Here is a 288,358-nt window from a genome sequence, read left to right on the forward strand (position 1 = left end):
TAGTGGAGTTTTCCATTGGCAATATGCCAGACTACCAGCTTGAAAGGTACAGTTTTTTGACAAAGTTTTAAAACCTTTACAGTCGTTTTTATTTTTCTCCTAATTTATTTCAACTACACGACACACTTCTCTCATGATACAGTATGTACTTTAAAAGTTGTAATGGCAAATGTTGTTATATGTTAAATACAAATCAATTTTCTGTCCAAAGACTCTTCTATTACACGGGAAACGCCGGGTAGCACAGCTAGTACTACATATATGTGCATAAAAGCTCTGAAGTTTTGGTTTTTCATGTAGTCCGATTGACAGATTTGCTATTGTCTTTTCTCACAGGCTGTATTATGTTAGCAAAACACATTTATTAGCAGTGAGACTATTCATCACATCACCCAGGCTATATATTGTGTGTAATCTGCATTATATTGAACCAATTAGTTGCTGGATATGCATTTGCTATATTAATCATTTCTATCAATTAATCTTTGATACAGTATTTTACCAAATGGCAAATTCTTATATTATGGCGTATCTCTGCATTTAAATTTTGAATTTCAACAAACCTACATATTGTGGTAATCTATGAGCAATAAGTTATGTTATGGCAATGTGTTTATTTTTTATTTTGTAGAAAATGGTATATTAATACTGTATTCAATGCACGCTTGCAATTCAAAAAACAGACAATTGGCAAATGACAGTGCAATTAGATAAAACAACTCCAAATATTTATAAAGGGTTCCCCAGCAAATAATTAGTTACATGTATCTGAACCTACAACTACACTTTTGATGGCGCTACCAACGACTAAACTACTAACTTGTTAATAGTGATAAACATTAAAAGAGTCGAAAACTTAAAATATAATAACTTCTCCAAGAAGACAAAGTAATAAGCAGAGCTACGGTAAAAAGATTTGTCAACAAATATAATATTATAAATATATATTAACATTCAATAAAACTTACATATGGTTTATAAACAAAACTTCTTGGTTGAATACTATTGCTTGCGTAGAAAACTGGAAGGAGTGATTGTCAATATTATGCTTTCATGTAGTAAGATATTATTAATAAGGCTTCTCAACGGTACCCGCTATAATATCTCCTCGAAATTTCCACTTTGGGAACCAGTTCCTTCCAGATTGCATTATATATTGTTGAGCTGTGCGGACGGCTGGAGACAACTGAGCCACATTTTCTTGATCTCTACTAATAACTTTCTCCATCAACTGACGGATGCCTCGAACTCTCACGATGTATCCGGCAGCATCGTTCACATGTCCGGAAACATCCAGAACATCGTCACTGCGTTTAATCAGACCAGAAGGATAGAAAAAGCCAGTCAAGATAGTTTGGTTGCGGATGATTGGTAGTCGTCTTATCCATGTTTGATTGTAGAAGATGTTGCTACTCGCATACACGAGACGCCACGGCTTAACAGAGAGGACGAGGATATTGGAGTTGTAAAGGCTATAGTCCAATCGGGGTGAGGTTGTCACGAGGACATTGTGTCCCACACTGATATAGTACGGGTACTTATAGAGCACCCAAGGAGTTCCTCCTCGCAGATGGTCACTAGTGTAGACGAATGGATTGGCGGCAGACCCCTCCTGTTTGTAGATGAACTTGCAAGCAGCCGTTTCACGGTCACACTTCATAACTCTCAGAGGGTCTAAACTGTATGTATAGTAGAGCTCACCGTCTATGTCTAAGGGAATCCAGTTGATTTCTGTTCTCAACAGTTTGGTGTTTAAAGTGAGTTTTTTCTTTATGTGTCTGTCCATGTCATATAAGTGTAATCGGCCAGATATTTGATTATTGAATGTCGGGTCCACAAGCCAAGTGTGAAAAGATAGATAGGTAGAGTTGCCCACCGAGAATAACCTAAAATTCACATGAGACTTTATTGCTGGTGAGCAATCGTTGAGCAGTTAGTAAATAAACTTTAAAAAATTACATACTGCAAGTTGATTTAACGCTGCGCAACTAGCTAGACCAATGATAATAAAGCAATCAATATGCTACAGATTGGAAGCAGGAAAAATATACCTCTTCAGTTTATTAGTGCCAGACATTCATAGATCTTTAAAAGCTAACTGAGCATATTAATACCAAATACAGCAGACATAATATTCAAAGAAACAGCAATATGTAACTATTTTTAAATTCATCAACAAATTGATAATTGTTAAATAAAAAGCAAATTTATGATTTACAAACTGAAATACAAACTTTGAACACAGTTATACTAGCACGAAATAACACAGAGAGCGTGAGCAGACGTAAAGCTGTGCTGGCAGATTCTTTGGAATGAAGTGGCAAGAATGCTTACTGTGGCAAATTATTGCGGAACATTCTAGATCACCAAGAAAGGCTTTGAACTTTTACTAACAGTAGAATATTTAGGAAAAGTTCGTGGAAAACAGCTGCCAAAAACTCAAACCCTGCAGATCAGTTGAAGAATAGTGCATCTGATAGCAAAGGAAGAGTTGTCATCTCATGAAACATGAACTGTTAAACTTGAAACCTGAAGTGGTTTGTGAATTGCTAACATCAGATCTGTTGTCAAAGCTATGTTCACGTCAATATATGCATGTATTTATATATATATACTTTTAATGGGCAGTCCATAACTATTTTTACATGCGGTGCCACAAATAGAAAAATAAAAAGAAAGGTATTGAAAAGAAAAGGTTTAAAAAGAAAAGGTATAAAAATAAAGGTATCAAAAGAAAGGAAGGTTAGTTACTTAAGGATTTATTTTACTGGAACTGATAGTTATTCCTTAATGAGCTCTAATAAACTTCATAGTTAAGTAGGTCTAAATGGCGATAAACATTCTCACCGATTCATAAACATTATAATTCAGTATCAAATAAATGCTGTATTAAATATGAAGACAAGTTAAACTTTTATCTTTTGGTTTTTGATAACTTGAATATCGGTTATTAGTTACAGGTCATTAATTTTAATTACACTGTAAACGTTGAAAGACAAAGAATAATACACTAATATCTATCCAGCATGTATCGCTGGACTTACTACAATTCTGTAAACACTCGCAAGGCAGTTTCCAAGGCCGTGTGAGTTTATAAGTTTTCACTCAACCATTAAGTTTTTTGTGAGAACTGATATTTTAATGTAGCATGGTGAGGTATTGACCATCCATCGGTATGACAAGAACTATAATTTTATATAATAGGACTAGAATGACCTGATAGTAGGTCAGTTGTTACAGAGAGCCTGTTGGACTGTTGCCATGGCATGACTTACGACAATACTTGAGAGAATAATCGGGCCAGAAGATCTGTATCACTAATGATGGTGTCAAGATGTAACATGGGCCACTCCCTAATGAAAAATCTCAAGGCAAACCATTATAATTTTATAACAGGGCCTACCTGGGGTCCATTGGGCCATCACTTTTATATGTAAAAGCGGCATTTGTTGTGGTCGGCAGCCCCATAATGCTGCCCGTTTTGAGAGGGTTGTAGTCCTCATCCATTTGCAGAGAGTAGAGGTAGTTCTCCTGCCATGTGTTCCTCCACTCGTATACCATATTGGTCAGGTTCTTTCCTGCACACAAGAAGCAGTTCAAAATTATCGTATCCAAGGAAACAGCGGTTGTAGAGACAGTTGTCAAGTTGAATGAAATGAAATTGATGAAATTAATGAAATTGGTAACCCAGAGAACCGGTACATGTTTAGTGCAACAATTTTAAATAGATATAGTTGTACCACGCATTTTACACATTCTGATCTCTCAGCATCTGGCGACCTGACTGAAAACCGTCAGCGATCAACATTCAGTCACTCTAAGATAGTTGAACTTTTTTCTCACATGAACTAGGCATTGGCCTAGTTCATGTGAGAAAAAAGTCTCCAATGAAACCTACCATCTAGATGCTAACCCCTCACCTACATGTAGCTATATTCAGCATGGTTCTGAACACCATTACTTTCTCGCAAATAATCGACTGATAGCATAGGTCTAGCTTTATCCAATCGAGAGGCTGCAAAAGCTTAACTACAATTATATCAATCCTCTCTTCTCGCAGGTTAATGAAACCGAACATTGCTTGATTGCCATGAAACCTTAACAGATTGGCTCAAACAAATCTTGGTATAAGGTTTGGTAGGAAGGTCATTCTCTTGTGAACTAAGCATTAGGCTGTTTCTATCAAAGACAATTCTTCACCGCAGACTGTCAAACGCCAAGGGTGAAGTTGGGTGGATACCATGTAGATGGTTCACAAAAATTTTAAATGTTAACTTCAAGGATAGTTGGAGCGCAATTAGTCATTGAGCCAAGCTAAATTTAGAACAGACACTGGCAGCAAGTAGATTAAAGAATGCTGAATATGACGAAGAAAAGCTCTGCAAAGTATAAAACTCTATATTATTGCTTCTACATACAGAGAGGAAGAGAAAGATAGAGAGAGAGAGAGAGAGAGAGAGAGAGAGAGAGGGAGAGAGAGAGAGAAAGAGAGAGAGAGAGGGAGAGGGAGAGAGAGAGAGAGAGGGGGAGAGAGAGAGGGAGAGAGGGAGGGAGGGAGAGGGAGAGAGAGAGAGAGAGAAAGAGAGAGAGAGGGAGAGGGAGAGAGAGAGGGGGAGAGAGAGAGGGAGAGGGAGAGAGGGAGAGGGAGGGAGGGAGAGGGAGAGAGAGAGAGAGGGAGGGAGGGAGGGAGAGAGAGAGAGAGACGGAGAGAGAGAGGGAGAGGGAGGGAGAGAGAGAGATAGAGTGAAATATAGATAGAGAGAGAGAAAGAAAGAGATAGAGTGAAATATAGAGAGCTGTAGAGAGCTGTAGAGAGATATAGAGAGACAGAAAAAGAGAGAGAGAAAAAGTGGTAGTAATCGTACACTAACCATTGAAAAACAATCGATGAATAGAGAATAGATAATAGTAGAATTGTCTATTTTAAGAGAAATTGTAATAAACGGAATCATATAGTAAGAATTATTGTTAGTCTAAATGCTGATGCTCTAGGGCACCAGGTTTGATAAAGAAGATTGTGCCTATGTTTTAGGGACTAAGCATTGAATATGTTTTCGTTACAGTGCTTTATATAAAATTGCCTTCGCTCAGTAATTATGGCTTCGCTGCTTGTACATTGACCAAAAGTTGCACATTTCAAGCCATTTTTATTTATCCTTTTCTATTCGTCTTAGTAACAAAAAGGAACTGTCACAATGATGGCCTTATCGCTCCTGGTAACTTGCCAAAAATATAAAGCACCGTCTACTGCACACCTGCACAATACTTATAGAATTAGCCAATGAGATGCAGGAGATGCGAAACAAATGCTAATACGTATGCTAAAGGTAGTAGTGATGTCATTAAACTAAGCCCCTTGGTGGGAAACATCAGGATGCTTATCCACCCCTTAAAACTTGTCAATCCATCAAGACTTGGAAATTAACTAGGTAAATTTATTTTTGTTAAATTGCAGTGCCATCATTTAAAGAAGAATTAGCAGTAACGAGTCATTATTTTATACTTTCTACAATTGAACTAGCCAGCAGAACAGCCGGCGGAAAACACACTAGGGGCTGCATAGTACGATTCCTTCAAGTTTAGTGAAGGTAAACAGAACTCTGCATGAATAACACATTTTAAAGCTTTTTGTATATTTAAAGGAGACCTTTGAAATATTTTTAATTATGAGCAGATCGTATACAAAACTATTAAAAACTGTATGTGAAGATCACAAAAGGTTTCGGGCAAAACTATTAAAAACTGTATGTGAAGATCACAAAAGGTTTCGGGTAAAGGAAAGACTGCATGTATAATTCTATTTTAAACTATTCTATTTTTAACTTCTTTTGTTGTCCATCACCTTAAAAAAATTCGACTTTCATGTAAAGTTTTGTTTTAGTTATAAAGCTGCTGATCAGACGGCGAACTTTTTATTGCACAAACATTTAATTTTTTTATTCAGTAATGGAATGATGGTTAGGTTAAAGATTTCAAAATGATTAATACTTTGCAACATTCCATGAAGAGCTATTTTCAGAGTTCAAAGTACTTAATAGCAAAACCATAAAATTACTCATTAATAATGTGGCACACGCCTGTCATGTTTGCAGATGTGCATCAGCATCCATCAAACGCCTATCAGCTCTGCACGAGTCATTTTTACTCATCACAATAATGATGCCTCCAGCAAGTCAGCAATGACAAACATATCGATGCAATAGGATGAGAGTGTGGAAGCCTACAAGGAGGGCTTTTATTAAAGTTGGACGTAATATTATGTCATAACTCTAATTAGAATGGCTTATCCTGCCTATTTAATATTTATCCCTGATTATGGCCAACAGTTTTGACAGATACTGCGATATCGTCTGTCATGCGAATCTAGGGTGTTACACTTCTTGGAATGGTCTGATTCATTTTTCGAAAATTTTTCTTACCAGCGAGTTTATAGCGGGTGGACATCTTCTCATACTGTGAAAGCCATATCCTAATAATCAGCTCTACCCCTCCATCTCGCTTCACCATTGCCGGCAGCGTCGCGTGAAACTTACACTCTCCATATTCATCATTGAATATCTGTTTCACATGCTCCTCCACTTTGGCTGATAATGATTTCACCTTCAACATAGAAGCTGTTATGTGACTACCAAAGCATTTGTGTGTATTATTGTTGTAGATCTTATATCATATTATTGTTGTAGATTTTATATCATATTATTGTTGTAGATTTTATATCATATTATTGTTTTAGATCTTGTATCATATTATTGTTGTAAATCTTATATCATATTATTGTTGTAAATCTTATATCATATTATTGTTATAGATATTATATCATAAACTGAAACTCAATTTATTAGTTGCAAGTTCGCAATTGTCTAACATCTTATACCTTATATACCACAGGTACCGGTATATTACATGTATATAGCTGGACACTCAACATACGATACAAAAACTTTGAATGCTATCAACACAGCACCACTGGAAGCTGAGAGCAACGATTTTGGCTAACACCTGCAATTTGTGTCGCTACGAAACATATTTTGAAAAACTTTTAAATTCTTATTTGTGAGACATGATGAACATGATGAACTGGAAAAGCCTGAAGACTTCATAACATGGATTAGATAACTCTCAAAGTAGCTGATGAAATTCATACAGTAGACAAATTATTTTCTATGACAACCTTGAATTTATACCACCATAGCATTGCATAACTCTCAGGCTATCAACAAGAGAAAAACAAGAGCTATGGTGTCTAGGAATTGCGGTGAATAATTAGTGGGTGACGGAGGAATATCGGTGACTAGGGGGTTTCTCAATTCCTTAGTGGTTATTCACAGACTATTTGTAGTGACTCATCACGTTTTGTTGCGTATTTCCTCAGCCTTTATTTGCCTACTTTGTCATGTAGTATGACATACAATGTAATAATCCGATATGAATCATTTACTTTTACAATTTTTTAACTTATTAGTTGCTCATTTTTCAATCCTGACAAAAGATAGCCAATCGAGCGAAAGTCATAAATATAAGAAAGTTTCTATTTTTAGATGACAGGGGGCTACGCAGGTCTGCTAATCATAAGCCTGCTCATCATAGGCCTGCGCGTAGGCGGATGTTTGGGGTACTGCACTCTTATCTTCGAGTACAAACTAACAAAGCAGTACAAGAAGCAGAATTAGTTGTGCCAAGTTTAAATGAAAAAGAGCTTTTATGCCAACACGAAAAGAATCGCAAGTGATAACAAGTATCCACGGTAACAATGAAGATTGAAACGCAATATTTTGTAAGCTGATGTATTATATGGAAGCTTTTTTGCCAATCAAGTAAACTGCTCATTTAGACGGTCAAACAGTTTCAACATAAAAAAATTTACTTTGAATATCTCATGCTTGTTTTTTGTGTTTTCAATATTTCTATTTTGTATTGCGGATGTATTGCTAGTGCGCAGTACATTTTTACATTTATTTAAAAAATATATCTACGATGTTTAAAGAGTGGAATGATTTTATTCTGTTAGTAGCTACCTTCATCTCCAATAAATGCAGACATTGAAAGGCATCGAATACAGTAACCCTATAACAAGTTAGTAACAAAATCGTAAGACTGACAAAACTAGATCTGTTAAATTGAGTCTTAGTTTGGTAAGTTTGTACATGTACTACACCCACCACTGTTATAGTAATGCCTGTCTCAAACTCCTCTGGATAGACAGTAGATATCTTTGTAGCGTTGTTGAAAACTAGCCCGGGCAGCATGAGCCTGCTTGGAAACTCTCCATCTGGTAGCGGTTGATCTTGTTCTTCAGGCATCCACATCTCGTCGGTTGCAGCTGCAGAGGGTGTCAGAGGTGTCTCCGCCTCGATCCGCAGCAGTTGTGGATTCTCAGCAAAACCTGACCGATCAAACTCTCCACTCAAGGTTATCAGAAACAGCATAGAGCCTCCAAACACTAATAGTATTGGAGTCAGCTGACGTAAATACATCCTGAACTGTGTGGACATCTTTTTTCACAGCTCAGACTGTCCTGTAGTTTGGTCGCCACTGAATCAATAATCCTAAAAGATTATCAGAGTAAAGCTTACAAGCGTGTGATTGCGTGAGCTATGGCTGTGAGATAGAGGAGCGAGACCAGACGTGCGGAAGGATAATGAGCGTGCGGATTAATGAGTGTGACTAAGGATTAGTATGATTACGTTTGATTGTCATTGTTGCTGCGGTAACCGTCTTTGTGTGTTGGAGCTTACCGTGTTCTGATGAGGTAAGTGTTCTTTATGCTCAAGTATTGCCTAACAATATCTAATTGGTCAAATATTCTATGAGAAATCTGGGTAGTTATAAAAATTTGGGAAAACAAAAAAAAACAAGTCGAGGCAGGAGCTTAATGTGTGACGTACTCTGTAATAAAATGCCCTGCAAATGCATTTAATAATATTTTTATGAACGTTATTGGGCATAAATAGCTATAATACCATAGTTATAGGTGTAGCTAGCCTGCAAGACCATATATAGCTTTGGGTTTAACTACCTGTAATCTGTTATTCATTTTAGGTTTGTCATAAGATCGTTCTCCAAGACAGAGGTAAGATGAGCTATGCACAGCCTTCATAATCAACTGAGCACAATTGCTGACGGTGACTTGTCAGCACGGTAATATTGGGAGGCCTTTCAAGCATACATAAACGAGCGAGCGAAGTTAAATCACAAAAATAAAGTAGTAGTCACAAATCAAATGTGTTAAAGTTATTATTGGCATTTTAATAGTTGTATTACTAAGGCTGGTTTTAAAGGTGCGGTTGATAAACTTCACAGTTATTCATCCAGAATATAATTACAGGCGTGACTATATGGTATGAAGAAGAGAGCCAGGTGCTCCAACTCACTAGACGTATTAATGTCGTAATCTGTAGCAACAGATTCAGGCTGTAGTACTTGACAACTACGCTAAAGTGATCTTTAGCAGACACACTATACCAAGGTGATCTTTAGCAGACACGCTATACCAAGGTGATCTTTAGCAGACATGCTATACCAAGGTAGTCTGTAGCAGACATGCTATACCAAGGTGATCTTTAGCAGACACGCTATACCAAGGTGGTCTGTAGCAGACATGCTATACCAAGGTAGTCTGTAGCAGACACGCTATACCAAGGTAGTCTGTAGCAGACACGCTATACCAAGGTGGTCTGTAGCAGACACGCTATACCAAGGTGGTCTGTAGCAGACACACTATACCAAGGTGGTCTGTAGCAGACACGCTATACCAAGGTGGTCTGTAGCAACTCCTGATGATTCACGGCATGTCACGCTTGCACAAGATATGCCTCATTCTGGCATCTTTAGTCACTAAGAGATAGCTCAAAAGCCTCCTCAATTATGTTATGCATAATTCATTGTAGTTTATTTTAGTAACAGGATGATGAATTAGTGTGGTTAATGTGGAGGAGTTCTGGCAAATGAAAAAAGGAGAATGTTTTTGCGCGGGTTGATTTGTACAAGTGCTGTAAAAATAGGATAAATACTTTGCAGAATAAGATTTTATTGTCAGCGGTGTTCCGATGCATGAAACTGATGAAAAGTTCTTACATCAATAATCATGGTGATGCTGACATGTAGTCACTCCGCTGTCTTCTACCGCTGAACAGAAGGTTTGTTCAACAAATGTCAACAAAAAGCAATTGCCTGAGTAGGTAATAGGTTATTCACCATCAATTAGAGTTTTACAAATCCTCAGACTTACACTTACCCTAACAGACTTACTCTGCAACTAGCTGAAGTTGGTGACTTGTTACTCCACCTTTACCTAAGCATGAGCACTGACCCACAACCAAACAAGGCTTAAAACTCACTACCCTCAATCAGTTGAAGCAAAGGAGGCTAAGAAGCTGTTGATGAGTTACTTTTCTGCTATAATTTATCAGCATCTCTTAGTTCTACCTCTGTTTAACCTCTGTTGTTTCAAGCCGTCCTAGTTCTAGATATTATCTTCAGTTCAGTATGCTTTAGATCCAGATTTATTTTTAAAAAATTGAGTTATTTGAAGTTTTTATCGTCATGTGTCACATACTTTTGAGAAAGAATGCAATTGATGTAATGGATGGCTTTAAGATTATCAGACAAGTGTGAGCTACAGTGTCTCAATAGAGACAATTAACACCCACAGTTTCTGTGTCATAGAGCTGTTTAAAATCTTGTTTGATTTCTTTGGATTTTTTCAATAAATAGAAATACATATCTATTGATAAAGTTTATTTTGTCTTTTAAAAATTTGTTTTACGCTTTAAAACTCTGAACTGTCAAAAGCTGCCGAGTACATTGCATGATGCTTAAGGGCAGCATTCCCTAAAACACTACTGTTACTTATTTGAACTCACTATCTGTATACCTGATGGCCCCAACTACTCAGTTCCAACAAAGGGTTTGCTAGGTAATAGGTATATATAATTGTATGTACCATAGAAATAATAAACCCTCATTATATCTATGGTATGTACAGAATCCCAAATCTTAGACTATCAGACTACAAACCACACACATCGCGCTCTTAACACCAAATCTAATTCAACATATTATTTACATACATGTACATATATATATACGGTATAAATTATATATATATACATACATATACCGGCAACAACCAACTCCAATGAGTTGCTACTAAAAATTGCTAAGATCTTGAGTCGAGAGCTTAAACTCCTGGGTCTCTGGTAGCAAACTCAAGTTTGAGCAAACATTACCACCCACTTGAGTTAAACGGGAGTGAGAAAAAAACATTAACGTTGGAAACACTAGTTTCATAAGGAATAAGAACACAATACCCTGAATAAGTGTGTATTATAGTATTATATAGCATTACTATTATATTATTATATAAAGTAGAGTGAATTATAGTATGACATAAAATATCAAGAGCACTTAGCCGTTAGTCAATCACTAAATATTTGTTTCAAATAAATAAAGATCTGTTTTTATCTAATGATAACTTCAGAAAGCTTATGAGAGCAAATCTATATCTGCCTGATACAAATTTGTAGTGATTGTATAACAGCTAAGCATTCCTAATATTCTACTATATATTCATGTATATATAGAATTCTCAAGCAAATAAAATGGTAATATATCTATGTATATCTGTTACAGTACTTTTTCTAATTGCTTCCACCCTCTACCACTTTACAGCTTAAAGTTTATCATCTACGTAAGTTCTCTGGATACTGTTTAAACATACCTATAGCGTAATATGAGTGCTGCACTTACCGCAAGGTCAGATAATGGCGATGAGAGACAGCTCCGCTGGCATGCACTGCGACTGAAGAAGACTGTTGTTAAAATGCAACAGCTGATCAGAAGACATTACCATTACTCTACCAGATCTGTTGAGAGATACAAGAGCGAAAGCTGATTCGATAAACGGATTATAGAACGCTTCAGTAGCCTGGCTTGTTAAATGGGATATTGGCCTAATCCTCTTGGTTGGCATTGACGACTAATATTAGGATGACCGTGGACCAGCCTGACACTTCTATTAGCAGAAAGAGATCTTACGACTTACTTCAATCATGTCCGATGTTATACTGTTACACTAAGAGGTCGACCTTTCTCTTTGTCTTCAATTAGTATAAGGCGTTACCTGATCAAACGTCTCCTGTGTTACCATGGTTAGTATAAAATGCTCATTCAAAATGCTTACACAGGCAATGGTACTTGCTAAAAAGGGAAATAGATAATTCAACACATTTTAGTATTGAAAGCATATGTACATATAGCTGCAAAGGTTTTTCATGTTCATATACCACATGAAAAGGACTTTTTGCACTTTCATTATCTTTGTAATTCTTTGCTGATGAGAACAGCTGAAGATACATAAAAGAGGATAACAATAACAGGATATTTGCGCCAAAAACCTGTCTTCTTAGGTTTGGAAAACCAAAATGTAAGAACCTATTATTTGATCTATGTTATCATGACTGCTGAGTAACTGCCTTAATAAGTTACTAAAGTTCTGAGTTCTGCAAGGGTATTTAAGCATATAGAATTATAATGGCTTATAATATATTTAATAGGTTTTAGATTTATATAGGCGCACTTTATTCTGCACGTAGATGCGGAAAATAACAATACGATGACAAGAGACGAGTGTTTTCCTGAAACACAGTAAACACATCGTGACAAATGTTACATAGATGCCAATGCGTGTGGGGATTCAAGTGAGAACAGCAAAAGAGAAACTCAATTTAAACATGCGTTCACGAACAGTAAATTTCTGAATACAGGTATTGTCGTTTATTATTGGTATCAAATTTTGACAAAAAATTTGAAACTCCTCAGTAAGCATCTGTGAAGTGCAGTAATGAACCTTTTTATAATTGTTGCTACCCAGAGTAGTAGTACACCCTTCGGTATGCAGCAACTCAAGTATTTGATATTTCTCACAGCAACTAAAGTATTTGATTATCTTTACAGCAACTCAAATATTTGATTATCCTCACAGCAACTCAAGTATTTGATTATTCTCACAGCAACTCAAGTATTTGATTATTCTCACAGCTACTCAAGTATTTGATTATCCTCACAGCAACTCAAGTATTTGATTATCCTCACAGCAATTCAAGTATTTGATTATTCTCACAGCAACTCAAGTATCTGATTATCCTCACAGCAATTCAAGTATCTGATTATCTTTACAGCAACTCAAGTATTTGATTATCTTTACAGCAACTCAAGTATTTGATTTTCCTCACAGCGACTCAAGTATTTGATTATCCTCACAGCAATTCAAGTATTTGATTATTCTCACAGCAACTCAAGTATCTGATTATCCTCACAACAACTCAAGTATCTGATTATCTTTAGAGCAACTCAAGTATTTGATTATCTTTACAGCAACTCAAGTATTTGATTATCTTTACAGCAACTCAAGTATCTGACTATCCTCACAGCAACTCAAGTATCTGATTATCCTCACAGCTACTCAAGTATTTGATTATTCTCACAGCAACTCAAGTATTTGATTATCTTTACAGCAACTCAAGTATCTAATTATCTTTACAGCAACTCAAGTATTTGATTATCTTTACAGCAACTCAAGTATTTGATTATCTTTACAGCAACTCAAGTATCTCATTATCCTCACAGCAATTCAAGTATCTGATTATCTTCTCAGCAACTCAAGTATTTGATTATCCTCAAAGCAACTCAACTATTTGGTTATTCTCACATCAACTCAAATATTTGATTATCCTCACAGCAACTCAAGTATTTGATTATCTTCACAGCAACTCAAGTATTTGATTATCTTTACCGCAACTCAAGTATCTGATTCTTTTCTCAGCAACCCAAGTCTCTGGTTTTTTTTGCAGAAAACAAATTTGAGGTTATTTGGAATAATACTTTGATCACAATGTAACGGTAAAAGCTTACACTCATTTGTTTAAAGCATTAGTTTAAAAAAGTATGGTACAGAGAGTACAACACAATTTTTTCATAATGCACCCAATAACCCAGGGCGGTACACTGCTGGTATTGAAAGCTTCTTTAAGGTTACGCAAAATAAATTTTAGATGTATCAAGTTCTAACAACATTTTTTTCATGGCAACTCTTATTCTTCCTTTTTACAACAATTTAAATTTACAACTCTATGAAACTTCCTTTTGCTTTAGCATTTACTAAGACAGCAGAATCTTACCAGTGCTACGAGTTTGTCCGTTTTACGTTTACGTGTTTCCTACACAGCCAATCTTCTATGATTATATTTTTTCAAAAATGCTTCAACAAAATACTTTTGTTTAACTGCCAGCTAAGTGGCAAAATATTTGAAAAACAGGAACGATTGATAAGTTAGCTTTCAAAAATAGCCTGAAATTGTCTATGATAAATACTTGATGTTTCATACATATATATGATATGCATGTATATGATCTCATGACAAAAGACATTAGTTGAAACAAACAATGGATCTGATTTTATCATGCTCATTTTTCTAAAGATTGTAATTTAGATTTGAGGTTTAGCAAATGTGATTAGCGCTGCTTCAAAACTACTCTGTGTCATCAGTTTTGAAGATGTACTAGAAACACTCACCCAGGCATTGAGACCTGGAAATATCACTGCTACTGAAGTTAATAGAACTTTTGCTTTTAGGCACAAATAGATGTACTCTTTTACTAGTTTTTGCACTGAGGATTCCAGATATGAACAAATCTTCCAATATGGCCAAGTTGATCAAATTTTTTGTATATGTTTTGAAATAATTACCAAAAAATACCAAAAATACTAACCGCAGAATACTTGCTGTAAGTTATCTCCCTTGCTGTTTTTACACAAACAATTTCAATGTAAACAATGGTACCTTTTAGATAAATTTGCTTTTTGACCGCCAACTAATATTAACAAGTGCATTACAATAAACATGCAAAGTAGTCATATGCGAAGTTGGATCAGAGGCTATTGGCAGCCGGACAAACGACAACTAACATACCTTGTGGCTAATTACAGAATAATTATGATGATGGCTTAAATAGAGATGGAGTATTGATAAGAACCTGAGAAGCACCTTGCGCAGATTGTCTACTATCGGAGTGAGCGGATAGAAAGACAAGTCCACAAGACATACGAAAAACACGTACAAAAGAGTCAATAAAAAAACAGAAAAATCATTCATTAAAATAACTAGACCAAGATAGAACAAAATGAAGGAGTGTTTAGACTACACTGACTTTTGGTTCATGTTTAAAAAGGAACATCTACCTCTCATAAGATTGTCTAGTGTAAGTGATATAAAGAGAATGACTACATGTATGTGTAGATATCATAGACCTATTAACTATTATGCTATTAAGTATAGTTAATAGGTCTATGGTAGATATGTACCTGCGTTGCTAGCACTGAATGGGTGAAGCAATGAAATCGCTTATGACAGTCATTGTGTATCTGAGTAACAAGCGGATTTGTTTCCAGGTACTATGGGACAGCAAATAGTTCTCTGTGACATCACAGCCAGGGTCTCAGTTGCTGCTACTGATTGTATGTGATTAATAGACGTTAAATACTTTATGAAATTTTCCAAATGCAAGTCTCATCATTAAAATGTCAACTCACAAGTATATCTTCCGCTTTAAAAGCCAAGCGTGCAAGGTTTTGTTTCTCACAAAATATCAAAGAAAAGGGAACTAAGGAAGCTGTGGTGACTGAATGCTTTTTAGATAAGTTCATTCCATTGTTCTGAGATCAAATCTAAGTTTTTCTCAAGGGTTTAGGCATCAGTTTGTTTGAAACCAGATGATGCCAAGATAAATTATTGAGATTTCGAGTAGGTCCTATAGCATAATCTCATCGATGGCGTCACCCCAGGGACAGTGTAACCTCAGGGACAGCGTCCCCTCAGGTACAGCATAACCTCAGAAACAGTGTAGCCTCAAAGACAGCGTCACCTCAAGGACAGTGTACTGCAGATCTGTTTAAGCATGACAAAGCATTGAGAGGGCTCATACAGAGACATGTGCAATGAATACTAGACATTATTACATTTATCAAAAGAAGAAAACTCCATACACTATAAAGTTTCTGTAGTCATTTGAGCTCGCCAGCATTTTTTGCAGAGATTTTAGATTAGTGGTGTGCAATTAGGGTAAACGTACTTGAGCATGTAACCAGTGTGAACATACTTCAACATGTAACCAGCGTAGACATATTTCAACATGTAACCAGTGTAAACATACTCTGACATGCAACCAGTGTAAACATGCTTCAACATTTAACCAGTGTAAACATACTTCAATATGTAACCAGTGTAAACATACTTCAACATGTAACCAGTGTAAACGTACTACAACATGCAAGCAGTGTAAACATTTTCCAACATGCAAGCAATGTAAACGTACTTCGACATGTAACCAGTATGAACATACTCTGACATGCAACCAGTGTAAACATACTCTGACATGCAACCAGTGCAAACATGCTTCAACATGAAACCAGTGTAAACACACTTTGACATGCATCCAGTGTACACATGCTAAGACATGCTTACAATGTAAATGTGCTCCAACATATGATCAGTCTGTCAGCAAAAAATTTCTGCTGAGTTTATTTAACATTTTGGATGAGACAATATTAGACATCATGAAGATTGAAGGTTTTTGGATTACCAATGGAGACTTTCAGACAGTCAGTTTGAAACAATCTATGGCAGTGGAGAAGCATGCATACATACAATTTATTAGTAATAAATAGTGACTTGCATTTCAGCGCTGCGAGTGCTAACAGTAAAAGTCAGCATCATGGCCTTGTTAGGACTTGTAGTTCCTTATGAGACCGCTTATGGCAGCGGCTGACTATAATAACATACAGTCAGCTTAGAAAAGCTACAGTAATAGATTAAGGGTAGTACAGTCCTTGACCTCTGAAATCTTATGAGTGTATAAGTATAACTGTCGTGTACACTGCAGTATTAGCGCCACCGTTGGAATCAGAGGCTGGAGACTCGTTTCAATAGCCGACTCATGAAGTTTATTCATTGATGAGTAAATATTGCTGGTTAGCTATCAAACGCTGTCTAATGTAAGGTGATGAATGCGCCGCTTTAATGCATGTGTAAACTATTGATCAGACTAGTTACTATGTCAGTCGCAGCAGTAAGTTCACTGCACTTCCTGCTTATATAAGCTGCTTTAGTTTGACGCAAAAACTGAAAGTGTTAGTAGTGAATAGCAGCAGCCTTTATAAGTTGATTGCCAGCAGGGAATTAAGCAGTAGTTTTTCTGGATCTGGAGACTTCTACAGATGAGTTCAAAGAGGTGAGCTGAGCCTTACTAAAGGCTAACTAATGTTGTTGAAGCCATTGTTATCTAAAATGTTCCAGGATTAATGACCAAAGGTGGATCAAATCGCGCTTTAGCTGCAGATTAAACATGGAGATTATTACGAATCAGAAAGAATGACATTGTCTGCTTGCTAGTCTAATAGGTAACACCAAACCAACTACATACAGTATATAGCAGAGATAAGGATGAGTTATTCTGTTCCAACACCTCTTCTGATGCTGCTCATAGGAGCAGATCATAGGAGCAGTTAGAAAAAGACTAAGCAATACAGGATGTATGAGGAACAATTATTACTTGATCAACCACTTGCGCTAGCGTGTCACTTGTGGTGGCAGAAATGTAAAAAATTCCTGTCAAACATGAATGTAAAAATTTGCAAAAAACGGGACCAACTCTAATGTTTAGGCAGTGAAGGGATGTCAGATAAGAACATGACTCTAATATATAGGTAGTGAAGGGATGTCAGACAAGAACATGACTGACTCTAATATAAAGGTAGTGAAGAGATATCAGACAAGAACATGACTGACTCTAATATATAAGTAGTGATAAAATATCAGACAAGAACATGACTGACTCTAATATATAGGTAGTGAAGGGATATCAAACCAGAACATGACTGACGTTTGCTTATAACTAGTTGTGTTGGCCATCTCTTCTATGCAGTCACTTTTCTTTCAGCGCTGCCATGGATAAGCTCCTCATCTACTATGACTTCGAGACTACAGGGTTGGGTAAGTTACTAACTATCGCTTCATCAGTACTAGTTACGTGCAACAAAAAGGTTTCTTGTTATATAGAAACAAAAGAAAAAGAAAAACAATGCTTTTAACTTTGTAATCGTCTTATCCCTCTGCTATCCTAATGTATTATCGATGTATGCAACGTGTGTGCTTTTATTATTATTATCACTATTATTATCACTATTATTATCATTATTATTATCACTATTATTATCACTATTATTATCACTATTTTCAGAGCAATAATAGCCTGGGTGCTGTGTAAAAGCTTCCTCTTCACATGTATAAGCAATCTGTAATGTTCTACGTTTAAACTTCTAAACTTACTCATAAATAAATATCCTTTAAAGATATACATTGTTGAACAGTTAAAAAATACATGTACTTTGCTAATATATTTTTAAAATGATAATAAAAATTGCTAAATATATAAAAATTCTTTCAGTATGTCAAAGATTCTAGTATCTCTAAATCATTCAAAGGAATAAGAAATGGATGCACCAACTGGTTCACTCTGTACGTGGTCAGCCATTCTATTGAGTTGTTTGAGTGGATAATTTTAAAAATAACAGAAAAATTAACGTACACTAAAAACCCTGATCATGGCATAAAATTGATAAAGAAACCATTTCTTTTTAGTCGACATGCACAAATGATTAAAGGAATTATAAATTTAGATTAGCATAGCCTTACCTAACCCCTTCGGCTTCTATATTATTTACCGTAAACTGTTGGGTTGCTCAACAATAGTTGAAACAACTTTGCATTATCAACACGTAGTCAAGGCTATCAGTTTTTCATTTACTGTGTTTCCTCATTCAACAGCTCATTTAGAACTGATGTCTTTTGCTGCACTTTTGTTGTTGCTGTTACGTGACACGGTGAATGCGCAATGATCGACCATTAAAATTTTTGCCGTTTTTTTGTTGCTTTGAAAATATTTGCTGAAATGATAGAATTGCAGGAATATAATAGAGGTGATCTGACATTTTGATTGAATACGGCTAGCACAAAAATAATTTGCAATTACATTTATATCCTTTGATTAGTAGCTACCTATTATGATCAGAGGTATCTGATTCATTGTACAAGAGCTGATACAGGTATCGCTCTGATCTATTAACCCTTACTAAAAGCTAATTCGATCTCGATGTTCTGTTTGGCACAGCTGGGTTCTTTTATTACAGAAAGTATACATCTATATCAATATGTATCTATTGCATCGTGACTACATTGAACCACTAGTAATAATTTCATTATTGTAAATGGAAATAGTAATTTTTACATCCTGGCTAAAATGGAAAAATTATTAGCCAAATTTATCAGTTATGTTGCTCAGATATAAATAATACTAATTTGCTAGTATCAAAATCTATTAAATATTTATATTTGAGCGATAAAAATATTTAGTTCATCTTATTAGACAATGTGGTAGTCTAAGATATGCTACCACATGATCAATAGTTGATTTGTAGGAGATATCTTAAGTTTCAGAGCGATCTAAGAAAAGATCAGCCAATACCACTTTACATCGCTAACTTCCAAAACTGTGTTGTTATCGATGTATGAATCGGCGCATCTCTAATTATATTGTAGGTTATTATTGTAGTTTCGTATTTTTGCTATTAACTTTTATGCAAATCAGTTGCCATAACAAAACAAAACATTATATATTATACCATAATTATAATAATAAATATAATAATTACATTATTATATTATATTAATATAATAGTTATTATATAATTATATTAAAATTATATAGTGTTTCCATATTAAATACAGCAAAAAATCACACCTTGTTCATGATCAAGATGGAGTTTCTGTAAGACGCAGAAATTATCACATCATAAACTGTACAATTGCTTATACAGCGAACATATACTGTAAAACTGATTATACACTGAATATATACTATACAACTGATTATACACTGAATATAAACTCTACAACTGATTATACACTGAATATAAACTCTACAACTGATTATACACTGAATATAAACTGTACAACTGATTATACACTGAATATAAACTGTACAACTGATTATACACTGAATATAAACTCTACAACTGATTATACACTGAACATAAACTGTACAACTGATTATACACTGAATATAAACTGTACAACTGATTATACACTGAATATAAACTGTACAACTGATTATACACTGAATATAAACTGTACAACTGATTATACACTGAATATAAACTGTACAACTGATTATACACTGAATGTAAGCTGTACAACTGATTATACACTGAATATAAACTGTACAACTTATTACACACTGAATATAAACTGTACAACTAAGTATACACTGAATATAAACTGTACAACTAAGTATACACTGAATATAAACTGTACAACTGATTATACACTGAATATAAACTGTACAACTGATTATACACTGAATATAAACTGTACAACTGATTATACACTGAATGTAAGCTGTACAACTGATTATACACTGAATATAAACTGTACAACTTATTACACACTGAATATAAACTGTACAACTAAGTATACACTGAATATAAACTGTACAACTAAGTATACACTGAATATAAACTGTACAACTGATTATACACTGAATATAAACTGTACAACTGATTATACACTGAATATAAACTGTACAACTGATTATACACTGAATGTAAGCTGTACAACTGATTATACACTGAATATAAACTGTACAACTTATTACACACTGAATATAAACTGTACAACTAAGTATACACTGAAAACAAACCGTACAAAATAAATCATTAACTCTATGACAAGTTTAGAATTTCTGCTTTTTGCGAAAAATGCAATTTTGACGTTAATGCAGACTGAAATTATGGTTAATCATCTAATACCAAATCCTCTTCAAACTGGCAAAAAGGTATAAAATTGTGTTACCGAAATCTAGTATATGACTGTTTTGGAATGTATGTCACAACTATGCTTACAGCTGAACCTATCAAAGTGGTACAGATCGGAGCATTAGCAGACAACTCGGAGGCATTCTCTGTCTATATATTACCTGATAAGCCAATCGAGAAGGGCGCCAGTAACGTTAACAGATTGTATGTTGATGATACCGGGAGACTTATGAAAATGAATTCGGAAGGTGAGGATTCTGCCCTGAATACAGAGGGTCTCCGAGAAGGGATGACGAAGTTTGCTGAGTTCATACAAAAGCAGGGCTATCAGTGTATTCTGATAGGCCACAACATAGCGAAATATGACAATCCTATACTAAGAGCTGAAGCCCAGCGAGTAAACTTGCTTCAAACCTTCCAAGGTCTTGTTTATGGATATATTGACACTTTGGAAGTTTTCCATTATGAGAGGCCAGGACTAAAGAGCTACAAACAGAGCGAGCTTGTCAATTATTACCTGGGCAGAGGCTATGATGCTCACGAGGCAGTTGCTGATGTTACAATCCTCAAGGATTTAATAGACAAGGAATTTAAAGATAAGTCCGTCCTGGAGAAGCATATACACCGAGGAATTGAAAGAGCTGATTAAGCCCTTGATTACTGGTAGAAATTTTGTCTGGTTTCACAAAGATGCTCCTATTGACATTTGTATGCATCACATGCTATATATAAGTGTTTTTATTATAATTTTAAACCGCAAAATGCAATGTATTTCATTATTTATGTTTTCTGTTACACATAAGATAAGACATATTTTTGTAGCTTTTTTCTATTGGGCAATTAGGACAGACTACATAAGTATGTCACTTAGAAAAGACAATCAGTACCGATGTATAACATGAGCTAGGGTATAACATGAGCTAGGGTATAACATGAGCTAGGGTATAACATGAGCTATTTTTCAACTCTGGGTCTAATCAATCGCGGTTTACTGCAGTTTTATTCTATTTTGATATCATTTTGCTTCAACTTTTATTATCAATATGAAACTAAATTTTTGATGTATTTTGAAACAGAGTATAACTTGTCTTAATATATTTATTCACTCATAGTTCATTTTCTTCTTATAAAAGTTGGCTAGGCCATCGAGTGATGTATATATTCATATCATATACAAAACATGCGCAACTTTCACCCAGAGATGATTAGGCAAGACTTGTCACGATTACAATGTTTAAACAAGATATACTTTAGCCCATACATATGTCATAGCAGATCCCACTCTTCATTACAAGTACAAGCCCACCGAACCAGCTCTGCGTTAAACGCAATGCCACAATGGTTATGACACAATGCCTTGAGAGCTGCTATTTCCTATCTATAACTGATTAATTGGTGAAAAACTTATATATTTTATTTCTGTTTGAGAGATCAATAAGCTGAGTGGCATTCATTTGGCAAGTATCTTAGCATCTCAGTGTTTCCCTAAAAAGCTCTGACAGAAGTTTTTTGGAGCACTTTAATTCGAGTTAAATTATTAAGATTTCATGTTACTATTCTGAAACCACATAATATGGCGCCTTACAGTGCCTCGCGTTCCGTGTTCTCAACTCGAGTTGTGTAACTTGAGTTGTACAACTCGAGTTGTATTTAAAAACTCGAGTTTGTAAAAGTAAGGTGCAATATAATGGTATTACGGTAGCATAACTGTAGATCTGGTTATATTAACAACAGTACATCAATAGGCACTATAGCTAACACTAATACAATAGCTAATAGAAATTAAACTATGTATGTACTGTAAAACTAGAACCAATGGTGAATTAGTGTCCCAAGTTTGCAACTCAAGTTCATCAAAAACCCAAGCCGAGTTCTTTGAACAGCAACTCGAGTTTAACAACTCGAGTTGAGAATGCGAGGCACTGTAAGGCGCCATAACATAATGATAACGGGCAACACTCTCAAATTGTGACTTTCTAATATTGCTAGAACCGTGTGATTGTTAGGTTGCACTGATCTGACTGGCAAACTGTTGTAATTAGCTTTGTATATTAACATGATGAAATTCACCGAACTTGGGTGCTATAGGATTCGGTATGTCTATCACACATAACTGTAGAAATATGGTAGCTACGGCCTTGATTGTGGTACATGATAACAGCGTCCGGTTCATTAACAGTGGATAAGTGCACCCATGACGATACATCATTAAAAGCCATGGCCGAGATCTTTATAAATACTACCATTTTAATGCTTTTAGGCTTCGATAACCAAATTCCTGTCTTATAACAAATGCACTAGAAAAATGCTAAAATGCTTTATTGGATTCATTCATGGGTAATGAATGGAGTAATTACCTAGGAGGTTGCATGTTGCTGAAAATGATATGGAGAGGATAACTCTGAATATATAGATACACACAAGACTAAAGACCATTATCATAAGCCTTATTTCACAATTGGTACTTTTTCACTATGTTGTCACCCTGCTAGGGTATGAGTAGGAAACCTCAAAGCACCCAATTAGCTTGGCGATATTTTATTGTAACATTTAAGCTCAGCAACCAGCATATTATAAACTTTTTAAATGTAGCAAGCTGAAGCTTTGTGCTGAAGGCTATGCTAGGTCAGTTGATAGCTAACAAGAATTTAGTGTGTACCTTTAGGATAGAGACATTCCATCTTTGATAAAACATTGGTTAGACTTTGCATATCGCTGTTGCTTGCACACCACACAACATGTCCCCCACCATGTACATATTTCCCACATTATTGCTCTGATTGAGATCCCACATGTTGTGAAACCTATGGTTAGCATAGTGCAATAATACAGAGTGCTTACCAAAAACTTACCAACCTGCAAAGTTGCAAACTTTTGCTTACTGTTATAACACTTGTTTTGTTTAACAAGCTAACAATGTAAGTATATTTGCAAAAGACTAGATATGCATGTAATATGATAGAAAATATATACACAATAGGAGATAACTCCAAACACTCAAGTATTGCATCAGGTCACTGCCTAAACCTTTTGAACAATGGATGGGACTTGGTTGTCTTATTGTACTCCATGTATATCCTGTCATCTGCACCAGACACAGATGACATCTTTCCTTCCTTCCTTGTCATCTGCAGGTACAAGGTAACAATATGGTTTATAACAGTAGCAAGTATAGAATCCCTTGTCATCTACAGGTACAAGGTAACAATGTGGTTTATAACAGTAGCACATATAGAATCCCTTGTGGACAGCCAGCACAGCAATCCTGTCTTCTGCTGACACTAGTAGGAAATGACTGATCAACACCGTTATCATTCTTAGAGACTAATTTAATCAGAATTAAGTCTTTTGTCAAACCCTCTGGGAACGAATAAAGCCACAACTGCTGCTCATGCCAAGCACTTGAACCACAGGCTAGTATCACGTCAAGCAGTTGAACCACCGGCTGTTATGATGTCAACCATTTAAATCACAGGTTAGTATCATGTCAAGCAGCTAAACTACAGGCTATTATGATGTCAAGCACATAGATCACAAGCTAGTATCATGTCAAGCACTTGAACCACAGGCTAGTATCGTGTCAAGCAATTAAACCACAGGGTAGCGTCATGTCTTTTCTAGTGATTTTTCATAAGATCTGCAAACAATACAGACAAACTATCAGTGTACCTTCATAGCTAGTCCAGTCTTGCCGTCGTCTCTGTCTGCTTCAGCCACTGCCTCAGAGTCGTTAGCAGCTAAAACCTTCTGTAGTAGCTGATCCTGCTCATCCATTGTACCGTAAGCCAAGTTAGCCTGTCAGGTAAAGCCTAAGTTAGCATGAGAGCATAGAACAGAGTACTAGAATACAGAGGCTATATTATGCTGCCACTTCCTGCTATATAACCAATCACTTCTAGAGAGATTAGTGCTGCCATTCAAAGAGATCAGTGCTGCCATTCAGAGGTGAACCTATCAGGTTTAACCCTAAACTAGCTGAGAGGAGACAATCACTGCGTATGCATGCTTCAAACAGTTGTCCTTCATAGCATCCTTTACTACATGAAAATGTGTAAATCTATAAAGGCTTGACCTTTTGAAAAAAGCTTCTACAATGACTGCTGCTGAAAGAACCTGTTCAAAGAAGAATGATTTGGCTAATAGAAATTTTCAAAGATTTGATCCGGTTTGCATTAAAACCAAATTAAACCAACAATGTCAGCTTCATATAATTCAAACTAATTTAAAGCAAAACATGACAATGGAACATTTACAAAAACAAATCACTGATACAGTTAGTCAACGATGATAAACAACTCAAATATATCAACAGCCGTGTCAAGTTTGTGAATGCACTTCGCCCTCGGCACCACAATCACCTAGGACTTATAAAACTTTGGTATGTATGAACCTGTCTGACTATATAGAAACCTGCCTTCAACAATTTTTCAAAGGAATAACAACTCTCACAATTGTTTCCAAGCATGGAAATGCAGTAAATGACTAGAAAATATGACCTACCTAAAAACACCACCAATAGGAAGGAGGACCTACCTCATCCATGCCGGCCAGTTCAGTGACCACCTTGTAACTATAACCTTGATTCACAAGGAACCTCTGACGCTTTTGGGAATACTGACACTCCATGGTGTCCTGTGAGACGAGTGTGTAGAAGAAGGCATTATACTCCTCAGCAGCCGAACCTGCATGGACAAGTGTGTCTGGTGATATTTAACGTTTAACAAGTATACATTAGCGGTAGAGACAAGACAATTGGGGACACAAGTTCCAAGTCTGAAAGAATATTTTGTATTTGTCGTTTCGAACACAATAATGAGTGCAAATCATATTTGACTAGCATACAAGCGATTGCAGAGAGCAAATAGATGAAAAACACCTTTCTTAGCTCGAAGAATTCGGCCAAGTCGCTGGGCTTCCTGTCTTCTTGAACCTCCGTGTGAGGATATCTGGATAAGAACATTGGCCTCGGGGAGATCAAAGGAGTTATCTGCTACCTACAAGAGCCACATTTGAGCTGTTGTTCAAGGAGACTCAGAGGAGAATAGAGCATAGCCAAGGACCCAAAGACCGGTATCCAGCATTCGTTGTGCATTAGAATTGCAGCTGGTTATTCCATATAGTACGAGTAGGAAACAAACAGTTTTCAAAAAGTAAAATACATAGATATATGTAGATATGTAGATAGAACACGATTATAATAGACAACAAGTGCATCTCCAGAAAGCAGCATTATAAACAATTTCTCAAGTAGGATCAAGATAAGTCAGATCTAACGTCCATTTCTGAGGGAGAATATATGATAAATATACAACCCTTAGATACAAATATTGTATTGACTTATAGAATATATGATAAATAGACAAACCTTAGATACAAATATTGTATTGACTTAGAGAATATACAATAAACAGACAAACCTTAGATACAAATATTGTATTGACTTATAAAATATATAATAAACAGACAAACCTTAGATACAAATATTGTATTGATTGATAGAATATATGACAAACAGACAAACCTTAGATACAGATATTGTATTGACTTATAAAATATATAATAAACAGACAAACCTTAGATACAAATATTGTACTGACTTATAAAATATATAATAAACAGACAAACCTTAGATACAAATATTGTATTGACTTATAGAATATATAATAAACAGACAAACCTTAGATACAAATATTGTATTGACTTTTGGATTGTGCACAAAGTTCTGTAGGATCTGGAGTCGTTCCCCTTGAGATGTTGGTCCATAGAGATAAGGCTTGTTCAATCGGATAGCGTAAGCTTTTAGAGCGAAAACATTGTCAGAGAAAACGATGATCTTGTCATTTCTCTGTTCATGGTATTTGATAAGGAACTCGCAGGCCCTACACTTGTTGGGGTTCATGACGTATAGCAGCTGTAAACATCATCGCTGTGACATCATAGACAACTATTAACGGTGTATTCAGTGACGAATATGCGCAGATAATTTAGAGCATACAAGTAGGTAAATATGCAAGAAAGTATTCAGAGACAGTTATAATGTTACCTCTTCCTACATGTACCTCTGAATTAATAGTCAAGAGTAATGGCACAGAAACTTATGATGCAAAAGGGCTACAGTGATTCTGGTAATAATTATTAGATTTTGAGAATTTTTCAATAGCCAATCATATTTGTAAGAACTCGTTAAAAGAAGTCAAAGAAAAATGTATAGTTGTGATGCTTGAGGTCTGCGCGATATGCTCCTATTCATTGGATTGAAATCATTCGCTCAGTTCATCGCAGTTGAAACCAAGTGCTAATATACATAATGCTTGACATATGCAGGTCCACAAGACCAGATGTGAGTCCACAAGAGCATATGTGAGTCCACAAGAGCATATGTGAGTCCACAAGAGCATATGTGAGTCCACAAGAGCAGATGTGAGTTTCTGAGTATCACAACTAAATATGATAATTACTTGTTAGAGATTTTAACCAGAAAAAGAGACTTACCATTCTCTTCATGGTCTTAGTGTTCAGATACTCTCTGTAAAACTTCGGAGACATTGGACACCACACCTGCTCAAACATATTTGTAACTACAATCTCATATTATCAAATCGAGTTGCCACTAAAAAGATAACTTATCAATAAAACGTAATGATGAGTGAATGAAATCCCATCTAAGGAAACTTTAGAAACCTCCAAAGAGCAGACAACTGCAACCTTAAGCTTAATACTAAGGAAGCAATGAGTGTCATTGTGTAAAACTCTCTCCCTAGTAACACAATTGAATTTTAATTTCTTTCTAGTCTCAACATCTTAGGCAATCGAGTGGACAACTCCAACTACACCATCTGGTACCAGCTCATTGATGAGTTCAGAGCAGTGGACTGAATTAGACAAAACACTAAACATTTTTATAAGAATGTATGCTTCAACATACGACTGTTTGGACATACCAAGCAAATATTGAAGAGGATTAACATAGAATATTGAGGTTTGTCTGTATGACACCCCCGGTTAGAATAGAAGGCCATACCTCAGCGCACTGCACTTTGGCAATGTAGCCTTTCTTCTCGAGCTCAAGCCAGTTAGCTTCATATAGTTTTGGACCAATAAGGAAATTGAGATCGGCTATTTTGTCATCCTCTCGCACGAGGGTGGCTGTTAGGCCAAGCTTGCAGTGAGACTGGACAATGGTGAGAACACGACGAAACATCTTTGCAGGTATCGTGTGCACTTCTGCAAAGAAACGCTTTCCCTTGGTTGTAACTGATGGACCCAAAGCTTCTCATTTGCATACATTGGAGGCCAAAATAGAGTAAGCATGTGATGCACATAGGTCCGACTTTTTATCCTTGAACATTGCTAGCTTAGCTGAACCCATCCCTCTGTGGCCTCTGAACTAACAGAACTCTTCATTAGTCTTGAAGACAACAGAAATAGTCATAATGCAGAGGCTGTGGAGAGATAATCATACAAGCCCTATCCATCGTTGTTTTGCGTCATCAAGCCGTTTGCACATGCGCTCGTTCACGAAAAGCCGCCATATTTGTAGAAAACAATCATTTTTCTTTTATTTAATAGTACTTTTTAGTGGTGTTTTGATAATATAATAAAAAAATTGCAAACAAAAGCATCGTTATCAAACATTTATTGCAAAAGCTTCGTGTTTTTAACGATAAAATTGTCTATAAAGATGGCCGATAACGATAAAATTACGGCACAAAAAAATCAATGATTGACTATTAAAAAGGCCAACGACAGTGTATAAACTGCTACTGAATGTAGCGGTTTATGAATATTCGTATGTTTCAGCTTATGAACTTTATGTTATTACAGCCTTCAACTCACTATACAGACTCCAGCAAAACTATTAGATTACCAACTTTTAAAAGACCTTTGTTTTTAAAGAAACAAATTTACACTCCTACTGTAGCCATTGTTATAAGAGACTACTCCAGCTGTATCTAATTAAAAGTACTGATTGTCAACTCCAACTCCTGACTATATAGGACTTAGGGACAAAGCGTAATTTTGCTTTACTGAGGAAATAATTAGCATATATATTTTAAATAAAACACACTATCTGTGTATAACATGTTGATGAAAAGAGTTACTTTTTATGATGCATTATAACATATCAGGATTTAGAGTAACTTTTGGAGATGTTTTAGAAATATCACTGGACCTGTGTCAACTTTGGTAAATGATTTAATATGTTAGGGTTACAGCAACCTACCATCAAGAAGCATGAGGCCCCACTCTTGTGTCTGAAGCCACTCCATTACCTTCTCAGCCTCCCAGCTACGCTTAGTTGTATGGCCAAGCATAGAATAAGTAGAGATACAGATGGAGCAGCCCATTGGCTTGTCTTTAGCGTCTGATGTGAAGCGACATATCATGCTGTCATCCACTGTTGACCACATCTTAAACTAAAGTTAGAGAGTTCTACGTAACAACATCTTAAACTAAAGTTAGAGAGTTCTGTGTGACCACATCTTAAACTAAAGTTAGAGAGTTCTGTGTGACCATATCTTATACTAAAGTTAGAGAGTTCTGCGTAACCACATCTTAAACTGAAGTTAGAGAGTTCTGTGTTTTCCTTACCTCTTTCGACATGCCTCAGACAGAACAATTAAAGTCAGTATATGTACTGGGCTACCCTAAAATAGATTCCTACCTGTGACCTCCACTGTTCCACAGCCACGCCTGATGTACAGAGAACCAGGCAGCGTTTTCTAACTGTGCACGCAGCAGTTACCCCTGTCAGAGTCTTCCCGGCACCACATGGCAGAACTATCACCCCTGACCGTGCCCTTCCGTTGCCAAACATCTTCTGTAGACTCTTTTCCTGGTATGGCCTCAGCAGTGTACTAGGCTTTAGATCAATGCTGGCAAATAACATTGACAGCTATTTTCAAATATCTAAATAAAATGTTCTACAATAGAGTATTGTTTAAGATTCGCCAAAGAACGATAGTAACTGTCTCTTTATGTACATGAATAGAACTATCTCTAGTGTTTCTCTCTATATAAAAAATAAAACGCAATCGCAAAAAATAGCCTAATATAGAATAAGCTAGATTAGAATGAAAGCTAACGTTTCACGTTCAATGCATAGTTTAGCACCATCAGAATGTGAAACTGGCTGCGTTTAACGTCTGCTGATATAGACAGGTAATTATCTTTGGTAGAGCAAACAACTCCACCTTCAAAAACATTTCAATTGTAAGACTTTTCAGTATACTATTTAATAATGAGTACTATAATAGATGAGTGACAACATAAAGAAATGATGTAGTGACTGCTATTCAGTACAATGCCTGAGTGATCAGCAGGCAGCCAACTCGTATCCGACAGAGTCAGTGAAAGTGAACTGAGTAATATACACTACAAGCATGAGAACTGTCATATACAATTCACTATAACAACTGTGAGCTGTCATATACCAATCACTATAACAACTGAGTGAACTGTCATATACCATTCTCTATAACAACTGAGTGAACTGTCATATACCAATCTCTATAACAACTGAGTGAACTGTCATATACCATTCTCTATAACAACTGAGTGAACTGTCATATACCATTCTCTATAACAACTGAGTGAGCTGTCATATACATGTACCATTCACTATAACAACTGTGAGCTGTTGAGCTGTCATAAACCATTCTCTATAACAACTGAGTGAACTGTCATATACCATTCTCTATAACAACTGAGTGAACTGTCATATACCATTCTCTATAACAACTGAGTGAACTGTCATATACCATTCTCTATAACAACTGAGTGAACTGTCATATACCAATCTCTACAACAACTGAGTGAACTGTCATATACCATTCACTATAACAGTGAACTGTCATATACCATTCACTATAACAACAGTGAACTGTCATATACCATTCACTATAACAACTGAGTGAACTGTCATATACCATTCACTATAATAACTGAGTGAACTGTCATATACCATTCTCTATAACAACTGAGTGCACAGTCATATACCATTCACTATAACAACTGAGTGAACTGTCATATACCATTCACTATAACAACTGAGTGAACTGTCATATACCATTCACTATAACAACAGTGAGCTGTCATATAGTAGTCACTATAACAACTGAGTGTTAGATCTTTCCATGAATGGTTAAAGTTATAAAGCCAACTCACTTTAGGTCAGGATTTCCGGTGTCATTCCTAAAGTCGTATTCTGCTAACAGGGGGTACTCTAACTCGATACATCTGAAAGGCAAATAAAATCCCGTGATGTAAAAAGTATATTAACTACGTATATGATTCGTGTGATTCAAGATTTGAGACTCATGAAGGTCAGCGTTCACCTCAGCAAAACAAACTCAATATTTAAACATTGTTAAACAGTACTGTGGCCACACTTATTAGTGTGATAAATTCATAGTTGTAACCAAGTACTTACCAATGCATTCTTAGTTGTCTATATGGTACACACTATCCTGCACTTATGACCAAAAGTCTGACAAGAAGTAATGCTAGAAAAGTTGAAGTGAATACAGTCTCACGACAAGACAAAAAACTGAAGGGCCTACCAAAATATTTTTAATATAAAGTAAGTCACTGTCAGATATACAACAAAAATACTGGAATCATAGTCTTTATACAGAGCCAGCGGCTTGTCATTCCAATGTGGCAGTTAATCAACCTGATTCCACAAACAAGCTAAAATACTTTTTTTAATAAACGAAACAACTTAAAAGTAATTTAAAGCAGTACTACTCATGAGCTCACCTCTTCTGAAGGACCTCTATCTGCTCCTGGATGACCTCAAAAGAAACTGTGTTAAGGTCAATGCCATCTTCATCTTCTTTGTCCATTTTATCATAATAGTCAAATATGTCATCAGGTACCTGCTCTCCTTCCTCATCAATAGCTGCTTCAGCACCTTCAGCTTTCGAGGTACCAGGTTTTGGTAGCTATTTGTACAAACAGCATTTAGAACGCCGTAACAAGTGTGACACGTGAAACCAGTGTTCTAAAATAATACGTTACTAAAGATCCACCTAGGTGTATTCATGTACCTGAGCACCAAAGAAACAACTTATATGGCTATATATTATATGAAGACCACTCCTTGTTATTAAACATCGTTTCGAGGAACTTTACTCATCTACTATGTTTAGAGGTACAGATGGATTGTTGATGAGATGAAGCTAGTAATATGAAACTTACATTAAGCGCACTCTTTGTAGAAACCTGAGATTTAGCAACTATTTCATCCAGTTCATCAGCACTTTTCCTGAGTACGCACTGCTGGACAACAGGGTCCTTCAACAGCTTCTGTATCACATCCTAGCCAACAAACAACAATGTCATCAAACTTGTCAATACAACAAATACAAACACATCGGCGATACAAATAAATACTAATCTGTTTTTAAAATCAAATTGTTCGTAAGTGTTCAACACAGAAACTACATGTATGTTGAATGTTGTACTCTGCTATAGCAAATGGGACCTGCAGCAAATAGTATTGTGATGGTTGCAGTATTTAGCACCAAAGTCAGCACCGGGGACTGCTGTTATTATCAGTAATTATCATGCATCTGCATCTCCTATTACTATTATTATCAATCTACCATGTGATGTACTACAGATGCACTCACGGGAAATTGACTTTCCACAAAGTATTTGTTGTGCTTCAAGACCAGCTTTACTTTTCCATAGCTGACAGTGCATATCTAGAAAATACAGTGAACAGCACATGAGTGTAGACAGCTAGCAATGTATGCACACAAAATACAGTGAACAGCCCTTGTGTGTAGACAGCTAACAGTGTATGCACACAAAATACAAGGAACAGGACTTGTGTGTGACACCTTTCATTTTTTGGTATTTACACTATCTTTACAAATGAAAGCCCGAATTTTAGTACAACTACCAGTTACCATTTTTATAACACAGGAGGAGCCAATAGGAAAAGAATCTTACAAGGTCTAAACAAGATACCAATGTATTTCCACAGAATTGTGTGATAAACAGAGTTATTCTGACAGTAAATATTAGTATGATCGCCTTTGCTTGTTCTTTATGATAGTTACGCATGTTGACAGCATATTTGTTACTTTTTGAGGGTATGAGCACCTTGACCTTGTGGCCGTGATTACAATGGCACATGACCGTCGACAATATTGACTTAAACGGTAAAGCATAACTTTATTTTCTTATGAAAACAGATCCACTAGTGGTGCGCCGACTCTGGGGCAAGCTAGATGCTGGTTCACCTGTGATTAGGTCATGTAACAATGTAATTGCATGGCCTTACTATTCACACAACAGCACCTTTTTCTAATCGAATAGATCACAGATTTTGGCCAAACATGAACTAACATACAGTATAGGATGGTTTCCAACCCCCTACATATTATTCGATCAAACATAGGGTATACAATGAGCAGTCGTTGAGGCTTTTGCAGACCCGCATACACTCTACAAGATGCTTTCAATGTTAGGGGATCATCGAATTTACTACTCTGATAGAGAAAGACCAGTGGCCAAACTCAATATGAACGTTCTTAGTATTTAAAGCTTGTGATCAGTTATGTAGCCTAGAAACATTACATGAAGCGTCACTCTAAGGTTTGGGTGCTCTTGGAGTCCCTACACGTAGTTTGGGTTTGGGTCCTGGGGGTAAGTGAATGAGTCCCTACACGTAGTTTGGGTGCTGGGGGTAAGTGATTGAGTCCCTACACGTAGTTTGGGTTTGGGTGCTGGGGGTAAGTGAATGAGTCCCTACACGTAGTTTGGGTTTGGGTGCTGGGTGTAAGTGATTGAGTCCCTACACATAGTTTGGGTTTGGGTGCTGGGGGTAAGTGATTGAGTCCCTACACGTAGTTTGGGTTTGGGTGCTGGGGGTAAGTGATTGAGTCCCTACACATAGTTTGGGTTTGGGTGCTGGGTGTAAGTGATTGAGTCCCTACACATAGTTTGGGTTTGGGTGCTGGGGGTAAGTGATTGAGTCCCTACACGTAGTTTGGGTTTGGGTGCTGGGTGTAAGTGATTGAGTCCCTACACATAGTTTGGGTTTGGGTGCTGGGGGTAAGTGATTGAGTCCCTACACGTGGGGATAAGTGATTGAATACAGTTAAAGTATTTAGATTCCAATTGCATATCCCTCACTAATTTAGAAGAAATATGGTAGTTTTGCCTTGATTGATACACATCAACTGAGTCCAGTAGAGCCTATTAACAGTTGATATACACACATGCACACATGTATAAAATGAAAAGTTTGTTATTGCTGTGTTTAAGAATAATCACACATGCATGCAAACATGCGCACGCTCAGACATACTTGCTCACACAACCACACATGCACACGAATGCATGCTCACACATGTTTACTCCCATATGCACGATTACACATGAGCGCATATTCACACTTGCCCGAGTGCGTGCACACACACGCACGCACGCACACATAAGTGCCATTGTTTTTTAAAGACCAGCACTTAGGAATACACATACATAAGCAAATAGATTTTTAAGAAAAGAGATATTTTAAGTCGGTAACAAAATTTCAGGCTGGTAATAAAACTTGCGATAGCTGGCCAACCTGTTTAGCAATGTTAATCTTTGGAGGTCTTTTCTTTTAAAACCAGAGTTTGTAGAATTAGTATTGTAGCCCAATATTTGCTGGTTTATAGAACAGGATGGCGTTCAAGTAAAACAGAGCTTCTTTAATATAAAATATTAAAGAAGCTCACAAGTACATAAACACGTTTTTAACTTAGTAATTAATAGTAACAAATTTTCACTAAAATATTTTCATGATAAGTTGAAAATGAACTTGCACAAAATTCTTCATGAAGTTTATCAGAAAGTATCAGTATTTTTCTATCATTTGTGATTGTTTTTGATGTTTCAGGTGATTTAATTACCAAAATGCTTTGCAATTAAGCGAAAGTGCAATTATGAGGTCTATAATTGCAGAGATCGACAGAATAGCGTAATGTAACGCGACACATAATGTTTCAACGTGAACGCACTAGCCAATACCAACTACCACAATGATAACAACTAGTGACGTCATTCACACGTATTTATTTTTTGAGCATATCATGATCAAGTTTTATCGATTTTAATCTTGAAACATATTGGCAGTCAGATCACCTCAAACATCAAAAATAGTAAAAAATGATAGAATAATACCGATACTTTTGGATAAAATCTACAAAAAATGTGTGGAAGTTAATCTTTAACAGGCAGAATGTATGAAATATAAAAGTGGTTATCGCAGAGATAAGGAACTTTTGGACTACATTAAACAACACTCTTACATCAAACCTATGCAGTGGAACAACAAGCATAGATAAAAACATATACCTGGATAAACTGAACTATTCCTTCAGGTATAGAGGTCTTGCTCAGTCGCCTTAGATATTCAATGATGTCTTCTGTCTTGAGGCCAACCGAGACGGCAGCATAGAGAGAATATGCAGTTAGTCGATACTCGTGTATATGCTCTGGTCTACAGACAGGCTACAAACAAGGAGTTAGTCGATACTCGTGTATATGCTCTGGTCTACAGACAGGCTACAAACACGGAGTTAGTCGATACTCGTGTATATGCTCTGGTCTACAGACAGGCTACAAACACGGAGTTAGTCGATACTCGTGTATATGCTCTGGTCTACAGACAGGCTACAAACACGGAGTTAGTTGATACTCGTGTATATGCTCTGGTCTACAGACAGGCTACAAACACGAAGGGTACATCACATTGAGAGGTATTACCTGGTCCGGACTGAAAGTGCATGAAGACTTATTTGCATACACGTGTAAGCAGGCTAGTACAGAGTCAAGCTCATCACTACTTACTACTATTACTAGTGATATAAAAGTTCACTTCATTTATATAATATGGTATACAACTCTTTAGGAGTGAATACTTCAAATAAGATATTAGTAAAGCTTCACTGCGTTAGAATTTAGTCGTGTTCTCCTGCTAACATAGAAGACGACTTTCATTTTATCATACTGTACTAATAACTATACGGTAACTGCGGTGAGATGTTGTCTATTGATCAGAGGATAATTCCCATCATGAATAAGAGACCAATATGGATGATAAAGAAGTGAATCACATGCCATGTTAATAATAATAACACCTTATAATTATGGTGATGTTGTTTTAACTGTGTGCATAAAAGAAATATAGTCAGCAGTAGAACTCAAGATTTTTCTGTATGATTAGAATCCAGGCTAAGCAGGCAAAAATCATAATACAGCAGTATTTGGTTTGAGCTCATGCACATTAACATAATGTATGAAAACATAAATTTATAAGATATAATCCCCACTTGAATTATTTTTCATGTGTACAGAGTAAAAATGCCAAGTCTTTGCAGTTGAGCTTCGTATCTCAAGCCATCTGAACAAACTTATTTCACCATGCGTTAGCAAGTCAATCTCAATACATTTGGAGCAAATTTACAACCAAATTAATTAAGTAGTTCATATACGTACAATTCACAAGAGCCTTTAGTGACTAGAAGGTTCACTCTGATACCAAATAAATGAATATAACTTGATGCACAATACATAATTTGCAAATATATTTTACTTGAAAATAAACAATAAACAAGAAGAAATTATCGACTATCTGATGATTGAAACATTTTACTTTACAAGGCTTGCTCCTATTCAGACCCAAATCAGGTTGCTAACCCAAAATAGTAAGATTATAATTAAAACAATGATAGACTGGTTCATGGCTGAACATTGAGCTGTCTCAACCATTAGTATAAATATTTAAAACTATATAGTTTTAATGTGTATATACACATTTATGTGTATATACACATTCACAATGATACTTTTAACATACAGCTGCTACCGGTCTCTGATCACTTATCATAGTTTAAATGAAATATCGCACAAGCAGGGTTGATGGTGCCAGCGCTATCACAGACATATCAGGTTAAGAGTCTAAACACAAACATAACTAAGTTGCTACCTGGTGATAATGTCAAAATTCTCTTGCCAGAGTTCCCTTATACGGATTACTTCTATCTAATGACTGATCATGGCAAGTCTAATTATTCAAAGACAAACTGCTGTAAACCTATTTCACTAACCTCTGAGATAGCAATGAGAAAATCATGAGCGTGCTTATACACAGGAGAGAATGACTCCAGAAAAATATGCCCATCAGGAGCGACCCAGAGTGGCCGGTTGTCGTGGTCAAGCTTGAGATCAAGGACACTTCTTAAATCCCTTGCCCCATATTCGTCTTCTTGTGATTCGAGTTTTTCTATGTCCCTCTTAGCAGCCTCTGGCACATCAGCTAGTAACAGTGAGAAACACATGGAGTAGGCAATTCCAAAGACTTGACAAGACAGAATGATGCCTCGCCATATTATTGTTCAGTTGAAGAGATGGAAAAGAAACTTTCTTAACTTTTATCAAACAATAAAACTGAGCAGTTTTAACAATGCAACATAAAAGCATTTAAAACAAACATTTGAGCATGATATAAATACACTGGTTTAACATGTTGGTACTGATATCATCTGAGTATGATATAAATACACTGGTTTAACATGTTGGTACTGATATCTGAGTATGATATAAATACACTGGTTTAACATGTTGGTACTGATATCTGAGTATGATATAAATACACTGGTTTAACATGTTGGTACTGATATCTGAGTATGATATAAATACACTGGTTTAACATGTTGGTACTGATATCTGAGTATGATATAAATACACTGGTTTAACATGTTGGTACTGATATCATCTGAGTATGATATAAATACACTGGTTTAACATGTTGGTACTGATATCTAAGTATAATATAAATACACTGGTTTAACACATTGGTACTGATATCATCTGAGTATGATATAAATACACTGATTTAACACATTGGTACTGATATCTGAGTATGATATAAATACACTGGTTTAACATGTTGGTACTGATATCTGAGTATGATATAAATACACTGGTTTAACATGTTGGTACTGATATCATCTGAGTATGATATAAACACACTGGTTTAACACCTGGTACTGATATTATCTGAGTATGATATAAATACACTGGTTTAACATGTTGGTACTGATATCATCTGAGTATGATACAAATACACTGGTTTAACATGTTGGTACTGATATCTGAGTATGATATAAATACACTGGTTTAACATGTTGGTACTGATATCTGAGTATGATATAAACACACTGGTTTAACACCTGGTACTGATATTATCTGAGTAGGAGATAAATACACTGGTTCAACACATTGGAACTAATATCATCTGAGTATGATATAAATACACTGGTTTAACACATTGGTACTGATACAAACTAAATTAGTCTGAACAAATTACTTCACCTATTAAAACAAAAGTCAACTCATATAATTGAACCCCAAAAAGACAATATATAGAAATCAACTATTTCTCAGTTTTTCAGTTTACATATTTCAACCTACGATTGAAATTTTCCAAGTGGAGTGGCCAGAGAATAATGCTTACCAGATTCATCGATATCGCCAAAACCATCAATAGAATCTTCGTTGTAATCATCAACAACTTCACTGCTTGCGGCGGCACGCTTGCGCTTTTTAGACCTGTCTTGAATAGTAAGAATTTAAAATGAACACCTTATGATAAAAAGCACATCCAATAAACTAGAAATGTTTGTCAGCCATATAAAGCATAATACTCTACCCAAACATATTATGAAATATCACAAATAAACCATAATCAATCTCTCCCAAAAACAATGGCAAGGCTTAAAGGTTGACTTGCAATAAAATTCACATTGCAGTTATTGGGTATCAAAAGATTCACCATGTCTTACTCTGTTGTGTTGTAGGTGCCAAATATGTGGAAATGTGATTACAAGCTCTTAAAAGCTCAAAAACGAAAAGCCGCCGTAGATTGGAATCTCTTTATTTCAATGACATAGCCATGAAATTTGGTTATTGTCTTGTCATGTGATGTGCTCTCGTGAATTGAAAGGCCAATACAAAGCTCAATATAAAACTTATCGTAACACTAGTTTATGACAAACACTTCGGGTTTTACCGAAGACCCCATATCAAATATAGATGCTTGCTACTTTACAGTTTTGTTTCGGTTTGGTCTAACCGACAAGTCGTAATCTAATCATGTGACCCAATACTTCGCAAATAATTTTTGCAGCACTTTTCGATTATCACAAGTGACCAACAGGCTCGTCATGATTATCAGACAATGATATGTACTCCTTCAAGCTAAGGCTAAAAAATTAAACGAATTTTTACGGTAAGTTATAAGATATCACTGCTAACAATGACAGCATTACGATGACGATAAAACAGACGCGTAAGAACAATAGACATAGTTTTATTGAATGCGTGAAGTATATTTGTTAAAATATTTCGACGAATAAGGTTGCATGAAAGTGTAAACAGAAACCATCTCTCACAACTACATCACATTTGAGCCGTTTTGGAAAGCGAATCCAAACTACGGCGGTCTCATGTGGCTGCGATTTTTTGTTCGTTTTTGTGCTTTTAAGAGCTTGTAATCACCTTTCCACATATTTTGCACCTACAACACAACAGAGTAAGACATGGTGAATCTTTTCATATCAAATAACTGTAATTTGAATTTTGTTGCAAGTCAACCTTTAAGCTACACCAAACATAAGTTCCGGGGAGACTAACTACCAACTATTCAGCTTGGTTAATGAGTTTGGTGCAGAGATGTCTGTGAGAAAATTGGAGGACCTTGTATTTAATAATTACCGGTAATCTTTCTTTCACTTTGTCTAGAATATTAGACTTCATAAAATGCAATTCACAGGACATTCACAGTGATTGTATCTATTACCGGATTTATTAAATTTATTACTTCAAACTACTTATGAACTACTTAACATAAACATTTTCTAACACATAATGCAAACTTTAAGCAGATATTTGTTTCTATACTGATACTAATATTAATACACAATATTCGAAATTTCTCGAACAATCACACTTCAACAAGTAAATTGTGAGCAAATGTAGAACTTGAAAATAATTGATAAAACATTAGAAAATCAGAAAAAAACAACTACAAATAACCTAGATTAGTTTGAAGCTCAATTAAAGCAAGTAATGCTACATATCTCTATCATCACATCTATCTCTGAACATACACTTATATTTGGGCACAGAGTCTCGAAGATAGAGTATTTTTTACTAATGTATTCACATTGCTCTATAATGCACTTTTCATTGGGTAACTATGTGCAGTATTTTATGGAACCTATCATAGGTTTTTCAGATAGGTAAGGAAGTAAATGAAATAGGCTGCAGTGTACTTTCATAAGAATATTTGATCCAATACAATGATTTTAACACACTAATCGTGTCCTAGAATAAACTTATTGTGTAAAGGTTTGACTATACTATTTACAGGAGGCTGTGGAAGGCTGGCTTGACTATACTGATTACAGTAGGTTGCCGATGGCAGATTTTATTACACTAGTTACAGGAGGTGGCAGAGGGTAGGTTTCACTATACTAGTTAGAGGAGGTTGCAGAGGGCAGGTTTGGCTACACTAGCTACCAGAGATTTGGAGGGCAGGTTTGACTAAACTAATTAAAGGAGGTCGCAGAAGGCAGGTTTGGCTATACTAGTTACAAGAAGCTGCAGAGGGTAGGTTTGGCTATACTAGTTACAAGAGGCTGCAGAGGGCAGGTTTGACTATACTATTTACAGGAGGCTGCAGAGGGCAGGTTTAACTATACTAGTTACAGGAGGCTGCAGAGGGCAGGTTTAACTATACTAGTTAAAGAAGGTGGCAGAGGGCAGGTTTGACTATACTAATTACAGGAGGTTCAGAGGGCAGGTTTGACTATACTATTTACAGGAGGCTGCAGAGGGCTGACAGTTTGCTTACATTTAAAACTCGTCAGTATTATATTCCGAACGCACTAAATTTTACTTTAAATGCATTGATGTTTTAAATGCGTACTCACACCACTTTAAAATTCACTGGATCACACTGAATTCACTGGGCACAAATATCAGTACACTTATGATGCAAAACAATGGTCTCATGGGTGAACATCGAGGCGCCTCAAACATTAACAGAGACCTCGTAGTATCATGCATTTAATATTTGTAAGTTATGGATTAATTCAAGCACATTGAGAAATACAATGAACTAATTATGTTCCACATAAAGTAGCAAGATTCAATAGTTGCGAGAATATGCAAGTTTAATCACAAAGTAAAATTTGTTAGCAATGGCTAATGATAAAGATATCAATTAGCTATTCTGCTGCTTTGCATTATTTTAGCACATTATTTTGTTGCAAATTATCAAGCTTTAATGGGCATAACCGATACAAGTGATAACTAGTCTTTCACGATGATGCTTTTAATTCACCGCTGTTAGTAGCTTCTAATCATTAAACCATTAGGTTAAACAGCGATGTCAGCCAAGACGTTGTTTCCTTTGTGATTGACACAAAGAATTTTTCGATAGCAAACAATAGCTGTTTTCTTCCTAATGGATTAACATATTTGAGGCCCTGTTCTTCACTCTAATACAGGAGCTATGAGTAATTTTTGAATTAAAACGGGTAGTCGCACAGTTTTTTCAACTCTAAATCCGCAAGTAAAAGCTTTCTTGACAATCTTGTTTGTGTTGTGGCTTGATTTTTTCATAATCTGACGCAATGGTAAAGCGACAAAACAACAATGTCATAAATAAAATCGATTTTCAAACTCTAGTAGGTGATGGACATCACGTTGTAGAGAAGCCACACGCAAAAATCATCTTTAGGCAATATTTTAAACAAAAGCTTACCTTTATCTTTCTTTTCTTTCTTCTCCTTTTTCCCACCCATGGCAAACACTTGGTGAGTCTACAGCCAATGCCAATTCAACTTCGACAAACTTTTAAGCAAATTAAAAAAATTGCTCCTACCAAAAAATGTCAGTTTGTGATAAGCCACATTGTCTCGATCTAGTCGTCAATAAAACCCTTACTTCTCTTATGCCTTATCAACAAATACAGTTTGTTTCTTTTAATTTTTCAACAACAAAAAAACAATATTTTATGTATTAATCAACTTCTCTTAATACCGATCACGATTATTTGCGTAGAAATGATTGCTAATTGAAACGCGATTAAAAAGACAGTTTTACGTTCGATAAAATGCACGGAAAACTCAATTTTACCGTCGATGTAAACTTACCGTGAATAGCCGAGAAAGGACAACTACATTGTACATGTACGTGTACTATGATTAAAACTCTTCTAATACGCTATTAGAAGTTCAATACGTATACGCGGAGTTCATCCTGCAACCGTGTTATAAACTGTTGTTGCATTTTGATGACCTCCTTAGTATGCTTTCACACTACAAGCTGCATTCTTTTTCATACGTTTGTCAAAGTTTTCCTAGCTAGACAGGCTGAAAAAACTGGATTTAGAGACTCTGACTAGGGAATTATCCCCGGGGAATTTTGATGCTGATAGTGCCCAAAAACCAGCCAAAGTTAACAAATTTCCTCTCCTATCCTGGCCCTGTCTGCCCGAACATGTGTCAAGAATAGATCATAAGCACACCAATGACTTCAACCACCATTAAATAATAACAGCTTAGCACAGTTATTTTATAGTTATTTCTCAAAAGACATTTTTCATGTTTGCAGGCACCATATACATGTACATTATAGTGTGGAAAGTTCTTAAATGTATATATGAATGTGTTGAAAGGAACAATTTATTATTGGTGTAATTCAGTTGCAGTTTTCGATTTTGTTACAAATCTTAATCCCAAACCCTCAAACACAGTAAAAGGGGAGGGGCTGAAAAATTATAGATTGGTTAAATTTGCTCCAAGTTGTAAGACCTTGTTTGGTGTTATTTTAGACTGTGTTCTGCTGATGCAAGACCTCATGCGTTGGAAGGTGCTTTTGCCAGAAGCAAGGATCACCTTGCACTGACCTCTGCGCCTGCTCTATGGATAGCTATTCAAATCGGAATGTAGAAGATGATTGTGTCTCAGACACAAAAGGTTAGTGTGTTTGTCTGGCAGGTTTTACATTATGCATCATAATAGTAGTAGAGAATAGCATAGCCAGGTGTGTGCTTGTGTGTGGTGTGACCCTTCAGGCAGAATGACATCTATTTCCTATACTGCATGTTGCAATAAAGCTAACCGGAGTGTATCCATAATATGCTTCACCAAGCATTGAGAAAGATTCCGCCAATGCCCCAAACGCTAGGTTTTACATGTTGTGACACTCGTAACTAATCACTGCTGTTGATATTTAGAAGGTTTGCTATTTTCAAAACATTAATAATTATTGTCAGCAAAATGAAATTGTTATCAAGAGGGATGGCGCTATGCATGTATGTATATTATTTTATTTGCAGATGAAGCCAATTGATGATGAAGCATCAACCGAGTGAAAGTATTTTTCCATTGGAGTTATCTCTTCTCTTAAACAACTATAATTATTTAATAAAACAAAATCAAATGCTTTAACCAAGATTAGTTGTTACAACAGGTGTTAGTAAATGTTCTCTGAACAGTCCTCGCCCTTGAACCCACTCCCTGAATTGGTTTTAGTTCTTTTAACATGCAAGGTCAATAGCAAAAAGGTACCACAATTCCGAAAAAGTAACACAACTCCGAATAAACTTTCAAATGCTGCCGACAGCAGTAGAATGGTTGTACAGGGTGCAAGGCTTAATCTTATCACCACTAGGGCTAAAACTACTAGTTCAATTCAAAAAATTGCATAAGGTGAGAAAGGGAACAGAAATTATTTTTATGACAGATAGGGTTATTCTGCTCTCTGACTATATGAGGTACTTTTGCTTTGAAAAACTACAGGAATAAATTGAGATGTAAGACTAATACTAAGAATAAACTGAGGTTAGGATCTGTAAGCAGGTAGTGCAGCAACTGCACCAGGTAGTGCAGCAACTGCACCAGTGTAATAATGGCAGTCAAATTAATAATAGTCATACTAACGACCTGAAGCAAGGTGTGAGCGCAGGAAATGTCTTATACATGTACTTTGAATCATTGTTAGTATAACAGTATTTTCTTTTTAGAAAAATTTTATACTAGCATTGGCGTTTAAAAAAGAAACAGTAATTATAGCTTAGCCACATTACATAATGAATGTAGTTGTTTATAACATATATATTTGGTAAAGATACCGAATAATGTAAATGAAAATGTAAATTTAGTCAATTAAAATGTGTTCCTTAAAGTGTTCCTAAAAAACTTGCAATGAAACAGAAGTAAGGTCAGAAGCACATATTAAAACACTAGTCAAGCATGGACGGATAAATCTAAAAGTGAACTTACAATGTAAATTGCTTTGTCTCGAATGAGCCCTAATCCCTAAGAGTGCAAAATATCAAAATCTCAAGGAGGCCTCCTGCAGTTGGAAGCAATATCAGCCTTAAAAATCATGGACGGTGAATTGAAATGTCACTCTCGAAGTTGGTAAGCATTCCTCATCATCAGATCAAAGTAGGGATCCTGGTCAATGGAGGCACTCACAGCTGAGTAGTAGTTGAGGAACTCTTCCCTTGTAACCTATAGAATTCAAATGTTTGAATATTCTATGAATCCAGATAGTTAAACCATTGCTACCGGTTAAAAAACTTTTTCATGCAATGCCTTGAAATGATAAAAACCCCTAAAATGAAAAAGGCAATTTGCCACAGCATTTGGTGATATCATCTGATGTCAAAATAAAAAACTGTTGCAAGAACATAAATATTCATATACATGTACATGTATAGAGATATCACTACTTCGCAGTGACAGCATAGCTTCTTTTGCGAGAATTTACTCTCACTCTGCCTAAATGAATCGTCTTCACTGGTACATTATCCAGCTCCCTCATTACATGTACTAGCCCTATATGAAAAGGCCTTTAGGAAAAATCAAGATTGTTTCTTGGAGAACTTAGTTTATATTCAATTCTGCTCATCAGCATGAAGAACAAGAAGTGTAAACATAAACTTCAATTGCTATCTTTTTATCATCAACTTATAACATTAGAAATGCTGAACATCGGAAAGCTATTTTGAACGATTTTTGGGAAAAAAGTCCTTCCTTTCCTTATAGTTTTTCTTCCCTCAAGGTTAAGTATCCCATCTGTAACTGTGACAACTTTCAATGAGCAGAAACGTCTGCAGCGCTATTTCTATCCTCTAAACTCCACATTTCTGTTATATTTGGTTCACTTCAACTCACCTCCTATGAGTTTTATTATTGCTATTAATGATTGAGCTAAAATGCCTAACTACAACATAAAATGACTAGGAGAATTAAATTCCTTTAGAGAATGTTAGCAACTGAGGGTCTCAAGTTCATTCTAGACCACAGATTCTTTGACAAATAACCTTATGCTGTTAATAGATTATTTGGCAAATGCAATTCGAAAGACTTACATGTGCGTATATTATTATACCTACAATATTATTTGGCTAAATTGATAGCAAATAATGCATTTGTCTAAATATTTCCGTGGATTTGATATGAGATCAATGCTTAGTTGTTAGTGTTGCAGATTTAGTCAATTATCTCACATGTTGTTTAATGCTTGACATTATTTTAGCATAATCTAGTTGAATATTATATATCCAATAGATCGCACCTCACCAAGTAACGAATATAAACAGCATCGAGATCAGTTTATTAGGTTTAAAGTCTTTCTTTCAGGATTGTCATAGATAGCTAGAGCAACTTTAAGTTGACCTTTAAATGGTATTCAATATAAAATCACAATCAGTACAAAATGATAGACGAGTGAGTATTTCATTAAAGCAGTTCTCAAGTGTTGACTCTGTCTGATACATTATAATTAGTGTCATCTGTCATCTAAAGCTAATACATGCGGCAGCATCTCTAAATCAGGCTTATCATATAGGTCTCTAGGTCAGGCCCTGCAAGTATCGCTCCTACTGACAAGCCACAACCACAAGCTTTCAAAGTCAGTTTATATCATACTAATATTAAGTTTTTGAATAGACACATTGATTCCTGCCCAATACTCTAGTGTTCACTACATACAAATTTCTCAAGGATGAGCTACTTAATATTTTAGTCTAGCCTTTAAATAAGTCTTATTGTCAATCAATTCTGCGGATGACTAATTGGATTTGACAACAGTGCAGAGAACCCTGAGTAGAGGCTATAATAACCATGAGCAGAGGCTATAATAAACATGAGCAGAGGCTATAATAACCCTGAGCAGAGGCTATGATATTGCGTATTTAAGAACTGCCAAGTATTATTTTTGTGATTCGACTCTGCTGAATCACAAAAGTTTAAAGCCACGAGTCATAATACTGCATTATGCATTTAGGCCGTCATGAATTTTATTTTCATCACATCCCTCGCACAATATATCAAACTCGATTATCAAATTTCTGTCTAAATCTCCCACAATCTTCCCGTGCAGGCCATTAACAGGATTATTAACAGGCCACTTTTTGGAACCAACTTTTTAATACTATAAAAATCATAGAGAAGGTGGCCAGTTTCAAGAAAAAACTTAAATTACATCTTTTAACAAGTGGATAAAACCTTATTACTCATAAAAATTGATCTTGATTACGCAATGACAACAAGCCCGACACCACGGCTAGCTATGCTAATGCGTATTATGGGATTCATCACTCTTCCAGCTTTTTTTTGTTTAATTACTATTGTTGATGAAAATAAATCAAAAATCAAATAAACAAGAAATAATTGATATACCGTAACTGCTAGACACTAAGGCAAAGTATTCATAAGTGAAAAGCAGCTGAAATCTGCTGTTGTTGACCTTATGACGGCAATGCTTGGTTCAATTGCGTCATGCTATTTGCTTTGTAGTTGAAGTCTGGGGCATTACAGGGTAACTCATGTACCACCCTCGTCATTGGCTCAAACAATGGTTTCAGTACAACCCCAAGATCAAACGTCATGGTGGTATGTAAAAGGGTCTCCTATTTTACTTATGAAGAGGGCATTGTCTACACTAGAGTAAATTTGAATCAACGTAAAATGCATCTCCTTCGCATACAAGCACGACTATTTGCTGTCTGAAAGTCTCACATAAAAGAATATCAAATATATACATCTGCTAGTCTTTGGCGTATCGTAAGTGCAATCGTCAACATTAGTAATTGTCAGCAACATAAGACAGCCACTTAGGAATGAAAGGACTGAATGCCCAAATCAAATATCTACAACCACGCCATTCAATGCAAATATTTACTCCTTGCTGTTGTTCCTATGGAAGCATAATAAGCGTTTGGCAATTTCCCTAAATCCCTCTAGGAGTTGTCTGCCATTATTATAGTTTAATTGGTTCAATATAGAGAGCATACCAAAGAAAATGCAACAATAAGAAGAATATGAAGAAGAAAGATAAGCAAGAGAATGAGACGAAAAATTTGAGATAAGTGGTACTTAGAATAGAAATCAAAATAAAACAGGTAAACAAAGATGGGGTGGTTTGATGAGTTTTGCACCACATAGAAAACCAATTAGACCCTAATGACCAATCCTCATAGAGCTATGACAACAAACATAGCTCTACGCATAGAGCTATGACACTGAACAATCTCCATAGAGCTATGACAACAAGCGATCTCCTAGAGCTACGGCAATAAGAGTAAGTATTTCAAGCTTTGCCACAACATACTGAAATAGCTTGCTTTTGTATCCCTTCATCATCACATTGGTGAGATGAAGATGAACATTGTGATTTGACTTCATTTCTTCCAGTTCAACAAGAGAATAAGAATGTCAAAGACTTTTTAAAACTTCATCCTTTAACCGTCACCACAGAAGGCACAACTAACAAATGAAGAATAACCCAAGTTTCTTGTTCTTTTAATCATGTGTTAAGGAAATATCAACTCACCACACCATCTTTATTATCTCCATCAAATGACTTGAGGAACTCTGATAAACATTTAGTTTCAGACCATTCTCCATTCTGGAATTTTGGATGTTGCCGGACATCGTATACTCCTACAAACAAACAAGCTTCTTATAGAGAGCCCGGAAATGTTGTCAACAGAGATTCTCTTTGTTTGCGTTTAGTCGCTTATCAAATCAATCATCTCAAATGACTGAGACCTACGACAGAAGCCCTTATTGATTTTTTAGCATTAGCTTTTTGTTTTCGATTCTGATAAACACATACTCTCCATAGAGACTAAACACACCAAGCAAGGCGGGCATCGGCATAATAACTACCAGTAAACAAATTACGCACAGACAATAGCAAAACACCGTTCTCAAGTCCAACTAACAAAAGAGACAAGCCCGATTACTACCATAATATTTCAATTTCATTCACCCAACATTAGAGTCTCTGAATAGAGTTATGTTGTCATGTATGTCAGCCATATAACCACGTCAAGCATGTCTGTCACCTGCACTAAGTGCTTACACCTCTTACTCTTGTAATGTTCATAGGTATCTATTTAGAAAACTTATGTTGAAATTCTGAATTTACTTTTGAGGTCGTCAACAGTGATTTGGCCATCTCCAGTTGTGTCCAATTTACAGAACGCCATGTCGATCAACCTTCTCCGTCGCTCTGACATTGGAGGCTGCAAGAGAATAATATAATAGTAAAAGATAAACATAATTAGCGAGAGAGATTAAAACAGGAAGCTTGTCGTGCAATGAAGTACTGCTACAATGACACACAAATAAACTTGGAATAACAGAATAATAATGGTGATTAATGACACTCATTGCAAATAACTATAAGGTTATATACTACTATGAGCACACAGAGCACACAATGGTAGATGTCAGAAGGTGAGACAACTCAGTGTAGCGCAGAGGTAGCGCAGTGTCAGATAGGAGGTGTCATATCACAGTGTGAGGTAGTACACTGTCAGATAGCATGTGTCATATCACGGTGTGATGTATTACACTGTCAGATAGCATGTGTCATATCACGGTGTGAGGTAGTACACTGTCAGATAGTATGTGTCATATCAGGGTGGAAGGTAGTACATTGTCAGATAGCATGTGTCATATCAGGGTGTGAGGTAGTACACTGTCAGATAGCATGTGTCATATCAGGGTGTGAGGTAGTACACTGTCAGATAACATGTGTCATATCAGGGTGTGAGGTGGTATGCTACGAGAGCATTACGGTGAGAGATACTCACAAAGTGTCCGCGGGGCAATCATATCAAATATATAAATTGCTCAATAAACAGAAGAATGGTCTGTTGGTGCACTTTAGGTTTTTCAAGAGATTTGCATGGAAAACTGTGTTCAATGATATATTACTCTAGCTCTGTGTATGTCACACTCTATTCTGTGTATGCCACACTAGCTCTGTGTATGTCACACTAGCTCTGTGTATGTCACACTAGCTCTGTGTATGTCACACTAGCTCTGTGTATGTCACACTAGCTCTGTGTATGTAACACTAGCTCTGTGTATGTCACACTCTGCTCTGTGTATGTCACACTAGCTCTGTGTATGTCACACTAGCTCTGTGTATGTCACACTAGCTCTGTGTATGTCACACTAGCTCTGTGTATGTCACACTAGCTCTGTGTATGTCACGCTAGCTCTGTGTATGTCACACTAGCTCTGTGTATGTCACGCTAGCTCTGTGTATGTCACACTAGCTCTGTGTATGTCACACTAGCTTTGTGTATGTCACACTAGCTCTGTGTATGTCACACTAGCTCTGTGTATGTCACACTAGCTTTTTCACAATTTTTTACTTAATCAGAGGAGTAAAAATTACATCGTGCAAAAATATTAAAAAAATCAGTGACACGAATACGGATTTGATTTTGATGAATAAGTCAAACTATACAACGAATCTTGTCATGCCAACGATTTTTGGTTATGTATTGTCAGCTGATATTTGAGTATCGAAATTTATTGTAGTGGTCAACGCGTCATCGAATAACTGCTTTATTGACATTGCATCGTCTCATGGAGACTGAGGGATTACAATTTGAGTGACTATGACCAGCGGTAACACTTCCGGCTGCTTACACCGGTGATTGATACATTTGGGTATAGCCTACAGCAATTTGAATGACAATTTCATGGCAATCATCTACTGCCTTGTAAGAAGTTTTATTCCTATAACCATATATTAGCCAGGGTTCACTGAATGCTCAATAGGATAACGTTTAGAATATTAACTTAATTCTATCATGAAAGGAACATTGAACTATGACCAATTATAGTTCATCAATAACGGATGATTTCAAATAGTTTTATTCACAACTGTAGGTCCTGATTAACAAGCTAATCACATTAGTGCTTGTCATGTTATTAACTAGTACACGGACGGACGCAAACGCATTTATGTTGGTAGTCAAGCAGTCAGCATCAAGGATCATGTAAATTTAGCATGTAACTCTATGAATTACAGCTACCGCTAGTAACTTTATGAACGTGGAAGTTGGAGCTCGTAGAAAACAAAGCTTTTTTTCCTCTTTTTTCTCTGACTATTTTCTTTCCAACGGACGCCCTCACTGCTGGTAACCAGTTACTATGATGACTCATTAAATAAACTATGCGTACAAGGAAAGGAGACTCTGTTGAGTGTGCCAGTTTTTACTTTACAACACAACAACAAATAGGTTAAAACCAAAGTTCATGAAAAAGGCTAATAAGGAATGCAATACTCCGTAAATTTACTCACCTGCAGGCGCCAAGTATTATTACTATTATAAATCAAACTCTTATGTTTGCAGGAGTTGGTATTAATTCTAAACGCAGCCAATTTAAATGGACATTGTATACGCTTCTCTGAAAAGAAAACATGATTTGTTAGCAACAGTTAATTATCAATCTCTACTAACCCTGAGTCTTTCTAGAAACTCGTTAAAGTTTATCTTCCCTGAGCCATCCACATCAAACCTGTTGAACAGGCTCTTCATCTCCTCGTTAGAAAATGTTAGTCCATATTTGTTTATTCCATTTTGGAACTCTACAAAGTCTAGCCTGTGATCCCGATCACTGTCCAACACCCTTGTAAATGATCTGCATATAGAAAGATGAATTTGGATATGCTGTCAAGCTATACATTGGTCTGTTGTTTGGAACCAAGTCTGTTTGCAGCAGAAGTTAATAATGTCAACGGCAAGTAATACGCCTACTATGCATTTCAGTACATTTCATAAAACGTTCAAATGTTTTCATGACTTGCGGTTGGTCAAGCAAGTTTTAGGTTATGAGACGTGTCACATAATTTGTTTAAAAATAAACAATGATACCTATGAAGATTCAGCAACTATCTACTTAGAGGACTCAGGTAAGACATTTAAACTGACAGCTGGTAGTCTGTGCAAACAAACTTCTGACATGCTTAGAACTCTATGGCACGTAAACCATAGAGGTGGCATTTAGCAAAATCTTATTCACTTTTTTTCAATAATACAAACAGTTTCATTACATTGGACCGATTTTATCATTCAAACTAGACAATAAACCTATGACAACACAGTTTTGATAATATCATGCCGAAAAAAGGGTGAGCTCCACACAGACATCGAAATCTGCCTATAGAGTATAGATGAGGAAACAAAGAGACAGCTCAGGTCTTGCTGTACAATGCATAGAAATTTCAGAGAGCGAGCATGCTCAGTTCATGTGTGAAGGAAATTAGATCTCTGATAACTGATGTCTTGGTATGTTAGCAACTAGCACTTCATGTCATTCAGATGCATGGAACACATTCTAAACAAGCTTCCATCTGTATTAGATAAACAGTAATATATCATTTACACTTGATACTCTTTATAACCACCATACATGAATTTTACTTGAAATAAAACTACATGTAGTTATTACCTAGTTTAGAGGCTGTCATCAAGGGCTTCGGATGGAAAAGCTGCTATTCTACACCCATCTACCACCTACCTACCCAAGCATTCAACTAGCTGCTTGTTGTTTCAAGGTTACGTGTAGCCTACATACATTAAATATGTATAACGTTTAACCTAGGTTTAACTGTCATAAGTTTTACTAGTGGTAGAATCGTCTAAAACTTAAATTGTGTGCTTTAGGATAGCTGCTTATCTTGGCTACGCATCTGGCAAGAAAATCAATACGAGTGCATCAGCCTGTTAACAAAGTGCGTGGATTGGTAGTCATGCGACGAAAGTGACTATAACGCTGCCTGCGTGTCATGCTTGGCAGTAATCCAGCTCAGTTGGCTTTTCAGACTTGAATACAACGTCATTCCAAGAATGAGCAAGGAGTTAAAGGAACTCATCAGGCCCCTCAGGACCAAAATGATCAACAGTTTGAGTTTAGGTGTCACGCTATTGGTGAGGCGAAAGTCATAACTATAAAACTTGTTTACTAAAATATTAAACTAGACTTTCATATCTTGCCAAAGAGCAATTGGAAATTTAAAAATCATCGCTAGGATGCTTGGTCTACAAACTCATTGACTTCAAATAATACATTCTAACTTTTTCCTCTCAATGACAATCCTAGTACGCTTGATTTATAGTAAATATCAATAACCAAACCATTTGTTCATCAAAGAAAAACAAGCTAAGGTTCCTATTTGAGCCGAATGAGCTGAAAAACAAAAAAACTTTGTCGAGAAAAAATCAAAGATTTTCATATTGACTCGTTATGAAGACAGCATCATGTCTATGATGAGTTTTATTATACAAACTTTCACTTTCTAAAGACAACATCATATGCGATCCATATGTGGATCACATCTGATGTTGTGCCGGTGGGTTGACACTTCTACAAATTGTCCCTGATTAGCTCAAGTATAACATATTCCTCTTGTACAAAATACTAGCTGAATATACAAGATAACTGAAAATAAAGCTTCACCAGGGTCAATCTTTGATTGTTAGGTAAATTGGAATTACTCCAAAATCTTGTGTAAAGTTTTAACTAAAACCATCAAATATTTTTAAAAGAACTTGTAGGAACGCTACTCATGTTAGAATTTAGCATTTTTTAGAATTTAGAATGTTTTGGTAGGATATTGTACAAACTCTCTGTTCTTATTTACCAACTTTATAAATAAGAACAGAGAGTTTATAGCAACAATGAAACTTGGTACAACAACTTATTTATATTACCTTCCCAAAGCTCGGATGCCATCAATGCCACGAGCTAGGCATTTTAACCTGAGTTTCTCGACGGGATCAAATGTTTGCTTGATCTTCTCATTCATGCTACGTTTGAACTCGGCTTCACTTCTTGCTGATACAGCCATAGCGCTATAGTATAAGGTTGCTGACTTTAAAACTCAGTTACACTACAAAATCAAAAAATGAATGTCTGATAGTGATGCACTGAGACAAAGCCCACCGTTTGGAAGTGATGGTAGATGCAGAACTTGCCAACTCTTAGTCAAAGTGTTGAAAATTTTATGAAACTAGCATACTATTTAATAAAATGAATGACTAAAAATTTCGGTTTTAAAACAAGGATGGCAGTCAAGAAAATACGCGACAACTGCACAATATTACCTAATTACAGATGCTCTCAGTGTTTGTTATAAGTGCGCATTGCATGTTGTAAGAGCGTTGTGTTGCTTGTTTGTCACGTGTGTTTGTTGATCCTTGAGAAGAGTTTTGACCAATAAGATGTGGCAAAGCTTGGAACGGTCTCCAATAAGAATGTTTTATTTTCATGGCGAATAAATCGACTTTGAAAACAAAAGCTCATATATGGTTCGCTGTATAATAGGCTTAGACTTTATCATTCGATACGTGAACATGCTCAATTTTAGACTCAAACTTGCGACTCATATACGCACGAATGAATCTTACGCTATTTCCAAAACCATGCCTTTTTATTCAATTATCGTACGCAAACGATGTGCTAATTTCCCGTTGCACAAGTTTGTACCTCAGATTCTATAGTATCATTACTTATCTGACGGTAATTGTGCTAGAATTAGACTTTTTATAATCGTGAGATCGTACAAAAAATAACATAACTTTTTGATTACTCTGACGTGTAGCCTAAAGTTTATGACCGTAACTAAAATTTGATTGTACATGTACATTTGTCCACTAAATTCCAACCTAAACCACAAGTCACAAAATCATTGTCAATTTGCGTGCCAATATTTAGTTTTTGCAGTAAATGTGTACCATTTGTGAAAACACAAAGTTGTGTTGGCATTAGCTTTCGCTTATAACTGCATCACGAAAGTTTTAAACAACATTGTTATAATTTCAACCAAATCACATCTAGCGTTGTGTTCACTCAATTTGAACTGTTAATTTTTAATTTATAATGTGCAATGCTGTTTGGTTGTAAAGTTATAAACCATCATAAGGTGTTGTACTTGAGAAAAAATTAAGCTGTTATTAAATTATATAATACAAATATATCAATTATGAGATAAACTAAAAGCACAGTTTTAAATAAATCTAAGAAATATAGTGTTTGCTAGGGCTAAAAGACAAGTAGTTCAACACGAGCAAATTATGTTTCCAAAAGTGAGTACATCAATTAACCTTAGCTCATGCAAGATGAACTTTTACCAGACATTCTCTGAAATTTATGTTATGACTATTATAAAAATGATAGTCGTTTAGATAACTTATACCAGTTTGATTTTTTTTAGCCTGGCCATGCTTTACAACACTCGTCAGTAATAGATTTTTTGTGTTTCATTGTAACATTGTCAGTGTCTCATTGTCAGTTAGATTTGTTCCATGTTAAAGTTGGTATTAGATATGTTGTCACACCCTTATTAGTTGTTGCGCTGTTAAGCCGGTTGCGTTATGTATGTAGTTTTATAGTGGTTGTGGAGTATTTGATCATGTCATTTTAACCCAGTAAGTGCTGCATCAGTGCCAATTCTTTATAATGCCAGTTGTTTTCACTATGCAATTTTCTGGAGGTTTTAAGAATTTTCATAGTGGTAATGCACCTATGTATAGCTATTACACTGGCTGCTCATCATCATCAGCTGCTGTTAAAAACATTTTGAGATCAATTACAAAGAAGTCTTCAAAGTCTAAAACATCAGAAATTACTCACATTGATTTGAGTGAATCTCACTGACTTACACTACTAAATATAACTTCCGAGTTTTTACTGTTTGAAGGTTATGTATGACGAGATGATCATCATGACATCATTTGTTATTATTTGATTGAGTTTTGTTATTGTCTCTATCATACCTCATTATATTTTAATGAGAAAACTTTATGTTTACAGGCTGCTTGCTAGCAGGAAATTTTCATCATGTCTCTTGAAAACATAAAGGTAGGTGTAATCACCCGCCAGTTATTATGTCATCTACCCTGAATTATTATTATAAAGCTGTCAGTCTTGCGTGAAAAAATTTATTCACTATTATAAGCCAAAAATATTGACTGCAGGTTGGTATAATGGGTGGTACTGGCTTGGATGACCCAGAGCTGCTGAAAGATCGTGTAGAAAAGAAGGTGGATACGCCATTTGGATCACCTTCTGACAATCTTATACTGGGAACTATAGAAGGCATTTCATGTGTGTTACTCGCAAGGTTAGGCATTGTTTTCTGATTGGTTGTACAGAGGACCTCTTCAGCTTCGCAGTTCAAACGATGACATATTACTTAACTCTTAATTTACAGCATAATAGCTTTATTAAAACAATAAAACTTGTAATTATCATTTTCCGAGTTTTTGTCATAGACAGAAAAGTTTGCATCAAACCATGCAACTGGAGATAGAAGTTGATGTAAAACTGCTATAAGCAACCATTCTCAAATTTTAATTATCACGAATTTCAAATAGACTTTTCTCCGATCAGGCGAGATCGAAGGATCGACCCCTTTTTAATTTGTAGAAGCAGATCAGTTTGATGTACAAAGTAAAGCAACAGTGTTCAACTAACTACCTCAGTCCTAGACTTTTTTCATGTTATAGTTTTTGCAGTCAAATAAAGAGGATTTGTGTCTTTATTTGTCAATGTAGGTAATTATTGGGTATGGTCAACACCAAACTTGGTTGCTAGCACTGATATCATTACGACAGCTCTAAATCATGAGTGATTAAATATTCTTACATAAAAACAACAGTACAAATAATTTATGACCGCTACAACAGGTTGGCTGAACTCGCTGAACTGTGGTTGGGCGGTTTCTTGACTATAGATTTCTCATAGTTTCCGATCATCACTGATTATCAGTTGATTTAAATTGAGTGAGAAAGTGAGAAATACCAGGCATACATTCAAAAGATATGACAATCACTGTCATTTGGTGAGGTCAACACATCGTGTTGTCCACACTAAGGTTTATTGGTGCATGAAGAGCTCCTATGACCAAAAATTTTAAAAGCCAACATTTCATCACACAGATTTCTTATGAAGCTTACAACAAGATGTTGCTCTTCCAGCCATTAGACTTGGCTGCTTCCAATAGTTGAAACAGTCAATGTGAGTAACCCTTGTAGGCATGGGGGGAAGCATGTCATAGCACCTGCTAATGTGAGTAACTCTCGTAGGCATGGGAGGAAGCATATCATAGCACCTGCTAATGTGAGTGACTCTTGTAGGCATGAGAGGAAGCATGTCATAGCACCTACTAATTTGAGTGACTCTTGTAGGCATGGGAGGAAGCATGTCATAGCACCTACTAATGTGAACTATAGAGCCAATTTATATGCTCTCAAGCAAGAAGGTTGCACTCATGTGCTCGTAACCACTGCGTGCGGCTCTCTGAGGGAAGAGATGCAGCCGGGGGATGTCGTCATACTCGACTCATTCATAGATAGGTAAGGCAATCTCTCTGGAAGCTACAAGTAAGCTACATGTAGATTGGTGGTCTGGCTATTAATCCACTAGCAGCTCTGGCAAGCCTCCTATTGTGAAGGTTCATATTAGAATGCAGAAAATCTTGTGAAGCATGATTTTCAACTACATGAGATCAAATTTATGTTTTTTTCAAACCAAGGAAAATTGCAGGATGTCCCACGTACTGTCAGTGTAACGATATCGGAGCTGTCAAACACAGACAAAAAATTGATATGCAATGCTTACTTGGTTACAAACATGACTGGTCAAAAGTTTGAAGCTCACCTAGCAGCAAAATCTAGCGAGTGTTTCTACAGCGTGCAAATATCGTAATCTCTTTAAACGGCTCTCAGAGGAGGTCTTCAGAATGCTGTCTCGCTGCTACATCTTGGTGCCAAATAGTAACACTATTCTCAAGCATGATATGTGAGTAAATTTTGTGCCTCAAAATTATCATTACAATTTTCCCGCTTAAAAATCTATATCAAAGTATCTGTGGAATATCAATACATTCCATTTGCAGCTCCAAAAAAATTAGAAGAAAATTTTGAGAGGTTGTAATATTGTGTGTACATAGTAGAGATGCTTAGTTCAGGTGTCAATATTGGTGTCTGCTGATCTTTTCTTTATAGGTTGACTTGCAATAAAATTCACATTACAGTTATTTGGTATCAAAAGATTCACCATGTCTTACTCTGTTGTATTGTAGGTGCCAAATATGTGGAAATGTGATTACAAGCTCTTAAAAGCTCAAAAACGAAAAACCGCCGTAGATTGGAATCTCTTTATTTCGATGACGTAGCCATGAAATTTGGTTATTGTCTTGTCACGTATGTTCTCACGTGAATTGAAAGGCCAATAAAAAGCTTTATAGAAAACTTATCGTAGCACTAGTTTATGACAAACACTTCGGGTTTTACCGAAGACTACTTTACAGTTTTGTTTCGGTTTGGTCTAATCGGCAAGTCGTAATCTAATCATGTAACCCAATACTTCGCAAATAATTTCTGCAGCACTTTTCGATTATCACAGGTGACCAACAGGCTCGTCATGATTATCAGACAATGATATGTACTCCTTCAAGCTAAGGCTAAAATATTAAACAATTTTTTACGGTAAGTTATAAAATATCACTGCTAAAAGTGACAGCATTACGATGACGATAAAACAGACGCGTAAAAACAATAGACATAGTTTTATTGAATGCGTGAAGCATATTTGTGAAAATATTTCGACGAATACAGTTTCATGAAAGTGTAAACAGAAACCATCTCTCACAACTACATCACATTTGAGCCATTTTGGAAAGCGAATCCAAACTACGGCGGTCTCGTGTGGCAGCGATTTTCTGTTCGTTTTTGAGCTTTTAAGAGTTTGTAATCACCTTTCCACATATTTTGCACCTACAACACAACAGAGTAGGACATGGTGAATCTTTTCATATCAAATAACTGTAATGGGAATTTTGTTGCAAGTCAACCTTAAATAATACTAAAACTTCAGATATTTTATATAAGTTTCCTGTTGATCATAGTATTAGCATCTCTACTTCCACACCATCAAATAACATAAGCTGAAAGTTTTATAATTCAGATATAAATACCTAATGAATTCTCATGCTAGTAAATTACTTTTATTTCTGTCTAAACGACATAGCTAATCAATTCAGTGATCAATTGTTTTATTCAGAGTGTAGGTAATGTGTTGTATTTCAATGTTACAGAAATAAAAATGGCTTCTACATCTACTGCTACTAATCATTAGCTAGAAATACAATGTAATACCTCTTCTTATTAGCATTACAAAATTAGATAATTTTTTTTAGATTTTGTTTTCTATTCATATAAATTATCAGCGCTTGTCTGTCACTTGTGTGTCCAGTTGTAGCAATTAAGTTATGGGAACGAAAAATACGATGCACACTAGAATTGAACTCGAAACCTCTTGGTCTGCAAACAGGCGTGCTGTCTACTAGGCCAAGCGGCTGCATTGCTATACATTGCAGTAATTATGGTCATACTCATTACACCGGATAAATGTGCACGCTTGAAGCACTTGCGGAAACACTATTGATTAGGACTAACACTCGTGAAGATCATGATTAAATGCGTGGGAGATCATGTCACGTAATGATTACAAGCCGGCTTCACGGCTCTTATTATAGTAAAGATTAAGACTAGCTTAAGTTACTCAAATTCATTGGGTAATTATTTTATTATTCGTGCAATGCCGGGCATTCAGTTAGTTTTTTTTCAATGTTATGCGATAAAAGAAATTATCAACTGCGACACTAGATATCTAGTGCTAGTTAACTTTTAAAGAGGATCAGTTCAGTATTTAGATCGACTGTCTTATTTTGAACCGTAACATCCCTAATTTAGACACCAAAATATCTGACTTTTCTAAATTCTCAATGCTTTATTATGGCTGTGTGTGGTTAGTTTTGGTACCTGATAATGTTCATAGGATATATAGCTCAAGTTCCAGTGGTGCGCTATGCGGTAAGATACTCTAACAACACCACTTTGTCTATTATCACTCTGCTTAGAGAGGAAGGTCTGTAGTCAATAGGTCATTTTTAACTGTTAAACCTTTGAAGTTTTTTCCTTATAAGCTTTCTGAAGACTGCTGCCTGCTGCTAAATTCATGACGGTTTTGTAGGACATTTAAGAGGCCATCAACCTTCTATGATGGAACTTGCGATGAATTTAAAGGAGTCTGTCACATTCCAATGTTCCCTGCATTCTGTGAGAGCACGAGGCAGGTAACGCTCTACTATGTTTGTTTAGCCAGGCTGGTCAGTGTGTCCGGTTAGGGCCGGCAAGCTTCATTAAATGTATTTGGGGACATTTGCTCAGTTTTGGTTATAATGGTTTATCATGATTGTCTATAAAGGTTAGGCAGCTTGATTTTGTGAAGTGCTTCAGGGTGGAGACCTTAAAACACTGGTCAGCTTAAATGTTGGTAAGTATGATGCATGTCAGCCAGTCTTATCATAGCTGCAACTTTCTGCCCAACATTCTTAAAGCATTTTCTGTCCAAATAAACTCATTTCTATTGCCGAGAATCGTGGATTCGTCTGTTCCCATCTGCAGTGCAATGTTGTCACACTAATAATGCTGCTAGACTTTTGGGAAAATGGTTCAACTGCCAGTTATTTTTCTATTTAGTAATGAGTGGGTAATAGTAATAACAGTAATAACAATAGTAATAATGTAATGTAAACTCATAGTCCTGTTAACAAATTGTTTGCAGTCACATCCAAAACACTGCTGTATAATCGCAGATAATATATGGCAGCATTCCCAAAGAGCAGACGACTTCAACTTTTAATCTTTCTATAAAATGGATGCATTCTTCTTTAGCATACTGTAAATAATATTTGCTTATACGTATTGTGTTTGGCTATATTTAGTGGTCATTGCCAGTTGATATAGTACATGTATTATTAACAATTGAGAACTTGTATGGAGAGTCGTGCAAGACTTAAATATGCATATATTATTGTTTGATGGAAGTGTAGTACACTCATTGCGGTACTTGACGTTGTCTTTTCAGAATATATAGGGCTATTAAGGAGATGTATCGATGAACAAACAACATATATTATTGTAATAAAAGAGTCTTTTCTGTTTGTGCATGACTAGCCAAATGAGAGCCTTACATTTGCAACCGACTGGAGATATATTATCATAGTACTTCAGTCATTAGAAAATCAAACTTAGCAGTTTATGAGAGATGAATTGCAGGTTACCTACTTTTTCTTGCAGATCCTCATAGATGCCTGTGCCGCCCTGGACTTGAAGCACCACAAGGCTGGTGTCATGGTTACTATTGAGGGTCCGAGGTTTTCCTCGCAGGCTGAGAGTCACATGTTCAGACAGTGGGGTGGCTCCACCATCAATATGACAACTTGTCCCGAGGTCTGTTTTGTAGCTATTCAATTGTAATTGTTTTATCTGAGCCAAATCTGGGCTGTGTTTGTCAGCTATTGTAAGAAACTTTGTAGCTACATGTATGACTGTCATATAAAGGTTACGAGTAAGTCAACGATATTTATTTGTAACATATCCAATATTGGCTAATAGTCAAAATCACTTTATGTATAATCGCTTTCTATATAGTTTTCTTTATTTATTTCACATCCGTTTAACAAGTGTGATCCTTCTTTAGCCATCTTGCTGCCCTAGAACAACTGCTCTAAATGATCATGTAGACACTTAGGTCATCATATTTAAAGGGTAATTTGGGCATCTGCAGAAATTGGAGTGCTAATGCCATTTCAAAAAATAAATGAGGTCATTAGTGCTCTTCAGTACATTCATGTCTCTGTGCTCAATGACACTCCGTGATCAGCGACTTAAAATTAGTGATGAATAAGTGACTCCTCAAGGCATGAATTTTGCTGAGACGCATTTCAACCTGTATTATGGTTAGCAATAAACCGACTTCCTGTTTGCTATAAAAGTACAAAAGATCAAATGATTTGCAAATGGTTGCAAGACTTGTCTTAAGGGTTTGAAAAGTTTAAATTTTTTATATGTTTGGGCATTTTAGCTGATTTCGCAGATTTGGTAAATTTCTTTCTGCTTGTTTCCATTTACGAGAAAGTTTTTGTTAAGCTGTACAAGTCAGAATAGACTCGGTACAAAGAATGAATTTGTTACTTATTGTTGTGTCTCTCGCTGCATTTTGAAATATACACACCGCCTTTTTTACCATTGGCATTGTACATTTCCATTTTGGTCTCGTCAAAAATTATTCAAAAAGTAATTGCAGCTGTATCAGTTTTGTACTGCATTCAGATTGAAGTTGAACACATACAATAGAATGTTTCGTTATTCACACAAGGAAAAGATATCTGTAGGATATCTAGTTACCTGAGGGTATGTGTAGATAGCGTATTGCAAATACCATATAGGTTATGGTGTTGCCTAGCTCCCCCCAATTTTGTGTTGGTATGCTTTATTTTTTTTTGGCGTATTCCGTTATCACTATAAGACCGTGTGTGTGGAAGTTGTGTCCTGACTCTTGAGTACTTGCATGGTTGTATTGTTGCCACATCTTAGTTCGGTACATTATTGTTTTATTTATTTGAATCCCGGGTTGTGACGCTTCAGTACTGCACTGCATCAATGCAGGTCAGGACGCAGTAAGTTTGCAGTGTATTACAACTTTGTAATGCGCAGTAAATTGTTACTGCTACTGCCCGCCTACTAAAAGTTGTCTACTGTGATCTACTGCGCGTTTGCTTCCATGACGCATAGTTTGAAACCCAGAAATTAATTCCTACTGCGAATGTGCGTTCTTCAAAACTTGAAACTGGATGTGTACTGCAGCTGCCCATTAGTATGAGGTTGATGCTGTGGCTCAACTAACACGGCTGACTTTTCAAGCATGTGCACTGAATTGTACAAAGTTGTCAAATGCTGTGTTAGTATCTTTGGCAAGCTCATGAACTTGCGCTCCAACTCCCAATTCATATCCGAATAAATAGTTGGGCATTATCATCATTCAAATGAAATTTGGTCTTTGTATTGTATGATCATTGATATCATATATTAAAGCCATGATATATTGTCGCGTGAACCATATACAACGTGCTCATTGTGATCAATTTGTTTGTCAACTCATAGTCGAGCGTGAGTAGCATTCAAATCTCAGAATTGTGTTGTGGTTCCAAATCAACCTAATCAACCAAATCAACTCAATACTTGATTCTGAGATGAGTTTTTTTTATGAAAATGTGCTGTACATATATGTATCTACTGTGCAATGCAAAAGTTCACATTTAGCACTTTGAAATGCTCACTGACAACATTGCCATAGCATACAGCACTACACACTGTAGTATGTAACACCACTGTTGCACTACCACCGCTTACTGCACATTAGAAAGCAGTCGTACTCTATATACTGCGTGCTGCGTAGTAGTAAAAGTATGCAATCTAAATATATGTACTGCATACTGTGGCACGCTTATTACTGCTAATGCACTGCTAATACAACTGCGTACAAAGATATCCAGGTATTTTACATCTGGGCGACAGTGAGTTATTATAAACTCGCAGTTGTGATTTTTTCTGTGATGGTCACAACCCTGTTTGAACCCATGAGGTGCATGCAAGCCAACCTTTTCTACAGGTGTATTTGGCAAAGGAGCTCGGGTTATGCTACAGTTCTATAGCCCTCGCAACTGATTACGATTGCTGGAGAGACCAATCTGAGGCAGTTTCCCTTGAGATGGTTTTAAAAACAATGAAAAGCAATAGCGAGAAGGCTCTCAAACTCCTTCTCTACACCATTCCCAGGTTGGCAAGTTCTGACTGGAGGCTTGCTGCCAAGAAAGCTTTGGTAAGCCCAATTTTTTGCTAAAATCTTCTGTTGAAGCATTCCTAAATTAAGTAAAAAGTAAAATACTAGTAAATGTTTGTCGACCCAAATCCCTCGGTTGACCTTGGCCACGACTTACTGTGAAAGTCGGAGATGTCGGATGGAGAGCGGGCAATGAACTTAATTTCTATAGCTCAAACATTTGTGTTGCAGAATCAAGTAGACTGAGTTGTATTAATGGTTCTTTCCATCAGACATTAGTTTAAAAAGGCTGAAAAAGAAAAAATTTTGCTTTTCAATGAATAACCGCAAATTTTGAATTTTGTTTGGTTGTAGACTTGTAGTAGAGTAAAAAGCAATAAACTCTGATGCAAATTTTAAGAGTTGTTCTCTCATGAAATAAAAACAACGCTGAAAGTCAACACGTAACTTAGCTCTTTAATCTAGCAGGTGTTCGTGAAACTGGCGTATTCTGACCTATCAAATAAACATGGTCTGGCGCGTATCTGTCATAATTAGCAATGCATGGATTTTTTAACATCCTTGAAATTGAACCATCAAGACTAATACTCTGCATTGGATGGTTCTAGCAGTGACCAAGGAGTTGTCTCGCCTCAAAATCTGAGTCCCTAGAAGCACAAGGTGCAAGAGCTGCCAAAGAAACCTGTCATGCAGCAGTATAACGACTTAGCGGGGCTCTAAATGAAAGATTAACATATTTTTCTCACATATTTTTTGCACTCTTCTGATAGCGTTTCAAAAATGCATCCGGTATAGGAAGTTTTCATTCATTTCACAATTGTCTTAAAGAACAGCTCGTTTTACCTATAAATTCACCATGTTTATATATTTCATCAGATTGGGCCAAATATCTGTTAACAGCAATACTCTTAAAGCAATTGTTTTTTTAGCAATTTTGATCTGAGAATAACTCTGCACGCTAATTTTTTTAAACTTTGCTTTTGGATATTCCTGCTAAAAATATCTGTTCTGCTTAGATATTGGGCCCATCTATTAGATCAGATGTCGTTCACAGTACAGTATACATGTAAATATTATGTGAATGAACTTTTTATAAGGTGAAGGGTGTGATATAGCAAGGTTATGGTTTTGCTAAATTGATTCAATTTTCACAGGCCACAGCCAAGGATGCTGTTATGACGTGACGGCAGCATTAAACTATGTCAAGGACAGCAGAATTATACCATGTCAAAGACGGCAGCATTATACCACGTCAAAGACGACAGCATTATGTCAAAGATTCTTCATCAAATTTTTCTGATATTTCATATTCTATTTTTATCAATCTTTATTCATAGTATAGGAGGTTGTGATTTCCATATATTTGTGTTCATTTATTGTGTATACAGAGCAAGTTAAAGAATAAAGACTTGCAAGAGCCAGTTATATTTCACTTTCAACTAAATAAAATGAAGGTAATATACTCCTATATCACTTTGCTTGTAGATCTGTAATTAGGATACGATAACACAAATAAAAAATTTGTAATATATTATTTATACATATCTTGTACTTATGGTGTAACAAATTGAGAAATATCAACAAGCACCGTGAATATTTGAAACAAATGATCGTAGTCATAATTGAGCTTTTTAGTCTTTCAGACTTGGTATGCCCGTATCACAACTGGTGAGTGACATTGCAGCGTTCTTCTCTCCGTTGTTTCAATACCAGCATCTACAGTACAATAGACCAATAGACATACGAATACCTGCAGCACTAGAGACATGTTATTGCATGCAGCAATCAGCCATGATAGGGTATTAAACTTCACAAAGCTCACCATAGTCCTCCCCTAGAATACTCTGCTTCCTAGCTGTTGGTAAATTAGCGTAAATGATTGCCTCCTGACGACTTTTACAGCCTTTGGTAGCATGTCGGTTGTAGTCAAAGGTTCTGGCAACGACAGGCTCGTGTCTAGTGTATCTTTTGTAACTATCATAGCTAGGAAGACTGGGCTGCCCTGGTACAGTATAGGTGTCTCTGTTGTCATGTGTGGCAAATTGTGATACACTGGAGTCTGACTCAGAGTTTACAACAATCCCTTCATCTTCGGAATACCCATTACTATAATACGACCTGGTAGCACTGCGTGTTGTGTTAACAGGGGTATTGGGGTACGTGGACTCACATCGATAAGGCACTGCTTTTCTCGTGGAGCCATAAAACTGCAACTCGGAGGTATTGCTAGGATTTTTGAGCACCTTGGTGGAGGGTGGATAAGGCTCTTGGTTTCTGTTGTGTTTAATCCAAGCTGAAGAATGAGAATATAGTCGGATGTCCCGTTGGGTTGGATGGTCATAGAGATAATCTGATTCGTGTGATGGGTTTGCATATTCAGATGACTGTGTGTTGGAGATTCTTTTGCTTCGTCTGGGCAAGCTATGCGAGTATCTACAACAGGGTTATACAGTACAACATAGGCTCTGAGAGTGACTACAGCACAGTTATACAATACAACACAGGCTCTATAACAGGATTATACAGTAAAACAAGCAATGTAACTACATCAGGGTTATAAAGTTTTATATTGAGCCTTTTATTGGCCATTCAATTTACGTGAGAGCATCACGTGACGAAACAATAACCAAATGTAATGACTACGTCAGAGAAATAAACTGATTTCAATCTACAGCGGTTTCATGATGGCGGCGATTAACTGTTCGTTTTTGAGCTTTTAAGAACTTGTAATCACATTTCCACATATTTTGCACCTACAACACAGCAGTGTAAAACATGGTGAATCTTTTGATACCAAATAACTGTAATATGAATTTTGTTGCAAGCCAACCTTTAACATATAACATTTTCCATTCTAATTTGCAAACTGCATTTCATAAAAAAGTGTTTTATGTAGTTGAAATAAATTGAAAGAAAAAAACAACTCAAAGTTTTCCAACTTTGTCAAACAACTGTAACTTTCAAAACTTCATATCATGAGAAAAATGTTTTGTGCAGGTCAAATAAATTTAAAAAATATAAAACAACTATGAAAGGGTTTAGATGTAAATGTAAAATAATTAGCAAGTAATAGCTAAATTAAGTCTGTTCTGCTACGATTACAATAAAAGATGATTCGGTAATGATACAATTAATACGAACTGAGAAAACAAAATAAAAAGTCCTGAATATATTGAATTAATAATAACAATTCTTGCATAGAAGTGTGTGTGTATAAAAAAAGGTTAAGCCTACTGTTCCACCAGAAGCCATCTATCAAAACATTGAATACGACGATACTGATACCTCTCGATAGTGGTGCGAATGCAAAAATGTAAAAATGAGGTATCATACTGTATTTGTCTGACCGAACGGAGAGAGAATGTCGAGGTTCTTCCTACGGAGATAATACAATTGTCAGCGTGAAAAAAATTGGCCTTGACCGCGATATCGCAATTGAACCTTACGAAAACCGAAAATAGAAGTTCAAGAAAAGTTATCATAACGGATAACGCTGAACTTGCCATGGTGAGCAACGTATATCTTTTAATAACGTATATAATCAGTACACAAATCGCCAAATTTTACGATGGAGATAAATTATTGTTGATATCGTGGAGCGGAACAAATCGAAGACGCATCGTGTTGCATATACTTCAATCCAAAATATTTCTTAACAGGGGCATCGTAACGCGTGGGCGTAATGCTAAAATAATAGCTATAGCTGGACGCACCTACACACATACGACCAACTTTGAGATATATATATAGATACAAGTTCTGCGAGTAATTATACTGCAGATATACAGTACAACTCATAGAAAACTACTACCTCTACTACTACGCACCTACTACCTCTCCAGGTTAAAAGACATGTACATAGCTATACCTTATCTTTACCATTTATATTCTTTGAATCTAAATTTAGTTGCTCAAGGCCATTTTTAAGCATCTTGCTGTGCCATACTTATGCACAAAACTAAAATTTCAAGATAAACAAAATCAACACATCAATGCATGTGCTGAGTAACCAGTGTGAAAGAGGTGACTCCAAGGTTGTAAAAACTCGTCCCGTCTCTAACTCTACAATTAATTATTTAACCATATGTTATTCTGATGGAGACCTGGTTTGCAAAAAAATGCACTCTTGGGGTTTCATGAAGTGACCGTAATATTTATCTCAGGCCGTTTGTCCTTTTACAATTGATTGTATGACACTTAGTGTTTCAGGCGACAATGCGACTCTTACTTATCAGAATATTGATGGTTTCTTTCAAAGGTCTTTGGTTGTTTAGTTAAAGTAGTTTCATTGTCCTCCTCTGTGTCTGTGGGTGGATGGTCTTTCTTGTGCTCACCAGCAGGACTAACCAGTCTGGGATCATGCCACACAGTAGCTGGCTGTCTCCTAAAAAGACAGGTCCATGCTTATACACTATAGGGTAGTGTTGAAAAAGGGTGAATACTAGACAACTCCAAGCCAATGTTAGTATACTAAATTTCATGAATTCCATTTATAACCATAAAAGATAAGTCCAACACTGGCAGAAGCAAGTTTCACTGCATAAACAAATGTAAAAAGTCAGTCACCATGGAAAAGGATCTTTACCTAGTCACAGCAGTTGGCATATGTGATACTATTAGGATGTACACATTAGAATACACACATTTTATTGTCACAAAAATGTCATGGAATATGCTAAAAAGCCAAAATCAGCTTGAATGCTCATACACAGCGAGAAAAAAAAACAGGTAACTTTGGAGTTGTCTGATGGTCTTAATAAATTTTAGTATGCTGATCTGAGTGACCGTTAATCAAAGAATATCTAACCAGATATTGGCTAATGTTCAGGACCATTCAGTTATAAATATTTTCGCTCAGCTGTCTGAGGATTGCTTAACAACACAAGCCGCATGTGCCAGTTGCAATGTCATTTATTTATTACAGCGAAACAACACAGCATCTAAGCTACCTACCGTAAAACTTTTATTTGAACGACGTGGCGCTCTATTTTTCAACACTTCTCCTAGAGTGGCGTTTTATTAGAGGTGACATGCAAATAAAAGGTGGTGTTGTATTTTTCAAATAGCTTGTCAGAATTTTGGAAAGAAAAATTTAACCCTTTTACGGGCGAAGCGAATGATGCCTATATTTTGCCCTCTCACTTGGGGAGAGCAACATTAACCTTTTTTGCTTACCTCCAGCTTGTCGTAGATCCCTAAATAAATATGCATTGGGAAGCTGAAACATATCTCTACCAATTCCTATCTATTGCTTGCAATTAACCTACTATGATCATATAGCCTGCGTTGCAATTTGTTGGAGTTTTCAATTTTTTATTTCATACTAAATTTGAAGGCATATTTTTATTTTTTATTTTATAACTATACTTGACAATTTTGTATAAAATCTCAATGCACTCATACAACTCATGCGCTCATGTTTACTACAGTTTGAAGCCAAAACTGGCTTTTGATGTGCGATAGGAAAGGAGTTATGAGCATCAATCCATTGTAAGCCGAGTTTAGATTCCCGCAATGAAGCTATCAAATAATACGCTATAAATCTGCACATTTATAAGGTATATAATAATAATCTATCAAATGCTGTAAATATATTCAAGAACAAGTGACATAACCAAACCATATTTAAAAAAACATGCAGAAACAGAAATTAACATTTTTGAAACAAAAATATTTGCATTGTTTGCTCGGATAGTTGCATTCTGATTGTTGCTTTCAATTGGAACCATTTCATCTTCGGCTGTTCAATAATTTCCTCAGTGGCTTCTGACCTCAACTCTTCTTCTGAACTTCTGAACTAGTTGATATAGTGTCCAATCAATTTTTAGCAAAGCAAAATTTTTTATGTTGTCACTTAGAAAACTATTCTTTACTCAAATAAAGAGAAACCATGTGTAGTCTTGCACATGCGTGCTCGGCAGAAGTTTAAGCCTCAAAAGAGTGAAACAGGTTCCATCGTAATTGCTAAATGTTTTTTCATAATACATCGAAGTATCAAAACTGCCTTAAACAAGGAACTACTATTAGCCTGATACAGTTATTAATTATTTTTATGGTGTTTCTTTCAAAGTTTTAATGAAAAAACCATAAAGCTTTTGAGTTAAAAATCGGACTTCGATACTAGCAGAAACGACAAAAGAATTAATTGTTATTGATGTAACCGAGTAATTATTAGTGTGATTTTGTGGACACTTTTTCTACTGATCACTTGCTATAATGGGTTCATGAAGATCAAAGAATGTCAAAGTGGCGGTCAAATAAAAGTGACGCTTAATTAGAGGCTGACGATGTGTTTTTCAACCCTTCTCCTATGGTGGCGGGCAAATAGCGGTAGCATTCAAATACAGCTTTTACAGCAAATAAATTTCTCGACTTTGCGGCAGTTGAAAATGAATAAGGCTTCAATTGATGACAATAGTTGTCACCTAGTCTACCACCTAATGGCCCTAGACACAGATGACAGTAGTTGTCACCTAGTCTACCACCTACTGGCCCTAAACACAGATCACAATAGTTGTCACCTAGTCTACCACCTAATGGCCCTAAACACAGATAATAGTAGTTGTCACCTAGTCTACCACCTACCGGCCCTAAACACAGATCACAATAGTTGTCACCTAGTCTACTACCTAATGGCCCTAAACACAGATAATAGTAGTTGTCACCTAGTCTACCACCTACCGGCCCTAAACACAGATCACAATAGTTGTCACCTAGTCTACCACCTACTGGCCCTAAACACAGATAATAGTGGTTGTCACCTAGTCTACCACCTAATGACCTTAAACAAAGATAATAGTAGTTGTCACCTAGTCTACCACCTAATGACCTTACACAAAGATAATAGTAGTTGTCACCTAGTCTATCACCTAATGGTCCTAGGCAATGATGTATGAATCCATCCATTGGTTGAGTTGGAGCTTAGCCTGAGTCAGGAAGAACTAGAACAAACCTGGCGGTAAGGTCAAATTGTCGCTCCCCATTTTTTAACTTCTTGGACTTCTTTTTGATGTTATTGCGAACTTTTGCAAGGAAAGCATTTACATCTTGTATTCTTTTGCTCTGCGAGTACAGATAGAGCATGTATAGTATAGAGAAGTAAGTGACTATTCAGAGCATGAATTTTACTGAGAGACAAGCACTTGAATCCCACAATTGGGTCAGCAATAAAACAACTGGTTCTACTATCTGATTCATGCTGAAAGATTCATCTGACCTAATGACATTTCTGATCTTCAACCTGACAAGAAAAACAGCCGCTTTCCTACAACTTTGACAACTGTTCCACTCGCTCGCTATAAAATAATCTTTTATTCATCTATTTAACTGATTATATTCTCGTACACAGACATTTACAAGATTATCGATATGACAAATCAAGGCAATAAAAGCAGATGGAGAGTGACAGCGAGTGCCAGTTGGCAATCTGATTACTGGTACTTGAGACCATTAATAGCGTTCATCTAGCAAGCTTGCCACGTCACTTATACACCATGTTATAAAACTTTGATCCTCTAATATTGAAACTGTCAAGTAAAGAAATTATATATGTGGTAATTAAAGTGCTTTATAAAAGGTAACTTTCTACTGGTATCAAACTCCAAGCCTTCACTTTGTTAGACGGACAATACTACTTTCGCCGCTCGGCCACATTCCAATGCTGAAAAATAATTTTTGTATCATAAGAGCGATGTTCCGTGACATTAGCAAATTCTTGCATTAAGAAGGGTTACGAAAGAAGACTCGCCATGGCTTATTTAATGTACAGGAGCCACTTCAAGTAATGCCATACTCAATTGGCATATTCTAAGAACTTCCACTTTTGTATAAATGTGCCACAATCTTTCTGATTAGAAAACCAAGAAATCGTCTTCACGTGCTTAAGGACGATTGTACTCGATGAACGCATTCATGGATTTTGTCGTTATACAATTTGCATTGAAAATGAAAGAAACCTTGAAGATCGCCGGATTTAATGCTAGCTCAGTATACAGTACACGGTATACAGTACACGGTATACAGTATAAGTCCACTCACCGGCATGCAATACTCCTCCACAGAGTGAGACTTGTCGTGTTTGCCATACGCTGGGATACGCGTGAAGCACTGGAAGCACATGTCCACATTGAAGCACTGGAGACACCTGTACCTGAGGCCAACTATTCGTGAGTTCTTACATAGATAGCATTTGGTAGAGTGCACCACTGCAATGTAAAGCATCAGTTCAGACAACAGGGTCTCGGTAAACGTAACTGTAAGCCAAAGGACTGACCCCATCTCTGAACCGACTATGGCTTCTAGTGTTTTGTCCTTCATGCAGATCAAATCAAAGCTGATGAAAAATGGATTTAACTACAAGAATAGTGTGTAGCCCTAAAGCAGGTTCTTTTTAGCAAGAACACGAGGACTATAAGGCGCTGGTACCCACCACAAGGTCATCAAAATTGCTTTCATCACTCTGTGTAGTTTGTGTGAAGCCTTGAAAAATTTCATATATGGTAGTCAACAATAAATTCTTGCAACCTTAGCCTGTGTACCAAACATGATTGAAGGCCCTTAACGGCCTTGTACTAACAGCCCATTCATTAAAAAAATAATCCCTGTTAGAACCTTTGTGTGATATACGGAGAGATACATACCAGAGATAGCGGCATGTATTCGGTGAAGGGTACACAACCAGACGAGGAACTTTGGTTCAGATAATAGCCACTTGACAAACATATCATTGGTCATGGTCGTACCGTTGCCCTGCAAGCAGAGGAGGAACATTAGTGAATCAGTTCTTCCCTGGTACTGAATATGTGAAGGAACGACTGTGTTAAGAAGCTTCTATGTCAATATCCCTTGACTAATAACAACCTGTACTTACCATGTCTATGTTAATAAATAACTAGACTACTTCATAATCGTAATAAGAATATTAACTAGGCTTTTAATAAAGTTTGCTGCTAAATGATGTGATTCGTTCAAATAGACAAATTTTAAACAAAAGAATACGCTAAGCAATCTACATGCCAAGTTTTTCGCTACGTCTGTGTAAGAAACCTGGTATGAAAGTCAAATATTGCTTCCTTTTCATTGAGTTTCTATAGAAATAATAGTTGTGAAATACCAGGTTATACCAGGATCACAACGGTTATACAAAATTCATCTTAGGCCGAAACATTTAACATGATAAATTCAGGAGAATGCTTCATTATCAAAGTAACAGATCCCATAAAACAACCATCTATTAGTAGTACATAGACAATAGATAAACAACCATCTATTTGTAGTACATAGACAATAGATAAACAACCATCTATTTGTAGTACATAGACAATAGATAAACAACCATCTATTAGTAGTACATAGACAATAGATAAACAACCATCTATTAGTAGTACATAGACAATAGATAAACAACCATCTATTTGTAGTACATAGACAATAGATAAACAACCATCTATTAGTAGTACATAGACAATGGATAAACAACCATCTATTTGTAGTACATAGACAATAGATAAACAACCATCTATTAGTAGTACATAGACAATAGATAAACAACCATCTATTTGTAGTACATAGACACGGCTTGGCATTTCGTATATTTAATTACTCTAATTTCAAAATTATGCGAATGATTAAAATTTATGGAACTGCTAGCCGATGTCATTTGATTTAAACTGCATTATCCTGATATCAGATGCAACAGAAATGTGGCGCTTCTGAGAAAACTTATGTCGGCGTTCTGCTTGCTTGAATTTATTTTTTCCTAGTGTAGGGGCATATCCACATGACATGTTAACATGTGCTAGTGTAGGGCATATCCACATGACATGCTAAGGTACAGCATACCTACATGACATGTTAACATGTGCTAGTGTAGGGCATACCCACACAACATGCTAAGGTATAGCATACCTACATGACATGTTAACATGTGCTAGTGTAGGGCATATCCACACAACATGCTAAGGTACAGCATACCTACATGACATGTTAACATGTGCTAGTGTAGGGCATATCCACACAAAATGCTAAGGTACAGCATACCTACATGACATGTTAACATGTGCTAGTGTAGGACATATACACATAACATGCTAAGATATGGCATACTCTCTTGACATGTTTACATATGGTAGAGTCGGGCATGTTCATATGGCAGCAGACGCTCACATAGGCTAATAACTTGTAACCTGCTGCTGATATGTTCAGTTTTATAGCAAGTATAGTGGTTAGCTATAACAAGTTCTGTAACATTTCACTAGACTCTAAACATAAGAAAAGCTCTAAGCTGAACTGCATTGAAGCATACACAAGGCATTTGGTGACTAATTGTAGTGACCACAATGCTTCACAGGAACAGAGTAGACACATGCAGAGCTTGTCAGACAGGCTTTGCAACTTTTGCACCATGATTCAGCGTCCATTATGCTCAGACTATAAACACTAATCCCATAATTAAAAGGTTATCGACAAACTTATTTTTTTCTGTGATTGGCATGATGAGCAAGTCGAGCGGTAAAACTTTCAACTATTGATCAAAAATTAGACAGTTGCTAGAGGTTTTTTTAAAGAAAGGAATACAGCTTGCATGTAGGGGACAAACAACTGAGTAGGCGATCTGGTAGGACTAACTTCATGCTGTTCTCTTCTATGTTCCCTTCCATTCAGTTTACTGACTGACAAATATCAGATAATGCCCGACAAATATATGATAATCACTCTATAAGACTATATAGAACACTCTCCCCCACCCCCTACCAACCCTTCCCACCCCCTACCAACCCTTTCCACCCCCTACCAACCCTTCCCACCCCCTACCAACCCTTCCCACCCCCTACCAACCCTTCCCACCCCCTACCAACCCTTCCCACCCCCTACCAACCCTTCCCACCCCCTACCAACCCTTCCCACCCCCTACCAACCCTTCCCACCCCCTACCAACCCTTCCCACCCCCTACCAACCCTTCCCATCCCCTACCAACCCTTCCTCAACCCCTACCAACCGAGCTCAGTTTACACTAGTGTCTATTTTTAAATCAAGTCAAATTAAAAACAAATCGTAGCTAGACTTCTAACCAGACAAATTGTTTATTATACAAACAATTCCAAGTTAATGAAATACGACACAATGTATAGAGACTGTCAGATTAGTCCATGATTAACTATCAATATGCATCTCCTAGACAATAAAATATTTTTAAAATAGAGAGTGCATGACAGGAAAGTACGGTAGACTCCATAAGAACAAGTCATACCTCATAAGCATTCTTATATGCTTTATCTTCCTTCAGCTTAGCCAGGACAGTGAAAACTGTTTTCTTGAGGTGGCTGATGTCCTGCGCCCCTACCAAGTTGTGCTGGCTCAGACATTGGAATAAAACTAAAACATGTACAACAAATATAGCAGCTAAATATGTTGTCAGGACGAAGTGACTCCAAGTCATGTGAAGAGTTGAGGAGAAATGTGCTCTGAAGTAGCAGACTTACTAAATGTGCCCTCAAGTAGCAAACTCACTAAATGTGCCCTAAAGTAGCAGACTTACTAAATGTGCCCTCAAGAGGCAAACTCACTAAATGTGCCCTCAAGTAGCAAACTTACTAGACGTGCCCTGAAGTAGCAAACTTACTAGATGTGCTCAAAGTAGCGAACTAGCTAAATGTGCTCTGAAGTAGCAAACCTACATGAGTATTTGTTGATGAGGATATCAGAGGAAAGGACGGTTAGAAGGATAAGCAGACTCAATGTATTCACTGTGCCTCTTCTCTTTCTACAAACACAATGATAGGTGGTGAGTGGTAAGCTAGACAGTCTCCTCCAGACATCACTATTTATAGGCTAAAAACCAGTATTGTGGAAAGCAAGACAAAAAGACTGTCATGTTGAACAAGGGTTTGACAAATGCTAGTCCGTATCTTCAGGTGATGTTGAATGTTATTATAAACACGGGCTAGCCTTTACATGAACGCGAAGGCAGAGATAAGGATGCCAGAGATCGGAGTCTATAGCGTTGTTATAGTAGCTGATATATGGTCTGTTCATGGTCAGGTAGATTGGAGCGAGCTAGGTCGGCAGAAAGATTTCAAAAGCGGCAGAAAGATTTCAAAAGCGGTCATCTGGTTCTGCTTCGAGCAAGCCGTTTATAGGCTGCTCCATATGAGAAACAATGGTTAATTAGTTTCCAAGACAGTTTATCAACTCAAGCGTGGTATTTGAAAATGATTAAAAGATCAAATCGATAATAGCAGAAAATGTTAAACTATCAATGCTATGACATTATGATAGAAAACAGGATAAGGAGTAACAACCCGCAATGCTCAGACCTTACAAAAATAACTCTATGTCATCCACAGTGCTCAAAAAATATATACCGTAAAACCTCTATTTGAACGCCACTAAGGGGAAAATAGTTGAAAAATAGAGCATTTAATTGAACGCCACTTCTATTTGACATTTTTGATCTTTACGAACTCATAATAGCAAGTGATCAGTAGAAGTGCCCATAAGACCGTACTAATAATGACTCGATTACATGTACATCAATAACAATTAATTTGTTGTTTCTGTTCATATTGAAGTCCATTGTTCAACTCCAAGTCTTTACGAATTTTCGTTAAAATTTCGAATGCAACGCCACAGAAATAATTAGTAATTGTATCAGACTAATAGTGGTTTCTCTTTAACGCAGTCTTAATACTTTGATGTATGTGAAAAAATTTTTCGCGTTTACGATGGAATGTGTTACTACGTATTTTGAGGCGAAAATTTTGAGAGTATTTTGATTACAGCTTCTCTTTATTTATCCACGCAAGTGTATAATGAAGTGCATCGCGTAAAAGTTTTGCTCTGCTAAATGGTTGTTTAAATACTAATATCGACTAGCTCAGCTGTGCAGAAAAGGAGTTGAGGTCAGAAAACACCGGGGAAGGTATTGAACAGCCAGAAGAGTATGGAATGGAAACAACAATCAGAACGGGCTGAGTAAATGATGGTAATATTTATATTTCAAAAATGGTGATTTTGGTTGTAGAAGGTTAATTTTTGTTTTTAAATGTATTATAAATATGGTTTATTTGTTCTTGAATATATATTTGCACCATTTGATAGATTATTATTATATAATTATAAATTTGCAGATTTATAGCATATTATTTGATAGCATCATTGCGGTAATATGAACTGAGCTTACAACGGATCGATACTCATAACTCCTTTTCTATTGCACATAAAAAGCCAGTTTTGGCAGCAAGCTATAACACACATATCAATGAGTGCAATGAGCTTTTATGCACCCTTGTTAAATATAGTTATAAAAATAAAATGAAAATATGCCTTCAAATTTAGAATGTAATAAAAAACTTGAAAGCTCCAACAAGTTGTAATGCAGGCTATAACACCGAGCAAACGATGCAAATAGTTTTGTTTCAAAAATGTTAATTTTTGTTTCTGCATTTTTTTTTAAATATGGTTTGGTTATGTCACTTGTTCTTGAATATATATTTACAGCATTTAATAGATTATTATTATTATTCAACTTATAAATGTGCCGATTTATAGCGTAATATTCGATAGCTTCATTGCGGTTATCTAAACTCGGCTTACAATGGATTGATGCTCATAAGTCCTTTCCTATCGCACATCAAAAGCCAGTTTTGGCTCCAAACTGTAGTAAACATGAGTGCATGAGTTGCATGAGTGCATTGAAATTTTATACAAAATTGTCAAGAATAGTTATAAAATAAAAATATGCCTTTAAATTTAGATTGAAATACAAAATTGAAAACTCCAACAAATTGCAACACAGGCTATAGGATCATTATAGGTTAATTGCAATTAATAGATATCCACTGGTAGAGACATGTATAAGCTTCCTGTGCATAGTTATTTAGAGATCTATAAGTGGGAGGTAAGTTATCAGATTTCTTTCACTTAAAGGCTTAGTGTCGTTCCGCCCAAAGGAGAGTGTAAAATATAGGCAACTTTCGATTCACGTATGAAAGGGTTAAATTCATCTTCTCAATATTCTCGCAAGATGTTTGAAAAATACAACGCCAACCTTTATTTGAACGCCACCTCTAATAAAGCGCCACTCTAAGGGAAGGGTTAAAAACAGAGCGCCATGGCATTCAAATAAAGGTTTTACGGTACATTACAGGTTCGTGCCTGGTATGATTATACTAATTTATGGCTCAGTCAGAGATCTGCGTGTTGAGGGGGGGGGGTGTTGGGGCCGCTGAACATGCCTTGTAGAAACAGTAACTAATGGTCCGAGTCTACAATAACATTAGAACTGTCTCAACCAAATAATGTTTTCAACACTGAAGTCAGGGCCCGAGAGAATTCGGGAATATTTTTCCACCTGATCCTACGCCGATAAACCCGAATTCGTGGTTTCGCTTTGTTTGTTTGTAGTTTACAAAAATTTGGTTACTTGGTGCGGTATACATTTTCAATGTAATTTCAAAGTTTCCAGTCGATTGTACCGTTAGTTCTTGAGATAATGCCAACATACCGAGGGCACTTCTAACCAACCAAGGAAATGAAAATGGCTGCCGTCAGAATATTAGTTTCTAATGATGTGCTGATTGAAATACTGTAATGAATATAAAAAATAGACAAAGCTAGAAAGCTTCTTCTCAGCAACAAGAACTTTACACTAAAACTTCTGTTTTCAATTAATCAAAACCTATTTACCATATGTCCCCGCATATAAGTCTTGTCACACACAAACCAACCCTAGAAAAACCCTAAAAAAACAGCCCTGAAATCAGGGAAATTATAAGAATTCACATATAAACCGACTGTATAAATCATAGCACGCCGTACATACCTATCGAAGCAAAAGGTTGCAGAAGTAGAGCGGCTCTTGTAGGCTTTTTAGGCTTAGCACAAAAAGTTTTTGATTGGTGAGTAGTTGGATAATTAGCCTCTCTGCTTAATCGAAAGGAAACAATCATCTGTTTGCGTTGAACCAATAGAAAACATGTTTGCATCTCACGCTGACCTTAGTTTTGCTTTGCAAAAACACCTCTTTTATAATTATTTCTTCTTCACGATGATCAGACGCATTACAGCATTACAGCTACCTAGCTTTCACAATGAATCTGATGATTATCAATTAGGCAATGTGACAATGAGCATTTTAACAGTAATAATAATGCCATAACCTATAGTAATAGTTAGAGATGCCCCGATTCTAAATTCACCAGCCGATTCAGATACCGATCCGATATACCGATCCTAATTGAAAAATAATCCGATTCAGATCTTTTGTGTTGCATAGATAGTAGCTCATTTTATTATGCAAATACAAACATAATGCAAAGAAAACATGAATATTATTGTATTTATTTGTTTGCATTTATGGAAAAAAATATATACATATTCACATACTGACATACCGTGCATGTAGTAACAAAACAGTCCATGTTTCTTGTAATTTGTAAATAAAGGTAATTACTGTTAGTGGTACAGTTCTATCTGTGATAACGAAGTCCCTCTTCTATTGTTAAATGAACTGCTGTGCCTGTACAAGTTTAGAGCAAATCAATGTTTCTTTTAAAAACCGTTAGTGATTCAATTATCTCAGTAAGACGTCTCTTTTCTTCCATCATTATCAATGTAGCCAAGCGTCCTGAAGGGGGATTCCCTTGCAACAGATGTTGGAGGACAGGCTACATACCGATACGCCACTGGGATTACCGTTTTTTGTACAATACAAACGATCCATTGTATCGTCAGGATCAAGAGAGTGATAGATAACTTTATGCGTCGACTGTTTAAATTACTTTCGTAATGCTAGTAAATAGAAATATTACACTGTGTTCTTGTTTCCCATTTTTGTTATCTTGTTCGTGATTGCTTGCAATAAAACCTATCGCTGTAATTGGGAAATACCACACTTTTTGTTTACGTTCTGGCTAAAAAGTTTCCTTCGCTGTGTTGATCAGGCTATAGACATGAAATAAATTGTGTGGCAGGCCTGAAATTCATTAAGTAAAAGTAAGAAGCTTACAGCTGATGATTTTTTTATTAGTATAGCAGGCTAAAATACAGTTTTCTGCTAAATGGTTGATCTGTAAAAAGTATCGGAAGGTTCAGATTTTTTAAGAAAAGATCGGCCGATACCGATTCAGATACTTGACACTCATATCGGCACCGATACCGATACCAAAATCGGGGCAACTCTAGTAATAGTAGTAACTCGTCAACTCGGAACAGTCAACTCGGAACATGCTTAACTTGTCAACCTCGCCTAACTTGTCAACCTCGGTAGTATAAAGAGGACAAAAAGTGTCCGAACTCATTCTGCAACACATTTGAGGCCTTTTTATGGCACCAGATAATTTTTATGCTAATTAATTTGGTCAAATGTTATGACAACTTATATGCGGATGTCAAATATATTTGGTTTGCTGAATATTTAATTGTCTCGATAAAAAATTATTTGCTAGCTAAAGAGCTAACGATAATGGTAACCATTATTGTTGTTATGCCTCTACCACTTTTAAGAAGCAGTGTAAGACATTCATTTCCTTTTAAGGGTAGAATCAGACAATTCCTTGGTAAAACCTTTTCAACTATAACAGCGACACTATTAATCCAATTGCATTTTACGTGCGTAAAACGAAAGCGACTATGTGTATGAGGAACCAACCAGACTGTTATTGCTGTCATAGCATACAATTATCAAACAAAACTGCTTCACATAGGTATGCACGCTCTTACCGTGAGAACAAAAGCCGAACAGAACCAGGCTAAATGCAGCAGTTCCATTGCATTTTTTTCAATGAATCTTCACATGCAGCTTTTTCAAGTGCAAGCTATTGCTGCTGTATAAAACAAACTGTAAGCAAAAAGCTACCTGTCGCATGCTTAGTATGGTTCGAGTTGCATTTGTTAAAATTAAGTCAGCACAATGTCATCTCGTTTCCTTTCAATCAGAGTGACATGTCAGACCCTTTGGTTTGGTAACTTTTTTGCGCTCCAAAATCAGCTAATATGCGGGGATATACGGTACTATATTTGTTTTGATTTTTCGTGGAGTTCTACAAGCTTGAAGCTTTAATATGATAATCAGTTTAAAAGGAGTTGTGTTATCCTAAGTACTTTCACAGTTGATTAAAAGCTGTTAATGTGGTCTAGGATTGAGGGACTTGCTTGTGTATGCATGGTTAGGCTTCAAAGGGTTAAACAAAATTGGATTGCTGGTAAGTGTCCATTTAATATTTATGTCAGGATTTATAGCCAGTCCAACATGAGAATGAATAAAAACTCCTACATGGTGAGCAGTGAGAGATTGCTCTTCAAGCCGTAATGCATTAAAACAACCATTAGGCAAAACAATTTTTCTTCATTACAAACCACGGAGCGAGCATATTATAAATTTCACCTGTGGTTTGTTTCTTTTTAGCATAAGCAGCCAGACACTATGATATATATGAATAGCGGATAGGCAAAGATATGAGTTGTTGACTCTGGGATAAACTTCGACCATAAAAGAACCATCTATTCAGTCTGGTTTTATAGGGTTCTGGGACTTTAAAGATAAACCTCAACAAAGCATTGTTTACTTCCACTAAAGTGATGCTCGCAGTGCCATAGAATCTACCCATACCAGAGATCCTAATTGATCAGCGTGATAAGATGAGTGGTCTGGCATTGTAAAACCATTAAAGGCATCATTTTCCTTGATGTGCTGGCAGCGCGGGAGAGATAACAACTTATTGCGCACTGCAACTCACTCAGTAGGTACTGCGCAATGCTGCCAATTATACCAGATTGCTGTTATCAAGACAGCCGCATCTTCATCCAGGCATTTACCTACTACTGGTGCTAAAGGGCTTTAGATCAGCGTTCCATACCACGAGCAGTGATCTCCGGGCTATTATTCGACCAGCGCTTAACACACCAGATGCGGCAGCAGCTGGTTGACGGAGATGCCACAACAAGTGTGTGTAGCGTGTAATATCTGAAGTTCGCTCTAATTTAATAGCATTGCCTCTAGTCAATTACAACTGGATTATTGAAGGCCTGTTTCCAATCTAACAAATTAATGCTACCAATTATAAGGAGTAATTAATAGCGAGGCCACACTGGCTGTTCCAGTGTGTGTAAACAAACATCACATTGTTTATGAACGGGATATCCTCTCCAGACCCTCCCCTCCGTTACCTATTGTAAGCATACTGACTCGTCTCATGTCAGCTTTCTCATTCTAATTTTAGCCATAACTCTTATTAGTAGGCTAAACTTGTCTACAAACTGCTGGGCGTTCATTACTAGTTGTCATGGCGATTAAGTGCTTTCTCTTCAAAGGTATCAACGAATCAGGATAGAATAGCAACATTCATAAACCTAATGAAAAGGGCAACTGCACAATATCCCCTTGAACGTCTAAGAATCTTACTTCTATACTCATTGGATGTTTAGTATATGATGAAAGACTAAATATGTTACCAAAAAAATGTTGATATGTCCATATTTTGTGGGAAATAATCTCTTACAATAAACATTTGTTAATATTAGTTTAGGCTGCCTCGCTGTAACGGGAGTGAAACGCTGTAACGGGAGTGGAACGGTTGAAGGAAAATGAAATTGCTTTTTACCAGCAAAGGCTGTGGTAACAATGTGGCTGCAAGCCAGTTATTAGACCCTAGGGCCTAGAACCAGATGCACTTGACCACATGTTTGGGTTTATACAATCAAACAGCAATCTTTACTATAATAAGTGTCCCTCAGCTGCCCTGTCTAAGCTACGCTAGAGGTTAGGAAAAATATTGCTTACAACAAAATTCGAACTCACAAACCTCGGCTTGGTAGACCGACGCTCTACCACCTGCGCCGATTGGCAACCATATTATAAAGTATTGCCGTACTATGTAACAATTGCGCAGTTAGTTATTATACCTGACAATCTCTCATGGGAAACTGGATTGCCAGGGTACTAATGAGTATAAAACGTCGAAGCGTAACTTTGTATTATAACAAAAGGGAGATAACTTCTCTATAGTAAATAAGTTGAAATGTAGAGTAGAAGTATGAGAGAGAAGAGAGAGGCTTAGTGGAACTCCAAATTCGGTGTTATCAGAGGAAGCAAGGTGATGCAATGAGGTGAGTTCCCGCAAGAGCCACACCAGGGCCACCCAGAAATCAATAGTTCCCAGGGTTTATCTCTCTGCTGATAATGCTGAATATAGCCGAGAACTAGACTGCAGCACCTGAACCTGGTCTAGATTGACATTTCAATTGAGAGGCGTCTCAAGGAAAACATACCCATCAAAGAAGTACAGAAAGCAGCTAGACATGGCTCCAGTCCAGACCATCTTGCTGAGAGATGGACAGCAGTACCCATACAGCCTGTGGACAGCTTCATCAAGTTGTGCCAAGGTCAGATACTCATTCAACTTTATGTCATGTAAAGGAATAATATCTCCGAGGGCGCATTTTATCTTTTCAACATCCAATTTTTCCACTGCAAATAAGGCATGACAAATATACGTTTTTGGCAAACACAAGGTTTGTCCTGCCCTACTTGTCTGACTGGATGTAGGCAACCTAGGTTTGATTGAGTCGACACTCCTTCCTGTTGAGTGGGTAGCGATGGGCATGCCCTGCGTGCGCTATCACCAGTATGTTAATCTGGCTTAATGATAGTTCAAACATTTATTTTCGGTTTTCACCAGAAAATGTGCTAAACTATGCATAACAGAGGTGAGGTATGAACTCAATTAGCCGAGATACTTCAAATTGCGACAGACTAGCCATTGAAGGGGAGGTAGTAAAAATAGCCTACTACACAAAGGGCATGCGTCTGCAGGCCAAAAGTGTCAGCCGTGCCAGCCGATGCAGTAATATTAACATTGTTAAACAGTTGACACAAGAAACACCTGCATGCTCACCATGTATGCCCAGCTTTTCAAAGGACCTAACATACCCTCATAAGTAGTGTAATCCTTTGATGCTATAATACAGTTCCATTCCACAGACTGAGAGTTTCCACTCAATGAGTATGCTACAGAGCATTTGCCTTGGCCACTCACACTCGGTGAAGGTCTTATTGAGAGCAGCAGCAATACTGTAGGCTAAGAGCTTTCATTCAACGCATTATACCCACAGTAAATTTCATAATAAAATCATTTATGTACCAAGACATGAATGTAAAATCTTTAGGCAAGGAAAAAGTAGATGGGTTCAGAACAGTGAGCCAAGTTTTCTTACATTCAAGTTTATTCCTGATATGGAGCATCTTGAGGGCTGTTCTGTACGCAGCGTATATAACATCATTGTAGTCATCTAGCAAAAGAAATCGGTCTGCTATTACAACAACAATAGCCTTAGTACCTAGAAAAGATCAGTGATTGTGTTTAGCCTGTATACAGCCTATAGTACAAACACATAAAGCACAGTAGATGTGACACTTGCATGAATTTATAGAGAATAATGAGAGCCAGCATGCTGTAATCTTTATCATCTCATTACAAAATGAATGATGGTGTTAGTTAAACACATAAAGTAACCATCAGATTTGGATGTCAGCCCTGCTACGCACAGCTGCCTGTCATCAGCAATCAATAAAAGGGACTGCTCTGATCATCAGCATCCTGCCATGAGCAATCATTGTTAGCAGCAGTTATTGGCAGCGGGTACTTAGCAGAACTTACAAATACCGGCAACTAATACCCGTTATCGGCAGCAAACGATTCGCTACAGATTCTCACTGGCAGAAAATACTAACTTGCTTCTGTGAGAATCCTGGCAAAGTAGGGGTGCTCCCACTGGGACTGCAGAGTGTTGTGGCTGCAACCAGGAATTAACAATATTTTAACTCTCAACAACTTTATGATCATATGTCATATTTGACAGATTGAGAAGGTGAAATGAAGAGAGATTTACAAAACTTGTCATCATTACAGTCCAGCCTTGAGATAGAAGGTGATTTGTGAGAGCCGCGCCACGGGACTGCGACAAGGCCAAATATGTGGGTGTAATAAAAATCTTCATCTTCGGCTAGCAAACTGCAAGTGGTCAACAAATCTATCAATTTGTAATGAAGTTGCCAACACGTTAGCCACAAGGAAAAGTGACGTTTCGAGCCAAATGATAGTTATAAAAAACAAGGACATATTACTTTATGAAGTTTATTTGAATTTGATAAAATATACTGAGAACTCGTGTAGCGAAAATAGTGCGGGCAGTTTTTCACAGCCAAATTCATTGTCATTACAGCCACGAGCCAAAAGATGGTTGACTTCAGCATAAACCATAAGGCAGTCATGTCCATAGAAGTAGGCATGATGCCATATGGGTATGAGGTGGGTAAACCGAGAAGGTTAACCAAAGTTGATGATGGAGAGGGTAGTCAGTGGGGCGAAATCTACTTGCCTGTTATTCCAAGAAAAAAAATAGGGTCAAAAACTAGTGAAACAGCAAACAATATTTTGCTGGTTGGTACCAATCTATTCTCTCTTCCCCAACCCTTACAACGGCTCGGTTTTGAGGTTATTTATTTTTAAAGGTTTAATCATAATCAGTTTTTCAGGTTTTGTCTTTAAACCGCAATAAATTGACTCTTTGATTACAGTAAACTAGTATAAATGACCACAATATTAATTACAAGTAGTCTTACATACAGAGCAGATATTGTTCACGAAGTTAAAACATAACGTTATAGGAAAATATTCCTGTCAAGTATGAAATATTTGTAGTTAGTGTATATGTTTCAGCAAATACGTGTGAGTCCGCCAAGAAAAAATCTTAGAAATACAATAGTTGTCTTAGATACCACAGAGTTTGCTCGGTCTGACTCGCCAGGCACGAGTGTATTTTTTCCCAAAAATAGAAAGAGAGCATTCGGAATTAAAGTTTATAGTTAGCTCATAGTTGAAGTTCTAGTAAAGTTCATTAGTTGATGAAAATTAAAAATGAGTTGAGCTTTAGCAAAATGTTGTAGCAGGAGTTTTCAATAGAGCTGTCAGGATCTATGCAACTCTCTATAAGCAATGCATGCCATTCTATGGATATTGCCTGCTATCACTCATAAGATATGTCCACGGAAGTAAATTAAGGCAGAAATGAAAACAAGAATGAACAGTAATAAGAACAGAGGGTACAACTACCTGCCGTCTAAGGCAATGTGGAATGACTATTAGAGTATTTTTGAGAAAGAATTGGCAGTCTGGTCAATCGGGTAGAATTTGACTAGGTACAGACTGGCTCATCACCAGAAGAAAGCATCATATGTGATTCATATCTGTAAAGTGTTGTTTCCATATCGGTCGGTCGGTCGCAAGTACCTACACCCTAAAACCTAAAGGCTGCCAGAGGTCAACTTTCACGAGGAGTCATATTGTCCAGGTGAAGTTATGCTGCACAATGCTGCCGAGATATCGCAGCCGATGAGTCACGCTTATCAATTTGTATCTTCTATTGACAACAGCCATTTGCTAAGTGATCTTGACATTCCGTAACAGGTGAGCAGAAAGTATTTCATGCTGCTGTGTTTTACAGCACAAAATCACTACCAGGGTCCCACAGGGATATGGAAACTGCAGATATGGGAACTGCGAGATTGCCAACAGGGCCTCCTGGCTGATATGGGAACTAGGATTTAGTGAGTCATCTCAGAGCTAGCATGGTAGACAACAAGTAGCTCACAACATTCAAATCTGAGGACAAGTGTTGCTTGTTAGGCAACAGTTGAAGATGGATTAAATTTCCTCTGATAAAACCATTAGATAGACTGACAAGATAATCCCAAAGGTATAATTAGTTTTCTTGTGCACGAAAAATTCTACATCTATGGCATATTAATTTAGTGCATTCCATCATACAATCATGTAGACGTAACCATGCCAGCATCGGTGACATAGCAGCAAGAACTAGTTTTATTGTTTAGAGGGAGACGAGATTGCGGTCACTACGTCACTGATCACACCAGTTCGACACTGCCATCCCTGCTTGGTTCAAAGCCACAAGAGTGTGATAAATCAGTAATTACTCTAGCAGGAGTTAGAGTGCAAGACCTAGCTCTGGGGCAACATCTACCACTCGCCTCCTAGCATCATACCACACCACTGTTCCCACCATTTATGCCTTAAGTCACGACTAAATGACAAGCGATGGAGAGACAGCAGTAGGAGTGGGGTGTTTCAGGCAAGAGGGTACAGCCAAGGGTACTAAAGGAGCACTACTTCACACTAACATTGCAGTCCAATATTACCTAACGCTATGATACCAGATGACAGATTAGACATACGAGCATGGGCACAATCGGCTTAAAAAATAACCAGCAGGGTGCCATGTTTGACTAGTGATGCCGTGTATAGCAATTTCTCAACTCAAATGGATTTGAAGCAAGTAGGTAAGGATTGGATATGTACACCAAGTAGGTAAGGAATGGATATGTATACCAAGTAGGTAAGCAATGTGTGCACGTAAATCAACCTGAATTCCAAAAATAAATAACTTTGCTTTTTGCGAAAAACTTTTTAGATAACAAAACGTTTGGAAAATGTAATTTTAGACTAAAACAGCAGGTGAGAAATGTATTACTACGATTAGGTGGTTTGATTGAATAAATTCAAATAACACAAAATATTTAATATCTGAATAGCACCAATTTGTGGAAACATATAATACGGAGCTTACTTGAGGTAATACGGGCAGCCATTTCTAGAGTAACATCTCTCCCAGTTGCTCATGATGTGTTAGTGAAGGCAGCAGGCTAGAAGCAGCAGATAGGCTGTACCAGCTAGGCAGCAATGCTCATCCCCTAAACAATAAGTACTGCCTTTACTAATGAAGGAACAAAACTTTTTGCAACAGATAGTCACTGGATGTAAGTGATTCAACAAAAATTTTAACCATAAAACCTTTCAATTGGAGGGGTCAATTGTGGAAGAATAAACAAAATAATGGTGTAAATTGAATTCTTGAACTTTTCCCTATAATGCAATGCTGCTTAGAACGCTAGTTAGAAAGATAAAATTAAAGTACAGTGAAACATGGATAACTCGCCCTCGGATATAGCGAACACATGGTTAACTCGAATGGATTTGCTTGGTCCGTTCCCACGCAATGATAAATGGCTCTATATAACTCGAACTCAACACTGTTATAACGAACTGTTTTTTCCCCCAACGGCTACCGAAACGGTTGCTATCGCTTTAGAAAATCCCTTTATTCCAAGCCATAGAGGTAAACCTCAACTTTTCGTAATTCATAAGCGCCGTTATTACCTCCATCGGCAAAATATTTTTGTCAACGACTTTTCTAAAGGTTTGGTGAAATTTGATTTATCCTGCTATACGATTAATAGCACGGGCTAGCCGGGTCACGCGCGCAAGGATTTTCGCCACGCACATACAAAACAAAAACAGCATGTTGTTTTTGTTTTGTATTTGCGTGGCGAAAATCCTTGAGTGCGTGACCCGGCTAGCCCGTGATGAATAGTTTTCCGACGTTGATTCCGTGTTGAATCAACGTCGGAATGTTGAATGTTTAAAACGTCTTAAAGATTGTTGTAAGTAATTAAACGTATACGTTGTCTTAGCTAAAAAAAACTATTCATCGTTTGACCTAAACACAGAATACGTGTGTACATTCAATAAGTATATATTCAAAAAGCGTGAGTGATATACAATGTACCGTAAAACCTCGTAAAACTTTTAATTGAACTGCCTCGGAGTGTTGCTCTTAACAAATCCCAGATAAAGTAAGGTAATCTTTGCTTAAACTTCAAGAAAAATCGGCAAAATTGATCGTGGGTAAAACGCTCAAAAGAAAAAAGATGTCTTTTCTTTTGAGCATTTCAGCAACGATCAAGTTTTGCCAATGTCAATCTAAAAAACGTCCTGGCAATAACATCACCTCAAACAACAAACCAATCTCAAGTGATAGAAAAATTTCTATACTTTTTGATAAAAACGTTTCAAGTTTTACATTAGAAGCATTTAATTTGAAACAAGCCATTTGTGCTTTTGATTTATATTATAGTTTGTATATGTACATGTATCTACTAATAAATAAGTAAATACATGGACTTGTGACAGTGCTCTGATAACTTGAACGCTCTGATAATTCGAACACTTTTGCTCGGTCCCTTGAAGTTTGAGTTATCCGAGTTTCACTGTATGTACATGTAAACATATGAGTGCGTGTTAGCCTATAAGTAATTGAACCCATATAGGGCCTATACAAAAGTACAAATTTAAAAGATTTCACATATGTATGAGTATAATGATCACACTTTTACTTTTCAGCTGAGAACAGCTGCTTGTAGGGAACATGATATCACATAGCAGATTTCAAGGAAATGCAAATAAATATTATCCGTAACAAGTGAACGATATCCTTCCAAGGTGGAACAGAACAAAAGCAGTGAAGGATAATCATGGAAAAATTTACAGACTATATTCCACAATGAATTGACATACCAGTCTATGAGAAAGGTAGTACTGCTATTGTACACGCTATGAATGCCATTGAGGAAAATGTAAAGCAAGAATGTCTGAATAATAAGTAGGTAGAACACGAATAACACAAATAATACAAAGATAACTGGTTCATTGTTTTCATCCTAACCTTATAGAGAGATCAAAAGACAGAAATGCGTATCGAAGGACAAAAGGGAAGAAAAATAGCTACCAAAACTCACCGAATAAAAACAGACCAATAGAACGCTACATCAGCATGATTTAACTACTAGGAGCAGTTAGGTTTCCTTAAAATTAACTAAAAAAATTGTGGGTAGAACGAATCTGTTAATGTCCACCATGCAAACGAGCAAATAGATTTATTTAACAAGGCATGTTACTACGCTTTCACACAATTATTTAAATGTAAAATAACGACTAAATATTCTGAATGTGAATACCTTAACGAAACCATAACGATTTATCACTATACTGACCCAGCCACTGTTAGATGATGTTTCCTAAGACTTAACAACTAACAGCAACACCATGTAGAGACTGGCACAATCGTTACTGTAGCAGCTAGCAAAAATGATGCAGACGTAACAAATACTAAATTCAAATTAGACTTGCAAACCGATCACGCCTTGTTGCTTCAACGTGCACTTGATCTAGTCTGATCGCGTGCCGAGCATGCGTTTGTTTGTGTGATTGTTAGACTTACGTTCTACATTTCAAATATACTCCGAGCTTATGTTAGAACCGTCCCGACCAATCACAACATAGGTGTGTCTTGTGTTAAGACCAGGGGGAGTGGGGGTTATGCATATAGGGAAGACAATTTTTAAATGATTTACTACGCATAAATGATTTCCAATGATATGTATCTTATGTACAGCGCTGGTCGGAGGACGTCCGTGTCACTGATTACGATTGTAACGTGGAATAAGCTAGCAATAGTTTGGCATGCTTTTGTCATAATTAACAATGCTAATATCATTTCATGTCCTTAAAATGAACCGCCATGACTAATAAGCTGTCTTGGGTGGTTCTAGCACTGACCAAAGACTTCTTTTGCCTCAAAGGAATGGTGCGGCCCCGGTGCGGCCAATATATCTGAGAGGAATTCCAGGTGCAAAAGCTGCTGAAAAAAAACTTGTCATGCTGGAGTGCAACGCTTTAATGATGCTATAACTCTATTTTATGTCGACGGAAAGGAGCAATTTAAAACCTGATGACCTTTATTGGACCTCCCATAGGACTAAGTCCCTGATTGCTGCTAGCCAGGCAAGGGTGCTAACCACTACACAATAAGATAGAGCATCACTAAACCTAAGGAGTTCTTATTAAAATAAACAAATATGTTAAATATAATTCATATTATGCTAGTATTGTATGCTTTGCTTTGAAATCTCATCTGTCCTATGTGCTACTAGTTTATATAGATTTTCTTTTCAATTTTACTTAATTTAAAATTTGGTTTCATGGGCTAGGTAATACTTATAAGCAGTAGCTAAAGTTGATGTTAAAACTTTGGTTTCATTTAGCTTATAGAGCACTTGTGCATTTTTTGTAATCAAAAGTATTAGTTAGACTTTCACATATGACAACTCGTTCACTAAATGTTAGACTGTAGTGGAGACAGTGTATAGGATATATAGCCGGCAAAATATTTACAAATCTAACCAAGCATAAACCCTATGGGTATGAAATGAATCACTGAATTTATAAAGGGTAAAACAAATATAATATCATGGGCTGCTTCCATGTTATAAGCAAGGACTGACAACTCTAAAACAATCAAGCAAACAGTAAGTATTACAAAAATAGTGACTATTGCACATTGACTATTGAGTATTTGCACAAAGCAGCTAGCGAGCTGTGCATGTACATGTATATACATTTACACATACATATACACATACATGAACACATACCTGCGCATGTGCGCGTACATGTACAGATACACATACGCATACACATACATGTACTTATACATGTGCTCGTACACATACTAGTTCTCATACCTGCATCGGTACATGTATACACATACACTAATACATACTTGTATGTACAACTATGTATTAGTGAGAAAATTTGGCAAAACTAAAGTTTTTACTAAATATGCAGCAAAACAAGCATTAATTTCACCTTAAATGTTACATCAAGACTAAAAAAAAGATTTCCTTGTATTTTTAACAATCTCAACCCAGTCGATATGCACAAGCAAAAGCTACTAGTCTATGTACAATCGTTGTTTATACACTTAATTCCTGAGTTTTATTCATATATACTCTTTAATTCCCAAGCGATCAACATCTTTTCTCATGTTATCCAATTCTTCAGGTGTAGGATCTTTGATCGGCAGACGAGATGGTCCAAGATCCATTCCCACGATAGCACTGAGTGCTTTTTTAGCACCTCCACCTGAGTCATAAGACATTAGGCTTTACAAATCCATGTAATACAATTAACTACCATAAAATCCTAAGAAATCATAAAAAATCACAATAATAACAACAATAGTATTTATATCGATATAACGGATGATGCACGTGGGAGAAGAAAAGAGAATGAGAAAATAGGCAAGTACAAAGAACTGAGATTAAAGCTGGCAAGACTGCGGGGCTTTCGGAACCATAAACCAAAGACTGATCTCAACCTCGCTGAGATAAGAGCAGACATGTCCTTTAAAACAATATAAAAAACAATACTTCTTAAGGATAGCACAGATTCTAAGAAAGGCACTCCAGTAGAATCATTATAGATGAGAAACTTTTGGCCCATCGATAAGACTCAGGCTAACCTTGAAACCATTGAATGACCGTGACAGCGCTCTACCGTAATAATACAGAAGCTAAACTTGATCGCATGAATAGCAGCTCAATTGCTGCTAAAACAGCATCAGAGGGCAGATCAGCTGTGGCAGAATAGGAGCAAGTTCAGGTAAATATTAGTCCTCAGTCTACCATTGGTAAGGATCAAGTGTCAGTTAATCATAGAAGGAAATTATTAAGCTAGATAGCATCAAAAATGTCAAAATGCTAATATGGCTGCATCCCTGGAGCAGGGGAGCGTAGCAGGAAAATGACTGCCTTATGGTAAACGAGAGAAAGGGACAGAGCAAAGTTAGTCAGGTCAAGCGAGAGTTGTCACCAAGAACAAACGGTTCCAAGTGGTGAGCTAGATAAAACTAAAAAATGAATAAAATGAAGTAACATGGTGAAATGAAGAGTAATATCAGGATGAAGGGCAGGAGGAATTATTTACCAAAACTAGGATGAGCTAAATCAGTCAAAGGTAAGTTGATAGATGATAACATCACTCATGTTGAGAGACTAACAGAAGGAGAATTGCTATTAGTATTGAAAATGCTACCAAAGAGACAATAGCTAGAGGTCAACAGGAGGTCAACAGGGAACCGATAACATCACTAAGAAAGAGGAGGTAAAGACATTAAACTTCACAACAAATCATGGACAGGTTCTTAACATCCCAGACTTGAACAACATGTTCTATGTTTGTGAAAAACTGGCATTGTGACAGTTTGATGGAAAAGGGAATGACAGTAATAAACCAGCTTGGAAATTTAAGGCCAGAGAAAGAAAAGAGGTGATAGGAAGAGCATCAACAATCAGAGCGAGCAAGAGAGAGAAGGTAGAGTCAGAGTCCCAGGGGGTCCACTCACTTCGATTCATTCCCAAGGACTAGTTTGAGATGTTATAAAATGCACCCTTTACACTGACTTATACATTAATAAAAAACTACCCCTTATCACTTCATCACTACAGACTAATTGTCCCTTTTTGCTCATGAATACCCCTTTCCACTGTGTGGAAAGGGGTATTCATGTACCAAGCTAAAAAACATACTATTTTTAATGAAAACAGTCTAGACTCTAGAGTGTCAGGCAACCAAAAACACCCCTAAAACGTGCTTTTTTTCGTCAAGCCCTTGGGGATGAAAGTTGAGAGGGAATCTCTGGGGTCAGAGTATGACATTTATAAAAGGAAGGTTGAGTGAGAATATGACATTTATGGAAAAAAATAGAGTTATCATAAAACTTAAAAATAGATGAGAAGTGACAGCAATCAAGACCACGAGTTATGATGACCAGGTGCCAACACAATAAACTACCTGATACTAACCAAAATGATTTTATCAAGATAAACATTAGAGGGAGCGGAACGAAGGCACATCAGACAAATAAAAATCCAAGCAGTTTTGACAGGCTCGTTGAGTAAGCCACAGGTCACAATTAGAATGACAAATAGATTTAGAGAGTAAAAAAGTAACCCGTGAGATGTGCAAATGTGTGTGTGTAATTTATTTGCACAACCCAGAAAGATGTGCAAGTAAATTAACATAGAATAAGGCATTGCTGAAGAAACTACCAAACTGGAAGACGCCAGGTCCAGTTGAGTGTACAAATTCCAGATAAAGTCTCTCAACACTTCATAGCAAGTTGCACACTATCAGAATAATTACCAGAAAGCAGGGATACACTTGTGTGAATGACATTGGGTCTGGCAACGTTAATCCAGGGAAATCCCGTAAAAGAAAGAGCAGGCAATAACTAGAGCTCCATAGTGCACCTCTCAATAATCTATTCTATGAGGTCTAACAATGAAAACTATGGTAGCTGATAGTTTTTGTCAGCGCTTAGACGGTGACTCGACTAACGAAGAACAAAAGAACATTTGATGTTGAAAAAGGAAATATTGAAATATTGCGGGAGAAGAAAGACTAATCTGGTAATAACATAGGTAGATTATCAAGAGGCGTATGACCTGGTAACTCATTCATGCATACTAGCAACACTTGAAATGATAGGAGAGAGTATCAGAGCTGCTCAAGCAGGGCATGCCAACATGAAATATAAAACTCAAATCAGATGACAAAATACTGACTTCAGCCAACGCCAAGGGAGCAATTTTTTAAAGTATTTCCACTTTTTCTACTATTCTCATAAACCTTATGTCTATACTGATCTGCCAGGAAAGGAAGAGTTGAGACTGTGTCAAAATCTTGGAGAATTTAGGCAAAAATGTAAACAAAAACGTAGTTCTGAAAAGACCTCATCAACTTAGTAACAAAAAAGAATGAATTTTTGTAGACACAACTCTTCAACCCAAAACACAAGTGGACACAACTCTTCAACCCAAAACACACTGAGTAGTAAGAATCTAAAGAAAAACAAAGTTTATCAAAACATGACCAAAAATTTTTTAAGATTATGGGACTTGAAAACAACAGTAATCTTAATTTTTATAATATTTATAATAATAATAATAATGATGGCAGCTATGAAAAATAGCTAAGATGGCAATGGCATCTGGTTTAAGCATGTCTGTTATTTATCAGGATAGTAGAACGGCAACTTGAAGTTAACTTTCTAACACATTGCTTTTCATAGATAATTTTTATACAGAAAAACATACAAATTAAATACAACTACTGCACTCATTCCTTTAGGTGTGCCGCTAGTTTAGCATCACTAGTTATTGTCTAGGTACCAATTCTGAAAGCTGGTTATTGAATTAAAAATTTTATAAAATTTGAACTTCAACAATGCTAAGTCTCATCAAATTTTTTTGTCTAAAAAGAAAGCCTTTTTAATGAAAAGTCATTTAAGTTATTTGATTTTAAATATATTTTACACTTTTAATGGTTATCACAGTTTAGAAAATGAACATTATAAAAAAAGATTACCATGTTGTTATATAAATAAAAAATAATGCAAATTAGAATAGAATGTAAGTAATAGTACACGTGACAAGTTATTTTTGCTGTACAAAAAAACGAGTTATGCATTTTTTGTGAGTTGTTCTTTCATTTTCACTAATATCAGTGCAGAGAAGACCACTCCTAATAAAGCTGAAGCATTTTACACGTTCAATACAAATACATACATGTACATAAATGTAATGTAAAAATCTTTTTCATTTCTTTATTGTGTTTTGTATTTTGGAGTAAAATATGCTTTATTTAATGAATAGCTCAGTTTTTTATTCCCAAACAGAACTAATGTTAAACTGTTCAGAGTTGCACGATTGGGTACCAATTTGAGCAGTGACAGGCGCTCACAGGTGGACACGGCTTCCGTTCATTGAAGTTTTTTAGTGTGTGTATTACTGCATGATTACACTTGCTCTTATTTATGAGTATGGCTAATAGTTCTGGTTCATGTCTCTAATCTTTCTATCTTTCTAAAAAGAGACAACTCCACCACAGAAAGAAGCTAAGACATCAATCCACATTCTAGCCAATTAGTTCAATGTTTGAAGGGAATTTTTAGCACAGTCGTAGTTTAAAAATTAGTTTTATAGACATAAAATAAAACAAGAAATTACTAGACAAATTGTCATTAGAAGTAGCCAATTACAGCTAGCAAAAACCTTCCAAGTCAATGAGAAAAAGAGGATATGAATCCGAACTTGACTCATACTTTGATATAATGTTCAAGATAAAACGATCAGGCATGCTGACTCATAAGTTGTTACAAGCAAGCTAATTTTCTATTTATAGAAGGCGGTGAGGCGACGATTCAGCGGAACTAGCTTAGCAAAGAGGTTTTAATCTGTTTGTAATCTGCTTCTGCTCACAAATTGTCACTGAAGTCAATGAGAGCTTTACAAACAAAGAGAAACAAACAGAATAATTAGTGCTCACACTTACCCTACTTACTTAGCACACTTACCATACTTACCGTACTTACACCTACCGTACTCACACTCATTGTACTTACTTAGCAGAGTAATTAGTCCTCACACTTACCGTACTTCTTTAGCAAACTTTGTATCGTCTGCATTCGCTCCTAAAATCAAACCAAACAGAGTGACAGCTCTGGTTTATAAGTAGAGAATTTAATTACATTAGTAAACAACTCGCTCCCAAAACTTACATTTTTAATTTACTTATTTTGTACATTTTACATTTGATAAAAAGAGACTTGCTGTAGCATTTTATGCATTTCTCTTAAAACTAGTCAAACTTTTACAAACCTGTTGAATATTTTTTGCAACATTTAATATGTATTTAGGCCACCAAAGTCAGCAAACACGTGGGAGGGATGACATTTAGGGATGACTAAATAATACAATAAGCTGATAGTTATTCTGACAAAACCACTGCTAGCACTGTTTAGATATTACGCCTTTTTTCTAATTAAAACCAAATAAATACAGATCTCACAAACTCATTCAATTACTTAAAATTTGTTGAAGAGCATTCCTACAGAGGGGAGTTTTTTTTATACATTATATACTACATTATTATATTTTATTATAATATATATAAAATATAAAGTATATAAAATATATGAAATTTGCCGCTTGCCACCTGGAGAGCATGGTCGCGCAAAACAGATTTGCAGTGACTTTAGCTAAGCATTTTTTCTCTTACCGAAATCATTGTTATTTTATTATACAGTAGCTGACAAAGATAAGTACACTATCTAATTATTTACTGATTTATATATATAAATAATTTATATTTATCTATATATATATTTCTCAAAGTATGTCTGTCTGTCACTCCGGCTATAGCTATAGCGCAAGCTAATTATTTTACCGATGCGGCCATGCGTTACGATGCCTCTGTTAAGAAATATTTTTCGTAAGGTTCAATTCCTATATCTGGGGTCAAGACCACTTCTTCTTACGCAGATAATTCTGTCGTCTCCGTGTTAAGAGCCTATACATCCTCTCACCGTTCAATCAGACAATGACAATTCGAAATCTCATTTTTACATTTGCACCATTGTCGAAAGGTAGCAGTATCGTCGTGTTCAAAGTTTGAATGGATAGCTTCTGGTGGAACAGTAACCTTTTTTACACACACACACTTTTATGCAACGAATTGTTATTATTAATTCAACATATTCAGGATTTTGATTCTGTTTTTTCAGTTCGTATTGATTGTGTCATTACTGAATCATCTTTTATTGTAATCGTAGCAAAACCGACTTAATTTAGCTATAACTTGCTAATTATTTCATATTTACATCTAAACCCTTTTACAGTTGTTATATTTTTTTAAAATTTGTTTGACCTGCACAAAACATTTCCCTCATGATATGAAGTTTGAAAGTTGTTTGACCAAGTTTGAAAACCTTTACAGTTGTTTTTATTTTTTCTTTTAATTTATTTCAATTACACAAAAAACTTTTCTCATGATATGTAGTTTGTAAATTAGAATGGCAAATGTTGTCATATGTTAAACACAAATAAATTTTCTGTCCAAAGACTTTTTTATTACCCTGGCAACGCCGGGTAGCACAGCTAGTATATATATAGATATATAGATATATATATAGTATATATATAAATATATATAAATATTGATATAATGTATATTTATATATAAACATATATATATAAATATATATATTATAGATATGGATAGATTATAAATATATGTATAGATGAATAGATAGATTGCTGGGTGGTAGCACCAAAGTACGCTCCCCGCTTCACTGGCTCACCTGTTCCAAAGCAGCAGCCTTCATATCACCCCTATCAAAGGCCTCAACCATTCTAGTAAATATTCTTCCAGCATATGGTAAACAGACTGGGATTCGTATACCCATAGGCAGGCCGCATAGCAGGAGCTACAGACATAAACAGTGTTTCATTATTGTGTTTATTTACGTGTTGAAAGAGAAGCTCTGAATTTTCGATAAAGTTCTTGTTTTGCCTTCTTGGTGAAGGTCAAGGTCTACTTGGGAAGGTGTATCATCATGATAGAACCATTCAACTAGATCTTGGTATGGAAAGAGAAGGCATGACTGTGACAAACCTCTAAAGAACATGAGGCTCAAAGGAGATGTCTCTATTTCATCATGTGAATGGTTGTGAAAAGTAAGACACAGTCAAAATCTTTCCAGACAAAATTAAACTGTTTTGAGGTTTGCTTCATTTGTTGAAGTAAACATTTTCACAAGAATGCATTGCGATGCACTTATTCATGATATGGTCCATAGACCTAGAATAACCTTTTAATAAATACTGCAGGTAACTTCACAAAGTATCTAAACAAATGCTTTCTATAAAACTATGTAAATAGTAAATGTAAAAAATTAAATTATTTATAAAATAATCAAATTAATAAAGCTACAATCATTAAAAATAATAGGGTTTTCATCATTACTTTAACTAAAAAGTTTTTTATTATTCCTTTCCGTTGTACACACGTAGGTAGAAAGGATGGTTTGGTTACCCATAGACATGTAGATGAAGGTGGTAATAGAGATACATAATGTAGGCTATTCTATCTGACATCTAGATTAAGTAAAGTTTACACCAACCTGGTATATATATTTTCTTTTTATTTTATAACTTTTGCAATTTATCCTTTTTCCTTAATTCTAGACCACTTGAAGCTGCTTTTACTATAAACTATAGACTTATATGCTTACTATAGCTCAATAAAATCATCCATTTGTTGTCAAAACGAGTAGTACTGACAGACGTTCATGGTCAAGTTTTTAGAGATTTTAATAAAACTTAATTTTTATAAGTAGCTGCATCATAAACTGAGAAAAATACTAATGGTTCGAAAAATAATAGAAATACTAAGTGAAGACGCTGATGGGCTAACAACTAGAGAACCAGCAGAAGTAGTATGAGTGCGTGAGATATGTGTTCAGTCCGGCAGCATGGCACCAGAATGCATTGTTTGACTGGCCTCTGAGTGTCATTATATAATGAGACCAGAGACATCTGAGTACATTGCTCTCTACCTCCACCGTAGTATGTGAAATACTGCACTAGATAGCAGCCTCTTCCCTTCTAATAACTCCCAAGATTATGCGTAACTTATGTTTGTTTGCCCTAAAGTGGCTTGCCTTCTTCAATGACAACAATGAGCAGGTGCTCCCATTACACAAGCCAAGATAGGATAACTCTCATAAAAATTAATTTTATCTAAGTTTATTTGCAGTGAGATTTAGCAATATCTGTGATGCCACTTGAAGTTTTGCTGAGCCGATTTTCAGCAGTTCCTGTAGCAAAGGAAAGCGTATGGGTAAACTCTGGCCGACGCTTGGTGCGACTGGGTAGCGATTGAGGTTGTGTACATATTGCCAAGACAGTAGTATATCTACAAGCGCTAATCAGACTCTATGATAGTTGTGTTAAGGGTCGGCTGCTCTTGTGTCTACCCATGGCTGACACAGTGCAAACTTATTCAGCATAAGGTCAGACCGGTGCATAGGCTCACCAGTACATCAACAAATTGACGTACATAAGTAGTTTGAAAAAAAAGTACTAGAAACTGTGAGAAGTGAACAGAGGCATGTTAGGCCAGACCTTATCTCGTGACTTTTGCTAATCGATGGCTTTGAAGGAGGCCGTAGACTGCTTGGATCAAGTCATGAACAAACAGAGAAATGTGCTGAGAGTCGGTGGTTCATGAAGCTATTGTTTGCTCAACAGGTTCTAGATTAGCGAGAATAATAGCGACGGTAGTTTGAAAGTAATTTCTGTAAATGACAACAAAACAAACTCATAATGTGCAATAAAAATCTTGTGATAACACACAAGTATTCACTGAGAAAATGTCTTCTCATGGCGTGACATGATACCGCAGATGAGGAGTCTAGATATGAGTGAGTAGAAGCCTCTGGTATAGTACAATGGCCGACTCGATCATCACTGAGTTGGGCCAGGTCTGTCTATATGTAACACCGTGGAATGGATATAACATCTGACTATTTTTGTAACATCATAAGGTTTCACAGTTACAAAAACAAAATGTGTTTTGGCGGGCTTTTACAACAATTGAGAAAAAAAACGAGTTTTCAAACTTGTAAGGGTGAGGCAACTTCATATTTCAATAGCTTGTATTAACTAATATTTTGTTTAACCTGTGCAATGGAGCAATCCTCTGCTTCTTGTTTTATGGTAAGAGTTTCTATGAGCAACTTCTGTACTTTTCGTGGCGTGTGACAACATGCACGAAGGTCCTGCAGGTAAGCTAGAATTTACGGTTTTTATAAGCTTCTTTTTAGGAGTATTATCACATGAGATATTTTTAATAATTTTAATGAAAATAACATTATATTAGATATTACAAAAAATAATTTTAATAAAAATGTTTTCTTTAGTGCAGCAAACTCTATAGCATGTCTTTTAATAAGGCCATCTAGCAACACTGGCAATAACGGCTCGACATATGACGTTATTGACATCTGACATTTACCTCGACATATGACGTTATTGACATCTGACATTTACCTCGACATATGACGTTTAGACCGGGTAGATTGAGGTGGAGATTAATGTTCCGCAAATAAACTGTGTGATTCAGTTTTTTTATTACTGTTTACTGTTAGAGCAGCTACATTTCATAAGCTTTACAAAATTTGCTGCCTTGATTTATCACACTAACATGTAATGCTAATAAAATATTGCAAGAAAATAATAGTACTTAGCGATGAGACAATATTTGTTGAGGTAGAATGTCCAACAATGTTAAGGTGGTCTTAGACCAGCAGGTATTTAGCCATTATTTTTATATAAATGGCAAATAATAGGTTATGATATACAGTAATCATGTCTATGTCTGTGTACACTTTCCCTGCCGTCATGTAAACATGAGTAGATTGTATCAATGGTAACACAGTGTGATGAAAATATGGCTACTATTTTTCATTCGATTTGGCTGAACTGAATGAAATGCTTCGACTGAGATCATTCTATTGCAGCTCATGCTTAACCAATGTTAAGTTGTTTTGGATGCAACTTTCCATAACATGCCATCAAATTACCACAAACTTGCCTCACCTTTGTTAAGGTTGTTTATCACAGACACCTGAGGATAAGGCTTATTGCTGGTATGGTATGAAACAAGTACTTCTAGAATTGGATCAACTCGTATTTTAAGATGATGCAAAACCTCTGGCACAATCTAGACCAATTGCTTGTAAAATGGTGTACAGATGTACTATGAAATGGTGTACAGATGTACTATGAAATGGTAAACAGAAGTACTATGAAATAGTGTACAGATGTACTATGAAATGGTAAACAGAAGTGCTATGAAATGGTGTACAGCTGTACTATAAAATGGTGTACAGATATACTATGAAATGGTGTACAGATATACTGTCAAATGGTGTACAGAAGTACTATGAAATGGTATACAGATAAACTATAAAATGGTGTACAGATGTACTACGAAATGTTGTACAGATGTACTATGAAATGGTGTACAGATGTACTATGAAATGGTGTACAGGAGTATTATGAAATGGTATACAGATGCACTATGAAATAGTGTACAGATGTATGTACTATCAAAAGCGACTTCGTTATATATAAACTTTTTGGGATCCTGTGAGCCAACTCATCTTTTGTGATGAACTTCAAAAACATTTTTAGATTTTTCCGGATCTCAAAACCAAACTCTTTTTGAGATTGATTGGCTGCCCTTTTCATATTACAACACACTCTTCATAAGCTATATAAATGCTTCCTGTGAGTTCCTATACAGCCAACAGTGCCATTTTATTTCAACATTTAAAATTTAAGAATGTAAACTATTAAATATCAACATAATAAAAATCTGGTGTGAATATAAAGCCGAAATGAATTAGCATGACTTCAATTAACCTAAAAAGATAAATTGAAAATACAGAGAAGATTATAAAACAATTTAAACTCGCTTGTCAAAGAGGGTTTGAACATTTGAACTCAGCATGCTTCAAGCCTCATCTAACTTTTTACAAGATGTATACGTGCTTTTCACATAGCCTGAGAACCTTGAAATTGTGATTTATTGCATCAACTAATGCCCTACTGCTAAGAAAAAAGAAAGATTCTGACCGAGTTTCCACCCTAGCGTTAGAGCATAGTTAATGACTAGCAAGCTTTTATTAGACAAATTTTACTAGGTAAAGACACTTTTTACATATTAATAGGCAATTTATGTGTTAAAATAAAAAATGTTGTCAAATTTTTAGTTTAGAGATAAGAAAGTCTATTAAATTAAATAAATGTTTAAAACTTTATGCTACTTTTTACTATGCAGTAAACTTACCAACTTGAATAGTTTTTGTTAAATATTATTTATGACATTAATAGCAGGTGCTATTTTAGTTTTGTGCAATTTTGAGCAAAATAGAACGTAATCTTGACATTTTGTTATTGCTTGAAGGTTTTATAAAAGGTGGGAAATATAAACATTAATCAAGTTGCTGGCCTGTAGATGAGATGGATGTGGGGGAGGCGCTGTAATTTGGACAGTTTACAGAGCTCTATACGGTGAATCGATATAATTATATATTATTATAATATATAATATATATTGGAAGGGTTGGCTCTATCAATATATAGAGCCTACCCTTCCAATATGTGTGCTAAGTTGTCACCTCATTTCCGATGATGACCTGGTACCTTCCTTCCTGACTTCTCAACACAGACTTGACTAGATAGGCTATCTCACGGGAAGATTGTTTCATTCCTCTAAATGTCGGTATCTTCTCAATCGCCATGGCAAACACTTCTCCATTGTCAACTAGACAAGCGTGACGCAATATCAACAATGAATCTGTACGGATTAACAATGATAACCCGCATATAATCTCCATAATTTTGTTTTTGTGAGTCATTCCACGGAGCTTCTGAACATTGATTACCAAGTGTACAAGTACGATAAACATTCTTTAGGGATATAAGTAATTCTTTATCAAGCGCTGGTGATTTGAATCAACTTAGTAAGTCTGCCACCATCTTTTCTTCCTATACAAAGTACGCCTAAGAGCGGGTGCCTGTTTCTGATACTTTTTACTCGCTATTGTTGCCTCACCAGCCGTCTCTGATACGGAGGGCACTCACACACTAAGCTGAACTTTCGAGGGATTTGCTAGCATTTTATTGAGCTGTTTGTAAGCCGAACAAAGAAGACAGCGACAGACACAATGAGTTAAAATCGAGATTATTTTAATATATTTAAACGGGTCATTGAGATGTTATTTGTAGGTAAAAAACACTCTTGGCATTTCTATGCAAAAAGCAATTTATTTTTCATTTCCACCTAAAGTATTTATTCTTTGACTCTGAAAGCTTAAAGACAATCCGTTAAGGATAAAAGTTAAGTTTAATACCTCCTGGTCATAACTCTCGTTTACGCAATAATGTATTACGGTTGTCGCAGACAAACAAGGACACACTCAGTGCATTCACGCAAGGTCAGGCTGGAGACGGGCATTTCACCAGATATGATGTTCTTCAACTTTTTGTACCTTAGAAGCTATCATTTACATAAAGTTAACAAAATAAGAAATGAAAATTTGAAAAATATTCTAAGGGTTGATGGTGTCAAATTTTTTTTATATCGTTGACTTTTCATGCTATCACAGCAGCACTTTTAGTTCACAAGATGTTAAAAGGGATATAGATTATAGTTAGTGTATTAGTTACTCACAGTTTGTGGCAGTCATGAAGTTAATATCATAATAATAGAACGGCGTATTAGGCGCTGATGCAGCAATTGTAGCTAAGCACTCCACCAGCGACTCTACAAATAATAAAAAAACCAGCGTCACAAATCAAAAAGTAGCAACGTTAAAAATTGCTGTTACTTCTAGCAGGTGATCAAAGCAATGCTATTTGTATCCATGCCTATAAACATCTAGTCGCTGGGCACATGAACTCTACCTTCTAGTAGGTTGGCTATGGTAACACATGACTGTGATGACATTAAACGTTGAAAATACATTATTCCATGATAATCATTGTAAGAGTTAACAAGTTAAGGTTTGCTAAAAAATAGATGTGCATTCATAAATTTCCAGTGAATTATCTTTCAATGATTTAAAGTATTAAATTTAAAATTATATTTAAAGTATTTGTAACTTTGTAATATAATTATAGATCTAATAAATACAAAATCTCTTCTTAAGTGCAAGAGAGATAATTACCGATACTTGTTGGAGTGAAGAATAGAGGTGTGTGGGCAGAGATTGCGTCAGCTCCAACCAATTCAGCATGAGCTGCCTGAAATAACTTGAATGTGGCAACATGACGCCATGTTTATACCAATATAAACTAGCTAATGATAAAACTTTTAGGTTTATTAAAAAGACAAAAGGTCACAGATGCAGTAGAACAAGAATTTTTGTGTTTCTGTGGTATAAACCAAAGCAGAATCATCACATAAAATATACATTCATATCAATGAATCTGCTCTCAAGTATTTAGCTTTTACAGCAAAAATAAATATACTCTCGTTCCTCAACCTACCAGGTCACACGCGTCCTTCAAGTTGGTACAGCTCACATTCAGTATCAAGGAAAACCTACGATGAGACAAGTTTCATTAGTATTTAATTGTGAAACTACGAAAGAATAAATTATGTAGAACGTGAAAAAATTTGCTCACGTATTTTCACCTTCCTTTTGCTAGTCTCGCCCACTCTTCAGCGGTGCGTTTTCGTTCTTCAATTGTCATAGACAGACCCTCTCCAGTTGTTTCATTAGCTAAACATCGAATAGCTGATATGTAGAAATTAAATATCACAAATTACAGAGCTCTCAAACTAAGGTCAAGAATAAATAACACAAATAATAATTGTTAACAAAACGAATGCTGGAAAGGAAAAGAAGAAAATGCATGACAGAGTATGAGGAGCTAGTGATATGATCAATGCTGACGCGGATAGGAATTGAAGCACCTGTGGCTGTCATAACCTGAGTGACTGGATGTTGGTGCGCGATATTGACCTGAAACAGCTGAGCAGCATTCAGAGCACCGATTTACTGAGATATCTAAGGCCTGAACACTGGTGTTAGCAGCAGCACATGCCGAGAATTAGCTATGATAACAATAATAATAGCGATAATTAAAAATTTTGGTATCAATTCATAAAATTTGACAAATGAAAAAAAGAGTTGGTCGTTTTACAATCAACTAACCTCAGCAATGAACTACAACATATGAGCAGATATATATGACAAGTCGTATATATCATTTTCAATACAAATGAGGCATTTCATATAATGCACAATGGGCTACCGAAGTGAAAATTATCAATGTGGCTTAGAATTTAGTGAAGTCAAGCCATTCCTAACATTCACGAAGGTGTAATGTTTGTAGCGTGCGGTTGCTATGACCTTCCTATACGTCAAAAAATAATACTGTTTAAGATCCAATTCATCATCTTTGAAGACAAATTTCTCAGTTTGTTGTGCTGACCATATTGACCAACACCTTCGATAAAAACCTATATCTCAGGTTAAATTGCTTCGATTTCAATTCCGAAAACAGTTTTGAAAAGCTGAGAATTTTTTCTATTACATAGGGTTAAAAAAGTTGTGTGATTTGACCTCATGTGTATTGAAAATGATATGACCTATCACATATGGTCTAACAAACATGCAGTTGAACAAGCGGAGCAAGTAAAATAAGAAAATTAATAAAATAGATGAAATAGAATATGTGAGGCCCTTCAGAGTTCCATGCCTTTTCTCTGCCAGCTTTTTCAGTGTCTCGGGTACATCTGGCAGCAGCTGTGCAGCCGTTATGCTAAGTGGGTTCAGTTAGAAAGCAATTAAATTCTAATAATCAGATATAATCGGTGGATGCTTGCCGTCTTCTCGGGTGAGGAACATTCTTGTGAGTAAGATTATAAAAAGCTCATCCGTCGTGCTTACCAAAGACACAGGTGTTACTATATTCCTCGATGTGATCAGCCAGACTTAGAAACTTGCTGTAGTCGACCTCCCTACAAAGAGAGAAGAGAACCAAGAAGAGCTACCCCAGGTGTCTACACACTCCACCAACCACAGACTATATTTAATTAAATACCAGTTAACATCCTCCATCTCTGGCTACTGGTGACAGTTGAAGGATAGGTGGCTAAAGAATAGGAGGCTAATTCTTACCAAGGCTGTTAATTCGAGTCTCAGCTAATTGATACACATTATAATCGTGTGGCCTTTGACAAAGGCAGTCTAGAGAGATGGGTAACTACAGTTGAGCTGACTGTTAACTTATGTACTAGACATCAGTAGTGACATCAGTGGTATAGACTGTTGCCGAGGTACCATCAACCACCAGCTAGCAGTAATGTCTGCATTTATTGACAAGTGCTTTCGATATGTTTGTAATCATACCCTGCTGGTGTGAATGGGGTGCATGGTGCAGTGACGATTCCTTCTAGCTTGAAGTCTTGTACCTAAAATACAAAACTGGTATTTCAAGTTTATATTTGGGTATGTTTCATAATGTCTTAGCTAAATCATTTATGTTTTTACTAATAAATTTAAAGCATTTAAATATTCTTTGTTTTTGTTTATTAGTATCAACATAAAGTATATAGTCATGTCGTTTAAGCTAAAGGTAAAAGGAGCGCAATTAAAATAACTCACCTTGGATGCCATTACTTACAGAGTGAGAGAGCTACTAGACACCCTTAGACAGGTGCTCCTAACCTTGCGGCAGCACCACTTACAATGCTGCTAACCTAGTAATGGGTATCATCCTATAAACAATTGCTGGCTCTGTTAGTTCTGTTAATCATCACTTGTCATTAAAATTCATTTTCTCCCAAATAATTGTTTTCACAATCTCCGGACATGGCAGTAACATTCTGTTCGCCTTCTTTATTTCATTTAACCATTGGACATCTTATTTGTTTCTATAAATAATATCATATGAGCATCTGACTGTCTTATGCATTTATTTTATCAGGGTTTAACGCTGCCAGACTGCTGCCTAACAACATTATTTTACTTTTCAAGAGTCTGCTCAGATAATGTAAAAGTTTAGAGCTAATTTATTCAAGTTTTGGCTCCTACAGTAAATGGCTTGGAGTCTGACTAAACAATGTGTAGTTTAATACTTGAGGGATGCTAGACTAAGAATTTGTTAAATTCAAAAAGCGCCCTCTGAGTAAAGAGGGCATCAGTGATAGTACAGTAACGGTTTGAGAAATTAGGCTATAAAATGCAAAACAGCAGCAGTTTAGCGAAATACACTTCAGTTCCAAGTGCGTTTATAACCAGATGTTAAAAATCAATAAACTGTCTTGCCATCCTTCAACTGCAAATAAAATCGTAGCTTTGCTTTTGCATAACTTTAGTCAAGGTTTGATGTCGCACTTGGTAAAGTCGGATGAACAAATCAATCAATTAACCAATTCATCAATCAATTAAATTATGAATGAGATGTATTATAAAGTTCTGTATTGAAACTTGTTTGTGAGTTATGTCAAGGACGTTCTCAGTTTTATAATCACTTACACGCTATAGCCTATAATAGATAATACACTGAGAAAGTAAGTTGTTAGTAATAGTAGCGGTTGACCAGAAGTAAAGAAGGAAATATTAGAGTAAATGCAACTCGACTCTGAACACAGAAGTCTAACATGAGTCACTTTCAGTCTGATACGAGAATTATAAGTGTGATAAGCTGCATCCTTCTTTACTTTGCAATAGCAGATGTTGAAGTATGTGTTCCAGTAAAAAAACTCTAGACAGAAGGAAATATTTCAATGACGTATTTAGGAGTATTGTGATAGTCATTGTGCGGATGGAATGTTTCTAGCGACAGACCCTACAATATAACATAAGGTTCTTGAAAAGCCTTGGGTTCAGTCTTAAGACAAACATAAGGATAGCAGACAGACAGGTCAAGCTATATGTGAAACATTTAACAACATTTTTGCAAATTCATATCAAATAGCCAGCGACCACTTTTTATATAAATGACTATTTTTTGTTGTCAGAAGATAATCTAAGATCAGTCTCCCAGGAGTTGTACAAACAGCATCTTGTTAGCAATGGCCCATGTTGTAACATGTTCACACTTACAAGTGTGGCATAATAATGTTTGTTGGATTGTATAATATTTATCTATTTGCATACTGCGAGTACCTCGAAATCGCTCTGTGGCAAACCTGGAAATAACCGTGAGAAACTCACACCTTTAATAGAGACCGCTGTACAAATACACCTCCCGTTATTGTCTGTGAATATTACCTTTTTCAGCCGATGCTTATTTAGGATAAACACGTTAGTTCTCTCTTAACAGTGAAGGAATTTAAAATTGGTTGAGCTTCTGTGCTCTAAATAAACAAAAAATTCAAGCTAATTTTTCAAATTTCGATGGCTGTATTTAGTTTATAATACAGTCAAACTTTTTGTTTTGCTCACCTCATCATCTTAATTTATTTAATATAAAAGATAAGATAATATTTGATTTCATAACCAGAGTTTTGCGAAAAACTTTGTGAAGAGAAGAAAAGTAAAGAAGCTGACTAACAACAAAACAAAATCTGAATAAAATAAATAACAATTTAGAATAAAATATGAAAAAAAAGCTTGCCAAATAAATTCTTTTAAACTCTACAAAGGTACACCGCACATTTCTATAGCGTACTCCTGTTTGTGTGTCTCTAAGGCTAAATATTACTTTAGCTTTTTAACATATAACAGAGTTTTTACGTTTGGTCTTTAATGTAGTCCATTTACTATGTTCAAGCATTAACTTTTGATTGCTATGGACAGTGTTTAGTGACACGCTTGCTGCTTGCTGTGTTTATTAAGGAGTCACTGTGAGCTTTATGGCTGTAGAACGAGTTGAATGACTTACAGTGTATTCTTATGGCAATATTTGCTCTATTATATAATGGTTTTAGTTTATCTCTTAACAAGTTAACTCTGTATTGTAGAGATTTGATCGTAAATTAAAATTAGATTAAATTAAATAAATTAAATTAGCTTAGTTTTTAATTAACAAATATTAGTTCTTTATACTGGTGAATTTATAACCTGTTCAATAAAATCATCTAGCATTAATAGATGGCATTTATTAATAGTAGCATCCGACAAATAATACGATTATTCTGCATAGGTTAGAGAAATCTTGACACTCTGCAGGTGTTAGAGAAAGCAGGAAGCAACAGGAAGTCTCCTTACACTTTTGTTATTGAGAGAGACTACTCCTCTGCGCACCAATTTTCATCTGCAAAAAGAAAGAAATATACAATTGATGATGCACTTTTAATAAACCGGATGGGGACTTGTCTGTAAATGAAAGCTGCATACACATATATACAGGTGTGCTAAACAAACCACCTCTATCAGTTTTTAATGAATAAAGTGACAACAACTAGAATAACATGTTTTGAGAGTGATTAAAGCAACTCAAAGAGAGAGAGTGGTGGCTGTGTAGATGAGTTGCTAATAATGACCTGCTGATTGCAGCTCAAAGGTGGGCAAAGTGACCAGAAAAGACAACCAGGTGGCTTTTTTATAATTATATTTGCCAAGCTGTGTATAATAAGCAAGTGTTGACCGTAACTTTTCAAGGTTGTAGTGGGGACAGCGGTGGACAAGCGCTGCAACCACTTGGAGTTTCAGGTTTTTACGTCACTCAAGTTTGTAAGTAGAGTGTTTAGAGCATGTTTTTTATGGTTCACAATATTCCCTGTGACTTACATCAGCTTGCAGCTGGGCACTCCAATATGAGACTATTTCCTGGTCGATAATTCTCATTTCATCATTGCAACTTAATTTGACACACGGATGAGGGTCTTTTAGGATAACAAGACATGCAACCTGTAACCACTTTGGTTATATTATTAATGTACGAGGTGAAGGTCAGTGTCTAGGCATGGTAAGAAGAAATATGAAATTATCTCTTGGCAATGCTAGGTGCAATGCCAGCTAAGCTCACACGGTGATTTATGGAAAAGCAAAATGTTAGTTTTTTTAATTATCGATTTATTAACTTTATGCCTGTCTCTGTAACTAGGAATTAGTTGAATTGAAAGAACTTTACATTTTATAGCTGTAGGGAGGCTCCTAGCTGCACTATTGAGATCCGTGTATAGCGCTTTACTAATTCTGCCCATTTCACCTGTTTTGCCTTTTTTGACCGTTTTCACCTGTTTCACCCGTTTTACAGTTTTGCCTATTTGCCGAATTTGCCAATTTTACCTGTTTTGCCAGTTTCGCTTGTTGAAAATTTTTTGCCAATATTCTAGATAGAATAAAGCATTTTTTCACAAATATTTTGGTTTAACAAGTTTAACAAGGCCTCTTTAGTTCCCACAATGCATGGCAAGTCTCTTCAGCTGAATTGCCTCCTTTCCTACCATTGTGCAACTAATCTCAGTTTTAGCACTGCTACCAGTTGGTGTTTTACATGTAAATTCACCTTTACTGCTTATAAAAGTTACTGAACGTGTACATAACCACATTTTATAATCAAGATGTGTTGCTATAAATTTTTTTTGTTTCTCAAATGATAAATTTGAAAAAAAAACGAAGTCATGGAAAAACAAAAGTTACCATCCTACAGTAGACCGCTGAGCCCCCTTTGTTGTCACTGTGTAGGGAGCCCGGAGAGGGTGGCGACTCTATTATGCTAATAGTGTGTGCATTAAGCTAAGCTAGGTAATTGAGTAAGAGGCAAGGAAAATCACCTGCGTGACAGTGTCACCTCTGCTGAGTCACCTGATGTTTGGGTGTAGGAGGAGACATAGAGCCTGTCAGCTACACTGAAGAGCAAACATCTAAGATGTCACTGGTTTTATTAGCCTCTGACACATCTACCCTTATCGAACCTATGTGATTTCCTTCTATATTCTTTTAAAGGACCTCATAAAAAGACTCACATCCTTATTCATCTAGTTTTATGACGCGTGTCTTAAGTAATCTGACTCCCTGCTTAAATGTTTTAGGAACTGAACTGTACATGTATATATTTTTGCTAAAAATGCTTTTTAAAATGTTTTTAAACAAACAATTGTGGTAAAAAACTAAATTTTTGTTTGTTAAATGCTAAAATAAACAAAGTATCTACAATTAAAAAAAACAAATTAATAATGTATAGCATAATATCTAAAACATTTAAGTTGTTCTGCTGTTGCATACATCTTAGTTCAAAGGAAGTATGCTCAGTTTGTCAATAGTTCAGCAGGGTGACTGTTTGGGGATAAGTGCAATAGCATTAGCTACCTGCTGCTGTGCCTGCTTGGGGCTAGGAGCGATAGCATTGGCTACCTGCTGCTGTTCTTGGAGCTAGGAGCTAGTTGATCAGCCGTTTAGCTCTGGTTGAGGCAGCGGCTCCAGCAGATGCAGTGTGCAGACACTGTGTAGTTACTATATAAGATCATCTCCAGGCTTCATACAAGCTTCAACTGTGTATAAACCACGTAAACGGTGCTAATAGAAAGCGAGAGGGATGAAAGTATCTGTTCAAGCTGCCAAAATGTAGCTGGCAGCTCACTTGTCAGTTGTTATACTTCATTGAATTAGGGCATGTAACAAATTTGTCTTATTAGACCAAAACTGTTGTTCTATTGTCAGTAAAGACTTACAATTTATCATAATGACTCAATCGCAAATCAAGCAAAACAAACACTAATATTTACACCTGCGCGGCTCTTAAATCACTCTTCCGCAGGTAAAATCAAAACTATTTACAGCAAGCTTATGTTTGCTATCTGATAAAAGAAAATATTCACACGTTTTACACGAGCCAGTCATACATGGCTGAATATCGATATGAAAAGTATAGCCCGAGTTCTTATCAGCCAACTACTGTGCAAGTATGCAAAACAACAAAGGCCGATACAGACCGTACCAAACTATGGCAAGAGTCTGTATACTCTCAGGTTTAAAAGTTAAAGTTTCTAAAATATAAATTGTTTTATTGGAGGGGAGCTCTACTGCAGTTGTTGATATGCATAGATAGACGGTCTAATCTTACAGGCACCGAAAGGCAGGCAATAGTCGGTTGCTACGACTATCTCAAGTTGCCTTTACAACTTGAAGAAATCAACGGCAATTAACCCCGCGATTACCGTGCTCGCTTATCAAGATATACAGACTATAACAGGCCTATTCTATGAGCGTCGTGGGAAAGTAAGAGCCTAGCTGTTGAGTCAGGCAGCGACACTGACTTGTGGAGACAGCCTCTATCATGTTTTCTATCAGCCCCAAGGGTGGACCACCACAGCATTATTGGATACCCCTAAAATATAAAATAGCAGAGTTTTATTAACAGAAACCATGGTTTATAAGTCAACATCCCAATAAATAATTGTGAATACTTCATATCTTTTTTGCTAAACTTCAAAAAAAATTTTTTTTAATAATTTCGATTTAGTACTGAAATAACTATTTTGTAGTGCTAAGTGAGGTTATGTCTTATGCTTATTTTGGCAGCACTACTGCTGCCTCTCTTCAGCCATTAAAATATATGCAGCTAAACACAAGCTCTACAAAGACTCATATAATTTCATTTAACAACATGTCGGTTTTTTTAGCCTGTTTTTGACTTAGACCAGCTTTGATGGCATCTTATAAGTTATAAGCTGTTATAAGTTACTCATTGCCAACCGTTTTTTTGTAAATTAATGAGTTAACAGGATTGAGGTGGCTGAACTCAGCATATCCCATAAAATACTGCTCAGGTTTGTAATAATGTTCCGTTCTTGTAAATATTATTCAACCTTATTTATATTCTTGTACCCGCTTTAACCAGAGCTGAGAGCTGTGTACTTTCTGATGCCCTGACATTGTTTACAGAATGTTTGAGAAGGGTTAGTGAGAGGCAGAGTCACACGGAGACGAGAGACCCTTATCTTGTAGGAGGCTACTTTAGCTGCCCGCCGCGACATATTTTTAGGTCTACATATGAGTGGCCAAGTGCTTTAGGCCACAAATTGAATATATACAGCGAGAGCGGGCACCATTAATTCCGCGGACACGAGACCGTTGTTTAAAAACATGCCTTTAATTGTCCGCAAGAAAGGCGCAGGAGCCCCTCTGACAAGTGATCAATTAAAATCTAAAAATAATCCATTGTTTGGGCTAATAGTGACCGCTGGATTCTAAAAATATCATAAATCATATAAAGATAATAATTAGGGAGTCAAGAGGAGGCAAGACAAACAAGCTACTAATTGCAGGGAGCCTTGGGTAACCGGGTAAGACAAGTCTCGCTGGTTGCGCTGGGTCATGCGTGCAACCAGCTCTTAGACTGTATGGCAGCTCTCTCTCTCGGCTCATACTCGCAGACACTGTTGACAATAGGTATCAATTGAGCAATTGCAGCTGAACTTTTATGACCAAAAGTGAGCTGATTAGACAGAAACACACAACTTATCTATTTTGCCCACAACTTTAAACAAGCCATAGAAATGTTTATTAATAAAAGGGAAAGCCACATGCGATATAAGAATAGTACCTAGAGGTTTTAGTTTTATAACACATATGTTTGCTATTTAAAGGTCTATGAACTGGAAAAATATGGCCGAGCAACTTGTAACTCCGTTTTATTGAAACTTTTGCAAACTATCTAGAGCAGTTGATAAGTCATTTTTAAAATTATGGCGAAAGGTAATTAATTAGATTTTTATATTTTTTGGAACTTTAAAAGGAACTTCAGATGAGGCGGGTGATGGCAGGTGATGGCAGGTGATGACAGGTGATGACAGGTGATGACAGGCGATGACAGGTGATGACAGGTGATAACAGGTGGGGCAGGATGAAACCAAAAGCTTAAAGTAATTATAGCATTAATTTGATTAACTACTGACAAAAGCTGGTTACATTAGAATTTAAAATTTAGCATTTCCTCATGAATAAGAAAGAAATGTAAAAACTGAAACAAAAGGCTTCTTGAGCTTCTTCGAGGAAGTCAAAAATTTGAAAGCCTTCTACTAGGAACAGTACCTTTGCTGAACAGTTGGGCACCGGTAGGCCATATATATATATATATATATATATATATATATATATATATATATATATATATATATATATATATATAAGTTTTCTATATATATATATATATCAGTTTTCTATATATATATATATATATATATATATATATATCAAGTTTTGCAAATGAAAAAGGAAAAATCACGTAATGTGTCAACTTCATCACCAACTCCACTAGTTCAATAAAATTAATGCATCAAAACAGTTTCACTAGATCTTTATATATAAAACTATACTAGTGGATTACAGCTCTATAAGATGCTTTACAAAATTCAATATTGTTCCTGAACAGCACTTTTATAATTCCTTTTTCTGATGGTCATCTTTTCTAATTAAATAATCTATAAAATCTATTGATGTGTAGCCTGAGCACCATAAGAGGTTGCTAATAAATCAATGAAATTTTAATAAGATTCTTATTTGTGAGAAGTTATGAAATATTATCAGATCGCTTGAGTACGTTGATTACTATCACATACCCGTGGATAAAACCATCTGACAAGCAGTGTGTGTAGTGATTAGGGTAAATCAATGTCTCATATCATGGAAATCATTTATCTTCATAAAAACTCACAGTTTTGGAACTGACAACACGAATACCTTTTCATACGAAAAATTGAACTGCTATTTATTTTGAAATTTGGTTAAAGTTAAAACGTGAGCTTGTTCAGATTAGCTAGAAACCCCATAGACATCGGACTGTATTAGCGTGCAATATAACACAATCTTCAATATCTCTATGCATAATATAAGCTAACGAAAGCACCGAAAGGAATATCCACTATGATTGTTCATGTGGGAGAGTGTTGAACTCTATACAGTTCAACTAGCAGTGTCAGGAAACCCAACAAAAGGCTTTAGACTTGTGGCTTATGTTGAGGAAATGTCTCCAAGATATTGGAGAAGACAACAGTAATGAACTAATAACTGAATAAATACTATGATACTAATCGTTATGATCAGTGAAAATGATGCATTGCAATGCATTAAATGTATTACACTTTGTGTAACAGTCCATGTTTGAAATATTTTGCTGTTTATAGTTTAACAACTGAATGTCAGGTGTTGCACAGGTAATAAAATAATTACCCAATGATGTTGGGTAACTGAAGCTAGTGTAGTGGGTGATATGCCTGTTTAGAGTCCTGGAGGTTCCGAGTTCAAATCCAGTGCTGAGTAGAATTTTCATTCCTAAATCTTTATTGCTGTAAGTGGACATCCGGATGACAAACACTGAGGTTATATATTAATACTGGCTGTGCTAGATAATGTTGCCCAGGTAATAGAAAAGTCTTTGGACAGAAAATTCATTTGTATTTAACATATAACAACATTTGCCATTCTAACTTTCAAATTACATATCATGAGAAAAGTGTTTTGTCTTATAAACAATGAGAAGTAGTTAGAGTTGCTCGCTATTAGCCAGTTTAATAATGTGAGCGAACAGCTTCTCGTGACGTTATGCTATGACCCGCACCGTACGCAAATCTGTTGGGCATTTGCTATAATATACTGACTTATATTGGCAAGATAGCAATTCAATTTTTGTGGTCTAGTGGATAGCGCGTCAGTCTGATGAACGGCAGAGTCTGAGATCAAGTCTTTTTCGAAACGGAGTCTTTATTCCAAGGTTTTAGGATTCTATAGCCGGAATGCGTACCAACCTATCCACATACTTTGAGAAATATATACAAATATATGATATATAGATATATAAAAATAGACTTTTAGTTTGAGCTATTTTCCATTATAATATTTACTTATTTAAAATCTATAATTTTTTATTGCCTGGCAGATAGTCTGAAAACAAATGCAACAGGTAGACCAAACTTTCCTAGAAATGCACAGCCATTGATGATGCACTTTTAATAGACCGGACGCGGGACTTGAGAAATGGATGCCAAAAGCCACAGAGCTTGCGTCTCTATGTAAAAGCTGCATACACATATATACAGGTGTGCTAAAGGTAACGAACCACACTTATCAGTTTTTAATGAATAAAGTGACAAAAACTAGAATAACATGTTTTGAGAGTGATCAAAAGCAACTCAAAGAGGGAGAGTGGTGGCTGTGTAGATGAGTTTCTAATAATGACCTGCTGATTGCAGCTCAAAGATAGAGAGTGGGCAAAGTGACCAGAACAGACAACCAGGTGGCTTTTTTGATGATTATATTTGCCAAGCTGTGTATAAGCGTGTGTTGACCTTGCATCATGTTAACTCAGATGTTGACCCCATGAATAGAATGGTCTCAGCCTGCAAACCAAACTTTAAAACATTAGAGATCCTTGAGTGTGATCATGTTCTTTATGCCACTTCCACCTGTGTCAGTTGGTTGTTGGTAAGATAAACACCATTATTCTTTCCTTTATAGAAATATTTGTAATTTTGTTAACGATAAGCATAATATTTAATAATAATACCCATAATATTTGTACCTAATATCACACTATTATCTTAATATTATCATCATTAGTAATATTATTAATATTACTAATATCAGTAACATTACGTCTGCAGTTGTCGATAGCCAAAACTAATACATACTTGTAGCAAAGCCTCAGCTAACTCCTAACACAGTAGGTCTGTGTTAGCAAATACATGTAGTTACGACAAAAATAGTCTTTGAGAAAAGAATGTCTGCCGCCAGCAGCCTGTCAAAATACACAGCGAGCCATGTACTTATTTGGGAAATCATTTTTAATATTGTTTTATATAAGTTCTTAAATCTACTAATAGAATATGACAATAATGTTATTATTTGGAAATGAATAAATAAACATTAGAATATTAGTGTATTGGATGATGTCCACCCCGTGGGACTTTATGAAGCGTCCCGTCAGTGAGATACTACAAGTATGATCGACAAACAGCTGACAATAATTAAATCGTGGACTGACATCGCACAAGCTACGATCGGTAGAAATCCGATCAATAGAGTTTCTACGATGCAGTTTTAAAATATCCTAACATGAAAATATTGCTCATTGAAAGAAGTCAAATTAAAAAAATATTTTGAAAAACATAGTCATAGCAAAAAGCATGGTGATTAAAACTTTTACGTAATATTTTACGTTAATAAATCGAAGAACTAAAAATCGAAGAGTAAAATAAAAGCCCACATTTTATTCGCTCGACCTTGACACAGCCTTGACATAGCCGCTACAGTTATTACTCTGTAGCTTACTATTATTTTTGTGTTACTCTTACACTGCAGACCTGATTAAAAGAAGTTAATCCAATGACTTGCACCAATAGATAAATAGAACTGTTTTATGAGGAACCTTTTAACAGATCCATCTAACTCTAGCTGAGCTTGTCAGCTTTTAGCATGCTACAGATTGTATTATATAATATCATATCATGTTATATTATCAGTCAAAACTGAACATATTAAAATATCTGTTCAGATATTCTTCACATGTTGAAATTGTCACATTATGGAGCAAATAATTTTATAGAAAAGCAAGTATTTTGTTTAGTTCAATCCAAAAACCAAGGATCAATACTTCATTCAATCCGATATAACATTAAAACAATTAAAACAAATAAATTCTATAAAATTGTGTGATAACTAAATGTAAAAATTTATATTTTATGGAAAGATCAAATAAATAACACAATAATCAGTAAAAGTAGGTTTTGAGATTTGCTTTACCTTAGACATGCATGGATAGAAGTGTAAGTTGATAAAAAATCAGTTTACCTTACTCTAACTTACACTAGATAGGGGGCCTATGGTTTCAATTAACTTAATTTACAATTTGTTATTTTGTTCTGATTTGCTACCAACTTTTAAATTTTCCTTTGAAATTTCAGATGTCATACTTAACATATCTCTACTAACATATCTCTACTAACATATCTCTACTAACATATCTCTACTAACATATCTCTACTAACATATCTCTACTAACATATCTCTACTAACATATCTCTACTAACATATCTCTACTAACATATCTCTACTAACATATCTCTACTAACATATCTCTACTAACATATCTCTACTAACATATCTCTACTAACATATCTCTACTAACATATCTCTACTAACATGTCTCTACTAACATGTCTCTACTAACATATCTCTACTAACATGTCTCTACTAACATATCTCTACTAACATATCTCTACTAACATGTCTCTACTAACATGTCTCTACTAACATATTTCTACTAACATATCTCTACTAACATATCTCTACTAACATATCTCTACTAACATATCTCTACTAACATATCTCTACTAACATATCTCTCTACTAACATATCTCTACTAACATATCTCTACTAACATATCTCTACTAACATATCTCTACTAACATATCTCTACTAACATATCTCTACTAACATATCTCTACTAACATATCTCTACTAACATATCTCTACTAACATATCTCTACTAACATATCTCTACTAACATAACTACAACATGTGCCAAAACATATATTTGCTTCAATTTTATATAAATATTCTATATAGATTAAATGTATATTGTAATGGTAAGTCTAGATTTGCCTGTATTGTGTTTTAGAACATATATATTATACTAAAACTATATTTTATTAAAAATATATTATACTAAAAATATATACTAAAAATATATTATACTAAAACTATTATGAAACGATCTGATTTATTGCTATAGAGCAATTGTCAGTCTGCTACTTTGAAGTATAGAATCCTTCAGTTATAAGAATACCTAATAAATATAAATACATTAATTTCATTGTCAAATAATTCATGTGCTCATATTATTTTTTGGAGATTACCAATATCAACAGAAAGAAATGTTATACATTAACTATACATTTAAAAAAACTACCTACTTGGCGTATTGATGTACACAAAATCAACTTCTTTTAAAACATTCTATGCAACAAAGTCAAGGTCAAGGCCTTTTAAGAGTTAACCAGGTATTTTTTGCCAGTCAAAGATCTGACCAGGCAGAATAAGAAATCTATAATATTTAGGCCACTAGTCAAGCATTTAGGTCAAATGTATGATTTTTAGTAGCATAATTTTAAAATCATGAACTGTTCTCATAGGAACACAAGCTTATTTCTAATGTTTTTGTTTAATGAATGCGATCGCTTTGTGAGTAGAGAGTGCTAGGTAAAAGGAAGGCGCTTTATTAGGGTTTCTTAGTGCATGGAACTTATGCAGTGAATATAATAGTGATTCCATTAGGCTACTTCTTGTCTTTCCGAATTTGTAGCGAGCATCGGCAACTCAATTAGCAAACCATGAATTTACAGACTTTGAAACAAAATGGCGTAAGGAAGGGTCGCTAGAAACAATACCAGCTTGTATAAAATAAATCACAAGTACTCTCGCTAATCAAAAGTGAAAAAGTTATCAACATTTTTTACTCACTGAACATTTCAAAAGCTCCCCAAACAAGTGATGAATTTTTATAACATTAGCTATAGTGTCCTCTGATCTTTTGGTTGATCTTAGCAAATTCTATTTTTATATTATATGCTGAAAAAAACTAGTGTTCTAGACTACAGCAAGTATTAATTAAACTACAGTTTTTATTTTTTAATTAATTACAAATAGTATAATTTGTTTTTAGCACTCTAATAATGAATTGAACACATTGTAAAGCTGTAAACATGTACAGATATATATACAGATGATTGATAACAGGAAACACCTCAGAGGTCACATAACGTCAGCAAGCTTCTGCGTCTATCTTTTAGCGCTGCTCGGTAACTGCTCAATTTCTGCTACGCTCTGTTCGAGTCTCAGCTATCTTATTGCTAGCAGTGCTAGGATATATGTCTCAGCTATCTTATTGCTAGCAGTGCTAGGATATATATGTCTCAGCTATCTTATTGCTAGCAGTGCTAGGATATATATGTCTCAGCTATCTTATTGCTAGCAGTGCTAGGATATATGTCTCAGCTATCTTATTGCTAGCAGTGCTAGGATATGTGTCTCAGCTATCTTATTGCTAGCAGTGCTAGGATATGTGTCTCAGCTATCTTATTGCTAGCAGTGCTAGGATATATATGTCTCAGCTATCTTATTGCTAGCAGTGCTAGGATATATATGTCTCAGCTATCTTATTGCTAGCAGTGCTAGGATATATATGTCTCAGCTATCTTATTGCTAGCAGTGCTAGGATATATGTCTCAGCTATCTTATTGCTAGCAGTGCTAGGATATATATGTCTCAGCTATCTTATTGCTAGCAGTGCTAGGATATATATATTATATTGTTTTGCTATCTTTGTTTATTTGCTTGCTGATTGTTTGGAATTTTGATGAAGCTGTAAGCAGATGTTCAACCAAAATGACACTAACTATACGAAGAGATAGCCTCCACGTGCTACTGCATTCAATTAACTACCAAAATAATGAAATACAAGTTAGACTACATTTCCTATCTATCACCACCGATTACCGATACATCTGTCCGCTCACCCTCAATCCTTACAAATCGCAAACTGAAAGCTAACCGGGTATATATTGGGAAGTGAAATGACATCCTGACAAACTAACCATTTTCACACCTGCGCGCTGAAGAGCAAACTTACTAAGCAGTTGTAACGCGCCCATTGTCAAGTGGCTGTGGACCTCAGCTAATCTTAGAGCAGCATGCCTTAGCAAACAATTGTACATATCACTTGCTCACCATACAAACGTGTCATCTTCCCTTCTACTACAATCCCTATTATATCAACAAATAGTAACTCTTCTCCCCTTAACCCTCTTGTCTTGAAAAATAAATTGTTTGTTTAAACACTGTGTGACACATTAGAAAGTACAATATACGGATGAGAGGAAGCAAGCTAACAGCGGTTATAACGGACCTACATTCAAAGGCGCATTGAAATACCATTAAAGCAAATCATTGTATCTGTTTTAGTCTGCCTCAAGTGGCCAGAGCTCACCAATGGCTGACCGGATTTGATAACAATAAAACTTTGATGGATATGAAACAATTTTAAGGTACCATATTTTTCTTAACAGCAAAAGTATCGCTTTTTAAAAGACAGGTTTAAAATTATATTTATTAATAAAATAACTTTTGTAAAAAAAAATTATTTGACAATAAATCATACAAGTATATATAAGTATATAAGTTTGTAATTATATACACATACGAAGCATATGATAGAGCCATTGCTATTTATAATATAAAAATACATTTAATACATGCCGGTTATAATGGATTTTAACAGGCGAATCTACATTTGCTAAAACGCCAGTTGCTATATCTATAGCCCACATGGTTTGTAGATTTAATACCATACAGAGTACACATTATACCCGCTTCCTGCAGCTATTAAAAGCTATTACTTGTCTCAAGTCTGTAAGAGTAACTCGTAAATCATTAACACTGGATAACTCATTGAAAATGTAGCACACAAAAAAATGAAAAAAAAATCAGGAAAAAATTTGAAGCGTTTGAAGGACCATACAGAGAGTGAGGGCTAAAGAAGACATAACTGCACTATTTTATGACAGTCTAATTAATATTTCTGTCACCCTCAACTCAAACAAACAGTGACTCATCAGATCTGCCTCAAGTATCCATTGGCCACTAATAAAGGCAATAGCGGTAAGCGAGGTAATCGGCAGCGCACCGATGAGTAGTCACACAGAGTTGAGTCACAGTTTCTCGCCGCTATCTGTCGTCTCCATATATAACAACAAAATAATATCTATGTGTCAGTCTTATCCAAGCCTCGACCATTCCTAGCCGACATGCAGCGTCGAGAGCAGTCTGGAGTCAGAGAGAATTGTATAGATGCGGTGGCGCTTGGTAAGGGATATATTCTGTGCCTTTTTCTATTTGCTGCTGGCTTTGAGCAATTGAAACAAATGTGATGATGCAGAGATTTTACGCTGACTTCCGTTTTAAGGGCTAACAAACCTATATTTATGTGACTCTATACTCAGAGACAGGGATTTGAGATGAATTTTTGTGTCTAACAAGAAAATTCTTAATCCAACAGGACAAAATATTTGTACTGTACATATTTGACTAGATAGGAAGGTGGTGCCATGAGGTTATGTTTAGACAGCCAGGATTACTTGGGGTCAGCCAATAGTCTCCATGTCACTCAGTGCCAAAATCTTGGCACAATATCAAGCTAAGAGTGAGAGCTCAAACCAATAGACCCTCAAAAAACTATTCTTGCGGTTATGCAACTTTTAAATTTTTGTGTTGTTTTTCTTCTGGGGTGTAATGGTCGGAAACGAATTGTGTTACAAGAGAAGATGGGATTGCGCCGGGCCGCTAATCTACTGACACGAGATTAAAAGGTTTTGCGGCATGCGATAATCTGTGTAAATCCATGCTGAGAAAATCCGAATATAACCTGTAAAAATAATACGCATGGTAGCCAGCTGCAGAGGGTTTGGCCATCTCACCGGATCCCCTCAACACCATAAATTTAATTAAGAGATTGTGCATCGCGAGTGATTATTGGCAATTAATAAAGCATTAGCTAACTGCAGTAATAATATGCAATTAATATACCCTTACCTATTTTCTACGCAGCCGTACATTATGCTTCGTGGCTTCTGACCAAAAAAATTCTCGACTCGGCTAAAATTGTAATCCAATACAGCTGAAAAATTTATTTCGCATGACTTGAAGGACTTCATGGTTTACTGGTTGGATTATAAAACGCTTGAGTTCATAGAACGCTACCTGTGTTGGCTGTGACTTGAAGCGCACGGCTCAGCATAAAATTCTTGACCTTTTTGTCCCTAATTACAGCTATAATGTCGCTTTGGTATCAACGTTCAATTCATAAAAGAGATTTACAGCAGACCAAAATTTAAAGATAAAAGGTTATAATTTCTTAGTTAAATACCAGAATAGTCAATTAATCTTAAGACTTTCAGCAGTATGATATAAGTGTATTCAAATAATTATTTAAATAAAAAATGGTAATTTTTATTTAAGATCATTGCGCAGCGTCATGCAATGTAGTAATTATTCCTGCGAATATCGAGTGAGCGACTTGAGATGTAAACTACTGCAAACAGGTGAATCGAGATCAATTTAAGCACTGAGAAGTTTGAACTGGTTGGCCGAGACATATTCAGTGACGCTAACGCACGAGGAGCCAGAGCCATCAGATCATCGCTGGCTCTAATGTCGGCCTGAATGCTTCGTCTTCGTCGCCGACCCATAAATGCTCTCATTGGCTTGACTTGTGAGAGTTTATTGCTTTCAACTGGCTGCTTTTCCATTAGACGACATAATAGCGTGGAGATTCTGGAAAAGATAGGTAAGAGCAAATAGTGAGCTAGCGACGGCATACAGAAGAAAGATCTGTCCCCGTTTATAGAAAACCATTCTATCCATGCAAATGGCCCTTTCGTTTGATTAGAAATTTAATCAGGAGTCCAAATGCGAGCACAAGAGGTATAATTATCCCAAATTGATGAACATAACAAAGTGGGAGAAGGTTGCCTCCTCGCGGAATCAAAAGGTTTAGCGATGTTAACAAGTTATGTAATGCGAGAGCGCGGCTAATGATAGTAGATAGCTGTTAAATATGATAAACTCTTAGCGAGATCATATTTCAATTGAAAACTCAGCGTGTGATTCCTGAACATGCCATAAAACATTGTGAAATGTTGTACGCTTGTATTTCTCCTTGCCTGCAGCTCTATCGGTACCAAACTCGGGCAACTTAACTACCCTCTATTGTGCTTGCAGCTGACGGCAGCGGCTTAAATATCAACTCATCATCAACCTGATACTATGTTGCGAGATTCGTTGTTGAATAACGACTAAAATTTTTGTAACATGAAAGCTAATTCTAGCGAACGGATAGAGCAGAAGCACGAACTTTAGGTAGCTGCCGTATTGTGTTAATTGAATCATGCGTCGGACAATGTCGTCTGGAGTTTATTGCTCTGGCACAGACAGATGCATATTTTCTCAGTAGCGTGATGAACAGGTTTGTGGTTACCGACACAACCCGCGCCGCTAGGGTTAAGAATATTGTCCAGCTGTATTTAACCACATTTTGATTCTTAGCAATTAAATCCCAGAGTAAATCTACATTTTAAGTGACACCCGACTTCTATGACGGAAACATTGTGATTCAGCATCTAATGGCTGCTCATTCGCTAATTCCCAATGAGCGTGTGACAGTTTTGAAAGCTCTCAACAACCTGCTGAGACTTTTTCTCTCAGACATAAAAATAATATTATGTTGCAAAAAAATTAGCTGAAAATTCAGACAGTATATCAAACTGCGTTTATGACAGCGGTGTGCAGGTGCTTGACTGCAAGCCTACAAAAGTGATAAGGCGAGTTTTTAGGAGCTTAAATGAAAATGTCGCGTCTACAAGCTGTGGACGACTTCCTTCCTACAACATTGTTAATAAAATCATGAGCTAACAACTGCTGCTACTATTTTCTTGTTTCAATTTGCTCATAAGGAATACTTGTTGGCAGAACAGAACACTCCTCCGTTTAGCCTCATCAATCAAGCTTGCTTTGCAATTATCATTTTATCATTATTAAATATGAAATAATATACAGCCCAGGAATCCTTATGAGCTTCTGGCGAACTCTTAGCTTCGGGAAAGCGTGTGAATCATTTTTACACAAAAATATACATTGATAGCAAAATATCTGTGGTTCAAGTTGGCTGGGAGTAATTGATAGCAGTGGCTAACGAGCAGGTATTCTGTCGCACCTGTACGGGCGAGCAATAAACCAACCCTCATATAACAAACAAACCTTGACTCGAGTGGCCAAAGACTTGCGCCTCATTGGCTGTAATCAATCGGGCACTTGTAACCTCTTAGGCCTCGGCCAGTGCCAAAGCTCACTGAGTATAAAAGGATTCTCAGTAGCCCTCTAACCATTCACCATTGCACCTTGCTCAACATCACTTTACCTTTCCATAGCTTGGCTTTATAGCTTTCTCATAGCTTGGCTTTATAGCTTTCTCATAGCTTGGCTTTATAGCAATCGAACAATGATAGGGACGGAGCTACCAATTATTCCAACAGGTATGACATGTTTATATGTTTATGAGTATAGCTTTGCTTTCTCTATGCTTCTAACAAATTATTTCGAGACAATTTCACTAACTTATAGATGTCAGCTAAAACTAGACCACTCTGTATTTGGTGAAGCTGCTGTTCATTGTATTGCCGCACCATATTTGGGGCCATTGAAAGCATTTTAACACCATTTAAAATTTCAAGCTCAATACCTATATTTCTTCAATTACAACCTCATTATAATGTTCTATAATACCAGGGACTGTATGTATATGCCAGTACATTTTAACGAGTCAAGTTAATATCTTCCCATTTGACAGTCTTCAAGAGTGTCTAGGTTATTAATAAAGCTTTCTCCATATATTATTGTTTTCTGTTTATGGTAGATCTGAGAAAGCGACAGCTGCCCAGCCCGCTACCTTTACCTCAAATGAAACCAGCAGTGAACCCCGCCTTAGCCCATATCTACGCCACCGCTCAGCGTAATGCAGCTGCTATGGCATTTCAGGCAGCCCAAATGATGTGCTGGACAGGCAATCCATTTCTGCAGCAGTTAGCAGCTACTCAACAACCCAGACCCGCGATGAGAGGCAGGTATCTATAGCAGCCGATGGCGGCAGATAACCGACCTTCGACTCGTTAAACCCATCGCTTAACTTCCAGTTTCGTAATTAAGGACGTTAAAGTTATCAAAGTTGCCATATAATTATAAAAATGAAACATTTCTGTTTGCGTGCATCTTTTATCACGATAATGAACAGAAATGTGCGTACCGAATTTGTCACGCGCCATTACATTGATTTCTGATATGGGGTGTGAAAATATCATATATGTCAAAAGTTGGGTAGAAACATTGCTAATGGCTTTTTATTCAAAACAACACGGTGATGAGTTTGATAAGGAATCTGAGATGGCAAGGCAAGCATGGATTAAGATTATGTTGAGCAATAATGGCTTGTGGAATATTAAATGCAACCATCTTATCACAAGTTAATGTTTTTTTTAAGCCAGTGATTGACATAGAGATTTATGCCTCTAATGATTACAATGTTGCTCTATTAGAAGCATAAACATACAGGTTTTCATTAAGTAGAATAGTTATAAATTATAGTTAATGTGTATCAGTAAAAGCCTGCCTTATTCATACTGTCCATCAAGCGAGTAGAACAGCTACCGTTGCTTGCCTGAGTTGACCATCAATCTTAATTTAGCTTCTCAGTCTTCTCTGTTGGGTGGGGTGGCCTTCACAACCCTTCGCCCTTTCATTAGCCGTGGAACCCTAATTACTCATATTATCGATACCCTCTCACCGATTCCCACACTTCTTAACCAAGTGACCAGATTATCCTTAGTGGTAAATGAAAATACAGAACTACTTTTCGAGTTGGACAGAACTGGTTAAGAAATACATGGCTGTTATTACATCTAGCAGTTATTACATCTAGCTCTGACAGTAACAGCTTTTTATTTATGACCTCATATCTAGGAATCTCATTGTAATTTTCTTTTGATGTTGATATCAATTAATTGCTTATAAATTTCAGCAACACCCAATCCCTAATTGCCTAACACTTTTAATATATTATACATTTATTATTAAACACCCTCATCAATCAATATGGCCGACGAATCGAGCGTCAAATCAATGAATAAATTGTTCAACTCAATATGGTGATTTGATAAAATTTGAGGTTTTCAAAAGCAGCCATAATTAAATATTCTTACAATTCTTTCTTTTGTTAATTATTTATAATTACATATAAAATGGGCAGTGGGGAAAGTTCATCCGTAATAGATTTTAATCGCAATTATCATAATTTTATTTCCTGGCATTTCCAGAGATGGCTGCCGTGAGGAGGTTTGACTTCAGCAGGTTAGCTGAAGAGGTGGAAAATGAGAGACAGTCGATCAAAGTTGACCAAGAGGCAAAAATCACTCGATTTCACAACAACCCATACAGGTTAGACAGCTTGACCACACAATCTAAGAGAGCACAAACTTATTTAAGCAAGCGTTTGCCCAGTTCTGGGCAAAACATAGCCAATTTCCAAAGCTTATAAATTTTGTATATTTACAGTTTCCCGAACGGCGGTGTATTCGTGTCAGCAGCACCAGAAGCAAGAGCGCTAGAAAAGAAACCAAGAGGCCGAGCACCAAGGTAGACTATAATGTTAGGCTATGATCAAAAGCTTTTAGCAATGATAAATCAGGGGTGAGCGCGGTACAGCTACTGTCAGCTGTGACCTTTTTCTTAAGAGCTTTGAACCAATTCCTTGCTCCTACTCAGTTTCTCGGTATAATTTCAACCGTTTGCTATTTGTCATCTTGTTGAGCAACTGCGCATATCCATAAAAGTGGCAGCACAAAGGTGCACCCAGTACAAGCACGTAGATAAAAAATGTCTAATGATTTCTATTGGCTGACACCGATGCGTTCAAATACGCGAATGAGTAATGGTAATACGGGGCAAAACAAACCCACTTGTTTGCACAATAATCTAACAGTATCGGTTCCTGCGTACAGGTAAACTCATCTCTATTTGAACAGGTCCTGATATTACAACCAGTAGCTGGTGTCAGATATATCAAACCATACACACTCCGCCTTCCGGGCTATCACTGGCTGTACCTTCTGCCCTTTTAATCCGCCTTTAACAGGGCCCTCTCTCGCTGCAGTCATCGACACACAACTGCTTACGCATCCTGAAATCTCTTGTTTTTGAGTGGCGTTTGCCTCCCCTTTATAAGCAAATAGTAATGCTTGAACTTTTTTTGACAATATTTTAAAACCACAAAGTGCCAGAAAGGCTGAGTCTTTAGACAGGAGAATGTAACAGCATTAGACAAAGATAGCGATGTGATTGTCAGTAGCATAATATTCTGTAAATATTGATACAGGGCAAAAAAAGAATTCATCTGCAAGTACTGTCAGCGCCACTTCACCAAATCATACAACCTTCTCATACACGAGAGAACGCACACAGACGAGAGGCCATATTCTTGTGACATATGTGGAAAAGCGTTTCGTAGACAGGACCACCTCCGTGATCACAGGTAAACTTCACAACTAGCCATATTACGTAAGCAAGTATTTGAAGCATATTCACCTGAGATATACAAATGACATTTATCTGCACATTTTTTCACAAAATAAATGATTGTTTAGTTGGAAATTGTCAGTGACAAGCAGTAATGAGCAAGTTTTTAATGTTACATATATCTTTCAAAACATGCTGATATCATTGGAAAAGAATTTCTAAATAAACATGGAAAAGGCTCCATCTGTTAGAATGTGTCCGTAAACTGCTTGGTTACTATTTTGTTATCTCGGATAATTGCTGTGTGGTGGCTGTTTTGACAAGCTGTCTCTGTAGACAGCGACAGAGAGGCGCTGTCGCTGTCGATATCCAGCGTCAACAAAAGCTTGGTGAATAATATAAACTCCATTTTATAGGTACATACACAGTAAAGAGAAGCCTTTCAAATGTGAAGACTGCGGCAAAGGATTCTGTCAATCCCGAACATTAGCTGTCCATCGAACTCTGCATATGGAGGTAGGAAAAGCTAGAAATTCACTTCCATTCAAAATTTCTGTCAAATATTTATTTGTTAATCTTGTTGTAGTAATGTGTTGCAGAGTGTTAATACTTCTCCCTTAATTACAGCTAATAAAAATCTTTTGTAACAGATTTTGTGTATTCTGTGTTTTTAATAACGCATTAATACAAGCTATCACAATCTGTGACGTAATATGGTGTGAAACATGGTAATTTTGTGTCATAAAATGAGGGAAAGAATTGATTTCTATTGACATGGACAAATCTGAAGCAAGGAACAACCGTATAAATCATAAATACGTGGATCTTTGACTGGCCTAACCACAGCTTATGACAGGTTCTCTCGTCAGCTTGGCAGTTTCTCAACAACATCAACAACTTCTCTAGCCACTGTAATCTAAAATCTACCCAATCTTAACGTAAACATTTTTTTCCGCAATGACTGACCAGCATCAGCACTGACAGCATAGCATATCCTCGTAGTTATGTTATATTATTTCCCACCAGGACTCACCACACAAATGTTCAACATGCGGTAAATCTTTTAATCAGAGGAGCAACCTCAAGACCCACCTGTTAACACACACAGATATCAAGCCTTACAACTGCAGTCATTGCACGAAGGTATGTACACTGTTTTCCTTTTGCTGCCTTTTTACCAGCAATTGAAACGATCTTTCCACAACATTCATTAGCCTTTTCACTAGTGCTGGGCACGAGTACTTCTTAGCCAACGAGTTTAGACTCGCCCCTTTCGGTTTTTTCGAGTATCAGGTAGCTAGTAGCGCTTGGCACGAGTACATCATGGCCAACAAGTTTTACGGGTATCAGATTTGTTGATACGGATTTCATGTTTAAAATTTCCAAACATCGAACATATCTTAAAATTTACAATGTAATTATAATTCTTACAATTTATTCATTTTTACAATTTTCTATCAACTGATATTCCTGCTCGCAACGTTAACAGGCGGGTTGTTAAACAGTGTTCATAGCGCAGAGCGCAATAGATCAAGTTTCTGTCCACTCTGCTCGACAGATTTGTGTACCAAAACTTGAACTCCCAAGTCAAAACCCGAACCCGCAAGATCAAAATACTCAAAATTTCTGTTACCCGAGACAAGATAAACTAGCGAGTTCAATAAGTTTTATTACCCATGCCCAGCACTAATTTACACTGGTTGGAGAATAATATTCCTTAGAATCTAAGGAACGAAAACTGTGATTTGGGCATTGTGAAATTAAACTGTCCTTTAATCTTCTGAACTGACGACTCCGAATGGAGTAGTTGATTGTAAATGGCAAGTGCGTCCGTCTTTATGTAAATGAATTAGAACAACGACCAAACTTTCTAGAGAAAGCATTTGTTATAAAATGAATTGTAACTATGACATACATACTTATATACTTATCTACTTATAAACATACTTATACACTTATATATATATACTTATATATACTTAAAAATAATTAGAGCCCTCAAACATCTTTTGTTATTTCAACAGGTTTTTAGACGGAACTGCGATCTCAGAAGGCACTCACTGACTCACATGCCAGGCATGTCTGGTTTTCTTCATGACCTTCCACCCTGTGACAGCCCTAGTCATACTCATTCTGGTCTGACAGACGAGGAAGAGGAGGAGCTTATCGTTGATCAATAACTTCATAACATATTTCTGCCCATCATTTTGAAGAAGTCAGCTTGAGACTAGAGCGAACGACTTACCAAATTTAATACAAATTATAACTATATTTTTAAAGCTTTAATTACATTCCTTGGTAAAATTATACAGTACAAAGTCCATCAACTTAAGAAACTCTGTAATATTCTATAAACATTATGATGGAAAGTTATTAGTAGATTACCTTCCATCGGGTATGACTAGCTCTGAGGCACTTATCTAACAAGGCCCAGCTCAAACGAATTCACCAGAAGCCAGTCAATTTGTTTCTATCTGACATTCACTCATTGACAATCATTCTTAACTTTAGCTTTCCAAATGCTTCTTTATATTTATATTTCTTATTCAATTTTTGTTGATAACTGCAATTATTTATTGTTTTTAATATTTCTTTTGTCACTAACGTGCTGAAAAATAAAAAAAATCCTTTTCATGCCTGAGAAACAATATAGATCTGTTATATAATTGCAAATATGGGACTCATTCAAACTTTTACTAAAATAAAGTTTTGTGTAGTCAAAATGATATATGTATGTTGGTCACTATATTTGACATGTTAAGGATACATGTATGTTAGTCACTATATTTGACATGTTAAGAATACATGTATGTTAGTCGCTATACTTGACATGTTAAGAATACATGTATGTTAATCATTATACTTGACATGTTAAGGATACATGAATGTTAGTCACTATACTAAACATGTTATGGATACATGTATGTTAGTCATTATATTTGACATGTTAAGAATACATGTATATTAGTCACTATACTTGGCATGTTAAGGATCAGTTGACAGTCAACTAAACACTCCAATGATACTCGGGTAAAGCTTATAACAAGGGAAAGCAACTCCTAAGAGCTCAGTTGGATAATTTATTGCTCTAATATTTCAAAGAGATTAAACTCTCATTTAAAGTTTGCTGTAGCACAGAAACAGTGTGTAGGCTATTTTTCTAAACCTGGTCATTATTGTGCACCGACTCCCATGATCAATAAATGAATATCAGTGATATGTTATGGATGAGAGTTCAACATTGTAACTAACCAACTATACCAAGTTCTTTTACTGCAGACAGTGAGATGACATTGGTTTAAGTTTAAAAACACTTGTATTTATTTAAGGTACCATAATATATAATTGTTGAACCAGACTATACACACACTTAGCCAGTCTAAAGAAGCAAATCAAAGCAGTTAGATTCACAGTTTTGTGGTGTGTGCGTTGTTCAGCAATTCTTCAGGCAAGACTAACAATCTTCCTATTTCGTCATCATACTCGGAGTATGATGACGAAATTTTTGTCTGCTGTGATAAATTTCATAAATCTACTTGTGCAAAGAAAACAGACTTGCGGTTCATATAATGACAAACTCAAAATCAAATTTTTAACCTGATGAGCCTTGTGATAGTCTTGCGTAAACTTTCAGCTCGTAGCCTGCAGCGATCTAGTACGATGTTCTACAAGATGTAGTACTAGCAATTTAAACTGGTAGAACTACTAGTAACTAGAAATCAAGGTCAAATTCCATGAACTCTTACTGTAATGCCAGCTGTTGGAAGTTATACGCAGACTATGTTCGCACACTCTGATGACAGCTCTATTAGAAGATAAACGATTAACTTGCCCGCCACTGTTGATAGACCCTTCTAGAACTGTGAAATTAAATGACAAGTATTTTAGCTTTACAAGTTGGAGTTGCCTACTTTTTTCAACAACTAGCGGTTTTCCCAATGATTGCCAGGTTTCTTCATCTGATAATTTAGGCACAGATCTCTGAGATTGCATCCATTCATTCGTTTTTTCTTTATATATCGTTACATAAAGGACACTTTGCTATCACATTAGCAGTGCCTATGCTAGCCATACTAATGCTCTAGACATTTGCACCAACACCACGTTTTCTTAATATAACATAGTTCCTAACTTTAACATTGATGTATAACCCGCAAGCACTGGGCAGGCCAAATCATCAGAGAATTTATAGATTATATTCAAAACATATATCCACATGGCAGCAACAGTCTATACCAGCAGACTGGCAGCAAGGGTAATGGGTTCAAAGTTAACTCTCTAACATATAACCAATTGCTTTTCTCGCACAAATAAGCTAAAAATAGAATTACTAAAAACTGAGTATTTTGTATCCAATTAAAAAATAAAAAATAATCAACTATATGTACAAAAAGAATTCGTAAAATTCATTTAGTTTAAATATATTAAGGAAAAAATGTTACATAGTATTCAAGTACTTGACACAGAATGTTATCTCAACAATTGACCAATGGCAATAACGTTTGCATCCAAATTAACTAATGGCAATATGGTTTACACTCTATTTTGACCAATGGCAATAAGGTTTGCATCCAAATTTAACTCTTGATAGACAATGTCTCTACTAATGAAAAGCTTGAGATGTTGATAAAAAAGGGAAAAAAACAGCATTTTAGCTCAACTACTCGAGTCCAGGCTGACAGTGTAGAGGATTCACCTGTAGGACCTTCAGCAGATGTGATCTGTTTCCGTGTACTTTACTCGCAGCCTGTAAGATGAATCATACAAGTCAGCAAAGAGGAATTAGCTTGAGACATCTGAGTGAACATGCTGCCGGCATACATTTTTGATTTATGTCAGATTTGTATAGTGTTAGGACAGTAAGTTAAAGTAGACGCTTCCCTAAACGTAAAGAACTTACCCTATGTAAAGTTTTTGGGCAGTTTTACTGTTCGTATAAACTAAAATCCCTATAACGTAAGCGTTCCTGGAACGGTTTAATTATGTTGTAGGAGCATCTACTGTATCTACAACAACTTTTATGTAAGGTTGATGAACTTAGCAAATCAGACTAATATATATATCAAGTTAACAAAGCCAAACAACCAGCCATAATTTACAATAGTGTAATGACTAAGCGTAATCACAACTCCATCCCATTAATGGCTACAGTAAAGTGTATGGCACATACTCGGGTTGTCACACTGAATGGGACGATAACTCTACACTGTTAACACTAACACTGATCAAGCATTCAGCTTTCTAAGTGATAATCAAGATGATACAAATCACAAAATGAAAATGGAAATCTTTTTTTTGATGTAGTAAAGTAGAAAGATGACTCAATGACCTTGAAACAACCTTGTACAAATCAAAAACAAGTATTTAAAATCAAAGCTGTATTCTGCTTAAAGAATTGCTGGCTAATTTTATTTTTGTGGCGAGGTTGACACAGCATGCCGCCCTTCATAGCCTTTTGTACACAAGCATCTAATGCATGGAAAAGGATTAATAATAAAAATTTATAAACTGTATGCTCTGGCAAACAACTGCTCTGAAGTCTATCTATTATATGGAGTAATAACACACTTTATAGATGAAATAAATGATAGATAGCACGCTCTGTACAAACTCACCCTCGAGTGACTGGCTTTAATTTTATTGGCTAATATCTCAGAGTATTCGCGAGTGAGGGCGCTCAGAGGGTTGCTCTTGTCAAACAAAGACGCAGTCTGGGTAGTGATTACGCTGTCAGTAGTAGCAGCCGGAAATCTTGAGGTTGAATTTGAGCCGCTGAATAAGAGATAGGTTACAAAAAATATTTATTTTTCGTTACGAAGTGAATGTACCTATACACAGTAGAAGCTTTAACAAGTGAATTACTGACCTAATTCTTGACAAGTCTGTGCGGCTATTGTAGATCTTGCTATGCTCATTAGCTTCGCTCCATGTTTCCATCACTGGACTTCTATCTGCTGAGTTCTGCCACCGGCTATACTTGCGCGAGTCAAACATTTCTGTGCGCGATCGTCTCAGTTTGGAGTCGAACTGATTGGTATTCGGAGTGAGACTGCTGTTCTTAAACTGAGGCTCTTCAGCTTCCGGTTTTAGAAAATCTGCACAGACATTCATCAAATACACCGGTTTTCACACTAACTGCATCTGACCAAAAATCTGAAGAATTTGCGCTGTATTTGAGAAGCATACTAAATTAGCTGGGCTAACTCGCTGACCAATAAGCTACCGCTACATAAAACTATAGCTCTTATGTTTGTGATTGCAACACAGCAATTAGCATTCGCATGGTTTTATTTACATTGAAACAGTTTTTCAAGTGTTTGTAAAATAATCAAGCAATTCAAAGGGTAAATATTTTAACACCAGCTACCAACAGCATACAGGTGCACATAAAATATGCAGCTTCAACACTTTCAGGTTCAGACGACTCTAGCAGACTCGAATTGACTGATTTCAACAGGTTCGTTTAGGTCTACGTGTCTCTACTGTCACATCTTATCACATTTCAACGCAATCTTCAGATTATGAGTCATGTATGGAATAAGCATTTCACTGCTTTTTACAGTTGTATAGATGAAATTCAAAAGGGGCATAAAATATTCTAAAGGGGCATACGCATAGTCAGTACAAAAAGTGTCTCCGAGTTAGGTGCACTGTCTCCAAGTTTATTCTGAGCTTTGCAATAACTCAGTTGAGAAAGACACCAACTTGTTTTTACTTGTCAAACAAGAACATGCCTATACTTTTCAAAAACCTTGTAACCTTAAGCTGCAATGAAATGCAGTACAAAGGGATCATTCGTTCCTACAGTCGTACTTCTGCATGCGAGCTCAATTCATTCTAAAATATTCCCATCCGTTAAAACCATTGGATGTTGGAGCAAGTATTACCATAAAAATCTACGTTATTATTATTACATTTAACACATTTCACAGCTATAAACTATGATAACTTTCTAATAAATACGTCAGGTAAATTACACACTAAGACACTAAATGCAGGTAAATTGCAGGTAATCAGGTAAATTTCACTAAGACATATTCACGACGTAAAATTAAAAACTAAATGTAAAAATCTATACTACATGCAGAAAAGTAAATTCATACAGTTTTTATCGCTACTTGGTAGAAGAGACTTAGTAGCAGAGACTTGGTAGGAGAGACTTAGTAGTAGAGACTTGGTAGTACAGACTTGGTAGTACAGACTTGGTAGTAGAGACTTGGTAGTAGAGACTTAGTAGTAGAGACTTAGTAGTAGAGACTTGGTAGGAGAGACTTAGTAGTAGAGACTTGGTAGTAGAGACTTGGTAGTAGAGACTTGGTAGTAGAGACTTGGTAGTAGAGACTTGGTAGTAGAGACTTGGTAGTAGAGACTTGGTAGTAGAGACTTGGTAGTAGAGACTTGGTAGTAGAGACTTGGTAGTAGAGACTTGGTAGTAGAGACTTGGTAGTAGAGACTTAGAAGTAGAGACTTGGTAGCAGAGACTTGGTAGTAGAGACTTGGTAGTACAGACTTGGTAGTAGAGACTTGGTAGTAGAGACTTGGTAGTAGAGACTTGGTAGTAGAGACTTGGTAGTAGAGACTTGGTAGTAGAGACTTGGTAGTAGAGACTTGGTAGTAGAGACTTGGTAGTAGAGACTTGGTAGTAGAGACTTGGTAGTAGAGACTTGGTAGTAGAGACTTGGTAGTAGAGACTTGGTAGTAGAGACTTGGTAGTACAGACTTGGTAGTAGAGACTTAGAAGTAGAGACTTGGTAGCAGAGACTTGGTAGTAGAGACTTGGTAGTACAGACTTGGTAGTAGAGACTTGGTAGTAGAGACTTGGTAGTAGAGACTTGGTAGTAGAGACTTGGTAGTAGAGACTTGGTAGTAGAGACTTGGTAGTAGAGACTTGGTAGTAGAGACTTGGTAGTAGAGACTTGGTAGTAGAGACTTGGTAGTAGAGACTTGGTAGTAGAGACTTGGTAGTAGAGACTTGGTAGTAGAGACTTGGTAGTAGAGACTTAGAAGTAGAGACTTGGTAGTAGAGACTTGGTAGTAGAGACTTGGTAGTAGAGACTTGGTAGTAGAGACTTGGTAGTAGAGACTTGGTAGTAGAGACTTGGTAGTAGAGACTTGGTAGTAGAAACTTGGTAGTAGAGACTTGGTAGTAGAGACTTGGTAGTAGAGACTTGGTAGTAGAGACTTGGTAGTAGAGACTTGGTAGTAGAGACTTGGTAGTAGAGACTTGGTAGTAGAGACTTGGTAGTAAAGACTTAGAAGTAGAGACTTGGTAGAAGAGACTTAGTAGCAGAGACTTGGTAGGAGAGACTTAGTAGTAGAGAATTAGTAGTAGAGACTTGGTAGTAGAGACTTGGTAGTACAGACTTGGTAGTAGAGACTTGGTAGTAGAGACTTGGTAGTAGAGACTTGGTAGTACAGACTTGGTAGTAGAGACTTGGTAGTAGAGACTTGGTAGTAGAGACTTGGTAGTAGAGACTTAGAAGTAGAGACTTGGTAGAAGAGACTTAGTAGCAGAGACTTGGTAGGAGAGACTTAGTAGTAGAGACTTGGTAGTAGAGACTTAGAAGTAGAGACTTGGTAGTAGAGACTTGGTAGTAGAGACTTGGTAGTAGAGACTTGGTAGTAGAGACTTGGTAGTAGAGACTTGGTAGTAGAGACTTGGTAGGAGAGACTTAGTAGTAGAGAATTAGTAGTAGAGACTTGGTAGTAGAGACTTGGTAGTAGAGACTTGGTAGTAGAGACTTAGTAGTAGAGACTTGGTAGTACAGACTTGGTAGTAGAGACTTGGTAGTAGAGACTTGGTAGTAGAGACTTGGTAGTAGAGACTTGGTAGTAGAGACTTGGTAGTAGAGACTTGGTAGTAGAGACTTGGTAGTAGAGACTTGGTAGTAGAGACTTGGTAGTAGAGACTTGGTAGTAGAGACATGTGTAATAAAAGGAAGTGGCCTGAAGTTTGAAGTGATTCAGTTGAAGTCAGAAGTTGAAGCTCACTTAGGTTTATATTTTGTCATGTTTAAATCTTTTTGTTCTATTTTCCTTTGTCGCTTTTACTTACACAGCTGCAAAATTTAAAAAAACTTTGATAGTCATACATTGTATGTTAGAATCTACCTCAGGTGCAGTCAGGTATTTACTCAAATTGTATGTTCAAGAATTTAGATGCTGAGGTGAATGTAAGTAGGGATTTGGCTGTATAGCAAATAATCTAATAAAAAACAAGATAGAAAAGTAACTAGAAGATTGAAGAGAAATTAATCATGAATGAAAATGTTAAAATGTATAATTTAGTCATGCTTCACTGACTAGATTATACTTTTGATTAACTCATAACAAATTTGTTTAAGGATTTGAAAAAATTACGGAGAATAGCTTGACAATACTGACCCATGTGGTTCTTTGCATTCACATTGGTATGGGGGTTATGCGATCGTATCGTTCTTGTGATCTCATCTTCCGCCTGACGATGCTGGAGAGCTAGGTCATCATAAAATATGTCGCAGTCTTTATCAAAATATTCTCTTTCTGAGAACGGGCCTAGCGTTTGCACAGAAGCTGTCTTTTCATCCATTCTCTTCTGCAACTCAGCCATTCTCTAGAACAGCAATTATGCCAGTCAACCAGAAACACGATACAAGCAAAACTTCCGAAATGTCGCGGGTCAAAAGGCAGGTTTATTCTAAATTATCTCAATATCTAGGCGCAAGAGAATGGACTTACAGCAAACCCCAACAAGTTTTTAACGAGTAAACTATTATATGATATATTCTTCTTGACATTACACCAACACAACATCTTGTGTGCCTCCAAGTTCACCTCAAATAAAGAAACACGCTGAGCTTTGTGACTAATAGGCTGAATATGTGGTGAATGCTATTTTTAGAAAATTTTGGTAACAACTTGATGCATGACTCACTAATATGTCCAAGTGCATGCATCTAGTACTAGTTACGAAATGAGATTTGTCTACCTTTTCATGCAAATGTGAAAAGGGGAGACAACCTACATGAGTGACCCAAATTGAATGGTTGTTCGCTCAAGCTATGCCAACACTTGTCCAAATAAAAACTTTAAAATTCTTTTAGTTCAAAGGTTCAAGAAGCAGATCGCAAAGTTTCACAATGCTAACAATTTTTTTTACAATGAGTTGTTATAACTAGACTGTATTGTACCTTGGCAGCCCGTTCCATGCTTCTCTCTTCTGAAAAACATGGGATTCCACCATTACTGCGACCTGAGTATGGGTTGGACCAGTGACCCTTTGATGACCTCATATCCATTCTGTTTGCATTCTACAAGGGAAACTATTCTTGTGATTGGGCAAGTGCCACACCGGACTCCTAAGGGTATAAAATGAATGTATGTGGTAAACGAAGATGTGCCAAAAATAGCCAAAAAATAAAACAAAATTTGTCTAAGAATCGACTTCAAGTTGATTTGATTTTCGAAAAAATATGAAAGGACAGAGATGCATATTGATAGAGATATGAAGATGCGTGATACAAAAAAGCGAGATAGATCGCACCGAGGAAGCATGAGGAAAATACTAATCAATTTTTTTCTTTTTGACAGCAAACTCACCAGTTTAAACAATAATAAAAATTGAGACAATACTAAAAGTCTAGCAGAAACCATGATAAGAATCTGAACACAAAACTCACCTTGTAGTCACTATCTTGCAGGTTGCCTATAAGAGGTAGTTGCTACAACATAGATAACACAACTTCTAATGACAATATAGACTGGGATTCTAACAAAAGTACAAGGCGTGGCTATCAATCTAAAGACACATTAACTATTCACACAAAAATCACAAATCTTGTTAGTTGTAGCAGTTGGTAGCGTTGGATTATTCTACTACGACACTCAGAGCCAGCACCTTGTCACCACGCAGTGACAGCACCTTGTCAGCACCTCTGAGTCCTAGCTACCAGTACTCTATTATAGCATTAGCAGCGACTAGGCGTCTGTTAACTTTGAGAAGCTTGGGTTCTAGAGGCTACTGAAGGCCGCGTGGGTTGTTATCAAAGGCAGCGGTAGGCATCACAGCGGCACAAAAGACAGCTGGCCTTACTGCTGATTGAATAGATAAAGCGGAGTTGTCTGCTGCTGGTCGATTTATCTGTTTAACCGTTGCCGAGATGGCACCCTCCTTCTTATCATGTAGGCTAGGTATGCTAGACTTTACTTGTTTTTTGTCTTTCTTCTTTTTTGTCTTCGCTTTTTTCTTCTTACGAGATTTTTCTTCAGGCACCTCAGGCTCCGACTCGCTATCGCTGTCACTCGACCTTCAAACAAGTTTAACGTGCATAAAGCATTGCGATTAGCCTAGCTATGACAGAAAGGTTAGGAACAGTGTTCAAACTGCTAAATATAACTTATCAAGCATCTATACAATGTTATTCTATGACTGTTAACCTTTTAATGAAGCTATAGTTACCGATGCTTTGTTTTATTCCATGTAATATAGCGTGGTTTTTGTTTCATTACCCAACATTACTAGAGTCACATTATAAAGGCTTGTTGGAAGACACCTACCGTATATTAAAAATATTTACGATTGTAACAGTATTATTTGTTTTATCAAAAGGAAGAGATGCTCAAATACAGATGAACTCATGACGGATCATAATAAAACAGTCTTATTATGCAAGGCAAGTCGTAACAATTGCAAAAAAGCTAGCAAAGGCGAGGAGTTGAACCGAGGACCACTACAGGACTGGCATCCACAGGTTGTAAAAAGTGCATGATCAGCAGTAATGCTTCAGCCAAGGCAGAGCAAAGTTTACCATTCTCTCATTCTCCCTTTGTCATGGAAATACGTATGTTATAAAACAAATTTCTAATAACCTTAACTTTTTTAGTAGAAAAGTATTAAATATAGCCTTCAACTGAAGCAGGTTTGAAGGTACAAAATGCCAATCCACCCGCATCCATAAAATATCACGCCACTGATACGGGCTCCAGCGAGAACAGCGGTATGCTTTTGATTTTTATCAAGTGGGATTTCGGCGAGTAAGCTCAAAATTTGTACGCCTCAGCCTTTGATCACAAATTCGACTTTTGACCAAACTGAAAGAAGAATATTTTTTCATGTTACACTTGGCAAAAATATACGACAATAAAATTTTCTGCTGCCCTTTAGTTATTTCACATGATCTTCGACAGAACACGCTACCATGCTCTTTCATGAGAATTGTTTTAGATTGTAACCTAGCCTTTGATACTTTAATGGTTTGGTTAAAATTGGTAAACATAAAACATACGGTCTTGTTTTATTTTTCATGATCTTAGAATACATTTTGTTAAAGTAAAGCACACAGTCTACTTCTATATGGTGTTATGTATGATATACAGTACACAAGATTGAATTGAATTGAAGCAGGAGTACAAGTTGATAAAGATACAGCAGTACAGTACATTCCCTAACCTACTCTAGTCTATAAATAGACTTTATGAGACAATCACTGTTTTACATATTAGTTGCTCTCTTATTATATGGATGTACAGCTCATGATGTAAAAAAGTAAACAATGCTTTGAAAAGTTGTTTTTTAGACTTTAAACCGATTAAAATAAGTTACATTAACTATAATGGGAAAAGTCATAGATTTTGAACAAATAACTCTTCAAACAGATTATAGTCAAAAACTGCAGTTTGACTGTTATATCCTAACACTCTGTCTCTACCCCAAAGCTGACGGGTAGAGTGGAGCCCCCTATTTTTAAGTTACTAGTTTGTGGATAAGCCGACAATAAAAACTTACTCGGAGACTTGAGCTTCTCTCGCAGGAAGGCTGAGCTTCGCTAGAATATTCACACACTTAGAAAGTGTTTCCTCTGTGATGCTGTCAAGAGCTTGAATGACAGCAGCACGTTTGCTGTCAGCGCTGTCTGACTGACTGTCTGACTGGCTGATATTTGTAGAGGAACCAATATCGCTGGATGCTATATCTGCAAATTCAGACAAGGGAGGGTAAATGAAAAAATAGTGCAATAAGAGAGAAACAGGGGAAGACAAACGAACCATGGCAGAGTTGAATGTGAGAGAGAAACAGAAAGAGATCAGTACAGAAAGGTAGGAGAAGAAAGTGAGTTATGGTAACATTTCAATGTTAAAATTGGCAGTGTAGGTGTCAGTTTTAGGAGCCCCTTAAAAAAGTGTCTCTCACTGAGTAGTAAAATTCAATTAACTTCCTTGGTGCTAAAACTAATTGCTAAAAACCAAGTTTCATGAATGGTGAAGCAATACTACTGAAATAGTGAGTCAATCATCCCACGCATGTGAATTCTTGTTTTACAATGTGATTTGATACAGCCCACCATGCTGCACTGAACTATTACAATGCTGCCTGCTGCCAGACAGCGGCTAACCTTGAGCTGATTGTTTGGACTTGTCAGGGTTGAGATGGCTGCTGAGCACTGCTTCTATATCCACTGCTGCCTGATCGAGGGTGGTAAGATGACTATCAGTTAGTATTTGTTGGGTGACTGCTTTGGTGAGGTCGAGAAGCATGGTTGTTTCCTTCCTGCAATACATGCAACTCTCACAGGTCAGCAACCGCTGCAGAAGGTCACACAACCGTTGCAGAAGATCAGCAACTGCTGCAGAAGATTACACAACCGCTGCAGTAGGCCACACAACCGCTGCAGAAGGTCATACAACCGCTGCAGAAGAGCATAAAACCGCTGCAGAAGGTCATGCAATCACTGCAGAAGGTCCCACAAGCGCTGCAGAAAGGCATACAACCGCTGCAGAAGGTCAAGCAATCACTGCAGAAGGTCATGCAATCACTGCAGAAGGTCCAACAACTGCTGTAGAAAGGCAAGCGATTGCTGCAGAAGGTCACACAACTGCTGCAGAAGGGCAAGCGATTGCTGCAGAAGGTCACACGACAGCTAACTTTAAAATGCCAATGTGTAGTTCAATACTGACAGAGAGTAATAATTATTGAAGAAGAGTTATTATGGACAGTTTTAACTAAGCCTGTTTTTCAACAATTGAGTTCATTCGGAGCAGTGTCCCAAGATGGTACTTATAACAAACATGTTTGGCAGTGCATGATATAAATGTTTTGCACTAATGATAGTGTATGAAATGTTTGGCAGCTACCTTCCCTAGCCAAGTAATTTAATTCATGTTTAGTTTATTGCTGAGATAAAGGAGGTTAAACTGGTACAATTTTCACTAATACTTAAACATTTTAATTAAAATGATTTTTATTAAATTGTTTGTGATTTTAAATTATTACGGTTTGCAGTTAAGAAATTTGGAACCTCCAATCAGATTCTTTGATAACTAGCTTAAACCGATAGCCAAAGAGAGAGCGGAAGTAGAAATGTTAACTCATCGTAACGACTCTTACTAGAGCTTTGCGCTTGGTACTTATCATTGTACATTAAAGCTTGAAATGCAGAGTGATAGATGGATAGGATAATGATAATAGGAAGATGAACCAGGATGACTACTCACTCTTTGTCTGCTTGCTGAGATGCGTACTCCATGACTCCTAAAGCAAAGTACTTTCCTGCATTCATAAAATCCTTTTGATTGTAGTGCCTAGAACCGTCCCTAAAAAGCAGCAATTACAACATCAGACACGGAATAGCATTACGTTGATATAATATTATAGCATTAAGTAATAATTTGACTATCGCAATAGGAAGAATGAGTTTTACACACAGTGACAGGCCCCTGAGTCAGAATGGGTCTGACTCTATTTTATTTCGGATAGGATGATTAGTAAGACTAAAATCTTAAGACTTCACATATAAAAAAGTAACTCTCATCCTATGAAACTCGGCTACACTGGAGCTTTCATTTTTAATTTTCTATTTACATGAAATACAATCAGTACTACTAAACATGGAATACAAGAGTACAGCCTTACCTGTCCAACTGTGTGCCACTTCTAAACATGGAATACAAGAGTACAGCCTTACCTGTCCAACTGTGTGCCACTACTAAACATGGAATACAAGAGTACAGCCTTACCTGTCCAACTGTGTGCCACTACTAAACATGGAATACAAGAGTACAGCCTTACCTGTCCAACTGTGTGCCACTACTAAACATGGAATACAAGAGTACAGCCTTACCTGTCCAACTGTGTGCCACTGAAAGTTGCCTCCATCGTGAAGCTGTTCTTGATGTTGAAGTTTCTGTACATGACAACACGACCTGTTGACTCCTTGCATCGCCGGATGTGGAACTTGCATGACTCGAAATGGAATATCGATCCACCCTGAAATAAGAGTTTTCATATAAGGAGTTGCCTGCCTCTAGCTCTTTCGCTTATTGTTTAGCAGACAAAGCTGAAAAATGAGGCATTACAATGAGATATTAGTGATTGAAGTATTTAGCTGCCCCACGCTATAATCTAAGTCTATCTAAGTCTTTGTATTAACATCATGAGGATATGATAGAGTGACCATGTAATAGCGATATTATGTAGCGTAACCCATGAGAGATCACAAGCTTAATGTAAATTATTTTGTTAAAGCATTGGTCTGTATGCCAACCCTCTCAATGATTATCTGGTGCTACAGATGAAAACTTACCACTCTTGATATGCAGAATGGAAGCATTCGCTCTTCAAGAAATGCTCTCACATTACCAGCATCTGTGGTTGAAGGGTTGTTTCCATACATGAATACATTAGACTTCCGGCTGTGTCCATGGAAGTCACAATATACAAATACCTAAAAGTAAGATGTCAGAATAAAATCAGTCTAACATTTGACCTTAGTGGAGGTTTGTAAATATACAAATGGGGTTTATGAATATCAAAGTTAGGCTTTAGATAAAACTAAAAAATAATGGGTAATAACAGAATGATTATTACAATATTGTTATAATAAAATACGGTAGAAGACTATAAATGATAGCAAATAAAATTAATAATTGTCTACTCTTTTTTATCAGTAAAAAGAGCATACAATTCCTTAAATTATATTTACTGTTTTTGCTGCCACTTATATTTGGAAAGAAACAAAAACAAACCCCAACAGAGTTGTTAATGTTCTCCACTAGTCTTTTTATGTTAAACACTGTTGGAAAGTTGTCTCTCCTTGGGTGTCTGTAGTTTCTGTTCAAATCTCTGGCTTGCAGAGAGCATCTGTAGTTGCCAACAATTACACCATCTGGGTTCAACATTGGCACTATTTTATATACAAACTTTCGGCGAATTTCCTAAAATTTCATAATAGAATCTTAGAGGCATTAACGGAATCTCTTTGAAGGCAATGTATAGAAGGGTATAAAATAGGATGCGATGGGTAGCAGAATAACACCATAAGTACATACAGCTGCCTCCTTTGTATCTCCCGTTAGGAAATTCACGAGTCCTTTCATCATCCAGCTAGAGTTTGATTCTCCTGGGTGCACCCGAGCCGACACAACTACATATTGCTTTTTTGCCCGGCAGTCTAAAACAATCAGGCATAACAATTATCAGGTATGCACTCAATTGTACAAAATAACTCATTGAATGATGTGTAGTCTGCTGCTTAAATTGGCTTGGCTGCCGATGCTATATTATTTTGCAGCCTAAGCTTTCTAGATTGAGTTTTTGAATGGCCAGCTAAACAATAATATAATTTTATAATGTGGCAATAATATAATAATCTGTATATATAAATCTTAAAGTTTGTTTGTTGTCATCTGTCTGTCTGTCTGCCTTTGGTCGGTCCAGCTATAGCTGCTCAAGTTTTAACAATAAAAAATCACCTTGAAAAAATCACCTTCGTCTTGAAATAGAACTCACGACATTCAAATCTTATGTCTATTAACAAGCGTGAGTAACCACAAGGCTAAGCCATTCTTATCACATCTATCGCTTTTATCACCTATATACTGTACATATACCTTTTTTTCGATTGCACACGCCAAATGTGCACTTTTTATTATTAATTAATACAGTGTGCCCTCGGGTCACAATGCTTCTGTCATAAGATTTTTTCGCTTTACTATATGGAACACAAAATTTTTTTTGACAAATTTTTTTTCAAGTGAGAATACGATAAGGACGAATTTTTTCTTGCAATATGCTAACACTGAAAATGTCTCTCAAAATTAAAATGTAGCGGTCACGATCACGACATATTTTGTACTGATCATGACAAAATATCAAAAATGCCGATATGCGATTTGCCGAAATTCCTTTCCCAACACATGAAGGAGATATACAATGCTCGCTATCTCAGTTTAGCGTCATTCATTATAAGTTATAGTAAAAATGAACTCAAAAACAGATAAGTGATAAAATTTTAACCGATGACAAAGTTGAAGGTCAGTTTTGCAAAATACATGCTAAAACTCAGTTTTAAGTACTGTATGTGTTTATTAAGCTAAATTAATTTAAGTTGAATTCAACGTTTATGTTGTACGTCTGCTTCAAAGGTAAGCACTCCCCACAGTACGTACTGCATGTAGTACATTGTGATGTTACATTTTTTTGCAGATCATAACCACTAAATACACGCGCTCTACTAACTGTGCAACGCAACCATCTTTTCACGTCTAAGAATAACTGTACACATAGTTATTACACATGATGATCTCTCATAGCGCACGAGACTGCCAGTGTACTAGTATTACTATAAGTGTAACTGCCAGGTCAAGTTAGATATGCCAGTCAAACTCAGAACTCACCAAAATCTGTAATGGTAAGGAGATGACAGCTGTTGCCTGCTTTTGTCTCACACATTATTTCTCTCTTGGCATAGCGACTGCGGAATGTATCAGTGATGAGATGATCCAAGTCTTCTTTGAGATCGCTGTAGGTGTAAGGGTAGCAATGGGCTAGGTAGCATGTGTCATTCTCAAATGGAAATTCCATCTGCCACTCAAGCTCATAGTAGGGAAGCTCTCGGCTGAGTAGTGGGCACACTGTGTGTTGAAGGTTACGCCCATACCTGACAGAGACTGATACCTTGCAGACATGCATAAATCATATGAAAGGAATGGCTGGCTGTGGTTCAGTGGTTAGAGTGCTATGATCAGAATCGTTAGAGTGAATAAACAGTTTATGCTAAGTAAACAGTGGGCAGTGCAAAGTAAGTAAACAGTGGTCAGTACAGAGTAAGTAAACGGTGGGCAGTACAGAGTAAATTAACAGTGGGTAGTACAGAGTAAGTAAACAACAGGTAATACAGTGTAAGTAAATAGTGGGCAGTACCCAGTAAGTAAACAGTGGGCAGTATAGAGTAAGCAAACAGTGGGTAGTACCCGGTAAGTAATCAGTGAACAGTACCCAGTAAGTAAACAGTGGGTAGTACAAAGTAAGTAAACAGTAGTCAGTACAGAATCAGTAAACGGTGGGTAGTACAGAGTAAGTAAACAGTGGGCAGTACCCAGTAAGTAAACAGTGGGCAGTATAGAGTAAGTAAACAGTGGGTAGTACAGAGTAAGTAAACAGTGGTCAGTACAGAGTAAGTAAACAGTGGTCAGTACAGAGTAAGTAACCAGTGGGCAGTACGGAGTAAATTAACAGTGGGTAGTACAGAGTAAGTAAACAACAGGTAATACAGTGTAAGTAAATAGTGGGCAGTACCCAGTAAGTAAACAGTGGGCAGTATAGAGTAAGCAAACAGTGGGTAGTACCCGGTAAGTAATCAGTGAACAGTACCCAGTAAGTAAACAGTGGGTAGTACAAAGTAAGTAAACAGTAGTCAGTACAGAATCAGTAAACGGTGGGTAGTACAGAGTAAGTAAACAGTGGGCAGTACCCAGTAAGTAAACAGTGGGCAGTATAGAGTAAGTAAACAGTGGGTAGTACAGAGTAAGTAAACAGTGGTCAGTACAGAGTAAGTAACCAGTGGGCAGTACGGAGTAAATAAACAGTGGGTAGTACAGAGTAAGTAAACAACAGGTAATACAGTGTAAGTAAATAGTGGGCAGTACTCAGTAAGTAAACAGTGGGCAGTATAGAGTAAGTAAACAATGGGCAGTACAGAGTAAGTAAACAGTGGGCAGTATGGAGTAAGCAAACAGTGGGTAGTACCCGGTAAGTAATCAGTGAACAGTACCCAGTAAGTAAACAGTGGGTAGTACAAAGTAAAGAAACAGTAGTCAGTACAGAATCAGTAAACGGTGGGTAGTACAGAGTAAGTAAACAGTGGGCAGTACCCAGTAAGTAAACAGTGGGCAGTATAGAGTAAGTAAACAGTGGGTAGTACAGAGTAAGTAAACAGTGGGTAGTACAGAGTAAGTAAACAGCGGGCAGTACAGAGTAAGTAAACAGTGGGTAGTACCCAGTAAGTAATCAGTGAACAGTACCCAGTAAGTAAACAGTGGGTAGTACAGAGTAAATAAACAGTGGGCAGTATAGAGTAAGTAAACACAGTCTTACGTGATATGATGGCCATGCCTGACCCAGCCCACTGCATTCTCCTCTGCATTTCTTTCCGAATATAATAAAGGTCTCATACCTAAAATATGTCCATATTTGACAACAAATATACCAGTAGCGCAACAATCATATACACTTTTGTTTAGGCTTGGGAGTTATCCTCTCATTGAGGAAAGCAAATCCAAATTATCACATAAAAACACTAAAACCTTTATTTAAAAGCCATGGCGTTCTGTTTTTTTCAATCGTTCCCTTAGTGTGGCGATTCATTAGCAATGACATTCAAATAAAGGGTAGCGTTATATTTTTCAAAACCTTCGCCAGAATATTGAGAAGATAAATTTAACCCTTTCACGGGCGAATCGAATGCCGCCTATACTTTACACTCTCCGTCAGGTGGTGCGACATTAACCCTTTTGGATGCAAGGAATTTGCCAATTTTCCTCCAACTTGTACATCTTTAACCGAATATGCATGAGGAAACTGATACATGTCTCCACCAGTTGATACCTATTGCTTGCAATTAAACTACAATGATCTTATTGCCTGCGTCGCAGTTTGTTGGAGCTTTAAAGTTTATTATTTAATTTCAAATTTAAAAGCATAGTTTCATCTTTTAACTATATGTAACAAGGTTGCATAAAAGCTCATTTCACTCATCAATATGTTTCCTGCAGTTTGCAGCCAAAACTGATTTGTTATGTACAATAGAACAGGAGTTACGAGCGCCGATCCATTTTAAGCGTCGATCCATAATGCTACAAATCTGCAAATTTGTAAGTTTTTAAAAATAATAATAGTCTATTAAATGCTACAAATATACATTTAAGAACTAATAACATAAACCAACCATCTTTATAATGCATGAGGCAACAAAAATTAACATTTTAAAACCAAAATCACCACTTTTAAAAATATAAATATTAGCATCGTTTACTCAGCCCGTTCTGATTTTTGTTTCCACTCCATACTCTTCTGGCTGTTTAATACCTTCCCCGGTGTCTTCTGACCTCAACTCCTTTTCTGCACAGCTGAGCTAGTCGATATTAGCGCCTAAACAATCATTTAGCAGAGCAAAACTTTTACGCGAAGCCATTTTAAATCGAAACTTCTAGCGCCAATAAAGAGAAACCGCGTGTAATCAAAATAGCCTCAAAATTTTAGCCTCAAAATACGTAGTAACACCGATTCCATCATAAATGAAAAACTTTTTCATATACATCAAAGTAAAATGTATCAAGGCCGTGTTAAAAAGGAACTACTATTAGTCTGATACAATTACTAATTATTTCTATTATGTTGCGATCAAACTTTTTAATGTAAAAACCTAAAAAACTTGGAGTTTGAAAACAGACTTCGATACGAACAGAAACAATGAACAAATTAATTGTCATTGATTATTGTAATTGTTATTCATTATTATTATGGGTTTTTGAACACTTTTCTATTCATCGCTTGTAATTATGGGGTCGTAAAGATTAAGAATATCAAATAGTATCGGTCAAATAGAAGTGGCGTTCAATTAAAGGGTGGCACTCTATTTTTAAGTTTTCTCTCATAGGGGCATTTAAATAGGGGTGGTGTTCAAATAGAGGTGACGTTCAAATAAAGGTGATGTTCAAATACAGGTTTTACAGTACATACAGGGCACACATTCATAACAGTAGTGTTTATGTGATGAAGAGAAGTGGACATACCTTGATTGTACAAGCTGTCTCGCTTTAGTAGATTGACTATTCTAAACTTGTATATGATACCAGGCAGCATGTTTCTGACTCGAAAGTAATACCATTGCGTGTGTCTTTTGGTGAAGACATCAGTTTTTAGCACCAACTCGTATTCAAACTGGCCTCTGTAATGTAATATCAACAGTACAATTATAGGCCATCAACCCTCTAAATGATGGTAATAAGAGGTTTTATCCGTAATAAATAATATATCGCTAAAATTTATCACTTAATGTAGCTATTCTCACAAAATCATGGCTGGCCAACCCTTGTGTTAAATCAGGGCAGGCGTAAACTGAATTATTGTCATATAGATACTTCCTTATACATCGACTCAACTCGTGCTATCAAACAAGCAGCGGTTTAAAGATTTGAAGCATCGTACAAAAATTTCCTCTGTAACAAAAACCCTTTTTACGATTGTTTCGGTAAAGTTTACTGCTTACACTCGTCTGGCTTGCCGCAAGTTGCCGCTCTCAAATCTCGATTCGAAGATGAGATGGGGAGCATAGTTGACATTGCGGGGTGGATCTACATGAGATTGGTCTCTCTTTGACTTCTCGGCATCATACACAATGCATATGCCTCTCCACTTATGAGTAAACGGGCTTATCTGACTTTCAAATGTTCTAGCACCAGGCACTGTAATGGACAATTGTAAGTATGCCAATGGAAGTTTGATTGGGTGAAATAAACCTATTTATATCGTGGGCAGTGCTGGGAATACTTTATTGTAGACAAATTATGCCAATATCTGTAATTAGTTTCTTTTAAATTGGTGGACAGTGAATGACTAAATGCGTAAGCAGCGCTTTTAGCTTTAATATTTTCAGTGGCAGCGTTGGCAACACCATGTAATGTCAGCGGAGATTAGCAATGGGAACATAAGAAGCTGACAAATGCTAAACAAGTAATTAAGTGCGTTGTGAGTGTGATTGGAAGTCTGATCACTCTAGCATGTCTATGAGCAAACCGGTAGCCTTTGGATATGTTTTCTCCATAAAACTATTCTTTGCAAAGAAGGAAAGAAGAACATTGGGTAGCAAAACTAGGCAGCATTCAACAAAACCATTTTCTTTAAGCCTGGTTCCCATATACGCTGCAAGCATCGGTGCAGGCTCGCAGGGCTATCGGCTGAGAAGCGGGTCCTACGCGTCGAGTACTGCCGGTGGTCAACGCAAAAGTTCAGAGTTCAGCGCTATTGAACTTTCGCAAGGAACCCCAGGCAAAACCTTCCCAAAATGCACTGTACAGGTGAAGGTCAGCATTTTTGTAAGGACATGGCGAGTGACCATTTTTATGCGATCATCAGCGATGCAGATTTTTATGTGAACATAAGCCGCCGAGCTTAGCGCTGCAAGTGTTTTTCTGCGCGAGATCACCACCGGGGTCTTGCAGTGGATATGGGAGCCACGCTTTAGTGTTTCATATTGAATATCCACAGTTCACGCAGATATCACTATTGATGGTCTGGTGGAATGTCTACAGCGCAAAAAAGTCAATTGGTACAGATTGTTTTATCTCACTCGCTATGCATGCGCATTGGCTGTTGATAAAGATTACCTAGCCAATAGCAGACATGCTGACAAGGTGCAGCAGCACCCAGACAGAGCCAAGAACAAATATGACTCATGGCAACCAACTCCGTCAAGCAACAAACTGGAAATTCAACTTGTAAGAAAGCCTCTACATGCAAAGGACACGAGTCTAAGTACAGGAAAAGTTGAATAAGCAAATAAAAAGTGAGATGAGCTTAAAGCTTTCTTTCCATATAAACTGAGGGAACACTTTCACTATTCATATACCTTCCTTGTAGGCTATAATGTGTGAGTGTAACATGTACATGAACGGTGTGACCACAACGCATAAATAGTACATTAAAATATATTGTTTCAAGGAAATGATGCACATATGTTTAACAGTATAAACATCATTTCTCTGGAACAGAGTATTTCAATGTACTTGTCATGTACATATTACACTCACACAAACTTACAAACAACTCAGGTCTCCGTGTTATGTAACTAACAAATGCTAAACTGTACGCAATAATTTAAATGCAAAATTGTTAATCATTGATATCACCAATGCTTGCTGTTGATACTGGTGTCAGCCACTAATGCCTTATTCTAGACTATAGTAAGCGAAGTTATGCTGTAACTCAACTCATTCTATAGAATTACATTTGATCTTGAACTCACTATGACAGCAGGCAGCAGAAGGAAGAGATGTGAACTTATTTGTGCTGTTAGGTGTGTGCGACGCTCAAGGACTGCATAGTGTATCTCAGAATATATAGGCAGCAAAAATATAAATTTGTTTTTACTCAAATATTCTATGTAGAGTCCCGGCACTAGAAGCGTCGGCTTTTGTTCACGATGAGATAATTACCTAACGAAAAGCTTGCTAGCAACACTTCAGCAGGATGTCAGCGCTAATCAAACTGTATATTAATTATTGCATAAACAAAATACGACAGTAAAAAAATCTACTATCTTTTTTATGCTGATTCCAATAATTAAGTGTTGAAACAAAAAAAATAATGATTTACTTGTTTTTCTGTTTACTTGTTTTTCTGTTTAAAAATTCTTTTGAATCTATGACTGATAAAGACGCCAATTAACCAAAGAAACTCTCAATAGACTGGCGTTGAGCTCAGACCTACTCGTTTCTATGCTCGGGACTCTACAGCTATGACCATACCTTTGCGTCGCAGACGTTTCAACTTAGATAATGAGCCGGGCTTCGAGGTGGCCATCTTTGCTAAACAAGCATGCGTAACACATTGGTTTACAGACCAACCACTGTATAGACATAGGCTTACTAAACATACAATGATGAGCAGACATTTTCTGTTACAATCTGCTTGGGTTAGGTGACAATGAAAGGAAAAAGAACGAACAATATTGACAAGCTTTGCTTCATATAAGTGCCACGAGCAATAAGCTATAGCCATGCATGCCAGCTCATGGAACAATAGCATGCATAGGTTATCCAAATAATGTTTAACATGTCCTTTGTAAACACCCATTCAAGAGCGTTATTTTATTCTGGAGGGTCTGAGAGGCAGCAGACTGCCTGTTATCAAATACATCAGTGGCTTGGAACTATAATCACCGCTGACTTACCTCATACACGTTATGTACTCGCGGACTCAGCCAGCTAATTCAAGTCGGTCAGTAAAAGGGTCAATTACCAAAGCTGGACGTGTTGAAAACATCTCTAATTGTTTTTCAATATTAGGCCTTTATATCGGCAGCATAATAGCTTAAGCTCTCCACTTTTTAGTACATGAAGTTAAGGCACGATGGATAGTTTCAGTGTAACAAGGAAGCGCTGCTTCTATACTTGTTGCCGGTTCATCGTAACGAAACAACCAGATACAGTCATACCTTGACATACGACCTTGATGCGCTTCGGAATGGAGCTCACATGTCAATGTTCTCTTATCTCAATGCAATATTTCCTATGTAAAATCACTAAATACAAATTAATCCGCTCCAATATTATGGAAAAACCACCTACAAACAGAACATTACGATGGAAAAATGCGTTTTTAGTTGTTGTAATTCAGTACCTACGTTTATAAAGTGACAAATGTTTATTTAGTGGTTAGGATCTTTTTTAAAATATAACATCACTATAGGTACATTACTGTATGGAGTTCTTACAATTGGGACAGACGTAGTGGCTAATAATGGTGGTGGGAGAGAAACTTGAGAGCAATGTGTTCAGTACACTAGACTTTCGTGATGCTACGTAACATAACATAAACTTTGGATTTAACTTAACTCTTCCGCTACTGAGCGCCGACCTATCCGCAATCGCGGTAATAAAAGTACAGACCGTAAGCCAACGTATCGGCTAATCAATTATAGTGTTTCACTTTTTTTTCATTACGAAGCTTAGCTAGACTAATCAAATTTTGTCTTTAACGAAACAGCCTTGTGGCCAATCACTTGCAACCAATTGAAAGTCTTTTTGCTAAGCAATTTCAATTTTACTTATTTTCAAAACGAAAAAACCAGATCGCTACCATCATAGCGAAAGGAAATTTACCGGGTTCGTTCAATGCAAAGGAAGCGTCAGAAATTTTGCAAGAGTGAGATTCAGATGATTCATTTTGTACTTATCTTGTAGAGAACTTTGTTCTGAATAAGATGCATTTTACAGTAAAACAATATCTGCATTGATTCTTGCATAAATACTAGCGGTATATCAGATTTTCAAAAATCGGTTTAAAGTAATTTGGTCAGAATAGTGAATTTAGGGTAGTAGTGAAAGAGTTAAATGAATTTAGCTTACCAAACACGCATACTTGAAGCTAAGTTTGAATCTTTTACTAAACTTAACATTAATTTGGTCTTCGTTTTACTTTTCTATTATCTGCTTTCGGATTAGCTTATTTCTTTCGCTTTCACTACAACTTTTAGCCAACCTTTTTAAACTTTTTCACGCTGGTTTGTTAAGAAAGAGCGGTGCAAATCTTGAAAACAGCCTCTCGCATACTTGGCCATTTAGTGGTCATCGAGAACCAGCTCATATTTCAAAGGTTTCTCATATCTGAACGCAGAGGTTCGCTCGAAATTATGATGGTATCTCGATTTTCTAGTATGTTGGGGCACTCATATGTCAATGTATGACTGTACTTGCCAATGGAATCTGTTAGAAATAGCAAGTCTAAAAACTACCTCATGAACAAATGATTAGTTACCTATTCATCAACTTAACTCTGTCAGTAAGTGTAAAGGGCATTTCATAGACTTACTCTCAAGAGTGGGAGTATACAAAGGCTCTATTTTGCTGTGTATGTAGTCTTTGAATTTAGGATGAGCTATAACGGGGGCAGCACCATCAGGATATGTAGGGCGGTTGGGTCGCTGTCCGGCAGCGTATTCCCACTCGTCAATAGTTGGACAGCCATTCCTATAGCAGGAAACATGAATGTGTGGCTGTTGTTATCTCACATTCACAAACATGATGATTATTTGACCAAACATCAGCTATAAGAGAACATCCACAAATAACGGACAAACTAGGAATCTTACTTTTACATTTTAAAGCATGAACTAGTGTTTCTCATAGATGTGAAAATATAAAGGCAGCACGATTTAAAATAAATATACATGTATATGTATTTTACTTGCATATACATATATATAAATGTATATACATATATTTATATACACATATATTTATATTTACAAACATATTCTTATACACAAACATATTCATATCCATTTACACGTATGCATATATACTAACATATGCATACATATATCTATGTATCTATATATAAAAATCTCAGTGTTTGTCATCCATATGTCCAGTTATAGCAACGAAGTTTTAGGAGCGAAAAATCTGCTTGGTACTGGATTTGAACTCGGAACCTCCAGTTCTACAGCCAGGCGCACTATCTATTACACCGCATGTTCAACTGGTCATACTAATTAATAATTGTGCACATATTTACTACACCGGTTAAAATATGCACGCTTAAAGGGCCTGCAAAAATACTAATGCTTACTACTAGTACGCTTTACGATCATGATTCCGTGAGAGATCATGACGCGTAACGTGACGATTATAAGCACACTTATAAGCACAAGCTGGCTTCAGACGAATGGACAGGGTTCTTATTATAGTAAAGATTTGGACTAGCTCAAGTTACTCTAATTCATTGGGTAATTATTTTATTACCAGTGCAACGCCGGACATCCACCTAGTACATATACATACATAATCATATATATATATGCACAAACATATATACACAAACACATATATATATATATATGTATATACGGATGTATATATATATATACCCATTGTAGTATATGAGTTAGGTGTAAACTTCTAATAATGCTTGAAGAGCTTGTAAAATGACAACAGAAATAAAGCTGCTACACAACAAAGGTACAACTTGACAAGCATGTTAATGAGATGGAATTATCTTCCCAACTGGAGTCTCAAACAATTATAGCATAACAAGCGGAGAAAGGGAGACACACACACGATAGGGATACGATGACACATGTGAGTTCAGATAAACTGTTCTTGTTGTGAAGGGACAGAAAGCAATAAGGGCTACAAAAGCAAAGAACATAAGCTGGTACTAAGGCTAAGCATGGTGTCAAAACTCAGATAACCACACAAACTATAGAAGGCTGAGGCTAGATTGGAAGGGCTTATGCACACATGTGGCCGCCTACCGTATCATATCAATAACTCTTTATAACAGAAACAACATATCAGGTTACTGTATTCTGGTGCAAGACTAAAGTCTCAAATTATCCTACATATACATATAACTTCTCTAAATCAATTGTTACCAACAATGTTAAGAAAGGAAAGCCATTGCCAGACATGCTGAGGCTTAGTCTTTGCTTAGCGTCTCTATTCTACCTCAACACAAAGGTTCTACAATGTGTACGAGCGTAATATACACCCGGCACCAAAAGTTGACATCTAGAAACTAAGGTTCTAAGTCTAAAAGATCACAATCTGTCACTAAAACTTGAGAAACTAGTCACTTGAGCTGGTCCCATTCCGCTAACATAGAGTGTGAGAGCTCATCAGAAGACGAGACAAGGACAACACTAGGGTTAGTAGAGAAGAGTAATGATAAGAGTGTCAGATATGCTGATATCTTTCAAGTCTAAGAGATATCAGAATGTGCTATTTAGAATTGACCAATAATAAAAATGACTCATTCAACAAATTAAATCAAAACATCAAAATGAGAATGATTCTCTCAATTTATTGTAAGAATGTTAACCTCTGCACTAAACTTTAGAAAAAACAGACACCTTAACACTGTCGGACAACTTCCTATATCAAAGTGATTGTCTTATCATCACAATATGCCTTGAAGGAAACACTCGTGCTATCCATAGAAAGCTGCCATGATACACACATTACCACTATAAACATATTACATGTATAATGTAAACACCTAAACATTGCAACATCATTTCCTGTCTGTTATCCCCCCTTCAGTACGATGCGCGTACCTGTTTTTTTTTGTCAATATAATGGATCTTGTGCTGAAATATCATAATCTGAAGCAAATAAAATATGTCTAAGGCAGTGTTATCATGATAAGTTGGCCAACTGAACCAATGAACCACTGTACTAATAGTCAAGAGCTAGTAGGCCATCTTCGCCATGCTGCTATATCAGTACAACCTTGGTAAGAGCTACTGTTGTTTTTCGTACAAATCGAAATAAAAAAAATTTCCAGCCAAGTGAGTTAAAAACAAGAGAGAAAAAATATGGAGAAGTGACCTACGTCTGGACATGTGCAGGCCGGGGCTGAACCCCGTCCCCATGATAAACTTTGCCATCTGACTCAAGCATGTGATTGCGAAGGCCAAGACGTTCGCTCATGTATCGGTTGTAAGTCTCCTCTGCCCTGGTGAGATCAGGGACAGAGTCAGCTCTGGTCTGCATTTTTAACCTTGCCTGCTGCCGCCTACGAGCTGCCATAAATTCTTTTTCTTTCTCAGTGAGGTCTAAGTGAGCATTTAAGTCATTACTATCTGCCTTAGCAGCGGCAGCTCTACAATAACAGCAAATCTCTTCAGATACTGGTACAAGCACTGCTTATATCACCTTTTACGATTTACAAGAAAAGCCAGCGAGCTTTAGACGAGAAAATATAATGGCTCGCCGATCTACTGGTCTAACTCTGGTTTCCTGTACAATACCACAAAAAACAAACATATTACTACAATATGTGACCAAGCACCATTATCACGTTTCAGCTGTTGCATGTTTTATCATACATAATGCATGCGCTCAATGTGCTTTTCTTTTTGATTGTTCTTTTCTAGGTGAAAAGTCCTCTGATGTATGACTTTCTGCCGCAGGTCAGTGGTGATGCCAGTAAGGCAGCGATTGTAAAATGCTATCTTGCTCATCTTATCTTACATGCTACAAGATATTGGCCATGTAACCAACTACACTTCCTTAAATACCGACTCCTTGACGTCAGACATGTCATTAGCTGTTATTAATGGCAGCGGTGGCAAGCCATCACTTGCTCTAAATAAGGGACAAATACTTGGGCTTGAAATACAAATCAATAGAGCAATAATACTTAAATTTAACTATTGCAGGGAAGATGGCAGCCCACGAGTAGTGCCCAACAGCACTGGTGTCCAAGTTTGCTCACCGCTTGGCATGTGGTCGTGAGTGGAGACAACTGGATGAGCAATGACATCACACAAGTAATTTTATTCTTGAAATTGGGCATTAAACTTCAAACCTACGGGGATTTAAGGCATGACAATCATATCCTCCTCCATACATGAAATTTTATTTATCTTCCAGTTTTAATTTAATCTCTAATTGCTCACACATTTACTTACGCTTTAGCCTGATTCTGCAACTGCCTCCTTCGGAGACGCTCTAGAGGAGGCGTCTCTAGAGCGTCTCTAACTCTACGATTCAATTCATCATCGATTTGCTGTCTAATGTGTCTCCTCCAATCCTCTTCCTTCTCTAAAGTAATGAAGAGGTTTGGATTGAATATGATGGCAGACCTGCTCCGAACCATACTGTTAGACCTATGCATAGCCGAGAGCGGCAGCGGTCCAATCTACCTGCTCTACCCTTTCTCCCACTCACTGATTCATTCTCAAAAACCAGCAGTAACTTATACAACTGAGCTTATCTGTCATTTATTGACTAAACAAATCAGCCATCCATTGGGCTCCTTGGTTTCACTATGCTATCAGCATTGCTGCCACAACAGCATTGATATACTGAATTCAAACAGGAGTGCGCGAGTATCCAGCCTTAGCAAAGTCATCACAGAAAAAATAGCTAAATTTTGACCTACTTCCGTTCTGTCTTGCAGTGACACAGGCCGCCATTGATAAAACTCCAGAAGTTGTGGCTTATCAGAGAACTAAGCTGTGTAGCAGCCGACAGCGGTCAGCATAGTTGATTGAGCAGCATTAGAAGTACAGCGCCGTCTGTTACTAAGCATCCAGCCAACGGCTCAAACCAGTAAAATAATTGCACCAAAACCTTTTGTTACAAGCCTTATTCAAGAGGGATCCGAAGCTGTAATTTAATTGGTTGTTGACTAAGGCATTAGGGCGCAAGTGCTGTTGTGGTGTTAAAATGCTTGTATTATTCTCACTTTGAGTTTAATGTATGCAGCAAATCTGACCAATAGGTGTCATTAATACAAAGCGGTAATGCGATCAGCCAATAGTAACTATATTTGCGTAAAGGATTAGAAATCTTACAGACAACAGACCCCTCCTGCTGCGATCTGTAGGGCTTAAAACATGCCTCTCATTTCCTGCTGGCCTCAGTGACACACGTAAAACAATACATAATGAAAAGTACTATTAGAATTCAAATAATGATCTATTCTATGTCAGATAAACAATGGATCTACCAGCGGTGTTTCTTTGCAGACATAATATTAATAATGATAATAATAATTATTGAATCAGGTTGAATATAGTTCATACCAAATCAACTACAAGAAATTATAAAGTTTTTCAGCTGTCTGGTTTGAAGACTGATTAATAGGTAGGATACTACGATCGTAGGTCATATGACACCACTTAAAAAGGGCCATTAAATTTAGCAGCTGTATTTTATGAAATTGTTTCAATATTCTCCTCAAGAAAGTAAAGATTTTTAGTGATTTGAAGAAGCCTGAACACACCACAGAGATCAAAAAATTGAAAAATGTTGAAACCAAAATAGCCGTCAAGTTAAAAATTAAAACAATCTCACATATGGTAGGAATCTACAGTAACAGAAGAAGCTTATATGACTCTTTAGACTTAGCAATGACAGGTTGTCAGCAAATAGAAACACTGCCTCGCTACAGAGTAAAAAACCTAACATCAAGTTTAGACCTGTACTTTAAGGCTTATAGAACAGAGTACAGCCCTTTCTTTGCCATGATCTTTAAAAATGGAAAATGATAGTAAAGATTACTGACAGTTGTAATAATATAATGATAATGCAACATACAACATATCTATCTACTATATAAATCTCAGTGTTTGTCTGTCTGTCATGTGTCCAGTTAGAGCGATAAAGTTTTAGGAACAAAGAATCTACTTCGCGCTGGATTTGTACTCGGCATTTAAGGTTCTGGAGACAGGCGTCTAACACATTAAGCCACAAAGCCTCCTTTCAATACAATGGAATAATTGTACACATACTTATTACGTCAGTTAAAATACTCATAACCATAACCGGCTCCTATTGTACTAAGTTTAGCAATATAAGCAGGTTACTGTAAAACCTCTAATTGAATGCCAACTTTATTTGAATGTCACCTCCATATGACCACCACTTTGATATTCTTTGATCTTTACGAACTCATAATAGAAAATGATCAGTAGAAAAGGGTCCATGAAATCGTTCTAATAATGACTAGGTTACATCAATAACAATTAATTCTTTCATCGCTGCTGTTCGTATCAAAGTCCGTTTTTCAACTCCAAAGATTTTAGATTTTTTCGTTAATTAACATTTTGAAAGCAACACCTTAGAAATAATTAGTAACTCTATCAGGCTAATAATAGTTCCTTGTTTAACGCAGTCTTGATACTTCGACATATGTGAAAACACGGTTTACATTTACGATGATATATAAATGACTAGTTTAAGGGTAAAGGTTGCGCTTAGCAAGCTAAACTTTTACGCGTCGCATTTGTGTAAAATGCATGGAGTAAAATTTTTGCTCTTCTAACAGAAATTGTTTGGACACTAATAACGAGTAGTTCGGAAGTGCAGAAAAATAGTTGAGGTGAGAAGACATTGCGGAAGGTATTAGACAGCCAGAAAATGTTCGTTCCATCGAAAGCAACAATCAGAACGCAACTGCTTGAGCAAATGATGCAAATATTTTTGTTTCAAAAATGTTAATTTTTGTTTCTGCATGTATTATAAGTATGGTTCCTTAATGTCACTTGTTTTTGGATATATATTTGTAGCATTTGACAGATTATTATCATTATATAACTTATAAATTGATTATTGTTGTATAACTTATAAATTTGCAGAATTATAGCATATTATTTGATAGCATTCTTAACAATGACAATATAACAATATATATATAGTTAAATCTAAATACAAAATAAGAATATGTTTTCAAATCTAGAAAATAAAAAGTTGGAAGCTCCAACAAATTGCACAGCAAGGCACATGCTATAGTAACATCGCAGGTTAATTGCAAGCAATAAATATCAACTGGTAGATATATTTCTCGGATTCCCAATGCATATTTATGTGAAGATCCTTGACAAGTTGGAGGTAAGTTAGCAGATTTATTGCATCCAAAAGGGTTAATGTCGCTCTGATCGTAGGAGAGGGCAAACTATAGGCGACATTTCCTTTGCCTGTGAAAGGGTTAAATTAAGCTTCCCAAAATTCTGACGAGCTATTTAAAAAATACAATACCAGCCCCTATTTGAATGCCACTATAGGGGAACGGTTGAAAAATAGAGCGCTGTTGAAATAAAGATTTTACAGTACCCAAGTTGGCCAATTTTGCCATTGGCTAATTAGTTAACAGCCAATGGTAACTACATTACCTGCCAGTGTTTATAGGCTCAAAACTTAATAACTTTCATCTGCATATTTCAGTTTTACTAATAAGTTATCCCACGACCAAACACGAGCGGAGCGATTGGTTGGGAGATTTATGATAAATGCACATGTGCACACAACTCCTGAAAGTTATTCATTAACGGCCGTCGCAAACCCTTGTACTGAAATCTCATCAACAAATTTAACCATTTTTGTGTAGAGTCGTTTAAATATAATAACGATACAAAACACATACAAAACTTTTTAAATATGTTACCAAGTCTTTGAAAGGCAAAACCGCAAAACCCTGAAACTAACTCATCTGATCGGATTATACATAAAATAATAGACAGATTAATTTGGCCAAAAATTGCCACAAAACGCTTGAAAAGCTTGGTTTAATAATAGTTATGACCGACCTACGATACGCCAATAAAGCCGTGCGACAGATAGTAGAACTATTTAGCAGTGCGCATTTCACGAGAAAAACGTGCTAATTTCACCAGTCGATGGCATTGTTTAGTTGCCGAAGGTTTGTGTAATTAATGTAGACTGTTTGAGGCGTAGACCGATTTACAGGTACGAAAATGTGGTACACAGTTTATCAGCTTACGTTTTTGTCCAATTACCAAAGGTTTTTCAAATTATCTAGAACATCAGCCAGATTTCTTTACATCTTATCTACAAGGTAGGGCGTTACTACAATGCCCCTTTATGACAAGAATATTTCTTTATTTCACTCTAGTTTGCATAAAACTTCCAGACGCGTGAATGCCAACGCTTGCTTTCTGTTACATATCGCTGTCAAAACCATTCAACATTCAACACAACCAACTTTCAAACTGTATATTACAATATATTTTACTTTTAATATTGCATTTCAGAGATATAATAAACTATCAAGCGTACTTAGACTGCTGGCCATGCCACTCTTAGCCGTACAGACATTCCTCTCGATCTAGCATGGGGTATGACAATACACAAGAGTCAAGGTCTTACCATGGTTAAAGCTGCCATTGATATAGGCCACCACGAAATGACCGCTGGAATATCGTTTGTTGCTCTCTCTCGAGTTCGAAACATCAATGACTTACTTGTTAACAACTTCGCTAGAGAGCACATCACTCGATTAGCTATCAATGGCCAAATCTTACTACGCAAAAGAGAGAAGACTAGACTGAGCGACCTTTAACAGATACTGTATACTTATAACAGATATTGTAATATCAACAATTAACCAATTACTCATATATCTGGTTTCAACCCAACTTTACCTCCAAAATAAATTGTTAGTTGCGCCTTTTTAGGGTCGTGCTCTCTCAAATTTATTTTATATCATTTCAAACAAGTCTCATTTACACTACACTCTGTCAATTCCTGCTGAGAACTACTTTTTCAACAACCAACAGTACCCTTTCTTTTTTCCATTATTACTTTGGTCGTGGGCTGTATGACAGTGGAATTTTTAGTTATTAAATTGTTAGAGTCGTATTTTAATTACTTATAAATCTATTCTGTCAATATATGCTGCTTTTAGGCTAAAATAAATTAGCATATTTGTTAAAAAATCAGCAAGATTTGCATTTATGTTTCATCGCTATTCACTCATCAACTAGTTAGAAACCGGGATAGAAGCTCATACACTCTCACTCATCAACCAACTAAAAACAGAGATGGAAGCTCATACACTCTCACTTATCAACTAATTGGAAACAGGGATGGAAACTCATACACTCTCACTTATCAACTAATTGGAAACAGGGATGGAAACTCATACACTCTCACTCATCAACCAATTAGAAACCGGGATGGAAGCTCATACACTCTCATTCATCAACCAATTAGAAACAGGGATAGAAGCTCATACACTCTCATTCATCAACCAATTAGAAACAGGGATGGAAACTCATACACTCTCACTCATCAACCAATTAGAAACAGGAATGGAAGCTCATACGCTCTCACTCATCAATGTATTATTGACAAGCCTTCTTAGGTTGCAAACTCCCTTCTTAGGTTAAAAAAAACAGGGCAATAATCAAAGACAGCCAAACATGACAGAATTGTTACGTTTCTCTGAACATGTAAATTTGTGGCATATGAAGGATAACAAAATGAACATCAATGAAAGAGTCAATGTCGAATCTCCTGTCCACTACCGGTGAGTAATAGACAAGTGACTGCATGGATACCTTTATCAACTTGTCTACAAAAAGTTAACAATTAAACTTTCCATTTAGATAATCAACTTCCTATCGCGTGTCAGTCAGAGAAATGAGATAAAACTCCAAGTTACTCTATGAACTCTATACATAAGTATGTTAGCTGAATATGCTATGAATAGCTCTCAAATACCGCGGATTAAAAATTCATAGCAAATTATATGCACAGCGATTGTTCTATAATGGACTATGTATATTTCAAACCTATGCAAATAACTAATGATGTTTGTACCGTTGAACGTGATGAGAGCGCACAACTCATTGCCAAGATAATAGAGGCACATAGAAACCTTATAGTTCAGTTGCACTTGCTGATCATCAATTCAACTACTTACTTATTTTTACTCTATTGACATATAAGAGCACTAGCAGCTGATGGAGGAAACAACTCCTACACGCCGAACTTCTTCCTTGATTATTTTTTGAATAAATTACTACAAGACTATAAACTGTACAACCTTAAAAAAGGTCGATGAAGATCATTTTTAAATCTGTGTGAAGCTCTGAGATCAAATTAGTTGTCCCTAATCGCTTTTATAGAATGTGAGGAAACATACGGAGTTCATGTCCTCAGTGCCTAAGCAGCTTTAGTAATGCTTTCAATATCGAGCAACGCATTTTTAATACAAGGATCTAGCACCAACCTATAAACATTAAGCGTAAAATATTCCAAGCTATAAATTGTTTTGAATAGGAAATTTGAAAAAATGATCAAGCTTTTTGTCTCCATACGTATGTATCCAAGTCAAAAACCCCTCTAGTTTATTTTGTATCAGCAGTAAATTATGGCAAACAGACATACCTGGCTGTTCACGAAAGGAGTCCGACTTCCTGCGAAGGAGAGGTTTGCGGTATCGTTGTGAGTTGGAGACAGCGAGCTGGAACATGGCCAGTCCAGATTAAGCTCCCCTCTAAATACAGTAGCCCTAGTGTTAATGAGATGTACTGAGAAATCACTACTCATGAACGAAAAGCTTCTAATCTTTAGATCTTAGTCTATCAATATTTCACACAAACATCAATTGCACAAGACTACGTTGCCGACAAACAAGCTTTGGGAAGTGAGTTTATAGATCGGTGTTGTCATGTTTGACTTCTTCTAATCGGTATAGGCGTCTAATCTATTGACAATGTTTAACAAGAACAAAACTTAGAATGTGCAATTCTCTAGGAGATACAATAAATAACACGCATGTTTGACTATCGGGTATAAAGGGTATAAGCAGGCGAATGGTATACACCCTAAGAGACCAATACTGTTAGGTCTGAGGAACGGCATTCATGCGTTTCACAAGAAACAACTGACACCAGCTTACCATTGTCATCGACACGCGCAAAGCGTTAAAATATAATCCTAGCTGAGAACCGCGGAGATGAGAGGCAGCAGTATGCGTGATCAGAATATACATGTATGTCAGTCTAGGTAAACTGTACAAGCAGTCGGATGCCAGTATTCTTCTCTATGAATTGTAAAGGAACAATGGTAGACCGAGTTTACATAAACATACTGTCAAGCACTGCATCAGTTTGTGAGTGCCACAGCTGCTATATATAATACATACATGGTGGATAATCGATAAGGGCTTTCAAAGCTATTAGGATTCGGTGTTCTGTTTGACTATTCATTCCCGATTTGTTTAACGAGATGATGAGTAGTTATGGAAAAATCAAAGCAGCACAACTTACTGAGTAAGAGAAAAATTTACTACAGACCACGGTGTGTAATTATAGGAGCAATTTAGCTATACATGCATATACTTTGAATTTAACTCCAATGCAGGAGCAGTAAAGGAAATATTACTCCCAGTAAAATGTCACCATTTATTCTACCGGTATACTAGTACCATGGCAGTATTGCGCGCGGTGAGAGATCATCATGGGTAATAAGTCTGTGTACAATTATTCATAGTTTTGGAAAAGTGATTGAGTGGCGCAGTGGTCATTTACTAGACAACGAATCTATGTTTGATTTTCGTGCAGCGCAATCATTTTTTCCTAACACTCATAGTTTGGCTTCAGACGAACGAACTGTAGTCTCAATCTCTCATTTAATTGAAGATTTAATGAAACCACTAAAATTGATCTCGCTGTTGTAACCTGACATTCTAATCAGCTGTTATAGCTTATATTAAAAGGCCAGACTAACAAGCAAATCAACAGACAGGGCCATGCAGTGAGAAGTCGATGCCCTCTTCACCTTATCACAGCCCAGGTAAACCATTCATCTAGTGCCAGCTTATTGACCGCTACCAGCCTCCTTACAATGGCATTATTGAGGAATATGCCAAGCATACTTGCCTTCCATCTAAAGTCATCCGGTTGTCAAGCAGCTCGTTATGACATGTAATACCAGTGCTGCTGTGTAGACAATTAGTGACAGCACATGCAATGGTGCCAGGCATCAGGAGGTATGATAGCGTTGCCATGGTACATGTTGAACAAGTGGAACAGTGGCAATGTAATGAACATGACATATGAATAATAGCAGCCATTTGATAATGCTCCACACCAATGACAAACTATATATTTTGTACATCAATATATATTGATCACTAATCTATACCTAGTGACCTACTTTAGAAGTCATTAAACATAAACATGATAATCTTTTGTAAGTGTTGAAACACAAAATCATTTAAAAATGAAATTTTTTTATCTAAATACAATTCACAATTATTCCATTATGGCATTCCATAGAACGAGACGCATGCTTAGCCTCCATTACTGCATTCCATAGACCGAGAATGCTTAGCCTCCATTACTGCATTCCATAGAACGAGACGTATGCTTAGCCTCCATAAGAATTCTCGTCGAGTTTGCTCATTGCATTGGTCGTAAATAGTCAGATACTACTTATAACCAAACCACAATGAAATATGTGAAAAGTTGATGTATGACTGCAGAAGTTTATATAGCGCAATAGCTTTCTCCGAATAATACAGTTAGCCTGTTAATCAATGTTGTTAATATGTCATAATAGCGAATATCATGCCACAGGCAGATACTAACAATGTTGACTGCTACAAGTTAGCCATCATACATAGATATATCAGGTGAGAGGCATCTTGAATGCATTTATGAAATACATTAATTATTGTCAAAGTGAAACAAATGAGGAAGTATCTCTATACATCTCTTTACCATCTCTGAAGACATTTTGTAAGGTGAGATGAGCTAGTCTCTATGAGCCAGAAACATAATGAAAATTGAATGCTTATAATAGGATTGCTTGTAGAGTACAACTAAGGAAATTCTTCAGAAATGTGTTCAATGGCGAGTCATTTGACCAAGTGCAGACAACTCCTACACCATGCCAAAGTTAATCAGAAAGCTCAATCAAAACATATTTCCATGCAAATAAGATAAAAAAATAATTGATACCTCTTCATTGCGGCATTCTCCGCATCATTGTTACAAAATATCAGATAAATACGTAAGCAATACTTTGGCTTATTTGGCATTTTGACTTGTTCAATAAAGAATATGCAACATAACGACCAAGTTAAAATACAGAAGAGAGACTCCAGTTTGAAGGCATGCTGATTACTTGAGGAGGCTCGAGCAGAGAGATGAGCTTGAGGACAGGTGAATAAGACGAGAGAGTGTCAACATTTCCTACCAGTATGAGCTTGTGTTTAGCCCGAGTTATTGCGACATTCAACCTGCGTCGGTCGGACAGTATACCAGCACCCTATTAACAACAGAAGATATACCGTGGCAACAATGACAAAAAACTATTGAAAGATACTACAGCCAAACCTCTACATATTAACTTAATCCATTCCGAAATTTTCTTTGTATGTGTGAACCATCATATGTTGGGAGCAATCATTCTTATAAGAAAACTCGATAATTTGTTTTATAATTTATTTCAAAGCGAAACAACAATGAATATTTCAAGTAATTGCGTATAGAATTCAAACAAATTTAATATATAACACTATGAAAAGATCAAGATGGAAAAAGCTAAATTATCAGTAAAAGTTTAAATAAGTAAAGTAATAATGAAAGAAAGGTCTTTGCTGTTACTGCACCTCAGAGATGCATGAACAGAAGTGTAGGCTCGGCAATTCATAGCTAGTAAAGTATGTATGGCCTAACTTCAGTTTCAATTAATGTATCACATACATTTTAATACTTCCACCATTCTATGTTAAATTTGTAGCAGCTTGTTTTACTTTTTCTTCTCAGATATGCTGATATCTTTCAAGCCTAAAGGTGCAAACACACTAGGCGATAGTGCAATATCGCCCTGCGTGGCGCTAATCTGCGCTAGAACGCGCTCATGCAGAGCGATAACGCTATACATTCTCTATCACACCTTTATCATGCACGAAATGCATTTTGATTGGTTAATTTTTTCCAGAATGCAATTCTATGGCTGATAATTTTTTTCATATCAATGTTCATCAATGTACAGCAACAACATTTTGCTATTTTGTTACGATTGAGACATCATCAAAATGAACACTGAATTCTTCATAGATTTAATAAAAGCACACCCAGTCCGGTATGACACAACACAGAAAAATTACAAAGAAACTCAGTTGAAAAACAACATTTGGGGGTCAATCGTTGCGCAGGTTGACCATCTTGAGAATGGTAATTATTTATTATATTACAAATAAAAAGCTATCCTACAGGATGAAAACATTCGTTGGTTATAAAAATTCGCGATTTCGCGAACAGTCAATTCCGTGAATTATTAAATTCCGTGAATAATTAGTTCTATTTTTAATCACAACGGAGAATAACTACTGCATCAAATTAAAAACTAGCTGCTAGGCTAGTTTTTAATATAAATACTGAGTTCCAAAACATTTTTAAAATCATTGCCTGGGCTTTGAGCTAACACCATTGCCAATGCATCACATTTCTTTACAAAATTATTCAAGGTTGTCACAAGATATGCAGAATAGCGCCATCGCAAAAATAGTCGCTGGGCCGAAGTACTAAACATAGCCGAATTCCAAAACTTCTTTAAAATAATCGCCGGGCTTCGAGTTTTATTGCCATTGCATCAAACTTTACAAAATTATTCAAGGTCTTCACAAGATATTTGGCATGGCTTCGTCATCGCGAAAATATCTCCTAGTCTTTTTACATTGAAATCAACTCCATCAATCTCTAATACCGAAGTTGAGGACGATCATGATTCTGATCAGGACATTACGGTATGTATTTGATTTGCAGTACAGATACGTTTTTCCATAATTAACTGCATTAGTTAATTCTTTTGTTAAAAAACTGATCGCTTTCATTAAATACTTAAGCTATTGTTTTTGTACTTCCTTAACACTTATTAATATTTTTTCTTTTTTGTGTTTACTGCAGATTGAAAATGAAACAACCTACTACAATTACAAAAACTAGAGACAAGTAGTAATATTCATCAAGGCAGGAATATTGGCAGAGAAGCAACCAGTCAACCTAGACCCCTTCATCGACAACAACTCCTTGATATCGCTGCAGCAAATATGATTAAATTATATTTTTTATTTCATGTATAGATGATATATTATAATTTATTACAAACTTGAGTGTACAAATAAAATATTTCAAATACAAATAAAATTTTACAAACGATGAATGGAGTAAATATAAACAATTTAGTCTATATGGCGGTTGTCTAGAGCAATAAAATTAAACTGATACTCTTGATAAGTGAATACTAGCGTGTAATGGTGCTCTCTGACTAGTTATTTTGGTAATAGCAGCTCTATATTGCTGTCACTGTTTTGTGTAGATGTTAAAGGCGATTTTCTCGCTACTACATGGCCGGTAAGGAAGTTATCATCAGAACTCTCCTTGTGGCTTACTATTGCAAAGTTCTGCCGGTTGGCCAAAGAATTGTGCTCGTAAAGGTGTTTTTGTTCCTTTTTTAAAAACAAATACCTATATTCTCCTCGTAAGTAGCTGCGGTCACTTCTACCTCAATTTCCAGACCTCCCTGAATGATTGGTAATCTCCTAAGAATGACATATACCACCCTTGCAGTCATTGTGCTTGCGTGTATGATGAAAAGTCTCTCTCTCACGCTAAAACAAATAATGAAGCGGTAGGGATGGAAATAAATATTGCGTTTTACCGAAGAACCAAAGTAAAATTCAACTAATTTAGTAAATGGTTTTGAAAAAACTCACTACTTACCACAAATTGTTGGTTCATCAAAGGCCTCCAAATCTATGAATATTCGTGAAAACCTCTGAACGCAGCACAAAATTTATAGCTTAGCCCGATCGACCCGTAGTTGTAAGCTAAATAGAAAACGACACACGCAATGCGCGCATGCGTAGGGTTAACTTTATTGGTAGACGTAATAGAGTTACCTCTTCATAGAGTGACAGTTTTCAGCCGCGAATAAATTAATCCGTGAATATGCATGAAATGGCAATTTTCGCGAAATTTAACTCCGCGAATAAATTCATCCTGTAGGGTATAATGGATAACTATAATGGATAATTATAATGGATAACTATAATGGACAACTATAATGGATAATTATTATGAATAACTATAATGGATAACTATAAGGAGGACGAATTTTTGCTAACAGCATCTGCTTCAATTATTATAGCGATGACGTAATAATTGAAGCAGATGTTTCAATTATTATGCAATGTTTACAACAACTGAACTCAAGCAATAAATCTGTTGATAGATTATTAATTCAATGATTCAACATTCAAAGGCGAGCCATAATTCAACAGAATTATTGCCATTCACTGCGGAAATAATATGCCATTCACTTTAAATGACAACGTGTGATTTACCAAGAAAAGTGATTTCATTGGCTATTCAAATTGAAAATCGGTCTAGAATTGTCCACAGCTCGATAAAATTTCTCTTTGGATAAAATCGGTTTCTGGCTCATTTGCTCTTTTTACACGAGGCGATTCCCAGCCAGTGTCTAGACAATTGACATGAAATCGGCTGGTGTGAAGGCAGTTGTATTTTTATTACTCTAGTCCGCTATGCTTATACTATGTTATATAAAGAATCTCACTAAATGACTGACGCTTGCATTAATGCAAATTTAGTGAGAATAGCACATAGTCAAGGAGAACCATTAGGTTTGAATGCAACATTTTTAATCTAGCTCTATTGAAGCCCTTTGATTATAGTTCCTGAGTGAATAGCTATGAATCTTATTTGACTAGGCAGTTGATAGAGTAGCCCGCTGCAAACGTGGTGAAATAAACTACCAGTTGTAACAATATCCACCGGCATAAAATTTTACTGACCCTGCACAGTGGTAGATACAATTCTACCCGCTGCTTGAATAGCACATGATGACAAAGAAGATGACCATAAAACATAAATAGGAATAGACGAAGCTATAAAAATAGAAAACATTCTTATCTTACCTTTTTGGAATGATCTAATGTATTTGTACTAGTTCTGGCAAATGAAATCACAATCACAGACTTGTCACGACCTTGATATTGGTCCACAGTGTTCACTTCTATGTCTGTGGGATCAAGCATAGCCTTAAGCAGTTGTACTTGAGCTTGGTAGGGGGTGATGACTCCTATAGTATCGGCAGGTATTCCAGCCTAAACAATTAGTGTTGCTCATGCATATGCCAAATGAAATCGCTGTACATTACCAAAGCGAAAGACGGTAGTGACCGGAGTAAGAGTGAACACACAGGAAGTGGAACGAAACACGGTAGTGACTGGAGTAAGAGTGAACACACAGGAAGTGGTACGAAACACGGTAGTGACTGGAGTAAGAGTGAACACACAGGAAGTGGTGCGAAACACGGTAGTGACTGAAGAGTGAACACACAGGAAGTGGTGCGAAACACAGTAGTGACCAGAGTATGAGTGAACACACAGGAAGTGGTACGAAACACGGTAGTGACTGGAGTAAGAGTGAAAACACAGGAAGTGGTGCGAAAGATAGTAGTGACTGGAGTAAGTGTGAACACATAGGAAGTGGTACGAAAGACGGTAGTGGCTGGAGTAAGAGTGAACACACAGGAAGTGGTGCGAAAGACGGTAGTGACTAGAATAAGAGTGAACACACAGGAAGTGGTACGAAAGACGGTAGTGACTGGAGTAAGAGTGAACACACAGGAAGTGGTACGAAACACGGTAGTGACTGAAGAGTGAACACACAGGAAGTGGTGCGAAACACAGTAGTAACCGGAGTATGAGTGAACACACAGGAAGTGGTACGAAACACGGTAGTGACTGGAGTAAGAGTGAAAACACAGGAAGTGGTGCGAAAGATAGTAGTGACTGGAGTAAGTGTGAACACACAGGAAGTGGTACGAAAGACGGTAGTGGCTGGAGTAAGAGTGAACACACAGGAAGTGGTGCGAAAGACGGTAGTGACTAGAATAAGAGTGAACACACAGGAAGTGGTACGAAAGACGGTAGTGACTGGAGTAAGAGTGAACACACAGGAAGTGGTACGAAACACGGTAGTGACTGGAGTAAGAGTGAACACACAGGAAGTGGTACGAAACACGGTAGTGACTGGAGTAAGAGTGAACACACAGGAAGTGGTGCGAAACACGGTAGTGACTGGAGTATGAGTGAACACACAGAAAGTGGTACGAAACACGGTAGTGACTGGAGTAAGAGTGAAAACACAGGAAGTGGTGCGAAAGATAGTAGTGACTGGAGTAAGTGTGAACACACAGGAAGTGGTACGAAAGACGGTAGTGGCTGGAGTAAGAGTGAACACACAGGAAGTGGTGCGAAAGACGGTAGTGACTAGAATAAGAGTGAACACACAGGAAGTGGTACGAAAGACGGTAGTGACTGGAGTAAGAGTGAACACACAGGAAGTGGTACGAAACACGGTAGTGACTGGAGTAAGAGTGAACACACAGGAAGTGGTACGAAAGATGGTAGTGACTGGAGTAAGAGTGAACACACAGGAAGTGGTACGAAAGACGGTAGTGGCTGGAGTAAGAGTGAACACACAGGAAGTGGTGCGAAAGGCGGTAGTGACTGGAGTAAGAGTGAACACACAGGAAGTGGTGCGAAAGACGGTAGTGACTAGAATAAGAGTGAACACACAGGAAGTGGTACGAAAGATGGTAGCGGCTGGAGTAAGAGTGAACACATAGGAAGTGGTACGAAAGACGGTAGTGACTGGAGTATGAGTGAACACACAGGAAGTGGTACCTTGATCAACAGCTGGCACGCAGCGCAGACGATTGAAGCCTCTGTGCTGCTACAAATATACTTCTTGGAAGGGCTTGGTGCACAGCCTGATGTATTCAGGAACACGAGTGAGTCGCTGAGGGCAGGACTGCATACTGCTTTGATCCACATATCCTCAGTACCAAAATTGCTAAAATCCTAAAAACATAACAATTAAAATATTATTTTTCCTAGCTGTAGATCTAACAAAGCTTTGAAGAGTCATCCTCGATGTCATAGATCTCCCCTAGCTTGATGTAAGGCCCAACTACTCAATAAGTGAAACATGCTTGACAACACTCACCAACTCTTGCCCGACATGTTTCAATGTCGCAGTCTTAACTTGCTCCGTACTGCACTCAAGCTGGTTGTCGTAAGTCAGCTGGTTTGACATAGACATGATCACCTCATTCATTCTATACTGCTGAGTCAACTCTACAACTGCATGATGGTGACGCTTTCCCAAACAATCTAGGAGCGTCTGCTCCATACCCAATAACCTGCAAGCAATGCGAGATTTCACTCCAAAAGAAAAGCTCGTCATCATTTAAAAGGAGGAAAACAAGCCAGAACACTGTAGTGGAATATAGAATATCTTTCCCCCGACACAAGGTACGAATAACTTTTTGGTAAAATACTTGACAGCCAGTAGAAAAGAAAGCAGTAGGTGAAGCTGACCAAAAATAGTAAAGATGGATGTGAAAAAAGGTTGACAGGCTAAATGAGAAGATCAAAAGACTAAAAAATATAAGGGGGGGAGGGGGAAAACAGGTGAAAGGGTAAAATTTTTTTGTAAGAGTGACTGAAAATGAATAATTAGAAGGATGTACATCCAAAGGGTACCAAACCCAAACTAAAACCCATGAAAAATAGAAACATTTACAAGTTTTAAATGGGACGAACTTACTTGGCATGAGTAGATTTGATGAGTGGGGGCAGTTGCTGACCGTCCCCGACCAATATGAAGCTGGAGGCATAAAAGAGTGGCCCGAGACAGATAGGCTGCACTATCTGAGAAGCCTCATCAACTATGCAGACATCAAAGCGACGCTTGGCCAGCATTGAGTGGGCAACTCCAAGACAGGTTGTGCCAACTACTTGCTGAAAACATTAAATTTTGAATGTTACTAGCAGGATGACCTTGAATGTTAAAAAAGGCTAAATTTATTTGAAAGACAACCTAATCACTACCTTACCACTCGAATGCTTTAGTACTGTACAAATGGTAATAAGAATAATAATCAGAAACAATGATAAGCAGAGACTACAACAACTACAGAAGGCGCTTCTACAACGTAAATAATCCATTCCAGGAATGTTTACATTATAGGGATTTTATAATATAAGAACATTGAAATACATGTAAATTGCCTAATATGTTGCAAGATCGTTCCAAACTCACCCATTTGGCCAAACAAAAAGGAAACATCTGACTTAACTGTTTTAATCTGATGACTGTAACATAACTGCAGTATTATTGGCTTGCATCAACATCGTTTCTTCTATTTCTGATCAATCTCACTGGATATTTACTGACCATGATTGCCATAATTTTCGAATAATTTGATGGGGCGGGCACATCTTCGATGATCATTTACAATGATTTGCTTATTTTTCCAAACAACAAAGTTTATTCTGCAAAGTAAATCTAATAATAAATATTTTGTACAACTACAATAAAGCAGAACAAAACATCTTTACTATGTAAAAGTAGTACTACCAGCATGTCATCTATCTCTATTTAGGAGGCCAAGGTTAGAATAAAAGATAACTTTTGACGATACTTCGACGATATATGCCGTAACACTTGCACCAATCGATTACCTTTTTGCCTTCAAGTATTTATGAACCATTGCAGCTACCTATTCTGTTTTGTCGATGCATCTGACGAACTATCATGACGAACTAGAATCTTTTGGAATTTTTATAATAGATATAACGCTATACGCACGTCGCCTTTTCTCTCTCGCAAGTGCAGCGAGATAGATTAACATTAAAATCAATTTGAGAACTCGCCCGTGACTTAACACTTTACATTATGTGAAATTTTTTAAGTAGTACAACGCAAAACTTCCCATAAGCTTTTTACGTTATCTGGAATTTACATTATAGGAGATATACATTATAGGAGCGTCTACTGTACTCCAATTTTGCCCAACACAATGTTAGCTATAGATACACAACGCTAAAAAAACTTGTAAACTGCTAGAGAGATAACACGCAGGCATCCCTTTTGCTCTATGACTCATTCCAACAGTGTATGATGACGGGCACCAGAGTCTGACCTAGAGGGGGTAGGCTGGCACCAGAGTCTGATCTAGAGGGGGTAGGCTGGCACAAGAGCCTGATCTAGAGAAGGTAAGCTTGCACCAGAGTCTGATCTAGAAGGGGCAAGCGGGCACCAGAGTCTGATCTAGAGAAGGTAGGCTGGCACCAGAGTTTGACCTAGAGGGGGCAGGCTAGCACCGGAGTCTGACCTAAAGGGATAGGCTGGCACCAGAGTCTGATCTAGAGGGGTAGGCTGGCACCCAAACTGACAGTTATCATAATGGTTCAACTCACAAACTGTGAATAGAATGCTGCCAGTTCATCTACAGTGCAGATGTCCTTCGTCAGATGATCAGCTGTATAATTGTGTATGTCGGAATGTACTCTGCTGGCACTGCCAAGACGAATGAACTCCACCCCTTTCTGTTAATAAGGTAAAGATGGAATCATAGGGCGCATATAGCCGGCAAACAATAAACAGAACTGATTTTCCTAGATAAGAAAGATTTGTATAGCATAGAGGAAACCAAATATTGACCAGCTCATGAGGATGAACCTTGCAGCCCCAATTCTCTCTGTACAAGACTAGAGTTGTAACACTTGGGTTACACAATAGGTAGAACAGAGAATTAGATAAAACTTACACAGATTACCATTGTACAAAGAAATTACAAGTTACATAACTTCAGCTGGCTTGCGGGTTACGAATGAAGTTGATGCGCAAATATCTATTCTGTGTCCTAAAATGACGCTGTGTAAAAAGAATTACTTATTATCATTTACTACTCTATTATTTATTATTTAAACTTTATTATTTACTTTCTTATACTCTAAAGTATAAAGTACAAGGACGGCTGACAATGGAGAAAAATGTTGATAATCGGTTAGTGAAACTACCACAAAAAGAATGGATTATAAAAAATATGTTTTTGGGTCTAGTTGTGGTTTTTGTGTGCACCTTTTACTGCAATTAACTCCAGTTTGCAGTTTTTGCTCTAATGATGAAACAACTCCTACTCAAAAGAAATTTAACAGCTTTAATCTCTTGACGAAGGCCTCAGTTACTGACCCTAAACCATCAGACCGAGTAGCGGCCAGCTTACTTGCTTGAGTTTGAGAAGGATGTTGTCTACAGCTGAATGGGTGTAGCTGGTGATGAGTACAGACATCCCTTGGCACCTGAGAGCCTCAACTAAAGCAACTATGGTACTAGTTTTACCAGTTCCAGGATAGCCGTGTATCACGAGATAGTCCTGCAGAGAGAGACCCTGCCAAAAACAACAGCACGGTAATCCTGTGTCTTATGACATTCTACACCAGCAACATCACAGAAACTTTCGTTTGGTATATATCTATCTCCAACTCTGTAAAAGTAGCCCGACCAGTTGAGCCATACAGTATGAGCATGCACAAAACCCTACTTAACCCAAAACCCTACTTAAGCTAGGTAGAACGCAAACGCTCCACATAAAATATTATTCACACGTACCAGCAGAGACCAGAAACAAAAAAATTCATGTAGTAGAAGTTGTTAGTGAAAGAGCTTGGCTTGCTTAAAATCTTGAGTGAAAAGACACGAATCAGAACTGAGATAACTAAACCCTACCGCTACCTGCTTAATGACTTTCTTCTGTTTGGCATTTAGAGGCTCAGTGATCTTCTTCAACTTATCTTCAGGATCACAAGAAATGAGAGTACGAAATGCAGGAGATCGGCCGTCTATCAGGATGCTCCTAAGTTTAGCACTGAAATATACCGTACAGAGTTATGACAGCCCTTATTGTAATGCTACCATCTAGCCTCTAATCCTTAATCACTAGTGTTTCGTTTAATGATCAGACAACAGTGAATAGTTTCATCGACAATGAAACTGAGCCTATGGACTGTCTATATAATTGATTGAAGTACCAGGAGGGACCGAAAGAACTATCTTGTTATACATAATATTGCGTCATCATGAGCAGGTTACTAACTCTTTCTAATGAAAACCATAAAAAATAATACCATGTATTAACATAAAAATACTTGTATTATGTTAGTATTGACTTTTAATAAGGTTGAGCTCAGAAAGAAGATTTTGTTTGGACCTGGCATAAATAAAAAATAAATGGTAGGAGTATTTTAGTGTCGCATCCACAGAACAGTCAATAGATAACCTAATGGCAGACTTTACTAACAAACAAAACAAATAACAAGTACTCATTGTCATGGCAACTGCCTGGCCTATCAGAGGACATGACAAGCAGCAATAACATTGCGACATTTTCCTCGTGTATAGTTGAGTCACAATGACCTCCAGCATGTATTTTCCTTAAAAGCTTTGCTAAAATTAGTGGTAACAATGGAGCGGTGAGCTGCTTCTCAAACAGCCCTTGCCACCTCAAGTTAGTTCATATGAAACATAGTTTATGATAAAGCAATCTACCTCTGAGCTGTGTCCTCCATGAGCCGAGCAAGGTTGGTAAAACCAGCACCGCCACTTGAATAGCAGTCATACTTATCTATGCAGTACGTCTTTGTTTTTACCAGCTCTCTATTAATATAAGATAGACAACTCCAAAGTACAACCGCAAACGACGATCTACCACTAATTTAATGCTGCCTACATGTAGCTAATAGATATCATATAGAACAAGCTTACTACCTTAAAGACACTAGAGATGAGTTGGCGGTGAGATAGATTAACCTTTATCCATTGATAACAAATCCCCTAGTTCTCAGTATACTTTGACATAGCTGTAGCTCAAAGAAACAAAAGAATTCTTTTATTTAATGCTTTGCGCTTTAAAAAAGAGAATCCAAAAAATCTGAAATACAAAACTAAATAAAATATTATAAAATTAAGCAGTAAGATGCCACAAATTGGTATAACAACTATAATAAATGGTATTTATCATTGATTACTTGTATGATCAGCTTTCAGTATTTCAGCAACACAAAACACAGTGACTCACCATAACCATAGTAAGTCACTGGCCTAACTTGAGTGTTTCAGCAAACTATCTCCAGTTGTTAAATTTTACAGAAGTATTTTTGTGGCCCGAATTGGTTGCATCGTACAAAGCCGGTTGCTCTCTCACGGTTGTGATAAGCTTTCAATCTCAATCTTTTGTAGTGGCAGTTGACTAGGTTTTTCCACAGATGAATCAATTAGCAGCTATCTGTTAGTGATTTTCATGACAAAATTTGTTTGCTGAAAGTAGAGAGAGCTGGAGTAAGAGAATGTGTGTGAGACTCACTCACGTGCATCTCAACGATATTACCATCTAAAACGCTCCAAACCCGTTAGCGTGTTTATCCCTTAATACTTAACAGAGACCACTAGAGGCCAGTAGTTCACAGGAAAGACATGTTAGAATCCACAGAAGCATTTGCTTTTTATACCAAATATTAAGCTCATCCAGTGATTCTAGAAAGAGCCAAACTAATGAAAATCTTGATAGATAAATAATTATGTCATCATCAGTAATCTGTCCATGAAATGCCTGATGATTAACACTCACCTATCTAAATGTAGTGTTATGTGGTGGTCAGCCATCCTACGAATACTGCCTGTGGTTAAAATAACCACCTTCGAGTCTGCCTCACTCACCACGACTATGTCACCAGCAGCCAGTTTAGTGCTGATTGTATCAGCACATGTCAGTATGACTTGGAAGGTATTGCTGGAAATTTTGCATTTTTCCAGAAGGGAAAGATTGCTCAAACAAGCTCCGAGAGAAACTCTGTAAAGTACAAAGAATGGTAACGGCTAGAAGGATAATAAAAGCTACAAAGATAATATACGATTTGAAAGGTAAGACAGGACATTAGGGACGGGTACGGATCATAATCTGGGAGAGGTGCATGAAGTTGAAAATAAGATGTTTTGAGATTATCTCTATACCGAACAAGCAGGCAGTCCTTATACCGGCATTGATCAGGTGAAAAATACTACTTGAATTTCTAGCTTTCAAGTTTTTTATTCTGGTAATTTGGAAACAAATATAACAAAGAATAAACAGAACTTTGTAAAAATGTCAAAAACTCAGTGTGAAAAATCATATTTTTTCAAAAGGTGGCTTTTTGCAATTTTTCAGTCAAAAGATGACATTTTTGCAGCAGATTTTATGAAGACATTAAGAAAATTTTAAAATTTTCTTAAGATATTTTGTTGAGCTAGAAGAAATGCTAAAAAGTCTGATACCACTTTTTATAAGCAAATTGCATTAGTTAGGAAATTGACATCAATTGGAAGTACATATTTTACAAAGAATTGTTCAAATTAGTACGAAACAATATACTTATAAAAAGTGTGTAGATGATGTAAGATGTGGAAAAAATCTAAATTGCTGTGCGTAGTAATTTTCACATAGTTTGAGATTTTCATTAAAACTACATGTAGATGTAATGATTCACAAAGCCTGACGATTACTACAACTTTGGAAAAAGACCATCATTTGTTGTAAATATAATGGCTGTATTGCAAACCTTTGATTAACTGCATCAAGAAATGAAAGCATGATTAGCTAAATCCAACTGCATTTTCCAAATCTACCGAATAGTCTATACACAACGTCTTTCTTAAACCGCTTAAAAACATGTTTCTATTTCAATAACCGATAGCTCGCAAGAAATAAGAGCGACTTTAAGCACTTGACTGAGGTTGAGACACAGATGTATCCTCAGCTAATCTTATCATAAGAGTGTTAGAGGCAAATAACGTCTTTGACATGCTGGGTGTTTATACTAGCTGAACAGACAAACTTAGTGATGCAACAGAAGGCTATTGTAACACCTTTTTGTATTATTTGTCTGTGATTTACTGAAAATTAAAATATCTAAAATATATCTAAATCTAAAAATATTTAAAGCTATTGGTTAAGTTGAGTGGTCAGACTAAATTGTAAATATACGAGGGCGATTCGATAAGTACAGATAATTTTACTATACATGTAAGTCAAGTTGTAATTGAGTTACATTGTACATGTAGAATGTAGATACTCTATTCTTATTTTCAACATAATTGTTAGACAAGTCAACATATTTCTGCCATCCTGTTACTAATTTCTTGATCCCATCAGCGTGAAATTCTGTAGATTGCCTTTGCAACCATTCGCTCACAGTAGCTTGAAGGCCATATGAAGGCCTCTGGTGTAGGACTTCAGAGCGCCAAAGAGATGGTAGTCTGAAGGTGTCAGATCAGGGCTGTAATGTGTGTGGTCTAACAGATCCAACAGTTGGTTGATGGTCTCAATGATTTGAGTGGCAGTGTGGGGCCTTGCAATGTTTTGGTGGAGTGGTGTTACCTGCAGCCCACCTTTGAGTGCCCAAGATCTTTATGAAGAATGGAATGTATTGTTCCAATTGAGATGCTCAATGATTCAGCAAGTTCCTTTACTTTTATCCTCTTGTCTGCTATGAGAAGCTTGTCCCCAGCCTCAAAATGGGCTGGTGTGGCTGCCTCTAGTGGCTTACCTGACTTTGGTTCATTCGCAATAGAGGTCCTTCTTTTATAAAACTGTTAGCCTTTTTGAAAACTCTGTTTTGATTGAAACAACTGTCACCATCTTGAGCTTTCATTTTCCTATAAATGTCACTTGGCCTGACTCTCTCACTTAACAAAAATCTTATTACAGCTCTCCGTTCAACATGTGAGCAAATCTCAAGAGGAGCAGTCATTTCGAAATAGTCTTCCGAAAATGTATAGCTTCGGCGTTATTAAGAGATTACAGTGTGAAGACAACACTTGAAAGAACATAACTCCAAAAACTATGCATGTATCACAATATTTTAATTTATTAAAAACTTATCTTTACTTATCGAATCACCGTCGTACAGAGAAAAGCAAAAAAATGTTACAACACATGCTACCTCTCAGCAACAGACTTGGTCCAGAGATCTCTAATTGTCTTCCATTTAGCCTCAGTGCCTGCCTCAATCAGTAGCAATTTACTCCACTTTGTGAAGTATTCCAGGTGCAGGTTTGTCAAATGGCCTATAGCCTCAGGCACCAGTGTGTTCATTATGTGCTCAGGCGGTGCTGTGAAGTCACCAAATACTCTGTAATATAAAATAAACCCTGAAACAATATAACAGAAAAAATGCCTACATATGCTATAATACTAGGTATGAAACAAACAATTTTATATCAATCAGGTAGAATTTTAATTTTATAATGCTAATGTGAAAAAAAATTAATAATAAACAATTGGCATGCTTGCACACGAGCTGTAGCATAGGTCTATGACAAACATGAATTACTGTTGTTATAGTCGTGTAATAGCTGTGTGGCTGACTACTAACTATGCTATATGAAATGAGCTCATGTTACTGGCAACAAATAATTACAACACCATTGTTTATATACTAACTTTGAAGGACCTAATTTAGGAAACCCTGACATTCAACGCCAAGATAAATCCTACTAGAAAAACAGTATGGATGTGTTGTTGCGCCTAATTTTTTTGGAATGTTTTGTTAAAGAGGTTTAATCTACTGTGTGATGCCATCTATCATGGCAATCAATACTATATTGATATTGCAATCATTCGACAATCAGTAAAGTTGATTACTATTTGGTTTTTGTTATGAACATGTAAAACTTTCGCATGCTTTGAGCATACTAGAAAGATTCAAACAGGCCATTCTTTTAATATGAAGTCTTGCAGAGGTAGCAGTAAACTGCGTAGCCAGTAGCGTCTGAACGCATGATCAGATAAAGGGTAGACAGAGGGAAAAAAGAAAGTTGACATTTAGTTTTGCCATGCATGTATAGCAGCATGTGAAAAAGTTGATACGACACGTATGGCACATCTTGTGTCACACTTGCTGTGACTATTCATGTATTAAACTGAGACTCAAGATGTAAACGCATGCCTTCATCAACGGTATCATAAAAACTTTTTCAATATCTTGCTTGAAAGTTTTCTACATATCTACTAACGCGAGCTGATTATTTTCGCATTTCAGCATATTGCGACACAATAACATAAATAATGAAATAGAAAAGAAATGCTCTACTACGAATATGAAAATTGGCCAAGTAAAAAAGGGGAGTGTAAGAGGGAATACCTCTGATGGAGACTGCAGGTAAGGAGGTGGGGACACGACTCACACATTCTCCGCTGGTTGATCGGCTCCGGCAAAGGTTCAACTGTGAACTCATCATTTGAATTACATACTCCCTGCAGTAGTCCTTGACAAAGCTCATTTCTCAGATTTACCAAACCTGTAGGTGATCAGAACGAAAGGTGCAACAACTTCATAATATATTAAGTTCGCGCCGAGACTCAGATGTAACAGCGAAAACTCATAAAAACAACAAGACTGCTTCTACCTCAAAGTGGCATTTTGCAAGCAGAAAGCAAAGAATTATGCTGCACGGAACCCTTTAATAACCTATTAATTGTAAACTGCTAATGATACTTACCATCGCTGACTCTACTTACTAAAACTGAATAATACTAAAAACAAGTGCTGCTTCATGTTTTCAAGACCTCTAATCACGCTCTGTACAGACCTTTAACTGCTGCGGAGCTATGAGTCACTTCCTGCATAGAGCCATCTTTTAGGTAAACGAGTAACCCTGGGGTGAGATTATCTGGAGCCAACGTTCCTGGATACTTTTCTGAGAGCATCATAGAATACATGGTAACCTGAAAAAAATGACAGCAACCACTCTTTCAGTAACGACTAGTGCATATGTACAGAATAGAAAATTTATCGGTGAACAACTGCAACCCAGACTGGTTACAATGAAGCCATGCTCACAGGTAGTAAAATTCCTATGACTATCGCTCAATACAATGCAAGGAATACCATTCAAGCCTTCGCCACTAGCAAGGTTGGTGTGAATGAAATTGGTGGCCGCAAGATAAGAGGAGAATTCACCTGGCCCTTGTGCTCTGCAGAAGAACTCGGCCTGCCTGTCTTTAACTCTAAAGGTACAACATCGCTTGACCCCCTTTTTCTAGAACAGTCTACAGTCACATCTATCTTTCCTTTCATGCCATATCTGCAAGACAACACACAGCCACTTCCTCTTGTAGTTAGAGAGGCATCATGCTGATGCTGTTACTGTTTGTAGAGCTGCATATTTACACGCACAGCTTCACAGCTAAATAACAACTATAACCAGGATGTAACCAGGGTCATGGCAGCTTAAGGCGCACTAGCTAGGAAAATTGCTGCCTGGGTCACAGCCGTCAATGAGAGTGTATTTTGAGACTCAGTAGCCAAAGACACCTCATCTAATGACATATCACCAAGAGCTGCACCATCCAGAGACACACCACAAAAACACACTAAACGAGGGGAATGATGGCCCTCCGGGAACTACAAATACCAGTGCTGATCACCAACGTTAATGATGGTCAACTTATATTTAAGTTTCTGACTGACATCTAACAACAGCTATTACACTTACATGCACCATATTATAGTTATAATATAGGGAGAGTTCCTAACAGTTTACCTCGGAGACCATACCGTCTCTTCAATGTCCCTCACCCCAGCTATTCTAATTTTATCTTTAGCCTTTGCTCCAACATGTTTTTCCAAGAATGTTGCCATAGGCGGCATGTACTCCTCTATTCCTTCCATAAGTGTCTTCTCTTGCATGTCTATGGCATACCTGCAATTCATCTGTTTTGCTAAGTAAAGCCATCAACCATAATCTATATAAATACGTCCCACTTTGTTACTGCGTGTGTCTGTCTGTTAGTCTGCGTTTTTAAATTTTTCAGCTGATTTTGACCAAACTTCACACACATGCTCCGTGCCTTCCACCAGACTACCAAAAAAATATTGGGTTTCAAAACTCCATCTAGTTTCTGTGAACCAGCCCACCTGCAGGCTGTCGGATTAAATATGAAAGGAATCTCAGGCATTGCAGGGCTTACTGTTAGTTGCCTTACATAATAACTAGACTCCTATGCTAGGTAACACTAATCAACAGCAATTGTTACAAAAATAGATAGCCATGCTGACATCACTTCAAAAGCTCTTTCTTAAGCGCATTAAGACAGTTTGCTAGAATTATCTGACCTGGTCAGAGCTATGAAGGAAAGCTTCAGCAAGGACAGATAGAACGTACATGTCGTGTGCGTAGGCTGGTGTATGAGCAATATTGACTGCCAGCTTCTTCATCTCAGCAGGTGTTCTAACATCTGACACTAGAACCTGTGACAAACATCTTCAAGTAACCATGTGGGATACATGTACTGTTTCCATGAATGTTTATTATTCTGATAAATGACAAGCTCCCGAAAGAAAAATCAAAGAAGTGAATGCTCATGTCGATGACAGTTCCTCAAATAGAATGATTTGTTCAGTAAAAAGGTTTTGTTGTTGCATTTGATGCTGCCGAGAATGAGAAGATTTAGAAATGTTTGTAAGGAATACAGAAGCACTAAACAGAGAAATCCTTGAAGTCTCCTTGAAATCATACTTGTTTCAATTGCAGTGAGATGCGTGTCGCGGTAAACTCGTTATCTAGTTTAGTACAGCACAGATCTGGCATATTACATAGTTATGGAACGATGGACAGCGATATTATAAATGTAAAATTCACGTGATATGACAAACTGACAAATTATTAAAATGAATAGTTTACATTATCCAAGTAATATATGTTTGTTATAATGTTGTAATTGTAATGTTGTTTATTTTAGCAGCGATATCTTAGAATTTACCGTAAAAATTTGTTTAATTTTTCAACCTTAGCTCGAAGGAGTACATATCATTGTCTGATAATCATGACGAGCCTGTTGGTCACCTGTGATAACCGAAAAGTGCTGCAAAAATTATTTGTGAAGTATTGGGTCACATGATCAGATTACGACTTGCCGATTAGACCAAACCGAAACAAAACTGTAAAATAGCGAGCTTCTACATTTGATACGGGGTCTTCGGTAAAACCCGAAGTGTTTGTCATAAACTAGTGCTACGATAAGTTTTATATTGAGCTTTTTATTGCCCTTTCAATTCACAGGAGAACATCACATGACAAGACGGTAACCAAATTTCATGACTACGTCAGAGAAATAAAGAGATTCCAATCTACGGCAGCTTTTCGTTTTTGAGCTTTTAAGAGCTTGTAATCACATTTCCACATATGTGGCACCTACAACACAACAGAGTAAGACATGGTGAATCTTTTGATACCAAATAACTGTAATGTGAATTTTGTTGCAAGTCAACCTTTAATAACCTGATCAAATAAATTTACGTAAAAAAATTTACCTTTTGAAAGATCTCATGGAGAATGCTGCCAAACAGCATGTATCTGTTACCAGCTTCATAGCCTCGATACCTGTTGCCCAACACCGACCTGCCCAACAGTAACCAGCCAGAATTACAGCACTAACAAACAACAAGCTTCAGGTAATAAAGGGCAACTACAGTGTATATATAGTTAAAGAGAGTAGTAGAACAGTACTGACCGACGAACACACATAGTTGAAGAGGCTATGACAGAACCAGAAACCAGATAGTCCGGGTTAACCACAATCATGTTACTGTGTTCCATGTCTACGCAAATGTATCCATTTGAGTCAAACTCTCCAAGAATATTGACAATATCTCCTACTTTAATAGGAGTGTCTGCCCTGTAACATAGGAATTGCCAAAAATGCATGAACTCGCCTAGTACTTAGTAAAAGATGACAACTCCAACCGATAGACATATTCTAGTCAAATAAACACAGTTGTATAAGACAGTAAAAGATACTAGTGAAGCAACTCTCGCAACGTAACCCGCAAAACCTCTATTTGAACGTCACCTCTACTTTTGAACACCACCTCTGTTTGAACGCCATCCCTAATTGAATGCCACCTTTGAATGAAGACCACTTTTGAATGAACGCAACCTTCATTAGAATGCCATTATAAAAAAAGTTGAAAAATACAGCGCCACCCTATAATTGAACATCACCTCTATTTGCTCATAACTTTGACATTCTTTGATCTTTATGAACCCACAATAGAAAGTGATCAATAGAAAAGTGCCCACAAAAAGGTGTCAATAATGACTAGGTTACATCAATAGCAATTAGGCTAATTCTTTCAGTGTTACTGTAGTGGTTGCCATGGTTTTAGTAACAATGTACATGTACCTCAGAAGATTTATCGATCAGAACTACGCTCCAATTCAAAGTCACTAAAGTCTAAATCCAATCCATTGTCTTCAGATTCGTCCATCATGTGGTTTACAATGTTACCTGAAGACTTTAAAGGTTGACTTGCAAAAAAATTCACATTACAGTTATTTGGTATTAAAAGATTCACCATGTCTTACTCTGTTGTGTTGTAGGTGCCAAATATGTGGAAATGTGATTACCAGCTCTTAAAAGCTCAAAAACGAAAAGCCGCCAAAGATTGGAATCTCTTTATTTCTCTGACGTAGTCATTACAGTTTGGTTAGCGTCTTGTCACGTGATGTTCTCCCGTGAATTGAAAGGCCAATAAAAAGCTAAATATAAAACTTATCGTAGCACTAGTTTATGACAAACGCTTCGGGTTTTACCAAAGACCCCGTATCAAATATAGATGCTCGCTACTTTACAGTTTTGTTTTAGCATTATTCAATCGTCAAGTCGTAATCTGATCACGCGACCCAATACTTCGCAAATAATTTTTGCAGCACTTTTCGATTATCACAGGTGACCAACAGGCTCGTCATGATTATCAGACAATGATATGTACTCCTTCAAGCTAAGGTTGAAAAGTTTAACGATTTTTTACGGTAAGTTATAAGATATCAGTGCTAAAAGTGACAGCATTACAATGACGATAAAACGGACGCGTAAGAACAATAGACATGGTTTTATCGAATGCGTGAAGTATATTTGTGAAAATATTTTGACGAATGAGGTTGCATAAAAGTGTAAACAGAAACCATCCTGTAACAACTACGTCCCATTTGAGTCGTTTTGGAAAGCGAATCCAAACTACAACGGTTTCGTGTGGCTGCGATTAACTGTTCGTTTTTTAGCTTTTAAGAGCTTGTAATCACATTCCCATATACTTCACACCTACAACACAACAGAGTAAGACATGGTGAATCTTATGATACCAAATAACTGTAATGTGAATTTTGTTGCAAGTCAACCTTTAAAGTGTTTTGATGAACAATCACTATGTTTCCATGATGCGCAGTACTTTGGAGTAGCGCTCTCTCCGAATCATGGAAACGGCGTCTTCGCACTGAAATCACTGCGCACTGATCAGTGCGAAGCCAGTGCAAATTCACAGCAAGGAAACAGCAATTGCGCAGTGGCTGCGCATAGCTCTCATGCTGTGAAAACAGATTCTTCGAGCGCCATAAACTACGTAGTACAGAAGTTATCCTGCTTATCTTGTTTTTGCTATTCATCCGATCTTTTTTCACTTAAATTTAATCATGGTCTGCTCCTACGAGGATGCTGAAGTGATTACTTCCCTGGACTTTGTTACCGATACCAACACTTTTCGAAAAATAGGTGGCAAGTCCTAAAGTAACATTTAAATAATATATTACTTGAATAAATATTTATTAAAAATATATTATTTGTAAAAATTGTGTTAAAGTTTGTAAAACATTGTGAATGTGTATTGTAAATAAAAGTATAATGACGACAAAAGCATAAAAAGACCGTTTCTGACGTTCGATATCCATGATCGATTCCATGTCTCCATCCAGCGATTCGCTTTATACAATTTCTCTTCTCTGGTTAATTTGCTGGAAACCACTGCGCAGCATGTAAATGTACAATCCCGTCGACTTCGGAGGGGGCTGCATCGGGGTACTGCGCATCATGGAAACATAGCGATTGAGAATACTTTTCAGGAACACCATGATAGCAGCCATTTTTATGGCGTATTTTAACTTTAAAACATTAAAAACATATTTAAAATTTAAAAATGTTATGTTCATTTTCTAAGTTCAAAGCTTCAGTTTTTTCTTCAAAACTTTGAAACCGGCATCATCGAAATAATTAATAACTGTATCCCGCCAATATTTTATAATCAAAGACGTTCCTTGTTTAATTCGATCTAATGCTTCAACATGTATGACAATTTCTAATACAAACAACATATATGCCAAAAGGCTTAGCAAAGATACCGAGGCCGGTGGCATTAATATCGATCTGCCGGAAGGAGTGTAAAATATAGGCGGCATGCGCATCCCCCGTAAAAGGGTTGAATTTATCTTCCCAAAATTCTGATAAGCCAGTCGTAAAATACAGCACCAACCTCTAATTCAATGTCATCTCTAATAAAACGCCACTATAAGAGAAGGGCTGAAAAAAGCACTTTAACATTCAAATAGAGGTTTTACAGTAGTTAGTCTTACCAGAAACCTTGTAACTCACAAGTTCTACTCAGTCCATTCATATCCTTGAGCAACATGACTGTGTTGGCATCCCTGAAAAAGCAATCATAATCACAAATTCCGTTTTATAAGTAAATGTATAAAAGAGGGAAAGTATAGGTATATATAAAACTTAATGTTGGCTAGCAAACTGGGAGTTTATAACTGTGGCAAAAATGTAATGGTTGTAAAATTACACCTAGAGCACATACAACATTTGAGCATAAAAAAATTGTCGACTACACAAATAATTTTATTTTATGAAACAAACCCGATGCTGCAGTCGACAACGGTGTGTCGGCCATAGCTATCACATAATGCACTACCAGAGGTTGCTTTTATCTCCTCCTCAAACAGCTCACTATTGTCAGAGAACAGATCTATGCTGTCATTAATTGTGGACTTTTTAGAAGGTGTTGATGTCAAGACCCGAGTCAGCGGTTCTTCATCTTCCAGATCTTTCTTTTTAATCTTAATGTTGGTTTTAGGACGGAAAATAGGAGTTGTCTCCAAAAGAGAGTTATCTGTCTGGTCGGGAAAGGTTGTTGATTCTTCAGGCTTTATTTCAGGATCTGGTTCCTCTAGCCTCAAACTAACTTTACATTTCTCTGCTGGAAAACTATGAACCACTTGCTTAGTAATGGCGACACTTTCGAATTCGTCCAATGACGAAAGCCGGGCATTGTCTAGCAACTGACCAGCATCATTTATCTTTGCAGTCAATGACCTTTGCTTATTTCTTCGAGCTTCCAATGCTGTCCATAATTCACCTCCTAAAATTAATATTCACAATTGTGAAGAGCTGTAGTAGGCAATACCACGTCAGCCCTGATTATTCACACTAGAAACATACACAAACCTTTCAATTCTGAAAATTTAGGTTTTTGTTTGGTGACTCTTTTGGCTCCTGGTGATACACCGGTTAAAGCTGAGCGTTTGGTTGCTTGAGAACTTGATGGTGAATGATGAGAGATATTTAATATTGAACTATTTTTGGGTGGACCATCATTTGAGTGCCTCTTTTTACTGCCATCATTCCTGGCATTCAGGTCTTGATCATCTTTTACGGTCACTGTTTGAAAGAATGAGTTTATAGTCAATTGAGCCTGTTGACGGTTGGCAGCAAGTCTCTTGGTTTTTGGTTTTTTGGGGAATAGTCTGGTCTGCTTCAGTTTTACTGCTGTCATCAAGCTTGACGATGCAGAAACCTCATCATCAGAATCTGATAACACTATGATGTCCTTTTTCTGGCTCATTATGTTGAAGAACGCAAACTAGAAAACCTATAACAAATGACTGTATTTAGAGAAATACAGGTTTAAATATGTGGTGGTAACACCCTGAAAACACATTTTATGCTAGGGTAAAGCCTTGCAGACTCTTGGTGAAATAGCGCGAAAGATAAAACGTTGGGAAACCATAGACCTCTTTGATATTTGTAATCACGGAGAACATAGAGCTGGCTGGGTGAACAACTAAGTCGTCCTTGACAGGCAATCGATAAGCAATCAGTATTCGGTTGGCAACAAATGTACTTGAATCGGGCAAAACAAATCTTTACACAGCATGAATAGTTTGCTACTTGGAGCTTACATTTCCAAGCTAAATAGTGGCGAGTACATACATGCACATTCATTTTGTATGTATTGAAAAACTTGAAATTTTGAACAATTAATAAATAATTTGAAATTGCTAATATTTGTTGGTTCAGTGGGAGATGCTTACAGCCAGAATGACCAAAAGTTTGCATCTTCACTAATCAGAAAAATTGTTAAACTGCCGACATGCAATGGCTAATCTAAATAGGTCTTAAATTTTAATTCAGATAAAATACGTGTTTGAACGAAGCTTAGTTCATTTAAATGTACATGCTTTTAAACTGTTGACAAAAAACTTCTAGTAAAACTAAAATGAGACCAAACAATAGTTCAGGCATTTTCACTTTTCAGTCCCTTAAATGTTACAAACTGAGCTCTATGACAATCACGTGTTTATAAATTAAGCAAGCAAAAAATACAAAAAGACAAGTAAAAATATGTACCGCAAATTTGTGAAAATGTTGTAACTGGATGAGTATATGAAATATCTCAGGCGGTGTCATGAATGATGGATTGAATGTTGGCTATATTAATTCTGCTCTTAGCAAGTACTTTGAAACTGCTAAAATTTTGTTTTTTTGTGCAGACAACATGCCACCTAACTCCTAGTGACATAACCAGTGGCAACAAGCAGGAACTCTTTCCCGCCATCACTTGTCTGTAGAACATAAATGCTTTAAATTTGTTTTAATCGAAACTGAAAACTGGTAAAAGTGAAAAAGTTGGCAACAGTAGAAAAGAGTCATCCCCAGTTATTACCAAACAGATAACTTTTGGAAGATATATATAGCCATAAAAGCGCTTGTGGTTCTTCATATCAGGTAGTGAATTTGACTGCAGCAAATGCCCTTGAGGCTCTCTTTTATGCGAATAACCACTGGTTTTTAAAAATTTAGCTTGTATCTGATGGCTTATGTACTAAACAAACTTATTGCTAACTTAACTGACAATGTGTTTTAAATTTGTAAAAGACTGTCCATTTGTATGGCATCGTCTAGCGCCAAACTACAATTATACAAACTACAGCCCATTAAATATGGACATCTCAGTTCTTGGAAAAAGAATACAGTGGACATGCTGCCAGTAACATATAAGTCAAAAACTTGACACCAAATTTCAAACTCAAAAATTTATCCTTGACTTATAGGGTGGTCACAATTTTTATTACACGGACTCTAGTAAAATTTAACTTGAAAAACCATCACAAATCAAAATTGCATATGACATATAGGGACTTTTACTTATAAAATAGTAAAATACTAGTAATCCTACTCAACATGAGATAGATCAAACAAAAATCGCATTAGTAAGTTTAGCAATCAATACGGATAGTAGCATACTCAAATTAGTCATTGGCAATGTGCAAAGCTGATGGTAAGTGGAAGGCAACTACATTACCTGCCACTGTTTATAAGGTGTTTTTAATACCCGTGCAACGCCGGCAATTGGGCTAGTATATTGCAATTTCTAGTAACCATAAAATCTCTAATTGAATGCCATGGTGCTCCATTTTTCAACCCTTCCTTTCTAGTGGCGGTCAATTGGAGGTGGCGTTCAAATAAAGGCTGGCGTTGTAGTTTTCAAATGGCTCGTCAGAATTTTGAGAAGTTGAATTTAGCCATTTTTGGGTGAAGCGAATGTCGCCTATATTTTGGCCCTCCTCTTCCGGTGGACCTTCTAAACCTTTTAGACGCAATAAATCTGCTAACTAACCTCCAACTTGTCAAAGATCTCTTAATAAGTGCATTGAGAAACCAAGAAATATCTTTACCAGTTGATATCTAATGTTTCTAATTAAGCTGCGATGATATTTTAGTCTGTGTCCTGCTTTGCAAATTGTTGGAGCTTGCAATTTTTCATTTCCTTCTAAATTTGAAAACATATTTTTATTTTATATCGATATTTATCAATGTTGCATAAAAGCTCATTGCACTCATTGATATGTTTGCTAAAGTTTACAGCCAAAACTAGCTTTTTATGTGAAATAGAAGTGGAGTTACGAGCGTGGATCAATTGTAAATCAGATTACCGCAATGATGAGATCAAATAATATGCTATAAATCTGCTTATAAGTTATGTAATGATAATCTATCAAATTCTACAAATATATATTCTTGAACAAGTGACAAAAACGAGCCATACTTATATTACACACAAAAAAGTTAACTTTTTAAAGGTTTACTTGCAGCAAAATTCAAATTACAGTTACTTGCTATCAAAAGATTCACCATGTCTTACACTGCTGTGTTGTAGGTGCAAAATATGTGGAAATGTGATTACAAGCTCTTAAAAGCTCAAAAACGAAAAGCCACCGTAGATTGGAATTAGTTTATTTCTCTGACATTGTCATTACATTTGGTTATTGTTTTGTCATGTGATGTTCTCATGTGAATTGAAAGGCCAATAAAAGGCTCAATATAAAACTTATCGTAGCACTAGTTTATGACCAACACGTTGGGTTTTACCAAAGACCCCGTATCAAATATACATGTAGATGCTTGCTACTTTACAGTTTTGTTTCGACTTGATCTATTTGTCAAGACGTAATCTGATCATGTGACCCAATACTTCGCAAATAATTTCTGCAGCACTTTTCGATTATCACAGGTGACCAACAGGCTCGTCATGATTATCAGGCAATGAGATGTACTCCTTCGAGCTAAGGTTAAAAAATTCAACAAATTTTTACTTTGCTAAGTGACAGCATTACAATGACGATAAAATAGACGCATAAGAACAATAGACATGGTTTTATTGAATGTGTGAAGTATATTTGTGAAAATACTTCGATGAATGAAGTTGCATGAAATTATAAACAGAAACCATCTTGTAACAACTACGTGTCATTTGAGCCATTTTGGAAAGAAAATCCAAATCCAAACTACGGCGGTCTCATGTGGCTGCGATTAACTGTTCGTTTTTTAGTTTTTAAGAGCTTGTAATCACATTCCCACATATTTTGCACCTACAACACAACAAAGTAAGACATGGTGAATCTTTTGATACCAAATAACTGTAATGTGAATTTTGTTGATAGTCAACCTTTAAGCGTTCCAACTGCCAATATGTGCCTGTGATTTTTCCTACACTATTGGAAATTTTTTCTGATTATGACTGCATAAGTGCTGGGTGGTAATAGAGCAATTTTATTTTTATGTAAGTGGCTGAACAAATTCAACAAATCAATTCAATTACTTTAGACTGATTTGCATACTATTATTAGCAGTTTTCTGTCTCACCATGATGTGCATTTAATTACAGTTGCAAATTAGACTGTACTATTTTTTCTGTCAGTTTCAATGTTGTTTGTTGTTGCTGTTAAACCTGTAAAGCGAACATGTCAAGTAAATGTAGCAGTTTATACGCTATCTGCTTCTTGCCTTCTGTCGATTATTGCCGGTTGATTGTAACATTTCCGCATCCTCCCTCCAATCTTTCTCGCAATAAAAGCTTCACCTAATGCGCGTTTGTGACAATAATTAATACTGCTTGATCCCTGCTGCTGGTTTGTATACACGTGCTTGCATCAACTGAGTTTTGCAAAAGTGGCCTGCTCTAAAACCATTTTGACTGTCTTAATAAAAGTTGAGCAATGTAATCATATATGATAATGATATGTGTTCAAGGATTTTGCAAGCAAAACAAGTCAGTGAATTTGGCTGATAGCTAATACAGGCTGGTGCCAATCTCCTTTTTTATAAAGCAGCTTTACCCATGCTATCTTCCAGATTGACGGAAAAACACTGTTTGAAACCGAATAGAAAAACAAATGTGCTAAAGATCAATATATACTGTAAAACCTCTATTTGAACATCACTTTTATTTGACCGCCACCTCTATTTAACGCCCACTTTGATATTCTTTGATCTTTTCTAACCCATAATAGAAAGTGATCAGTAGAAGTGTCCACAAAATGGTGCTAATAATGTTACAACAATTATAATAATACTTACACTAATTATAATAATAATAATGTTACATAAATAACAAGTAATTCTTTTGTTGTTGCTGTAATGGTTGTCATGGTTTTAGTGACGGTGTATCTGAGAAGATCGATTGCCACAATCATCAAAACTACACTCTGATCCGAAGACACTAAGGTCTAAATCCGATCCATTGTTTTCAGATTCGTCCACGTTGTGGTTTACAGCTTTACCTGAAAACTTTGAAATGTTTTGATACACGATGAGGCTACTCTTCAGGAACACCGTACAACGTAATAGCAGCCAATGATAGGGCAAACTGAAGTCCATTATCTAACTCCAAAGCTTTACAGTTTTTTCTTTAAAACTTTGAAAGCGACACCATCGAAATAATCCATAACTGTATCCAGCTAATATTTTTCTATTCAAAGTAGTTTCTTGTTTGTGATATTTCGTAGCTCAGTGTGATATTTCGACATATATGAAAAATGGTTTAGCAAAAATGCTGAGGCCGACGGCATTAACGTGCTCCGCCTAAAGAAGATTGCAAAATATAGGCGACATGAGCATTGCTTTGCCCATAAAAGAGCTAAATTTATCTTCCCAAAATTCTGACGAGCTAGGCGAAAAATACAGCATCACCCTCTATTTGAACATCGCCTTTGATAAAACGTTTGTATAGAGGGAGGGTTGAAAAATAGAGCGCCATAGCGTTCGAATAAAGGTTTTACGGCAACTGGTGCAAATGTTTTTAACATAATTCCTGATGTTTTGCCTGGACCAGGCACTTTTGAAGAATCAATAGTATTTAAGTTTTAGCAACCTGACATCATCAACTTGTACATGCTTGTTAGCGATAGACTTATTGTTCACAAATATTTGTGTACAAGGCTTGTTGTCATCTACTGTAAATACTGACTCAAAATAAGCATTAAAATGTTTTGCTTTATTTGCTGATGTATGCACAGCTGTTTCGCCATCATTCATCTCTGGTATTAGATCACTCATTGCTTCGACACTCTCTTAAATATTATAAAAAAGGTTTAAAATTTCCAGTAGAAAGTGGTTTAAAAACCAGTTTGATTAAAAAGTTTCTTTTACGATAACGCACTGGATGCTTGTCCTGTTTGTGCAGCAACTGATAAGAATGTTGATTGTAGTTTAATGAAGATTTCCCATTATTATACAATGGACGTTGTTTCAGTAATTGTTTCTTGATTGTTTCGTTGATCCATTTAGGATCAGTAACCGTCTCAAAGTTTTACAGGCATAAACTGATTTTTTAAATTAAATAATGATTTAGGAAATATATCATATATCTCATTTACAGAATCATTCTGATCAACAGCTTTTTCCAAAGCCTCTTCCTACAGCTCAAAAACTTTATAAGCTAATTCAGGGTTTACCTTATCATATTGATAAATTACTGTTTTACATTTCTGCGCCGGTGTTGATACATTAATTTTAAAGAAGCTGTGATAAGAGAGTGATTAATGACTACAGGCAAAGCAACAGTTATGTTTTGTATTATAGACATGCTAATACAAACAAAAAACAACCTAGAGAACATGTTGAAACAAGCGTGAGTTGGAAAGTGACGCAAAAATGCATCCTGTAACTTTTTCCTACTTTGTGACTAGGTCGTGTCCAGTCTACAGATGGGAAACTGAAATCTTAGCAAATAAACAAAGGTGTGCCAACATTTTTAGAAATCAATGAAACTTCACTTATAAGTTTAGACACCAACATGTGATTTTGATTACTTGATGGTCTGTCAACACAAATTAACAGCAATTTCTGCTTTTGAGATTTCGGTTGAAGACAGACTGCCTCCGCAACATATATTTTTATAAGGTACAAATAGGCCTTTGCAAAAGTACCTAATAAAATCTGGTTTACCAGAATCGCATTATGAATATACACAGCTAAAGTAATACTCGCTAATGATGCCACACCCGACCATCAAGATTATACGGGAGCTACCCTAAGTCTGACTAAGCTGGACCGAAGACTGGCCCTGACGAATTTGGACCGAACACAGGCCCGTAGAATCAGACCGAATACTGGCCTCGTAGGATCAGACCGAATACTGGCCTCGTAGGATCAGACCGAATACTGGCCTCGTAGGATCAGACCGAATACTGGCCTCGTAGGATCAGACCGAATACTGGCCTCGTAGGATCAGACCGAATACTGGCCTCGTAGGATCAGACCGAATACTGGCCTCGTAGGATCAGACCGAATACTGGCCTCGTAGGATCAGACCGAATACTGGCCTCGTAGGATCAGACCGAACGCTGGCCTCGTAGGATCAGACCGAATACTGGCCTCGTAGGATCAGACCGACTATCATTAAATGTCTAGTTCCTATTAGTTGGCAGAACACTTGCCTGGCTGAGGTGGTGCACTAGCGTGGATGCAGCTGTGGTTCGCTGTCTAATACCACGTGCCTACGCACAGCGTTACAGACTCGCCAAATCTGTCTGTCGTCCCTCGAAGCCTTGTGTGGCTGCAGCTATGAAACGCAGTCTTAAGCCACGGCTTATGAGGAGAAGACAAAACAAATAAAGCTAGTGCTCCCTACTAGATAGTCTGCTATGAATCAATTAACAACACTTTGAGAAAGCGTCAAAGTTTATTCACAAATATTAGCACAAATCACAACACGAGCAGAACGCTCTAACAACACGATTGCATGTTCTTATATATACACTAAAATGGCAAAAACTAAGATAATTGGTTAAAATAATATAGGTCAATTTTACTGACTGTAATTGGTTACACACATGGATAAGACAGCAAAACGATAAGATCCAGTCAAATCTTACCACAAAAGTTGGCGCAAAACAAACAAAACGAGTGTCTATTACCTCCGCTTTACAAGTCCTCTCTCCGATACGCCCGCTTATTACCCATAAATACCGTAAGCTAGTTCTAACACACATCAGCCGCAACCACAGCGCTCTACCGCACAGAATGCTCCTCCAAAGCGAGTAGTCTTCGCGATCTGACCTGACCCTCGTGATCGACTCGGACTATAGCCTATAGTTCCGAGCTGATTTTCTCCCAAAGGGCCCTTTTCAGGGCCACCACCTTGTACAAGAGTGTTGTTCATCTGGCTATGAGCGTTTACTTCACAGCCACAGCTTTGCCGACACCGGACCATCTGTCATGGCACAGAGTTTAAAGTGGGTCTGCTAAGCTCTCCATTTATGATTTTGGGTTTGAGCATGGTCTCAGTCAGCCAATCATGCTTAATTGTTGGATTCACTGCAGTCTCACATTCAATATCTCTAATATTATTTCTTATTGACTTTATATTAGTGTACAGTAATTCTAACATTGTGTTTTTGAAACCAGGATCAGAATTTTGATTATAAACATGGTTAGTTCCTTGGCCCTTTGTTATGGAAATATATTAGGTTTTGTATGTACTATGTAGGGAGCTTTGTTATCTTACAAACTTAATAGATAGAAATTGGTCGTTTGGATATACCACATACTACGTTGTTACTGCGCAAATACTACCGTATAGACGTGTACATTGCCTCTACAATACCTTTTAGATTTGTAAAAGACAGGGTGATAGCAGTCACAAAATGCTTCCAAACTGTTGCAGGTTCGTATGCATATATTTGTCTGTAAGGCTTGACTGACTAACAATAACTGATTGAGTACCAAGATACAAGAATTTATCATGCAGAAATAGACGTTGTACAAACATTATTATCTGCCGCAAATGGTCCATTGTAAGCAGGTATATAAACATTGCAGCAATGTGGATGTAATAATAGCCCACAAAAATGACACTAATAAAAAACACATTCAAAGCTATACAATAGGGATAATGGGATTCCAATAAGGCATAATACAGGTGTCTGCAAAAACCCTTATATTATTACAAAACCTGTGACACCTCCTTTCCCATAAATTCAAGCAGTGAAGCAATGGTTATAATATGCGTGATTACTAATACACATATAGCAAGCTATTTAGAGGTTCATACGACAAGCAGGCAGCCCATTTTAATACAAAATATAGTCTTTAAATTTTCCAGGTTTCCGTAGAGTACGACCTGACCTAGATTGTGGCACTGTCACCACCCCAGAAGGCTCCAAAGTGCAGGGGGCTGCTGGCAAAGCATGAGTTTGAATGTTAACATTCTGATTTGGCACAGAACTAGGAGTTGTGTGTGCATGTACCTTAGTTCCAGCTGCTGGCACAGCACTGGGCAGCGACTTGCTAAATATTTTAGTTGGATGTTCAACACTACCTAACCTGATATCCTTCCTGTTCCTACGAAATATCTGTCCACCCTCTACCTCAATTGCGTATGATCTCTCACCTACCACCTCTACAACTACCCCTGGGATCCATTTGCCTTGAGCAGTTTTGAAGTAAACCTGCTGGCCTAGTTTGATGGTTGTTTTGCTTGGTCCACTGTGCCTATCATGGTGGTATTTTGACTGACACTGCCGAGCTGCCAACTTTTTGCGCACATCAACCAAGTCATAGCCTATAACCTTGTAACTATCAACAGATTCTGGCATTCTTTCGCGCAGCTTACGGCCTTGCAACAACACAGCTGGAGAGGGCAACTCCTCACTGATAGGAGTATTTCTAAGTGCAGTTAAGCCTGGATACCAACTCTTGCCCTCAGCCTGACATTTAGTCATCATAGCTTTCACTGTGCCTACTACTCTCTCCACTTGCCCATTTCCTGAAGGATGGAGAGGTGAACTGGATTTGTGCTCAATGCTATTTCCCTTGCAGAATTCTGAAAATGCCCTAGAACTGAACTGTGGCCCATTGTCTGAAACAATTTGTGCAGGTGTGCCAAAATCACTAAATATTTGTTGCAGTGCCAAGATAACAGTTTTGCTTGACATGTTTCTAGCTAATTGCTTTATTATTGGCCACTTACTCAGATAGTCAACAGCTAGCAGATAGTCTGCTCCATTCAAGTGGAATATGTCAATACCTATTGCCTCGAATGGATAGTCTGGCACTGAGAATGGTATCAAAGGCTCTTTTCTCTCATTCCTCTCAGCCTGGCGACATGGTTCGCATGACATGCATTTCTCTTCTATCCTACGTCTCAAACCAGGCCAAAACACTGATTGTGAAGCCCGCTGCACTGTTTTTGTTGTACCCTGGTGAGCTGTGTGCAATGACTCCACAACCTCGTCGCGCAATGCAACAGGTATGATCAACCTTGAACCATAGAAAACCACACCATCAAGAGTAGACAAGTTGTGTCTCAAGTTCCAGTAAGGCATTGCCATTGCAGCGCAACTTTTCTTGCATGTAGGCCATCCATTTTCTACGTAGCGCTTAACCACTGCTAATTCCTTGTCACTACTTGTAGCGCGTTGATACTTGCTCATCACATCAGCTGATCTAATTACTACTTCACAAACAGACAATAATGGATCAACCTGTAGGTCATCATGGAGGTCAGTGCCCTCACGGCAAGCTCTAGACAGAGTATCTGCCAACACCATTTCTGCCCCTGGCTTGTACTTTAACTCGACAGTAAGTGGATACGATAACAACTGTAGGCGCATAGCAGCAAGTCTGGGAGACAAGCCATTGATATCTTTCTTCAGCAATCCAATGAGTGGAAGATGGTCAGTCTCTACCACTACTTTTTCACGTCCCCAACAATAATATTTGAACCTGCTGCAAGCAAAAACAATAGCCAAAAGCTCTTTTTCAATTTGGCTGTAACGCTGCTGACAATCAGTCAAAGACTTAGCTGCAAACTCTATTGGCCTCCCGTCCTGCATTAGAACGGCACCTAGGCTATGAGAAGAACTGTCTGCTGACAACACTATGGGCTTAGACTCATCATAAAATGCCAGTGTTGGTGCTGCACTTATGAGCTCTTTGATTTGGTTGAATGATTTCAATTGTGGGGATTCCCAAATGAATTGTGCATGTTTCTTGCTGATCTCTCTCAAGGGGTGTGTGTGTTCGGACAAGTTTGGAATGAATTTTGACAAGTAGCCAACAAATCCCAAAAACCTTTGCACTGCTTTCTTATCTTCTGGCACAGTCATGTTTTTTACTGCTTCGACTTTTGACTTACATGCTCGCACCCCCTCAGCAGTTAGATTGTGGCCCAAATATTGAATAGACTGTTTCAACAAGACACATTTTTCTGCATTCAATGTAATGCCTAGCCGCATACATCTCTCTAGCACTTTCCTAAGCCTTACGTTGTGCTCATCTACTGTTGCAGCATGTACAAGAATGTCATCAATGTAAATTTCCACCCCTTCAAGACCCGACAATGCATCTGCCATGCGCTGATGGAATAACTCAGGTGCATTGCTTACACCCATGGGTAGCCTTACATATCTATACTTGCCAAATGGAGTGACAAAGCTAGTCAATTTTGAGGAATCATGATCTAGTTGTATCTGATGGAACCCCTGCTTAGCGTCTAAAGTGCTAGAGTACTTGGACCCTGAGATCCTGGCAAATATTTCCGTGTTGGTGGGAATTGAACATTGAGTTCTAATTAACTGGCTATTCAAATACTGTGGGTCTAAGCATATTCTGATGTTACCATTCGGTTTATTCACTATTACCAATGGTGTCAGCCACTGTGAGGGCTCGTGATCACGAACTATGACACCAGAATTCTCAAGTTTTGTTAGCTCTGTTTTTAATTTCTGTCGCATGTGGTGAGGCACTTGTCGAGGGGGCACTGCTTTTGGTTCTGCCGTTTGTTTCAACTCTAATTTTGCTGGTTTCTCAAAACATCCCAAACCTTCAAAAACTGCAGGAAACTCTGATACCATGTCAGAAATAGCAATGGCATCAGGCTTGGAAGCTTGCGCAATTTTTGCTATGCTAGGTATTAGTCCAAGTGCTCTGACAGCAGGTAACCCTAGCAGAGTTGTGTCCCTAGTCTCAGTGATATAGAATGTTGTTTCTGTGCTTAAACCATTTTCAGGAATTTCAACACTCAACTCAGCCTTGCCAACAACTGGTATAGCCCGCCCCGAGAAACCCACTAATGTAGCTCCAGTTCCAACAACCCGTGTCAAGCCTAACTCTAAAAACATTTGTTTGGGCATCACACTAACTTGGGCACCTGTGTCAACCTGAACATCAATAGGCTTGCCATGAACCTTCACATTAATTAGCCACTTATTGTCTGACTGATTAGTACTTACTGGTCTAGCATGGTTAGTAGGACTATCTACAGCATGCACGTAGAAAGTTTCACTTACGTCTCCGTCGCACAGGCTTTCTTTGGAAGCTACCGAAAGTTCGTTTACACGTTTCTTGTGAGATGATGCGATGGAGCCCTGCTGTTTAGATTTGCATACCTTGGCAAAATGTCCCCGGCGTTTACAGTTCATGCATTCTTTGCCATATGCAGGGCATCTTCCTCGGTCGTGAGATGATCCGCAGTATTTACATCCATGAATATATTGAGGATTGTTACTGTGTCTGTTTATAGTCGTCGAGTTTCTTCCTGATGTCGTTGGGTGAGATTGCGTTTTGGCATGTGAATGATGTGATGTTCTTTTGTGAAAGCGAACGTGGGTAGTTAGTACAGTAGCTTTGTCGCCATCTATTTCCGCTTTTTGGTTCTCCAGAATTATTTCCTTAGTGCGAAGTTGTTGCTTGATTTCCTCGAGTGTAACGTCGGGATTGATCTGTAAATCTCGGGCTAGTGCTTTGTCTCTCATTCCGGCAAGTAAGCGAGTGCGCAGCATGTCATTTCTCTGGTCGTCATTCCAGCTGCACTTAGAGGCTAGCTCATGTAAGTTTCTAATAAACTGTTCGTTGGTTTCTCCGGCAAGTTGTAGACGTGACCCAAAGAGAACAGCGTAGTGCAAGTGGTTGCTTCTAGGATTGAAGTAATTATCGAACCCTTCTAAAGTTCTGAGGTATAATGTTTCTTCTGCATTTTCGGCTTCAATTCCTGCTGCTTCGTCTGCTTCTCTAGGTGGTCTAATCTGGATTTGATCTGCTATAGCTTCAGCCTCTTCTCCCATGGCAAATATCAGCGTGTCAACTTGTCTCTGTGCTGATCTCTCGCATAGCCCTGAAGCGCTTCTGTATCTTTCGAAACGCTTCCTCCAGTCCGGCCAAGCCTTTTGAGAGCTGCTGAAATCTAGCTCCGCTGGTGGTTTCAATGAACTCATTTTGTTTGTGAAGTTTCTGTGAAGTCTATTTTCTTTGTTAAATCCTGCCTACGACGCCATGTTGCAGGTTCGTATGCATATATTTGTCTGTAAGGCTTGACTGACTAACAATAACTGATTGAGTACCAAGATACAAGAATTTATCATGCAGAAATAGACGTTGTACAAACATTATTATCTGCCGCAAATGGTCCATTGTAAGCAGGTATATAAACATTGCAGCAATGTGGATGTAATAATAGCCCACAAAAATGACACTAATAAAAAACACATTCAAAGCTATACAATAGGGATAATGGGATTCCAATAAGGCATAATACAGGTGTCTGCAAAAACCCTTATATTATTACAAAACCTGTGACACAAACAACTTGCACAGAACATTTAAACCTTCAACTTCTTAGTCCAAGAATCTTTTGTCCCATTTTTATTACAGCTTTGCAAAATAAATTTCTTACATTTCAAAAATATCAGTTACACGCATTATCTATGGTAGCAACTTTCGCCAACTTGTTTGTATGCAGAGGGAGTACAGAGGACGCAAAAAGCGATACTAAACGTTATCCTTGTCTAACCAACTGTATGTAACATGCTGGTCGTGAAAAGTCTCTGTGCATAGGTAATCGCGTACTTATCGAAGCAGTTACGAAACCCATCTCGCGCCATTACTATCAAACATGAGAGTTGCTTACTCACAGGAAAAATAATCCAAAACCAACGTTATAGTCAGTCAGCCAAGGTAGTTTATCATTCAGTTTCGTTTCTACTTAATTTAAACTAAGTTTTGTAACTATAGTGTTATGTAAGGAAGTTTGTAGATTCCATTTCTTATAATTTGCCCCAAAATCTGTTGCACATTAAATAATTATTTGATTCAAGACATTGACATTTTATTAGCGTAGCCGGCGCAACAATATTTATATATAATCCATCGGAATGTGATACGGTTTGTTATGAACATTGACCAATGAGCATCAATTTCCGGAATCGGCAAACAGATGAAAGTTTGGGAAAGTCGTAATTGATGCGTTAGGAGCGATTGATGATCTAAATGACTGCTATAATTGCTACTGACGCTTGTTGCATTCATCTTGAGGGTAGCTCATCAAAGCCTGAAACTGTATCACGATTGACAACAGTTAAAATGAACAAGATAAAATAATGCTCTAACAGATGGGCTGCCGTTTCTAAACAACCTGAACATTCACATCTAAAGAAGTCATCAACTGTTACATTATTAGAGGTAAGATAAATTTTATTATTATTATTTGATGGTGTAGCTGCTGTATATACTAAATTAAAAAAACTTCTAGGAAGTTTGTAAACACCAACATTTTTCACTATGAACCTAAGGGTGGAAGGTATGTTAAATACAATTAATCTCTGTGATTAAAAAAAAACATTGCTTTTTAATCAGTCAGCCACATAACAGAAAAGTGACTAGAAATAAATTTTCGTTTCTACTTTAGTCAAACTAAAGTTTGATAGTGGAAAAACATTCTCTATATAATAAGGAACTTATTTATAAACTTTTGCCCCAAAGTTTCTATGCACGTTTTCGAGTTATTACCAAAATTGTTCTCGCAAAAATTTGGCCAATTCGCAATAATTGTCCCTATTGTGCCAAAAAGAAATATTTTGAGAAAGGCTGTTACTATCTTTATAATATATGTGCATAACAATCAAGTTATGTTTAAAATTATATCATGCAAACATGTACTGTTGATTTACCTCTTTTGTAGCAAAAGTAGAATTGTTTCTTGTCTGCAAGTAATACAAGACGGACAACTCCGAATTCTATATTTAAATAATAAATGTTGACTAAAATTGGATGAAGATTTGACAAAAAATTAGAAAAATAGCCCAATTACAGATTTACTTAATCATCAAAATTATCAAAGTCCTCAAAGTCACTGGAAACATGCTGTGCATTGTCCAAACATTTTTCCTTTGTTGAATCTTCTATGACATTTCTTATTTGTAGACCACTATAATACAGTTCTCTGTTTACATTAGATGCTGAAGACGGTATCGAATGGCTAAAATTACAGTCTACAGAGTCTTCACTAGTTGTTGATGATCTGGCGAGTCGAAAACTGTCATCTGCCACAATATCAGACAGTGAAGCAGTTTCAGCATAGACAATTTCAGATCGAGTTCGGTTTGCAGGCTTGTAAAAGACCAATCTGTCAAACTGCTTACGAAGTCGATACTTTAGCTTAGCTGATGTCCTGTAGCATAAAACAATAAAATCTAAATTTTGTGCTGCATGAGGCACACAGCACAGAACACTTGCTTATTGCTACATAAAATTACAATTTGCACACCGAATGAATACATCTTCTACCTAATTTGTAAGTCAATCTCAAATGAAACAGCTACTAAACACCTATAGGTAAGTGTTCCAAAATCACATGTAACTAGGACAAACGCAACTTGGTTTTTGGCTGGTTACAATGACACCTAAATGTAGGCTCCTCACATTAAAGGTAAAGGAAGTATTTATATCCCGCCTTATGTACCAAAGCTGGTAGTTCAAAGTGGCTATAGTACAATGAAGTGTCACTATCACAGCACACAGGACATCCAGTATTTTACACCAAGTATTTAACATAACAATAAAAAATACATACATTTAAGAATGCTAAAAACAGAAGTGACAAAATTCATTTAGTAACGAGCACGCCAAAAGCAGTTTTTTTTAATCACAGATTAATTGTATTTAAAATACCTTCCACCCTTAGGTTCATAGTGAAGAAAGTTGGTGTATGTTTGATAACAAGACTTATGATATCGAACCTCGGAGGCTACAGGATCCATGTCTCTTACATACATCAAGATTCTATGATCATTTCTTATTTCAGCTGCTTTCTTCAGCAGCCCTGCAATCCAGTTAAATAATAAAGTATGGAAAAAGATAATTGACAATAATTAATTAAAATGTTAAGGCTGTAAAACATTAACTAATGGAGATTTGAGCTACTATTAATTTCAAGGAATTAGTACAAAAAATATAACTATATTAATATAGGCCTACCCGCTGTAAGAGTTTGGGTCTGTGATAATGCTTCCGATTTCCTTTTGTGAGTACACTTAGATTTTATGAACTTTCCCAACCTTTGACATATAATGCAAGTAGGATCAAGAACAGAGGTTCGTCGACGTGCCCTCACAGTTGAGCTAGAGCGTAAAAGCTTGGCAGTTGGTTCACTTTCAGAGTTTTTAGTTTTCTCCTCATCAGAAGATGGGACGCTCTGGTAAACATAAGTATACTCATAAAAAAGTGCTTTGTTGGGTACAGGCCTAGTACATGAATATGTAAAGATAATTAGCAGCAGCAGCCCATGTAACCTTCAGTCTCTACATGCCAGTTATTCACATGCTGCTACTTACAATAACAAATTGTATTTGTCTAATTTACAAATTTGCTAGATTTTTTATAATAAGTTTTTTAATTAAGTATATACAGCAGCTACATCATCAAATAATAATAATAATAAAATTTATCTTACCTCTAATAATGTAACAGTTGATGACTTCTTTAGATGTGAATGTTCAGGTTGTTTAGAAACAGCAGCCCATCTGTTAGAGCATTATTTTAACTGTTGTCAATCGTGATACAGTTTCAGGCTTTGATGAGCTACCCTCAAGATGAATGCAACAAGCGTCAGTAGCAATTATAGCAGTCATTTAGATCATCAATCAATCCTAATGCATCAATCACGACTTTCGCGAACTTCATCGGTTTGCCTATTCCGGAAATTGATCCTCATTGGTCAATGTTCATAACAAACCGTATCACGTTTCAATGGATTCTATATAAAGATGATTGCGCTGGCTACGCTAATAAAATGTCAATGTCTTGAATCAAATAATTATTTAATGTGCAACAGATTTTGGGGCAAATTATAAGAAATAGAATCTACAAACTTCCTTACATAACTCTATAGTTACAAAACTTAGTTTAAATTAAGTAGAAACGAAATTTTATTTCTAGTCACTTTTCTGCTATGTGGCTGACTGACTATTATAGTCTAGGAGCAGGAGTAACTCAATTGTGAGTTGTTATTACTTTTCTCAACTTATGCAATATGATGCGTGTAAAAGATTCTTCAATATTTATATATTGTCTGTTTGAACGTTGCACTCTGTAACCTCGTTACTTATATACTTTCATGCTTAAATTACGTCTCATCAAATGGCGGAGGCGTAATAAACAAGCCGATCACTGTTGCCACAGTGATCGGCAACTTTACTTTTTTCTCAGGTAAACACCCTTCAGGATTCAGTGAATTTCCAGGAGGATTTAAACATATTAGACCAGTGGGCCTATAACTGGAAAATGAATTTTAACACTGATAAATGCCAAATCGTTCGTTTTGCAAGGCAGAGTAGCGGAAACCCAGATGTGGTGTATTACCTAAGTGGCAGACCTTTATCTTTAGTAGACAGTTTTAAATACCTCGGAGTTTTTATATCAAATGATTTTAATTGGGATTTACATATAGACTCAATCATATCTAAGGCAAGTCAGCGATTGGGAATGATGAAACATGTTTTGTTTAATGCGCCGATGAGGGTTAGAAGGGTTGCATATCTCACTCTGTGTAGACCAATATTGGAATATGCGAGTGAAGTATGGGACCCTCATTTGATGCGACAGGTAGCATCATTGGAAGCAGTTCAAAGAAAGGCGGTTAGGTTTATATCTGGTTTGAAAGGTAGGCAGAGTGTTACAGAGGCAAGAATTTTGGTAGATCTGGAACTTTTAGAACTAAGACGCAAACATGCAAGAATGTCTCTCATGCTAAAGATTTTATCTGACGACTGCCATGAATCTCTTATCGAAAGTTTTAACCAAATACAAAATGTTCTTCACAGTCATGAAACAAGATTGGTTACGGGGGGTGCTCCTTCAGCTGTATGTGCAAACACCGGGTTTTATATGAATAGTTTTTTACCTAGAACATCGCGCAACTTGCGCGGCTTACCATAATTTTATGTTTTATTGACTATTTTTAAATAAAGTTCTCAACGGCCTTCTTTTGCCCGATTTCGGGATTTACAGGTTCTTAAAACACCTAGACCTAGACCTAGGCCACTGTGACAAGGAATTTCACAAACTGTGATTGGATAATTGAAATAAAACGTCATAGTCCGCCAGTTTGCTTAGTAATAGCGGCCAAAACTAGGACCATGTGTTGCGTGCCCGAGCCACTAACCTCAAGTGATTTAGTAGTTTTATCACCTCAACAGATAAAAACGGTAACTGAACGTGTTGACCATTATAAGTTCAACCATCTGGAATTATTTACAACTATTGCTAGGAAAGCAGAACTAATTATTTTCATGTTCAAACCGAAGACCTCGTTCGTTCACCACGATAGCCATTATTTCATTGTCGTTGAATATCAAGAACGATGTCCATATTAATATGATGATTCAATCACTATTGACTGATAATAAATTCTAAGTAACTAACAGATGTCATCACAGACCAGATTTTACATGTGATGTGGTTAAATATTCCATTGTATCCTGTTGTTTTGTTCGTGTGAATTTGATGATCCGGTCTCCTACTAATCATGCAGCTTGTCCCACAAATCTCGGCTGGAGTAAAGACGACGATGAGATTTCTGTGCAGTGGTTTCCTGATGGACACAGAGCTATTCCCAGGCAGTTTGTCCATTGGACTAGTTGCTCATGCAAAAATAGTAGATGTGAAAGCCGATGATGATGCAAAACTGCATCTTTAGCTTGCACAAGTGTCTGTGTAGACTGCAGCAATGAAATGGATGATGAGGTTGAAGATGGTAATCATATAGACAGTGATGATGAGCTTTAAGATTCTATTTAATAGTTTGATTAAATACTTTGCAATAATTATGCTTTCTAGAATCAATTGAGTGTTTTCGATGTATCATGATAAACAGACTGTGTACATGGGTAAACATGCTATATAATATAATAATCATACAATGTATCAAAATACACATACAAAGTCCTATGATATTTATTATTCTCCATAAAGTTAGTTGTCATCGAACATACTGCACCAATATTGTTTTTTCACACTACCCGTACAATAAATCTAAAAGTAAGCAAGAAATTTCGCATATAATTGTCAGTTAAATAAAAAAGAAATGACATGTACTAACGGAAAGTACTGAGAGAAGCATAATAAATACTTTATGCTTGTCATGAGTCGCCCAGCAATATAATAATTTAATTTAAAATATTAAACATTAAATTCGTTAGTTTGTCTGCGTCACAACCAGTGTACCCAATGAGGTATACAGCATAGCCGGTCAATCAGTAGTTGTACAGGTCCCATTGTGAAGAGTATGAAGAGCGTTCCTGGCAGACTAGTGGATACGATGATGATGAGAAATGTCTGTCATATTGAGTCCCTGGCGGCTGACTACAAAAAAAGAATCACATCCATTACATACAATGAGTACAAAATTGTCATAAAGACATATAAGAGCTTACGTTTATGGTGCAATATTTATCCATTATAACCTATCAGAAAGAACGATCTAGCAAATCTTGTAGGTATAAATTTAAAACTTGAAAATAGGAAGAGGTACAAGACTGATTTTGATGTGTAAGCAATGTGCATAGCCCTACATGAGAAGAATAGAAGTACACCCTTCAGCTCTCGCCACAACAATATTTAGTTAACTCATACATCGCACACTTTTGTAAGGTAATAATTGATATGTGAGCACTATAATAATAATACAATATAACTCGATAGATTAAAATACAACGAAATATGTATTAATATATAATATCGCACAAAATTTTGCCACACATAAATCATATAAAACAATTTAATGCAACGCAGTTCAATACAATACAACATAATACAGTTATTATAATACAATACACCAGAATATAATGTAATAACACAATAATACAGTATAAGTTCTGCATGACACTATATCAAAATTTAAAACTAACCAAAAACATCAGTTACATAATAATCATACAGTTGCATGAAGGTACTACACGTTGTCTTGAAATTGGCTTGACGTTTTAAAGAGCAATACAGTCTACAATTTTGTAAATAGGCGAGATAAGTCTTAATAATGATCAGCAGAGGCATGCTGTATAACAAATACTCCAATATTACTGGTTTATTCAAAAAATACACAAGAGGTATTTTACATGTATTTATGAAGCCCCATAATTTAAGTAGCTAACAATGTTATGTAGTGCTGCCGTCTTAGCCTAAAAAAATTAAACAAAGTGAATTAAGCCATTGAGTGTATAAAACACTGAGTGTCAATACATATGACAGAAAGTGGTTTATTGTATAGTTTATAACCAATATGTAAAATATGGACTGAGAAGTTTGACAATGATTCATTATAATCAACACTTATCACTCATTGATCCAGCTGACTGCAGTAAACACCGACAAACAATACTCTAGCAAGAAGCTGTTTTGTTTTGGAAAAGCATGATTAAGTGAAGGAAACGCAAGATTTTCAATGAAGCAATGCATTTAATCTTCAATTGATGAATCGTTTGATTATTTATCGAAGTATTAAATAAAACAGTTTGCTATCATCTCACCTTCGTTTGTTCAGGGGTTTGAGATTCTTTGCAACTTGAGAAGCTTTATGTTATTTCGACTCACTAACAATCTTCATCAAGCATTAAGTGTAGTATTTGCATACTCAAACACTGCGAGTTGCTCCGATGACTTTAATAGGGTTTCTACGAACCTATCTGACTGTTTGTAGATGGTGCTCTACATCTCATAAAAACTTTAGATTATCGGCTTTTTTCCGTTAGTAAGGCTTATTAGAATGTAGAGCTTGATTATGAGAAATTATGTAATCCATAATAACTAGCTGTGGTAATCAAATTAGATAGACTTTAAATTTTCACTGCTACCTACGCTGACGGCTGATTTAATCTTCAATGAATTAATGGCTATCGTGGTGAATGAACGAGGTCTTCGGTTTGATCAAAAAAATAATTAGTTTTTCTTACCTAGCAATAGTTGTAAATGATTTCAAATGTTTGGTCAGCGCGTTCGGTTACCGTTTTTATTTTTTGAGGTGATAGAACTGCTAAATCACTTGAGGTTAGTCGCTCGGGCCCCCAACACACGGTCCTAGTTTGGGCTGCCAGTACTGAGCAATCTGGCGGGTTATGACGTTTTGTTCCAATTATCCAATCACAGTCTGTGAAATTCCTTGTCACAGTGGCAACAGTGATCGGCTTGTTTATTACGCCTCCGCCAATTGATGAGATGTAATTTAAACATGAAAGTATATAAGTAACAAGATTACAGAATGCAACGTGCAAACAGGCATTATATAAATATTGAAGAATATTTTGCATGCATCATATTGCATAAGTTGAGAACAGTAATAGAAATTATTTTTTATGACAGATAGGGTTATCCTGCTCTCTGACTATATCCTGCTCTCTGACTATAGACGCGGTGAGCGAATAACTTTCATATCTATGTAAAAATCCACAGATGTTCGACCAATCAAAAGATAACCTTGAAGTCCCGCGAATTAGCGCATGTGGTTGTTGTAGTGAATATGGAGAAGTTTTTCAACGTAAAGCAATCCAAATCGGATGCGAAAGGTACATCGTCTACTGAGCATGAAGATGGACCTTCAACGTCGTGTTATATTCCGTGGGTAAGCTGCGGTTAGAATAAGAGTTTTGCGAATGCCAATGCCCTGTTTAGTAAATTGTACGTTGTAAACTATATATGGGTTATCGTTATATAAACTATATAACGATCATAAACATACCTAATATTGCGCTTATCTATTGACGCCAAAACAGCAAATCTCATTCTACTGGCCTAACATCGAACAAATAGTGTATAACAAAATTGCTACCGAAACAAAACATTCATCTCACCTTTAAGAATCGATGTGAATATATATACAAGAACTCGTTGGAGTGAAAGAAAATAGCCACGGTTTTAACACTCGCAATCACCGTTACTCTGATTTCTCACTCTTAAACACCTTAACATAAATAATACCTGAAGCAGATTTACTACTAATTCGATTAGCTGCTCGTTAAAATAGGCAGACACAAAATCAAGTTCTAAATCATCTTTGTGGCCTAAATGGGCTGGCTTAGTGTAATTTTTTATTAGGGAAGGAACAACTCCAAATCGTTTGCTCTGATGAATTATAGTATTGGGGCTAACTCAAATTGCAGCACTGTACTGTCTTATGACTTGGAGTAATTCTGATAGCCCACCGAAAAATATTACTACATAGGGAGCTTGTGCTTTGGCTACAGAGCCAACCTGTTACATGAAGAATTTATATCCCATAGTGATCAGAGAAGTTACAGGGTTAATCAGTAATCACAGCATAAGAAAAGATCTGAACAATGAGTGTTGACAATTCCCAGTCGTCTATGTAACTCAACTGGTTTGCATGCAATAAACTCAACTTATTTTAAATTAGGCTTAAGTAGCAAAGTAAGACAATTTACAAAGTCTACATAATCATCAAGTGAGTGCTGAAAGATTGATCACACAGCTACTGATTCGAAGCAAGCGTATCTCAACTGAATCAACTGAAGTTTGAAAGCATGCACATAGTTTTCATAAGAGCAGTCAAGCTGTGAAGTACTTTCCCAGTGTATAAACAATGATTATGGAATATTATGGAATAGAAATCCTACTTGCTAATAATCTATCATCGAACCAACCTCTTTACACTACATCTAAAGCAGTAGGGTCCCAAAGGTTTCTTGGCAACAAAACAGTATAAATAAACTTCAGTGAAAATGTAACATGGTAATTGCATTCAATGACACTAAACCTGTAAACTGTCCTTTCAGATGTGCTCCATTTGTACCTGACCTAGCCAAATTGACTAGGACCAAAGGTAGTCGGTTGAGAGCTGTTTGGTTTTTGTAGTTTGGTACGATCAACTGAAGTATTAAACTAGGAAAGATTTGGTACTATTGCTCCTTTGCCAGCATGTAAATATGCTGTGCATGAAGTGCAGGCACGAAATTACTTATGCAAATCTAATGCGAATTGATGTGAGCATTCACCAAGGTGGTATCTGAATCCAGGTTACTCCTTCCCCTCCATCCCACATTCTCTCCTTTGTCTACCTAAACCTATTTTACGTAATATTTAGGTATCTACGCTAATTGTTTGTAATATGGTGCCTAATAATAGCCGCCACAGAAATCGAATGCGCAAACCTAATCAATGGACAGGTCAACATTTTAATAGCACAACAGCCGGCCCAGGGAGATGAAGCTATAAATCAATTTAGGCATAAATTCAAGTACAAAAAAGTTGTGACCGTATAATGTTAAGTTGTCAAAATGTTTTATACCAGCCCTCCTTTGAAGGTTGACGTGCAACAAAATTTACATTAGAGTTATTTAGTAACAAAAGGTTCACCATGTCTTACTCTGCTGTGTTGTAAGTTCAAAATATGTGGAAATGTGATTGTAAGCTCTTCAAAGCTCAAAAATGAAGTTAAAATAAACAGCCTTAGATTGGAATTCCTTTATTTTGATGACGTACTCAACTCGACGTGGTAATTGTTTTGAAATAAAAGGCTCTAGTAAATAGGCTCTAGGAAATAAAATGTCTCGTAGCACTAGTTTATGACCTACACTTCGAGTTCTGCCGGAAATCCGTTATCAAATATAGATGCTCGCTACTTTACAGTTTCGTTTCAGCTTGGTCTAATCATCTTGTCGTAATCTGATCATGTGACGCATATTTTCCGCCAAATGGCGCAAACTATTTCTGCAGCATTTTCCGACCATCACAGGTGACCAACAAGCTCCTCATGTTTATCAGAAGATGATATGCACCTCCTCGAGCTAAGGTTAAAAAATTAAACTGATTTTTAGGCTAGGTTTTGAGACATCAGTGCTCAAAGGGACAGCATTACAATAATAATGAAACAGACGTGCAAGGACAATATACATGGTTTTTTTTAAAGCCTGAAGTTTATTTGTGAAAATATTTTGACAAATGAGATTGCATGAAAGTGTAAACAAGCACATCGTGTTCAACTACATCAAATTTGAGCCGTTTGGAGAGGGATTCCAACCTACAGCGTTTTCAGGATGGCTGCGATAAACTTCGTTTTTGAGCTTTTAAGAGCTTGTAATCACATTTCCACATATTTTGAACCTACAACACAGCAGAGTAAGACATGATGAATTTTTTGATACCAAATAACTAACTGTAATGTAAATTTTGTTGCAAGTCAACCTTTAAACCCTTGTATGCAGATAATTTTCATGTGAATTATTGTTCATATTTCTGTAATTTTTGGGTAGTAGCTGTGGCAACATCTAGATTATCGCAACACAAACCGCAACAATAAATGTGCCTAAACGATGCAAATTGCCCCTAAATTATTAAACAGACTCATTTTTCATTAAAGTTTAAGCTCTTTTTATATTTAAATGCTTAACAAAAATATACATGTTAATGAATAGTTTTGCTGAGTAACTCTATTATTGTATGAAAGCTTTGCTGACTGGGTATGAAAGTGTTTTATAATGATATTTTAAATGCACGCTACTAAGATCCAACAGCATGGCTCACATGTTCACCAGCATCTCAGTTTTTCCTGTCCTCTCTGATACTGTTAATTGTGGTACAAACTTCTAATCAAGCCCGAATATAAGCTTAAAAATACTTACAATTACATAAAGCCTGTTGTAGAAACACCTGGTGTGAAGAATTCAGGCTAGCGCAAGCATGGCTTATTGTAACTAATCGTGGTGACATTCATGTCTGTCCATATGAACTGCCTGCATGAACATTCCCTTTGTTATTCTAATTAGTACAGAACCTCCCAATACTTTTACTAAGTGTACTAGTCTGTTGTAAGATTTTGTGGCACCAAATTTTGTATTGTGACCAGTGGTTTACTTACCACATATTCATTGTCTTTATCGAGGGTTTGTGTGAGCCAACCTTTGTTCAACAGTCAGCATGGTCACACGTTGTAAATAGCAGCAGGTTCTGTGTTCATTGGTATGTGATGATGTTCTATCTGCTTCATTGCATCTATTAGGTTTGATAACTGAATATTTAACATTCATTAAATATAGGTGGAAAAGTACCGACCCTCAAAGATTGATGAGGTCTCCCATCAGGAGGAGGTCTTAGCTACATTAAAATCTTGTTTGAAAGGTAGCGATGTGCCACATATGCTCTTTTATGGACCTCCTGGAACAGGAAAGACAACTACCATCTTAGCATTCTGCAAAGAATTATATGGACTTGAATTTTGGAGGTGAATGGTTTATAAAGTACTGTAGTCATTTGAGAACTAGATCTTAGACTGAGCACTCATATTTTCTTTTCAAAGATCTTAACTTCTATTTTTATCCTGTTGAAGTTAACAACAGATGGCTTTGCAGAAGTTTCTATCCACCACAAGACATACCTTAAACCATAACTGTCACGTACAACTTTTACGCATTTACTAGGTAAATCAGACACGCTGATTGCGATTTTGTACTCAAAATAAAGATTTGTCCACTAACTTTCAGAGTTATGAAGACTTTTTTACAGCGTTTTAATATCGGTCTCGAAAACAACACGATAGGCACACGCTCCGCCTATAAATATGTGACGTAACCTAGCTTTTTAGGAACGGAAGTTAGGGATGTTTAGTCCGATTTAGAATGATAGAGATGTCTTGAATCCCATTGTTATCTAAATTCAGCCTTCAAAATAATCTAAGTCGTTTCTGAAAGGTAGATAAACTATTTATCATTGCATATTTAAAAATGAGCTCAAAAAAGCGCGATAACAACGCTAGCTTGTGATAAAATCGCGCTTTTTTGAGCTCATTTTTCTCAGCTCAGCCTTCAGCCTATTAAACATCATGTAGCAAGCTACGAGCAATGTTAAATAGCTTATCTACCTGTTATAAAAGACAGATTATTTTACACGCTGAATTTAGATAATAGTGGGTTTTAAGACACCCATCTCTATCATTCTAAATCAGACTAAACATCTCTAACTTGCGTTCCTAAAAAGCTAAGCTACGTCAAATATTTATGGGCGGAGCTTGTTGTGCCGATTGTGCTGTTATCGAGAGGGATATTGAAACGGTTTAAAAAAGCCTCTATGACTTTGAATGTTAGTGGACCAATACTCAAGTTGAGTAAAAAATGGGAATCAGCTGATTTACCTAGAAGATACGATAAAAGTGGCACGTGACGGTTATGGTTAAGTTTAAAATTTGAATATGAGCAATGTTTTTGTTGCTGTCATGGAAAGATGTTACGGTTATGGTTGCACATCAATTATTTTGCGTCAATGAAAAATTTGGGGTGCTCAAATGGTATGTCAATTTAAGCAGAAAGCCACTAAAAATTCAAGTTAATCATTGGTAATATATCAATATAGCTGTGATTTCTTGAAGAATGAGTCTGTTTAGCTCAGGTGCCAAGTATTAAGCTGCCAATGTCAGTGGCGGAGTTTAATCGCCAGTGGAGGACTTACAGTAGATGCTGCAATGCTTAGGCAGATACAATCACTGCGCGCTCATGCTTTGAATGGATTCGGAGTTGAACTCTGCCGATGAGTTCGCTCCCTGCCATTTCAACAATTCGGAGTTGCATTTTATCAATTTTTTCAAGACTAGCAATGGACTCCTCAAAACAGAACTTGTTAAAGTAGACTCGCTTTCGGGTCACGGGCTCTTTTTAATTCACACTTAGTACACTCATTGCACTAATTCAGTCGGGATACCTGACCAGAATTTTCTTTATTATTGATCATATTAATATATCTCTATATTACAAAACAGCAACAGAATTTACTATTTGCTACATGCATACAGTTATTACTTCAAAGATGGTATGAACGACAATCGCTTTTAGTAAAAGAAACTTTTTATGCTAGAAGACTAGGTTCAGGAAGAGGTCGGCACCAGTGTAGTGAGAATCTGTACAATCAGTAGGTTCAGTGCTTTAATGAATAAAGTAATAAAATTGAAAAAGGTAATTATCTCGTTATTGTCGCATTAGCAACCAATTGTTTGCGATAGTAGTTAGAAGAGATCTGCATGGTGGTTTGATGAAATGCGCTGAATTTTTTACCTCTACTGGGGATAGCTTAGCTAGGTATTATCGATTCTAATCCATCCGCAGTGAGAGTTTCTGTCATGTCGAATAGCAGTCTCACTGCGAATGTCGCAGAAATTTGGCGAAATAAAATGGCGTCGAATTCGTTTTGATTTTACTCTTTCCATAATTCAGAGTGGAAGAAACTCGTAATTCCTTCGAAGCATGGAAACCCCAGTATATAAAAGCCTGACTTTACATTATATGACGTGTTGAAAATTTAAACTAATGGGAATAATAATCATGAAATTCAAGATCTGATTGGCGCAGCTCTAATAGCTATCATAATCAGCTGTCAATTTATTCTCATCCTCAGCCATAGTCTCAAGTTGAATACATCACATCAGCAATTATTGCAAGAAGTGAACCGTTGGACACTTTCGTTAATCTCTATGTTCTCATATGTGTAAGAACATCTATAGCTGTCATCTAAATTTTTCCCTTGCAGAGAAAGAGTCCTCGAGCTCAATGCTTCTGATGAGAGGGGCATAGCTGTTGTTAGAGACAAAGTGAAAAATTTTTCCGGAACAGCTGTCAGTGCCACCAAGCCAGATGGCTCACCTTGTCCCCCTTTCAAGATAGTCATACTGGATGAGGCTGATTCGATGACAAATGCTGCCCAGGCAGCTTTGAGGAGGACCATGGAGGTACACTCACGATCAACCAGGTATTTCACTTCGGTTAGTCTTGTATGACCATGTATGATCGTTGTTACCATGTGGTCAGAGAAGTTGTGACTTTTGTCTTGACCGAAGATGGTAGCTATCTCTTGGCTAATTCATGGTATGAACGTTAGCCATATTTTACTGCTAGCGAATCTTCCTTGAAAGGACGAGTTTTTTTGTACTTTTTGATTTCTCATGCATACTGGTTACATGATTGCGCTAGACGTGCGATGTTCAGATCTCGACTTCATCCCACTCGTGATTTGTAAAATAATTTTCATAGTTTCTACCATGATTGTCAAGAGGGTATGTGATAGGATAGCCAGGTAGAGTTCATTTACAGTAAGCGTAAGTGTTGATGCATCACTGAAAACAGCATGGAAAGGATAACTCCAAGTTTATGGGTTATAGACCTAAACTTGAAGTTTGGCCTAAGCTTGTTTGTAGGCCTAAACTAGTTCCACTCCATGACAGATGTTTTTGATATTTTATCACGAGCACCCCTTTGCGGTACGATATTAGTATCTGAAGTAACCTTATTGACACTGTGTCAGTTAGATTTGAAGAGTTCTTGCAGCTTAAAGATAGATCACAATTATGTAGTCATTCCTAGCATTTTATTCAGTGGTAGTACGTTGACTTCATCTTTATAACATGGTATTTTAACTCATTCGCACCCAGGCGCGAGTTAACTCGCCTATTTATAACGTTGCTAAGCACCCAACGCGAGTTAACTCGCGTCTGAAATCTACCGACTCTTTGCATCGTTATTTTCGAATTATCAAAAATAGTTTCTGAATAGTTAGAAAGAAAAATTTCTGGCCAATCAGAGGAACTTTAAATTTTGCCTCTATGACGTCCCTGGCAAAAGTTATACCCAAATTAGTACCCCCATATCACTATCTACTGAAACCGGAAATCACCCTGCCAACTCAAAATTCTATCGTTCGCGATAATTTTTTTTCAACTCCAGAAGTAAATATGCAGATTCAGAAGTGGTAAGACATTGAAAGACTGCATAAATTAAATTAAAACATTTTTAATGTTTCAAAGTTTTATCAACTTTTAATTTGGCCAAATTGAATAGTTATGCTCAAATAAAAATGCAATCTTCAGGCTGCCAGCCGCAGTCAGACTAACGTTATCCTTCAGTTTCGATAGGATCATATTGATTCTTAGAGCTGTCTACGAATTCTGAAAAGTAAAGAACACAGTTGGTGAACATATTTTTATTATTTGAAACATTTTTATGACGTTTTATTTGAGTTATAATGGCATATAGATTTGCTATGCTTTTGTTTGAAGGATGATACTCATGAGGAAAAGTTAGAGTTTCATGATTTTCATGTCCTTGACTAACTGCATATGTATCAATAATACTCATAACTATGTATTGTGTGTAATAAATAAGTAATTTCAGTCAAATTTTGTATATTTTCCAACGTGTGGCGCAAATCTAACTTTGTTAGAGCAAATGACAATTTTTTCAAAATTGGAGATTTCCTGAAACTACCTTCTTTGAGGCACGAATTTACATACAAGAGATATGAGTTGTCTATAGTAGTATAGTATAGTTTGAAAGAAGAGACTTGGCTGGTTCTTGTGAAATTTGAATGAGTAAATTATCTCAGGTCTGTCTCCTGTAGTAGTAATTTGAATTACGGCAACTTCTTGAAAAATTAGCGGTATCTGGGGCTAATCGCCTAGAAATTAGTCGGGTGCGAATGAGTTAACCTACTTAGAGTTTACCCCTACCTAGAGGTTACCCATACCTAGAGTTTACCCATACCTAGGGTTTACCCATACCTAGAGTTTACCCATACCTAGAGTTTACCCATACCTAGAGTTTACCCATACCTAGGGTTTACCCATACCTAGGGTTTACCCATACCTAGAGTTTACTCATACCTAGAGTTTACCCATACCTAGAGTTTACTCATATCTAGGGTTTACCCATACCTAGAGTTTACTCATACCTAGAGTTTACCCATACCTAGAGTTTATCCATACCTAGGGTTTAACGATACCTAGAGTTTACTCATACCTAGAGTTTACCCATACCTAGAGTTTACCCATACCTAGAGTTTACCCATACCTAGAGTTTATCCATACCTAGGGTTTACCCATACCGAGAGTTTATCCATACCTAGGGTTTACTCATACCTAGAGTTTACCCATACCTAGAGTTTACCCATACCTAGGGTTATTAGGTGTACAGTCAGAGCATAACATTTGAGCAGCAATAATATAGAGTAGATTCTTATCTATTTCATAACAAAAGCTTATATTAATTATGTATGTAAATAATTTAGTAATTACTGGATATGATTTTTGTGCATCTCATTGGTAAGGGTTTGTCAATAGCAATGTGATTCTATAGAAATAGTGAATCATTGTCATATTAAACAGCAAGGTTCTTTAAAAATCGTCAGTTGACTTCATGTTCTGGTACTGTGATCACTAGCACACGCCCGGCAGCACACACCCAGCAGCGCACATTCCGCAGCACACACTCTGCAGCACACACTCGGCAACACACACTCTGCAGCACACACTCGGCAACACACACTCAGCAGCACACACTCGGCAACACACGTTAATTTCTAATAAGTGTCTTTTTTTGCTTTACTCTTATTGGTCAGCTACACATGAAGCACATAAAGGTGGCAGTTGGAAGATTTTGTGGATATTTAATTACATGTTGTTACCTACATTGATTCGCCTTTAGAGCATCAGGTAAGGACAAATAAAAACTACCAGAGATTTCCTTAGAAAACAATGAGTATATGCATGATTATATGCAATATAACTCTGGAAAAAAGCCTTGTTTGTAAAATAACAAAAAGATAGTATGTCTTCAACATTTTGCCAATCATGGCTCCGTATATTTTCGAAATCAACAAGCTATTCTGGATCTTGTATACTCCTCGTTACACGGTTCATTTCATAACTAGAGTTGTCTCCTTTTTCATAGGTGGACAATTAGTATCTGCTCAGTATTTGTTTGCATTTGATAGGAAACAATGGGCTCACATGGCTAAAATGGATTCAAGCTATATGATTTATATAGCTATACTAGGTGAATGCCCAAATAAAAAGTTTTTGCACAGAAAATATATTTTTATTCAACATATAACACCAGTTACCAATCTAACTTTCAAATCTCATATCAGAAGTGTTTTGTGCATTTCAAATAAATTAAGAGAAAAAATAAAACAACTGTAAAGGTCTTCAAACTTTTTCAAACAACGGTAACTTTAAAATTTCATATCGTGGAAGAAGTGTTGTTGAAATAAACTAAGAGAAAAAATGAAACAATTGTAAAGGTGTTTAAATGTAAAATAATTTGCAAGTAATGGCTAAATAAAGTCCGTTTTGCTACGATTACAATGAAAAATTATTTGGTATACAATTACCCTACAGGATGAATTTATTCGCGGAGTTAAATTTCCCGAAAATTGCCATTTCATGCATATTCTTGAATTAATTTATTCGTGGCTGAAAACTCACTCTCTATGAAGAGTTAACTCTATTACATCTAGCAATAGTGTTAACTCTACGCATGCGCACATTGCGTGTTTCGTTTTCTATTTAGCTTACAACTAGGGGTCGATCGTGCTAAGCTATAAATTTTTTGCTGCGTGCAGAGGTTTTCACGAATATTCATAGATTTGGAGGCCTTTGATGAGCCAACAATTTGTGGTAAGTAATGAGTTTTTTCAAAACCATTTACTAAATTAGTTGAATTTTACTTTGGTTCTTCGGTAAAACGCAATATATATTTTTTCCATTCCTACCACTTTGTTATTTGTTTTAGTGTGAGAGAGAGAGAGAGAGATCTTTCATCATGCATGGAAGCACAATGACTGCAAGCGTGGTAGCTGTCATTCTTAGAAGATCACCAATCATTCAGGGAGGTCTTGAAATTGAGGTAGAAGTGACCGCAGCTGCTAACGAGGAGAATATATCTGTTTTAAAAAAGAACAAAAACGCCTTTACGAGCACAAATCTTTGGCCTACCGGCAGAACTTTGCAATAGTAAGCCACGAGGAGAGTTCTGATGATAACATCCTTACCTGTCATGTAGTAGCGAGAGAATGGCCTTCAACATCTACTCAAGACAGTGACAGCGACAGAGCTGCTATTGCCAAAATAACTAGTCAGAGAGCACCATTGCACGCTAGTATTCACTTATCAAGAGTACCAGTTTAATTTTATTGCTAGACAACCGCCATATGGACTAAACTGTTTATATTTACTCCATTCATCGTTTGTAAAATTTTATTTGTATTTGAAATATTTTATTTGTACACTCAAGTTTGTAATAAATTATAATATATCTATACATGAAATAAAATATATAATTTAATCATGTTTGCTGCAGCGATATCAAGGAGTTGTTGTCGATAAAGGGGTCTAGGTTGACTGGTTGCTTCTCTGCCAATATTCCTGCCTTGATGAATAGTACTACTTGTCTCTAGTTTTCGTAATCGGAGTAGGTTGTTTCATTCTCAATCTGCAGTAAACACAAAAGAAAAATATTAACATGTGTAAAGGAAGTACAAAAACAATAGCTGAAGTATTTAATGAAAGCGATCAGTTTTTAAACAAAAGAATTAACTAATGCAGTTAATTATGGAAAAACGTATTTGCACTGCAAATCAAATGCATACCATAATGTCTAGATCAGAATCATGATCGTCCTCAACTTCGGTATTAGAGATTGATGGAGTTGATTCTAATGTAAAAAAACTAGGAGAGATTTTTTGCGATGACGAACCCGTGCCGAATAACTTGTGAAAACCTTGAATAATTTTGTAAAGTTTGATGCAATAGCAATAAAACTCGAAGCCCGGCGATGATTTTAAAAAAGTTTTGGAACTCGGCTATGTTTAGTGCTTCTGCCTAGCGACTATTTCTGCGATGACGCCATTCTGCATATTTTGTGACAACCTTGAATAATTTTGTAAAGAAATGTGATGCATTGGCAATGGTGTTAGCTCAAAGCCCAGGCAATGATTTTAAAAATGTTTTGGAACTCAACTACGTTTATTATTTATATTAAAAACTAGCCTAGAGACTAGTTTTTAATTTGATGCAGTAATTATTCTCCCTTGTGATTAAAAATAGAACTAATTATTCACGGAATTTAATAATTCACAGAATTGACTGTTCGCGAAATCGCGAATTTTTATAACAAACGAATATTTTCATTCTGTAGGGTATATGATTGTAATTTGTTTCAGTCTTGGCATCATAAGGCAAAAATATCGCATAGATGTATACAGTGGTATAGCAACCCATAGTAATTATTTAATGCAATCACTGCCAGTTAAAAATCATCATCATAAAAAAATAGTAACAAAACAATATTGTAAGGCAAAAATATTGTTTAGAGTGGTATAGGAATCCAGGGTAGGCCTAATTATTTAATGCAAGCACATCCTGGTAAAAATCATCAAAATTTTATATACATATTGTGCATACTAAAGATTAGTAACAAAACAATATGCTAATCTTAATAACTATAGTTACCTACTCTAATTTAGTAGTTATGATCTGCAAGAAAGTGTAGCATTACAAAACTTAAAAAGGATAATGCTGAACTGAAATTGCGAGCATCTTATATCTCTTTCAGGCGTTGTGTGAGGGATTTCGGCGAAGATTTTTGATTAGGATTTCGATCGTAACCCGCGGGCACACTGTATTAATTAATGATAAAAAGTACATATTTGGAGTTGCAATCGTGAAAAGGATATAGAGTATATGATAAGAGCGATCGGTGTAACAAGAACGGTTTATCCTTGTGGTTATGCGCACTTGCGGCTTGAATGTCGTGAGTTCTAATCCAGTACGACTGATTTTTTGTACTAAAACTTTACCAGCTTTAGCTGGACAGACGAACAACAGACGACAATCAAACTTTGAGATTTATATACTATACTATATGCTATAATATATATTCTAGAACATATATGTTGTATGTTATTGAACCTATTCAATATTATACATTCAATATATTGAATGTATAATATACATATATATTATATATATTTTATTTGTATATACGCTATATATACACTATATATATATAGTACTTTATTGGCAATCATTTCATTTCAAATTATGGTATACAACAATAATAAACAAACAAAAAAGAAAAAAAGGGTTACAGTAGCTTACATGTCTACACTATTTGATTGTTTCTACGGTTTCCTCTTGTTAATACCATGCAAGTGGACTATATACAAGGCCTCAGTGTAATTCTCTTTATGTCCTTCAGGTGTTGCTGGTGCCCATTGAGTCACTCAGTATTTTTTGCTGTGTTCTAGGTTCTGCCTGACCTGCAACTACGTAAGTCGTATTATTGACCCGATAACTTCAAGATGTGCCAAGTTCCGATTCAAGCCCCTTTCTGATGAACAAATGTGTAAGAGGTAGTAGACCTACTTGAATGTTTCCTTGATGATATGCGCTGTTTAGGGGTTAGAAGGATGGCTGTGTGGCAACCAAGCTAGCTTTTGCAATAAAAAATAACATCGATAATAACAGTTGCTATAATTAACCATTAAGTACACTGTCTAAAGGCCATGTCATCTGAAGATGTTCATCTCATACCTGGTACTTCCTGTCTTATTTCATGCCTGATTCCATTTTTGATGAACTAGCTATACGAACAAACGGATAGTCAGAAATGAAAAATCAATTCCATTTTTCAATCGTATATCATCCATTAAACATGAGGTTTCCATGTGGCTGATTGAGCATGACTTAGCTGTTCAGTTTTAAACCTTTGTGTTTCGTCTGCATATCTCATCTAACAGGAGATTACATTGGAGATTTTCGCTCAGTTACCGTGTTGCCACCCCTTCAATCAGAGCCTGTCTCATCTATCCATAGTAGTATATGGGAGTATTCCTATGTTATTTATCATCGTTCGTCTAAGTATACCACTACGCTCAAAGTGTACCTGCATTCTCTAAATTAAATTTTATTTTGAGGTGTTCTTCCTTTCCTCCTCCATAACTCTACAATCTTGCTAATTTTCAGCTAAAAATCTGAATTTTTTCGCTTGTTCAGAAATTCACACAGAGTGTAACTCCAGCATAGAGTGGCTGGACAGATTTTGTATATCAAGTTTATCTACTAGAAATAAAATATTGTAATATGTAAAACAATAAATGAAAATGGGAAGAAATAAATAAATTCCAATTTTTACAATTTCATAGGCTGATAACCTTTGCATCTCTACATGGCTTTACGCTTAGTATTTTGGCTCTACGCACAGACTAGCTGCGTTGTAATTGTGGTAAATAGTATAGATTGTTGATTCTTTAAGCACTGCTTCTCTATTGCCTCTGCAATACAACCCTGCATCGTGGCAAGTAACAACTCTCAGTGCATTGCAGTTAGTAGAGGTTAGATATACGCTAATATGATAAATACACTTATATGTAGCCTGTTTCTGTTCTAACCCACCCTTATTGTTGCTGTATCATTAAAACATATCTGTCAATGAGTTAATATCGTAATTTCTTTGTCCTTTTCGTACATGTGAACCATATTTAATAGCTAAAACATTTGCAGGTTAAAGATGATATCAGAGAGTGAGAATGTAGATGTGACTGAAGATGCTATACAAGCCTTGCTAGACTTCAGTGAGGGAGACATGAGAAAGTCCATCACATTCCTCCAGGTGGGTACTCACACTATCTCAATATGCAACCCAACTACTGCATGCTTAACATCTCGTTAGATCAGTGTTTGTTCTTATAACCTAATAACATGTTAACATAATGATTTGAGAAAATACAGTAAACGCTCCTATAACGTATACCTACTATAATGTCAATTCCAGATAACATAGAGTGTCAAGTTGTGTGAGTTCTCAAATTTCATTTGAATGTTAATCTATCTCGTCGCACTAGCGAAAGAAAAAACGACGTGCTTATAGCGTTAAATCTGTATATTATATACAAATACAACTTTCACAACATTCTAGTTCATCGTGATAGCTCGTCAGATGTGTCGACTAAACAGAGAATAGATTAGCTGCGCATTGTTCAAAAATACAAAGGCGATCGATTGGTGCAGGTGTTACCGCGTCGGTCAACCAATCTGAATATCACGAGTTGGAGTATCGTCGAAAGTTCTCTTTTATCCTAACCTTGACCCCTGGATACAGATAGCCAACAAATATGTAGTACATGTAACGCTTTTTTATAGTAAGAATATTTTGCTGTTTTTCTCTATTGTAGATGTATAAGGTATTTGTTATTAGTTTTACTTTGCAGAATAGACTTTGCTGCTTAGAAAAAAATAACCAAATCGTTGTAAATGAACGTCAAAGATATGCGCTCTCCATCAACTTATTGTAAAAATTATCGCAATCATGGTCGATAAAACCAGTGAGATTGATCATAAAACGGAGAAAAGTTCACAAATTAAAAGTCACGTCAAGTTTTTCCTTCTGTATGCCCAAAGGCGTGAGTTTGGAAAGATCTTGGAACGGATTAGGTAGTTTACCTGTATTTTACTGTCATAACATAAATCCCTATAATGTAAATGTTCCTGGAACGGATTATTTACGTTGTAGGAGCTCGTACTGTAATAAAATTTACATAATTTGACTAGTTTGGAATTTTCTGATGGTTGGTAGAATTTGGTTGGAATAAGTCTCTTGTGCCTTGGCTTCATTGTTTAAGCAAATAAAAGTGTTTAGCAGACTCATGTCTAAAGTCAAAATGTTTGACCAACTATTTATATATCGTCAAATCTACATAAGGTTGCCGTAACATTCAAACTTTTTAACATTTGTCTTAAGATTTGAGCAAATAGTTGATTCTTCATCTGAAGTAATGTCCAACGAACGACATTGGAAATTTGTGAAAATGTGACAGTTTCGTAAGTGAAAATGTTACAACTGAAAGTTACATGTAGGTTACCATAAATTCCGGCGTTTAAGTCGACCCGGCGTATGAATCAAGGTCTAAAGTTTGGTTTAAGATCCTGGTTTTTACCTGCCATATAAGTCGACCTCCTTCTCCGGCTCAAAACATTTTATTGCTAATTGTTCAGTCGGCATCGGAGGTAGGTGATGTGTAGCTGAAGAAATGGCATTCAAAAGTGCCTGTTTGTTTTGTGCTGTTGGAAATAGGTGTAACAATTAACAAAAGAATGAGAGACGACAGTTCTAGTGATGATCACAAGGCACAAAAAAACAATACTTCATTGTATTGGCCAACCTCGCCAATAGAGTGAAACTGCCACCTTTGATCATATGTACGCTTTTAATAGAAGAGCCATGCTGCAAGATAGATTTCTGCCAGGAATCGTCATTCATGCACAACAAAACAATGGACGATAGTGGAAGTGCTAAATAGATTACTGACGTGTGGGCTTGTCGGCAAATACTGTGACAAAAGCGTTAAAAAACACATTATTCCAGAAGAGAATAATCCTAGTGATAATAATTTGAATGGTGAAGAATGAGACTTTGTGTTTGATCCATCTCATGTTGAGTAGGATTACTAGTATTTTACTATTTTATAAATAAATCCCCATACATGTGCACCCTTAGGATATGATTTTAACCCGTTGCAAGGTTGGCATCATATAGTGAAAAAAATCTTGGGGGGTGTCGAAACCATAGTAATTATATAATGCAAACACCCCCTGGTAAAAACCATCAAAATTTTATACAAGTACTGTACATATTAAAAATTAGTAACAAAATAGTATATTAACCTTAGTAACTATAGTTATCTACAGTAACTAGTGTATTTATTGGTTATGATCTGCATTAAAATGTAACGTTACCATGTGCTATGTGCAGTACAACGTTCCGTGGAGAATTCTTATCTCCAAGAAAGCCGTACCTATTACATAAACTTTGAATTCACTTCAAATAAGTTTAGCTTACAAAACGCACACATTTGAAGCTACATTTTAGTATGTATTTGTAACTATTTTACTGAATTTCAACTTTTTATTACTAAAATTTTAGCACATTGGTTTCTGTCTTCATTTTCACTAGCCGTTTTAGCTGACCTAGTTAGTCTTTTTCAACCTACGTAATTTAACAAGAAAGCCCGAGCGATGCTGTTCTCAAAAATGTTCTGTCTAATATGTAATGAAGTGGATATTTGTTAGCAGGTTACAAGAAGTTGTCTGACCATTGACTTCTGTTTGGAGGGATCTTCTCCAACTTTGCTACTGGTATCAAAGGGAAAATGTTACCATTTTTCACATGAGAAGTGCTGAACTGAGAGAAATCAGTTATCGTGTCTCTTTCAGGCGGTCTGAAAATGTCTTCGGCGAACATCATTTCGGCATCTTTGATATTTCGACGTACGTAATAAACACACCGACTGCCAAATTTGAACTCGGGCAAAAATTTTGTTGAATTCATATAGTGAAATAAGATTCCTATGTTGAGGTGAAAAAAATCATGTTCCACTTTGTAAGTTAAAATAATCGTATCCTGAAGGTGCACTGTATGTCATATCATTTAATTTTGATTTGTGATGATATTTGATGTTGAATTTTGCTAGAATTCATGTCATGAAAAACGTGATCAACGTATAAGTCGAAGATGGATTTTTAAGCTTGAAATTTGGTGTCAAACCCTATAATCAATGATAATAACATCAAAAACTTATTATTGTGAATTATTGCTTTGTTAATTATTACTTAATAATTTTGCCAAATCTTAACACCTTAACATCTCTCTATCATGCATCTTAACATCTCTCTATCATGCATCTATCTATCATGCACTTTAACATCTCTCTATCATGAATCTTAACACCTTAACATCTCTCTATCATGCATTTCTCTATCATGCATCTTAACACCTCTATATCATGCATCTTAACACCTTAACACCTCTCTATCATGCATCTCTCTATCATGCATCTTAACAACTTAACACCTCTCTATCATGCATCTATCTATCATGCACCTCAACACCTCTCTATCATGCATCTCTATATCATGCATCTGCTCTAATGTAATGTATAGTTAATTATCTGCAGTATTTATAGTTAATTATCTGCAGTATTTATTAACCCTTTTAATTGCTGCAAGATAGTTGCTTACATTTTTAGCCTACTACCAGAATTTCAGATCTTACAGTTGCTATAAGTACCGGTTTGTTCTATTAGCTATTGAATAAATTACAGCTTTAAATTGCTTAATATTTTATTCTATGTTCTATAAAATTCTAATTTACCATCATTGTAGATTTGTAGGCCGTTGAAGGAAACGAATTGAACTCGATGTATTTTAATAGAAACTGTTGATCCAACATACAATAGTTTGAATGATGAAGCAACTCTAGAACACAGAAAATTCATATGCACAGATCTGGAGAAAAACTTTTTATAATTCTTAATTAAGGCACAATATCGCATATTGATTAGGGTGACACTCATTCATGGGTTTTTAATTGCGGTCAATAGGTCCCAGCACTGCAAGGCGGTCCTGGGCCCCATTAATCACATTAAGGTCATTACACAGAACAGGAAAACAAATACAGAAAAATCGATAGATAGTCAGTCAATGGTGATGGTAGGGAAATGAATTTTTAATAAACTCATACTAACAAATACATGTGTTGGAAAAATTGTCATTAATACCTAGCTTGAAATCTATCTGTTCAGAAAAGCCATTTCTATGAAACTTATTAATAAATATTTACTGTATATGAACAATTCCTGGCCATTCCAGGTTATAGATGCCAAATGATCTGAATAGATGTTTATTAGACCGTAGCTGATTTCGGCCCATTCTTTAAACTTCTGTGACAAAACTTCAGTTGAAACAATATATACTCAAACATACATTTAAAAAAGACAAATGTTTATCTGCTATTGACAGACCATATTGTTGGTGTCAGCTAACCTTCAAGGTTTTCACGTATTCTGGCTCGCTAAAGTAAATGAATGTCAAAGGTGTTAAAGCATTAATAGCATCGACCATTCTACAATGTTCTCTACTTATGATATAGAAAATCCTGTATTGCAGTTCGCTGTCACAGTAAGGTAAGTCATATACTAGATAAATTGCGATTTTCTTTGATTTGAATGCAAAAATTGAGTCATTGAGTCGGCCAGCGTAAAAGCCCCCATAGGTTATCAACGTGCTGAAAATACAATGAAGACCTGGTATGCATTTAATCAATCTGTATATATATTTCTCAAAGTATGTCCGTGTGTCGTATGTCTGTCTACATTCCGGCTATAGATCTTAAAATCGGAATAATGAATCTGCACCGAAGAAGATTTGATCTCGGACTCACCCGTTCGCAAGTCCGATGTCGTACCCATTAGGCCAACAAGGTTGAGTTTCCAGGTTGCCGATATAAGTCATTATATTAGAGCAAATACCTAACGGCTTTGCATACGACGCAGGATCATAGCATAACGTCACGAGAAGCTGTTGGCTCACATAAGTCACATTATTAAGCGTACTCAAATTTTCCATTGGCAATGTGCCAGGCTAATAACAAGCAACTCTCATTACTTCTCATTGTTTATAAGACAAAACATTTTTCTCATGATATGTAGTTTGAAAGTTAGAATGGCAAATGTTGTTATATGTTAAATACAAATCAATTTTCTGTCCAAAGACGTTTCTATTACCCGGGCAACGCCGGGTAGCACAGTTGGTTTAGTATAAAGCAGATCTTTACTACAATAAAGTTGTTAAGCCTTGACTCCTTAAATCATTCATCAGCGATGTTTCAAACATAACTACTGTACGGGTGTATAGCTATTTTGTGCATTTTGTTAAGAAAATTACGCCAAAAACAAAAATCTCATCAAACCTGTATTTGAACGACACCTTTATTTGAACGCCACCTCTATTTGACCACCACTATAGAAAGTTGAAAGCAACTTCTTAGAAATAATTAATCACTGTATCAGGCTATAATATTTCCTTGTTTACAGCGGTCTTCATTCTTTGACTTATGTGAAAACTGTTTAACAGTTATGATGGAATCTGTACTACTATTTTGAGACTAAAACTTGTGGTTAGCACGGTTAGCGTGCAAACTGTGTCAATTGGCTGAAAGTTTATCTTATTTACGCGAAAAGTATTCTCAATGGCGACGCATACAAGTTTTGCTCTGCTAAAAATTTGTTTGGATGCTAATATCGACTAGTTCGATAGTGCAGAAAAAGAGCTGAGGTCAGAAGACATTGTGGAAGGTATTGGGCAATCAGAAAATGCTCGTTCCATCAAAAGCAACAATCAGAACGCAGCTAGCTATCCGAGCAAACAATGGAAATATTTTTGTTTTCAAAACGTAAATTTTGTTTCTCTATGTAATATAAGTATGGTTCGTTTATGTCACTTGTTCATGAATATATATTTGTAGCATTTGATAGATTATCATTATATAACTTATAAATTTGCAGATTTATAACATATTATTTGATAGCATCATTGCGGTTATTTGATCTTACAATTGATCAACGCTCGTAGCTCCGCTTTTATTGCACATAAAAAACTAGTTTTGGCTACAAATTGTAACAAACAGATCAATGACTGCAATGAGATTTTATGCAATATCGGTAAGTATAGATATAAAATAAAAATAAGTTTTCAAATTTAGAATGAAACAAAAATTGAAAGTTCCAACAAATTGCAAAAGAGGACACAGGCTGCAATATCGTCGCAGGTTAATTACAAGTATTAGATATCAACTGGTAAAGATATTTCTCAATGCATATTTATTAAGAGATCTTTGACAAGTTGGAGTTGAATTAGCAGGTTTATTGCATCCAAAAGGTTTAATATCGCTCCAACGGAAGAAGAGAGAAAAATATAGGCGACATTCGCTTCGCCAGTAAAAGAGCTAAATTTATCTTCCCGAAATTCTGAAGAGCTAATTAAAAAATAAATTGCCACCTTTTATTTGAACGTCACCTGTAATAAAACGCCACTATAGGGGAAGGGTATAAAAATAGAGCGTCATGGCGTTCAGATACACGTTTTATGGTATAGCATCTTAGTATGTTATATGAATGAAAATACAGCTTAACTAATGCTTGCCTGCTTACAACTTTGCTGTTCCTAAGTTTTTGTCGGCGACTATCGTGGAATTTTAGTTTTGAACTATGAAAGCTTGCCAACGATAGCATTTCTCATTCATCTACATTTTCAATAATCACTTCATTTAGCCACTCTCCTCCCCAGCATCTTGATAACCGTTTAATTTTCCGCTGAATCGCTCTCTTACTGCCTGCAGGTAACTGTCAATGTTCATCATTCTTTTCGTAAGTCGGGTCGATTTGTGATCGATGGTTAGTTGCCGAAGGCTGATGTTCACTAAAACCATGTGATTGCAGGGTATGTGTAGCTATCGATGGCGCAAATTTGGTTGCAAAAACTTGATACTTCGATACCAGATCAACTAAAATGCAGAAATCACCGGATATCGTTCCAGCAAAGATCAATAATATTTTGATCAATGCAATTGTTGTGAGACAATTTCAACGATTGCTCCTGTCATGTAAATACTGCTCATCGAAGAAATCCAGCCCTTAACAATCAGACCAATGGTTGCGCAAAATTAGTTTTTTTCTACAGATCAATGAGTATTACATTAACAAATAACACATTTTTCATAAATATTAAAAAGGAAGGTGCAAAATAAAACTGTACAATTTTAAATTGTGCAATCCATGCTGCCGAACTTGATACAGCTCTGGCATAGCCGTTATAGTAATCATATTGGGATCATCAACTCAGAATTAAATCTCAAGGTTTCAGTTAAAAAGACGATCTTTTGCAATGCCATTGAACAACTGACAAATATGGCATTTTTGCATTTAGGCCAGTTCTGTCTGTAACGATGAGTTTACTTTATCATGGATGATAGTTAAGTAAGAATTATACTGCTGTTTAGCAATACAAGGTCTATTCAGCAAATACATACAATGTAGGTTTGTTTTTGTTATTTAAAGTCGCTTGTTTATGCCAATGTTTGCCTGCAGATATTGGAGTTGTCTGATTCTGCTTGTTTATACCGGTAGCTGAGAGTTCTGGTCAATTATTCAATATAATGCATTCAGCAGTCTTCTGCATTTTGATAGTGGTTGCTGCATACTGTTAATTAGTTTTATTTGCTTTGCTGTAAACTGTCGAGCAGCATTCTTTTGAAGAAGGAAGGACGCTGTCACTTCTGTATAGATAGATCTACATTCCCTGCTTGTATCTGCCAGTGTCGATCAAGGCATCTCTAACCCTTACGCTTGCCTCCTGAGTTGCTGACTACTTTGTTTGCTAGTAATTCAACAAATTACTACCATGTATGTAGTAGGGGCAGGGTTATAAAGATGTATTAAAGAAGGAGTCACATGGCCACAGGATAAAAGTTTTCAACGTGTGTAATTTTTAGCTGAAGCAACCAAAGATTTTTCCTTAGTTGCCTTAAATTTATATTCTCCAGATATGTTATGTCACAAGATTTGAGAGTCCATTTGTTATGTTCTGAATCATTGAATTTTATCTTTGAAAGTAAGGTTAGTACGTATTGCATTTGCTGATAATATCTGATCTAACAAGAGCTTCTGCTGCGTCTGACGGAATACAATTACGCATGACCAAAGGGTTCCGGAGGCAAAATTATGCTTTGGTTATTTACTATGGCCACTTCTCATAACTGAAGTGTCTGATGTCAGAAGGTTTGCTTTTTAAGTTGCTAAAGTGGCCACAGCTATATACACACACTCACAAATAGTTCGAGGGCAGGGATTTCTTGTTCACTGTATTTGTATTACAAGCTGTGAATCAGAAGTTGGAGTTACTCCGTTTACTAGGTTCTATTATTTTATTAAAGAGAAAATTTCAAATTTTAGAGTGTGTGCATGTATTGCCATATGAGCACCCTTGCCTGCTGAGATTGTTGTGATGGGTCTATTTTGTTTCCTGATGGCCTATCCTACGCATTGCGTAATGATGACTCTCCATTTTAGTGCGTGGCGAAGCTGCACAGAGAGAAAGCAATCACAGAAGGAGACATTCAGGAAATCTCTGGATTCATAGACAAATCTGTGATCGACGATTGGCTTCAGGTGGCGTGGTCTCGCAGCTTTGACCAATCGCAGTGTTTTGTAAAAAAAGTAATTGCTGACGGCTTCGCTGCCAGCCAACTGCTTAGCCAACTGCACGACACTGTCATATCAAGTGATAAGTTGGACGATTCAAAGAAAGCAAAGTTAGCGGAAAAAATGTCAATATGTGATAAACGGTTGATGGATGGCGCAGATGAATACCTCACACTAATGGATATTACATGCGAAATGATGAAACATTCGGCAGAATGAGTAGCCACAGGCAGATTATTCTGTTTTGTCATTTACACTAGTTTAGTTTTACTCTTCTATTTTTGTTACGGACGACCCTTTGCACTGCTGTCATTTACGCCTGATCTGTGTACGTAGTGCTAGGTTTCATCTTGTTAATGTGACTCTTGTATGTTTTGCAATATGAAGCCATAATACAACTGAGCTGCCCTTGATGTGTATATAAGACGTATCCACTGTCATAATCAATTCATTCATTATATTGGAGAGCTCGGAGCTACGACTAGGTTCTTTGCTTCCTTAACACTATCGCTGTAAATCACTTCAATTCATAATGAATTACTTGTCTCTGATACTTTTTCAATATTTTATTTGCTATGCTCATGGAAACTGTTCATTCAAAATGTCGACACAGCAGGCATGCGATTCAATAGCTACTCTTGCAAAAGTTAATGATTTTGCCAAATATGAACAAATTTATGACATGATTAAGGCAGTGTTAGATAAATTGGAGACGGAAAGTATCTCTACTGAGGCAGCTTCTAAGTCACCAAACACCTGCTCTGAGTTGACAGATGAGGAATTGTGGAATTCATTAAAAGAGCGACAGGAAGTGCGTAGAGATTCCCTTGAGAACTTGCAAAGTAAATGTAACAATCTGAGGGTGAGGTATGAGGAGATCCGCAAGCGTAGCAGTAAGCAGCTCGACAAATTGGAGCAGAGTCGAAGGCAATACCAGACAAGCGTTCTGCTAAAAAACCAACTCCAGAACACTGTAACCGAGCTTTCTGCAGCAGTCAAAGAACTTCAGAGTCGATCGGATGGAGCTGAAAAAGCCCTGGCCGAGAAAAAGTTAACTTTCGATAAGCTCGAAAGTGATTTTAAGGCTTGTAATGAGAAAGTTCTTAAGACGGGCATCGTGCTGTCGCAACTGTTCAGCCCTTCTCCAAAAGAAGATTACAGACTGACGGAAAATATCGATGATGGCCAGCAGTCGTTTGATCTAACATCAATGGTAACAAACTTGGTTAATCGACTTGATGAGAAACAAGGCGAGGTTGATGAGAAACAAGACGAGGTTAATGAGTTGGTCTCACAAGTAGAACGTCTGCGGACAGACAATGCAAATCTTCGTGCAACGATGGCGCAGCAGCAACAAGAAATGATTAAAAAGGAGGAGTGCATAGAGGAGGTGACAGTATGGCAAGCGATCCAAGATGAAAGCCAAATTAGCTCACCTGTTGATGTTTGTCTTAATGGTAAGTTCAAAGCGCGCTAATGCTGTTTGCAAACCTAAAAGATAAAGTAGAATAAAATTGATTAGTGATACATTAGGTTACCTGTGCCTTTTTTCCTTTGAGACAACTCTTTACAAATCCAACTACGTACTGCCTCTTGAACTAAATAATGCAATTTAGCGCAAGAAATATTACTGAAACTTAACACAAATATTTTTTATACAGTTAACACCAACCTACACATTTGAGCATACAAACTATTGAATATTTCTGTATTAGACTATTTCAAATGGTTGACACCTTCAAAATACATCTCCCAAAGAAATGATATGCAAGGAGAAGACTAGTGCAGTATTAACAAGGTGTTGATGATTGCTACGAGCAAATTGAATACTACACATCTAAATATCAAATGCAATGGAGACCGTATTACAAGTTGCTGCATCATGCTGGGATAATGTAAATATCTACTGAGAATACATGCTATCTCAACCCTGGCCATTCTATACAAAGTGCGCTAATTGTGCTCTGAAAAATGCAGGCAGCAGAGTTCTAAAGTTTATCTAAGTGCTCAACTAAGGCTCTTTACAGTTCAAGCTTTGATAGATAAGTTAATTTTTAGACTAATTCAATCAGTTATAAATACAACTTTTACATGATTTACTGCTTGCAGAAGTCACATCCGATTTCTGCAGTTTTGAGGCTACAGATTTGACTCACAATGAGACTTGCTGGTTTGAAAGAAAGCTGCCAAGCGATTATTATTGGAGAATCATCAGCAATGAAAGGACATTCAGAGGGAGAGAGACTTCTGTCATGGATCACACCTGCTCTAGCATTAGTGGTACCACATTGCTTTTGCAATTTTGCTAGGCTCGTTATTGTATGGCCATACACTAACTTCATATCGACATTCAGCAAGATGTTTTAATGCCTATTTAGGCAGTGCATAGACTATGCTGGAGTAAACTGTATAACATAGTTACAACAAAATAGTACAGTAAAGTGTGGCAAATAATACATTGAATATATCTATTTCTTTTTGATTTTCAAAAGAAATTGAAGGTGGTTGCAACTCGGTGCTTTTTTCACACAATAGTTTAAATTTAGCATGAGATCGCTGCAGTTTGATGTAGAATCTCTAAAACATTTACTAAATGGATGTGTTGAGTTTGTTTTGCTTGCAGGCCGATTTATGTATGTGGATATGGCACAGCTTATGCCTGGCCAGGAGGCACGTCTCACATCATATGTCCTACGCAGTAACTCCCGGCAGTGCTTTTCCTTCTGGTATAACATTGGCTACAACTTCAACTATGGCAAGTTCTATGCCACGGTTCTGGTAAGCAGTTTCAGTTTATGAACTTTTTGTTACTACAACCTTCAGTTCGCTATCCCGGCTCCACAATACCATTAGATTACCAACTCTTAAAACACATTGGTTCAACTCAATAATTCCTGGTTTTTGTCTCTTCATTTTTTTTTCTTTGTAATAAAAAAATAGTTCTGTTGATGATTACCAATGCCAGTAAAAAAGTATACATACACGCGTGTGTAATGCTATTATACGTACACGCGTGTGTAATGCTATTATACGTACACGCGTGTGTAATGCTATTATACGTACACGCGTGTGTAATGCTATTATACGTACACGCGTGTGTAATGCTATTATATGTACACGCGTGTGTAATGCTATTATACGTACACGCGTGTGTAATGCTATTATACGTACACGCGTGTGTAATGCTATTATACGTACACGCGTGTGTAATGCTATTATACGTACACGCGTGTGTAATGCTATTATACGTACACGCGTGTGTAATGCTATTATACGTACACGCGTGTGTAATGCTATTATACGTACACGCGTGTGTAATGCTATTATACGTACACGCGTGTGTAATGCTATTATACGTACACGCGTGTGTAATGCTATTATACGTACACGCGTGTGTAATGCTATTATACGTACACGCGTGTGTAATGCTATTATACGTACACGCGTGTGTAATGCTATTATACGTACACGCGTGTGTAATGCTATTATACGTACACGCGTGTGTAATGCTATTATACGTACACGCGTGTGTAATGCTATTATACGTACACGCGTGTGTAATGCTATTATACGTACACGCGTGTGTAATGTATCTAATTTATCTTTGCTATTCCTGAGGCATAAAAACAAATTTTTCTGCTCTTAGCTGATAGATTCTGTCACTTAAATATATTATACCAAATGAAATATCGTTTTTGGATTGCTCAAGTATTCGTTATCAACTTCTTAGCTAGCAAGGATTTATGATAGTCTGTTTTATTATGCAATGATCTTTAATAACTCCTCCCTATGCACTCTAATTGCTGCACGCTTTTGATGTCTATCACTAAATACACCAGCTGCGCATCCACTTTGTGAGAAGTTTTTTGTTAATATTTAAAATAAAATATGCAAATGAACATATCTGGCTTTATCTCGCCTTTCGGAATCAGTATTGCTACCTGTCTGGCTTTTTGCGCTACGTTTTATTTATCCTTTTGTTATCACACCAATTATATCATGCTCTCGAATCAAACTTTATATAGCAATCTTCAGCTGCATCAATAGAGATGATACATGTACACTATACATTTATCATACAGATGATACATGTACACTATACATTTATTATACGGATGAGACATGTGTACAGTGTACATTTATTATACAGATGATAATGTACAATATACAATTATTGTACAAATGATACATAAACAATTATATACATTTATTGTACAGATTACACATGTACATTGTGCGTTCATTGCCTAGATGGCGTATGTACACTATACATTTATTGTACAGATGATGCATTTACAGTGTAAATTTATTACGCAGATGAGACGCAGCAGCTTGCAGGTGTGGAGACAGAACCTTGTAATACAAGATGAGTGGCAGTATACAAGCTTTGAGGTACCACCGCATGTGGCCAGGGATGGCTACAGAATACAGCTGGTAGCGGAGGGCAACGGGCCTGGTTATGTGGCTTTAGACGACTTGGCCCTCACCACTGGCGCTTGTCGTCGCCAGCAATAAATGCTCTGGAAGATTACTATTTGAGTTATTGAACAGCTTTAGGAAGATTTTAATAGTTACACAGCCGATCAAAATACTTTTTAATGAAAACTTTATTGTCAGTAGCATAGGACCCATTCGAGTAATTTACCAGTTTTATATTTTTGTACAGCATCTATTATCAATGACACCAATATGGCTACTCTGTTTGCTGTTCAGCTGCTTTATATATCTGTTGCGTAACAATAAACCTTGCAAGTCTTAGCTCCCACAACAATGTTAAAAATTTAAACATTCTATGCAAATTCATTTTATCTCTACAGGGAGGCAGATCAGAATTCAAAAACATGGAAAAAGATGTGAAATTGATAGAAATGATAAATTACATATTAAAAGTTAATACTCTCATCACAGCACCTCTACACATGTCTGACCTTTGAATGACCTCAAAACCGTCTCAAATAACATTTGGCATTCACTTCAAAGTATCAATGCAAATATATTATTAAACTTGATAGATTTCCTTAGCAGGGGACAATGTAATGCGAACCCCATGTCCATTTTGTCTCTTCTTGAATATCAAAGAAAACATAATAATGGAATAATTTAGTCTGAGCTATAATCCAATATATTATAAAAAAGATAGATATATTCCTCGGAATTGATTGAAAGTGGTATAATGTAGTCAGCTGATTGTTACCAAATGCTGGTATCCCAGCTCCTTACTCAATATATAGATTCATATATATATTCATATATATATATTGATTGTAAAAGGCTAAAAATAATTGCAAAACAATATATAAAAAAAATTATGGCAAATAATGGTTAATTAAACTGTACAATTCATACCAATCAAAGAAGCTACATAGCGAGTGCATAAAATATAATTGTGAAAAACCCCACAGCGTAGAAACCAGGCTAAGATAACTCTGAAAGGAATAGGGGAGAGCAAATAGGGGATAGGCAATAGGGGATAGGCAATAGGGGATAGAAATATTTGTTTTATAAAAGCATAATAAAGAGTCAGATCAAAGGTTTAAATTACTTTGCTCATCCTGCTGGAGTTGAAGGTGGCCATCTTCTGTACATGTAGGTACGTTGGCACTGACCAAGTGCGTTGATACAAATGCTGATCAGACTCGTTTCTACCGATTTCTCCTAATACCTGTGGCAGCGAGAAAGCATCAGCTAGAGACAGGCTATTTATGGATATTTATAAGAAAAAGTCTTTGTTGTTATTGACATTCAAATGAAGTGTGCTGCTTTAGAATGAGAGTGGCCGCACCTAATACACCTTACACGGACTAGACCAGCTTTGTTGTCTTTCCGAAACAAAAGTTGGCTTGCTGAAGGATGATAAAGCTGCTGAAACCAATAAATTATATACAATATATTCTGAACACATAATCCAACAGTAGGAAGGTCAATGCAACTGCAGTGACATTGCCACAGTAATAGGTTGCCACTTCCTGTCGAAAGAGCCTTTTGCTCGCTCTTGAGCACTCTCCGGAAACCCATTCACATAACAGCTGATTTATACAAGTGTTAAGGTTGTGTTTGATTAGCATTACAAACTACAATTAGCATTACAAACTACAATTAGCATTATAAACTACAATTAACATTACAAACTCCAATTAGCCTTAACAACTAGAGTTAGCATTACCAACTCCAATTTTGCGAACTAAGAGAGATGAGACATACTGTAGTTGCCCACTTGTCTATTCGATAATACTGATATAAACTGTATGTTACAAGAACTTAATCGCATATGCGGTATAGCAAGCAAAGATCTTGACTAAATCTGTCAACCCCAATGTTTTAAAATGGATTGATTATATAATATTGGTGAAATATCAAAGCTAGCGAAAGACTACATTAGCAAAAGTTAAGGAGGACTTACGAGAAGCATCCTGGGGTGTGAGAGGTGTAGAAATGACGTTGTTGAGGACCGTGATCCATTCTGATCTCTCCTCCCGCGTCTCGGCAGAGAAAGGAAATTGGCGACCAGGCACAGTTAATGTAAAGGATATACCGTAATCCTGACGACCTGGCGGCACTCCCTCACACACCGAATATCCATCCGATTTGTGACCCAAATAGATCTCACCCTTGGCGTATGCGCTCTGCAGATGATATAAACATTTGCAATTACAATAGCACCCACCTTTTGCAAACATTCTACTGCTAGAAATAGTTTTTTGGCAAACCTACCCCAACAGCAAACGACTCACCAAAAGCAAAGAACCTACATCTGAATGTCTACAGTGCGAACAGTCTATGTACAAACTGACTGGCCTACTAGTTACTAGTGTTATATACATGTACAACCTCTATAGAAAGCACATAAAAGTCAAGCTTACATGTAATTGTACAGAATTGTACAAAAATTGTACAGAATTGTACCAAAAAAAAACTGATGATGTTCCTTAGCTCGGCCCAGTAAATATGTGTGAATAGACAACTTGTAGTGAAGCAGATTATTGAACAAATAAGGAAATAGGCTCAGGCATGTTGACAGAGCTTGTAAGCAATTCACAGTCCAAATCACTAGTGTCAATGAGTAAAATAGGGCTTCTAGCAGAAACACTGATTGTCGCCTCATTGCTCAGGCCTGTCGACCAAGCGATGAGGCGACATAAACTCCCTGTCAGCTTACTGTGTGCTTAAAGAGCATAATTGTACATTTAACCCAAAACCGTAGGCACCAAGCGAGCGGAGTTATCCTTACTGATAAAATCAGACTCGAACAAGCAGCAAATACACACAATGTCAGAGACAGCTGCATTGTTCGACACAGAAGAGCCCTAAAAATGTCAGAGATAGCTGCATTGTTCGACACGGAAGAGCCCTAGAAATGCCAAAATCCGCTGCAATGTTTTATACAGCAGAGAACTAAAATGCCAGAGAAAGCTAAATTGTGCGATACATTAGAGCCCTAAATGTCAGTATTATGTGAAACTGCCTAAAGAAATCACATCCTACATCTCATATATCAGTTGCCATACCAGAGTTTACCAATGCATTTCCTATTAAGTTGCTATCGATGTAGACCTGTTAGTTTGTCATGATTTTCTCCATGAAGTGTTTGTTAGAAACTAACCAGAGGATCTAAGAAATAAAGGAGCTTCCTCTGGTCAAGGGTGAACCAACGTCTTTTCCAAGCATGCTTCACATCTGGTCCGGTCTTGTAGAGCCAACCTTCCAGCAGAAAGTCATTGGTTAGCCTGCTCAGTAGGTCTTCAACGGGTGCATGCGGAAGTCCGATACGCAGACGAGTAAACTTTATATGTCTCACACTCATATACCAATCGACCATCTCCTTCAAATACGCATGTTAAGCCATTCACGGTGAAAAATGTTAACAAAATTTGAGAAAAAAATGCCTAGCAATAAAGAGTAACAACGCTAAAGTACAGCACAAGAAATTATTTGTTCAATTCCTTGAAAATCTGGCATCCTAGTAAACTGCATTGCCTCTTACACAACATCAAATCATAAATGTTTTAACATATCTAAAGCAGAAGAGTAATATATTGTTCGACGTCATTGCGAGGCAAACAAAGTGTTGCTACCCATTCCATATATTATATCTATATACATGTATATCTCAAGGTCTGTGTGTGCGTGATTGGGGGTTGTCTAGCTATAGCTATAAATCTTGAAATGGAGAACCCGTATCGCAGAACATTTGATCTCAGGACTTCCCATTCCCCAGACAATATGCTAAACCAATGAGCTACGAGAGGTTGATAGATTCATTGAACGATATAGGTCGAATTTTGGGTGTAAATATGCATAGCACTCTGTGTTACAGCGCAACATCATTTAATGCTTGCTCTCACGGCTTTTATTAGTAAGTTTAACAATACTAATTTACTTGAATTAGCCATTGGCAATGTGCCTGGCTAATGGCAAATGGCAGACAACTACCCTACCTGCCATCGTTTATAAGCTGATTTTTAATACCCACGCAATGCCAAGCATTACACTAGTACAGGGGTCGGCAACTTGCGGCTCCGGAGCCGCATGCGGCTCTTTCATCCCCTCGCTGCGGCTCCCTCTGACTTTGGATTTTTTCCTTTTATTACCATATGCCAAGTAATTCATAAAAATATAGAAATTTTATTACTAGATTTTGTAATATAAATTTAAAAATGGTCAGTATGGTGATAGAACATTGTCGCTTGCTAAGCGTCGTTATTTACATTATGTTGTATTATTAGTACCTTATCACATGATCGTCACATGACTGTAACATAAAAGTACCAAAAAACGTACCAGCGGATTCGCGCGGAAGGTCAGATCGCTACGAGATACCTCCTGATATTATGTCGACAAACTGGATTAATTAAACAATTAGAAATTTAGTAAGGCTGGCCAGCCACTTAGGCCTTCAATATCGTCGACAACGCTACTGACAAACAACAAAAACACTAATACAGGTAACACACTTTATAACAATTTATGCGCCAATAAAACCACTGAAATTATTTTATTGTTCTTTACAAAAGTGTAATTTTGTTTTTTCAGCAATTAAACCATTATATATGCCACAACTTTACGTTTTATGATGTTAACATTGTATAAAAACATTAAAAGCTAAACACAAGGTTACATGTGGTATTTATTTATTTTTTAATTTAAAATATGAAACGGGGTTTGTGGCTCCCACTGCGTTCTTTCCTGTGGAAAACAGGTCCAAACGGCTCTTTGAGTGGAAAAGGTTGCTGACCCCTGCACTAGTATATATAAATACTTACTATACATACATAGTATATATACATCGATATAATTATATATTTCTCAAAGTATGTCGTATGTCTGTCATTCCGACTATAGCTATTAAAACCTTGATATTAAAATTCTGCATTCTGATGGATTAGAACTCATAACTAATGCATAAACAAGTTTCTAATCCGGACACTCTACCACTGAGCTAGAATGGGAACATTGATCAAAGACTTTTTCCATATACCACATACCCCATGTGCGTGCTAACTATTTTAGCATTACGTGTTACGGTGCCTCTGTTAAGAACTATTTGGGACCTAAACCTAAGTTTATGCAACACGATGCTCCGTTGTTTTTTGTGTTAGGGATAATTTATTCCGCCCCATGATACCGACCAAAATTTATCTGAAACTTAAAATTTGGTGATTTGTGTACTGATTATATATGTATGTTATTAAAAGATATGCGTCGCTGAAAGTTATGAAATTTTAAATTTACAGTGGTTTGAAAACCTTTACAGTTGTTTTATAAATTTTTAATTTAGTTGTCTTGCACAAAACTTTTTCCTCGTGATATGAAGTTTGAAAGTTACAGTTGCTTGATAAGTTTGAAAACCTTTACAGCTGTTTTTACTTTCTCTTTTAATTTATTTCAACTACACAAAACACTTCTGTCATGATATGTAGTTTGAAAATTAGAATGGCAAATGTTGTTATATGTTAAATACAAATCAATTTTGTGTCCAAAGACTTTTTTATTACCCGAGCAACGCTGGGTAGCACAGCTAGTATACTATATATACCATATATAGTATATATACATATATGCATATTCCTGCCAAGAATTTTTTAGAATTTTTAATTTTCGAATATTTCTAGGAGCCAACAATTACTGTCCTTGACATTGCACGCTATTAAATATTGTTAAAAAATTAACGTTTATTATAGAGCAGACGACTTGGCAAAAAAACATCTTTGTTGATTGATGTGTTTCTAAAATGATATTATTTATATATCAAACAAACCTTAAACAAATACAGTGCACCCCCGGGTGACGATGTCCCTGCTTTACAGCTTTTTGGCCTTACGACGCGGAACGCGAGTTCTTTCATCCCGTGGTTATGGCATTTTTGCGCCCTAGAATATCAACAAAAAGATCTCTCGAAATTCAAATTTGGCGATCGGTGTGCTGAATACGCCGGAATAACAACGATGCCGATATGCTAATCACCAAATTCCCTCCCAAACTGTATGAAAGAGATACGATGCTCACTCTCTTTCTCAGTTCAGCAATCTTAGTATTTCGTAAATGCTTGATAGCGCGTGAGTGAAATTAAAGTTAGTGAAAATTAAAAGAAAGTGAAAATTTCTTATGCATTTTAGTGTTTAATATAATATTTACTACAAACTTTAATTTATTATATGTATATAACTATATAATTACATATATAACTTAACTTTGTTAGCTACAGGACCTAAGATTGATAACAACGTTAAAGGAAGAAGTAAAAATCATAACCATAACCATAAGCAGATCATAACCACTAAATACATTCAAGTTACTGTAGGCAACTATAGTTACTAAGGTAATATACTATTTAGTTACTAATTTCTAATATGTAGTGTATATATATAATTATTATGAGTTTCTATACTCATTTATATGATAAGGATGAAAATCAGGACAATTTCTCTAATCAATGAGTTAATTTTCAGATTTGTAAGCAATTTAGAGCGCTGCTAAGGAGGTACTGCTAAGGAGATACTGCTAAGGCAATGTTGCTACGGAAGCATTGCTAAGGAGGCATAGTTTGTTTGATTTTAGGTTATACACATAAACACTAGCGATGGAATGTTTAGAAATTTTACAGTTTCAAAAGTGAATGTGAAGAAAATGATAAAAATTGAAAAAAAATGCAACAAATGATAAAAAATATAAATTAAGTTAGTATAAATTATATTTAGCGTGAGTTGAAGTGAATTGGTCTGTTTTGTTTTCTTTGATTCACTTTACCTTCAAACCTCCGCAGCGCCAAACCAACATTTCTGTTCATGAGTGTCTAAGGTATAAAATAACATTAAAATTGGCCCCAACACGCGACAGTTTCAACATATAGAGCAAATATCTGAACCGATTAATTAATATTTATGTACATGTATGTCAAGGTTTGACTGTAGCCAGAACACTTAAATGGTTAACAGCGCTTACCTTGCCATCATCAGAATATACAAAAATATTTCTTGTCGCACCATCACCATCGATGTAGGATATCTGCAAACCATTCAGGTTTCCTATTTTGCTTGGAACAAAACAGCAATTGAGATCATCTAAAGAAAGCTCCGCCTTGGGTTTTTTAGCCTAAAACAACAAAAAGGTAAGACCAGACTCGAAGCAAAACGTAGCAACTGAGCAATAACGGTGCTATAAAGGTACTATGAAGGTACTATAAAGGTACTATAAAGGTACTATGAAGGTACTATAAAGGTACTATGAAGATACTATGAAGGTACTATAAAGGTACTATGAAGATACTATGAAGGTACTATAAAGGTACTATGAAGATACTATGAAGATACTATGAAGGTACTATGAAGGTACTATGCATGTATCAAAAACTTAGATGAGGGTAGATTGAGTGACAAGTACGCGCACTGTTGTGCATTCTAACAGTAGGATGTAGCAGGTAAGGCAAGGGTATACAGCATTGGTAGAAACGCTGTAACACAACAGTCATCTTGTTATCTGTGACGGATGAGCAGCAGCCTACAGATACATGTATTCCACCAACTATTAAGCATTAAACCACTAATCATTAGAGCTTTGCACTAATAAAAGCTGACACCATCTGTTTAAAACCTAATACCGTTAGAGATACAAAACCAAGGAATATGTATTGTTTTATGACTAGGAGTTTGTTTAACTACTTGTTTAGATAATGTACAAAACTCCGTAACTACACAACTCTGTGTACGTTCATAACTCTCTGTAACAGCATCACTCTAAACAGCATGGTATCTCCATGAACCTCCGTAACTACATAACTCCCTGACCCACATAACTTTTGTACCTTCATGACCCTCAGTAACTGTATAACTCCCTGTAACTACAACTCTCTGCAGAAACGCCTGACTATAATTAAATGACTCTTTGCGACTATGACTCTTTGTAACTATGGCTCGCTGTAACTACACGACTATTTGTACCCACAAATCAATACAGCCGAGTTTTTCAGTGTTATATTTGGTCACAATTATAGATGTCTGTATTGTCTACAAAAAGAATGTCTATTCTAGGTGCTTGTCTAGTCTGCAAGCACCTTAAGTCGTTTTAGTAAGCGTCACCAACTGGCTTATAGAAAATCAGTCTCAAATAAGAAGAACAATAAATTGAAATTATTGAGTCAATCAGAGGCACTCTTTGAATGCAACATATTTTGACCTAGTCCATACAGTGTACATACATGTATCAATACAGTGCACTTACATGTATCCATACAGTGCACTTACATGTATCCATACAGTGTACTTACATGTATCCATACAGTGTACTTACATGTATCAATACAGTGCACTTACATGTATCCATACAGTGTACTTACATGTATTCATACAGTGTACTTACATGTATTCATAGTGTACTTACATGTATCAATACAGTGCACTTACATGTATCCATACAGTGTACTTACATGTGTTCATACAGTGTACTTACATGTATTCATACAGTGTACTTACATGTATCCATACAGAGTACTTACATGTATCCATACAGTGTACTTACATGTATCCATACAGTGCACTTACATGTATTCATACAGTGTACATACATGTATCCATACAGTGTACTTACATGTATCCATACAGTGTACTTACATGTATCCATACAGTGTACTTACATGTATCCATACAGTGTACTTACATGTATCCATACAGTGTACTTACATGTATTCATACGGTGTACTTACATGTATCCATACAGTGTACTTACATGTATCCATACAGTGTACTTACATGTATCCATACGGCGTACTTACATGTATTCATACGGTGTACTTACATGTATCCATACAGTGTACTTACATGTATTCATAAAGTGTTTCAACTGATTTCAGCACATCTAATTATGCAGTTTAAATGATCATCTGAAAGGGTTATAAAAATAACTTACATTTTCTTTGTTGAAATACATCAGAGAATTGGTTTTTCCTAACAAAACAAACTTTCTCTGACGAAAGTTTGGGTCATCCCTTCCCTTCTTCATTAAGTAACCTGTCTTTTCGTCCCTAAGATAGGTCTGTCTATCAACACTCTGAAATTCTAGTCTCTCATACTTGGCTCGAATATACTGCTCCCTCAGTGTCCTAAATGTACAAATCAAACCTAAAACTAGTTATCTGATGGAGGTTTAGGAACAGCAGGACTGAGAAATTATAGAAAAATAAATTTTTGTTTAGGCCACCTGATGCTAGTTACAGTCAAAGCATGTTTACTATTTAAGATGCTACATCATCAAAATATCGCCAAGATAAAATTGTTATCTCTCTGTCCCAACCATTTTATATGCTGCGCCAAAAGCTGTGATTATTACGGTAAAAAAATAAATGTCGGCGTGACAATCAATGCATATTGTCTTAAAATCAGTCAAAGTTGTAAAAATGAGAAACAGAGAAAAAAGACAGAAGCCTTCAGGCTGGCATTTCACTATTCAACCAAAAAGTTAGTTTTTCTACCTCCCATCCGTCAAATAGCCAAGTAATAAAACCAAAATTTAACAGAGGTTCGACTACTGAATAATTAGCCTGCATACGATGAAGTGTCTTTCTCCGGCTTCCGATAGCTAATGGGGAAATGCACCAGGTACTTCTGAGCTGCTGCTTCATTTCCAAGGTCATCCATAGTCTACGGTATGAAAAAAGTTGGTGCATGAATAAAATACATTGACACGTTTCTTCATAAAAGTTAATTTAAAACGCAAACCCAACACTCCCCAAACTTGGTCTTTGGAAATGAAAGGAAACCATAAGAATAAACATATATGGAATACATCTTAATTATAAAAATGTTTATAGAAGTATTGTCGCCATGTAGATCAATTTTAAAATTGCACTGCGCCAAAAAATTGTGCTTTTCACAAGTAGTATTGATCAGGAACCAGTAAACATAGTTTTACACATTCCCTAAAAATACTCAGAGAAACTTTGGCTGGCCAAAGTAATTTCAAGAGCCAGAAACTGATTCTATTTGCGATAAAAAACAATGCTATTTGTGACGCAGGACTTTTAAAAGGAACATTAAAGTAATCCTTTGCTTCTATATTGCTATTTCAATAATAATAATTGGTTAGGCTTCGATAACGTTATATGAAAAGATGGTTGCTACTATTTGGTACTTGTAAATACCTTTTAAATTTCTGTTAAAACCATTCAGAAAGATTTAGTCGCTCACTGAGATTTTGAGTTGCTTTAGTTACGAGCAGCTGACTATAATCATATTCTTGTTGCATGAGTCTAACATTTTAGTCAGAAAAAAGAAAAATGTGTTATGGCTTGTAAAAATGAAAAGCCGGACTTAGTGTAAAAATTATACAACTTACCATTTATTATTCAACTGGTAATAAATAAACCCACAACTGGTAATGCTTCATAGTTACGAATAGCTGCACTAGTAACAATACTTTTAAAACATACCACCACTTGCTCATCCTCCCAGTTGTCGACAGTCAGGCTTTTAGTCCTACTAATATGTGTGCCCAGTGATCGATGGACACCGCAGCATGCAAAACATAAAAAGACTCCTAGGCTATATGATGCCCAATCTGGGTCTACAAATAAAAAAACAGGAAGTTTTGTTACACAAAATCATCAATTACTCACATCAATAAAATAAGCTATGTTCAGTAAATTTAGGCCTACATACCTCCAGCCCCACAGTCAGCACATTTATTATCATTGCCAGGCTTTCGTTTGATATCTGCTAACCGTTTGCGATTGAAATCGCTCATAGTTGTCATTCACTAGTTCAGAAATCCTAAAAATGTCCAAATTTCAAATCTGTAACAACGTCACCCTTAGTAGATACCAACTCACATCTAACTAAAGTTTGGCAAACTATATGCAAATAGCAAGACGACTAATCATCTATGAATGCTCTCAAATTAGCGATTATTGATTGAGATTTATAAAACATAGATGATCTGGTACAGTATATGTACTTGATAAATGTGATCTACAAATGAGCGAGTAAAAATGACCTAAGCTATAAATCATTTTCTAAATCCTTCTCCAAAAGTTCTGTTCAAACCAGCAACTTCATAAAAATATTCTGGATAGCTGAGACAGCACTTAAGTAATTACTGTCATTAATTGTCGATAGTTCGAAAGTATTTGAACGAACTTTATAGTGACTAGTGTGTGTGAGCTCGTCCACACTATTAATACGCTGTCCTTGCACTAGTGAGCAGCGTTCCCATTCAAATATAGCTAATAAATTATCAAATACATACTGAAACAATTGCAATTTATTAGCCACAACTCATCAATTCCACAAATAGAGCAAAATAAACAAACTATGATTTTGAGCATTAGTACATAAACTCTTTGATGATATGACTTTAAAAAATCAACACTTTACTTCGATGGTGTAAAATGTTGTATATAAAATATCTCAAACATGATATACAAACTTTAAAATCCTATTAAAATACCCTAAATTACTATAAACATGTAGTCTACTTTGTTTGGAAAGCGTGATAGTTTTTGAAGCGTGATAATCGAAACGACAGTTTAAAACCATTCAAGTCCAACAAAAATTCCTGTACAGCAGGCGGAAGCTGCTCAAATCTGTAATTTTTAAATACCGAAGCATACCACACTTCCCCAAACATTAATTATTGAAAGATTTAGGGCTAACAATGCAACCTTGACCATTAATTTCCGGAATTTATGCAGTTTCTGTGTACTAGATTGTCGCGGCGCCTCTATCAATACTGACGCTTACTCGTGTTTTAGTGTTGTCAAATTATTAGGTTACGTTAAGACGGTGTTGGCTTAGAGCAGGTGTATAAAACGTGGGTAATATTTACGGTAAGACCGTCCTAACTATTTGTATAGTAAACACTGGACTTGTGATTTTACAGTAAACTTGTGATTTTGTGTCTTGCACTGTTTTAAAACATTCAGTGGTCTTTGCGGCTCAGGCGTATATTGTTTTACTGGCTCAGTTGCATAAACAAACTTTTTGTTTTTAGAACTGCGTTAGTATTTTAGTGGCATCAGTCATTTTATAATACGTTAAAGACAAGCTGAAACCAAATTTAGTTTCTTAACTAATGTTACATATGTTCTTTAAATTTCGGACGACTGCTGAAATTTATGAAAAAGTGCATTACGAAAAGCTAGTGTCAAACTGAGACTCGCTCTTCATATGTGATATACAAAGAACAAACGAATACTTTTGTCGACTCGTTATGCTCTGTTGGTGCATTGCACAACCGTCACAAAAATAGGAAAAATCCATATAGATGAAGCATCGCGAAAGATATCCTTATAGTTTTCAATTCAACTAAAATTTCATTATTTACTAAATAAGTTTTGTTGTTTCGACACGCATTGTGTTGATCCGTTTTAAAACAATTAGACCAATTTATGTGCTATTATTTTTGACCTTGACGTGAAGGACCTATAGCAAAATTTTACGCAGCCTATAGCTTTAGTGCAGGAAGGTTTATATAATCAGCTACTAGTGAATTGTGCTAATTGAGTCAAAGTTAACCAATTTTATGCAGTCTCATGGTGCTAGTCACATTTTACATCACCGCTCGTGAGCATAATGCAAACTATTAGACATGCTCATCGCTTATACAAGAACGTAACATTAACTAACAATGCCTATTGTTGGTTACTACACCTAGATACCATTTCTTCATTCTGTGAATCAGTATCATAACCTGCATAATCATTCTGGTTTAGCTGCCTACAAATTGTTGTGCATGTGATAATATATGTGGTTGGTATGAACAAAGAGGGTCTTACTGTAATCACTAGCTGAAATCTGGACAAATATTTATCATAATCCTCGGTTATCAACACTTTATCACAGCATTTTACATATAGCTGCGTGAATAAAATACTTTTAACTGCTTGACCTGAGCTGCAAACAATGGGTAAACTTTGGTTAATCCGCTTAATGTTATTTGCTCAATTTTGAGTAAACTTTAACTTGTAATTCTCCAAATGCTTATGATAAAATGCATGATGAATAGGATAACTGCAGTTTGCTGAACAGTGCTTACATATTTAAATAGTGAAATCTTAGCAATCACTTTCTGACTGCCACTTTAATTGGGATGCTGCGCGCCTCTGTAATGAATGCCTCTGTGATGGTGTGCCAGTCCTAATCACCAAGTCTTTTGTGAAAGGATTACAACTAGGACGACTGTTGTGAGCTTTCCTAAACTATTACGGCAGGCTTCATTATATATTATAATGCACTGTAGTGATATTGTACAATGTCAGTACATAAACAATCTTTTGTAATCATTACATATGTACAAACTCTTGTTCTCCAAAAGCAACCAGTTTACGTATTCTTTGGCTCACAGCTGTACATTTTATACCAATTTTGAACAATAATCACTGGAATTGGCAAGAATAACTCCTGATAGAATGTGTAACCTTGGCTGTAATGTTATGGACTAAAAGGAAATCAACTTATGCTCTTAGATGTTTGAGTCTGATATACGCCCTTAAGAATACACTTATTTGCATCAGCTATTTGAGCAACATTATATGCTGCAATATTTGTGAAATTCGTGAAAAGGTGGCTTTGCCTGGCAAATATCTTGTGTCATTGCTCAAAGAAACTTGTACAGTATTACTAAATATTGGTAATGTTAATAAATGTATATCATCAATCGTGTTGAGGGAAGTCGGTCTCAACTCGTTCTGCTGGGTATTGCTTACAAACTTGGATACGTTTTGCCTGTTGCCAAACTGCTATATTTAAAAAGTTATCAAAACTATGATCTATAGTTATTTAGCTTTGAAACGATGCCAACATTCTGGAATTTTCCATTTTTAGTTCATAATGAATAGTATAACAACTAGATTAAAAATTTAATTTGTTATGTTGGCTTTTACCAACTCTTAAGCGCCTGTACAAATTAGTAATTGACACTTGAATATACCATTAGACTGGTAGTAGGTCAAGGGAGGCAAATCTCAAATTTATTTATAGCTCAGACCAGATAAACATTTTTATCTCCTTTGAGAATAGCAAAAAATCTTGTGCCATACTTTTTTAACTGTGTTTGACTTTAAAATTATCAAACATTTATCAAGATTGTGAAATCTATTCTGATCTGAACTAGAGCGCTGACAAGTAGCCCTTGCTATTATGATTCTGGCCTTCATTTCCGTTGCGCCAGCTGCATATTCATCGCTTTTTTAATTGCTCTGTTTTAAGTTTCAGTAAATCAGCTTGATTAAAAGTTCTCTGGAGTTGCATATTATGTTGAAATTAGCTATTAGTGGTCAGTCTGTAGTTATTATGTCAGGTAGTCCAAAGTTATTGTCAGCTGGCTGGTGGCGATTGCCGGTGGCTATTATGTTCAGTGATTCACATTTCTCATTAGTTCAATTAGGTCTCTCGTAATCATTGATTATGCCAATGATTGTGTAGGCATTAGAGATGTCGAGGAATCCAAGAGAGGCTCAAATGAGGATGCAATCGACGGTAGACTCCCTTCGGGAGCAGGTTAGGTTGCAGAGGAAGCCGCTGTCCCAAACGCTTCAGGACCTCATTGATTACTGTAATCAACACGAAGAACATGACTCCCTCCTCCATCCACCACGCGCAGAAGCCAATCCGTTCAGGGAGAAGTCTCGGTGCAATGTTCTATGAAAGCAGCTAGCCAGTTCGTGTTAGACAGGACAATATGCGATAGCAAATCAGCCGCACTTGTGATTTTATCTTCCACTTATTATATACCTTCTCAGCCTATTTTTATATCCACTTCAGTCTCGAAGTTGGGACCATTGTCGAAAGCTAGTTTTAGTGACTGCACAAACTCTACTGGTTCTGGAAATCGTGCATGATCAATTCAGGCCTTTTCTTGCTTTTCAACTGTTGAACAGTGTGATACTCAAATAATCAAATACTTTGTATAAATAACTTGTTAAACCATAGAGTTATTATGAAAATGTAATAGACTTGTAACCTATTCTACTCCGTTATCTTTTAAACTGCAGATGAGACTCTGTCTCATGCAGTGCCTGCTCATATCCTGCATGCAAATGCTGGTTCACATCACTTGATTTTTCATATATGAATCACTTTCTTGATCAACTATCCAAAAAATACTACATGTTACAAAGTAGAAACCTGTCCTGAGTATTCAAGTGAGAGTTTTTTAAGATACTGTCATAAACCCTTAAAGGTTGACTTGCAACAAAATTCACATTACAGTTATTTGATATCAAAAGATTCACCATGTTTTACTCTGTTGTGTTGTAGGTGCAAAATATGTGGAAATGTGATTACAAGCTCTTAAAAGCTCAAAAACGAACAGTTAATCGCAGCCACACAAGACCGCCGTAGTTTGGATTCTCTTTCCATAACGGCTCAAATGTGACGTAGCTGTGGTAGATGGTTTCTGTTTACACTTTCATGCAACCTTATTCGTCGAAATATTTTCACAAACATACTTCACGCATTCAATAAAACCATGTCTATTGTTCTTACGCATCTGTTTTATCGTCATTGTAATGCTGTCACTTTTAGCAGTGATATCTTATAACTTACCGTAAAAATTCATTTAATTTTTTAGCCTTAGCTCGAAGGAGTACATATCATTGTCTGATAATCATGACGAGCCTGTTGGTCACTTGTGGTAATCGAAAAGTGCTGCAGAAATTATTTGCGAAGTATTGGGTCACATGATCAGATTACGACTTGACGATTAGAGACCAAACCGAAACAAAACTGTAAAGTAGCGAGCATCTACATTTGATACGGGGTCTTCGGTAAAACCCGAAGTGTTTGTCATAAACTGGTGCTACGATAAGTTTTATATTGAGCTTTTTATTGGCCTTTCAATTCACGTGAGAACATCAGGTGACAAGACAATAAATGAATTTCATGACTACGTGAGAGAAATAAAGAGATTCCAATCTACGGCGGCTTTTCGTTTTTGAGCTTTTAAGAGCTTGTAATCCCATTTCCACATATTTGGCACCTACAACACAACAGAGTAAGACATGGTGAATCTTTTGATACCAAATAACTGTAATGTGAATTTTGTTGCAAGTCAATCTTTAAAGGAGAAATGAAGAACCAAATAAGGAGATCACTATATAAATATTACTAACATAATGTAGATATACAGTGAACTGGTATAGGCAAAATTCATATGAAATTCTAGCTGTGGTATGACTAACAGGATACAGGAAGTAGATAACCAAAAAGCTATCTGCTGATCAAAGAGTTATTACCTGCTGGGCTTGCAGCCAAGGTCTAATTAGCTTTGTTACACAAAAGTGTACGTCAACTATGTAATGTAAAAGGAATGCATGTTGTGATAAGCTTGCATTTTTTATCGCTGGTATATATTTGATTGGAGTAATGTTTAGTGTCCTCCATAGGATGCAGGAAAGCCTGAGCGTATTATAGACTTGATTTTGCCACACAATTTTTGTACACTAAATATATATAGCTTAAATCTATAATTGTGGAGCTCTATATGTTATTATGAGATTAAAAGCTTTTACTAGAGAAAGCAGTTTTATTTTGGTTGTCCCGTTTAAACCTTACTCTAAGAATACATCACTTCGATACAGATCTGCATCCGAACACCTTATAAAATGAGTCGGTTGGACTCTCTAGAACATAAAAGGATACAACAAATAAAAGGATCTACCAGCATTGAACCTCGGAGAGACTGCTACTGCACCAAGGTGAGTAGAGTACGTAGGTTAAAATTTTAGCTAAATAAAACTGTGTAATATGGTTTAAGCCTGATAGGAAAGGTAGTAGTAATGTCATTCATTGACTATATTGGTGGCAACAGTCCTGTTGCTATCCATTTCACCAACTATGGCTACACGCTATACATTCACCATCTACTTGGACTAACATTTTATGCACCACCACCTCCTGCACTCGTGCAACAAGGTAGTCATGGGTTAGTTTCGCACGAAATCTTCCATTCACCCATGATAGAAATTCTTCCTGCCCAAGGCTAATAATTTGGAGCGCTAAAATACATCGTTATCAGTCAACTGAGCGTGATTGCATAGGACTGTAGTTGGCTAACTGCAAGCGGCTCCTTATTCATTGTTTAACTTTTATTATCATCTCATGCAGATGTGATTTCAACTAGTTATATTGATTGGGTGACCAGCTGCTCAAGTGCAAATCAAATGGGAGATAAGCTATTAACAGATAATTTTAGAGGGTTTGTCTGTAACAAGCTTTTTATATCATCTTCTGGAAGTAGAACCAGATTATTAACTAGCAAAGGATTGCCGATGCTTTAGGTAGAGAAGCAATCGGAATATGCGAGGAGACAAGAGATAAATGTGCAGACAGCAAGATGGGCCCAAGATGTCGCCATGGCGCGAGAGAAGTCTCAGCTTGTAACACAGTCTATCAAAGAGCTCATTGCATATATAGCTCGTCATCAGGCAGCTGACCCGCTGCTTAATAGGACAGGGGTGAAGAACAACCCTTTTACACCAGAGGACACGTGTATCTGTACCATGCTCTGACTAGCTTGTGATCTTCCCTTACCGTAACTCATGTTTCAGGTATACCTTTCAAAGCTTTAGCAAAACGGCAATCAAATCTGAAAGGACGTTTACAATAATAATATAATAATAATATATAAGATTTTGTGAGTTATTTTGGCTCCAAAAACCGATATTCACCGGCTATCTATCCACACTGGGTAAATACGATTTGTCAGGCTAAATAACTGCAAGCAGCGAGTCAATCTTTTCGGCGATTACACATTTCTCATTCTTTACTATTACGACATTCCAGTTGTCTGTATTTTGGTTCACTATACATACGTATAATAAATTCCACAAGAAACCAGAAATGGCAAGTCTCAATTCTCTAGTATTACTTGCAGTTCTATAATTAATTCCGTTTTCCAAATCTGAAAATAAATAAATTACTGATCACAAATACATGGTGAAACTAGGCCAGTCACTTACCAATATTTTTTCAGAAGATTTGACTGCAAAAGTAGCAGGTCCCAATCAATTGGTTAAAACACATGACATATTTTAAAAATAGAGAATAGCAAGCACTGATGTTTAGTCAGATATGGGACATACCATACAGAATTGTATTGTGAACTTGTTGATATGGGACATACCATACAGAATTGTATTGTGAACTTGTTGATACTCATCTCATCTATTGCTATACATATTCCTTGTTACATCACATTTTTATATTGTAGACCGATACCAAAGTACGACACAACAGACAAAGAAACCTATCTCACTTGCTCGACATTTATTTTTATAGAGTGTGTATACATACTCCTTCGGATTATATGAAATAAGCTTTATAGAAACTGTTTATGTCTTTTATATCTGCATTATTTTCAATAAAGACAGCATAAAAATATAGTAATAATATAGTAATCCGCATAGCACCATTGCGAGTGTAACAAAGGCATGAGTAAGAAAATATAAGCTTGTAATAAACTGAAAAGGAGCAATGTCTGAGCTCACGATGTCTTTGTCTTCTTGCTAGGATAAGTACATATAGACCTGTTAAGGCATGTTGAACACTTAGGATTGCTTTTGGAGCATATCTGCTGTCCGAAGCCTACGAGTAGCCAGTTTATTTCACTCCACAGTTCCCTAAAATATCAGCCATGTTTTAATCACTGAATAAAGCTTTTGAGGAAACTTAATGACGTGAATTGACTTGAAATTTAACTAAAGTGGCACCTCAAATATACCACGCATATACACCAGTACAGTTCTCATATATACCACGCATATACACCAGTACAGTTCTCATATATACCACGCATATACACCAGTACAGTTCTCATATATACCACGCATATACACCAGTGCAGTTCTCATATATATATCACGCATATACACCAGTACAGTTCTCATATATACCACGCATATACACCAGTGCAGTTCTCATATATATATCACGCATATACACCAGTACAGTTCTCATATATACCACGCATATACACCAGTACAGTTCTAATATATACCATGCATATACACCAGTACAGTTCTAATATATACCATGCATATACACCAGTACAGTTCTCATATATACCAGGCATATACACCAGTACAGTTCTCATATATACCACACATATACACCAGTACAGTTATATATACCACACATAATCACCAGTACAGTTTTCAATGTAACAAAATATTAATATTGGTAGACTCGACGTTGGGTAGTTGAATTAATCGAATAGAACAACAAAAAGCATTTTACAAGCTTCCTGAAGTCTATGCAGTTTACTACCTTGTGCTTAAAATAAGGTCACTATTTCCTTCCTGAAGTCTATGCAGTTTACTACCTTGTGCATAAAATAAGGTCACCATTTCCTTCCTTAAGTCTATGCAGTTTACTACCTTGTGCTTAAAATAAGGTCACTATTTCCTTCCTGAAGTCTATGCAGTTTACTACCTTGTGCTTAAAATAAGGTCACCATTTCCTTCCTTAAGTCTATGCAGTTTACTACCTTGTGCTTAAAATAAGGTCACCATTTCCTTCCTGAAGTCTATGCAGTTTACTACCTTGTGCTTAAAATAAGGTCACCATTTAACCTATTTGCCTTACATTAACTTCCATCTTCTACAAATATTTTGGAGCATTTAGAACGATGTTCACAGCTTATCATTCTGCCCCTCAGACCAACCATGAGCTGAGTAACTGTTAACAATGGGTGTTCTTTGTGTCCTCCAAGCAATCAATGATGCAGACTATTATCCAGCAATCAGAGTGTTTGAGTCACATAAAGAAAGCTGTGACAGGCCCTCGCGTGTACGGATATATATCTATTGACCAGCAGTCTCGTGTTTCATTGCAGGATGCACTAGTTTTGAATCAGACACTCAACTGGTCTATTTGTGTCTCACTATATAATCTATTATATCATTCTATAGATCAATAGTTTCCTTACATAAAATTTACCAGTTCCGCATATGTTATAGAGCAAATTATTATTTACAGATTTTAAAATATTTAGAAGCTGAATGAAATTGTCTCCTCTTAATTTGACATATATTTAACAACTAGGTGAATGTCCGGCGATGCCCGGGTAATAAAAAGTCTTTGCACAGAAAATTTATTTTCATTTAACATATAACAACAGTTAGAATTCTAACTTTCAAACTTAATATCACGAAAAAAGTGTTTTGTGCAGTTTAAATAAATTAAGAGGAAAAATAAAACAACTGTAAAGGTTGTCAAACTTTGTCAAATGACTGCAACCTTCAAACTTCATAACATGAAGAAAATGTTTTGTGCGGGTCAAATAAATTGAAAAATAAAATAAAACAACTATAAAAGTGTTTAAAAGTAAATGTGAAATAATTAGTAAATAATAGCTAAATTAAGTCTGTTTTGCTACGATTACAATAAAAGATGATTTGGTAACGATACAATTAATACGAACTGAGAAAACTAAATAAAAATTCTGAATATGTTGAATTAACGTAATAATGACAATTCGTGCATAGAAGCGTGTGTGTATAAAAAAAGTTACTGTTCTAGCCGAAGCTATCCATAAAAACCTTGAATACAAGGATACTGGTACCTCTCAATACTGGTACCTCTCAATACTGGTACCTCTCAATACTGGTATATATGTAAGAATGAGATATCAGACATTCTTTGTCTGACCGAACGGAGAGAGAATGTAGAGGCTATTCCAATGCAAGATAATACAATCATCCCTGTGAAAAGCATTAGCCTTTACTAAGATTTAGCTATTGAACCTTATGAAAAACCGGAAATATAAGTTCACGAAAACACAAAAAAGCATTGTGCTTCATAGAGTTGTAATTATTAGGATATTTAATGTGCGCAATCGAGGAAATAGTATATGATATATAATAAGAGCTTTAGATTGCTAAGGACTGTATAGCTAGGTGGTTAAGATCATGATTTTGAAACTTATGGTTACAATCCCCGTGAGTTCAAATCCAGCAGACAGTGAGCTTTTAATTCCAAGATTTTAATATCTATAACTGGACAGACATCCGAAGAGACGACGACAACAAACTGTAAGAGTTATATATATAGATTTGCAACCTATTCCTGCTAATCAAATTTAGTTTTTCATCATTCCTCAGAGCTGTTTCAATTAAAAGTAAAGTTGGAGTTGAATCTACGACACTAAATGGATCATCAGTGAGACACTAAGACTTGCTAGCCAATCAGAAACAGGTCTGGTAATGATTCAACTAGGATCTAAGTGCACGGTGATAAGCAATGTCAGTAAGAAAGGAATGCATATGTATATATTTAACTGCATAGATTCCAAACCAGATTTATGTATCAGTGAAAACACTGTACATAGATTGCATGTTAGCATTCAGCTGGATATCAGACAACGGTTATAAAATATATAAAAATAATAAAAATTACCAAAGATGGATATGTTAGGTGAATTTCACAGAAGAAAAAAATCCAAACACTTCAAATTCATCAAAAAGCTAGCCAGTCAACCAAGTGCCATGCGTATTTCACATTTATACGAAGAGAAGATAAGTAGTCACTTGAGCTTACTGTGTGGCAGTCGTTACTTTTACAGTTGTTACAGTTTGTAAAATCCAGCCTGGAGTAACAGTTTAGTGGAGCAAGTCTTCAAGCAATAAGATCAAACCTGTTACTCAACATCAGCGTTTTAGATGAGCTGATTATCAGCAAATTCCAATCAGAGACCAACTAACGATTCTTCAAATTGCCGCTTTTATTACAAGAATCACATGTCAAAGAGAGATAGACAACACTGACTCATACCTTTCTCATATCTCAAGCTTCTTTACTAGATAGTAGCTGAGAGTATCAATTGGCGAATTTGGAACACGAGTATCCATCATCTTTGCTTGCTTATGATTAAAGGTAGAATAATTTGCTAAGCAATGAAGGGATTGTTGATATTTATGCAAGGTCTTTAAGAAACCACCAAATAAATAGGCTAGACTTGCTATGAGTGTACTAAACTTGCTATGAGTGTACGAAACTTGCTGTGAGTGTACTAAACTTGCAATGGGTGTACTAAACTTGTTGTGAGTGTACTAAACTTGCTATGGGTGTACTAAACTTGCTATGAGTGTACTAAACTTGCTGTGAGTGTACTAAACTTGTTGTGAGTGTACTAAACTTGCTATGGGTGTACTAAACTTGTTGTGAGTGTACTAAACTTGCTATGAGTGTACTAAACTTGTTGTGAGTGTACTAAACTTGCTATGAGTGTACTAAACTTGTTGTGAGTGTACTAAACTTGCTATGAGTGTACTAAACTTGCTATAAGTGTACTAAACTTGCTATGAGTGTACTAAACTTGCTGTGAGTGTACTAAACTTGCAATGGGTGTACTAAACTTGCTGTGAGTGTACTAAACTTGCTATGAGTGTACTAAACTTGTTGTGAGTGTACTAAACTTGCTATGAGTGTACTAAACTTGCTATAAGTGTACTAAACTTGCTATAAGTGTACTGAACTTGCTTTGAGTGTACTAAACTTGCTATGAGTGTACTAAACTTGCTACAAGTGTACTGGACTTGCCGTGAGTGTACTAGATTTGCTGTGTGTGAACTAAACTCTCCTAAATAATTATGATATCTAATTTGTGTAACTATTTGCAACACTTGGGTCATTGACTAATCTGTTTATTATTTGTATGGTACAGTACAATAATAAGACAGATGGTAAAAACATTAGCAATGAAAGCTCTCCTCAGCCTGTTTGAACTGTCACGTAAAAATGTGATAAACTGGGCAACGCATCACACTTTATGTACCAGCTAGAATCCCAAAACAGCATACCGAAATAGCATACCTAGCTTAGCTACCGTATGACAGCATGCAAATTCATAGAAGAAGATGACTCTAGGCGTGTTATTTAGGTGACATCGAATCAGTTACACTGGGTATTTTCTAGATGAAGAGTACTACTGGTTAAGTAGATAAATAGCTAAAAAGCTAAATAGCAAAAAATATCATTTAATATCCGATACTTATGATATACAATGATTTAAAGAATACCAAGTTTTAAAACGGGATTGAAGTTGAATTGATGGCAGGGCAGAGTTAAAGAAGACAAATTTATCTCGATCCTAAAATGATTAGAACAGAAGATCATAAAGCTATCAGAAACTTATCGGCAGCGTTTAGTGTTTTTGATGAAATGGCGCAAGGGACAAGGAAGATGAGATATTTTGGGAAACAAAGTCAAAAGTGCTGGTGCAGAAAAAAAAGAAAGATTTTGAGTTTGTTAAAAGGCAAGGGAAAATGCCAGAAGTTCTATGCTTGTCTAAGGGGTCGAGTTGCAGGTAGGGCTTCTCCTAAAAGCTGGTTTATGTTTGAGACACAACTTGAACTCTGCGCAAATCACATTGTTTGTTATGCCTTCGGGGAGTTATGTTAACATGTGCCCATAGAGGGGTGTCTAAAGAATCACATTGTTTGTTATGCCTTCAGGGAGTTATGTTAACATGTGCGCATACAGGGGTGTCAATAGAATCACATTGTTTGTTATGCCTTCGTGAGTTATGTTAACATGTGCGCATACAGGGGTGTCTAAAGAATCACATTGTTTGTTATGCCTTCGGGGAGTTATGTTAACATGTGCGCATACAGGGGTGTCTAAAAAATGTCTAGTGCAAAAGCTAGCCTAGCATACACCTAAAACAAAAGGTTCAGCCAAAAGATCGCACAGGTGATGGTCATCATACTGAAGGGTTTGTTCTGAATAAGAGGTTTTGCTGCAACCATTGCTTACATTTCCATCACGTAGATGGTGTTGTGGTTCGGAGGCAAAATAGAAAGCTGCCTGAACTGCAAGCCAATATAATTCGCTATAAGAACTGATGATAGAGAAGCTTGAAGTAGATTTATAACATCTGCATGAATAGTAAATTGTAAGATGCACTCATTCATTTACTGTGACAGCAAATATCTTTTTTAAAGCTATTCGCGTAATCTTTTTATTAGTGTCGGCTGACTAGGAACGACACGAGAACTTGAATTGCTAACATATTATTAACTGTTTACTACTGTATTTTAAAATATTTTTAATTTGCCTTATACACCAAATACGATGAAACAATCCAACAGAATCACTGTCTGATGATGTTATGGTTCACTTTGGGTCGAAATTTTAGGCAAGCATTCCCAAATTTGCATCACTCCTCTTTTAAACCTACATGTATGTCCACATACGAGTCTGTCAATCTTTCGTTCGGTTTGTGCGCATAGGGTACCCGGCGTGAACCAGACTCCGACTGGAAAACCTTTTATGCTTCTTTGCGACAAACTTATGATGTTGCGGAGACTGTCAAAAGAGGCTTGGCAGGTATGACAAGTGAGAGTCAAGGTCAAGGATATGCCAATGGTAAAGGCGTAATGAAAAGGCAAAGGCTGAGCTGGAGACAGAAGCTGCGGCATTTGTAGAAAAAAGGATTGCTACTCATTGATTACAGATATTGCAAATAGAATAATAACTAGTGTTAGCGTGGAAATTTTTTGACTGCCGACCGAAAAAGAAAATTTAATAAAAACTTATTGTAATGATAGACAGTGAGTTACTACCGGAAGTCTAAGAAACAAGATGCACCAATTTATATTTCATTAGTTGTTTATGTTACACCAGTACCCTGGACAGCTTAGTGCACTGTGTCGGGTGTAATAACTACATGCACAATTATTCAGGAATGCCAAGAGCCGATTGGCACAATTGTTAGTGTTGGTCTACCAAGACAGATGTTACGACTTTGAATACTGTAATCTTTCTGTAATGTAATCTTTTTCCTAATCTCCAACATTCCCACCATCGCTTTGAACAAACGGACAGATTGATATGTACTAGTACGATTGACAGTCCCGTGCACCGTGAGAGACCATGAGTAATCAGCATATGCATAATTAATTTGTGAAGTGATAAGGTGGTTGAGTGATGCAGTGGAGAGTGCGCCGGATTGTATATCAGACTACCAGAGTTCAATTCCTGAGAGAGGCAATTTTTTCCTAGCGCTCTTAGCGTGGCTTCAGCTCTTAGCGTGGCTTACCGTTCTTACTATAGTAAATGAATAAGTCTTTTTGGTCAACTGTTTTTCAAAATAAGCTGTTATTCTTGAAACATTGAATATGCCCATTTACTGTATCTACAGATAAAAAAGAATAGCTTGGCACGCTCTCAGTAGCTGCAGACGGCCTGAACTTGGACCATATTTTACAGACTAGTGTGTAGATATTGTTATTTGCATAGGTAGTGGCAAACCGTAGTGCCTTGCACTTTGAACAGGTATCACCTAGCAGACACAGCTGATGCCTGACCTTGATAACTGTAAACTATTGCAGGAAGAGAAACTCGGGTCATTAGTAGCTTACACTTGCACATCTCTTCTAATCTCCTAGTGTGATGTTTGTGTGTAGTGTGTGTGTTTGGGGTTTGTGGTATGTGTGTGGTTTGTGTGTGCGCGGTATGTGTGTGGGTGGTATGTGTGTGGTGTGTGTGGGTGGTTTGTGTGGTGTATGTAGGTAGTGTGTGTTTACCGTTAGTGTTTATATGATAGTAACTTTATGTATTATGAGATTACATATTCTGCCAAAGGCAATCAATATACACAACCTCAACCTTATTACCCAATATAAACTACAGCAATGCTAAGAGAATTATCAACACGGTGACAACCGATGTTTGCTGAAATATGTCAATCTATGATTTTGGTTTTCAACGAGAAATGTCCCTCTAGGACACCTGAAAAAATGTAGTTTAAAGCAGGTGGATTCATAGAATATGCATAGAAAGTATTCATAGAATATGCAGAGCATAATAACCTGGTTGGTTATTATAAAAAGAGTGAAATGGACGAGTTTAAAAGCGACCATCAGAGATACAATGAAGTTAAAAACTAATAATAGAGCTCTTACTTGGGTAGCCAAGCTTCTAGAGCCTTCCGACAGTCTTCTGGTTGCTTAGGCACTTTCTGTATCCAACCAAGCCTCTGTGTTATTGTGAAGACATGTGTATCAACAGCTATGCCTGTCGTCTGATTCCAAGCGCACTGCATTATTAAGTGTGCCATCTTTGGTCCAATGCCTGCAGTACAACAGATGCCTGATTATATGCCTTATAACGCCGAGGTACACCCAGTGTTGTCCCCAACACCCTATAACACTTTTGTAACAATTTTCCTTGTCAGTATATAAATACTTACTGTCAAAGCAAGGCACAATACCTAGCAACACACATAATGCTTATATATTTGAAAAATTCCATTCTGCAATAAAGAATACTAAAATACTGTAACAGACCCACACAACTATCCTATCATCTTCGTACTATCAAAAGTATCGCATAACTTTCAAAGCCCGAAAGTCGATAACTGCTCTTAGGTTTTGTAATAGTAATGACAACAGAGAGTTGGTATTATTGATAGAATATGATGACATCACCATACCCAACTGTCCCTACTTTATTACTAAAAACGCACAAAGCAACACAAAAGTGTTTGGCTATCCCATTTACAAGTATATCATTACTATTATTATACTATTCCATGGAAAAATTGCTTTAACATATTAATAACATTGAAAATGAAAAGACTTGTGAAATGATGAGAATGACAATTAATTTTGTTAAATTGAAGCAATGCTACTAAAGCTGCGAATACCAAGACAAAATACCATTGGGGTAGGGGCTGAACCATTGGGGTAGGGGCTGAACCTACCTATGTGTACAAACTATGTGTACAAACTATGTGTACAAACTATGTGTACAAACTATTTTCACTAAATTGTTTTGTAAGGTCAAGATAGTAGAACCGCAAAACACAATCACAGACATCCAACTAAATTCAAATGAATACCTGGAATTGTTTAAGTTGTTGTGTACTCTAATATTATATCATACCTAAAACTGTTAAGTTGTTATGTACTCTAACATTATATTATACCAGGTACTGTTAGAGTTGTTATGTACTCTAATATTATATTATACCTAAAACTGGTAAAGTTGTTATGTACTCTGATATTATATTATACCAGGTACTGTTAGAGTTGTTATGTACTCTGATAGTATATTATACCTGGGACTGTTAGAGTTGTTATGTACTCTGATATTATATTATACCTGTAACTGTTAGAGTTGTTATGTACTCTGATAGTATATTATACCTGGGACTGTTAGAGTCGTTATGTACTCTGATATTATATTATACCTGTAACTGTTAGAGTTGTTATGTACTCTGATATTATATTATACCAGGTACTGTTAGAGTTGTTATGCACTCTGATAGTATATTATACCTGTAACTGTTAGAGTTGTTATGTACTCTAATATTATATTATACCTGGAACTGTTAGAGTTGTTATGCACTCTGATATTATATTATACCTGGCAGTGCAATCAGCTCCTCGACTGTACCTGGAATGTCACCATTGAACTTCTCTTTTAAAATCTTGCTAGTCTCCTTTATATATATTACTTTCTTCTAAATTACAGATGATAAATAATGTAAATGTGCAGGTATTAGTTCCATATCACAACACAAGGTGTAAACGACTCTGCCAAAATCCAATGTTGCAGATCGCAGGCGTTAAATATCTACGAGCCAAAAGGAAAAAATTTGAAAAGATAATTATTGCTGTAGGATCTGGGAGTTGCCTTGCCATAGCCACAAATAACTAGCATATTATAAACAGGCCAAGGACTGAAGTTAGGTAGTGTTAGTCCTACCAAAATGCTTATTGAGTCTTATAAATGAGCAGTAAAGATAATAAAACAGCAACACTGCGTTGCATTCCACAAAGTTGAAATATCACTGAAAATACATATCAGAAAATTAAGTACAATTCGCATCGCTAGCCCTTTTGACAATTTATATACAATGTATATATATATACATGTATAACTAAAACTAATGGAATGCCCGGTGTTGCACGGGTATTAACAATCAGCTTAAAAACACTGACAGGTAATGTAGTTGCCTGCGACTTATATAAGCCTGGCACATTGCCAATGGCTAATTTGAGTAAGCTACTATTGGTACGGTAAAGCCATTGTCCAACAGGGATCTTCCCCTTCCTCCTTGAACAAATTCCTGGCTTTTAATAAACAACTAGCCTGCTGCGCGCAGGTTACTAGAAGTTGTTTTACAAATGACAATGACTTTGTAAAACGCTATTTGTCAGGAAGAACAAATATATAAATATTATAAATTTAACATTAAGTTTAACATTTTTACGTAATCAAAGTACTGCACCTAAATGCTTTTTGTAATGTATTCTTTCTATTTAGATGCAAATAAAAAACAATAAATGATGCTCAAGAAATCTTTCTAAGACAACCTTGACAATTTCTGTACCGACAGCCTCTATGTTAAATGTTTCTTTACATGTCTGTTGTCTATTTGAAACTCTGTTCAATACAGTTAACACACCATGTTTGTGTGCACCAGAAAGTCTACAGTTTGAAGTGTATAATGATATAATCATCAGTGCATGCATAACAATAACCTGCTGAAAGCACCAGATTGAATTTCAGTTTAAATCACCCTAAAATTAAATTGTCGGCTAGAAATACCTTGATAAGAGAGCCTGCTGCAAGAATTTTCATGTGCTTATCAGAGGTCTTTAAATTTAAAACAAAAACCACATGTTTGTGCGTGCCAAAAAGACTATAATAGCCTGAGGCTTACAATGATGCGCAACATGATATGGTCATTTAAGCATGTATACTTACAATTGTCAATAAAACCTAACAAATCTAATTTGGATTAAAATCACCTTAGAACCAGATTGCTCTTGCTCATATTAAATAGCCAATTAAAAGCGCCATATTAAATTCAGGTTCATGCTTTAACCTTCAACTGATTGGTCAAAACAAGGAGAAGATTACTCCTCAAGGACAAGATAAAAGCAAGCAAAATTAACATAGAACTACTGCAAGTTCTCAAAAGTATTTATTACATTACGAAAGTGAAATGGTCAGGTCAAAAGTAACTTGCCTTCCAAAACCCAACTGGATAAATCAGCTTGCCCAGATACTCATCTGATGTCGCTAGAATATTGTCAACAGAACAACCGTGTGACCTGAGTCGAGCAATCGCTGCCGATGTCACTTCGTCTTTGGTCATGCTAGACAGTAGCAGCGAGAGCAGCACTTGGTACCGAAAGTCCTGTAAATATTTGTATCTCAGCTGAGACAGTGAAGCGTATAGAGACTTTACAGATGATTATGTCATCAACAAGGAGATGAAGTTTGAAAAAGACAATCATCAGACGTACGCGGAGTGCTTTAATCAACTATTCTGATGAGTTCCACTATTATTATTATATCAAGTAACTGTAAATCGCAAAATAGCCAAAAGTTATATAAAAAACAAAACAAATCTCCAAATTGGCAAAAGAAAAGGACATCAAATGGTTAAATTGAGAGATTTAATTTTCATATCATTGTCTCCCATTTTGTGATTGATTTCCTCCAGCAAAGCGACTGCGGTTTGGAAAAATTATTGACAGAGCACAGTAACTGGCATTAGACTGAGCTTTTTACTACTATCATGATATTACAATGTAAACTACTTTCACTGGTAAATTCAAAAGGGTTAATCTGCTCGGAATAACAAATACTTGTTTTATAAGCGATAAATTATACTCCAAAAGCTTGCAGGGGAACTTGAAAATATGTATGTTAACAGCTTGATTTGTTTATCAAATCAATTCCTAAGTGGCTTTTGCATTTTTCCAAATCAAATCTCATAAAATAAAAACCGACTCGAATCACTAAAAAGTTATTTGTTTCAAATATTCAATCGAGTATTCAAATCACCACTGATTTGGACTCAGTTCTGCTTGGTACCAGATCAGATGACATATACTAGTGCGTGTCTCATGGTCCTAGAGCGAGTCACGCGCATTCAGTTCTGCTTGATACCCGATCAGATGACATATACTAGTGCGTGTCTCATGGTCCTAGAGCGAGTCACACGCATTCAGTTCTGCTTGATATCAGATCATATGACATATACTAGTGCGTGTCTCATGGTACTAGAGCGAGTCACATGCATTCAGTGCTAGCTTGGTACCAGATCAGATGACATATACTAGTGCGTGTCTCATGGTCCTAGAGCGAGTCACACGCATTCAGTTCTGCTTGATATCAGATCATATGACATATACTAGTGCGTGTCTCATGGTACTAGAGCGAGTCACATGCATTCAGTGCTAGCTTGGTACCAGATCAGATGACATATACTAGTGCGTGTCTCATGGTACTAGAGCGAGTCACATGCATTCAGTGCTAGCTTGGCACCAGATCAGATGACATATACTAGTGCGTGTCTCATGGTACTAGAGCGAGTCACATGCATTCAGTGCTAGCTTGGTACCAGATCAGATGACATATACTAGTGCGTGTCTCATGGTACTAGAGCGAGTCACATGCATTCAGTGCTAGCTTGGTACCAGATCAGATGACATATACTAGTGCGTGTCTCATGGTACTAGAGCGAGTCACATGCATTCAGTGCTAGCTTGGCTAATTGTGTCAGTTTTAAAAAACTTGATCTACAAATTAAAAACCAAAAAATTAAACTACTGAAAATTTGTGCTGCTTTTATATTTCAGAGAGAGCTAAAATTGGAGACCCCCCTACATTCATTTGTATCATATCTAAACGTGTTTGCTTAAAAATAATACAAAACTGAATGGTTACAAGCATGGCAGACTCGGAAATAGCTGCCTAAGGGGCATAAAATGACATAAACTAGAGGGTCAGCGGGCAAGCAACATGCACATAATCAGGTCAGCACCCACAATTTTATTCATAATGCAATAAAACAATACAATTATTATATACTCCGAATATTTAAATTCAACAAAATCATTGAATCGTGGACCAAAAAAGATTGAATCATAATTGATTAAATTATGAATCAATTCAACAATTGATTCATAATACAATTATATACTTCCAATATTTAAATTCAGTAAAGGTATGGCTCTATGAAAACATTAGGTACAAAATAGCAAGTTTGTGAAGACACCTGTATGTCATTGCTACAAGTTACCATGAATTCAAAAAAAGCAGTTTTGCTAAAGTCATTTTTGCAATTGTGTAAAATTGTGTGTTGATATGATGAGTGTAGAACAGGAATAAAACTAGACATTTTATTAATCCATCAAAAACTTAAATTTTACAAAAAACATCAACTTGCCAATAAAATCTGAGATTGAAACTTTCTGAAATGGTCGATTACATAGTCTCAGTTTGTGACAACACACCATTGCTTCTTTCATGACAAGTATATATATAAAGTTATATCACTGGCCATAGGCTAAGAGAGTTGTTGCGGTCATTCAAAAACAGTTGACACGTTATCACACAGGGTGAGCATTTGTAAGAAAGCACAATACAGTAATACTTCAACTTACGAGTGCCCCAATGTACAAGAAACTTGAGATACGAGCCATCTTTTAAGCAAGTTTTAGCACTAACATACGAGCCATGTTTGAGATATGAGCACGTGAGTTAGTTGCCAAGTATGTCGAAGGTGTTTTATGAGTACAGCATCAACCTATATTTTTCAACTGCTCTGGTTATACAATTGTACGGTTTTTTTGTGCGCGATTTTCAGTGCAGAATTATGTGAATTTAAAAGTACCGTGCGTAGACCGAAAGTTTGCCAGTAAAATGAAAGAAAATGCAAAGAAAAAGCGATTGGTAATAATTGATATTAAACGGGAATTTATTGAAAAATATGCGAAATGTGTACGCATGATTGAGCTAGCTCATCAATATGACAGAAATACATCCACAATTATCAAACAGATGGATTATATTCAGGGCATTTAGTTTGCAAAAGGTCTAACCTTAGTTTCTAAACGGCGCAGCAATCTTCACGGCCGCTGATGGAGAAACTGCTCAGGCATTGGATAAAAGACAAATAATTGGCCGGTGACAGCGTAACCGAAACGATGCTATGTGAAAAGGCCGGTGCTATCTATCAAAACTATAAAAAATAGACATTTGGACAAGTTGGCTAGTGGTCGTGCATTAACCCTTTGTGACGACACCTGTGTTCATCCTAATCGCAACATGTTGAAAGGGCGACAAAGTTTAATGTCTTTAGATAGGTTTCTCTTAAAACGGCCGGCTAGTCCTGAGAGCGAAACAAAGGAAAAATTAGCTAACCAGCGAAAAACCTAAAACTATGAACGCCGAAGAAATTTTAATTACATTAAGTTAAAAATGAAAGTTTGCTTTAAGGTTTGCTTCTATGTTTGTCTTTTAAGACTTTGATAAAATCCAAATTTATCAAAGTCAACTGTTGTAATGAAGGATAACTTATCTCTCCCTCCCTGGCAAATGCTAGCGTTAGCTGCTATTGTATGTATTTAATTTTACATTTTAATTAATCACATTTCCTTGCATTATTTTTTATTTGTCGCTTTTAGAAAGCATGTGGTAAGTTAGGACAATAACCAACATGTTCTTTCTGTTACAATATCTTGTTATGAGTGTTTTATTTGCATTTTTTAGAGTATGGAAACCAATCAATATATATTTAATTGTTCTATATACATGTATAAATAAATTGCGCCAACATGCGAGTAAATTGACATATGAGCTCAGTCTCGGAACGCATTAAGCTCGTAAGTTGAAGTATGACTGTATGTCTTGTTATTTTTTACTTACTATCCAATAAACACTTTTAACACAAAATTGTACACAGCCAGGCCCGTATTCCCTGGAGCGGCTGGCCGGCCCCAACTTTTTAGTCAGTGATTTTCGGCGGTTAAGTACCAAGAATTGCAGTCTGAGCTCATTCACTTGAAATTTCGAACAACTAATTTACTAACAACTAGCGATCTATATTGTCTCCGTGGTGATCTTGCCAAATGAGTGATCTTGTGAGACTTTGTTAAGACTTGGAAACTGAACTTTATTGCATATAGTGGAGGAGGGTGTGAAGAATACCCCCAAACTTACATTTTTCTTTTCATAACATAATCGAATCAAAACATCGATGAGGAGCACTATGGGATAGGCGCGTCTAAATAATCTTCTAATATTACACATATATAAAGATACTGAAATAGATACAGAACCAGTTGTAAAAGAGTTCTGCCATGGACACATTGACAGAACAAGAGCTATTGCAATACAAAAGTAATAGCTATTGTTCTGTCAATGTCCCTTACAGAAATCTGTAGTGTCATGAGTTTTATATCATACTTTTATAATCGTTCGTTGAATAAAGAAAAAGTTTTGCCTTCCATGAACCATAAACCATATACTTATGTAGATTTTGATGCTTACAATTGATTGAATTTATGTTTACTTTGAGGGTTGTTGATGCTTAAAAGGTCCAGAGCTTCGGGGCAGCACACCAGTTGGGGGGCTTACACCGCCCCCAAACCCCAGGTGTTCATAACTAGTCGTCTAACATTTGTTGCCCCAACTTGCCACCAGGGAATACAGGCCTGTACACAGGAAATGTATACGTTTGCATCTCTAGTTATATGTGGACACACAGATCAGGTAGTTGACCTCGAGGTTGGTCAGCACTCACAGAGTGTTAGCCATTTGTAACACAAGCAAGTCAGAAGTCGCCCTATATATTAGTCATCCCCTTTGTATATGAATAGCATTGACTTATATATTTGCCATCCTCCTATGTATACTGGCTGTACTGATACAGTAGAGAGGAGTTAAAGAAGAGTCACACCTGAGGTTTGGCATCTCTGTCACTAATCTTCTCGCAGCCCATCGTGTCCACAGGAGCATCAAACGATGACCTCATTTCCCTTATGTTTATGAGATGCTGCTTCCAATGCGGTGGCGCCCAGATGTCTTCGGGTACCTGAAGAAAAACAGGTCAATTAGCTAATGAGAATATTCTATCTCTGTGTCTAGGACAGACCTGTCAACGGTTGTCTCTGTGTCTAGGACAGACCTGTCAACGGTTGTCTCTGTGTCTAGGACAGACCTGTCAACGGTTGTCTCTGTGTCTAGGGCAGACCGGTCAACGATTGAAAAGTTACAATCAAAATCCAGCAGCTATATATTGCATTGATTGCAAAGTGGAGAAATGTATTTGAATATAAATAGATGAGGAATACTATAGGCTATAGAATCAGCCTACCATCATAGTCAGACTAGGAATATTACAATTCAATATGAAGTGAGAATAAGATATGACATGATTAAATTTGTGCTATTTCATTTACATGACAACGACCATGTTTCACTCATACTGGAGTACCTTTCACTATTTCTCTGTGAGAGCTTCTTATGAGACCATTTAAAGTTATCAGCAGTATTTGGTGAAGTAGAAACTAGAAAGAAACCGAAATGATTACCTGAGGTACAAACCAATCAGTGCTAGGTTTTATTTTTGGCTTTAGTCGAACTTTTACAGTAAATTGCAGCCATTAAAAACCATATATATATATATATATCTATATATATAAACTATCAATAAAATGATTTTAGGTATGTTAAAGAGATATTGCCATATAACTAGAGTTGAAGGGGCTTATGGTTACGAAGATAAATTATAAATGATCTTGCCCTATAAACTAGCTAACAAGTATTACTGTACTTGAACTAGACATAAGCATGGCATCCAAAGCATTTGTACTGACTAATGTCCCTATAAGAGTTAATATGTACTAATTTTGCTATAACTAGTATTATTGTTTATTTGCTTCATTGTTTATTAACACTCACAACCTTACAATGATGGGTTTGCCTCTATCTCTTATAAAGGTTCAGTCAGGTTTGACTTGTGGTTCCTTTGAAGCCAAATAACTCTCAACCTACTACAGGATTATGCTGTGCTTAAAAAGCAGTAAAATAATCATCTTTGTTAGGTCTGTCACACCGACAGATGATGTCATTGTACGAGAAACCTTGCATTTCTAAAGCTTGTTTCTGAATTCTTTGGTTTAACTAGTTTGTTTAAATAACGTGTAAAAACCCTTCGCTGTCTATGTTTCTATTGTTTTATCTAAATATAAGTGGGTTTTCTATCAAGAACTTAGGCATCCTCCCGACATGTCATATAAAGAGCAATTAACAAGTGTAATGAGAGAACCTTAGGCAGGGATGCAACGCATGTTTCATATTCTATCTTTACAGGCCCTATCTCAGCACGAGTTCTTTTCTCCTTCTTTATGGATATCACCTTGTCATCAGAACCATGAAAAAGCTCCCTATCTTGCTTATCTATAGATTCAACTGTACCCGGCTCTGTCTTCACTTTTACAACAGGTTCCCTAAAACACACCATTAAAATTGGGAGCATTTGAATGTTTAGTATTGCAAACACGATTGAATATTGCAGTATATATTTTTGATGCTCTGAGGTCAAGGACTGTCCGGCGTGAAAATAATTATTAACCAAATAGACTGCGCTCTAATTGTCTCCTGCTTCACTGAACTCAACTATGTGATTGAACTCTTTCAATCACATTACTGCTATGCTCAGGTACTTCTGTCCAGTCATTGGTCTAATTAACAGTCTTCAAGTTATACTAGGAGCGCAGCTCTGCTCAAACATCCGGCAACAATCGGAGTCCCATGTCGGCAAACATGAAAGTCTGTACAAGTTATTAGCAGTTTTTCTAGGCTCAGCTAAATTTTCAGCGGCTCAGCTTAGGCTAAAATTCTGATTGTATGGCAGTTGAAAGACGTTTTTAAGCACAGTTGTGACTATAGCTCAATGTACAAAAAGAGACAAAGTTAATACTCGGAGCAAGCTAGAGTGTGGACGCGACAGTCCAGATATGAATAGAATCACCTTTTGGTAGATATCTTAGGCTCCTTAGACCCCGATTTACGGTGTGTTTCGCCAGATCCTGCAGAGATATTCGAATGAGCTCTCTTTTGCGCTGAGAGTTTCTGGGCAAGAGTGTGCAAACTACTAGATCCGCTTTTTGTGTTTCTGAGATTGTAGGCCATACCTCCTGAAAACGTAGATCCATGACACAAACATAAAATAATGTGGCATGATGTAACAGTTGTCCGGTTAAAAATGTTGAGACTTACAGTTTAGTCACAAGTTATAGTCTATTTTATAGGCATATCACTTTATGCATATATTTCAGTATGAAGATTTATTGTTATATACATTTCAACAGAAAGTCATACCTCGACACACAAGTGCCCCAACAGGCGAGAAATTTGAAATATGACTAAAAAATTCGCGCAAAATTTTTCATTGAGATTTTGACAAATTTAAAATATGAGCATACAAAATGGTTCTTGATGGGGTCGCTAGGTGGCCAAGTATGCGAGAAACCGCTTACAAGAACAGGATCGCTCAGTCTTTCTCATCAGATCAGTTTAAAAACTTTTAAAAAAAGGCTGGTTAAATGTGATAGTGAAAGTGGGACAAAAAGCCGAAACTGGACGAAAAAAATGAACACGAACGTAGAATAAGATAAAATTGTGTACGATTAAAATTTATTTTAAGTGAGTGCTTCGTAAACTAAAATAATTTAAGTTTAATCTAAATTTTAAGTTACGTAGCATCACCAAAGTGTAGCGTATCGAACATGTTGCCGTGAAGTCTCTCTCTCACACCGCTGTTAGCCGCTACCATCTGTCTTGAAGGTAAGAACTCTGCTGTACTATACATTATAATGCTACACATCATAGAAGATGATAACTACTAGATAGGTATTTGTAACTTCGTAAGTGTAGGGAGACAATTAGAACACATTTTCCATCGTAATATACTGGTGTTAAGTGGTTTTTCAGAAGATGGGGAACGCATTAATTTGTATTTAGCTATTTTATATAGCAAATATTGCTTTGAGATACGAGAACGTTGACATATGAGCTCAGTTCCGGAACGCATTAAGCTTGTATGTCAAGGTATGACTGTATTCTGTTGTTGCCAAATTGTAATGCATGAAGCCGCAGATAAGCAAATCATCAAATCTGACAACTAATAATGCGTGTCCGACTGAAAACTACGAATAATATTCTTGTCATCAACATTGCATGAAATCGTTAAAGACATTTTTAAAGACCTAAACTATCTACCGGTTTAATCAAAACTTACTAAACTATTTCCTTGAAGGCAAAGGGATATTGACTTCCCAAATATTGAGCCCCTTGTGTACTTCTATTTTATTAATCATCAAAGATTGCGAAAGTCATTACGAGTCACGTGTTATGACTACCGAAAATGCAGAAAATATTCATGTGCACATTTCATGTGGTCAGTGCAAGAAACTTTCATTCTTTCTTGATATCATAAATAGTGGTTTTTGTATTATATTAGGCTGGATGGCGCTATAACAAAGATCTTAGCTTGGTCAAAGACTTCATCTTAACCTAAGGCGAGGATAGAAGAGTCAAAGGCATTCATTTCAAAAGAAAATAAATACAGCAGTCAGGCCCATAACACAAAAGATGAATGCAGAAGTTGAAAAGTAATGGAACCATAGAGAAGCTACCTGATTTGTTGTCCTGCAATTCACTATGCAACTGGTTTTATACAAAACGCAAATAGATAGTTGTGTATAATACATCTGTTTGTGTACAATACTAAAAAACAACTGTGATATTGTCTGTGATGAGAATGGAAAACACATAACACAACAATAGAAAAAACTTGAAATAGAAATACTTTGTGGTTTACCACCCTCAGTTTATCCACTGATTTTCTTAAAAACACTTGTTTAGTTTCGCTATGTAAATACTTCCTTATCTGAATGACAGCCAGATTTCAATGTCTGATGCAACAATCCATAACAATACTCTTATTCATTGCCTGCTCTCCATCTGTCATTTCTGACTTTTGCCGTAAGTCGTGTGCCAAGGGCAATCGAGGAATTTGGGTCGACCAACGTTTGGTTTTACTAGTTAAGTGCACCCTCAGAGTACAATTATCCCGGTATACGATTTTTTCACGTTACAAAATGGAACATGATGAATTTTCATTTCACCATACGAATTCAACAAAATTGTCGTCCGATGTCAAATTTGGCAGTCGGTGCCCTTATTATGTACATGTACGTCAAAATAGCAAAGGCGCTGAAATGCTGTTTGCCGAAAATATTTTCACAATGCCTGAAAGAGACACAATGACCAATTTCTCTCAGTTCAGCAATTTTCGTGTGTAAAACAGTAATATTTTCCTACTACCAAAATTGGAGTTGCGATCCCTTCATACAGAAGGTCCAGTGGTCAGACAACTTCTTTTAACCTGCTAACAAAAATCCATTTCATTACAAAAACAGAATCATTCAGGTTTTGTTGCCGACTTAGGTTGAAAATGTTTTAAACAGGCCTGCTAAAAGTAACAGTGAAAGCGAATACAAAAACTGTGATAAAAAAGTGATAAAATTTTAGTAATAAAAAGTTGAAATTCAGTAAAATAGTTGAAAATACATACTAAAACTTAGCTTCAAGTGTGTGTTTCCTAAGCTAAACTTGTTTGAAGTGAATTCAAAGTTTTGTTATACGTACATCTGTCTTGAAGGTAAGAACTTTATATGGTACGTAGATTGCTCATAGCACATTGTAATGTTACACTTTAATGCAGATCATAACCGATAAATTCACTAAATATAATAGTTACTGTCGGTAACTATAGTTATAGGATTAACAAACAATTTTGTTACTAATTTTTAATATGTATAGCGCTTATATAAAATTTTGACAATTTTTACCAGGGGATGTTAGCATTATACAATTTCTATGGTTTTTATACCTCTACATGCGATTTTTCACCATACAATGCCAACCCTGGAATGGATCAAAATCATATCCTGAGGGTGCACTGTACTCTTATTTATGGTAATTAAAAATTGTCGTCATATAGTATAAACTCAATGTAAAGTGCTGAAATGACACAGGGTGTAAAATGAAGAATCTTAGTTGATTTTCAGCAGTGCTAGACTAGGTATGGTAAAACTCGCATAGCTCAAACTTCACAGGACCAAGCGAAAGTGTTCGAGTTATCAAAGCATTCAAGTTATCAGAGCACTGTCACAGTGCAGTGATTTATTAGTAGATACATGTACATATACAAACTATATATAAATCAAAAGCAAAGATTGTTTGTTGCAAGTTAAAAGGCCTCTCGCGTAAAGTTTAAAATTTTTTTATCAGAATGTATAGATATTTTTTATCGCTTGAAATTTGTTTGTTGTTTTAGGTGATGTGACTGCCAGGATGTTCTCAGGTTAGAATTGGCAAAACTTGATCGCGGCTAAAACGCTCAGAAAAAAAAACATCTTTTTCTCCTGAGCGTTTTAATCAAGATAAATTTTGCCGATTTTACTTTAAGTTTAGCTGAAAATTACCTTGCTTTCGAAGGGCCAACGCAAAGCGGATGTTTGGTAAAATTTGATTTTTTTGCAAACTTTTAGAAAGTCGTTAACGAAAATAATTTGCCGATGATGGTAATAACGACGCCTAAAAACTACTAAAAGTTGATCTTTATCTCTATGGCTCGAAATAAAGTGATATTCTAAAGTGATAACAGCCGTCTCTATAGCTGTTGGGCAAAAAACTGTTTGAGTTAACGAAATTAAGTTCGAGTTATCTAAAGCAGTTTATTATTGTGTGGGAACGGACCAAACAAATCCGTTCGAGTTAGCCATGTGTTCGAGCTATTCAAGGGCGAGTTATCCGAGTTTGCCTGTATAAATATGCAGTTAGTCACTTAAGATAATTTAGATTTAAATAAAAGTTGGGTAAGATTTGAATCACGTTAAGTTAAAGTTAAATCACTTTAATTTACAACATTTAAGATTCAATTCATTAAAAAAATTTTGCAAGGCAGAAGCGCTGAACCAGCTTGCCTGAAGCATTGTTAACTCATATTGATAGCTATTGATATATAGTCGATGTTACTGGATTTAATCTTTACTTTTCAAATAGAAAACAATGGCGAAAGCTATAAACTGTTAGTTGCGCTTGCCCAACTTGAAGAACTGAAAAATGCGAAATCTAGCCTGCGGTAAAACAAATTCTCCAATTACAAAGCCTTGATGGTGTCACGCATAATGACCGAGAATGCAACTACTCTAAACCAGAGATGCGCGCTGTACACATTGGAGTTCTCGCTTTTCGAATTACTTTTTCTCTCGCTTTTGGAATTAGAACATTCAGACCTTTTGTGTTATCCTGGCCACTACATAACAGAGCAAGCTACAGGTTTTCTTTTAGGTATTCCCAATATCCCTCATCGACTCCCTTATCACATAACTTTAAAGAAATTTGGGTATCAACATAAAGTTGATCATATACACAATATATGAATACCCTGCCATGACATTCATTCTCATGTGAATATAAGGGGCCTAACGGTTTATTCCGAACCTGGTTTATTTTACCAGCCTTTACAAATCAATCAGATTACTCTAGACATCAGTGGATCCCTAGCAGTTACCTGAGAGACTTTAGACAAAAATAATATAGGCAAATTAAGACTACAGACTTAAAATAAAAGAGCATCAAAAAAATCTATCATGGCCCAATAACCAAAAAGTTAGCACTGTTCTCTAGGTCGCTTTATACTATAATTATAGCTAGGAAGTTTTGTGGTTCATCCTTGCACACCTTCAACCATCCTGCCTACCATACCTTTTTTGAGAAAAAACATTCTGCTCAATATCTGATCATCAGTAATCAACAAACTTGTGGCCATAAAGGTAAAGCCCAAACTGATCCACTCAAATACAATTGCAAGGCCTTCGTGTTCAATATAAGATACAGTATCAGGGCGAAGCTAAACTTGTGCAAAACAAATTACAAGAGACACTCAATCTCATTAATGATGTGTGAAAAAACTGCTTCCATCCCCAATGTTAAAGTGTCCCATGTTAAATTGGGGAGCAATTGGGGTCAAAATAGACTAACAGCTTGCAGGCTTTTAATAGCCCGTTTGATCCTTGAACCCTTTTTCTAGAGAAACGATGTCTTTTATCGTTTTCATTATTTCAAGAGCAAACAACATTATCTCATTTTAGCAGAAGTTGATAAAGCTGTGACCTAGTAACACAGGAAAAGGATGTCAATATTTTACGTACCCGTCCGACTTTCGAAAAAATGCTTTGGTTTGGCCGAGTCAAAATGTTACCAACTGTAGTGGCGGAGTATAATGCGGAAATGGGTGGTATTGACATCGCTGATCCGATGACCAACACTTACGCTGCTGAGAGAAGAACAATGAAACATTGGAAAAATATTCTTCCATCTCCTTGACAGAACAATGACTAATGCACACATGTACAAGTAAAACCCCAATGTCAAAAAGCTAACATAGCATTATAAGCTTATTGTAGAGGTAAGCGAAGGCTTCTTTAGTGATTATGAAAAGCCTCATAAACTCGCTGGCAGATCAAGCCTTGTAAACATGCATGCTAGTCACAGCTAGACACTTCTGTCAAACAATCCCAGAAAAAAGTCTGTGCTGTTTGTAGCAAGAACAGAGGCGACAGCTACAAACACGGAGGACTGACCAACTTATAAAACAAGATAGCCATCTTGGCTAGTTGTCTGAGAGATCACGGATGGTGATAGAAGGTTACATTAATGGATGGGCCTGTTTGTGATGTAACCTTTGGGTAACTTATGCTAACCAGACAAGCTGGAGAAAAAGTCATGCTATTAGCTAATCGTGTCTGTAGGTAAATGTAAACCATCTCATTACTAACTACTAATATGTTATTGAATTTAATTTTTATTTGCCAGTAGCCTAAATAGTGTGGAAAATAATGAAGTGGTGGTTCCTGTATTTTGCATTGGAGAACAAAAAGTGTGAACACACAGCTTGGGATACAAGAGCTCTTACAATTATTATAATAAAATTTCAATCAGCACCAATTTTATACCGTTGCCAGTGCAAACAGCGCTGCAATGTTCACGAGATTATTTAATATTACCGACTAACACAATCGAAAAGTAGACGTTTTCAACTTTACACTAAGCATGTGTTACACAAAAAATCTTTTAACGAGCATGTTTGGTCAATCTTGGACACAGACATCGTGCTAGAACGCATGAATTTAACTAAAAAGCAACTGTATGCTTGTTAGGCACTTCAAAATGAATTCGCATAATAGAGTAACAGTATTTGGAGGGCATTTCACTTGAAGACAAAAAAAGTTGAGCAATTGGGCTTGAAACTACGATTTAATAAAGAGCTGAATCGCATAACATAACTTTTTCTACAAAGGAACGGTTAGTATATTGATCAATGCTATTCTTGCAATTTCGTTAGCTTATGCAAATCTACTGCAGCAAGAGCGCATTTTCCCGAGGAAGCTTACAGAAATTAAAGGTGCATGTGGTTCTGATTCTGATTCTGATTAAAAAGAGTCTCGAGACCTCAAAAGGAGGAAGTGGAGACCGTTTGCATAGATTGTATAAGAATAAAAATTTATCTATTTGAACAAGTGAATTTAAAACATCAATTAATAAAACTTTCCTGTTCTAATGATCTCCCAATCTAATATCCCGAGAAGTTCGTGGAATGAAGCTGTTAAAATATGTGTTTGTGTTGCAGGCGATTGCCTTTGGAGCGTTAGACCGAGATGATCTGGTGTCATACTGGTGTGGTTGGGACATTAAAAAATTAAAACTTTCAATTAGCGCTGAGTGTGTGCTATTAGATAAAATGTTTATTAAAAGGTTGAGTCTTGCTCGTTTTCTTCTGATCTCTAAAACTTCCAACTGGATATTCTCTCGAGCTTCCGTTACACTAGCAACTCCTTTCAAATTACATATAAATCTCACGGCTCTTCTTTGTATAAATTCAATTTGAGATATGTGTTTGACTAAAAAAGGGTCCCAGACCTCACAAGCGTACTCCAAGGCGGGTCTACATAAAGTCAAATATGCGATTTTCTTTACTTTATTAGGAGCATTAAAAAGAACCCGTTTTATCATTCCCAAGGTTTGTAATGCTTTGGTACAAATCGATGTTATATGGTGGTCCCAGCTCAATGTATTTGTAATAATCACGCCCAAATATTTAAAGCTATCCACAACTTCCAGATTGGTATTATAAAGGTTGTACTCAGCTGGGACGCCAGAGTCTGACGTGAAATTAAAATTTACAATTTGACACTTTGTTACATTAAAAATCATTTTGGACTCAGAGGCCCAATTTTCCAAGGCAGTGAGGTCAGACTGAAAATTTATGCAATCATGGTGATTATCAATTCGACTGTACAGAAGAGCGTCGTCAGTATAATAAGAACAGTTGATTATATTTATTACCATGACCACAAGTATATTCCTAAACGAAAAATAGCCTAGATCTTACAAGTATTGGTAAGGGTATCAAAGTGTATGCAAACTCATTTCACTGAGTAATGTTATGTACAATTTAACCATAACCATGGTCGCATTACCATGCTTTCGTGTAATAGCCCGGCATCAATAGAAATTCAATCGGCTATGCGCATTTTGTTATACAAATGTTATTTCAGAAAACAACTTGGTTCATGTTTCAAAATCTAAGGCTACCTAACCTTGTATCCAAATAAATCTATTTCATAAATTTGGTATCACGATAAGTTCTTCCACAAATAACGGCGGTTCACTTGATCTGTTATGCGATTATTTTGTGCGCAGGCCTTAGCGTTAAAGCTTCGCGCGGTCTCGCAGTCGCCCGAAACTACAAGAACAGCGAGAATCGATAATATCAGAAAACTCTTATTGAAATGAACGATATATTAAATTGTTGGTTTTCCATTCGATGAAATAACGGCTTTACTAACGATTCTGTAATGACATAAAAGTGTTCAGTTTACGAAAACAAAATACCATCATATCTGCCAACTCTCACGCATTGGGCGTGAGACTCACGCAATCACCCCAAAGAAAAAATGCAAATGCGTGAAATATTTGCCCCAATTTCCAAATATAATGCCCCAGAACATACCTGCCAACTCTCACGCATTGGGCGTGAGACTCACGCAATCACCTCAAAGAAAAAATGAAAATGCGTGAGATTTTTGCCCCAATTTCCACAATTTTATATAAACTATCATTGATACATCAATTGCCCCAAAACCAAATCTCACGCATTGCCCCACTCTTGGGTTGGCAGGTCTGCCCCAGAACCAAATCTCACGCATTGCCCCACTCTTGGGTTGGCAGGTCTGAATACCATAGTTCTGACTAAAACTAGGAATATTGTATTGATATGGATTATTACATTGCTGGTAACAGAGTAATTTGCAATACCCGTTTCAAGTTCCAATTTTAGTAACGTAGTGCCCGAATATACCTGCCAACTCTCACGCATTGGGCGTGAGACTCACGCAATCACCCCAAAGAAAAAATGAAAATGCGTGAGATTTTTGCCCCAATTTCCACAATTTTATATATACTATCATTGATACATCAATTGCCCCAAAACCAAATCTCACGCATTGCCACACTCTTGGGTTGGCAGGTCTGTGCCCGAATGTAAGCACTGACTATTTGTTCACATATGACTACAGAAAGAATAAGCGCAGCATGTCTCTCAAACCACACCACACATCTCATATGCTGCACAAACGATTATAAGTTGAACTATATTAGTCTAATAATACAATGTTGGGTATTAGACCATAAGGTATGGCCTCACTAAATTTTTGGGTTCTAACTTTATGGTCAAAGGTTAGGCTGAGGTGAGTTGGCAACTTGTGTTTTTGAGACTGTAACTAATACCAGCTAACACTAAAGCCTAGGCAATCTGCCGCAATCAAAACTAATTTTTTAACTATTGAAATAGTGTTTTAGCAAATTGCTAAGTTAGATTTGAACCTAAATATCCACAACAGGATAAGGCTCTAAGGCCTAAGCCATAAATTGTGTCCCAATTTCTCCTTATCTCTATGAATAACATAGGAGGCTTGTTTATATTTTTTATGAATGTCAACAAAAATATTGTTGTGCCTTTTAAGTATATAATGTGGCCTTGTAAGTTTTAAAAATTCTCATAGCACATTCTCCAGTTTTTTTCTTTCAGATTTGGTTGATCTAAAACTTTAAAAACAGCGCAGTTAATCTATTCTACTTTGCTAATAATTGATAAAAGGCTACAGAAGTGTTGCCCAAGCCTATCTAATTCCACATTTAATTAAGTAGAGCTGAGACCTCTGATATACTGGTTGCAAGCCATTATCATATTTTAAAAGTTCTGAATATTTATGCAAAGCAGTAGTTCCATTTAATAATTCAATGGATCTTTGAGCTTTTGTACCTTGAGAAAGCTATCTTCAAGCGACTTACTTGAAGTATCAATCATGTATGTAAGAGATCATGGTGAGGACCCAAAAGGTTCACACCACAAACCATTCTTGGGCTCTAAAGAATAAAGGTAACAAGAACAAAGGAATCAATATTACCTACCATCAAATAAGGCTTACATTGATACCGCGTCATCATCATGTTCTGCCCTATCTATTTTTCGCTGTTAGATGAAGGCCTCAGCACTTTCCTTCTAATGTAACATGTTCGTCGCTTTTTTCCAGTTTTTTCTTCTGAACTTGGCCAATTTCATCTCTACATCTTTTGTTCGACCCACCTCTTTTCTTTTCGTATATTGGTATCCAATCTATGATCTTGATGGTCTACATCTATCTGTAATTCGTCATTCTGCTAACTTGTCCAGTCCATACCCATTTCTTTTACGGTTTGAAGTACATGTATATCTTTCACTTGTGATCGCACCCATCTATTTGTTTTTTATTCTTGTATATTATGCCTAACATGGCTCTTTCCGTTTTTCTTTAGGTGGTTTGCATCTTCTCCATGTTGCTTGTCAGGGTCTACATTTCTGCTCCATATGTCATTGCTGGTAGAACACATGAATTAATATTTTTATCTTTAGGTATATTAATCAGTAATATGTTACTCTTAAAAATCTTGCTGTTTTGCAAAAGCCCCCTTTTTATTCTGCATTTAATATTCGTTTGATTTTTCCCTGTTGGTTTTTCTCTCATAAACTAAAACTTTGTTCAAGGCATATTGGCCTACATGTATTCTTCTACTGAGTCTATGTCAGTGTTACTCATTTTTACCTGAGCTTGGTCTGCCTTGGTTTTTCTCTTAGCTTCATTCATGTTCAGTCCAAATTTTCTGCTTTCGTCAGCCACGTCTTGTATCGTCTTCTCAAGTTCTACAGCACATTCTGCAATTACTACTATGTCATCAGCAAACCTCAAGTGGCGATGATATAATCCATCTCTATTCATTTCTTTTCTTTCTCAGCCTAGCTTTATGGTTGTTTTCCAGAGCTGTTGTGAAGAGTTTAGGTGATGCAATATTTCCTTGCCTGTCATCTTACTGAACTTCTATTTTTTTGTATTTTGTAACTTTCATGTTTCTATCAATTTCAGGCCATCAAATCTGCAAATGCATTTAATTAGGTGCTGGCATTTCTCATCCAGGTCTTTTTTTAGCTATTTGTAGAGCTAAGATATGTTCATCGTCACCCTGTCACATCTACTGAAATCTTTTGTTGGAAACCTATTCACCTTGAAATGTTGTTTTCAGTCTCTAGACGTGGTAGCTCAACTCGAGTCTTCTTGCAAGACAGTTTTTTAAACTATCATTGACTACTTCAACTGTTATCAAGAACATAGAAAGATAATCTGCTGTAGTGACAAGCTGATCATTATTGAAAAAATTACAAGCTCACATTCTTAAACTCTAGCGCTCCAATTCATGTATTGGGTTAGAATTAGTTAGCTAAAATTGGTAAGTTATGGAACTTTGTATTATGAATGCATCCTCTTCTTTAAAGGCTGACTTGCAACAAAATTTATATTACAGTTATTTGGTATGAAAGTGTTCATCATGTCTTACTCTGCTGTGTTGTAGGTGCAAAATATTTGGACATTTGATTACAAGCTCTTAAAAGATCAAAAACGGACAGTTAATTGCAGCCATCACTAAAACGCCGTACATTGGAACCCCTCTCCAAAATGGCACAAACAGGACGTAGTTGAACACGATGTGCTTCTGTTTACACTTTCATGCAACCTCATTCGTCGAAATATTTTTACAAAAATATACTTCACACATTCCATAAAACCATGTCTATTCTCCTTATGCATTTATTTCATCATCATTGTAATGCTGTCACTTTGAACACTGATATCTCAAAACATAGCCTAAAAATTAGTTTAATCTTTTAACCTTAGCTCGAAGGAGTGCATATCATCCTCTGACGAACGTGGAGAGCCTTTTGGTCACCTGTGATAGTCGAAAAATGCTACAAAAGTTGTTCGCGCCAGTTGGTAGGAAGCATGGGTCACATGATCAGATTACGACTAGACGATTGACCAAGCTCAAACGAAACTGTAAAATAGCGAGCATCTATATTTGATAAGGGCTTTCTCTAGAACCCGAAGTGTTTGTCATAAACTAGTGCTATGAGACGTTTCATATTGAGCCTTTTATTGGCCTTTTAATTCATGTGATAATATTACGTGTCAAAACAATAACCATGTCGAGTTGAGTACGTCATCAAAATACAGTGATTCCAACCTACGGCGTTTTCGTGCTGGTTGTGCTGTTTGTTTTTGAGCTTTTAAGAGCTTGTAATCACATTTCCACATATTTTGCACCTACAACACAGCAGAGTAAGACATAGTGAACCTTTTGGTATCAAATAACTGTAATGTGAATTCTGTTGCAAGTCAACCTTTACTATGTTCATTTGAATAAAGGATACAAACAGATTAGACACAGTGTATTTAAAATTAATTCAATCATAGATGTTAATTATTTTAAGCCTCAATGAAACTAAGCACTGAACTTCCTGCTAGCAGAATGTCTTGGAAACCTCCACGATAAATAAATAATAAGGTTGTTTGTAAGTAGCACAAGTCCTCCTGTATTCGTACGTGGTGAAGCTGAGTTTTTTGTGGATACTAGCGGCTATAACCCTGCAAGCTTCACCACATCAGAAGATTTGTTAACAACGTACACTCCATAAAGCTTGTTGTTTCAATATATCTCATCTACTTCATACAACAAAATGTTTGGTAAAATGTATGGCCATGAATTTAAATTTTGCTACCAAAAAATAATTATTGTTACCACAAGGTAATAGCGATGACTATCTAGGATGCAAGTTTCATTTCAAATGTCTCAAGTACAATACTAAGAAGTAAATGTGAAAACAAATGATACAAAATTTCTTGGATTAGTTTTACAGCAGCCTTAGTGAAACAATGAAGGAACAATTCTTTATTACACTCTTCAGTCATCATAAATCTAAGCACCAACTCATAGCTAATCAAACAATGACACTCTGCTACTAGCCATTGTTTTTACATAACTCGGGTGGGTCTGGATCGTCTTGGTATGGTGATCCTTCGTGTTCTGTTGTGGGTCGTTGCTCTTCATTCGTCTTTGCCATTGCGCAGTGTTTTAAAAGGGGAAGTTGAGGGATAGAGCTATATGATTGTTGGCTGTACTCTAATGATCTTTGCTTGTTTTCATGGACTATTTGGCGGCTTTCCCACCAGCTGTCTTTAGCATTGCATTGATGCCTAAAATAATTGGAATTGTCTTCTTTTTCATTCATGTTGCCAACTTCATTTTCAATTTTCTTAAAAGAATTTTGTAAATGGGAGTTCTCCTCGACATCTTGCAACCAGTTTCTAATGTGTTGTTTTGGTTGTATTAAATTTTCTACATGCTTATGAGGTACATTTATGTTTGGGTACCATGTCGTGTCCTGCACATTTGGATAAGGGGCATTTGGATAATGTTCTTGATTGAGCTGAGGCTGGTAGCCATGCTGTGAAATATCAGGCTCCAATCTTTGGCTACAGTAATTTGGTGCAGGCGGATAAGGTGGGACTTGGCAATGGTAGGTATTGGCAGTGGAGAGTTGCTGGCAGCTGGCTAGTCCATAAGCACTCTCATAGTAGTTGGGTTTCACATCGTCTGCTGCCACATAGGGCTGTTCTCTATGTGGATAGGCTTTAGAGTTTTCTCTGACCAGCATTTTACGAACTATTTGCTTAGAATGGAGAACTCTTGTAATTCCTCTGCAAGTACATGTTATCACATTTTATACAGACTATAGAAACATTTCAACACTTTTGTCATGTATCTTGCATACCTATCAGCTTACAAGTTTTCCCTTCATAACCTTTGTGTGTCCATGTACAGACATGTATGGGAGTTATCGTTTCAAATTACAGTACTCAATCATGCACAAATTTTTGTCAGCATAAAGAGGACATAACTCCCAATAACTACTTTAAAAGTTATGTACACTGGTTGAATATTAGCTAACTAATATTGATACACAAAACGTTGATTGTATCAGTTTCTCTCATTGAATTTGTGATATAGTTTATAGGTCTCACCTGTTATAACTTGTGCTGTCCCGGAAGCCCTTAGCAAAAGGATTATAATCTATCTTCAGCTGAGTTATCTACAAGCATGGTAACTGTATTCATAGACATACCATACAGTATAGTAGCTTTTGATATAGGGGCTTGAAGGCTATGACTGAGCTTTCATATACAAGTAGCATGCGCTTGCATGCAAGGTACACATGTGGCGAATTGTAAACTAATGGATCAAAGGCAAATGGCTCCGTTGCTTACAGCGGGATATAATTATACATCCACTTGGCAGGTAGTTTTTAAAAGAAAAATATGTAAATTCAACCTGCTATCGAAATACAAATTTGTTCATTATCTAATTTGATTTTTTCTATCGGATTGTTTTGTTGATTTATGCATTTCAGGTGATCTAAATGCATAGGTACTCCATAATTGTGATTTATATTTAGACCCTTCACTGTTTAGGTAAATCACTCGCAATTATTTCATCTTTTTATTGGGTTATATCTGTACTTACTGTAGTATTCTGATAAGCTGTTACGGCAACAAATTCTGTCTCAGGAAACACAAATGTTTGTGGCTCCTGCAACCCACCCTGAGGTGTGATGGTGAGCCGTGGCTGGTACTTGTGCATGGAACTCAGCACAACCTGGAGCACATATAAGGTAATCAGGGCTATATTTATGCTATCATATGTTCCTCCATATTATATACCATGCTTCTATTGACAGGGTCTTCTATTATTGTCAAGGTCATTAGTAGCTATTCTGAGTGTCAAATATGGACCTCAAAATAAAATTTTTAGACAACTCCTTGGGTCTTTCTTGGCATTTATCACAGCTAACGTTCAAAAAGGACATTCAATGGTTGGTCTACAGGGTAGTTTTAGTGATTACAGAAAATAATTTACAGCTTGTTTTAAATATTCTGATGTGTGTATCACACTCAGTTGCGTTCCACTCTCCCTTTAACGGGCACGTCATTTGACAAAGTTTTTATAGTTTACAATTGTGTTTAAGAGCTTTTCATTTTCCTTGTGTTTTTCAATTTAAAAGTATAATATTTTTGTCTTTTTGTATTTTTCCAGTCAGTTCAGGTCACTGGTTATCAAGAAAAGCTGAAATGTTGACATTACAACTATTCACCTGCATATAACATTGTGTCAAGGTTGTATGCTGACGAAACGATAGCTTTTGTGAAAGAGAAAAGGGAAAGCTACACAGGCTCCAGCGTGTTATTAAACCTTCTTTTGTCATACAAAGCATTCAAAAACATGACAGTAACACAATGAGCAGTTTTAGGGTCTACTACAAGTGTTAGTGAAGGAGCTAATATTAAGATGATATATATAAGTTCATTAGCTGCCATGTGAATCCGTAATGATTAAAGCCCTTGTACTAGCTGTTAACTTTTTGGATATAGCTGAATTAATATGTTAAACTGCTTCAAGTGTCATCAATTATATGGAGTTGTCCTCTCATCAAAGGTCCCCTTATTCGCTAGCTCAACTAGCAATAATGTCACTCCTCAACCGCTTTGTTACACATCCGGTGTTTGACTGCTGTCAATAGTGAGGCTTAGACTCGACCTATAAGGTCCGAGTTGTGTTTTCTTACTTTCCTTAAACGCTTTCACCAGTGTTTCCAATTACCATTAAAACAAAAAATTGGTTAAGCTATTGACTACGAGCCTTCAATAATTTAATAAAGATATATACACGTATATAGACAGAGATTTTCAAGGGGTTGTGAGAGCTAGAAATCTCAGTAACAATGCCAACCTGTCCATTGGACTCCAGTGACTTGTTATTAGTTAACTTCATCTTAGCAAATGTAACATCTTGTTTTTGAAAGTGTGATCCAGTGTTTGGTGAGTCTGGATGAACATAGGTAGCTGTCGCTAAAATGATAATGTAGCATTTTTTTCGTCTGTAACATTGCATAACATTACATGGCATCGTAAGGCGAAAATGTCGCATCGAGGGGTCTAGAAGCCCGTAGTAATTATTTAATGCAAACACTCTGCTGAAAAACCATCACAATTTTATATATGCACTATATAAAATTTTATATATATTATATTATATATATATATTGTATATAAAATACAATATATATACATTTTATATATATATTATATTTTACAATTTTTAATATATAAATTTTATATATTAAAAATTAATCACAAAATAGTATATTAACCTTTGTAACTATATCTACCTACAGTAACTTTAGTGTATTTAGTGGTTATGATCTGCTTATGATAATGGTTATAATTTTTCTTCCTTTAACGTCCGTCATCAGTCTTAGGATCCATGGTTAACAAATTAGCGGTATGTATGTAGTTATATATGAATTATGAATTAAAGTTATAGTAAATATTATTTTAAACGCTAAAATGTACAATAAACTTTTACTTTCGCTTACTTTTCACTGATTGTCATTTCACTCACCCAATACCAAGCATTTACGAAACAAAAAGAATGTTAAACTGAGAGTGAGCAAGCATTGTATCTCTTTCAGGCATTGTGAGAGTGATTTTGGCTAATAGCATATCGGCATCTTCATCATTCCGATGTATCCAGCATATTCGTCGTATCCAATTTTGAATTTTAAGAGACATTTTTGATGATGTCATATAGTGAAAAGAATGCCGTAATGAGGGAATGGAAAAACTTTGTGTTCCATATCATGAGGTGAAAAAATCGTAAAATAAAGACATTGTAACCCAGGGATGCACTGTACAGCTTTCTGAAAAGTTTTATGAATGACAGATCTCTAAGAAAAAGGCTTCAACATTAAAGAAATACCTTTTGTCCTGATTTCAATGCTTTTGTACTAATTCCTTTAGTAACATTTATTCACCAACAGACAGCATTTAAGCAAAGTATAATTATGTGACCATCATAGTATTTCTCTACTGCAACCACTAGCCTTGTTGATCATGTGTTTACATTGCAAGCAGAGTTTACCATAACCACACCAACCTTTCTGTTTCAAACAATATGATATCCGAGCTGACATTGCACAATTCAAAAACATTGTCATCCATATCAATGGCTGCTATAACAGAAAATGCCAATCAACACTCTTACATAACTGTATATCCATGCTATGGAGTTGTCTGCTGC

The 288,358-nt window shown here is 36.5% G+C and overlaps 16 protein-coding genes and 1 long non-coding RNA gene across 23 annotated transcripts; 6 read left to right on the forward strand and 11 right to left on the reverse strand.

The window, feature by feature from the left end:
* Positions 1 to 629: 629 nt before the first annotated feature.
* LOC137391394 (uncharacterized) lies at positions 630 to 8,474 on the reverse strand. The gene is made up of 4 exons (XM_068077856.1): positions 8,160 to 8,474; positions 6,420 to 6,600; positions 3,404 to 3,578; positions 630 to 1,886 (listed from the first exon to the last, which is right to left on the reverse strand). Exons 1-4 carry the CDS (start codon positions 8,472 to 8,474, stop codon positions 1,070 to 1,072), a joined length of 1,488 nt encoding a protein of 495 aa, XP_067933957.1. The 3' UTR covers positions 630 to 1,069.
* Positions 8,475 to 17,238: 8,764 nt separating this feature from the next.
* On the forward strand, positions 17,239 to 22,037 carry LOC137409482 (uncharacterized). The gene is made up of 3 exons (XM_068095567.1): positions 17,239 to 17,286; positions 17,995 to 18,047; positions 21,016 to 22,037. The coding sequence occupies exons 1-3, from the start codon at positions 17,273 to 17,275 to the stop codon at positions 21,573 to 21,575; spliced, it is 627 nt and encodes a 208-aa protein (XP_067951668.1). The 5' UTR covers positions 17,239 to 17,272; the 3' UTR covers positions 21,576 to 22,037.
* Positions 22,038 to 23,833: 1,796 nt separating this feature from the next.
* LOC137385615 (general transcription and DNA repair factor IIH helicase/translocase subunit XPB-like) lies at positions 23,834 to 42,034 on the reverse strand. The gene is made up of 17 exons (XM_068072112.1): positions 41,760 to 42,034; positions 38,445 to 38,543; positions 37,036 to 37,244; positions 35,282 to 35,437; positions 32,563 to 32,637; positions 32,129 to 32,248; positions 31,688 to 31,872; positions 31,094 to 31,165; positions 29,592 to 29,802; positions 29,151 to 29,343; positions 27,948 to 28,150; positions 27,419 to 27,484; positions 26,604 to 26,837; positions 25,803 to 25,920; positions 25,460 to 25,608; positions 24,596 to 24,721; positions 23,834 to 24,054 (listed from the first exon to the last, which is right to left on the reverse strand). Exons 1-17 carry the CDS (start codon positions 41,797 to 41,799, stop codon positions 23,941 to 23,943), a joined length of 2,370 nt encoding a protein of 789 aa, XP_067928213.1. The 5' UTR covers positions 41,800 to 42,034; the 3' UTR covers positions 23,834 to 23,940.
* Positions 42,035 to 43,892: 1,858 nt separating this feature from the next.
* Positions 43,893 to 53,460, reverse strand: LOC137385957 (calcyphosin-like protein). The gene is made up of 6 exons (XM_068072589.1): positions 53,430 to 53,460; positions 53,037 to 53,215; positions 50,784 to 50,964; positions 48,446 to 48,542; positions 47,846 to 47,955; positions 43,893 to 44,517 (listed from the first exon to the last, which is right to left on the reverse strand). The coding sequence occupies exons 2-6, from the start codon at positions 53,171 to 53,173 to the stop codon at positions 44,410 to 44,412; spliced, it is 633 nt and encodes a 210-aa protein (XP_067928690.1). The 5' UTR covers positions 53,174 to 53,215; positions 53,430 to 53,460; the 3' UTR covers positions 43,893 to 44,409.
* On the forward strand, positions 47,571 to 64,309 carry LOC137385956 (S-methyl-5'-thioadenosine phosphorylase-like). Of its 4 annotated transcripts, none has more exons than XM_068072588.1 (8): positions 47,571 to 47,593; positions 55,138 to 55,185; positions 55,302 to 55,447; positions 56,514 to 56,681; positions 59,362 to 59,464; positions 60,471 to 60,623; positions 62,845 to 63,054; positions 64,170 to 64,309. In XM_068072588.1, the coding sequence occupies exons 2-8, from the start codon at positions 55,165 to 55,167 to the stop codon at positions 64,197 to 64,199; spliced, it is 831 nt and encodes a 276-aa protein (XP_067928689.1). In that variant the 5' UTR covers positions 47,571 to 47,593; positions 55,138 to 55,164; the 3' UTR covers positions 64,200 to 64,309. The 4 variants fall into 4 exon arrangements, with proteins under 4 accessions (XP_067928689.1, XP_067928685.1, XP_067928686.1 ...); XM_068072584.1 differs by lacking the exon at positions 47,571 to 47,593 and adding an exon at positions 53,769 to 53,844; XM_068072585.1 differs by lacking the exon at positions 47,571 to 47,593 and adding an exon at positions 53,787 to 53,803.
* A 282-nt stretch (positions 64,310 to 64,591) lies between these two features.
* On the reverse strand, positions 64,592 to 89,076 carry LOC137385955 (dystrophin-like). Its single transcript, XM_068072583.1, has 13 exons — positions 88,920 to 89,076; positions 86,657 to 86,780; positions 83,745 to 83,806; positions 83,228 to 83,302; positions 82,283 to 82,481; positions 74,692 to 74,777; positions 74,265 to 74,389; positions 71,655 to 71,763; positions 71,053 to 71,219; positions 69,968 to 70,077; positions 67,244 to 67,399; positions 64,838 to 65,448; positions 64,592 to 64,731 (listed from the first exon to the last, which is right to left on the reverse strand). The coding sequence occupies exons 2-13, from the start codon at positions 86,707 to 86,709 to the stop codon at positions 64,655 to 64,657; spliced, it is 1,830 nt and encodes a 609-aa protein (XP_067928684.1). The 5' UTR covers positions 86,710 to 86,780; positions 88,920 to 89,076; the 3' UTR covers positions 64,592 to 64,654.
* A 1,194-nt stretch (positions 89,077 to 90,270) lies between these two features.
* LOC137410641 (N-acetylneuraminate lyase-like) lies at positions 90,271 to 105,850 on the reverse strand. 2 transcript variants are annotated; one of them, XM_068096097.1, is made up of 11 exons: positions 105,794 to 105,850; positions 105,539 to 105,600; positions 105,077 to 105,147; positions 103,816 to 103,903; positions 103,668 to 103,722; positions 103,346 to 103,421; positions 102,850 to 102,942; positions 101,795 to 101,940; positions 96,908 to 97,033; positions 95,200 to 95,239; positions 90,271 to 90,849 (listed from the first exon to the last, which is right to left on the reverse strand). In XM_068096097.1, exons 1-11 carry the CDS (start codon positions 105,803 to 105,805, stop codon positions 90,707 to 90,709), a joined length of 912 nt encoding a protein of 303 aa, XP_067952198.1. In that variant the 5' UTR covers positions 105,806 to 105,850; the 3' UTR covers positions 90,271 to 90,706. The 2 variants fall into 2 exon arrangements, with proteins under 2 accessions (XP_067952198.1, XP_067952199.1); XM_068096098.1 differs by having other exon boundaries at positions 105,409 to 105,600; positions 105,794 to 105,803.
* Positions 105,851 to 124,032: 18,182 nt separating this feature from the next.
* LOC137408106 (protein odd-skipped-related 2-like) lies at positions 124,033 to 129,919 on the forward strand. The gene is made up of 8 exons (XM_068094502.1): positions 124,033 to 124,162; positions 124,543 to 124,746; positions 125,996 to 126,116; positions 126,234 to 126,314; positions 127,054 to 127,209; positions 127,610 to 127,709; positions 128,220 to 128,336; positions 129,218 to 129,919. The coding sequence occupies exons 1-8, from the start codon at positions 124,129 to 124,131 to the stop codon at positions 129,371 to 129,373; spliced, it is 969 nt and encodes a 322-aa protein (XP_067950603.1). The 5' UTR covers positions 124,033 to 124,128; the 3' UTR covers positions 129,374 to 129,919.
* Positions 129,920 to 131,447: 1,528 nt separating this feature from the next.
* LOC137400798 (cytosolic carboxypeptidase 2-like) lies at positions 131,448 to 155,808 on the reverse strand. 2 transcript variants are annotated; one of them, XM_068087139.1, is made up of 21 exons: positions 155,560 to 155,808; positions 154,481 to 154,498; positions 153,037 to 153,194; positions 148,715 to 148,910; positions 148,239 to 148,393; positions 146,542 to 146,620; positions 144,843 to 145,105; positions 143,496 to 143,617; positions 143,193 to 143,381; positions 142,751 to 142,891; positions 142,289 to 142,434; positions 141,663 to 141,761; positions 140,564 to 140,718; positions 139,957 to 140,143; positions 138,265 to 138,478; positions 137,852 to 137,893; positions 137,363 to 137,482; positions 136,578 to 136,785; positions 133,060 to 133,288; positions 132,809 to 132,965; positions 131,448 to 131,940 (listed from the first exon to the last, which is right to left on the reverse strand). In XM_068087139.1, exons 1-21 carry the CDS (start codon positions 155,754 to 155,756, stop codon positions 131,854 to 131,856), a joined length of 3,162 nt encoding a protein of 1,053 aa, XP_067943240.1. In that variant the 5' UTR covers positions 155,757 to 155,808; the 3' UTR covers positions 131,448 to 131,853. The 2 variants fall into 2 exon arrangements, with proteins under 2 accessions (XP_067943240.1, XP_067943237.1); XM_068087136.1 differs by having other exon boundaries at positions 133,009 to 133,288.
* LOC137385450 (uncharacterized) lies at positions 134,326 to 136,287 on the reverse strand. Its single transcript, XM_068071912.1, has 4 exons — positions 136,272 to 136,287; positions 135,973 to 136,139; positions 134,942 to 135,296; positions 134,326 to 134,534 (listed from the first exon to the last, which is right to left on the reverse strand). Exons 1-4 carry the CDS (start codon positions 136,285 to 136,287, stop codon positions 134,326 to 134,328), a joined length of 747 nt encoding a protein of 248 aa, XP_067928013.1.
* A 9,376-nt stretch (positions 155,809 to 165,184) lies between the features above and the next one.
* Positions 165,185 to 187,201, reverse strand: LOC137403443 (DNA replication ATP-dependent helicase/nuclease DNA2-like). 2 transcript variants are annotated; one of them, XM_068089433.1, is made up of 20 exons: positions 187,098 to 187,201; positions 186,809 to 186,880; positions 183,918 to 184,082; positions 183,718 to 183,805; positions 182,570 to 182,655; positions 181,949 to 182,107; positions 181,366 to 181,489; positions 180,995 to 181,130; positions 180,547 to 180,703; positions 179,347 to 179,535; positions 176,997 to 177,218; positions 175,919 to 176,026; positions 175,106 to 175,238; positions 174,597 to 174,761; positions 173,788 to 173,916; positions 172,133 to 172,326; positions 171,530 to 171,725; positions 171,208 to 171,384; positions 169,432 to 169,620; positions 165,185 to 165,755 (listed from the first exon to the last, which is right to left on the reverse strand). In XM_068089433.1, the coding sequence occupies exons 2-20, from the start codon at positions 186,862 to 186,864 to the stop codon at positions 165,567 to 165,569; spliced, it is 2,862 nt and encodes a 953-aa protein (XP_067945534.1). In that variant the 5' UTR covers positions 186,865 to 186,880; positions 187,098 to 187,201; the 3' UTR covers positions 165,185 to 165,566. The 2 variants fall into 2 exon arrangements, with proteins under 2 accessions (XP_067945534.1, XP_067945535.1); XM_068089434.1 differs by lacking the exons at positions 182,570 to 182,655; positions 183,718 to 183,805; positions 183,918 to 184,082; positions 186,809 to 186,880; positions 187,098 to 187,201 and having other exon boundaries at positions 181,901 to 181,953.
* Positions 187,202 to 201,771: 14,570 nt separating this feature from the next.
* LOC137391418 (uncharacterized) lies at positions 201,772 to 207,031 on the reverse strand. The gene is made up of 4 exons (XM_068077888.1): positions 207,008 to 207,031; positions 203,553 to 203,769; positions 203,247 to 203,397; positions 201,772 to 202,746 (listed from the first exon to the last, which is right to left on the reverse strand). The coding sequence occupies exons 1-4, from the start codon at positions 207,029 to 207,031 to the stop codon at positions 202,395 to 202,397; spliced, it is 744 nt and encodes a 247-aa protein (XP_067933989.1). The 3' UTR covers positions 201,772 to 202,394.
* A 2,029-nt stretch (positions 207,032 to 209,060) lies between these two features.
* LOC137398030 (replication factor C subunit 4-like) lies at positions 209,061 to 231,854 on the forward strand. The gene is made up of 6 exons (XM_068084131.1): positions 209,061 to 209,187; positions 212,618 to 212,802; positions 215,094 to 215,312; positions 221,643 to 221,747; positions 222,898 to 223,006; positions 231,297 to 231,854. Exons 1-6 carry the CDS (start codon positions 209,086 to 209,088, stop codon positions 231,645 to 231,647), a joined length of 1,071 nt encoding a protein of 356 aa, XP_067940232.1. The 5' UTR covers positions 209,061 to 209,085; the 3' UTR covers positions 231,648 to 231,854.
* Positions 231,855 to 231,960: 106 nt separating this feature from the next.
* Positions 231,961 to 236,167, forward strand: LOC137398021 (putative leucine-rich repeat-containing protein DDB_G0290503). The gene is made up of 4 exons (XM_068084122.1): positions 231,961 to 232,885; positions 233,538 to 233,708; positions 234,052 to 234,206; positions 235,746 to 236,167. The coding sequence occupies exons 1-4, from the start codon at positions 231,961 to 231,963 to the stop codon at positions 235,941 to 235,943; spliced, it is 1,449 nt and encodes a 482-aa protein (XP_067940223.1). The 3' UTR covers positions 235,944 to 236,167.
* A 234-nt stretch (positions 236,168 to 236,401) lies between these two features.
* LOC137399400 (arf-GAP with dual PH domain-containing protein 1-like) lies at positions 236,402 to 247,461 on the reverse strand. The gene is made up of 9 exons (XM_068085499.1): positions 247,390 to 247,461; positions 246,575 to 246,685; positions 246,346 to 246,479; positions 245,466 to 245,557; positions 244,827 to 245,019; positions 242,868 to 243,017; positions 239,029 to 239,247; positions 237,829 to 238,051; positions 236,402 to 237,090 (listed from the first exon to the last, which is right to left on the reverse strand). The coding sequence occupies exons 2-9, from the start codon at positions 246,666 to 246,668 to the stop codon at positions 237,071 to 237,073; spliced, it is 1,125 nt and encodes a 374-aa protein (XP_067941600.1). The 5' UTR covers positions 246,669 to 246,685; positions 247,390 to 247,461; the 3' UTR covers positions 236,402 to 237,070.
* A 4,338-nt stretch (positions 247,462 to 251,799) lies between these two features.
* On the forward strand, positions 251,800 to 254,202 carry LOC137402167 (uncharacterized). The gene is made up of 3 exons (XR_010979480.1): positions 251,800 to 252,609; positions 253,192 to 253,461; positions 254,124 to 254,202. It is a non-coding gene; the product is annotated as an uncharacterized lncRNA (long non-coding RNA).
* LOC137402160 (endonuclease III-like protein 1) lies at positions 253,891 to 271,868 on the reverse strand. Its single transcript, XM_068088641.1, has 7 exons — positions 271,695 to 271,868; positions 270,990 to 271,170; positions 269,619 to 269,753; positions 264,894 to 265,064; positions 263,282 to 263,378; positions 261,817 to 261,985; positions 253,891 to 254,532 (listed from the first exon to the last, which is right to left on the reverse strand). Exons 1-7 carry the CDS (start codon positions 271,853 to 271,855, stop codon positions 254,397 to 254,399), a joined length of 1,050 nt encoding a protein of 349 aa, XP_067944742.1. The 5' UTR covers positions 271,856 to 271,868; the 3' UTR covers positions 253,891 to 254,396.
* Positions 271,869 to 288,358: the final 16,490 nt, after the last annotated feature.

Source organism: Watersipora subatra, chromosome 1 (assembly GCF_963576615.1).
Source record: "Watersipora subatra chromosome 1, tzWatSuba1.1, whole genome shotgun sequence".
NCBI lineage: Eukaryota > Metazoa > Bryozoa > Gymnolaemata > Cheilostomatida > Watersiporidae > Watersipora > Watersipora subatra.

Excerpts from the sequence above, each read along its gene's own strand:
- LOC137391394 (XM_068077856.1), bottom strand. The coding sequence starts at position 8,474 with ATGTATTTACGTCAGCTGACTCCAATACTATTAGTGTTTGGAGGCTCT. Across the intron at positions 6,601-8,159 it reads CAGGCATTACTATAACAGTG|GTGAAATCATTATCAGCCAA; the intron begins GTGGGTGTAGTA and ends TCTATGTTGAAG. Across the intron at positions 1,887-3,403 it reads GATGGCCCAATGGACCCCAG|GTTATTCTCGGTGGGCAACT; the intron begins GTAGGCCCTGTT and ends TGTGAATTTTAG.
- LOC137409482 (XM_068095567.1), top strand. Across the intron at positions 18,048-21,015 it reads CTTCGAGACTACAGGGTTGG|CTGAACCTATCAAAGTGGTA; the intron begins GTAAGTTACTAA and ends CTATGCTTACAG.
- LOC137385615 (XM_068072112.1), bottom strand. The coding sequence starts at position 41,799 with ATGGGTGGGAAAAAGGAGAAGAAAGAAAAGAAAGATAAAG. Across the intron at positions 26,838-27,418 it reads CTAAGACCATGAAGAGAATG|CTGCTATACGTCATGAACCC; the intron begins GTAAGTCTCTTT and ends TGATGTTTACAG. Across the intron at positions 25,921-26,603 it reads ATACAATATTTGTATCTAAG|GTAGCAGATAACTCCTTTGA; the intron begins GTTTGTCTGTTT and ends TGGCTCTTGTAG.
- LOC137385957 (XM_068072589.1), bottom strand. The coding sequence starts at position 53,173 with ATGGCTGTATCAGCAAGAAGTGAAGCCGAGTTCAAACGTAGCATGAAT. Across the intron at positions 48,543-50,783 it reads AGTTTCTAGAAAGACTCAGG|CCTCCAATGTCAGAGCGACG; the intron begins GTTAGTAGAGAT and ends ATTCTCTTGCAG. Across the intron at positions 47,956-48,445 it reads CACTGTTGACGACCTCAAAA|GAGTATACGATGTCCGGCAA; the intron begins GTAAATTCAGAA and ends GTTTGTTTGTAG.
- LOC137385956 (XM_068072588.1), top strand. The coding sequence starts at position 55,165 with ATGTCTCTTGAAAACATAAAG. Across the intron at positions 55,186-55,301 it reads TGTCTCTTGAAAACATAAAG|GTTGGTATAATGGGTGGTAC; the intron begins GTAGGTGTAATC and ends TATTGACTGCAG. Across the intron at positions 60,624-62,844 it reads ATATGACAACTTGTCCCGAG|GTGTATTTGGCAAAGGAGCT; the intron begins GTCTGTTTTGTA and ends CCTTTTCTACAG.
- LOC137385955 (XM_068072583.1), bottom strand. The coding sequence starts at position 86,709 with ATGAGCAACTGGGAGAGATGTTACTCTAGAAATGGCTGCCCGTATTAC. Across the intron at positions 82,482-83,227 it reads TATCAGGAATAAACTTGAAT|TGGAAAAATTGGATGTTGAA; the intron begins GTAAGAAAACTT and ends CCTTATTTGCAG. Across the intron at positions 74,390-74,691 it reads CCTCATCAACAAATACTCAT|TTTTATTCCAATGTCTGAGC; the intron begins GTAGGTTTGCTA and ends TACATGTTTTAG.
- LOC137410641 (XM_068096097.1), bottom strand. Across the intron at positions 95,240-96,907 it reads AGGCTGCTGCTTTGGAACAG|GAGCGAATGCAGACGATACA; the intron begins GTGAGCCAGTGA and ends GTTTGATTTTAG. Across the intron at positions 90,850-95,199 it reads AAGTTTGCTAAAGAAGTACG|GTGGAGGTGCTAAAAAAGCA; the intron begins GTAAGTGTGAGG and ends CTTATGACTCAG.
- LOC137408106 (XM_068094502.1), top strand. The coding sequence starts at position 124,129 with ATGATAGGGACGGAGCTACCAATTATTCCAACAG. Across the intron at positions 126,117-126,233 it reads TTTCACAACAACCCATACAG|TTTCCCGAACGGCGGTGTAT; the intron begins GTTAGACAGCTT and ends GTATATTTACAG. Across the intron at positions 128,337-129,217 it reads ACTGCAGTCATTGCACGAAG|GTTTTTAGACGGAACTGCGA; the intron begins GTATGTACACTG and ends TTATTTCAACAG.
- LOC137385450 (XM_068071912.1), bottom strand. Across the intron at positions 135,297-135,972 it reads AGTCTCTACTACCAAGTCTC|ACCAAGTCTCTACTACCAAG; the intron begins TACTACCAAGTC and ends CAAGTCTCTACT. Across the intron at positions 134,535-134,941 it reads TACCAAGTCTCTGCTACCAA|TCTCTACTACCAAGTCTCTA; the intron begins GTCTCTACTTCT and ends TCTACTACCAAG.
- LOC137400798 (XM_068087136.1), bottom strand. The coding sequence starts at position 155,756 with ATGGCAGCTCGTAGGCGGCAGCAGGCAAGGTTAAAAATGCAGACCAGA. Across the intron at positions 137,894-138,264 it reads CTTTATCTATTCAATCAGCA|CAACTACCTCTTATAGGCAA; the intron begins GTAAGGCCAGCT and ends TCTATGTTGTAG. Across the intron at positions 131,941-132,808 it reads TTAAAGCCAGTCACTCGAGG|GCTGCGAGTAAAGTACACGG; the intron begins GTGAGTTTGTAC and ends TTCATCTTACAG.
- LOC137403443 (XM_068089433.1), bottom strand. The coding sequence starts at position 186,864 with ATGTTGCTCAAGGATATGAATGGACTGAGTAGAACTTGTGAGTTACAA. Across the intron at positions 176,027-176,996 it reads ATAACACTACATTTAGATAG|AGAGCTGGTAAAAACAAAGA; the intron begins GTGAGTGTTAAT and ends TTATATTAATAG. Across the intron at positions 172,327-173,787 it reads CAGCATTCTATTCACAGTTT|CAAGTAGTTGGCACAACCTG; the intron begins GTGAGTTGAACC and ends TAATGTTTTCAG.
- LOC137391418 (XM_068077888.1), bottom strand. The coding sequence starts at position 207,031 with ATGGATAAATATTGCACCATAAAC. Across the intron at positions 203,770-207,007 it reads ATAAATATTGCACCATAAAC|AGCGTCCCATCTTCTGATGA; the intron begins GTAAGCTCTTAT and ends TATGTTTACCAG. Across the intron at positions 202,747-203,246 it reads TATGAACCTAAGGGTGGAAG|GACATCAGCTAAGCTAAAGT; the intron begins GTATTTTAAATA and ends TTTATGCTACAG.
- LOC137398030 (XM_068084131.1), top strand. The coding sequence starts at position 209,086 with ATGGAGAAGTTTTTCAACGTAAAGCAATCCAAATCGGATGCGAAAGGT. Across the intron at positions 215,313-221,642 it reads GTACACTCACGATCAACCAG|GTTCTGCCTGACCTGCAACT; the intron begins GTATTTCACTTC and ends GCTGTGTTCTAG. Across the intron at positions 223,007-231,296 it reads AGTCCATCACATTCCTCCAG|TGCGTGGCGAAGCTGCACAG; the intron begins GTGGGTACTCAC and ends TCTCCATTTTAG.
- LOC137398021 (XM_068084122.1), top strand. The coding sequence starts at position 231,961 with ATGAATTACTTGTCTCTGATACTTTTTCAATATTTTATTTGCTATGCT. Across the intron at positions 232,886-233,537 it reads TGTTGATGTTTGTCTTAATG|AAGTCACATCCGATTTCTGC; the intron begins GTAAGTTCAAAG and ends TACTGCTTGCAG. Across the intron at positions 233,709-234,051 it reads CACCTGCTCTAGCATTAGTG|GCCGATTTATGTATGTGGAT; the intron begins GTACCACATTGC and ends TTTTGCTTGCAG.
- LOC137399400 (XM_068085499.1), bottom strand. The coding sequence starts at position 246,668 with ATGACAACTATGAGCGATTTCAATCGCAAACGGTTAGCAGATATCAAA. Across the intron at positions 245,020-245,465 it reads CCGGAGAAAGACACTTCATC|GACACTGAGGGAGCAGTATA; the intron begins GTATGCAGGCTA and ends TTGTACATTTAG. Across the intron at positions 239,248-242,867 it reads TATATTCTGATGATGGCAAG|GAGATGGTCGATTGGTATAT; the intron begins GTAAGCGCTGTT and ends GCGTATTTGAAG.
- LOC137402160 (XM_068088641.1), bottom strand. The coding sequence starts at position 271,855 with ATGGCCTACAATCTCAGAAACACAAAAAGCGGATCTAGTAGTTTGCAC. Across the intron at positions 263,379-264,893 it reads ATCCAGTTGGGTTTTGGAAG|AAGAAAGTAATATATATAAA; the intron begins GCAAGTTACTTT and ends TCTGTAATTTAG. Across the intron at positions 254,533-261,816 it reads CTAGAAGCTTGGCTACCCAA|GGAACTGTGGAGTGAAATAA; the intron begins GTAAGAGCTCTA and ends CTGATATTTTAG.